This window comes from Aythya ferina (assembly GCF_964211825.1).
Source record: "Aythya ferina genome assembly, chromosome: 3".
NCBI classification, from domain to species: domain Eukaryota; kingdom Metazoa; phylum Chordata; class Aves; order Anseriformes; family Anatidae; genus Aythya; species Aythya ferina.
Genome location: NC_140298.1, coordinates 19,295,771 through 19,584,128, shown reverse-complemented (window position 1 = coordinate 19,584,128; position 288,358 = coordinate 19,295,771). Strand labels below are relative to the sequence as shown.

Genomic DNA, 288,358 nt, shown 5'->3' with positions numbered 1-288,358 from the left:
AACCATCTCTTTAAGCAATTCCTCATTTTGGTGTCTGTGCCAAGTAGAGGATTTAAAACCCCAGCTGTGGAGTTGGTGTCTTCTCTAGCTTGGGCATTGCTACAGTGAAAAGGCCCATAGGAGAGATTCTGGAGGGTTCTGTGTGATCCTCAAGGGTTTCCTCAATTTTAACTATGCCTATACTATGGGTTTTCATTCTCTAGTGTGGCCATTTTGGAGGCAAAGCATAGACTTACATGTGTGTGGTAGCAGATGATTGCTACTATTTCTTTCTGTTCGCCTGAGAAGATTCAACAGATGTGAAGAGACTGCAGCAACATGAGTGATGCTTTAGTAGGGCTGAGATGTGGCTTTTCTTGAGACAGAATCTATTAAGTGTCCAGACATGATAGGACTCAGCTAAGCTAGGAAAACTTTGAGGCTTCATTAGAGTTATAAAACTGAGAGATGCGAGGAAAGGCTAGGGCTGTGCAAGGTATCTAGAGTAGTTACCACCAAATCAGTGCAAAATACTTGAATACTTCTTTGTGTCTAACATTATCTGTTTCTTTTTTACAAAAAGTAAATGTTTATATGGGCCTTTTGCCCTTGTATCATCTTTCTCAACTTGGAAGTGCTGGAGATACCTTCCCAGGCCATCAGTTCTTTTCATGAGTTTAAGCTGCCTACTGAATGTATATTATACATTTATTTCTCCATGCATTTATTCCTCCCAGTGCAACTAGCCATGTCCAGGTCTGATTCAGCCAACTCGTCTCCTCGGTCTTCCATCTCCATCCCCTCACACCTGCCATGCTGCTGTCTCATCTCTAGCACTGACATCAGGCAGTACTACATGCTTTCCTTTGGTTGCTTAACTCATTCCTTCCTATTTTCTGCTGCACTCTGCTAAGTCACAAGCTGCCAAATGGGAGCGAATGTTGTCCATTGTTGGTGCTTTCTACGTATGTTGATTACAAATGACTACAGCAAAGATGTGAGGTGGCAATTCCTGTTAGCAGTTTAGGAACAAAGGGCACCATTTCTGTCAGGTCTCCTGTGCTAGTTGTAGGAGAGTTTTCTAACATGCTTGTCCAGCACCATAGCCGTTTGACTGCACAGCCGTGGTGTGCTGGCCCTGGGCTCAGAGGTTCCTACTGGAGGTGGCACTCTCCCATCAGGTAAACTGACCCACGAGGCACGTGCCTATCACTCTGCCCAATGCTGTCTCCTGTATCCAAGCCAGGGAAGCTTGTGAGACATGCACGGGTACTTACCATCACACTTATCATGGAGGCATTTTCCACATTCATTTCTTTTTGCTCCAGTACCACTTAGCCCAGATTTTCTCCTTAAAGGTTTGCAGTTTCTCTGTCCCTGAGAATGACATTTGCAAGTTGGCATACAGAGTTTACAGCTTAACTCAAGAGGTCTGCGAGGCCAGTGATGGCATGGTCTTTTCCTTTGAACAGTGCCCTTTAACTTTGTAATAGGAGGAAAATGACTGCAGAGGTCCCAGTGCATAGCAGCTGCATTAATGTCAGACTTAAAGGACATGCAGAACCTTGTGGCCATCATCTTATGGAGTTAATTTACCTCGATAACTCTTATTTAGTATTTGTGGTGCTTGAAGCTGTGACAAGTTCCCTCTTAATTTTTACAGCTGTCAGAAGGGACTGCCACCCAGCAGACAATACATGGGTTAAAACCTTTTACCACATACTTCATTGGCGTGGAGGCCTGCACGTGTTTCAACTGTTGCAACAAAGGACCCATGGCCCAAATCACCACTCAGCCAGCTCCACCATCGGAGCAGCCCCCCCCGCAGATCCGCACCGTGACCTCCAGGAATGCCTCCTTCCAGTGGAGTGCCCCTCAGTCACCCAATGGCATTGTCACCAGGTAGGAGTGCTGGCAGAGCACGTGTCCTGGATGTAAGCTGTAATCACAGGGCTGAGAGCTCTGGACAGTTGTAACCCATGTTTATTCTTCCTGGTGTTGGTGGTGGTATCCTGTGTGGCCTAAAAATCCAGGAAGTGTTTATGTGCACCGGTTGCTTTTCTCCTGAATGGGAGATTGGGGGTGGAGGATGAAGGTGGAGGAGATGTTGGGAGTGGAGGTGATTGTCTGGCAGGTGTGGTTGCACAGCCAGAAAGTTGTGAGATCAGCTGGCAGCAAAGAGGCAGCAGTATTTTGTAGTTAGTAAGGCAAGGCCACTATCTGATTTGCAGAAGTGTTGATGCCTGTTAAGGCACCAACAACCAACAGATTCATTGTGAGCGTGACTGACAACCATGCTAGTTCATAGGTATCTTATAGCTGGGGCCAAAGTCTCCAAGAGAAAAACTGAGATGAGGTCCAGTCTCTTCTCTGGTAGCCAGGCATACAGCAATTGTGATGAAACGGTTGATTAGCTATTCTGATATTAAGGTTGTTGATTACTCAAAATCTCCACTTTCTTTTCAGCTATGAGCTCCATGTGTATATGGCTTGTCCCCTGAACCTGCAGCCAGCAGTAAAAGCTTGCAGCCCTGGCCCAACTGAGGTGAAGTATACAGGAAATGGACAGAGTGCCAATGTGTCCAACCTCGAGCCTTACACGACCTACAACCTGCGAGTTGTCTCTTACAACTCTGTTGGCAGCAGCGCCTCAGAGTGGGTTGGTTTCACTACAGAAAAGGAGCGTAAGTATGAGAAAAGTTTCAGAGATCAGCATTCCTGCTTCCGATGAACAGGGCTGCATAGTGCCAAACGAATTCTTTGTGAAAGATGATGTCCCCAGGAACTTCGTCTTCTGTGTCCCTGGTCACCTCTGCTGCCCATTCACTCAAATTCTGTTCTGGGGCTTGACTGCTCATTCCTTCGAAAGTATTTCTTATCACCATCTGATATTACAACCTTTGTGCTTGTGGAAAGGAAACCTTTTATTTTACCAAGAATGGGCAGCACACCTTCAGAACATAAAGGTTCAAGTATTACCAAAAGGCTGGTGTGTGGTAATAAACACACTGCCATACATGGTCCCTGGGAAAAGTGGAGCTCTTAAAAGAGACCGATTTTCAAGAATAATCTTACCTTCCTAATTCATGCCACACTCCTTCCTGGGCTCATGAAAGTTTTCCTTGGGTTTCATCTGAATGATTGGATCCTTGCTGACAGTGAAGTAAGAATTTGTTGCTACCCAACCACCACAGACAATACTTTAAATTCACGTAGTGGTCTACATGGAAATTAAATGTTCCAGACCAGTGCAGACAGTCAGAATAGATGTTAACATCAAAACTGAATTTGTGGTAGTCTAACATCAGCTTTTATTGGAAAGATCTATAATGATGTAGCCATAGTCATTCTATAACAGATGAGACGGACATTTCACCTCAGCCTGCCAGGACAGGGCAAAGAGAATATTAATTCTTCCTCACCTAGTCTTGTGTCAGGATTTCAGAATCACCTTTCTAGAAATCCCATTTAAATCAATTGGTACTTTTGCTGAGTGGTTACTAAAAACTACTACTAATGTATTCACTACATTGCATGGATTCTCAGCTGGAAGTTTGGGGCAGAACAGACCATTTTTCTTTAATGTGACCACTGAAAGAAAAAGAAAAAAAAAAATGTCTTTAAATCTAAAACCACATTTTAACAAATTGTTAATGGAAAGCTGTAATGTAATAATGGACATTTAAATGGAGAAAAATCATAACAAATTGTTGAGACGTAAAGAAGAAAAGCATTTGAAAGCCATTTTCTAACCCTTGTCCACTGCATCTACAGCTCTCTTCTTTCAGTCTTGCTTTTCTTGCCTTGCTGAACTCTTCATGCCAGGTCTCCTGAATCACTCTGAAAGTCTCCTTCCTCTTGCCTGGAAGGTTTGGCTTAGTGAAAGGGGGCAATTAGCAGCAAAGTGCAGCTGGACGAGCAGCTTTCTTATGAACAAACCAACACTTAGTGGGTACCTGGTTTAATGGGAAAGCCACAAGAAACAACTACCTCAAACTTAAATGAAGTCTTTGGTCAGCAAGTTGTTGAGCCTAACTGAGGAACTTTTTCTCCCTGAAGTGAGTTCTGTATTTGTTTTCTCTCTGTGGACCATCTGCTCCTGCTTTTCTGCCCCCTGCCCAATCTTCATGTATGTGCGTGATTACACATGTATATGAGACAGGGAGGAAGCACGTGTGAGGAGCTTGAATCATTCAGACCTCTTCTCTCTGCTGTATAATTCTGTCGTGCCTGTTGCCTAGAAATGAGAAATGAGTGGTTTTTTCCTTCTTTTGCAGCACCTCGGTACATGGCTCCATTCTCAGTTCTCAGCAATTTATCTACCATCCACATAGACTGGAGCCGCACTTTCGTGCTGAACGGCCGCCTGAAGGAGTACGCGTTAACTGAGAGCGGGCAGCGCATCTACAGTGGCTTTGACACAGAGCTGTATTTGCCAAGGACATCTGACAAAAGTCAGTTTCAATTTCCTGTGTGCTTCTCTCTGTGAAAGACTGTTGAGCTAAATTAATATTATTGTGTGCTAAGTCTAAGAAATATCTCTCCATGGGCATCCCAAGCTAAGAGCATAGGAGCTACTATTTTTCTTCCTAAGTGGAGGAATGAATGGGAGGCTAAGATGCAGCTCTAGCCAGCTGTGATCTTCCTGTAAATCCTTGCTGAACACTATAGCCAAATTCATTGAACTGCATCTAAGCAGATCCTTAAAACAAAAATACTTGGAGCTAAGCTCCCTCTTAAACATTTTACCTGACTGGGCGAACCCACTCTGGTTCATTGTGAGGTTTGAGCTTTTCCAAATCCTGGAGTTGCATTGCAATTTCACTGTTCAGGGCTGTGCTCTCAAAAAATGTATGGAAATCATCAAAATCGTCAGCACTAGAAAAGGCTGAAGCCTGTTTTTTTTTCTTTTTCTTTTTTTTTCCTAAAACCAAAAAAATATAAATAAATAAACTAAGTCAGCACCTTTTGGAATCAGCCATGTTTTGAAATGCAGTTTCTCTTTCAGAAATTTGCTATGTTTAAAATAGAAGCAGATTATATCAAAAGGGAAAAGAAAGATGGGAAAGAAAGGAAGGAGGGAGGGAAGGAAGGAAAGAGGAATGGAAGGAAAGAAGGAAGAAAAGGAAACGTTTTTAAGAGGTTTTCTTTGCATTTTAAAGGGGTTTGTCATTTACTTTTTACTTTCCTGATTACTGCAATGATGCTAATACTATACTTTTTTGTTGTTGTTGTTTTTGTTTTTACTCAAATGTTCATAACAAGTTTGTATCAGCCATAAGTGGAGCATAAGGAATTTAGGGCACAATGATTAATACCTTGAAAGTTTCCAGTTCCACATCACTGGAAGAGAGAGAACTGAGAGAACTGGGTGTTGGAAGAGGAATACAATTTTTAGCAACATCATACTAGTGGCCACCCTATGATCTGCCATAGTTCATGGTTTAATACCTATGTATAAGGGATTATGGGGCTTTGATCTGGGACTTAGTAGGATTATGTTGGGTTATATGCTATGCCTGCTTGGCTGTTCTCAGAGCAAGCCATCTTTGCTGATGGATGTTGGTGAAAAAGCAGCACCTACAGAATTTTGATGTCTCCTGCTGATAGCATTTTCCAACCTTTTTGCTCAGCCTTTTTGTTTCAAGTGACCTGCATCACTGACGAAGGGAGTGCCATGACACCAGTCATCAAGTACAGCGCTGGAGATGGACTTGGTAACTATGTGAAAAAACTATCTAGCACCTACTGATTTTATATGTTTGTGGTAGAAATTTGATATGTAGTGGATGCCAGATAGGGTGGAATCTTACTGAAGGATCTGTAGTTCCTTAGCACCTTAGGGTATAAGGTATGTAGGTAATGTGCCTTTTTTCCATGAATGGATTTCCATTTATTTGCAACATGATCAGCTTCAAATCTTTTCTCCAACGTTGCAATGTTTTTTGTTTGTTTGTTTTTGTTTTTTAATTTTAGAATCTTTTTTTTCCATGACATAGTGTTTTTTCCTCCTGAGTAGTATCTATTCTAATGCTGACCTTCCTATTCCTCCTCTGTTTGACCATGAAAATGTCCTCTCTTCTCCATGCAACTCACTCACCCCAGCAAGTCCTCCCTACACCCACCACCTCCTTGCATATGCCTATTGATCATCCAGCCAGTTACAGTCTACAGCTTCACCCAGGATATGTTTCCCTAACCAGTTTATGAGAATATCATATGAGATTTCTCAGGACTCTTGCTATAAAGATCCTTTACTCTTTTGTCAAAGAGAAGGAGTTTGGTGTAATGAAATCTCAGTCAGCTCTTACCCACTGCCTTGTAAATACCTACCAGTAAAATGTTCTGTTTTCCCATCTGTTTAGTTTTCTAGGAAGCAGGATTAAGCTTAAACCATTTCTAACAGGCACTGCTTTTAATTAAGTTATTTATTGTTTGAGTTACATTTGGTTCAACTTCTTAAAATAGATTGGCCTTGTCTTAGCAATTGCTCTTTACACCGAAGTTCCCTGATATACCTCCTCATGTTCTCACTCAGTCCTCCTGCAGAGTTTCAGGCAATGCCACAGTAAAAGCATTATGAAATGTTCCCAGTTGCTCTATATCCATCACCTTCCATTGTTCTTTTGATTGCTGGCTATACCCAGAGCCTACTACAAACTGGATCAGCTCCACAGGCAGCTTGCAGTGGAGACTTAGAAGTGAAAATGGTGGGAATTTCTTAGCAAAGAGCCTGGTTACAGATGTAGGATTGCAACTAACCAGGAAATTCTGACAGAGAGATTTCTGATGCTTATGTGGTGCATAAGCAGAGCCAAGTGGCTGTTTTTTTCTAACAGGCAAGAGGAGGAATAAAATGTTTCATGTTGTTTTCTTTTGTATTAATTTATCACTCATTTCTGTTCAGTCTTCCTCCCACTCTTTTTAACTGCACAGGCCTGCTGCTACAAAGTACTGGCACAGTGGTGGAGAGAATGTCCTCTGTCTGTGCCTCTCTGAAATTACAGTAGTCATTTTCACTCTTCAAGGTTACTTGGAGAACCCTTTTTTTCTCACATTCCACCTCCCCTGCCTTTTTTCTCAAGAGCTGCTGATGCAGTGGTGATTTCCAGCCTGAGCAGCAATGCCAGAACTTTAAGCAGGGTCTCTTGAGGGTAGTAAGCTTTTTATTATAGCCCGCTAGCATATTGAACCATTATGCCACCTTGAACATAAGTGCAAATAAGCACATGACGACAAAATGACTTAAATTTCTTCCTAATTTATTAGAGTTGAAAGGGATAGCATATTGTTAAATGGCTTTCTGAAATAACATTCCCTCTCTCCCCTAATTCCTCTTGATTTTTACAGGTCTGATCTTGACAACACCTGGAGAGAAGGACAAAGCAGAGTCCAAAAGTGCAAAATTCTACAATGAGCTGTGGTTTGCAGTGTTGATGGTAGTTCTAGGTTTGATCATCTTGGCTATTCTTCTGTCTTTAATTCTTCAAAGGAAAGTTCACAAGCAGCCCTATGCACGAGACAGACCTCCTTTAGTTCCGCTCCAGAAAAGAACGTCACCAATGAGCGTGTACTCAACAGGTGAAACACATCCGGTAGGTTGGGTAAAACACAATGTTGTGTATCTATCGCATTACATCTTTAGATGTCCCCTCACAGTTTTTCTTTGTCCTTTCACTGTTTTGTTGCCCTCTTAGTTACCAGATGGAGGCTGCTCAGTGTAGGAAACGGGCTATCTGGTTATAGCTATGAAGGTACAGAAAGCCAGGCTGCAGGCACTTAATCCAAACAGATCGCTAGGGCACCTGGTTTGCAGGACCTGACATTTCTGGATGTAAAATGCTTCTGATGCCCTGTGACAAACTTTGGATCTGTAGTCACAGAACATCCAAAGCCACTAATGGCACCTGATGTTAGCTGACATCTGCAGTAGAGCTGAAAAGGCCGTGGCATCCTGTGAGAAGGTAAGTAATAAAATCTGCTTTCAGAGGAACCTGCCGTGTGGTTCCAACTGTCTGTTAGGAATGGCTAGACTGACAGTCTTTTCTCAGGTATCCATGAGCTGTCCCTACACAAAGCAGGACTTAGGGACAGACTCTATTTCTTTCTAGTACCGACCCACCACCCAGCTGGAATGCTGTAGGACCAGCTGCCAGGAAGGTTTAGGGAGAGTGAGTGCAACCAGATAAAAAAGCTAGGAACCTTTACAAAGGGCGTGTGCGTATCTGTGCACATAAAGCCACACTGGCACCACTACAGGGGTAGGAGGAGGACTGCTGAGGAGTGATAAAGGGGAAAGCTTAGTGCCATTTTTATTATGACAAGCTATAACTGTAAAAACCTGGATAAAGTACACATTCCATCATGAAGCAGAGTAGTACTGCTATCCTACCCATTTGTGAAAAGCAAGACAAAAGGAATTTGGAAATTGCTACAAGATTAAAAATTAGAACTGCAGTGCCCTCCTGTTCTGTGCTTCTTCCCAGGCGCAAGCTACAAGGCTATTCTTCTTGTCACTTCTCAGCTTCTTTTCTCTGTGAGTGCCATGAAACAGGATAGTGACTCCTGCATCCTTCACGCATTCTGTTCCTTCTTGTCTCAGCGCCAAGAAGCTGCATCTGTGCCTCAACGAAGCAGCTCTTGGAAACAATGGGATTTCCAGTGTGCCCGTTCTCCTGGCAAAGGCTGAGAGCATAAGAAACTTATTTTATGGGTCTCATGCTTTTGATTCCTTTTCTTATACAGTCTGTCATGTTGTGTTGTTCCTCTTGACTTTAAAATGTCTTTGCTGTTGGCGTGCCCACACGTCCTTTTCATGTTCCTGCCCCTTTTATTTTTTCCCCTGTTTTTTTTTTTTTTTTTTTTTTTTTTTTTTATTATTTTTTTTTTTAATAAAACTTATTTTGGGAAAATAGGACTTTTTTGGGAGTCCTTCAGTTGAAGGACTTACTTAATCTGAGAACTTAGTACTGAGATGCTCTGAAGTGGCAAAACTGATTGTGTTTTACAATTGCCAGTGAGATCACACAGCAAGCAATGCTGGCTGCCCACATAGTACTTGATGACCAGTTAAAGTTAAATTGTGCCTCATCTTTTGCCAGTTCCCCACTCCCCCACATCCTGCTACTCTGTCTCCTCGCTCACTGAGCTGCAGCTAATTCACAGCCTCCGTAAAGAACAGACTGCACCTGCATTGCACCTTTGCTTGCACTAATGCTTTTCCTCCCTCTCTTTAATCTCAGTTTGAGACTATTGCTGACACGTCTGATTCATCGAGCAGTGTCACTCTCAAAAGTTACACAATGCACTTTGAGGTAGAGTTGTTAGCTTGCAGAGTTGCAAAACGTGTGCTGTGCCAGATGACCCAAAGAGCACGCATAAGGGCATCTTACTTATCCTGCATGTTTTGCCTGGTGGGTAACTGGGTTTTTCCTGGTTGTAGTAACTGACCATAACTGAGCAAAAGAAAGTCTGCTGTGGAAGTCTGGACTGTCATTCAGGTAGTCAAAAATCTTTGGACCTGTGCCTGTTGACTAATTATATATAAAAAAAAAAAAAAAAAAAAAAAAAGGAGAGGAGACAAAAAGTCAGGGCAAGCCCTGCTTTAGAGAGTTGTTGTTAGTTTTTTATTATTAATTTTTTTATCCTTTTGAATGACATGATTGTCTGCGAGTGGGGAAGGGTTCTTTTTAGTTGTTGTTCTGTTTGTAACTCTGCATGATTTTTGTGGCATGGCCTTCTCTGTTCTGCTATACTCCTGCTTTTGTTTTGTTTAGATAAAGTGTTTGAAGGCCATGCCTTGTGTATTACAGTTGCTGGTTTGTTTCTTCCCACTAGGGGCTAGAAGATACAAAAATTCCAGGAGCTGGTTCTCCCACAAGCAACCGCGGTGTCCATAATGCTTCTAGGGCACGGCGACCAAGTCAGAGCCAGTTAAGTCGCACGTATTCTCAAGCCTCCCTTCACCGTAGTGTCAGCCAGCTGCTTGACATCTATGACAAAAAGCCTCTTGTTGACGATTCACCTTGGGATGCCATTATTCGTAATCATCGCACTGGTGGTCGTGGCTTGGTAAGGACTCCTCTTCCTCTGTGCTGTCGCTGTGTCAGCTTCTAGTGATTGGTTTGTTTTGTTAGGATCATGTAAAGGTATAACTCTCAAAAGTCCTTGGATATACAATCAAAAGATTTAGAAGGATATGGTCACAGATTAAATCTTTAAAATCCTTTTGAGTGAACCACATGGAGCTGGGACAGGGGAGGATCAGGCTGGTTGTCAGGGAAAGGCGCTGCACCCGGAGGTGGTTAGGCACTGGGACAGACTCCTCAGGGAAATGGTCAAAGTCCCCAGCCTGATGGAGTTCAGGAAGCGTTTGGACAACGCTCTCAGACATAGGAACAGAATCAATCTCAGAACAGAATCTCATCTTAGTGTAGGGCAGGTTTTGCTTACATTATGGTTTTTTGTCTGTTTTTTGGGGAATCCTGCAGGAAGCCAGGAGGGTGACTGAATGATCCTTGTGGGTCCCTTCTAACTCAGGATATTCGATGATTCTATAAGTTCTCCCTCCCTGTAATAAACACTGATTTCCTTACCCTCTGTAAGGAGTTATTGTAAACCTATTACTTACCATGAAAACTAGCTGCTTTGGGGTCAGATACTTTGAATATTTTGGTTGATGCTGTGAAAAAGGGGAAAACAAGTAGAAAAGTAGAAACGCATGTAGGCTGTTTCAAAAAACATTTCTGGGGTGCGGAGAAAAAATTGAATGAACAGAATCTCATTTTAGCATAGGACAGGTTTGACTTACATGACTTTTTTTTACCCCTCCTAACAGTATGCAGATGAAGAAGATCTTGTCAACGTCATCAAAGGCTTCAGCACAGTCACCAAGGAACACACTACATTCACCGATACCCACCTCTGAAAAACAATCACCTTCTCTAGAAAATGCAAAGTGGGTAACTTGCCAAAAGCAGCCTGCACGGACTTTGGGAGAGGGGATATGGCTGCCATTTCTGCATCCCACACCCACTAGTGAAGAGATAGAACTGTTTGCTGGGGGTACTAGTTAGCCTATTCCCACCATCTATAATTGTATAGTAAAAATTGTGTGTTAGCACTGATGTCTCAAAAAGGTATGAGAACAGTTTGAAAACCTGTAAGTTACGCAGTAGTAGAGGACTGTGGAAGTAGAGGCACTCATCCTTGTCTCTCATCCGGCTTTCGCAGCTGAGGAGGGTGTGTGGTGGGGCAGGGGTGCTTATATGGAAAATCTTGTACCTGTCCAGAAAAACTGTATGTGGCTGAAAGGGGCCTTTGTAGAAGGACAGATGTGTATTTATTTGACCTAACAGAGCTCCACCACAAAACTGTGTTCATGCATTAGTAAATAAACAGAAAATGAAGGAATTCTTATGGATTTGCTTTACCTTTTGCCTCTCTGCCTCCCTCTTCCTTACCCCCTAGTCTCAAGTTTAAAAAAAAAATAAAGCAAGCCATTAATTAATATTAAACTCCAAGCATACTTTTTCCAAGGTAGAAAACCTCCTAACCCACCCCCTGTTAAACAGTCGCTGTCACAGCCTTCCCTTTTGCTTACGTATTGCTAATCTACAGGCAATATAATTTGTTCAACACCCACAGTGAACCAGGAGCAAACATCAAGCCATCAGCACAGCACAGGTAGGAAATATCATGTCAAAGCACTTGTAATTGAGAATTATTACACCATGACAGTAGACCTACTCCCATATTCATCTCTGTCTTCTTTCCGAGAAAGAGGCAAGGAAGCCCTCAAGAGACTGGCAGTTCTGTGCATTTTGCCAAGCATCTTTTTCTGCATGCTCTCAGTCACAATCAGAAAAACCCATCATCTGACACCATAAATTTTCAGGAAGCACAAGCAACATTTTTCTGGCAATTTATTAGGACTAAGAGGCAATATAATATGCTATTTTAAATAGCTTCCTCCTTTACCTGGACAAAACATTTCAGATTTCAGACAGCAGCATACAGAGCAAGAATCCCATTCATAAAACAAGACCACAAAGGCAGCCCTGTGAATCAGGCAGAATCCAGCCAAGACAGCAGCAGCTCCGCAGAGCACTGTGCGCTGTGTCTGAAAGGCATCTTCCACCAAGCAACCAAGTACTCCCTAGCACCCTCGTACCCCGTTCCCTCCCACCCCCCAAATAATCACAACATAGCACATGCCTGACCATGTTTACGCAATGCACAACAATATTTTGGACCAAGTACCGCACTACATTTTGGAGCATTACATAAAGCCGCACACTGATGTGTCGACTCTTCAAATGTTTGGCAGCAGCCAGGTACTTTCTCACAACCTGCTTCCTTACAATTTTCATTCTGTATACCAAAACGAAATCCCGTTCAAGAAGAAACCCACAACATGCAGTGAGTGTCATGTCTGCTACCAGGCAGAGTGCACCTGCACCTCATCTTTGCCACCAGTCCCATTTTCACAACCCATAGTCCTGGCAAGATGAATCATTCTTCCGGTGACGTGGCGAAGCAGCTGTCTTTGTAGGTGATGGAGATGCCGCACCAGGTAATTCAGGTCCACCTTCAACAAGGACTGGTGCAGAGGCCAGAAGAGGCACTTTCTTCCTCCCCAGGAAACCAGCTCCTTCAAACCCTGTTTTCTTCTTGCTTTCTGCTTTGGCTTCACTCTCCTCTTCCAGTCCTCTTCTCTTGACATCCAGCGAACTCTCTGGCAGCCTGTTAACCTCTGTGCTGCAACATCCACCTGCATCCGTCAGGCTAGTGCCTCGCACTTCAAGTGTTGTTGCCAGGCCTGCCTTCCTCTCAGCTGCGCTGCCCTCAGCTGTTGCCTTCTTCGCCTCTGTTGGGGTTGAATTCCCATTTGCAGGGGCTGCCTTTTCGACTGGGCTTTTGCTGGATAAGTTAAAAGCCTGGAAGTCCCGGTAACTGTGAAAGCTCTCCGTCCGCCTTGCTCTTGCCAATAGGGGGCTTTCTCTGTATGGCCGCACAGAACCATATGTAGCTGCTTCATGGATTGTTTCGTGGTGTTGTAATTGGAGACTTCCAAAAGAAAAAAAAAAAGAAAAAAAAAGACAAAAAGAGGTGATGTTAGCTTGAGAATAACAGCCAGTTACATACCCTGCTCCCAACTCCTACTAAAAAACCCATATACTCATCTCAACCCCCACACAACAACTTCCAGATCACTTGCTTCAGATTCTCATACGGTACTTCAATCTGCACACACATAAACCAACACATATCCAGTAGCGTAAGTGTGATTTAGGACACTTATGGCATCGATTCAGGAGAATTAGCTACAGTGCTCAGGTCACCAAACCTGTCTTCACCTACCTGAAGGGTAAAACCTTTGGTGTCTGCAGCTGGTGCCACCCTGTGACCTACCTGGAATTAGATTCCCGCAGCCGGTTTGGCTGAACGACTGATGTGGCAGGACTGATGTTGGGAGTGGCGCAGCGAGATGTACTCAAGTCACACTGGTCAAGCAACTTCAGAAGCTCTTCCTCTGTGGGGCCGCCAACATCTGAAAGAGACAGCTCTTAGTGCCTGAATCCATTTACAGTAGTGGCACACAAATGAAAACAGCAAAAGAACCATACCACAGTTTTGGCATAGCAAAACTTACCTTTGTCTTCACTCTTATTAACCATGTCCATGGCTGTGGTCAGATCCCACATCTGGATGCTGCCATTTGCATGCCCAGTGAAGAGGTAGCGGCGTGGCCGAGAGCCCATTCTGCTGGATCCTTCGCATTCTCGTACAGTAAATGACGAGATGGTAGTGCAATCGACTGCCTGGATCTCACAGATTCTACACAAGAGAAACCCCAAGTTCTCAAAACACTTGCACCTGGCAGAGTTTGGCCAATAAAGGCTGCACTATTTTGATTTTCAGAGAAGGCAATAAAAATGCCATCAGAGAAAGACCTTTCTTCCGGACAAGAGTTCTTTCCCTGCATGACTAACATGCTGCTCATCTGCAGGTGATGCCTTCTCCCTGCCCCTCCGACTCCCCATCTGCAGCATTACCACTTATTTATTTTTATTAGAGGAACCCCCTGTGTTCAATGTGCTTTTTCAGTCCACAGTGATCAGAAACCCAAGGCTCTCAAAATGGCAGAGCATTCAAGAATGGGGCAAGTAGCCCTTTCCTACGCTACATACTCTAGGATACTAACCTGCAGAAACAGCATATTTAACCACATAAAACATGAAAAAAAATCCAAGGATGATAAATCCAAGGTTATCAACACAAATAATTTTTGTCTCCTGACAACTGCAGTATGACGACACACCAGAACTCCATCGCTTTTTCTCCCCTTATTTTAGAAGGTGATGTGGAGAGCAACAGAAAAGGGACTCCCAAAACTAAGCTACTAAGCCAGAGTCCATGCCAAAGCTTCATGTATTCCGGGTAACCTGTTTTTATGGTCCCCTGTATTAAGCTTTTTACAGAAGAAATGCCCAAATAAGTCATTGAATAAAACTCTCCACTACATGCAAAACCAGCAGAAGTAAAAAAGCACACCAGCAACCTACAAGTCTCCTGTTCTCAATTCAGTTGCCAATAGTATTAAAACATCAACATTTTCTCACATGCAAAATTACTAGGCAAAAGATGTAAGAAACACTGGACTCAGATGCATCATCTTTTCTGATCCCCTGCCATTTTTCTAGCCTAACAGGAAGAAAAGTAGCTATATTTGGCAACTTTACTTCTGTAGCAATGTAATAGAGTATGATGGAATCAAGCCTAAGTAAATTGTACACCTGAACTAAAAGACAGCCTCTCACTTTTCTAGGTTCTCATATCTTCAAAGACAGGCACAAAGGAAGAGAGACACCGCTACCCTGTATACCTCTGCGAGGCACAACCCTGCCACCTGCAACTTCAGCATTAGCTTTTGAAATTTAATGTTAGCTTGGTACTATGGGTGAGGTACAGATTATGTATAGGCGCACAGACGTTTACTTCGTGAGCTCAGCAGGGAAGCCATCACAATGTGCACCTCTGAAAGCACATTTTTCAAAATGCCATTTGGCTTCTATATTATAGCAGATCATAAAGTACAGTTCTGTCACTAACACACAAAGAAGAGCTCAGCCAGAGCTGTCAAGCATATTAGAAGCTTGCTGAATGCAACTGTCCCCATGGGATGAGAGACCCAGCCACCTGAGGAGCCCTGCTTCTTTCCCACTTAAATCCTGGAGGTACCTTTTCCCAGTCGAAGACAGCCTTACAAAGAGCTTATTGGTGATGGGAACAACTTTTTGAATAAACACCTGTTGGTCATCACGTTCACCAAAGGGTCCTAGAGAAAAAAGGAAAATCACTTTTTCAGTGTTTGACCTTGCTCATCCTCTTCCCCACACAGTCCCAAAGACCCAGTTAGTATTAGTATGGTTATTGGCATTTTGAAGCATCAGGACCAGGGAACCAAAGGTGACCAAAAGTTAGAAAAAGCCATCCTTGGTTAGTAGACTCTGCAGATACAAATCTACAGTGTTTTTTGTTCATTTGCTTTAAAGGATGTCCATTCTGAGTTTCCCAGATGTTCCTGCAGGAACTAGCATGTCACTACAAAACCAGACATCAGGCCTAAGTACTTCCTTACTTTACAGCTCCTAGCTGTCTAAATGCCTACTCAGATTTCTTGTGATCCCACCCTGTGTCCACAGGCCATCCTGTTCATGAAAGTTTCATTTACAAGACTCTGGCCACAAAGGAATCTCAACTACCCATCTACGCATATTCATAGAAATGCATTCCTTGAGTATCTTGCTATAGCAATGTGCTTCCACCATTTGCCTCTGCAGTTTCAGGGCTTCAGTAAACTGACTTCAAATTCATTTTGGAATTTTTCCATATGCATATCATTTAAAACCAAATAAGCAGTGAGCTGGAACTTGCAGTTAACCCAAACCTTGCTACAGTTATCTGTTTTAAATACAGCCTTCCCTGCTTTCTGTCGTTCTCTAGTTAAAACAAAAGTGAAATGCTACAGCAGTTTGTTCACGGAAAAAGCACAGCATTTGTGATCAAAAATTTTTCTTCTTTTTTCCTCACCTTCAAACTAAGCCCTGTAAGCATACTCACTCCGCACAGCCTAAATGGTATTTCCTGCCATCTTTTCAAGGGAAGAGCAGTATATAAAAGCTTACACCCATGAGCTGACTTGCAAGTCACAGTGTCTGTTAAACCTTCGTGAGACCCGTTCATGTACAGCCTCAGCACATCAAGCTGGTGAGACATCCTACCAATGTCGTTTCCAGAACAGTAACTGCCATGACTCTCTGCTTCCTCCAGGGATAAGATTTTGAATGATGCAAGAGGTGTTGAGCCTGGCTGAGTTGAAATCATGCCTCGAAACCGAGTCACAGTCCATGTCCGTACATGGTTGTTATCTGCACAAACTAGAAAGGAAAAAGATGTACAGTAACATTTACAAGGGATGACACATTGAAGAAGCTTAACTTGAAAGTTTTCTATATGACAGTTTTTCAAGATTAATGATTAAATCCTGCTTAGTCACATGTCACATTATCTAGCAACACCAGACGATTATCTAACAATCTACAAATTGTTGCAGATGTCCTGTTTTCTATTAGTTACTTTTGTCTCTTCCCTCAGAAATTAAAGAAAAACCTGAGGCAGGCGAAACACATGTTTAACGCACATTAAGGCCTGACTTAGTCCGTACCAGCAGCATCCTTCAGAACCGTGCACATGCTAGTACAAGATATGTCAGGAGAGCAGCCTGGCAGCAGAACCCTCCCTCCACACAGAAAAATGCTCTTCTGTCTCATTCATCAGTTACTCAGTTTTCTACATACATGTGACCTTTCCTTGTACTGAGGGTTTAGCATGAAATCAGTTCCAAGTTGCAGCAGAACAGATGGCTCCTGGGCTGTTTGTTTACAATATAATTGCATAGTGTGTTTTCTGTTACTTCAAAAATAAAAAAATGGGGGACAGCAGAAAGTAAATCTGTCCCCTGCCCTGGTTGCTAGACTCTGGGTGAAAAAATCTTCCACAAGGAGGAGAGATTACCTCTTCTCTGGAACCAACAGATGCTTTCCTGAGAATAACATAGGAGAGCACAACAAAGACTGAGAGACAGCTGAGAGAAGAGGAGACACAGACAACCCTTTGAAGTCATAGGAAGGTTTTCTCTAGGGGTCAGGAAGGGGTGGTGCACATTTTGCTGCAACCCAGAAAGTTCCTGAAATGCTATTACAGAATCACAGAATCACAGAATTTCTAGGTTGGAAGAGACCTCAAGATCATCGAGTCCAACCTCTGACCTAACGCTAACAGTCCCCACTAAACCATTTCCCTAAGCTCTACATCTAAACGTCTTTTGAAGACTTCCAGGGATGGTGACTCCACCACTTCCCTGGGCAGCCTGTTCCAGTGCCTCACAACCCTTTCGGTAAAGAAGTTCTTCCTGACATCCAACCTAAAACTCCCCTGGCGCAACTTTAGCCCATTCCCCCTCGTCCTGTCACCAGGCACGTGGGAGAACAGGCCAACCCCCACCTCACTACAGCCTCCTTTAAGGTATCTGTAGAGAGCAATAAGGTCACCCCTGAGCCTCCTTTTCTCCAGGCTGAACAAGCTCAGCTCCCTCAGCCGCTCCTCGTAGGACTTGTTCTCCAGACCCCTCACCAGCTTCATTGCCCTTCTCTGGACAAAGCAATTAAAGCAAGACAAATCCTAAAGGACCTGCCCACAACAGTAAGACTTGACAGGGATGTATTTGTTTACAAATCCTTTTATTTCCACAAATTGCAACCTTGGAATAAGATGTGAAGAGTTAGTTGTCCCAGTATCTGGTCAAATAAAGCCCAAGCTTTTTAACAGCTAAGGGCTTAGATGAATGTCTAAGAAAGAGGATCCAAGCAAATCTAGCCCGTAAAAAATCTGTTCAGTTCACTTCTATCAAATGTGGAAACAAAGCAAATTAAAAAGTAATGCATGTGAATGCTGAAGTGGTCAGGAGCAGGGAGAACTACCAAAACTGGTCCACAGAGAAAGATTACCTGACACAAGGTGTTTCTCCGAGAGCATGATCTTCGTAACAGGGCTTCGATGAACTGTGAAAGTCTGGAAGAGCTGAGGCCCAGACCCAACTGTTTCAGGGTGCTGTACAATCACCCGCACTGCTCCAGAGCTGGTGCCATACGCAATCTCAATCCAGTTGCCACTTACACCTAGAGCAAGCAAGAACACAGTTGTTCCTTTCAGGAATAAAAGCTTGTCTTACTGGAGTCAGGTAATGAGCTGGTAGAAAACAGTATTTCCAAGTTTTCACAATAAGAAATATATTTATTTTTAACACTCTTAACTAATGATTTTCTCATGATCAGAGAGGGTATTTTCCCGCTTCAAATAAGTTTATTTAAATCCAACAATGGCCTACCCTCTCATTCTCTCCTCTCTCCTGGAGGTGAAATAAAAGATGGATAAAGTCATTTGAAGATCTCATTCTACATTCCAAGTGGATATTTTGGCACTTTTCACAGTGACATGTTCAATATGTGCCACATGCTGTTTACTTCTGCCTTAGCGGGAGGCAAATGCGAGGAAAGCAAGGCAAGAACAGGGAAGACTATAGCTAAAACGGTCAGTATGATATCAATACAGATATGCAAGTAAAAGGTTCCTTTGAGATGTTTTATTCCCCCCACCACCTTATTCCCCTTGATTTAAAAGGTAGCTGCACTGTGATTACAGAAGAGTGCACAGACACAATAACTGAACATCATTCAGATGCCCGTTTTTAGCACATTTTGTTATGAGATGGTTAGATGTAATGGTAAGGTTGTGTTTCTGCCCTGCCTGCAATTCAACATTAAGTATTTCAGTGAATCAGATTTATAATTGTATTGGCTCTAGCTGGGATAGAGTTAACCTTCCCTGCAGTGGCCCATACAGTGCTGTGCTCTGCACTTGTAGCTAGAACAGCACTGGTATCACACCAGTGTTGTGTCTGCTGCTGAGCAGTGCTGGCACAGCATCAGGACTCCCTCCAAACCCCATCCCAGAGCCAGCAGGCTGAGGGTGGGCAAGAGGTGAGGAAGGAACATCACCAGGGCAGCTGACCTAAACCAATCAGAGGGATATTCCATGCCATCATGCCATGTGGTGTCATACTCAGCAATAGAAGGTGGGAAAGGGGAAGAAGAAGGAGGGTTCTCGTTCAGACGACATCTGTCCTCCCAGACAACCACTATGCATATTGAGGCCCTGCCTCCCAGGACGTGGCTAAGTGTTGCTCGTTGATGGGAAGTACTTTTTTTTATCTCTCTCTGTGTTTCCATGCAGCTTTTTCTTGTTATTTCTACTCTTTCTTTTCCCTTTAATTAACTTATCCTTAACCTGTGAGCTTTTTTTTTTTTTCTCCAGCATAGTTTCTTCTCCCCCTCTTCTTCTGAGGAGGGGAGTGAGAGAGCAATTGTGGTGGAGACCAGCTGCCCAGCAAGGTAAAACCACCACAGTAATCTAAGTGAATAACTTGTAAAAAAGGCTTAAAACCAGCAAAGGCACGTTATGCATAAGCATTAATATACAATGCCTTATGTGTTATTACATTATACATTAATAATGTATATTATACATATAATGTATTAAAGTATAATGTAATATTTTGTACTTACATATATGTACTTGATTGCACGTGTACCTATTTCATAGAATTATCTACATTGGAAATGACCATAAAGATCATCAAGTCCAACCATCAACCTGACCTACCAAGTCCCATCACTAAACCACGTCCTTTAGCATCATATCCACAAGTTTCCTGAATACCTCCCAGGATGGGGACTCACCACTTTCCTGGGTAGCATATTCCAATGCTTGGCTGTTCTCTCTCTCCATGAAGAAATTCTTCTTGATATCCAGTCTAAACCTCCCTTGGCACAACTTGAGACTGTCTCCTCATGTCCTATCACCTGTCACCTGAGAAGAGACCGACATCCTCCTCACTGCAGCCTCCTTTCACATAGTTTTAGAGAACAATGAGGTGTCCCCTCAGGTTCCTCTTCTCTAGACTAAACAACCCCAGTTCCCTCAGATGCTTGTATGTCTTGTTTTCTAGTCCCTTCACTAGCTTCGTTGCTCTCCTCTGCACACACGAGCAACTCCGTAAATATCCTTCTTGTAGTGAGGGGCCCAAAACTGAACACAACACTGAGCAGTCTTACCAGTGCTACACACAAGGGGACAATCACTTACCTATTTATAAATATGTACAGATATAAGGGGAAACAGTCGCATCCAGTGCTCATCATTCATTTCAATGATTCAGGGAAGAAAAAAAAATCAATGTTTATGTGCAAGTGCTACTTTGTCTGCTTTCACCCTACTGTGCAACAACAGAAAATGTCCAATCGGAAAAAAAAAAAACACACACATCTCTAACAGATTCTCAGTGAAACTGTGATGCTTGAGGGACATCAATACAATACAATACTGACTTGTTTTAGGTGTGAGGTAGACACTGAGTGCTGTTATAGCATCATTGGAGGGATCATGGTACAATTCTGTCACTAGAAGATCATTGTCCTTCATCCGCAATGGGAACTTCTGCATGTCTGTGGGGAAGAGACATTTGTTTATTACTCTGAAAAACACAAAGCTATTCTGATGTGATATAGAGCAGATAGACTAAAGAGTTTAAGAACAAAGCTGCTCAGTATCACTTCCTTTTTATTCCACCCTGCCCCTTTCTTACCTATATAATAGATAGAGCCATTGTTACAGCCCAGCAGCAGAAAAGAACCAGCAGTATCATAGCTCGTGATAGGAACAACATCCTGAACCTAGTACAAACAAAAGAAAAAAAAGTCAAATTGCTGCTTCCTCAGTTTTCTGGAGGTTGCTGGGCCTCAAAGATTTCTTCTACACCCAGTTCTTGCCCCTGCAAGTATCTGCTACAGGCAAAGATCTCTATAATGAGGAGAAAAAAAAATGTCTTGCCCCCTTTAACATTTCGTTTTTTCCAGGCTAATTTAAAGAAGCAGCACAAGAGCAGAAATAAATGAAATAAAAAAAAAAAAAAAAAAAAAAAAAAAAAGAATCTATGCATCAAGGTGCAATCTGCTTCCTAAGTTCTCTGGATCGAAGGTCTATAAAGGAAGCTCTCCCAGCTGCGAAAACTTTACAAAACTAATGAAGGTGGAGGGAACCCATCAACAGATGCACCACTTTACTCATCGCCTTGCAGAACACATTAACAACTGCAAGGAGAGATCTGAGCAAGAGGACCCACAATGCTGCCAACAGCATAAATTGACTGGGTCATCAGTCAAAACGAGGAGAGTTATTCTGTCATGTTCTATTGCTTTATCTGCTACGTCCTATTCTGTAACACTAAGTATTCTGGTATCTGGCACTCCAAAACTTCCTCTCCTTGTTACATGCCACTGAAACATTGCCAGAGGAATAAGTACCAGGAAAACCACCTCAGCTAGTCTGCTCAGATCTCCAAGTTGGGAAGATGATGTCAGAACTAATTACAGACAGAGGTCAGATTTGCATCCTCAGGGTAAACTACATCAAATACAAAAATTACAACATGAGAAGAGCTTGGCAAAAACTAAGATTCTTTAAAGTAGAACTTAGAAAGGGCTGTTCTGGAAAGGATGTAGAAAGGCATCTGGAGAACAAGTCTGAAAGGAAACAAAGGTCTTGGCCTGCATGGGGCATTGGTACACTGTTCTAAACATCTCTCTTACAGCAAGATCATATTCTAAGTCCGGAGCGAGTCATGGAAAATGGGTAAGCAAATGCCATGTATTCTCATGAGGCATTTAAAGATCAGAGGTACACCCCTGCCACTTCAGTCTTTATAGCTCATCAAGAACAATGTATTCTACAGGGAGACGAGAAAAACTGCCATCTTCCTAACACTAACAAAAGAGCCCCAGGCATAGAAAGTACCCTGAAACATTTTATTATTATTTATTTTTTATTTAAAGTGAACTATTCTCATCCTGTAGGAAAAATAATTTAGAGAACAGTGACATTTTGGGGTATAAGCCCTTCCTAAAGGTTTTCTACTCTTCAATATGAGAGCCTTCACTACCAAAGGAATAGTCCACCAAACTGCAGAACTGTTATTGTAATCAGAAAGCTTTCCATGTTCGTCTCTGGAAACAAGAGGAAGGAATATTGCACATCAGTTTTTATTCCTTATGTCTTGTTCCTTTATCAAGTACTGTCAAATGCCAGCTCGTCATGTAGCATTATATTGTTGAGACAGAAGATTTTGCAAAGCATTGATAGGACTTTAAATATTGTTTTAAGACCAACCCAACATGTTTGTCTGCCTCTGCTGCAGAAGCAGTGCTATCCCACGCTTATCATCTGTTGTTAGTTAGCAGTACTGTCACTGAAGGGTTGAATAAGAACTTAGTCACGAACACTACAGCAGACAAGGGAGTCAGCCTTAGGTCAGTTCTGCCTCTTGGGATTTGCAAGGCAATTTTTGGATTTTTATTGCATCTAGTTTTGTACCACAAAGATGCACATCTGGCTACCTTATAAGCTTTGTTAATCACATGAATGCTCAACCGTTTTCTCACACTCACACAGACTCCAAGGATCTCTCTATTTCACATGCATTCTGACAGAATGAATAAATTAAAACTGGTACTGAAAATTGAATTAAACACACCTGCCAGTGCTGGGTCACAGCATTCCACACTCCCACTTTCCCTGTATGACTTGTAGCCACCAACTGGTTGCCAATGAAGAAGAGAGCATCTACAGGGACTCCAAGACTGAAAACTCCTACAAAAAGAAAAAAAAACAAAACACCCAGAAGAGTCCATGAAGCGCATGAAAAATAAAGAGGAAAATATCACAACAATGGGAAAAAAAATATATGTATATATAATATACACATACATATATATATATCCTATTACAATAAGCAAATAGGGTTATTTTTGTTTATTATCCAGCCACGACTATGGCATGTCATTTAAGCAGCAGCAATTCCACAGCTTTTGCTAGCAGATTTGTGCCATACTACCTTCTGTATTACTGAAAGCTCCTACTGCCCATTTTTTTTTGTTTGTTTGTTTTTTCAAATAGAGGTGGTCTGTGGTCTTAAAACATTTCAGAATTAGACTACAAGGCTATATACATATATATAACCCTACTTGATTTCACAATCATCATATACTTCAAAATCTGGAAGATAAGACTAACTTACCAGAAAACACCGTCCTTCCAAATAGAGAAAATGTGGCATCAAAAACATTTCACTTAATATTAAAAATATTACTACAAATTACTACAAAATATCACTACAAATTGTGACAGGCATTGATGACCACGGTTAGAACAGACCTTAACATCTCTGCTTTTCTATGTTTCAGAAAGGCTCCTAAGTATCATGAAAACAACATCAATCACTCCAGTCTATCTTTCACCAGAGGTCTTCACTGTTTGAAGACTAGAACTGCAAGTAAAGCTGAGACTTATTTAAGTGGGTGTAGGGAGGGAAGAGACCAAATATTAGCTTACCTCCTCTACTGTGATCTTGCCCAAGAGAACTCTTTCTGTGTGTAATAATTTTACCGTGAAGTTTAGCAAAGTCAGTATGTTTACCAGATTCTAAAATATTATAACCCTGACAAATACAAAAATGAAGCAAAAGTAATTGCAGCTTGCTAAGAATCTAGACACCTATAACAGCAAGGTTGTACGAGCAACACAAATTGTAAGAGGGACCCCAGAACAGGGATCCCTGTTCTCACTGTACAAACTTCAGCTGGAATGGGTCTGTTTACTGAAGTCTATACGCAACTTCCACCACCCAAATCTGTTCTCTCTTTAGAGGTTTCTTAGTCTCATTACAAGTCCAATATCAATATTTTTAATTGAACTGTAAACTTACATAGCATATGATATTTTGTATGATTTATTGTACCATGTATTTAAAAGTTACAGAGAGCTAAAAATGCCTGAGATAATTTCCAAGTTCGCCAGCTGCAAAGTCTCACAAATAGGCCCTGAAAGCCACTCTGTTTGTAATTCCCAACTAAGCTTTACTGCCTGCTACATACCAAAGTCATTTGTACTGATGTTACATTACACTACCAAGTGTACACTTGCACACTCACAAACTTTCCTATTCCATTCTGTTCCGTCTACATATTAGTATTACTGTCCACTAATGCACTTTATATCTTGCAGCAGCAGACATATCTTTTAAAACAAGGGTACCCAACAGCTGGAAAACTTCCCAACGTTATTTCAGACAAACTCAAATAGACAATGTGCCACTCCCAACCAAGAAGCAGCCGTCCCTCTAGAAGCCCAATGCATACTTACGTTGTAATTAAGATGCTAAACTGTTTTCCAGGGCAAGGTACAATCATTCGATACAGACAAGATTCAGCAGTACAAGGCATGTGAAGAAGGCAATAATAAAAAATCCACAGAAACAACTAGAATTGATTACTCCAGAGAAGGATGAGGTTCAAGGAAATCAAGGAAGACAGCTTGAATGGTCTGGAGGAATTTGAAGTGTCAGTCCTGCTTAGGCTCAACAATCTTGAGACCCATCCACAGGGGAGACAATGCTATATGCAATGACAGGCTCTTGTCTTAAGGGTCCCTCTCAGCAAAATACTGCTTACAGCAGCAATCCAGCAGCTGTGTCTTGTGTAAGTAATATTGAAAGGAAAGAGTGTGCTCTGGGAGAGCTTTATCACTAAGATGCCAGCCCGCACAATTTTCTGTGGACGGTGTCACCAGGCTCCAAAGACTGTTTGGAACGAGCAGTTTCTTTCAGGAGATGATAGCAATATATTGTATCTCTAATGTAAAGCAGGAATGCAAGCACTTGCAACTATAAGGAAAAAAGGTAGCTGTATTCAAATTCTTACTATTAAATGCAACTGTATTTTAGTTCTTTTAGACCAAGTAGCACTATTAGCCAGAAGACAAACAGTACAGTCTGATTGTTAGTCAGAAGATTCAATCCTGTAGGCACTTTCTCTTCCCCTTCCCCCTGCCAAAGAGAGACCAAGTGGGATTTCCTTTGTTTCACAGTCACTTCAATGCAGCACAGCCTGCTTAGCAAAGTGCTTCCTTCATTTGTTTGCCACCTTCAGTTGCAGTTTGAGTTATCAGAACCTTATGATGTTGGAGTATTTTATTATATTTTTATTTTTTGCCTTTGAATTTGATATCCAAAAATCTAAAATGTTGCTTCATATATCTTATTTCAAATCCCAAGGGAACACAAGCAGCTAAGTCACACCAGAAAATGCAGAAGGAATGTAGTAGTGTAGTGCTTAAAGCAATACCTATTACAGTAGTACAGATGTCATGCTAACTCTTTCCTGCTTACTAGTATAAGATTTGGTGAAGGGGTGAATAACGGAAGAAAAGGCTTCAAGTATTGTATCAACTCTGTTTAACAGAGAGATCACATAATCAACTTACCCACGCTTTTCAGATTTATTTATTTACTAAACGCAATGTAACTTCCTTTTCTATTTTGCTGATTGTGATCACAGGCAAGTACTCTGAGTCAGAAGTAATGCAGTGCTCTTTTATTTCATGCAAGACCTTTGCCTTTCTCTGTCTTCAAATCTGACTTAGTGCTTGAACTTATTTAAACATAACAAGCAGCAACAGACATTAATAGAGCTAGAAATTGCCTGAGCATCTCTAAAGTAAGCTCTTCCTTTAAAGTAAAGGCACATGTATCAAAATATGAATTTGGTCATTTTCACTTTAACGATGACATTAATTCTCATGACTTCAACTATGAAGATATATTTAAATACAATTTAATTCTGCATTCAGTTTCAGAGAACTGCTCATATAAGGGGATTGCCATCACACTTGATTAGCGATACCCGCTGCCAGAGGAATTGGACATTACTGGTATAATAGTAGCGATTCAAACACCAGAGATTAGACTAAAGGAAGTTCCTAATGCCATTCCCCTCAATGCCTCTCCAACTTGCCCTGTATTTGAAAAACAAACAGATCAGACAAGCCATCAGATCAGTACCAATGAACATTTACTTCTGAAAAGCTCTTTGTGCTGCTTTAAAGCTTCCCTAGCTGTGAGTCCTTCAGTGTCAAGAAGTACAAGCAGAAATTCCTATATGCTTAGGTCAGTACAGCGTGCTTTTTCCCTACCTAGAAACCAAAGCTACAAAAAGAACAAATTGTCTTCTTCCAAATTCCATTTATAAACTACATTTGACAGAAAACTAAGATCTTTTCATCATCTCCATGTAAAAATATGGCTTTGATAAGGCAAAGGCAAGGAAAAAGCAGAACATCTCAGTATCTAGCTTCCCATCTCAATAGTTTTATTAGACTTGTGCTATGGCCTAGATTTAAACACAAGTCCTATGAGACGTTTCACTCTGATTTGTGTCTTCACATGGAAACTCAGTATTAGTTAGTATCTGCTCAGCAAACAGACTAGTTTTTATTCACCTTTCCGATTTTTAGAAAGGATTCCCCTAGCATGACAGAGAAGAAAGTTAATATGCTGTAATAGGTTTCTGTATTACAGCTTCTTCAGAAAGTATTTTCACAATGACATAACACTACTGATAATACATACCTCACAATAGGTTCACAAACTCCTTTCTGGTTAAGCACAGAGACAACACAAAAACAAATCAATCAAGCAATTATAATTACCAATTTCACTGCCGCTACCGCCATCTTGAATGCTCCACAAGATTATGCTACTCTCTGAGGCGACTGCAACCATCTTATCCTTGTCCCCATGAGGTCCTCCAACCACCTTCGCATTGAGAGCCACTCTCTCAATTGTCCAGTCCAGATAGGGACTCGTGAACACCTGCTGCCACCCAGATGACTCTTTGATTCTGGAAGAGTGAAGAAGGGAATGGTGGGCAAAAATTAAAGATTCAGATACAGACACTTTGGTCTAAACCTGACCCAATGCAGATGGCCTAGCCAAATGCTAGAGGATGTTGTTGAGCATAAGACCTTAGAAAAAATCTATTAATTTCCAGAGGCAAATGAATGGATATCATGCAAGTTACTCAATCATGTTCTGGCATGACGTTGTACTACCTAGTCACGCAATTTCTGTTCATATTATGTTGTAGACTAACTGTACTGAATAGGTTATACACTTTATCTTTAGAAAATCATTTTCCTGTATAATCTTAAAGACTAGTATGATGCCAGAAAAGCATAGCTTACCTGATTGAATTTTATGCAGTTGTCTAGATATCTTGCAACTGAGCTAGAACGTACACTCTCAGCACACAAATTACATAAATGTTAACACAGAAAGCAGAAACATCTCTCATACTTTTTGCCATTATTTCATTTCAGTATTGCATCCTACCTGGAGCTGAAGCACCACAGATAGCTATATCCTACCCATGTAGCACGCAGAATAAATTGTAACACAGTAACTTAAGAGCAGGACTGCAATATCCATAAGCCTTTGCATGCAACCAAGACATTCTCACCAGCTTATTACCAAATTTTAAAGACTTCTATAGTACTTAAAGGGAAAAATAGATTTAAAAAAAAATTTTTTTTAAAGAATGCATTGTGTTCTGCTGTAGCCTTTCAATAAAATAACTACCTTAAGTATTTAAATAGTATCTGTTAACAAGGAGCCTAAAAGAAAGTCACAAAAATAAATATATGAATATATTTCTTTCTGCAAGAATTTCACTGTCCACTATAAACTACTACTTTGAGAAGAGACTGGATAAGATTCAGTTGTTGCCCTTACAGTGAAATAATCCTGAAAATCACGTAATTCAACTGCCGCATAGTAGTATAAGCAAGCTGAATTTAAATTTGAGGGTAGAGGTAAGTAGTTTTATGTGTATGCTGCCTGCTCACATAGTAGATACTTAAAAAAGCCTGGGAAAAATCACCCATAAGCAAAAAGAAAATGGCAGATACTGAGATACAGCAGAGAGGGGTGAAAACATTTACCAAAAAGCTGTGCAGGAGCAGAAAGGAGGTGGGAAAACTCCACCATGGTATTGCTAGAATTCCTTCAAATTCCAGAAAGGAAACAAGTCAATCAAGACAAGACTGCTACCTTGAGTCACTAAGGAAAAAACTGCATTTTAAACTGGCATACTGACCTGTGCCCTCTTTTAGCAACCATTTATGTCTGACATGCTTCCTCAAAAGCATCATTAATGACGGAAGTTTAACAGTAATAAGCCTGATTAAGTAGATTACCGGCAGGAAAGAGGCAGAATTGTTCACTTAAGTGAGCCAGCATCCAAGGGAAACAGAGAAAAAAATCCTAAGGAGGGGACAATTAGCACAAAGACAATTGCAAATCATTGCCTCCTTCTCTAATCAGACCATATTAAGAATAATTGAAAGCTAGAACTTAAACATGGTTTCTCTTACACTACTTAAACACAAATTAAACCAAAATGAATTGCAGTGGTGAATACAAGAGACAAGTTACATGTGATTTAAGTTATGGAGTTTTAAGCAAGTAAATTACCATCCTACATAGTGAAAAAGGCAGCAAAATATGGTTTCAGCATGGTAGTATCCAGAAAGAAGCTTTTCACATTACATTTTGTATTCCCCTTTCTGAATCACACTATGACATCGGTGATAGGTTGTTTTTGAGAACAGTTCTTTTTAAAACACTATCTTCCACTGGAAGGATGGCCACCATTTTAAGACTACCAGATGTGAACTATAAACAGCTTCTGTAATATAAAGATGTCACTTATCTTCACCTGATCTTAGAAACTAGCCAGTCAGTTTACAGTACATTTAAAAACACTTTGCAGCCATCCCTGTGAAGTAGCAAGTGCGTAACAGTTCTACTTATGCCAAAAAGACAAAAGAGTTTAAAGACAAAACACATCACTCACAGCAAAGAAAATCTATGAACTGTTTCAAGCTCTTTGATCGTCTAACTTCCCACACTTCAGACTGTCTTCAAACACAAGCAGTACAAAGAACTTTTTAAATGAATCTTTCATTTAAAACCTTGCTTTAAAACAGGTACCATTTGCCAGTTACAACTGGATTCCATTACTTGATTAATTTATTTTGCAAGGGCATCAGGAACTGACATCAAAGCATTAAAATCTGAGTTCCTGTCAAGCAGTTTATTTACATGAGCAGGAATGGTATTTCATATTTATAAAAACACACTGGGTGCACACGATCTACTGTTATTTCAGAGTAAACCAATTTGCTATGGTTTACCAAAGCAGAAATTTTACTGCATTTGTTAGATTTCTGTAGTCTGGCAAAGCAACTTCATTCATACCTGTAGCAAACAGCAAAATGAGCATAGGCAGCTACTATCCAATTGTGATGACCAGCTACTATTAAAACTTTCCGTGGGTCCACAGGAAATCCTAAAACCAACAATAAAACTTAAGTCAGTCAAACAATGGGTATTGGAAAAAAGATAAGCAAAGGCATCCAGAAAAGGGCAGGACTCTCCTGCTAGGATATTTAACAGAAACTTTTCATCTCAGTCACCATAATAGAAAGCATTGCTAAGCATAAAGAGACAAGTACATGCTTGTATTTCTGAAAACAGTTGCTGTTTGTGTTTTTTTTTTCCCCTGAAAAAATGGTTAAAGAAAATTGAGGATCATTGCCGTATAAGAAACTCTACTGCCCTCTTCCAAACCTGCAGTAACTCAGGAAAAGGCTTATTTTAATATTACTTGCATGTACATTCACCTTTAACATACTCAGGATTTTCCTAATATTGCTGCAATTTACACAATTATAGCAGAAAGATGGCAATTCTTAGAACACAGTTTCGCTTACAAAGCCAAAACCTGGAAAATGACACAAGCCAATTCTACCTTGTTTACAGTTTTTTAATATTTTACACAGAAAGTACTTTATATAGCCAAACAAATACTACCTTTGTGCTAAAGACTCTTGACTCCTGCAAGGCAAAAAAGGCACCAGGTGCAAGAAAGAAGTACAAGAGCAGGAAGGAGATTCATGTTCCTAAACAGTGACCAAAGAGACACTGGCCTGTCAGTATTTTCTCACGGCTTCCAGTACAGTGTAAGGCATTTGTCTAAGGGGCCAGACTAACACTGCATGAAGAACTTTAGTTCGCCTTTCTTCTCAGCCTAGTGTCTTGATTGTGCAACACTGAGCCTTAAATACTGCCTAAAGAAGAGTATATAAGTAAACATTCAGCAATTTAAGATCAGGCAAACATAGAACAACACTGAAACCAAAAACAGTCACTCTATTTTTATTTCCCAATGACAATGATTTTTGCAGTTTGTTTCGGTTTTAAGACTGACATCCCTCACCTAGCCTGACTGTACCTTCTCCAGTACCGGCTAGCGTAGGTTGGACGCCACCTCCATGAATCTCACTCTCAGAGCAGTTTTGACCAGTTCTAACATCAGCTGGTGGCCCAGCATTATTATTTATTTTACGACTGGGAATACCTATAAAAGAAAAGAGATGTTTTGTCCCACTCCATAAGCTTCAGCAATATAACAGATATTCATTCATTTTCAAAATAAAGAAGTAAAATTTGTGCATTTTAATCCGAAGCCTAATTCATCAGCTCTAAGGATTACAGGATATATCCCAGTACTGAAATAAAAAATGCTTCTGCTCTCTGCTTTGACACTCACAACCAGTTTAAGGAACTATCTCAGAAAAATTGTCAATAATTGGCTAAATAACCCAGTCTTCAGGTTAATACATGAACAGCATTCATCTCTACAGAGAAGTAAAAACGTAACGTACTAATATTGTTAAGAGAAGCTTATTTGTGATGATCTGTCATCTACTGACAGAGGGTATGTCAAGTAACTGTAACTTCAGAAAGAAAAGAGTACTACATGTTGATAACATCTAAAATGTTCTCGAAGAATCTCTACGCTGGCCCACACAGTTTGTTCAGTATTAACATGCCACCCTCTCTCCAGTACTCTAAGTACACCATTTCATATAGCACACAGATATATCTTGTTTTTGAACTACGTCTAATTCAACCATTCATCTCAAGCTTTCCATATGAAAGCCCTCTCCAGACAGTTTGACAGCCAATTGATCCCACAAACCGAAGCAGTAAGCAGCTGCAAGCAACATCAGGCCATGTACACAAAAATACCTGGAGGAGGCAGGTAGCCATGGAACAGGACACTGCCACAAGATGAGCGTTCCAATTCCTCACACAGAAGCAGTCTTCTCACTGAGGGGAAAAAACAACATGACCATAGCTTACACTTCCCAGAAAACAAGACATTATTTCAAATAACCTCCTGTATCAGGAAATCTGAAAATCTACAGGGTTACTAATGCCCAGAATTTGCAATTAGGTCATTACAGTACTAACAAATATGAGATGACCTCATATCAAAACAAAACAAACAAAAATACCTAAAGGAGTGATTCCGTAGAATTCAGCTTCATGTCTGAGAACATTAATACTCACGCCCCTAAAGAAAAAAAAGAACATAGTGGACATAGTAAGACTTGTATATTTGCATACAACCAGATATTAGACAACATAAATATAAAGCTACCTGACAGTTTATAGAATCACTGCCAAACATATTTAACGTGTTAATGCTTTTGAGATTTCAAAATTATCTTAACATTATTAATTTTAAAATTATATTAAAGATACTGAGGTAATAGAGAAATGCATTGCCAGAAGTGGCTTAAGCTACAAGAATTTACTATCAAAATGTTATGCTACTCTTTCTGCCTCCAACAAGTTATATATACACACACACACATATAAATATACCCACACACATGCACACTCTAGACATGGGCCCAGAGTCACAAGACAGCTGAATCATATGTTAGACACCCAACTGAGCAAAACTGAACAATTCCCATTTGAAAAGCAATTTCTAATGCAACTGATCCAACTGATTTTTACTTACAATAATTAGAACTTCTTACCGTAAGTCTAGCTCCTTTGTGCGAAGAAAATTTAAAATGGGTGCAAACGCTGTTGGATCTCTATCAATAAATATCTGCAAGGAAAAAATGACATACTTTTAGCATTATTTTGGAGCAACCATCAACTAACATGCTTACTTGTGCTAAGCATGGGAAGAGGAGTTGAAGATGATGTTGACAGCAGATAAACGCAACCAAGAGTTTTCAGGCACCTTTGTTCTCATTTTTCTACCATGCAGTAGTTCAACATTCTTAAAGACGTATATACAAACACTGCTGCACTTCAAAAAATAAAAATAACACACTTAAGCTCTAGAGACTCCACAAAGGTCAATGGGTACTCAGAATTTCTATCATGCGTTCAAAATTCAGTAAATGTAATAAAACCTCAAGATTTTATTTTTTTTAAATCACCCTTAAGTCTATTATCATTACAACAACCTCTATGCTCTTAGCAAAGTACTTGTGTGCCTTATCACTCAACAACATTGCTGTAATTATAGTTTCCCTTTTAAGAGTATCACATACACAGACTGAAATGGAAATTTTGCTATATATTTAATATATATAGTATATATATATAAATTATATATATTTATATTTGCCAAACAAAACTCTTTTTCCATGTCAAGATTGCTCAACTACACATGCAATACCTATCTAATGGAAGTCACCCATCCCTCTCCAACACAGCAATTGGCAGTTTTTCAGTTAAAAAAAACACTGTTGCTGTCTCTGCACTGTCTGTACAATGTTGAATGAGCACAAAAATATGCTCATTGTTCCAGTTTCTTTTATCTTGGAATGAAGATAAGAACCAAGAAATACAGAGATGTCACCAATTCTCATGAAAGTTTAGCAACCTGACTTTGGCGGCATGATATGCAAGTAGTTATACCTACAAGACCTTTATTATGTCCTAGCCACAAACATACACTTCTTCAGCAAGAAAACAAAAAAAATGCTATTTTTTGATATTTTAAATCTTCACTAGGTAAAACCAGATTATGACTTACAATGACTCCTGAACATTCTCCCATACAATAGCACAAACAGTATGGTAAATAGGTTCTGAAATTATTAAGAAAAAAAAAAAAGTAAAGAAAAAGGAGACAGCAGACTTGGTATTGAATCTCACCACTCCCTGCAACAAAAGGCAAGGGAAACACGGTGACATTTTCAAATGATTTCAAAGTTCTCTATTTTCCTCCTATTGAAATGATAAGTGTCAAATACAAACAAAATTCCAACTGAACAGTACTCCTCACAGACTCTGAAGCAGAGATAGTGCTGTCAGCACTTTAAATGTAGGTTTCTGCAACACTACTATTAGGGGTTATGTAATACAAAAATGACAGAGGAAAATACTGTGAAAAGACAAAGCAAGGCTTTATAAGCCTAGGAATGTAAACGTTTTTCTCATTTGACTTTTCTCATTTGACTCACTTTCCATTCTTATAACATAACTGACTTGGGCAGTGTAAATCCCATTAACACCCAGAGTGTTTTAGGAGAGAACCTAACTAAAAGCATAACATTAATTTAATGATTTATCAGGCTTATTACTCACAGCACCAGTTTCATCCTTCAGTGTTGAAATTCTTCCACTCAGCAAACTAGAACAAAGAAAATCTTTGTTAGATGTCCCCTAGGAACGCACTGCCATGAATACACGATGACGCTACTCTGCTCTATTTGTGTGCTGTAAGTTGCATTTTGTTATAACAATGTAGCTGAGCAAAGAAAACTGCCTAGGTTAAGCAGGAAAGCTGGAGAGGAGGCAGGGGAGAACATAACAGATCATTTCTCCTGTGCAAAGGAGCTGTGCACACAAACCTAAGGAAAGGCTGAAACCTGCATACGGACCTTTCAGATTCCCAAAGAGAAGAACCTAGCCTGAAAGGATGGAAAACTCTTCTGAGGCACCCAGAGGGCTGCATAGTTTGTTACAACCCAGTAAATCACTAAAAGCTGCTGGAAAAAAAAATAAAAAAAAATAAAAAAAAAAAAAGGAAGAATAAACAATCCATTCTGCAGGGACTTAGTGGGCAGGAATGGGAGAGTTGAGTTTTTTAACACTATTTTACTTCAAAGCTTCTCTCCCATCAGATCAAAGTCCTCTTGCTCCAGATCAGTAGAAAACACCACCAGAGCTTCTTTCTACAGATGTGAAGCAAACACACTAAAAACAACAGTTTTATTTCCAAATCCCATCTGACTATGGATGACAATGACCTCATAGATATTTTTCAGTACTGGATGAGTTTCAGATCAGTTTTCCTTAGACAGTACACTTAGTTTTGGGAAAACAAGAAACTTCTCAGGACTTCTTTATTGCGCTTTTCCTTCCACACCTCAGAGAAGGAAAAGAGCCTCCCTGGCTCTCCATTGATCTGAACATTTCAGTATAGCAGAAGCAGATAATACTGCCTGTCCGTGCCAGTTGCCAGGTTTTCATTGGGAGAGAAGCCTAGCGTACAAAAATCAAGTGCCAGGAAGCAAAATAGCCAGACTTGGGTTTTCTTTTATGAGTTTGGGATTAACTGTGATGATAGAGGTACGGCAACAACAGCACAAAATTACTACAGTACAAATAGCAGAACCTATAGAAGCAGTAACAGTACTGAGATAAAAGCAGAAAGATACCCCACAGATCCTGTAACACGGGTTAAAAACCTTAAAACTTTTAATTAACTCCAGGTACAGGGATAATTCATAAAACATTAAAGATAGTGCCACTGTATATGGGCAATAAGATCACAAATGGGAAAATAGCAACAGACAGCGGCATCTCCCTTTCCTGCAGATTTGCTGCCTTATTTCCAGGATATTTCATCTGAAAAGTGAAAGCTTTTCGACACACATAAGCAACCAGAGCACAATCCAAGACAGCAGAAGACTATTGGTAACCAACTTATTTCAGATGAACCCATCCCATCGTTTGAGATGAAGAAAAAATGGTGTAACACTTATTCTTGGCATAAATTACAATGGAGAATATATCTTATTTCTGAAAATACTTATCAACATTTCTTTGTGTTATGAGATGACATATTACCTGGAAAAAAAGGAGTCTGGAATCCACATCAGTGTTTGTCTTGAAGTGCTGAACCTAGGAGACCAAAATTACAAGTTGAGAATCAGCCAGAAAACAGGAAGGCAGTCTCCTTTGTCAAATTCTGTGACATGTCCTACAAAGCTGGCATCAAATGGGTCAGAGAAGTTTGAGATTGCTACATCTTCACGAAGTCAAAGAGGTTGCAGCTTCTTTGCACAAATCACCTTTAAGTGTGATGAGAAGTATCTGCAGTGTTGTTTTTGTGTGTTTGTAACACGCTGTCCCAAACAACCTTTCTCTGCTTCTCACACTTTGCCAACATCATTGCTTTTAAAAGAAATAAATAAAACCACAAATGTACACACACACAAACCCAGCCGTTAAAACGTAAGTTTATCAACAGTCTACTATATTTGTCATTAACACCATGCTACCCTTACACAGGAGTCAAAGGGTGCTACACCGTACATTGCAAAAGACTACAACATGATTCGAGTTAATATTTTATAGTAACTTCAGACAAGTTAATATTTTACAGTAATTTTAATTGTCTGCAGTTTTGCTCTTTGGGCCCTTTTTAGGGGCTCACAATATAAAATAGTGGGCCCCTAAAAAGCTATTAAAATAGTTTTAATAGTTAAAAGCGAGAAAAATATTTACTCTGAATCATAATATTATGCAATAGCACGAATTATCGTTTATAATGCCAGACAGTATTTTCTATAATAAATAACCAAGAACTCCTTTATACTAATCCCATTTTTAACATGAAGGAAGACAACTGGACTGGCAGCTTAGAAAATGAGTTCAAAATGAGCTCTTAGTCATGACTAAGAAACCTTTGGTGACCACTTAATTAACAGGAATTAAAAAAGGAAATGCCAAGGTAAAGTTCCATAACAACTTTTTGTACAGTACAGGAATTTTGCAAGTATTACAAGTATTTTTACAACTATTTTTAGAATACAAATATTTAATCATAGTTTATACAGTTTTCACTGCCTATATTTTCTAGCTGTGGAAAGGAAAAAAAAAAAAAAAAAGTAAATAAAAAGCATTACTTTGTACTCTTAAAGGGAGTCAGAAGCATAAAACCCATATGAAACTACCACCCGTTCTGCATAAAATGTGGATTGTGTAGCTGCTCCCTGCAAGCACAACAATGACAAATCTGTTCTTAACAGAAAGTCCACAGCATCAGCATTCTGAGCATAAATGTACACAGTCTTTACTACAAAGGGAAAAAAGAGAACAGTTGGCTATTTAAATGGAAAGTGGCTTCTAAGTGTAATTTCTCACTTGTGGATTTGCTGGGGCACAGCTTTTATCAGCAGTAATACAGACCACTGCCCTTCTTTACTTCAAGAGTAAAGGGGAAGAGTATGGGGGAAAAAGAGAGCCAGCAACTGACTCCTTGTTCATTTCCTTGCAATTTCATTGCTTTGCACAATCACTGTTTTTAGACAGCTCAAGGATTTTCTGTCCATGCCTTAACACTGTGGCACTAGTTTAGTAAGCGATCCCTCATACTAACATATACTTTAGAACTTTTAATATTGACACATTAATCTATGTAAACAACGAACTGGAGTACTCCTTTCCAGGACATAGAAAGAAGCACAGAGAGCAACACTGACATGCATAACTACATCTGCAGCTCCACGCACCTAACACACAGTGGGCAGACTCCATATGAAGGGGAATCAGGCAAAATGAGCAGAATATACTCAAATAATCTAAAGCACGTGGCAACTGACTGTTATGTCAAAGAATATAGACAACTGGAAACAGACCTACTCAAGTGTCAGATATAAAACAACCACTTTCATAGTCTATTGCGCTTGTAGAATTATCTATACATCGAGGAGGTAAAGGATCAACAGAATTTGTTACAGTAATTGCTATGACTGTTAACTTGCAAGAGGCTTGCACGCTTGGCTAAGCAACCCACAAAACCTGAGACCAGCAACTGCTGGATGGAGCTACAGCACATGGCAGACAGGCTCTGGCTGTCCCTGGAAGCAGTGGGAACCTCATGTCAAACAGAGGAAATGTGGTCAGCTGGGTCTCCGTACCAGATCCACAGAATTACTGCTATCAGACAGCTCTCCAAACAGAACTAAGAGTTTCAGGTTACTAATACAGGTTACAGAAGCTAATGAATAGGAAAAAAACGCGTGCTCTATTCCATGCTCTCCCATGTGCTGTCCAGAACAACTCTGCTGCTAGCTTTGAGTCACCTGCCTTTGGAAGCTGAAAAGCCTGGCTCAGATACATCCTTCCAAGAAGATGGGCACTACGAGGGAAGTTGAGCTTGCAGAAGACCAAGACCTCTTACACAGACTGGTACTATGCCCTACTGTCTCCCTATTAAAAGGTAAACGATTGTGCATGCATTTCCTACTCCAGAACCCTTCAAACAGAAATGAAACTTATACACATTTGTTAGTTTGCCGTATTCTTTGTATTTATGTAGGCAAGCCCTCTGAAGACGTGTATTCATGTATTCTGATTCACGCCCTGTAATTGTCTGTTCTCTGCAGAGGCATTTAAAAAGGAAGAACCATTTAAAAACACCAGACTGAGGCATCTTTGTGATTCCACTAAAATAGAAATCTGAAGGCCGACCTGGCCTGTCCTTTCAGGGCCAGAGCTCACTGAGGTGCCTCACTCAGTGTAACACGAAATGGGGTCCGAGTCAACATCAAAGTTAGCCTGAGGGCAAAGCTCACCCACAGCGATGCCTCAGTTAGGAACAGCTTCTTGGGGCTGTTCCCGATGCCTTATTACAGCAGCAGAGCTCTCCGCGCCGGCTTTGGCAGCACCCTCCTTTAAGGAAGGCTCCTGAGCGACAACACCGAGCCTGCCTTCTGCAAGGACACTCTTAAAATGGGAGTAATCCCTGCTCCTTGCGGCTGGCTTTACACGCAACATGCAGGCTCGGAAGGCTTGGTTTCCACCACGCCGTAACGCGCGCGGTGCCACGGCCGAGCACTCCGAGGGGCACACCCGCACCGCTCCTCACGCAGCCCCTGCCCCGCAATCCCACCCCTCCACGCCGCGCACCACCCTCGGCTGGCGGCCGCAGCGTTTTAGGACGCAGATCTCGGTGCCGCCTCACCTGGTGCCGCCCACGTTGAGCTGGACGATCTCCCCGAAGCCGCCGCCGCCGCCGTTCCCCGCCATCTTTCCCTGCTCCGCCCGCCGCCCGCCGCCGCCACGGGCCGGAGGGGAACGGCGGCGGGGCGCGGCGGCGGCCAGCGGGGCGGCGGCCAGCGGGCCCCGGCAGCCCGCGGCGAGGCTCGGTGTCCTCGGTGTCCGGCCCGGCTGCGGCCCCGCCGCTCAGGCCCGGCCAGGCCGAACGGGACGCGCCATGGCAACGCGGCGGCGCCCGGCAGGGCCCCGGCGCCTCAGAGGGCTGGGAGCTGCGGGAGGGAGAAGCGGGAGCGCCGCCCGGCCGGGGGCTGGCCGCCGAGGGGGCGACACCTCCCCGAGCCCGCCCGCTCCGGCGTCACGGCCCGGGGAGGGTGGGGGGTTCACGGGTGTGAGGGGCTGAAAGCCAGGGGAGCCGCGGAGATCGTCCTCGGCACGGCACCGTGTTCCCGCCCCCCCCGCCCCGAGACCCCTCTGCCTGGGGTCTGCCCTCTGGTCAGGGTCGGTGCGAGGCGCAAAGCCGCTAAAATTCGGCAAAACTCCACAGCAGCGATGGCACCTGGCGGCGTAACGCGCTCGCCGTCAGGTTTTGCGCTGCTGACGAGGCAGAACAGCAGGCATGCAACTCCGAGCGATTTGGGGAAGAAGGCTGCCACAGCAAGGGAAGGAAATTTGAGGAAGAAATAAGTAGCGACGTGGTTAGCAGAGGAAGTAATAAAACTGCGGTTGAAAGTTTTGAGGGTGAGCTTTAGGATTAATTCTGATGCTCAAACACCAAGAGCAAACATGTGCCTGGTATTTAAATTTCTTTTCAGTGAGATTTGCCTAGAGATTGGAAACCAGCAGCGAGGATCCACGCCCTATTTAATTTTTATTTATTTTTTTTCTGCAAGGGCATGTGAATAGATTTGTAGCATGCTCGAATTCGAGGGGAGGGGAAAAATAAAAAGCAGCAGTCACCAAGCCCTGCACTTCCATGCCTTTTGTATGCTTATTAGTCTGGCTGTAGTTTGGGTTGCTCCTTGGGTGCAAAGAAGAGCCAGCTTTCAGATTTCTGCTGCGTCATCTCCTCCTCCCCCCCGAATATGTAGTATGACACAAAATGTCCAGGTGTGCTATCAGGCTGAGGAGGAAATTGAACTTCCTCTTCTGTGTCCTGGGCGAGTCCTTTAAAGGCTGAAGTATTAGATGGGAGGGGATCTCTCTTTTGTTGTATTTTAAAGGAAGACTGACACTCTCCACTTCAACCCATCGGTTTTTAAAAGAAAACTCAAGAATCAATTCACACAGAGAGGGTCTGAGGTTGCGAATCATGCATGGAAACCATACCCCTTCATCATACGGCTATGGAGAGCCTCTGTGTTAAGACTTGCACATATCCTCATTGTTTGCCTAAAAGATCACTTCTCTGCATGCCTAATTCAATCATGTTTTATAAGGAATCTAATGGCTTAGGTAGCCAAGGCCTATAAAATTGCACTGTGACTGGCCACATCTTAAAGAAAAAGCATTGTAATCAGTACAGATATAAATTCTTCTATGGTCTAGCTTGCTTGGATCGCTTTTGAAAATATGTCTTAGGCTCTTGAATCAGGTTCTCCTCACTGTGCCTAAACAACATTGAATTTAAGATTAACCTGTTCTTAAATAAAGCATAGACACAGTTGGCATTTGTCATTCAGTTCCTGAAATTCAATCCAGGAAGAAGTAATGCAGGGAAATGAGTTGTGTGCTGATGTATTCCCTGACAGTTGCAGTCCTCAAGCACTTCCACTAGATGCCTCTATTGTTTTTAAAGTAAGACTCCAAAATCTAATTCCTGCTTATCCTGACCATTTAAGGCATATTTTCAACACAATGTCTCTTGATGGTGCAATTAAAATACAGGATTTGCAATCTCTCCAAAAAAATTCCAAGTTCATTTCAAAGCACATGTCATATGGGCATTATACAATATTAATATTCACAGAAATTTTATGCTACTTGATATCATCTTTTTATTAATTCATCACCAAAAAGAAATCCCCAAATATTTATATCTGTTAAGAAAGGGTCGCATGTGACACTATGCAAAAGTAGGCATCAGAATTAAATATACATGCTTTTGAGTAATGATTGTACAGTTTAGGAAATACAGAGGCCCCTGCAATTAATTATTGGCTCTGCAGTAGTGCATCCAAAGACGCAAGCCTGACTTTTTAATTTGATCCCTTTAGCTGCAATAATTTAAGCTAAGAGTACACAAATTTTCTTATCCATTTTTTCCACATGGGTATGAATACAGGTTTCTTGGAGAGCACCCTGTTTTCTGGCCAACAAACCAATTATTCCATGCAAGAGAAAGCAAATTCTGCTGTATATATTGTGTTCAGAGCCACCTCCCAGTGGCAAGGTTGCACTTGAACTACTCAAAATATGAGTCTAGAAAAGTATTGTTACTCTTCACATATCTGCCAAGTACCTGTTTTGCTACATTATTACCTGAGAAACAAGTTGGCTCCCCAGGGAGCCAAAGGAAGTTTGGTAATAAATTCCTTCTGTGCCTCCTTAGCAGATCCATAGTGGGGGAGATTATGCACCACCTTAGACAGGCTCTTTTCCAACTGCTTACACCAGTGCTAAATGCAGTGCAGCAGTATGTACAATGTGGCTGTACACCAATTCCTGAGATGTATTTTTAGCAGTTTATATACAGCAAAAGTCAAACTTTTTACTTCCATATATTTTTCATAGCATCTGGTTTGGAAAACCAGTTACATGTTTTGGAAGTGAATAAGCATTCAGTTTTGGTGATGATATAATATGTTACATTATTATTGTCTAGAACTCTATTTTAAAACAAGTCATTTGGGGGGGAGGGAAGGGGGTAGGGAAGGAACGACACCCCAGCAGTTTAAAGTTCCCATCAGATCCTTTAACTATTTCTCACACAATGTGAGAACTTTGTGACAGGCATCTTGGCTATTTATCTTTCCATAAACTGTCATCATAATTGCTGCTGTTATACAATAATAATGCCAGAATAATAATAATAAAAAAAATCTCCCATCTGTTCTAAAGGGAGGAGCCTTGGCGTCTCACCAATATAGTCACCCTGGGAAATGCTACTATGAGTCACTGCGAACAATGGTTAATGCAGGCATGCTCAGTTTTTCCCCAGCTTTGCTGACAATTACTTAGCTTGAAGGGTCTAAAGCATGAACGTATTCTCTTAATAGCTGTAGTCCAATAGAGAATACTAGAATAACTTTAAGTAGGCCACATGGGAGAGAGGAAGCTCATGGGACTAGGTGGAGCATGCGTTTCTTCATTCCTGAGCACACGGTTGTCACTCACAAGTCGAAAAACAACCTTCCTTTTGATCTCCAGCTGCAGTGCTGCACAGTGGGTGGCTAGCAGAGATGTTCCCTTTGCCCAGAGCAGCTCCACCCAACATCCAGATATATGGGATGTTGGCAGAAATTTCTACAGGTTTTTTTTTCATCCTCTTAAAATAGAATGAAAGGAAGGAGAAAATAGATCCAGGATCACATCAGAAGTTGTATCCTAGAAGAAGAAAGATTCTACAGCATCTTGTAAAGAAATATATATATCCATGTCTGCCACCTGGAAAATTCTTAAAACCTTACTTTTTGGATGTTAAGACGTATAGTCTCCATGTTCTGCAAGTCTGGGGGAGATGACTGTTATGCTGTAAAATAGCTTTTGTTCTCAGGTACCATGTATGCGATGCCCACTGCTATGGAGCACCACTGAGTTGTGCTCCCCAAAAGGCTGTCAGGACCTCACGTCACAGAATAGCTTTCCTTTCAGAATTTCCTTTTTTTTTTTTTTTTTTTTTTTTTTTCCCTGCTAAATTTAAATTAAAGGGAAAAAAAATAGCTTTTCCAAATTTACCATCTTTTAGAGAAGTCCCTTCTCTAGAAGTCCCTAGTATTTTAGAAAAAATATTATGAACCTATGTGTTAAATTAATCATAACCCAATATTTTTTTGTGTATTCTGTCAGGGCTGGGTGAGACAGACAGGTTAAGTACAGTAAATTTACAGGTTATTTTATTAGTACCTAGAGTGTCCACAGCGAGGAGCTGTTTGCTAGCACATATCTATTGTAAGAGTCTAGGATCTTTTCCATTCAGGAACAGTGGAAGAATGCCCCTGCTGCAGACTCCAGTTCGATTTGTAAATCCCGTGCGTTTGTCTGCAATGCATTTGTGTTCATAATTTAAGTCATTCAGCTAAAGGTGTCTACATTTCTGTATAGGGTCATATTCTATCTGTGAACTGTGTGCAACTGACAGTCAAGCATCTTCCCTAAGACTGCGAACTATCCTAAACAGGGCTAGACTACAGCGAGTTAGCACAGCTCCATTTATGTTAGGCTGCTGTGTAAGCAGGCACCACAGTATAGAAGGATGGAGGTCACATCCTATAAATAGCTACATATACTGCCACTTTGAAAATAAATGGCACAGGTTGTAACACAAACATTTACCTGAAATTGTAACCTATTTATATCTTTTGTTTGTTTGTCAAGAACTATTCATCACCGTGTGTTTGTTTCTAAGAGTCATAGGATTACAGAGCATGCATGTTAGAAAAGACTCTCTAAAAGAAGAGAAAGAAAAAAAAAATCTCAAAGAAATGTTAAGAATTGTGATATACTCAGTTATTTTGTTCTCTTTATGGTCCCAACATTTTTCAGGCCATTGACATTATGTTCAAACATTTTAAGGTTTGTTTTGTGGTTTACTGTTTCAATTTCAAAAACTAAAGGATTAGAAACAAGAACTTTGTATTCTGTATGCAAAGTCAATACCAGGATAGCAAAAAGCTTTTTGGCTTCTGTAAGCTGAAAGGACAATTGGCCTGACCTTCAGTATAGTACAAGCAAAATGACCCCACACAATACCTTTTCCATCAGTTTGACTCTTACCATATGTTTGTAATACCAGATCTGGATGTTTTCTTGAAAGCTGAAGGACTGACAGTGACAAAGTATCAAACACACTGCATATGTATGTGACCTCTTTAGCATTGATTTACCCACTCACTGGTAAAAATTCATGCCATCTCTGCTGTGTGATCTTGTCTACCTTCTATTTACAGCCATCAGCTTTGTCTTCTAATGAAAAAAATGTCAAAGTGTCATCTTCAAATATGTGTTTGTGGACTGATCTACTCAACTTCTCTTCAAAAACTGAAATCTCATACCATACAACAGCACAAGAGGGGCATGATTTTTCAAAATATTTCCTCATAGATTGGTTTTCAATGCTGGTGCTGGCTACAGGAACAGAGATAGCTAATAATCCACACATCCATATGACTCCTATATGCATTTTTTTAGTGCCACAATAGAAGAAGGATATAAAACTATTAGAGAGTGTCCAAAAGAGAGCAACAAAGATGGTGAAGGGCCTAGAGGGGAAGACATATGAGGAACACCTGAGGCCCCTTGGTTTGTTCAGCCCAGCTGAGGGGAAGCCTCATGGTGGCCTGCAGCTCCCTCAGGAGCAGAGCGGAGGGGCAGGCGCTGAGCTCTGCTCTCTGGGGACAGCGACAGGACCTGAGGGAATGGCATGGAGCTGGGACAGGGGAGGGTCAGGCTGGGGGTTAGGGAAAGGTTCTGCACCCAGAGGGTGGTTGGGCACTGGAATAGGCTCCTCAGGGTCGTAGTCACAGCCCCAAGCCTGTTGGAGTTCAGGAAGCATTTGGACAATGCTCTCAGACATAGGGTCTGTTTTTTGGATAGTCCTGTGTGGTGCCAGGAGTTGGACTCAGTGATCTTAGTGGGTCCCTTCCAACTTGGTATATTCTGTGATTCCATGGTTCTACATCTCTCAAACAAGCCCTGCAAACTGTAAGGATAAGAGTAAATCAAGGATCCTTTTGGCTAAGTTCTTCTAAAGACTTAAACAAATGTGCTTTACACAGACAGGAAATTACAGCTGTCTAAACTTGACAGTAGGCTAAACTGCTGCAATGAGAGGAAGCGCAACATAAATGTCATATTTGAAGTCTTCATAAAGATTACTTTTGTTTTAAGAGAAAATAGAGTACTTGTTTGTGTAAACAGCCAGGATCCTAGGAACCCTTCCAGCTTTATCCACCCATCAAATTGATGAACACTTAAACCCACATAACAAGAACTCTCACCATGACCAAGGTGGTAGGAAGGAATATTTACCTTACTTCATTTGCTGCAAAGAGACCAAAACTCTTCTTCATCCATTCTTATTCACTGGTGTTTTGAAATTAAAATACAAATACATAGGATGAATCTTCTTGAGGTGCAGAATATAGGTTTAAACACAGATACTGACCTATTTCTCCTCACTGGTAAATTTTCTTAACAATAACAGTGATTATATATTAGCTTCTTACCTGAGTAACCACCTGCTAACACTTAGCAAAATGTGTCTGTATGTACGCATGTAGATTGTGCATACATATAGATAACTGTTACTTGGTTCTGGATGGGTAGGGAAAGGATTCATTTTAAAAAACTATGTTATTTATAATATTTAGTTAAGAAAGTTCCTAAGTGTTTGGCCAAAGAGAAGAAGATTATATTCTGATCTATTCTGTCCAAAGAAATATACATATATATTTTTTTATTTTAGTGATGTTAACTATTCTTAGTTTTACTTGAAATCTTTAAGCAGGACTTCAGATTTGGCAAGACAACAGATCATCTCATTTTGAGATGATATTGTTTTTGTCTAAGCAAGCAGTCTTATAAATAGTCACTTCAATCTGACCATAATATTAATATCTGAAAGTCTAACAGCTATTCAAAAAACAACCTAAACTTTTGAATCATAGTCTAAGAAACATGTCTTGGAAAGATTTTCAAATATATAAACACCTTCAGCATGTTATCATTGGGGATATATATACATATATGTAATTTCAAAATTTTAAATAATAAATCTGTTGCTTTGACGCAGCTGTCCTTTTGTTCCTTCAGAAGTTTAAGGAAGAATCTTCCAGCCAGGCAACTGGGAAGCTGTATTTTGGCCAGTACATGCAGACAGAGCCTTGATCTCCAGCTGCTGTGCAACACGGCTGCTTCTTCCCAGGTGCCCTGGGTGGTCCATAAGCAGCAGAAGGGCACAGAGCCAGACTTCTGTAGGTCACCAGGAAGACTCTTGGCAATTTCACCATTCTCTTGCTAACTCTCTCTATTCTAATCTTTATTGGTGATGATTTCCACCTGTGGGTTTTTCTTTTTCATGTGATGGGATTTTTTGTCTCTCAAATCTTAAGTTGCATAGTAGAAACTTTTGTTATTTTACCATAGTTCACTAGCAGCATATCAAACAGCTACAAAATTCAAAGTTCAAATTCTAATAGCAAGTAAAAATCAACACTGTGATATTTTCACACCTTGCCAGAACCTTTTCTCCTTACCACAGAAGCAATTAACACTACATCATCTTTCTTTTCATATTGCAATCATAGTGCTTGATTCAGAAAGAAAAAGTAATTGGCAGTTCTCTGTACTAAGAGTCACACACACACACACAACCTTATTCATGAAAAAAATATCCAATTTTAAATAAAATTTCTGAAATATTTTAAGAGCCCAGAAATGAATAGTAATGAAAACACTCACCATTTATTGAAATGGACTATTTACAGTGAAGGTTGCCAATATATTTTTTCTTCCACATTTCTAGAAAAAAAAAATCCCATTCTAAAAAGGTGATTTTTTGTTTTGATTTTTTATGCATCGGTATATTTCAACTTTGCACAGTAAAACTAAAAAACAAACAAACAAGCAAAAAAAAAGCCTTGGCTTCAAAAGTCTATTAAAACATTATCTTAGCTATTTGTACTAGAGAGACAAAAATACTTACTATGGGGAATTTTTCATTACACAGATGAAAAATCCAGCCACGGCCCAAACTGAGACCATTACTGTCATTTCACATTTATATCAATTATTGTTTCATCCTTACCTTGCATACTGCTTTTCAGCTTGTCACCAGATATTGAAAGAGAAATGTGAAAGATTTCCTCATGATATGGGTTGAGGAGGGAGAAAGAGTAATTTAGAGAAAATATGTTTGAGGGAATGAGATGAACAGTAGAAGTCCCATTTTGGAAAAAGCATAGCACTTCATATTGAAAGGTCCTTGCTTTCATTCTGTATTTCAAAAAAATAATAATTTGAGTGAGGAGAGCTTTCAAACCTTGGTGATAGTAATAAAAATACAATAAATAAATAAAATAGCAGGTAAAAGAGATGAGTCAGTGAACCAAATAAAGAGAAAAGAAAAGAGATAAAGGACAGAAAAAAAAGAATTTTAATTTTTTCTCGGTGTTTTTGATCAGGATTAGACATGCATACACATAACAAAATTATCCATAGTTACCCTGTATGTTTATTACAAGCAAAATGTCACCTCATGGTGCTAAGAAACAAGTCTTTTTTTTTTTTTTTTATGGTGGGAGGGAGGGTGGGTTGTTTTTTGTAATTTTCTGGTACAGGACTTCTGAATTGTTCAATATCAATTTTAATGCCAGATGTGGGAGAAGAAGTCATTGAACTAGCTTAAAACAAGAAAACTTTCAAGCAAGGTGGGTACCTTGTTGTTTCTGAATTTGCTTTGAAATCTTCATTTGAAATTCCAAAAATTAAAGGAATGGACATTAAGTAGTCATTTCAAACAAACAAACAAAAAAAAACAAAAAAACAACAAAAAAAATGACTCAAGTCCAATATCCTTTTAGCAGTCCCTTGAGTCAGAGTTAATCAAATTCTAGCTATGGATTTTTTGCACCCATGTTTGGCAGAGAAATGCTATATAATTACAGATTACATAGCTGATTGATGGTGACTTCATGAGTCACACAAAAGCATAATGAGGATAATTCTTTAATAAAAACTGTTTAATGAGTGATGTTTCTACTTATTCCTTTCTCATTACAAATAGATACTTTGACTTTATTGCTCTGATTTCCTATATTTCCAGAAAAAGTACTTCACATATTAGACCATACATACTAATTTCTGAATCATTGATTTTTCTGATTTTTATTTATAGTTAGTTTAATAACACAAGATGTGAAAAGCCAGTCATCAACATGTCAGATAAAATTCCAATGGCACTTAATGAGAGTGGAGTATGGTAGTACAGTTTCACACAAGGCTTCCTTGTAGGAGAAATATGTTGACTTACTGTAGTTTAACAGTCCATTTAAGTGGAATTCTCATCCAGGATAGAAAAGACTTAATTTTTAAAAGCTGCAGTGGAACAATATATTATAAAATGTAGCTTTACTGAGTATTTTCTGAATTTGTTTTTCTTGATCTGTTTCTATCAGACTTCAGAGGACTGCAAAATGAAAAATGTCATTTGCAAAAAGTTGAGAATGAAGTTTCTAGTTGGTGAATCTAGAAATCAATTAAATAAGTTAAATAAGTGATTTGTTAATATATGATACTATTTTACTAATCATGGAGATGTTATATTGTATTTTGTATGTGTGTGTATATATATATATATATATATATATATATATATATAAAACATGCACACACTTTTTCCTCTAGACTGGAACTTCTTTGTGCTTTCAAACGTATCAGACTTCTTCAGCTGGCACCCATTGAGTCCCAGCACACATCTTAAGAGGCATTCAGCAACTAGCTCTGAGCCATTTACATAGGTTTGCCACACGCAAAACATATTCAAGTTACAGTTTCTGATGGCTACAAGGTCATGGTTCCAGAGAAAGAATGCCACTTCCACTGAAGGAAATCACCATCTCTTTTCTATTTCACATGCTAGTGATGCATGATAATTAGTGTGCTGTGTGATGGCATCATGTGACATGTTCTTGCTTTCCTTTTCTGAGAGGAAAAGAGAAATAAATACTTTAGTATCAAATATTTCCATTGTCTCGTGTCTGCAGGATGCACTCTGTGTAAGTTGGGGAGTCTGACATAAGTGATCAGTTCTGGATTGGGAGTACTGGGCAGAATTTGGGATAGATAGAATTCTTCATCCTGTGTAAGATCAGTGCATAAAGATGATCACTGCTGAATTCAGGACATCGACTTTTCTTTGAGTATATGCAATATACATTTTATGATATAATCTGTTGCATGATAAAAATCTGAACTTCACACCCATATGAAACACTTTAATTTTTAAAACACTTTAATTTTTGCTAAAATTACTTGTTTTGAATCTTGTGAATTTACAGCTGTAGTTTTTGATACCATGACAAAACAGACTTGCTGTTTAAGATCATACTCTGTTAGAAATGAAAAAGGTACATATATAAAAGCAAAAAATGATGACCATCTTATACTAGTCCAAAGATAAACCCTTTTTTAATTGACAGACTACAGCATGAAAACAGGCAACATTTATAATCCATCTGAATGGAAAGGGGGAGAGGAATTGAATATTCAACTGAAAGCCAGATCCACTGTAGCAGGTTTTGTTTTTGTTTTTTAGAAAAAGAAAAAAAAATCTAACGGAAAGGAAAACTTTGAATGCACTTGTTAGAAGTCTGGAACATGAAAGAATTTAAGTCGAGACAGTGACAGAAGAAGATATGGAGGGGAGGCTGGTGGTAGTGGTGGTGCTGACTGCACTATTCTTTAATCTCCTAAACCATATTAAAGGCAGCCAAGGGCTGAATGGCAGGTTCACTTAAATTCTGTCCTGTTTTTCAGGGGTTTTGAGCATTGGGCTATAACATTAACTGAATCCTTTTCAATGCACTTTCACTCTAAATAACAAATTTAAATTAATGCTATCTTTTTCCTCTTTTTTAAAAAAAAAAAAAAAAAAAAAAAAAAAAGGAGAAAATGTCCTGATTAAGTCACTGTGTAATACTAAACAAAATTACTGCTTGTTGCATTTCCAAAAGAACTTCATATATTCTAGCTAAATTGTTTTTTAATCCCCCTTTTCAGACATTTATCCTGTTTAGCACTATCTTACAGTATTAAACTAACAAATCACAAAGCCATTTTCCAAAGTTTAAGAAGGCTTATTTTGCTACTGTTTATTTGGTATGTTATATCATTTTCTCTTAAAAAAAGAAAAAAAAAATCCAAACTGCTTGAGAATACTGTTTTGAGGCTTGGAAAGGCATTCTCTGTACAGGTGTCTGAGGAAGAAAAGAGTCTTTCAAGGGTAAGTACACATAAATATTACCAAACTTCATTGCTCCTTATGTGTGTGTTCATCAGCTGCCCAGCTGCCTTTAATGGTTCATGTAAGCATATTGCAGGTAACAAGCAATGTTGTGGAGTTGCATATTAAAACAGGAAAGGCACTGATAACTATGTAGTATATGTAAAACTCAAGGAGTTTTCTGATTCAAAAAGACAGAAGGCCCGTCTCTTTGATGCCCTGTGATCAAGAAAATTCAAACACAAGATACATAGATTTACAGCTAACCTAGAGCAGCTCTGCTTTGCAGACAAACGTCTGCAAGGTCAAGCAGAAGGTTCTGTCTTGATGTAATGTATAGTAAACGAGAAAGTGCTTTAAAATAAATTTTATTGTACAGTGGCTTGATCTGAAATTTAAGAAAAACTCTGAAACCAGATAGCTGTAATTTACTCTTAATGTACCTTTCTTCCCTTTCTTCCTTTTGCAGTAAAGTTAACTATGATTCTGTATAAAATAACAGAGAAATCTCTGAGAAACCTCCTTTTTTCAGTTTGTGTAGCAGTCAATGTGTTGAAAGGCTTTTCTTTGAGGAAATGTAGAGATGAATAAAACTGAATAAAAAATATTTGCTTTGATTCAGAGTGTTGCTGAAGATTATATTTTTAAATCAGGAATGATCAGTACTGTGGGCTTTCAGTGACAAATTCAAGGAAAAGCAAGCAGTTTGAGGTATGCACTGGAAAACACTTAAATAAAAAAAAAAAAAAAAAAAACAGAAGCACTGATTTTCTAAGAATATTAGTAAAATGGCAATATTCAAAGAGATACCTCCACAAAAACTGCTCATAAAAACAAACATACAAACAAAAAAAAATAACCAAAAAATCCAATCCCACAACTTGTGCACTCCAGACCAGATTCAACTATCTATTCACAGGGAAATCTTTCCTGAATAGTACCTATCCCATTACTGATTGTGGTTTACCCACCAGAGGTCCAAAGGACATTGCTATAAGCCAGAGAAGGGCTATTATTTTATCACATAATTTGCTTTCTAGCTGTTAGAAGAGTGCTAGAGTAACCAAGGAAAGGATGGTTTTCCAGTTAGAATAACACAGTAACACATACCAAATAACACAGAACCTGAAAAACTGTAACTGGAGTTTCTCCTCAAGCTCAGCACAAATACAAAACAGAATGTGATGAAGAAATGGCTTGTGGGAATAATTTCAGCAGACTTTTGCTTACTATCCTCCTGGGTAAAATAGAATAGGACATGCCATGTGTTCTAATCACATGCAGGCATACTGCCTTATAAGAAGTTTGAAGAAGACTTTTAAACAAAACATCCTCCCTTTGAAATTGTTAATTATAAGCCTACAAGTATCTAACTGTAGTGTACATAGTTTGATGATACATTAGAAAATACAGAATCAAATATCAAATCCACTACAGCTGAAATTAGCAATTCATCTGTGAGATGGATCCTGTTATCACAGAGATACCTATACCCAAGTCATTCTGGCCCGGTCCTGGTATCTTTAAATGACAAACAGACAAGTAAGAAAGTAAGATCACACACACACACACACACACATACACACACACACACACACAAACAACAACAAAAAAAAAAAAACAGAACTTAATTAAGTTTAAAAATAAAAATACATATTTATTTCTAATCTAGATATTATAATAATTCCTATACTTCTGAATATTCCTTACTTTCATGAAAAACTTAATGAAGTTTTATAATACAATCATACTTTCAATTAAAATAGGACAACAAAACAGACCATGCAAAGCAACCCACACAATGCACAGACAGCACTTGGCACTGTGCAAGTATGGAGCCCTAACAGTGATCATTATATATGCCAGTGATGCAGTTTGACCTAGTCTGAAAGTTAAGGACAAAAATGTTAACAGAAAGAAGCCCAACATAAGATAGAAGATAATTAGAGAACAATTATTCTCTCACCAAAGGGATTTGATGACCATGATCTTCATGGTATCAATGGATCATAAATTTTTCATTTCAATTTCATGCTAAAATATCTGAGTAACATGACATATGTACAAGCATACTTTTTAAAAAAACAGTGAAATAATGTTTTAAGCAAGCAGTATGGTTTCTTCTTTTAAAACATCCTTGAAAAGTGCAAGATGACATTGAATGTACCACACATTGCCTTTCTACCAAGTTGGATTTATTAAAATGTGAATTATGTAAAAGACTGGTAAACCACAATAGTTACGACAAAGTAGATCAATCTCTATAAGAAGAGGCCTTTGTAATATATTTCCCTCCTCACTTCAGAGCTATCATCAGAAAAGAGCTGAACAGAAAGTCTGCATTGCAGCATGATATCAACATCTGTAAATCCAAGCCCTAGGGTACCAAATAAAATTTTTCTTAGTTGACAATGATCCTTCATCAGAAATGCCCTCTGTTCATATCCTAGTTCAGAATATTGTGTCTATTACTTCCTTAATGAGGGAGCATTTTCTTAAACACAAGGCAACCAAAATTTGTATTATTATCAATTTCTACATTTGAAATCATACTCCAAGGCATAGAGTTCTCTATAATACTATGCACGTTGATAAACAATGCAAGGCTGCAACATGAAAAATAAAGTGCATACTTTTTTTTTTTTTTTTTTTTTTTTAACTATGAAAATGTATTTGCATCCACAGTAGTTTTAACATCCTAGTGAGAACTTGACTGTGAACTCAAACTTTTCTGATGTAGAATGCAGTTCTCCCTTATACTGGAGTTTTATTGTCATGATCACTATCATATTTTAAAAAATTATTTGGGCATCAGCAAATATAGACATTAATGATTCATATGTTGCAGAAACAAGAACGTAACAATTATTGGTTTTATTGAGTGTATCATAGTGCATTACAAATCATAAGACTAAAAAGAACTGCAAGAAATCATTGTGCCTGGACCATATTCCATGGCAAGAATCAGGTACTGCTATTAATACAGCTACTACTGCATGCACACTTTGCTTTTAATGATTGCTTTGTTGAAAATATATTTTTTTCAGTGGCTGATATATCAGTAGTTAGAAAACAAATCATTGAGTCATGAGAACCATGAAATAACATTGCAGATGAAATTATATACTACAGTCATAAGAGAAAAGCAGCAATGTATTTATTAAAATAATGTAGTGATCTAAAAAAGCTTAATTGTAAGTAAGACAGCAATTTAAGATTTGAGATGGCAAGGTACACTTGATTTATTACTGCATAGAGGAAAGGAAAAGTCAGATACATTAGGAGACCCTCCTGTTGAGTTCCAAGGTTCAGAGTGGACCCCTTTGCTTTCTAAACTCCTTGAACTAAAAGGCAAGGAACCTACATGTAGATGAGGCTGAATCCACTCCTAGTCCCACACTTGGTCATGTGGTTTATGCCTAAGGATTATATGTACACAGTCAATCTAAGATATAATTTTATCAAAGCTTAGGAAATTTAGCAAGCTATTAATCACTTACCCAGAACCTATTATGGCAAGGAATCGCTCGTGAGGAGTAACGGATCTCTGCAGCAGGCATGACTTTGAGAGACATTTCCCCCAACTCAAGGGGAAATCCTGTCTTTCAGCCAGCCACCATGCAGAAGAACTCAAAGGGCCTCAAAGCGCTCTAGGCCTGCTCACTATTTATGGGGTAAGATGATGGATTAATAGTCATATTGGTTTTGTTGTTGTTGTTAACGCATGCTCCATTGGCCCTAAACTGCTGAGCAAGATGTCTGTCCATTCAGCACCCATCTTGAGCCAATGTTGTGGTCATTGCCTGCCTGACCATAGCCTCGAGTGCAACAGTGTCTGAGCAAGGCAACAGCCAGACCAAAAGCAAGATATGGCAGAGGGGAACGCTCCATCACAGCTAAGTGGTGGGAAAGGAAAAAAGAAGCTGACCTTCCTGCTGACAAACAGCTGTCTCTTCTATGCAAATGGCTCATCACAGCTTAATTCCTCTTATAGACATATTGTTCAGTAGGTCAGGTATGTTTACCTTCACAGCCAATCTTTTCAAGACATCTTTGATTCTCTAATTGATGGTGGAAGTTTATGGAAAATATTTTTATACTTAAACTATACAGACAAGATCTTGAAAGACCTTACTTGAGTGAATAGTACCTCTATTAATTACATAAATTGATTTAGTATATAGCTTACTGAGAGGTGCTGTCTTGCTTTAAACAAGTTACTTCCTCGTTGTACAATACCAGAACAGAGCTTCTGAAGAAAGTCACAGAACATTTTGACAGAGCACAAAACTTAACTGAGGAAAATAAAGCAAAACACAATGGGGTATTAAGACTAAATTAATATAAGCACCTCACCCTGAGGTCTTATATTGTCAGCAAACTACAGTTCAGAGCAGTATGTGCTTAAACATGCTAGCTGTGTTTTATTGTTTTGTTTTCCATCCCTTTGGATTATTTAAAATGTATATCATGGCAGCCTTATAATGCAGCTCTATATCATAAAAATAACTTCTTAAAACAACCTAGTTTCTACCATCTCTTTCTGAAGAGAGTTTGGAAAAAGTTATGCTGAGAAAGGTTATAATATACTTCTTTTTTGTTGGGGAATAGCAGGAAGAGAACTGTTCCACAAGGAAGGACAATCTGGAACACAACGGTGCTCTGGCAGGGCAGAGTCCTCACCCACTGCAGTACAGTTCCACAAGATCTCAGCCAAACAGAGCCATGTGCTGGAAATGGGTGTGTCAACTGTCCCAGGTACAGCCAGTGGATGACTCACATTCAGGGGCCGTCCAGGGTTGTGTGGGGTAGAGGGTCCCAGGTAAGGCCTGTTAGGACAATTAAGGCCTGTTAGTGCCCACAAGCATCAGTTCGAACATCAGCTAAGGAGGTGATCATGAGTGGTGTGAGGGCATGAAACTTTAGGTTCTTTCTGAGTAAAATGACTTTTATTAAAATTCCTTAGGTTAAGTGTGGCTTGGTTCCCTGCTCCATATGGCAAATTCATGTGGCAGATCCTAGGACAGCCAAATTGTGTGTGGCACAAAAAGAGCCATTGTGCTGAACAACATATCTGGGAATATCAGTCCCATGAGGGAAGTCTGGAAGGTGGCTTGCTATAGGAAAAACAAAAGCCTAAGCTGAAGTGTTGTGAAGTGGAAGGTGAGATAACAGTATTGGTTGAAAAGCATTTGTAAAGAAGTTTGCTACATGCCTATTTTGTCCAAAATCAACACCCTATATGACCTGCATTATGCAGCACTGGCAGTTGCATAGTACAAAAAAATTTCCAGCTGGTTCTTTTGCAAAGGTTTTAAAGGTACATTCTCTCCCTTACTACGTTGACTTTGGTGGCATTAATCTCAATTTACATGACTGTAAAGACAGATGAGATTTAGGACCTTAAATTTAAATTTCAATCAGCTTAAAATTACTTATTAATGATATGTTCCTTTTTCAACCTAAATAAGCCCAGTGACCCTAGGTTAAACAAATGTGTGTAAGTAAACACATACAGAATATTCCTTTGGTACCATAACAACTATGCAGAACAGGATTTAATTTCTTATCAGATCAAGTGACACTCCAAATCGTGTTAACATGATGGCAGTAGCATTGACAGAGAACCTGTCTTTACTGCATATGTTCTGCACTTTGAAGTTGCCAAACACTGTATATTTATGGTTTTTTCCATGACTTTGCTATTAAGTATGACAATAAAATTCTCATGAACATGAATATAATTTATTTTTGTTTATTGCCAGGTTATAGGCAAGTACCATGATTATTTAAATAAGCAATTCATATATGCGTACAACAACGTACACATGTACTCACTATGTTATAGAAGCACAGAGAGGTTGGTTTTACTCCCTAAAGATTTCTGGTCTATGACCTGGAAGTGCCTTGCCCTTACTATTTTTATAAGGTGAAGTGTAAATTGTACTTCTTGTACTGTCATTTCACATCCCAGGCTTTTCCCTTACATTATCACTATTGTCGTAGCTCTTCACTTGCATTTTTGAAGATATTATGAGCAACACAGTGGGAGGAATGTTATATAAATGATTCAGATGACACTTTGTACTAACTACATGTCACGTTTTTTCAAAGTTATCTTTTGGGTAAAAGATTCTCAAATAAATGCTTCTCCATTAAGCGAGTGAGTTTACCCTAGTATAAAAAATAAAAAAGAGCTTTTCACAAATAGAAAAAATCTTCAGCTTTTTCCTGAAAACTATTCATCTTGATGGACGATATATAGGATTTACTGAATAGAAACATAGAATCATTTAGGTTGGAAAAGACCTCTAAGATCATCTACTCCAACCTTTAATCCAGCTCTAAGTCCATCATTAAACCATGTCACTAAGCACTACATCTACATATTTTTTGAAGATCTCCAGGGATGGTGACTCAACCCTTTCCCTAGGCAGCCTGTTCCAATACTTCACAACCCTTTCAACAATGAAGTTCCTCCTAATATCTAACCTAAATCTCCCCTGGTGCAACTTAAGGCCATTTCCTCTTGTCTTAACACTTGGGAGGAGAGCCCAATCCCCACCTCACCATAGCCTCCTTTAAGGTAATTGTAAAGCATGATAAGGTCTCTCCTGAGCCTTCTTTTCTCCAGGCTAAACAATCCCTCAACAAGTTCCTCATAGGACTTGTTCTCTAGACCCTTCACCAGACAGCCCTTCTCCAGACATGCTCCAGCACCTCGATGTCCTTGTTGTAGTGAGGGGCCCAAAACTGAACACAGTACTCTAGGTGTGGCCTCACCACAGCCAAGTACAGGGGGACGATCACTTCCATAATCCTGCTGGCCATACTGCTTCTGATGCAAGCCAAGATGTTGTTGGCCTTCTTGGCCACCTGAGCACACTGCTGGCTCATGTTCAGTCAGGTATTGACCGGTACCTCAAGGATCCTTTCCACCAGGTAGTTTTCCAGCCACTCTTCCCTCCACAGCCTGTAGTGCTGCTTGGGGTTGTTGTGCCCCAGGTGCAGGACCCAGTGCTTGGCCTTGTTGAACCTCATACAGTTGGCCTGAGCCCATTGGTCCAGCCTATCCAGATCCCTCTGCAGAGCTCTCCTACACATATGCCTATTCCTAGTAGAAAAACAAAATGCAGTGTCCATTCTGATGAAGCATCTTGATGAAGGGCTGCTTCAGCAGATGCTGAAGGCATGAGAGTTCTTTTAGTGATTTCAGCAGATTTGGAAAGAGATCTTACACTAATCTGTCCATCCAACAGGATAGTATTTATTACAAGAAGATATTCTGAAGAATATCAAGAATTCTTGACTCTACAAGAATGTATATTTTCTGCATGGAGCCTCTTTGTAACAATGTCATTCACTGGCATAATTTTTGGATACTTCTGACAATTCCTCTCCCATTGCTGAATCTTGAATTTGTCTCAGTTTTTGTCCTGCACTGGAGCTACCATTCCACCAAAAGATCCCAAGAAATGTGGTGTAAAAGGTGAATTCATAACCCGAAACAGGAAACCATTTTTTCAAATTAACATAACTAATCAAAGTTATATATATATATATATATATAAATTTTGGCTCCCATCAGATTTATACGTAACTGAATTCAGAGTTTAACACAACAGAAAAGAAAAACAGTTCTTTCTGAATTTGCCAGAAGCTTCTGAGTGCAAGTGAACATTCGTAACAACCACAACAACAAAAAGATATTATGCAAGATATTTGGGGCATCTCTTGGGAGTTTTTCATATATGAGATGTTTTTATTTTTCAGTATCATAACAAATGCATGCAACACTCACACAACGAAATGACCTGAGCTCCAGCAGAATAAATAAAACTTGTTTAGAAAAGAATGCAGAATTGAATAGCAGAAAATTCTCCTTCCTTGACAGCTTTTCCCCTCTTAGCACTCCAGTCTAGAATATCATTTTTAGAAACAATGAAATTAAACTTGACAGAAGCTTAGGCTGTGAAAAGTTATAAATAATTTGCACTAACCTAGGAGCTTACATGCACATAAATTTTATCACACTTTAATCCTCAAAAATGAAATTAGACAAGCTGCTCTGTATTAAAGCAGTTCATCAGTTGAAGTTGCCCTCAAGTAATACAGAGGCCATTCACAAGAGCCCAGCTGGTTTCTTCAGCATCAAGATAGGATGCCTCCTTGCTGCCTGATCTTTTGAGTGATATCTGATAATATTTTATACCATCACTGCCCCAGCCACCCCTTCCTAACTTCCAGTATCTCTTAGGGCTGTTGTGTACAGTGAAATGTGAATTTTCTTTCGAAATGTTCTACTTCCTTCTTCTCTCCCACAGCTCTAGTGAAGATACTTCTGCCGTAACAAACATTTCTTTCACAGCCATCATGAAATGAGCAAATCTGAAGGGGGCAAACATCAAACCTAAGGCCAAAGCAAGGGTTTGCACCTAGCTGGACCAGAAGCTGCCATAGGCAGTGCATCTAAGAGCAACCATGCACTGAAAGAAAGAATCTGTGCGAGCCAGTGGGGAGCAATGACTAGTGCATGGCTTTACACCTCTTCCCCAGCTGTCAACCTGCCACAGGGGCACATGTGCTAGACTGAGGGGTAGGGGAAGGCAGGAAGAATTATATTTCTAATGCAGCTTTGGCATCCTCTACTTACAAAGATTACCTGAACACTTCATGAAATTATCTTCTTTGTGCTGCATTGCAGCAAGGGGAAAAGGCCATGCTTCTGAGTTCAAAGCTCTCATCTCAATCTCTAGGCTGCTATCCATTGCACACTTGACCAAAGGCTAGACATGATCTAACATGATTTTACATCTGTAGAGATGGATGCTATGACTGCAGAATAGCATGCCTAGTGCTCTATGAAGCATAGTAAGCTCAGGGTGAAGTGACTTCTCCCCTTAAATCTAGATTCTAAAAAGCTGACAGTGAACATACTTCATTAGCTCATTTGTTCCTTCCTCTCCTGAAGGGCTTTCTTCCCCAGCTGACTCCACCAGATAGCAACACAAGCCTGGGGATCTCCTGGCCTCCTCTGCTTTGACCTATATGTATATTCTGTTTAAACGCATCTGCAATGTCTACGCATCTTGTCTGAAAGCAGTTTGAAGCCTGTCTTGGCTTGGGACTAAGCAATTCAAAATTGTATCTGAGTCTTGGATCTGATTTTGGGTTAAGTTTTCCAAACAGCAGCTGATAGTACACACTGTCAGCGTACAAAAAATGCTCCCGCTTTTCTCTTCACAGCATGTGCTGTCAAGTCTAACGGTCCTGTAAAAATGGAAGAGATTAAACATATGCCAGCTATATTTAAAGATGCATCCTTAGAAAAGAATGAGGGATTGCTGGTATGAATGCAGAATGTGGATTTAACCACTGAGGATTTGTTGTTTACAAATATTTCCACTTCCACCTGCTCTTGTGCTTAGAGTGGGAGTTAGAGGAGGAGCTGAGAGGGAACCTACCCAAAAGGATAGGTTTGCAAGCCCTCATGGTCTCTGAAAAATGGATCAACACATCAGATACCTCACCTGCTAGGTTTCTCCAAGGCAAAAAAACAAACAAACAAAAAAAAAACACCTAAGATGAATCAAAAATATAGTTCATCCTGCCTGTGCCTCTCTTTCCTCCACACCTTCTTTTCTGGACCCTCAGGAAAGGCATGTATGATGAAGCACAAATATTTGTGAACACAATCAGTTGCTTTTTCAAGCAGCTTTATGTGAATTGACACTACTTTTGGTCTTGATATCTGGCCCAGTAGTTTCAAAAGGCTGAAATAATAATTCGGTTGTGGACAGTTTGTAAGCATATCAGAGATGTGTGTGAAAACAGCGTGAGGTCAAGTTATGTTGTCTATGTGGACAGCTGTTGCCTACCATCAGCTTATTGCTTTAATTGTTGTAGCCCAGTGCTCACTGTTGATACACTGAAATCCTATGGTTTATCCATCCTAGTGTGGGGATGACTCATAACATTGCAACTCTGGCCATGCTACCCCTTGTCCCATGGGGCAAATTGGCTCTTCCAGCCCCTCCACATCCTTTCCATGCCCCTAGTGGCCATATTCTGCATGTGGCAAAGCAGAAGCTCTGGAGATTTCAGTGGCTGAGCTTGCCAATCTGCTCTGCATCACCAGTGGAGGAGGTAAAGGAAAGGTCCTGGGAAATGTCTTATAGTTCCTACTGCATATTTCATCCCTGTAAGTGGAAGAGCAGACTATTTCATGGCTGAGCACTCATTTTATGTGTTAGACATCAAATGTGTCATGAGAAATGCAGACGAGTGGACTGATGGTTTTGTTCATCTTACAGTACAATTGCTTAATACATTTTTTTTTCCCCAAGGAGATTTAAAGTAAGAAATCCTCATTCAGACCTACAAAATGTGTCAATAGTACCTACTACACATTGTTCATTTCTATAGTTACCAGTAATTGATATAGCTTTTCTCAGGGTTCTTAAAGACAGGATGGAAATGGATGGAATTAAGGAACAGTACTGAGGTTTGTGTTTCTCCCTGCATCAATTTACACAAACTGAGAAGAAGTGAAAAGTCCTTTCAAACTTTCACAATTTTCATTTACCATCATTTATTTTTCACATCCTGAAATCAAAGGAGTAGAACTAGTCTGGTGCTATTCAAGTATTTATATTTTATTGGAAATATTTTTTAGAAGTTCTTACAAGATTTAGATACTGAGTACCACAAAATATCAGGCATCTAAGTTATGAAAATCAAAGGGCCTTTGGTCACATTTTACAGAATGCTTCATTGTTTAGTATTACAATGTCAGAAAGAAACACACCACTTTACAATATCTATCAATTCTTCCTCCTCTAGAGTCCTCTATCTCAATATAAATAAGAATTGTGAAATGTTTTCAACTGCTGAAGTGGGTTGTATACTTTTTTCTTTTTTAATGATACTTTATAGTACAAAATCTGTGTATTTCCCCTCAGATTTAAATGATTTTTTTATACAGACATTTACTGTAGTTCAACAATGACATATATGAACACGCTCTGAGGGGGGCATTCTTGCAGTCTCACACCACCGTTTGGCAGACCCATGCTATCAGAAGCTCTCAGCTTTGCCCTTCTAACCCTCCCCCCCAAAAAAAAATAATTGCTTTGGCTAAGCCTTAGCTCAAAACACCCAACCATGGCCCAACATGAACACCTCTTAGGGGAAAAATCTTTTTGCCATCTAAGCCACCTCCTTTGCAGCCCAATTTCAAAAGCAAGTCAAAGCTACCTCGCAGTCCACAATAGTATCTCTAGCTCGAGGCCCTGATTTATTTATTTACTCATTTATTTATTTTTCTGGCTACGCGATTCTCTGGCACCCCTTTGTATTCCAATGCCACTTAGAGGTGTAAGTTTTTTCTCTCTCTCTCCCAGCTTTAACTTTAATCTTGAGCCTTGGCAGTGTGTTGGTTGGAGACCCTCAGCTGGGTGCCCCAGGAACAAGCTCTAACAGGAGAAGCTGTGGTGTTTTTAGAAGCAGCATTGTTTGTTTCTAAGGACAATAATTTAATGTTACAGTTAGCAGTGCTACAGATCATATTAAAAACAAATTTATAACAACTGAAAAAAAATTACCCTGGAAGAGTACATTAGAGTTTTCGTGGGCTTATTTACTTTTTTTTTTTTGGGGGGGGGGGGTGGAGTAGAGGATGGGGGGAGCAGTGGAAGGGTCTTAAATTACTGAAAATGCTTTGCATCATTGCATGCCCTAAGCAAGGCACAAAAAGTAGAAATTTCCTGCAAAAATCCCTTATGAAGAAAAAAAAGTTTTGAAGCTCTGTCTGTTTATTCATTAGGCATTAAGAGGATCAGGGTTGACAGAAAATATGATGGCACCAAGTTTTCTTGGCAAGACTGTGGGTAGTTAAGGTCTGGCGGCCGGAAGATATCGCGCTGTACGGAAAGGTGGAGCCCCTCCCTTGATGGACAGTAGCATGTGGTCTGTGATGTAAGCAAGTGGAAGTGACGCTATGGGCCTCGGGTATATAACACCATGTGACTCGACAGTAAACACCATTTGCCATCCACCACATTGGTGTCTGTGAGCCAGCCGATGGACCGAGCAGCGTGGGGTTGGTTGCCGTGCCGTTCCTGAACCAGGTCATCACTGCCCCCTGAAGGCAACACAAGACAAATGACATCAGTGGAAATGGATTTCAGACTCCAGACCCTACACCAAAAACTGTTTATGTACTTTATTCTGTGGATGATAGCACAGAATAGAATTGATGTCATCTTCCACATCTAAATGCTATATATTTTTTTCAAATATGGTTCCCAGACTAAATACTAAGTACTGAAGTTAGTCTTTCAAGACTGATTTAAGTACACAAACCTAAGGTTGATTCTACACAAGGAGTTGCCAATGTTTGATCATCTTCAGAAATACAACATTTTTGCAGAAACTACTGCAGATTTTCTTATAATTATTTTCAGTGGAAAATAATTTTCAGTGTTACAAGTTCCTCTGAAAAAGAATTGTTAAAAGAGCAAAATTCAAAGTAAAACTATACAAAGAATCAGAACACTTTTAGCAAAGTTAGAGAGTTGAGACTATAAAAATATATTCATGTGAAGGCTTTCTTCTTTCTAAATATGTGTAGGAGACAAGTCCTTTGTAGGCAGGCATCAAGGAAAACAAGGAGATGACAGTCTCCTGCTGTTCTCTTTTCCACTATCAGGATATGTTTGTTAAAAAAAAAAAAAAAAAAAAAGAAGTATTACTCCCTCAGCTCAAATTCTTTTTAATTTCTTTTTTTTTTTTTTTTTTTTTTTTTTTTTGTTTTAAATGAAGACTAAGATATCTAATATAAAAGATGTATTTCTGCAGATTAAATTATCAGTGCTCTGCCACTGCCCCCTTGTTCGCTGATGCTTTCACTGATGCCTTTGTGCTTAGCATCAGTCATCCAACCCCAGTTACCTACTTGGATTTCATTCCTGCTTGTGAGTTCTTAGGAATTCTTTGTTATTCCTGCACTAAGCAGAAGTAGCAGAAAACAGGAACTGACAGTCCAATACATTTGATTTTTACAAGAATGCCTATATATTAGGTTGACCACCCCAGTTAGCACGTTTACCAAAAAGTCAAAAAAAAAAAAGAACAGAGACATTATACTTCAAATCTAGACACTGCATTAGCAGACAATTAAAAAATAACTTTTTTTTGATGAAGTACAGATTACTTTGCTGAACCCAAGAGCAGATACCTTCCACTTTCCTGCATTTAGTTAGACTGCACCATTTTGTGTGAAGAGTGGTGTCCAAGGGCTTCATGAAGAGCCAGTTGTTTGTCTGCCACAGTGAAAAACAAATTCTCTTCTGACCTAACCAAACAATGCTCGAATAAATGTTTGAAATAAATATTTTGATGCAAAAAACTGTTAGAATGCACATTTCTGAATAAAACTGAACTCTTACTGCCCCAATTTATTTAGTTCAGATCTAAACCTTCCCATTAGGTGAGGAACATGTTTCACTTAAGCAGCTCTAAAATTGCCTGATGCCATGGCCCTGAATGGAATATGCCCCAATTGCCAACAGCAAGGAACTGTTTTTTGGAAAAAAAATATTTCTGCTGGTGAGCATGCATGCAGTTTTTCAATCCAGAAGGAAATAAAACAAGAAGCTACTAACCATTGTAAGGATCACTACACTCAGACTAAATTGCTAATCACATATCAAAACAGAACCGCAGCTAGGCATTTCCCGTTAGTTTTACACTTTTTCCAGTAAAGGGAGTTTGTGATGTAAAGACCAGCAAGTGGCAGAAGAGAAGGGTTAATAATGCACCTGTGTAGTTAAATGGGCAAAGGAGGCAATGTTAGGAAAAAACAGCTTCATTACAAAGTCAGGAACAAGTAGAAGCAGCACTGGTCATTTCCTGATGCATGTGTGGTATTTTAAGTGATTAAGGATACCCTTTGCTTGGATGTTTCTTTTTGATTAATTTACATAGTTGCTGAACATATTGAGTTTTATTAAAATAAGATTTTTATTACCTTTTTTTTTTTTTTTAGTGTACCATGTCAGGTCTCACATATTGAGCTCAGAGATGCTGCTTCAACCTCAGGGTGAGGAAGCAATAAGTCACCTGTGACAATTTGAAGTGTTAAAATTCCTCAAACATTTTCCATAAGTTTACATAGCTTCACTTAAAGACATGTTCAAAGCCTTGAAAAAATGGCAATAGAGGCCAGGTCCCCCAAAATATTTCAGCATCTAATCCTGTGGAATACAATGAGGATATCGTATTTTTCCTTAATAAAAACTTGCCTATATAAACTTTTTTGATATGTTGACTATATAAAATTTCACTTATTTAGCACAGAGTCAATCAGAAACATTTAAACACGTTTCTGACATGTTAGACATGTCAGAAAGACATCCTTTTCATATCAAGAGATATTTACAAGGATTTACAAGGTTTCTAAGCAGCCTCAAAGGAAAAAATAGGATGCTCAATGAATATGACTATGTGGTCTTCCAATAAATTACAGTAAAAACATTCTTTACAATACTGTTTGTAAAAAGTGAGAGCTGTCATACCATAATCTAATGAAATTCAGTTCTTTTTTTTTTTTGTGAAATTTCAGGGAAAGTTACAACTTCACACTGAAAAAGAACCCTTTTGCTCCTTATCTCTCTCCCTCCCCCCCCCCAAGAAAAAGCTGAAATTTTTCAACAGCAAATTGTTCATTAATAGCAGTTTTATCAGAAACATTATGGCTTAGTTTGTTTTTTTTTTTTTCTGTTCTCCAAAACAATCAAATGATAATATTCAATATTCAGTTTATAATCTGTCAAATAAAATTTTGGATTAAGCTTACTTTTTTCTTTTAGACAAAAGGCATTGGTTTCCATTTGGGTGATTTACTTCTGCATTTGGAATGATGCAGGAGTAGACTGTCTATATGTAGATGACAAAGAAGAATAAAGAATAGCTATAGACAAAAAAAAATTATAGCAAGTCAGCCAGAATTTGGATTATTACATAAACTGGTAATATGTGCTTTCTCTTGGCATTGATAATTATTGTTATTATTCATGCAAGCACAAAAGTCTGTAACAGAGTTGGTATACAGTACCAGCTGTAGGACATTTATTTCCATTTGTCTCTTCCAGACAATACATCACATCTGTTAAGCTAATTTTGATCATGATATTATAAAAAGCATATGAAAATGCTTTGAAATATATTATTTTAAAACTGAAATGGCACAACAAATTGAAGGATGCTTATGTGAAATGAGAAAATTGCGTCTGGGCTTCTTCATAAAATAAATGTTTGAGACATTATTCAGAGCTTCTGAGAAGGAACATTAAGAAAGCAAGCTAACTGGCCTTCAGATACAACTGAATACATAATATATTTATGATAGAGATACTAAGCCTGATATTCTAATACAGTACAAAACTAATTTCTATTCCCATTTCCCCACCCCCTAAAATTTCTGACCTATCTCTGGCTGTTCATGCTATCTATCCATCTGCTGGTAATGGAGCTAACCCTAATGTCATCATTTGGGCCCAGATTCTACACTGACAGTTCTATTTTTCCAAGTCAGTTTACTGTTGGTTTTCTATTATCATATGTATCATGTGAGATGGATCTCAGGATACCATTGTATTTTCTGGCTTTATTCATTTCAGTGGCACTAGGACATCTCTGCATTTTTGCCTGAGTGTCATGAAAAGTCAGAGTTAAATTACACATGATTAAATTTTATATATATATATATATATATATATATATACAAACTTTAAAGCACTCAAAGAAAAAAATCATGCTGCTTAATATTACTAATGGGAAAACCAGCTTCTCTGCCAGAAAGGATGCCTAAGCTTAAGACCATTTTCAGAACCCGTCTTTATCTACAGAGCTGTTATCAAACAGTTCCCTAGTTAAAAACAACATTCCTGCATGACTGAAGAGTATAATATCAATTCCTGTAAAAATAAACAGGCTATTAGCAAAAATTAACCCAACATTTGCTGCATTTCTATATTGAGAGTTCTAGTCATTAAATATGCGTTTCTACATCACTGCACTTTTTTTTTTTATTCAATCCAGTTTAGCGGGGGCATTTACAAAGCAGTAGACTGCTTTGGGTGAGCTGGTCCTGAGGATGGTTCCAGTCTTGTGATTGTATAAATCCCCTTGCAGAAGTTACACCCATCATGCAGGACCAAATTTAAATTTATCAAGAAGTAACAAGACATTTAAAGGTTCTGGATACAGTGAAAACTACTTAATCAATTAAGATTTAAATCTAAGCAGTTACCAAAACTCTGAAACTGTCAGAAAATTGCAAATTAGTTCAAAATAAAAATCAATCATCATGTAGGGGACCTGACAAGTGTTTCAGAAGCTATTTATGCTATCCTTTTTTCTGATTTACAGCAGATGTATAAACCATTCTGGTCATTACAAAGAAGTTCATCTTATTCTATTAAAAGTTAAGTGGATTATTAAAATTGATGTCAAAATATGCTGTAGTGTAGTCTTTGAAACAAGCCAAATTTATTCTGTTTTAAGCTAATGTACATGCTTAAAAATCCATTGACTACAAATAAGTGTTTAGCTTGGCTTTGGACATTCCCTTGGAATTGATTATGGTTCTGATTGGTTTATTTTTTCCCCCATTTATTTTAATTGTTAGTATTTGTCTATTACTGGTGCAGATGCTGACTTAGAAGTCCTGGAGAAAAAAATTGTTTTGTTATTGCAGTTTTCCTTCAGCCCGTTATCCTAACAGTGTGTGTTATCTTCTGCTGATTAGTGAGAGTCTAATAACTCAGTCTACTAAAACAGTATGAAGAACTTGAATTCTCCTTTCTCGGGTGCTGCAGACCTCCATGTCATCATTACTAATTTGTAATCTATTTTATTAAATATTAGAAGACATTCATCTACCACTCCAACTCATAATAATACCCTACTGACAGTTAGAAAAATAAAAAAAATCCACAGTACAATACCTTACACAAAAGGCTAAGTCTACAAAGGAACCTGGATCACCAATTGACCTTAATTATCATGACAATTTTGACCCTCCATCCATCCACCTTCTTATGGCTTATTGAAGCTCAGGCCTGGGCCTACCTTGAGGCACTTTGAATGTGTGGCCCTTGCCTGGATGTGAATGTGAAGGCCCTTGCCTGGCCTCATCCTTTGCTGTCCTTACTTGTTGACTGGTTTGCACATCTTACATATGTTGTATTCACGTTGCCAGACTCATCTCCAGCTGCTCCTAACCAACATGGCTGGGCAGCTACTGGGTTTATTTCATTACCTCACCATGTCAGGGACTGCCAATGGACCCTAGGAGTAACGCAGCCATTTCCCAATATATGGGGACTGTTCTGGTTGCTGGGGTGCCTGTAGGCAGAGCCTGCCCTGCCCTTGGCTCCTAGCTCATCCTCTAAGACAAGATGACATCCTGTTGTTGCATTTAATAGTCCCCAGTGGATGTACTCTGTGATCTTTTGAATCCGTTTAGACATTTGACCTCTACAACATCTCATGGTAATGAGTTCCACTATTAAATTATGGGTGGTGTGAAAAAGTACATCCTTTCATCCTGAGCCTGCTGCTTGGATGCTACTTCTTGCAGCCTGAAAAGAATCGTTTATTTAATCACTGGCTAACATATCTATTCCATGTACTTGAATTGCATAGATTTCTGTCCTATTTCAGACATGGGCAGAAATAAGACAGAAATAGAAAGAAATAGACCTTACAAGTATAACATGTGGGAAACTGAAAATCTGACTGTCCCTGATTAGTTGACCACTGTGTGATAGAGTTTTTCCCAAGAGCTCACCAACAGGGAATTTGTCCCATGGGTACTTCCAGCCTCTGGAGGGGCAGAGAGCAAAGGTCATCAGAAAGCCCAAACAATAGACTTGTGCAGTAAAAGCATCCCTTAGAAGCCTTTCAGGTTTGTGCCAAAGAGCTTGTGAATTCACAGTCCAGAGGTACACACAAGAAACTGGTGGCAATCAGCTTCAAACCAGCAGATCAGAGACAAAATACAATCCCAAACAGAAAGACAAGAAAAACAGAGATAAAGCTGATTGAGAGGAAAAAGGAGCAATGAGCACGGGTGACAATTACTGGGTTGTAAAGTAGACAAACAGCGTTACACGTGTCCTCCTGTGCTTTTGAGATAGATATAAGCTGGTGAAGTGTTACAGAAAACATGCTACATGCAGCTTCAGAGCCTGCATCCACCAAAGGTCTGAGGAAGAATGGGGCAAAATGTCTTGTTTTTGTTTCCAAGTGATCCAAGTGACAGAGTTCAAATCTGGATGTGCTTTATTTGTGTGCGAGGTAAACACACAAGCCAGTAAGGGTTCCGCAGTGAAGTCAGCATCAATGCAAAGCATGCCTTCCCACAGAGCACGCTTTTTTTCCAAGACCAGTAAAACAACAAAGAGACCTGACAAAAATAACAAGAAATAAAATACTTTGTGTTCTAATCTATCATGAATGTTTATCTAATAAATATATAGTTCATGTGCCTGAACCATCCAGATTGATTTAATTAAAAAAAATCTTCTGTGCAGACCATGTTCCATGGAAGACAGGTTTTATTATAATACATGTACAACACGTCACTTCCCTGGCTGCACAACAGAACTTTAAACAGGGTTTTGAAGGTCCTGTTTTACTGTGAGGAATATCCCACTTTGCTTGCATGGGCAGCAGAAGCAAATAGGTCTTGAAGCAAACAGGAGCTTCTCTCCTTTATACAGGGCTTTATTAATTATTTAGTGGATTTTCTTGGATTCTGGAAAGCCTTCACTCTGCAGAAAAGAAACCCCCATTCAGCCATTTTCACTTCAGTTCACAATCAATGTGTAATGGACTCTTTCATATTTTTAAAGAGGAGCTGACAGCATTTCATCAATTACAACCTGTCAGTCATAGCTTACCTATTTGCAGCTGCTTGCAGTTTTGCTTTGAAGGCAGACAGGGGTGTTAAAATGACTATTAAACAGAAGTTAAACAATCAGAGTTATTTTTGTAGTCAGGTGTTTCAGTGAAATGCACAAAAAAGTCTAAAAAATATCATTTTATCTCTGGTCTGAAGAATAATCTCACTGATAGTACAACATTTAGCACGAGTAATGGAAGTCCTCAGCACATATTCTAGGCTTAATTATTTTGTTTTCAGTTTGACAATGTGCCTCTAAATATTATTTACCTAGTTAACCTGAAGACTTGAAAAGAGCAGACTATTGTTATTTTAGAAAGTATCTAAATTTAATTTAGTATAAATTATTATAAAAGTACCTGAAGAAATAGTTCTTCCCTCTTGCACCAGAATTATTTAGTTAAATGATTAAATCAAAATTACATTAGCCTCTATCTTTGTTACTCTTAAAAACATATTTCCCCTATGTAAGGCAGAATACTCCCTTCACAATACCCCTGTGAATTGCTTACTCAGAATGCTAATATTTTGTATATTCTGCATTTTTATAGGCTGAATTCTGATTTTAATTCTGCATTGCTATAACATTCAGTACAGTCAGGTCTGCTGCAGATCTGTTTAATTATTTTAAGTCTGCAAGGAGTAAGAATGTCTTAAGTTAACATTCTGCTGATATTTAACCTTAAAGGCTTTCTGAGAAAACAACAGCACACCACCATCACCACCCCCCGCTCAACTGTGCTGCTGCTTTTATAGGCATAATAAAGCAACTGAAGATAAAACAACAGACAACATCTGCAAGTTTTGTAGCTGACTTCTCTCTTCCTCATCTCTGAATTCACCCACGCAAGTCCAGCATCAGCATTATTTTTTTCCTTTAACGATGCCAAACACTATCCATTTTTTTCCTACACAGACTTGCAGAAAAGCTTACTGCTGATTTGCTGTATATTATTACCCATTTAACTCTTACATGTAACTAAAAACTAAAACATAAAAATCACTGACTGAAAGTTTGTGGCTTCTGTTTATACCCATTTTACAAAATTCTGCTTGCAATTCTACTTTCTTCTGGGGACAGTAATATTGTCTGATAAGAAAACTGAGACATCCTAATACACTTCATTACTGTAACCATCAGATTAAAAGCTAGGTAAGGTTCATTAAAATTTATTGCATTCTCCACTAGACAAAAAGACAGTGTGTTACCTTGAAATACTCCAAGTTATGCACCAAAATAACCACCAAAAATATCTTAACACAAATCATCCACAGACCAGAGTATGTGAATGTTATGTACGGAAATATTGTTTCAACTGACAACTGCATGCACTGTGAATATTATCATCTGTATTATTTACATGACCTATTCTGCTAGCTGCCTAAAAATAAAACAATTGTGTTATTTCTCAGGCAATTCTATAATTTTCAAGGAACTGCATACAATATATGCTTTAGCAGAGCTGGGTTCCACATCTGTGAATGGAGACTAACTTTCAGCAGTGCCTGATTGAAGGATGGAGCACACTTGTGCTGCCTTAAGTCATTACAGACCACTTCTGTGGAGCTGGGGCACTTGTTCATTGTCATGCATTCACATGTGAAACCAAGGTCCGTCTGAACTGGTCTCTAAAGCAACTCAGGTCACAGAAGATTTATATACTTATACTTTAGGGAGTCATGAGCCATCCAAACCTCTTGACTGAAACAAGGGGATTCCTATGGAACCTAGTTTAATGACATCTTAAATCTAGTCTTCCCCAATCCAGTCCCACCTTAGGGATTTTATTAATGCTGAGTCCACTTATATGCAAAATTAAGTAAGGCTGGTTCAATCCCATCAAAAATAATTCTCCATTCAGCCTTAAAAACTGTAAATAAGTATTCAGTTTTATCAACCTCTGGAAGGCAAACTCCTAAATCATAACCCAACCTAGATAAGACTGCAGAGGCATCAGGCAACATTCATATTCATTCAGTTTGGGCACACACCTCCAGGCAGGTCTTAACCTAGTTCATTTGCAGTGCTCCTGACCCACAGCTTAAATTTCATGCAGACTTGATCATTCCCATGAATATATCCCAGAAAGTCAGGACATTGGATTAACCTACTAATCCTGACAGAAGTCAGCACCGAGAGCACTACAGAACCCTGAATTTTACTGCTGACATCTAACTGCTACCAGCAGGCAGTCCAAGAAGCCTATGGAAGCTAAAAGCTCCTGGTTTCTTTGACCAACCTTAGCAGATTTGCATATTGATGTAGTAATTATTGAGGTACAGCATTTATAGGCGGCACTCACCAGGTAGGGAAAAAAGAAAAAAAAAGTTGTGGGGACTATTAGTTTGACTAAATTTTGAGCAGCTCGTGCTCTGGAGACATCTGTTGATTCTGCAAGCCTTGGGTAGTTTTCTACATGCAGACAACACTAGCTGCAGAAACTACTCTAGCCTGGAGTATTTTTCTAGTATTCCCAAATGATCTAAATGGGATTCACATTTTAACAGAACTAAGGATTTTTATTTATTTTATTTTTTTTTTAATGTTGATGTATGAAAGTTCAAGGAAATTACTGGAGCTGAAGAGCAGGCAAAGCTGTCATGGAGATACAGTCTTAGTCTCTCAAGACAGGCTTGGAAGCAATAAGTGTTGTCTTATGTTTAATCAGTATTCATGTTAATTACTGGATGTAACTATTAGCAGACACCATACGAACTGCGAATCTGCTTTGAAGTTACCGATAAATAACCCATCCTCGCATAGCACCATGCTCAGTACCACCACACTGGATGATAATCTGATACATGAATTTCCAGACCAAGTTTGGAAATTCAGCCTGTGACTGATTCATAGAGGTAATTTGTCTTGCTTTAAAGAAAATCTGTGATCACCTGCAAGCCTTAACTGCTATGGAATCCAAACAACCACAGAAGGCAACATTTCCTTTTCTCCATTAACACCAGTGACAGGACCCGCGGGAACGGGGTTAAGCTGAGGCAGGGGAAATTTAGGCTTGACATCAGGAGGGGGTTCTTCACAGAGAGGGTGGTTGCACACTGGAACAGGCTCCCCAGGGAAGTGGTCACTGCACCGAGCCTGTCTGAATTTAAGAAGAGATTGGACTGTGCACTTAGTCACATGGTCTGAACTTTTGGGTAGACCTGTGCGGTGTCAAGAGTTGGACTTGATGATCCTTAAGGGTCCCTTCCAACTCAGGATATTCTATGATTCTATGATTCTTTTTTGACACACGCTGCATAGGCAAAAGTCCCTGAGAGACCAGATCTTCAACAGAGACATGTGGGTCAGGAGGTTCTTTTTGTCATTTAAATAGTTCATAAAATTGTACTGACCAGAGGTCTACAGCTTTGATATGTGGTTTATCAGTTTTATTTCTGGCCTATTATATCATTTCAAAGAGAATGGTATAAATATGAGACCATGCTACAATTTCAGGTGTGACAAAACCAAGGAGAAAATTTCAGGAATAATCTCTGTTGAACAAGTTACCTCTAGTGGTTCTTTGTATCTTTATATTTAATTGGCTGAGATCATCTAAGACAGCCAAAGTATCATACACTGTTTTTATTAACCTGAGAACACTGAACTGCAGCCCCCTACACAACTAAGGTCAGGTGTCCAAGCAGAGATATTTATTTCCAAGCAAAAGTATCAAGCCCTTTATTTCTCCAAGGTTTCACTATGGAGAATTATCAGATTTCAGCATAAGAACTGCAGAAGAAGAGCTTCCCTTGAAGCAAGGCTGCTCTCCAGCCATGTAAACTCTACCACCCAGCTCTAGGGCTTCCTAAACTCATGGTGTTAATTGCCATGTCCTTCTGCCATTGTTAGTAACATCTATTATGTTCCTGGGATGCTAATGGATGGATGCTAACCAAAAAGCACTAAAAACAGATCTCCCCAACTGACTAGAGTTCTCTTAATTCTGCCATTCCCCCTTCATGTTTGTCCTTTTACTTAAAGAACATATGCAAAGTAACATTAAAATGGTGGAGGTTTTGTTTTATGTTTTAGAAGGGACCTGGTCCCTCCCAAGAGAAATACATTTCATGTTTTATTTTACTTTTCCAACAGAAGAAAAAATTAATTTTCATTAGCTCAATATCACTTTGAGACACTCCAAAAGCTGAAAAATCTTAATTGCCACTGAATGTGATATTTGAAAAGTGTGAGAAAAATGAGATTATTAGATATTATAGGGCTTCTTTGGAAACTGTGTTTTCTTACCTCAAAAAGATGTCAGACATATCTTCTGAATCTCACATTTTTACAGAATAAGATGGTTCGAGCTGCTTGGATTCTAGACTAGAGAAAGTTTGGGGTCTCAAACATAGAGAAGTAGCCCATATTTTGCATTGACAGCAATTCATAATTGTTATTTTCAGCAGTCAATAAACCCATAACTGTGAGATGAGGAAAAAAAAGAAAATACATACTTCACTATAATGACACCAACCAAATAATATTGCAGAGGGAACAAAAATTAATTCTGTGCTGAAATAATTTAACTATTTTTAACTATTTATTGGAAAGAGAAAACAAGACATTAATTCTTGAGTTAGCCCTGGCATGAACAAAGGGTTTGGACTTCCAGAAGTCCCAGCCAACCAAAATGATGCTGCGGCTCTGTGGTACAGAGATAGTATGTACTGCTTTGTTCTGGGATATTTCAAAGCCCATTCCAAAAGCAATCTTTTGTACTAAGTGGAGTATCTTCAATAAGAGAAACAGTGTATGTCTATACTAGCAGATCTACTCATGACAGAGGCTCATGCCTGGACCCCAAAGTCTGCATCTTCTTGAACCACCTGCACTTCTCCTAACCAGGTAGAGGGCAGCTGGTTCCAGAGGGGAAAATCCAGGTACAATCTTTCATTTCACTTTAACCTGGAAATAATTAAAAGCTCAATAGTAATTGAATAGGACTGTGCATTTTTTATGCCCTCAAAGACGGTCTTAATTGATCTGATCTTCTGCAGACACTTCTAGTTAAAGCAAATTGAGCAACATCCAGCATCATCTGAGTTCATGCTAGGATTTTTATAGTTTCAGCAGATACAAAACTCAAACTTATCCTCACAGTCAGCACAATCTGCCTGCATCCATATTCACTAAACTGTTTCCAATTCAGTTAAAAATGAAATCAATTTTTATTATTTTTTTTTTTATAAACTGTGCTAAACTTAGAGTCTGTCCACGAAGGGAATTAAATGCTACTTTAAATATCCCAAAGCTCTGAACTATGCAATGCATTTACACACATGACCATAGTATTTCATGGGGATGTGAGAAACCATTTAAGAAGTAGTATAACTGAAGTAGCAATTTGTGCTTGGCAACAATTCACCACACATAGCACCTTCCCAGCACGTTGCATCAAAGGTATTGACTACAGCAAGTCATCATATGCTACAGCCATAGCATGTCATGAGGTGTCAAAGGCACTGCCATTGTTTCAGACCCCTCTCAGATTTCCTAAACATGACTCCAAGATGACTTTGGAAATAGATGGCACTGTAAGATCTAAAGAAGAATTAAAAAAGAACCATAAACCTTTTTGCAAGCCTCGCTCATCTGCTAAGGATGTTGGGGGAGAGAATTCAGTCTTGTCCCTAAAGCCAGCCACCAGTTTAACTATAAAGATATAAGCAAAATACACCTTGTGGTGCCAAGAGTGTGAGAACACTTTTTCACATTTTATCTGTGGTCAGTCTGCAAAAGTTAACAAAAAGTGAGCTAAACATTGGATTGAGAGGGGAAGGCTTTTCATGTCTCAACAATTCCATGCCTTGCCTCCAAACAAGGTAACAGAAGGCATAAATTGAAGATTAGTACAATAAAAACATTGTGAGAACAAAGAAATCTCATGTGCTTCCAATGAAGAACATTGAATCTTTTGGACACACTACTACACTGGCACTGCTATACTTCTAAAAAAAAATCAGCCAACCCTAGCCTTGGAATTATGTAAAAAGAAAAAAAAAAAAGGAAGCACCACAAGCACCACACAGGTGTTTGTATGAATTTCTTGAGCACTCTTAGGTCCTCTACACGATAAATGCCACGATAAATGCTCATGCAGAAAATATTATTATGGTGATTCACATGCTAAAAGCCCTCCTAAGCCCAATACAGGTTTTTTTTGTTTTTTTTTTTTTTTTTTTTTTTTTTTATGATTACTACACTACCAAGTATCCAGGGGAATATTTCCTGGCTGATACAAGACATGTTTTGCATGCTGCGGAGTTTAGTACATGATGTTGTGTTAAACTAGAGATTCACATTTCTAAAGAAATAACAATGAAAATCAGTGCTATAGTCCCAGAGCCACCAGCAGTAACATTGCTCTCCTAGTTTTGCAGGCTAATGTCCTTCAGCCCACAGATTCTGGTGTGTCTGTGCACGCTTCCCAACATATAATTTGTTTCACAAAAAAAAAAAAAAAAGATGCTGCTGCTTCTTTCTGCTGCCATTATTAGCCTTATTTCACATCAATATGATATGCAAGCTAAAGCCATGGATCAGCATCACATGGTACAGGACACTGCACAAATTGAACAAAAAATACTTCCTCTCCCTCATACATAATTTAAGGCTGAAGGGCAAATAAACGTAAAAGTATCTTGGTGGGCAAAAACATAAACAACTGCAAATAGTTCCAAACCTCCTTCAGTTTTCACTTAGTCCTCACTTGAGGAGAAAAATACTCTCATTGCCATCAGTGAGAAACCTTAACTAAATTAGGCTAGAGGTTCTCTATATTGCCTGAAATCCCACACAGCACGTGAACAAAATCATGGCTATTTGTCTTGTCTGCTTCTGACATCTGCCTGCTTTTCAAGGCTGTTTGCTTCCCTACCTCCATCTGTCTGACAGAACTTTTCTTTAAGTACCAGCAACCACTTTAAGTAATTTACCCAGAAAATAAATTGTTTACGTGCACCAAATTGTAAATAAGAATTGGGTATATAATGAGGTGCAAGGTAGAAAACACTTAAATCAATCTAGGAAATAGCTGGGATTTGGAGTGTATGATGGAGGAGAACCTTTTATTGAATATATAAAAGGAAACAAAATGAGGCCAGTGAGATGTGAACGCTTGCTAAAACCACTGCTTAGTGGTGTAAATAAGCTTTTGTGCAACACGTAAAGGAAAAACAAACAGGTTAAGGAGCAGGAGTGCTAATAAAGCCAGGTTTTCTATTGATTTCTGTCTCAGGTACCTGTTCTGACTAAAGCTTTTGCCACCAGGGGTGCATTTTTATGAGTTCTGCCTCCTGCACGGACCCCCTAACAGAGCCCGAGCTCCAACTGCCATGCAGTAAGAGACCCACAGTAATTCTTCACCTTTATCTGACTACCTGTTTTCATGGGCCTTAGAGAAACTTCATATTTTTGTGCTTGGATTCCCCATTAAATTGTATTGAAAGCAATTGATGGATTCAAAAAGCCTCTAGGAAAGGAATGGATACACAGGCAAAATCATGCTCCTGTGCAGCATGGTCTCATAAGCTTTTCTCCTCCTCCTCCCTGGAGGGAATCAAAAAAGAAAAAAGAGAAAAAAGGCTGAAAATTAGTAGCGTAACAGTCACATGGCATCAAATGAATTGGGGCATCCAAATCATGCGAAAAGGGACCCAGCAACTTTTAAAATGCACGGTCATCCTTTCCTGCCCAACAGTGCACTTCGCATCCATTTGCTTCTACTCTCCGTTACATCTAGGTGGGCTTCACTATAAGAATCTCTAAACTTATGACCATGGACAATTTGCATCTGGTGTCAATGTGGGCTATCAAAAAAAAAAAAAAAGGCATTTGATACCCAGATCATTTGACCTAAGCATTTTAAAACAGACAGGCACTTTATCTTCTTTGAAAGACAGTATGGTAAATCAAGAACTGTAAAATGTTATCACAGTAAAACGGTGGAAGGTACATAGAGAACACTGCCTGATCTACATCAGAAAGAGAAAATTGCCATATATTGGGCATTATTAAAAGGATCTACATACAGGAAAAGTGCCGCTGCTAATATGCTGAACTAAACAACCTCCTAAACCAGCTTTAATCCCACACCAGCACTCAGTCCTGCACTCAGCACAGTTTCAGAAGCAGAAGCCATCCTTCATCCCAGTTCTACTGTGCCTCTACCTACCCTGCTGCTTGGTCTGATGTGGTTCGAACTCTTCCATGCACAAATCAGTGACAAGAAACTTGCACACACCCATTTCCCTCTTTTCACGGTAACCCTTTCTTCGTAATTTCACTTTCACAATCATATAAATCTGGCTCCTGGCACTGCTACAGTAATGGCTGCTTCTGCCTGGTCTAGGAAAGAAATTCTGGATTTCCTGGGCTCTGAAAGAAAGCAGGAGCAACCAGCTGCCAAAATCCTGCAAGGATAAAAGTGATTATCTGGGCACTGTGCTGGTGCTGCAGATACTGGGATGAGCTAAAGCACATGAGGTTTCTGTGCTGTCCCACCTGAAGTTATGAAAGACAGGCAATAACTGGGCTGCCCACAAACCTGCCATGACCATACTGCAAGCACAGTAATACATGGCAGGGGAGCAAAGTGCTGAAAACTGCCCCCAGCACAGGATGTGAAGATACCGGGAAGGCACACATTGCCAACACACAGGAAACCATCATCTCTCCAAAAATTAAGAGAAGTCAGGAAAAAACAACAACAACAACAACAACAACAACAACAACAACAACAACAACAAAAACACACAGCAATTCCTGAGGCAAGCTAACAGAGCTAATAACTCACACTTTTCTTTTTTAAGGACTTTGACCTAACACCTCAAACTCCCTCTGCTCTATTCCATCTTCTAACTCTGTGGTATCCCTCTTTCTCAAAGGGCAGGTGAACACAGGCAGGGCATAGAAGGAACTGTCTTCTGAAGAATCGGTCTCTCTGTTTTTGAAACATTCCAAAATACAGGTTTCTAGCAGAACATACGCATGAAAACTCTAGCAACATAGCTGGTGCATTTAAAGCAATAAATAAATAATATGTGGAAAATATAAAATTAGCCCTGCAGCCATAGTTCAGCCATAAAGAACACCACTTCTTAAGACTAAATAATTGTAAGGTAAATACATAACAAACACATTCTGAAACACTCTCCTTACCATTCAAGATTTCACAACAAATGACCTGCATGCTGTGCCTGGTTTTAAGGATAAGAATTTAGACATCATGTTGCTGGGTCAGGAGGACTGAGCCTTGCACTGTCTCCCAACAGCACTGTGGTTGCAGAGTCCTGTGTTGATCTTGGCCTGAGTATCCATCCTGTCCTCTGGCACAGGCTTAAGTGACTTTTCAAGAAGTCACTTTCAATCTTTGTGCACTCATTCCTATGGAGAACTGCCTTATCACCTAATTTACTCTTTGTTGTAAACAATTTGGCAGCACGAAGTATCAAGATGATTTTGAGCAGTAACATTCCTTGATTTCTGGCTCCTTTTCCGAGTCATGTATCAGTCACGATCTTGTGTATAAACTTACTGTGATTTTTTAAAGCACGTTCAGCTTTCTTTAGGCAAGATCAAACTCAGGAGAAGGAAAATATTTGGCATTTTTTGTTTTAATTAAGAAAGTGCTGTATGATGGACAGTTCACTTATACCACTGTCCATTAGCAAATTGTTATTACACTAGTCAGATGAAATGGTCTTTTTGGCAGCTGTTCATTAGTGGAAATTAGGTTACATACAAAATAATTGGATTTAGGATTTTTTTTTTTTATTTTTTTGTAAAATATAAGGAACAGAAATAGCACCAAATCAGTCAGAATATGGATATCTAATTAGTAGCAATTGAAGCATAACAGATTATCCAGTTCTTTGTTGGATGAGAGACAGTAAACAAGAGTGTGGGTCCTCCTGGTAGCATACATACTAAAGTATATATACACAGACTGTCTACCTTCTGTATGATATTATCACATTCAGAAATAAAGTTCTCGTCTTTGTTTGGGCAAAGGAAAAGTGTAAGCACTTTCAGTTTTCTAGACCAGCACAAGGCATCCCTAGCCACTTTGAACTTTTATCTACTGACCCCATGGACCAACTGGCGTGGAACGAAAATAAACTTTTACTGTGGAGAAGCAGACAGGAAGCACCTTTATACTAGCCAGAGTTGCAGATGAACTATTTGTGGAAGTATGATAAACTCTTGCTTAAAGGATGATCGATAGATAAAAACATTGTTTTAGCACACCATTTCTAAATCTAGGACATCAAGAAGGGTACATAATTAATGGCATCTCTTGTGGTTCATTATTTCTGTGAGGAAAAAAATGACTTGATGATTTAAAGATGAGAAGATTCTGCATATATGAGCAATAGTGTAAGCACATTTAAAATTGATAAATCTTACATACCTGCTCACATAGGAGCAGAGTTTTAGTGGATGAAGGGCCCTGTGCAGCTCTGTCCCTACCATGAAGTTGGGCATTCCTCAACAACATCAACAACAGAAGATTTTCTGAAACAGAAGATGTGTGTGAGGAAGAGGTAGCAAATGTTCCCAGGAGGATGCCTGGGGCGAGGAGGTCAACTCTGCGCCTCAGGACTGCCTCCACCAAGAAAGACAGGAGGGTTATTGTTGTTGGTGACTCGATTCTTAGGGGAACACAGGGCCCTATTTGTCGGCCTGACCCTACCCGTAGGGAAGTCTGCTGTCTCCCTGGGGCCAGGGTCAGGGACGTTGCCAGGAAGCTTCCTAACCTGGTACGCCCCTCTGACTATTACCCCCTTTTGATAGTCCAGGCGGGCAGTGATAACATCGAAGAGAGAAGCCTCAAGGCTATCAAAAGGGACTTTAGGGGACTGGGTCGGTTAGTGGATGGAGCGGGAGTGCAGGTGGTGTTTTCGTCCATCCCTATGGTGGCAGGGAGGGGTTCAGAGAGGACACGGAAAGCCCACCTGTTAAACACGTGGCTCCGGGACTGGTGCCAACGCAGAAATCTTGGGTTTTTTGATCATGGGGCACTTTACTCAGCACCTGGCCTGATGGCCGCAGACGGGTCCCTATCTTTTAGGGGAAAAAGGATCCTGGGCCAGAAGCTGGCAGGGCTCATTGAGAGGGCTTTAAAGTAGGTAGGAAGGGGGATGGGGCTGAGGCTAGGATTGTTGGGGCTGTGCCAGGGGGAACAATGGCAAGGCCGGAGGATAAGGCAATGGCCCAGCTGAAGTGCATCTACACCAATGCACGCAGCATGGGTAACAAACAGGGGGAGCTGGAAGCCATCGTGCGGCAGGCAGGCTACGACTTGGTTGCCATCACGGAGACGTGGTGGGACCAGTCTCATGACTGGAGTGCTGCAATGCCTGGCTATAAGCTCTATAGAAGGGACAGGCAGCATAGAAGGGGTGTTGGTGTGGCTCTCTATATTAGAGAGTCTTTCGAGGTTGTAGAACTCGAGGTTTGGAATGACAAGGTCGAGTCCCTTTGGGTCAGGATCGGCAGGGACAACAAGGCTAGTGTCCTGGTCGGGGTCTGCTATAGACCGCCGAACCAGGATGAGGAGACGGATGAGGAATTCTACAGGCAGCTGACAGAGGTTGCAAAATCATCAGCTCTTGTACTCATGGGGGACTTCAACTTCCCTGACATATCCTGGAAGCACAACACAGCCCTGAGAAAGCAGTCTAGGAGGTTTCTGGAGAGCGTGGAAGATAGCTTCCTGACGCAGCTGGTTAGTGAGCCTACCAGGGGAGGTGCCCCGCTAGACCTTCTCTTCACAAACAGAGAATGACTGGTGGAGGACGTGATCGTCGGGAGCTGTCTCGGGCAGAGTGACCACGCAATGGTGGAGTTCACTATTCTTGGTGAGGCCAGGAAGGGGACCAGTAAAACTGCTGTATTGGACTTTCGGAGGGCTGACTTTGAGCTGCTCAGGACACTAGTTGGTGGAGTCCCTTGGGAGGCGGTTCTGAAGGGCAGAGGGGTCCAGGAAGGCTGGGCGCTCTTCAAGAGGGAGATCTTAATGGCGCAGGAACGGTCTGTCCCCACGTGCCCAAAGATGAGCTGGCGGGGAAGAAGACCGGCCTGGCTCAACAGAGAATTGTGGCTTGATCTTAGGAGGAAAAAGAGGGTTTATAAGCTTTGGAAAAGTGGGCAGGCCACTAAGGAGGACTTTAAAGAAGTAGCGAGGCTGTGCAGGGACAAAATTAGGAAGGCCAAAGCTCATCTGGAGCTCAATCTGGCTACTGCCGTTAAAGATAACAAAAAACGTTTCTATAAATACATCAACACAAAAAGGAGGACTAAGGAGAATCTCCATCCTTTACTGGATGCGGGGGGAAACTTAGTTACAAGAGATGAGGAAAAGGCGGAGGTGCTCAATGCCTTCTTTGCCTCAGTCTTTAGCGGCAATACCGGATGTTCTCTGGATACTCAGTACCCTGAGCTGGTGGAAGGGGATGGGGAGCAGGATGTGGCCCTCATTATCCATGAAGAACTGTTTGGTGACCTGCTACGGCACTTAGATGTGCACAAGTCTATGGGGCCGGATGGGATCCACCCAAGGGTACTGAGGGAACTGGCAGAGGAGCTGGCCAAGCCACTATCCATCATTTATCAGCAGTCCTGGCTATCGGGGGAGGTCCCAATCGACTGGCGGCTAGCAAACGTGACGCCCATCTACAAGAAGGGCCGGAGGGCAGACCCGGGAAACTACAGGCCTGTCAGTTTGACCTCAGTGCCAGGAAAGCTCATGGAGCAGATCCTCCTGAGAGTCATCACGCAGCACTTGCAGGGGAAGCAGGTGATCAGGCCCAGTCAGCATGGCTTTATGAAAGGCAGGTCATGCCTGACGAACCTGATCTCCTTCTATGACAGAGTGACGCGCTGGGTGGATGAGGGAAAGGCTGTGGATGTGGTCTACCTTGACTTCAGCAAGGCTTTTGACACCGTCTCCCACAGCATTCTCCTCAAGAAACTGGCTGCTCTTAGCTTGGACTGGCGCACGCTTCGTTGGGTTAGAAACTGGCTGGATAGCCGGGCCCAAAGAGTCGTGGTGAATGGAGCCAAGTCCAGCTGGAGGCCAGTCACTAGTGGCGTCCCCCAGGGCTCGGTGCTGGGGCCGGTCCTCTTTAATATCTTCATCGATGATCTGGACGAGGGCATTGAGTGCACCCTCAGTAAGTTCGCAGATGACACCAAGTTAGGTGTGTGTGTCGATCTGCTTGAGGGTAGGAAACCTCTGCAGGAGGATCTGGATAAGCTGCACCAATGGGCTGAGGTCAACTGCATGAAGTTCAACAAGGCCAAGTGCCGGGTCCTGCACCTGGGGCGCAATAACCCCAAGCAGAGCTACAGGCTGGGAGAGGAATGGTTGGAGAGCTGCCAGGCAGAGAAGGACCTGGGAGTGATGGTGGATAGTCGGCTGAATATGAGCCAGCAGTGTGCTCAGGTGGCCAAGAAGGCCAACGGCATCCTGGCTTGTATCAGGAACGGTGTGACCAACAGGGCTAGGGAGGTGATCGTCCCCCTGTACTCAGCTCTGGTGAGGCCGCACCTCGAGTACTGTGTTCAGTTTTGGGCCCCTCGCTACAAGAAGGACATCGAGGTGCTTGAGCGGGTGCAGAGAAGGGCGACGAAGCCGGTGAGGGGCCTGGAGAACAAGTCCTACGAGGAGCAGCTGAGGGAGCTGGGCTTGTTCAGCCTGGAGAAAAGGAGGCTCAGGGGCGACCTTATCGCTTTTTATAGGTACCTCAAGGGAGGCTGTAGTGAGGTGGGGGTTGGCCTGTTCTCCCACGTGCCTGGTGACAGAACGAGGGGGAATGGGCTTAAGTTGAGCCAGGGGAGTTTTAGGTTAGATATTAGGAAGAACTTCTTTACTGAAAGGGTTGTGAGGCAGTGGAACAGGCTGCCCAGGGAAGTGGTGGAGTCACCATCCCTGGAAGTCTTTAAAAGACGTTTAGATGTAGAGCTTAGGGAAATGGTTTAGTGGAGGGCTGTTAGCGTTAGGTTGGAGGTTGGACTCGATGACCTTGAGGTCTCTTCCAACCTAGAAAATTCTGTGATTCTGTGATTCTCTGTGATTCTGTGATTTTTTTGTGTCTATACAGCGTGTACTTCTTTCACAGATGCTATGTATAGAATTTTGGGATAATAAGAGATCTAAGCAGTCTCTGGAGATCATCTGGCCCAACCCCTGCTCATGCCAGGGCTGACTCTGAAGTTGCCAGGATGCTCAGGGCCTTGGCCAGCCAAGTTCTGAACGTGTCCAAGTTGGACATCCCACAGACTCTCTGGACAATCAATTTTTATGTCTGATCTTGTCTTGTTCCTGCCCTGCTGCTGGCTGGAGAAGCCCAACTTTTGCTGCACCACTGGCTGCAGCGCTTTGCCTGCCTTGGTGGTCCTTTCTCTGCTGCATTCCCTCCAGCAACAGCTGTCCTCTGCTGGGGAGCCCAGAACTAGGTCCAGTACTGCAGGTGGGGTGTCATAAATACCAAGTAGGGGGGATGAAGAGCTTCAAAAGAGCGAACAAAACCCAGTGTGCGATTAGGCTTCGGTACCAGCAAGGCACACTGCTGACCTGTGCTCAGCTCAGTGGCCTCCAGGCCCCAGGCCCTCTCCTGTGAGGCTGCTGCTGGGCAGTCCCCAGCCTACACCCTGGTATGGGGTCATTCCCTCCTGGATGCAGCACTTGAACTCTGCTGAGCTTCCTGAGGCTTCTGTCCATCCATTCCAAAGATACCACAGAAGACCATGTCACAAGCCATTTTAAACTGAAGGTGTACCTACTGTTCTTCCCTCATCCACCAGAACAGTCATTTCATAATATAAGGCAGTAGATTTGCAGAGCAATATTTTCTCCTTGCAAATCCACACTGGTCATTCCCTGTCACCTTCTTCTGCCTACGAAAATGTCTTGTTTGCTCTATGATCTTTCCAGGGACTGAGCACAGGCTGACCAGCTGGCACTTCCCTGACTCCTCCTCATTCTTTTTGAACATATTGTTTTTTTTCCAGCAATCAGAATCACAGAATCACAGAATTTCTAGGTTGGAAGAGACCTCAAGATCATCGAGTCCAACCTCTGACCTAACACTAACAGTCCTCCACTAAATCATATCCCTAAGCTCTATATCTAAACGTCTTTTGAAGACTTCCAGGGATGGTGACTCCACCACTTCCCTGGGCAGCCTGTTCCAATGCCTCACAACCCTTTCAGTAAAGAAGTTCTTCCTAATATCTAACCTAAAACTTCCCTGGCTCAACTTAAACCCATTCCCCCTCGTTCTGTCACCAGGCACGTGGGAGAACAGACCAACCCCCACCTCGCTACAGCCTCCCTTGAGGTACTTATAGAGAGCAATAAGGTCGCCCCTGAGCCTTCTCTTCTCCAGGCTGAACAAGCCCAGCTCCCTCAGCCGCTCCTCGTAGGACTTGTTCTCCAGGCCCCTCACCAGCTTTGTCGCCCTTCTCTGCACCCGCTCAAGCACCTCGATGTCCTTCTTGTAGCGAGGGGCCCAAAACTGAACACAGTACTCGAGGTGCGGCCTCACCAGAGCTGAGTACAGGGGGACGATCACCTCCCTAGCCCTGTTGGTCACACTGTTCCTGATACAAGCCAGGATGCTGTTGGCCTTCTTGGCCACCTGAGCACACTGCTGGCTCATATTCAGCCGACTATCCACCATCACTCCCAGGTCCTTCTCTGCCTGGCAGCTCTCCAACCATTCCTCTCCCAGCCTGTAGCTCTGCTTGGGGTTATTGCGCCCCAGGTGCAGGACCCGGCACTTGGCCTTGTTGAACTTCATGCAGTTGACCTCAGCCCATTGGTGCAGCCTATCCAGATCCTCCTGCAGAGGTTTCCTACCCTCAAGCAGATCGACACACACACCTAACTTGGTGTCATCTGCAAACTTACTGAGGGTGCACTCAATGCCCTCATCCAGATCATCGATGAAGATATTAAAGGAACTTAATTATCAGGAACTACCCTGACTGAAGCCACCTGTCTTGAATGATGGCGGTGGCCTCATAATGAGGGTCTGCTTCCCTAGGCATCCTGTGGATGCATCCCACCCAGTGCCATGGCACTGAGCTTGGCCACTTTGCTTCAGTGCTGCCTGACCAACCTTCCTCTGCAGTTGGTAGCGAGCACTTCACTCCCTGGGCTGTGGCCCTAGACAAAGGAAAAGAGCAGAGTGCAGACCAAAATAAGGGAGGCAGCTCTTTTGCCCCCCAGATTTCCTCTCAGTTCCACAGCAGACCCATACGCATAAAATAATTACGCACACACAATATGACCAGGCTCTGTAAGATCACAATCTGGCATATCCTTGTAACATCAAGCATTCTCTGCACATGTGCCATCTCACTGCTGCCAACTGGCTGTTAGCAGACTACTCACTAAATCACAAGGTCCCATAAAACACAGGCAATGCACACACTGATGGATCTGTTTGCCAGTGTCAGGCTTCTGCCTAAGAAGTCCAAGCAGCTAAATACAAAGTTTGTGTTTACTGTGGTTTTATCTACTATTTCATATGGCTGGAGAAGAAGAGGAGATCCTTTTTAATTTCTTCTTTCATTTGGAGCCTTTTTTTTTAATTTATGATTCACATTTCTAATGGAATTTTTCAGGTATATGGTACAAAAAGAAAACTGCGATCAAAGTGAAAACCTAACCAAAATTGAAGTAATAGTGTGGTATGATTGTATGGCATGTTTTTAATCATACAGTTCCTTATGGTCATCTCCATGGAGTGCAAATACTGCAATTTGGAGTTTAAAGAGATGGTAGCCCTTGTATTCCTTGTAGACACAAATTTTAATTTTCAGGATGAAAATGATAAGAAGCACTATGTGGAGTTAATTTAACAGAACTATATTCGTTGTACCCAGCAGGTATAATAATACATGCAGATTACATATGATGTTAGGAGCGTGATTTATACCCTCATATGTATATAACTCAGCACAAGGGCAAAGCATGCCTGGAGTTTATGGGCTCAAGCAGGCATTCATGCACATGAGGAAAGTTACCTTACCAACAAAACTTCAGTTTCCGCGTCTGGAAAGGACACTGTTGGTTCTAAGGATTAATTTCCACTCTTCTTCATCAAGAGGAGGAATCACATTTTCAGACAGTGCTCTTCTCATATGTATAGAGAGCCTAATTTTCACCAACATTCATTGTGGTAAAATGATGCCATAAAGATGGCCAAATTGGTTTGGCTTCACTACATGCTCATTTATTCCATCATATTTGGCACAGGTCCAACAGAATCTAAGGTCTCAAATTTATTCTGGAAAGTGTCAACCCAGGGTTCCCTTAATGAAACACTGTATTAAGAAATCAATTTGTAAACAGAAAATATTAGTTTCAATCTAACTTCTAGCTTTAATTTTTCAAGGATGATATATACTAAACACTTCTGAATTTCACTAAATATTTTATTTCCTTATTAGATAGAAAACTAATCAGTAAAAACAGTAATTAGGGTGAATAGAAGGTTGTTTTAAATGAACTGAAGTCACATTCAAGTAAGAAGCCAATACGACAGAAATCCTATTTCTTGATTCATGATTTGTGAAGCTAGTTAAGCAATGTGCATTTTATAAATTCATAGAAATGAGGAATTAAATAGACAAAATAAGTATAGAACTAAATCTTTACATAATAGTGATTTCACCTCAAAGAAGCTTAAGGGGGATCCAGTCGTAATAACCTACTGCTGGAAGAGTGCTATCAGGAACACAGAGCTAGTCTTTTTGGTGGTAGAAAGAGGAAGAATGAGAGAATTTTTCAGCAAGGAAAACTCCAGGTCAACATAAGAAGAAAAGTTTTGGTTAAGGAATGAAACAAGTTGCCCATAGAGACTAACAATGTTCATCTCTGTAGATTTTCAAAACTCAGCTGAGCAAAGTGTACATACATATACTATTATGTACATTAACTATGTGTTTAATATTTCCTGTAGGCTTTTGAGAAGTGTTTACTGGACAGTATAATTCTCTACTGTATCCTTGCTCTCAGCTCTGAGATACTGCATTTCTTGCACTTGGTCCTGAATAGTTATCATAAGTAATGGGTACATCTTCACATAAAAGTGAATTTCACTCCAAATTCTCTCTGCTACCTGGGGAGAGACAGACACATCCATTTGGAAACTGAATAAATGAAATGACAGGCTCTTCAAGGAAGATGCTGGTGACAAGAAACATTCAAGCAGAAGCATTTGTATTTGGGGTTCCTTTTTCTTTTATGATGTAATTATCTTTATGCTCTGATTGAAAGTGCTCTGATGGAAAGTGTTCTTCTGACTCTCTCAATAGTCTGTAGGAGTAAGAAATAGCAAAGACATTTATATCACTGTTATGCTTGAAAATCGTAATTATTTGAAAATGTTGACAGGACTGATCGTCACTTAAACTTGAATCTCCTTTTTATTGCACTTACAATGTAAAGACAATCAAGCATTAAGTAAAAATTGGAATTGATAAATATTGAATATGCACCAGTACATAAGAGCCTCACAGAAGTCCAAGTGAGGGATTCAGACCATTACTTCCTTCTGATAAGCATCACTGTATCTCTGCTGGGAATAATGACATTTTGGCCTCCAAAACATGAAATAGCAGCTAGCTTGAGGATCAAAAAAGAGGCTAACTCTTCCTGTTTCTAAGATTGCTGCTTGATCAGTACTTGGAGTTACATTGCCCTTTTGTTTTCAGTCTGGAGCAGCTAAACTGAAGAGACACGACTCATTCATATTCTGTGCTTCAAGGTTATTTTCACAATCAGGAAGATTGAAATTTGAAAGCAGTGAATTTAAGGACATCGCTAAAGGTCCTGGATTTATCACATTAAAACAGTCACCAGTCACATGATGCATGCCCTTTTACCTCTTGTGCTCTTATTACTACAATAGGGGGGTCATCCTTTTGTTGTTTTTTTTTTTTTTTAGTTCTGATTATTCTCTTTTCCTCAAATAAGTTATCATTATGTCCTGAAGTTCCTTCTAGCAGATGGCCAACCTTGCATACATCACTTTTCATGAGATACTATACATCAGCAATGCAAAGTACTGCTGACAACATACTGACTCACTTGCCTTTAAAGATTTTACTCTTTAAGACCACATGAAAGAAGTCTAATTAACCACTCAGGACAGAAAAGTTCTTTTCTTTCCCGGAAAAAAATTAAAGAATGGGCAAACATATTTCAACTTACACCTCAGCCTTGCATGATACAGACTTCTACTTTTAAGTCACACAGCCTCTCTGAGAAGACAACTATTGAAACATTCCTTTTTCTTTATTATTTGTGTGCGCGCAATTGTGTGTGACAGGTATGTGTACTAAGAACTGTTTAAATATTAGCTTGTTTCTTATTCTTATTAGATTGTTTCTTATATGTACAGTATTGTTGGGACCCCCTATTTCAATTTTATATCTGCGATTCTATTGGAAGATGTCCCACCCATGACAAAAGGGTTGGAATTAGATTATCTTAAAGCTCCCTTCCAAAGCATTCTATGATTCTGCATACCCTCTGTAACAAGACATGGCATTGGATTCACTGATTTTTAGCTAACATACTTAATTTTAAAACAATGAACTACAAATGACAGAAAATATATCTGGTGAAAGAGAACCCTACGTTTAATAGGAGGATTTCTCTTGAAGATAGACATTTTAATCTGCTCACATTTGCCACCAGATTCATCAGGGCTGTCTGGTGGATGTGTAAATAAGAAAGTGGTGTAAAATTGTGCTCCAGGTACAACATCTGCTTTGTATCTGTTTATTCCTGTCCTCTTGCTAGCAATGTTAAGTGGCTTAGTGTGCTGGAAATGGGCAGGAGGGAGTATTTTACCTACCGCCACAGAGCTGAGCTTCTTGCCATCTCATGTTTCCTGGAGGTCTCTTCCCAGATCCCACTGATGATGCATTCACAACTGTGAGTAGACCGATTTTATAGCCTTTTCATTTCTCCCACAAAGTAAGGCTTTGTCCTGAATTCAGCAGACCTCACTGAGGGCTGTAATAATGCCCTGAAACTGGATGACATTTGTTAGACTTCTAATGCCAACTTCAAGTCCTGTTTAATCAAAATACCCTTAACTGGTATTTCTTCCTGTCTCTCTGTCTCAAAACAGGTTGTGTGTCTGAAGTGGAGGCAGAAACGTTCAGTTCACCATACAAATCAGGGGAATAACAATACATCCTCCCATAAGAGGTCAAAGTCTGGTACTAGGCCACAGAAACCTCCTTGGAAAAAACATGTGGTGGCTCAAAGACTGGGTGTTCACCACAGAAGCAAAAAGGAAAATGGTGGGAGATTTTATTATTACAGCTAAACTTCATGCTTTAGCATTTATTTTGAATCACCCATACTGAAATACGTTCATGAACAACACAAAACCTTACTCAAAAGATAGAAAAGTTTGCTGACTTCTACTAATAACTGAGTAAACAGTTTGTTTTACATAATCTGGGAAGACTGAACTATTTCACCTGGGTTTTCAGCTTGTATTACAAAAAGTCGGCTGCGCTAACTCAGCCGCGATGTTTCTCCCTACTAGCCCCCCTTTATTTTCCCCATGCAATATCTGGGAATATGTACAAATGTAGCACTGCTTTGAAGAACCTTCTGTAACAGGAAACAAAAATCATGTCCTATATTTTACTGATATAGACATCCTCTGTGATTTCTATCTACAGATTATTGATCCTCCAGATATCCTTTGGCTCCACGTTTCCCAGCTCTCAGCCACCAGGGATAAAACCTAGATGAGATCCTCAGACTGCCTTACAACGCCTTTTGAAAAGAGTTGAGCAGCTTCTACTATGATTTGAAAGTCAGTCTATTTATCATAAATTAGCACAGCATTTTTACTCCAAGACATCTTATTCCAAAGACACCGTGGTCACCTCTGATTTTTCCAACAGAAATACACTAGATCCATTTGTTGAGTAACTTAATTTTGAAAACTACAATGTATGCCCTTTAAATACAGTTCACTACCCAGAAATATTAATGAAACATTTCATTACAGGGGGTTCATACAGTCTGGTAGATCAATCACTAATCTGCTGAGATTGACTGCAAGAATTGCAGTGACTTTACCAGGGTGAGGATTTCACCTGATATGTTGTAAAAGAATGGAAGTACATTTAGGGACACATCTATGTCCTGGGTATCGTTGCCATGTACCACAATGAAATACCAATTCCAGTTCTAGCAACATACTTCCTGAAACTGATAGAAACTGGTCAAAAACTTCAGCTTCTTAGGCGATAATTACTTTTTATGTATGTACATATACATACACATGTATATAAAGCAATGCAACTGAAATGAACATGAAAATAGAAACTCTCCTGTCAACCACAGAGTTGGTAATTTCAAGTAAAACTCTATGGAAGTGATCTCATGTGGAGATGGAGGCTTTTCCTGTATTGGCAGCGCCCTCTGTTTTTTTTTTTTTTTTTTTTTTTTTTATTAGCAAGAAGTCTGGTCACAGAAAACCTTTATTGCAACAGTGTGAGTAGAAAAACCCTTACCACTTAAATAGCTTAAGTCAAGTAGTGCACCAGATTGCTAAGAATATAAAATGTTGTTGCTCCTGGTAACAATACTTACTCAACATCTCTAGAACACATTGGACTGGAAGGTGTCATCTAGGGACACTGTCCCTATTCTAGGGCACTTGCTGTAAATGCTGTAAAAGTTAGCAATGGACATCTTGTCTCAGAAAGATGTTTGCTATTAATTCATCAATGGATGATTATGATACATGAGTGTAAGTCATGTTTTAATATTAGGTGTACTATGTGCTGTCCTGGTACACAGGACACATCCAATAATTGCTATGATTTACAGTTCATTAATTGTAAAGAATCATCAACACAACCTTTGCGAAGTGTTATATGTTTTGGTGTACTGAGAGAAGTAGTTAATAAAATTAGATTTGTGTTAGAATGTACATGACAAATTAGAGGTTGAGAAAAAATTTGGTATGGATATATTTATATCATAATTTAATCAGCTGCAGTGTTGTCAGCTAAGTACTCTTATGTGTAGAGTACCCTTTAATTATAAAATTCATTATTTGTTTCCACAAAGGCTAGAAAAAAAGCATGCTTTATCATAGCTGTACTGATTATTTCCTAATGTGGTTAGACCCCAGTTTTCTTGGCGTTTTGAGAAGGTGTTAGCAATGTCACAAGTATAAAGAACTAAGATTATGTGAGAGTAAAAAAATACAACAATGCCAAACAGAATACACTGAGGTGGAATGGGCATTCCCACCTCCATCAGAAACTCCACCAGAAACTCAGTTCTATGTCTTAAGACTCACACTTGAGATCATTGAGTGAGAATAACAACAAAAAAAGCTTCTGAGTTGATATGAATATATTTTCACTGTTGTTATGTCTCATGAAGGTCTAGTTCTAAATTGTAGGCATACAATTACATTAATACTGAGAGTACTATTTTCCCAGAAATGCAAAATTGTTTTGAACCCTTTGGGTTTTTCTTATGTTTCTTTAGAGTAGTCAGAGATATTAAAAAACACTGAATAGTCAAAAATAAAAAGACATACCTGCCAAAAAGAAATCAAAGTATCCTGATGTGGCCAAGTCCACTGAACGAGCACTTCTGTTGTTTCCATGCCAGGTGTTCAGGATGCCTAAGCTAGGTTCATAAGGACTGCTGATTCCAAAATGAGAAGAAACCCATCTGTTTATGAGCTCTCAAACTCCAGGTGCAAGGCTCAAAATGAAATACCCCCACATTCTTCTGCTTTATCACTGATCAGCTTGATAATGGCTGACAAGTCCCTTCCTGTTTGGAAAATTTCTGATAAAACATTCATATCCTGGCCCCATCAAGCTAAAGACCAGAAGGCCCTGAACTAAGTTCCCTCCCAGTGAAGCAAGTGTTAATAAAACACATTTTCCATAGCATTTTTAGCGCATGAAGGTATCAGTGCATTTAAAGTCTTCTAGGGATCCTCTTGGAGGTTTTTATATATGAACATGGACTACTGAGTTTTGAGGATTTTCACAGGGGGATATATCTACTTCAAAAGCATATAATACATGTATATTGTCATTGTCCAGTATGCTTGAAGATAATACCTAATGAAACTGTTTCATCCAGGCAACAGCTCTCCAAAAATAATGCATGGAGAACCTATTTCCAAGGATGGCCTATTAGGAGGTCCTGAAATCAGTGTTTTCCTAATCAAGCTTTCCCTATACTAAAACATAAGAGAAAGATTCTAGCCCAAAGTGAAAAAACATTTGAGAACAATTCATTTTAAAAGTTAAGGCTCAATTAATATAAGTATTAAGCCAGTGATTAAGGTCTCTACTAATAAGTATGGTTTGAGAAATCAAGATGTTTTTTGCTATTTCAAGATTCTATCAAGATTAACGTAGGACTAAATAACATGGTTTTCAATAAGGCAAAGCTTCATTTGTATTCATACACAGAAATACATTCACTAGTGTTAAACTCTCAAAATTAGAATTAGAGGTTAGAACCCACGTAACCAATTTCACTAAAAACAGACAAGGTGAAGGAAGTACTCAAACTCCTCAACATTAAACAATTGTAGAACCCAGGAACAGAACCTGCCAGCTTCTGAACTTGAGTCACTGCCAAACTGCTTCACAGTGAAGTCGCACCATGAGGGTTTTACTGTACTGAGAAGGCACTGCCAACGTAGCTAGCTCATAGAGGCTTTAAACCTATTTCACAGAGATAGTAGAAAACATGAAGAGAAAGCAGCCTACTGGAGAACACAGGTTTCACCACAAGAGAAAAAGCACCCTAAATAACCTGAACCTCAAAGTCTCCTCATGCTTCTTATATAGCAACGGTCATATGATCCCCACCTGGCAGATTTCACTTCACAAGGGTGGAGCCAGGAGACCTTGTGGAATAGGCTCATCAACCTGGCTTCAATGTTTTAGGTTCAATTGCTCCTTATCGCTAATCAAAATAACCTGACAAGGGGTTTAGTGGTTGCAGCTGACCTAATCAATTAACTACAAAAGGTGCATAAGGGTCATATTTCTGCTAGTCATTCTGTGAGGAAAATTAGTACAAAGCCTCTTAAAATAAGATAAATATGCATAAATAAAATAAATAAAGAAAAAAGAAAGTTACCTAAAAGGCAAACTTGCCATCATAGATTTTCATCTGTCTAGTCACGACAGATATAGAATATAGCGATCAGATAAACTTTTCTTGACATTAATGTCGTTTAAATTTGCTTTTCTGAGATCTCTTCTTTATGCAGGATTTTTCGAAATCTAGCACCATGACCTCTGACTGCAGTATTTACTTTGGCTGCATATAAACTATCACGTATAAATGCCAGGCTCCGGATCCTCACTCCCTATTCAGGTCAAGGACCGGGCTGAAAGTTTTGGCTTTAATTTGGTTACATGAGTACATTGCTGTTGTTGTGGTTTCCCCCGGCCAGCAGCTAAGCACCACACAGCCGTTTGCTTGCCCTCCCCCCTCCTTCTCTGGGATGGGGGAGAGAAATAGGAAAACGAAGCCTGTGGGTCGAGACAGAGACAGTTTAGTAAGTGACGCACAATGCAATTGCTCATCACCCGCTGACCGATGCCCAGCCTACCCCCAAGCAGACGGACCTCCATCCCAGCTAGGCACCCCTATCTATGGTTTAGCATGACCCCATATGGTACGGAATACCCCTTTGGCCACTTTGGGTCAGCTGTCCTGGATCTGTCCCCTCCCAGCTCCTGCTGCACCCCCAGCCTGCCCACTGGCAGGACAGAGCGAGAAGCTGAAACGTCCTTGGCTTGGTGTAAGCACTGCTCTGCAACGATTAAAACATCAGGGTGTTCATCCTAACCCACAACATAGCCCCCTGCCAGCTCCTAGGAGGAAAATTAACTCTATCCTAGCTGATACCAGGACAGCTGTTTTCTGGCAGGTCACGGGGAGAAGATTGGCTGGCTTGGGGGAGCTTCCGTACACTTGGCTTTTAGGCTGCAGCCAACGTGTTCCTCTAGATCTGGAAGTTTGAAGATGGCTGAGTGGTTAGAAAGCTGCCAGGCAGAGAAGGGCCTGGGAGTATTGGTGCATAGTCAGCTGAATATGAGCCAGCAGAGTGCTCAGGTGGCCAAGAAGGCCAACAGCATCCTGGCTCGTACAAGAAACGGCATGGCCAGCAGGACTAAGGAAGCCATTGTGCCCCTGTACTTGGCTCTGGTGAGGCCGCACCCCAAGTACTATGTTCAGTTTTGGGCCCCTCGCTACAAGAAGGATATTGAGAGGCTCCAGTGAGTCCAGGGAAGGGCAACAAAGCTGGTGAGGGATCTGGAGAACAAGTCTTATGAGGAGCGGCTGAGGGAGCTGGGATTGTTCGCTCTGGAGAAGAGGAGGCTCAGGGGCGACCTTATCGCACTCTACAGATACCTTAATGGAGGCTGTAACGAGGTGGGGGTTGGTCTGTTCTCACATGTGCCTGGTGATCGGACGAGGGGGAATGGGCTAAAGTTGCACCAGGGGAGGTGTAGGCTGGATGTTAGGAAAAACTTCTTCACCAAAAGGGTCGTTAGGCATTGGAACGGGCTGCCCAGGGGAGTGGTCGAGTCACCATCCCTGGAGGTCTTTAAAAGATGTTTAGGTGTAGAGCTTAGGGATACGGCTTAGTGGAGGACTGGTTAGTGTTATGTCAGAGCTTGGACTACATGATCTTGGAGGTCTCTTCCAACCTAGGTGATTCTGTGTTGCAGTCTCCAAGCTGGGATACAACCACCTGTTAGTTCGGCATAACTGAATTTTGTGTTCCTTGCACTAGCTGTTCCTTCACCTCCTCTTCAGAGACAAGGACATGCATCTCTTTCACGCTCCTTCATTAGTAAACAAACCAGGATAGATTGAAGCCCCTTTCTTCACGTCAGTAAGATACCTGCCTTTGGTTTCAGTGAAGATTCAGGCCCTAGCACCTGAAGTTTCTTCTGGATGGTGTTTCTTCTCTATAGGGTAATTTCATTTCCCTGTTGAAGACTTACAAGGGCGTAGTAACAAAAGCAAAGGCATAAAACGGTCCAGGAGGCATAGGCTGCTTTTGAGCCTGCAGCAGATATAGGTATGATATTATCATTTCAGACAAATACAGTCTACGTAACGTGAACTGTTTCAGCATGCTTGCACTCTGCCAAAAGCCAGAAAATGGGACCTTCATTTTATGACCAGACGGAAAAGAAAAACAACGACGACAAGAATTAAGAGAAGGAACTTTTCCTTCACCTAAATTTTATTATTTTACAACTCCTTCAGGTGGCCACAAGGAATTATCAACACCCTCCTCTCCCCTCCCCAACCCCCCCCCCAAAAAAAAAAAAAGAGGGACATTGTGGCATAGAGGTATAATTTCAGTTCACACCAGAAGACATTCTTCTCACTGAAGTACAGCTAAGCCCCACAAAGCATCAAAACAAAACAAGCCAAAAAGAGATGTATTTACGAGTTCGTTTCACGTGCCGGCATTATTTCCTTGTCTGGTCACGCATTCAGGGCAAGATCTATCTGGGGGGGAACGTGTAATGCCGTGCAAGGTTGTTTGGTGGTATGAGCGACAACATGACTTTAAAATTTTGAGCTGTTTGTATAGAAGCAAAGTACAAAAGAGTACACTATCCCTGAGGGCAATGTAGAAACTACCTGTTGCTTCTCAGGTTTAAAAGCTAAAAGGTGTAAGCAGCTGTCTGAGTACCATACTGACGTATACATGAACATTTTCCTCTCCAATGTCCAAGTTGGAGTGCAACATTTTTCATCGTGCTCTCAGATCAGGATTCTGATTCTAACAATGGTTCCTAGTGCAAATTTCCAGAGAAGGGGGAAGCAAACCAGTCCTGACTGCTTTGAATGAGATGGAGAGAGCAAACAAACGTAGACGAAGAAGATAAACCTGTAGCAATGTTTTCAGATAATTGCCACTGTCCAAAAGCTTTAGAGTGGTTGAATCCTTCAAAGTTCATTACTGAAAACTCCGGCAGCATCACTGAATTTGAAGGAGTAAGATAGACTTGCACCATCGCAGAGCCTCAGCCACAGTTTAAATGGGCACTGCCTCTAACTTCACAAGAATGAAAGAGAAGAGGTCATCTTTCTACCTTGTCAGCTACTGGCAGACCTAGAGAAAGAAAAAACAAGAGTTGTTAACATTAGGACATAATGCTTTTTTTTTTAGGACACCTCACCAAATGGGTAATATTGTGTAGTAACCGGACAACAAATGAAAGGGAAGAAGAAGGGGTAGAAGGTACTTGCACAGCCTTAATTTCCGTGGCAATTGACAACAACCACAATCCTCAATGATTTCTAAGTGCCTTACACCATTGACCCTTGAGGCACAAAAACGGGATTCCCACATTAGGTAAGGGGAGTACGATCCCTCTCAAAACACGAGAGTCTGGGGACCGCGACTGAGTACTGAAAATCTTAAGGCTAGGATGTTCACGTACCAGAAAGGAAACTCACATTTTAGCACTAAACCTAAGCCTTTCGAGGCAGGCTGGGAACCGGTTCTTTTTAACCCAGGGTCCATTTCAGCACCTTCAAAGCTAAAGAACTGGTTGACTGCTCTGTTGAATTGTGCTCCAGGCAGAAAGACTCACGTTCCTATTAACAGAAAGGGCTTAATAAAGAGCTTGCTTCTATCCTAAAGATGAGTTTTGGATTCAAACGTACCCTGTCCAAGATGAACAACTACCTTAACTTTGTGGGGTTTATGATCTGCGCCTCTGCGCCCCAGCGCCTCTGCGCCCCGCACCTCGCGCAGAAAGACACTTACCCGTGATAGCTGAGACTCGGGTTTATAGGGTTTGGGAGGAAGTGCAATTCTCTTTAAGTTGCTGGACCTGTTCAGGTAGCAGTCCCCAGCTGAGGCCCAGGCCTGAAGGGATGATGACAGACTTTCCTCATACTGCTTTTGTCCTGCATCTTGTGAAATCAATATTTCTTTTATGAACAACAGTACATTCTCACGATTTCCATTTAGTCAAAGTAGCAATCTTTCCACCAGTATCCATCCCAACCTCTTTCTACTTACCACAAGGCCAAATCTGCATTCAGATTTAGTCACCTTTTTCTCACAGCCCGTTTGTCCATCTTCCAAATACTTAAGAACCTTCTTCAATGTCAGGCTGACCTGTGTGCACTTGGGTTTGTGAGGCCTTTTTTGTTGTTGTTTTTTTCTTCCAGTGCTTGGAAGGGAGCTTAGAATCCACCTAAGTAATTTCACAGAAAACAGACAAGGTGAAGGAAGTACTCGAACTCCTCAGCAGTAACAACCACAGAACCCAGGAACACTTACCTGCTGTCTTCTGAACTCCAGTCACTTCCAAAGTGCTTCGCAGTGAAATAGTGCCACCAGGGTTTTTCTGAAGAAGGCACCACCAACGTAACTAGCTCATAGAGTCTCTAAAACTATTTCACAGAGAGGGCAGAAATCTTGAAGGAAAAGCAGCCTAGTAGGGAACTCTGAGACCAATTCACCACAAGAGAAAAACACCCTAGGCTACCCAAGCCTCAGTCTCCCCTGGGGAGGCAAATCCCCCACAAGTCCTCAGGCTTCCTATATAGCAAAGGTCAAATGACCCACACCTGGCAGGTTTCACTTAACAAGGGTAGAGCCAAGAGACCTTGTGGAATAAACTCATCTACCTGGCTTCAAAGTTTTAAGGTCTATTGCTCCTTATTGCTAGTAGAAATAACCTGACAAGGGGCTTAGTGGTTACAGCTGACCTAATGAATTAACTACAAAAGGTGCACAAGGGTTATATTTCTGTTAGTCATCCTGTGAGCAAAATTAATACAGAGCCTGTTAAAAAAATCAATACAAATAAATAAAAGAAATGAATAAAAAAGAAAATGACCTTAAAGGCAAACTTGCCATCATAGATTTTCATCTGTCTAGTCATGACAGATAAAGAATTTAGCAATCAGAATTCCTTTTCTTGATATTAATGTTATTTACATTTTCTTCTCTGAGATCCCTTCTTTATGCAGGACTTTTCTAAATCTAGCCCCGTGACCTCTGACTACACTATTTATAGAATCATAGAATATCCTGAGCTGGAAGGGACCCATAAGGATCATCAAGTCCAACTCCTGGCACCGCACAGGTCTACCCAAAAGTTTAGACCACGTGACTAAGTGCACGGTCCAATTGCTTCTTAAATTCAGACAGGCTTGGTGCAGTGACTAGTTCCCTGGGGAGCCTGTTCCGGTGTGCGACCACCCTCTTCTCGGTGAAGAACCTCTTGCTGACGTCCAGCCTAAACCTTCCCTGCCTCAGCTTAACACCGTTCCCGTGGGTCCTATCACTGGTGATTACGGAGAATAGGTCAGCACCTGCCTCTGCACTCCCCCACGCGAGGAAGTTGTACGCTGCAATGAGGTCCCCCCTCAGCCTCCCCTTCCCCAGGCTGAAGAGGCCTAGTGACCTCAGCCGCTCCTCATCCGGCTTCCCCTCTAGGCCCTTCACCATCTTCGTCGCCCTCCTCTCGACACTCTCCAGCAGTTTAATGTCCTTCTTGTACTGTGCTGCCCAGAACTTCATGCAGTACTCGAAGTGAGGCTGCACCAGCGCAGAGTAGAGCGGGACAATCACTTCCCTCGATCGACCAGCAATGCCGTGCTTGATGCACCCCAGGATATGGTTGGCCCCTCTGGCTGCCAGGGCACACTGCTGGCTCATGTTCAACTTGCTGTCAACCACCGCCCCTGGATCCCTCTCTGCGGGGCTGCTTTCCAGCATCTCGTCACCCAGTCGGTACGAATAGCCAGGGTTGCCCTGTCCCAGGTGCAGGACCCGGCACATGCTCTTGTTAATCTTCATGCGGTTGGTGATCACCCAGCTCTCCAATCTGCCCAGATCTCTCTGCAAGGCCTTTCCACCCTCATCTGAGTCTACAACTCTTCCAAGTTTGGTGCCATCAGCAAATTTGCTCAAAACACCTTCTAGTCCTACATCTAATATTGAGGGAAAGGCTGTGGATGTGGTCTACCTTGACTTCAGCAAGGCTTTTGACACCGTCTCCCACAGCATTCTCCTCAAGAAACTGGCTGCTCTTGGCTTGGACTGGCGTATGCTTTGTTGGGTTAAAAACTGGCTGGATAGCCAGGCCCAAAGAGTCGTGGTAAACGGAGTCAAATCCAGCTGGAGGCCGATCACTAGTGGTGTTCCCCAGGGCTTGGTGCTGGGGCTGGTCCTCTTTAATACCTTTATCGATGATCTGGATGAGGGCATTGAGTGCACCCTCAGTAAGTTTGCAGATGACACCAAGTTAGGTGTGTGTGTCGATCTGCTTGAGGGTAGGAAACCTCTGCAGGAGGATCTGGATAGGCTGCACCAATGGGCTGAGGTCAACTGCATGAAGTTCAACAAGGCCAAGTGCCGGGTCCTGCACCTTGGGCACAATAACCCCAAGCAGAGCTACAGACTGAGAGAGGAATGGTTGGAAAGCTGCCAGGTGGAAAAGGACCTGGGAGTGATGGTGGATAGTCGGCTGAATATGAGCCAGCAGTGTGCTCAGGTGGCCAAGAAGGCCAACGGCATCCTGGCTTGTATCAGGAACAGTGTGGCCAGCAGGGCTAGGGAAGTGATTGTCCCCCTGTACTCGGCTCTGGTGAGGCCGCACCTCGAGTACTGTGTTCAGTTTTGGGCCCCTCGCTACAAGAAGGACATCGAGGTGCTTGAGTGAGTCCAGAGAAGGGCAATGAAGCTGGTGAGGGGTCTGGAGAACAAGTCCTACGAGGAGCGGCCGAGGGAGCTGGGCTTGTTCAGCCTGGAAGAGAGAAGGCTCAGGGGCAACCTTATCGCTCTCTACAGGTACCTTAAAGGAGGCTGTAACGAGGTGGGGGTTGGTCTATTTTTCCACGTGCCAGGTGACAGGATGAGGAGAAATGGCCTAAAGTTGTGCCAGGGGAGGTTTAGGTTGGATAATATGAAGAACTTCTTTACTGAAAGGGTTGTTAGGCATTGGAATGGGCTGCCCAGGGAAGTGGTGGAGTCACCATCCCTGGAGGTCTTTAAAAGACGTTTAGATGTAGAGCTTAGGGATATGGTTTAGTGGGGACTGTTAGTGTTAGGCCAGAGGTTGGACTCGGTGATCTTGGAGGTCTCTTCCAACCTAGATAATTCTGTGTTTCTGTTGCAGTCTCCCAGCTCAGAAACAACCACCTATTAGTCTGGCGCAACGGATTTGTGTGTTCCTTGCACTAGCTGTTCCTTCACCTCCTCTTCACGTACAAGGACACGTGTCTCTTTCACGCTCCTTCAGGAGTAAACAAGCCAGGAGAGATTTAAGCCTCTTTCTCCAGGTCAGTAAGATCCCTGCCTTTGGTTTCATTGAGAATTCAGGCCCTAACAACTCAAGTATCTTCTGGACGGTGTTTCTTCTGGGTAGGATAATTTCATTTCCCTTTTGAAGACTTACAGAGATGTAGTAACAAAAGCAAAAGCATAAAACGGTACCTGAGGCACAGGCTACTTTTTAGCCTGCAGCAGACTATAGGTATGATATCAAAGGATGATATCATACCTATATCATACATCTTGTTATCATATCAGGAAACGTAGAAAACTGCCTGTTGCTTCTCAGGTTTTAAATTTTCCCTTAAAAGGTGTGTGCAAAGGTGTAATCAGCTGTTTGAGTACAATTCTCACGTGTACATGAATATTTTCCTCTCCCCTTCCCAACTTGGAATGCAACAGTTTTCATCATACTGTTATAAATTCTGAGTCAACTCAGTTTTATGAGATTTATTTATGGGGTTAATAAAAGGCAAGTAAAGAGCGCTGGGTGCGCGGGGGGGTCTGGGCTCCTCCAACACGCACACACGTTACATCAGGCGGCTGCTTTTTCTGCTCCTAGGCTAATACATGTGCATTACTACTTCTGGAAAAGGCAGGGTTATTATAATTAGTTCCTGGACTCCAAACCCTCCCACTGGCACATGCGTATCAGTCCCCAGTGGTCCCTCTGGGGGTCTCTCGTGCTGAAGGCTCGTAGTCTTCCTCCCAGGCTTTGTCCTTGTCCTTTGTCCATCTTGGCCGGATATCAGGCATTGCCTCTAACTCTATACAAAAAAGAGAGAGAAGCACACCTTTCTACTTTGTCAGCTACTGGCAGACCTAGAGAGAGAGAAAAAAAAGTTGTTGTTAATTAAAAAGTAATGTTGTTTTAAGGCATTTCACCAAATGTGTAATATTTGGTAGGAACCAGATGTTATAAATGGCTCAGTCTTCAAAATAGGATTATAATCAAAGTTTACAATTTATTAAAGGAATAGAGGTAAGCAAACAGCGCTGGGTGCACTGGGAGTCTCTGCTCCACCAGGACGCACACCAGTTACATCAAGTAGCTGATTTTTTTGCTCCTAGACTAATACATATTCATTACTACTTCTAAAAGACACTGGGTTATTATAATTAGCTTCCGGGATCCAGTCCCTCCTACTGGAGCATGCGCATCAGTCTCCAGTGGTCCCCCTGGGGGTCTCTGCGGGTCTTTCATGCTGAAGGTTCGTATTCTTCCTCTCAGGTTTTTTTCTTGTCCTTCCCCTTTGTACTCCTTGGCAGCATGTCAAAAGCTTACACAGCGTCCCCTGCAAGTTTTGTCTCCTAGCCGTCCTTCAGCTTTTTTTTTCTTCTCCTTAATCTCCTGGCCACCTGGCCAGATATCAGGGTCTTGCATAGTGTCCCATTCAGAAACCATAACAGTCACTAGTTGTTAGCAGTTGTTCTGAAACCCCCAGACATCAGAGACTTCAAAGTAAGAACATACAAACACAAATAGCTCTCTTATTGACACTTCACGAGTAGTTAAAACATTCCTCACAGGCCATTCACAGGGACACTCCAGTCACATCTATAGCAGTGCTGAATCAACCACAAAAAAGGCAAAAAGGCTGTAACTGTTAGGAATGAGTTTGGAATAACAAAAGCAAATAGGCTCATGGATTTGAGGAATATTTCTGAAGATTTGATAATTTGACTATAATGAGGGGGAGACAGGGACACTGGGAGGAAAGGGAAGAAACCACAACTGTGGAAGAATTAAATTGCCAGTGCAGGACCCAGAGACAGACAGAACTGCTCTCTAGTGACACGAATTCCTTTGCAAGGTACAAGAACTATATACATTAACCATTCTGTTTTTCTTAGACTTGTAGTTATACAAGGGTATGTAAGACAGAAGGTCACATTCATCATACCATGCGGCCCTAGCACTGTTCCATACTGACACAAATCAGATGAACATTTATCACACAGACAACAAATGAAAGGGAAAAAGAAATAGTAGAAGGTACCCACATGGCCTTAATTTACTTGGCAATGGACAACAACGACAATCTGCAATGATTTACAAGTGCCTTACAACATTCACTCTTGAGACAGAAAAATGGGATTCCCATATGATGTAAGGGGAGTGCAATCCCTCTCAAAATACAAGAGCCTGGGGGACGCTACTGAGTACTGAAAATGTTAAGGCTAGGCAGCACCGAACTCAACAGAGAAGGGAGCCTGAGTCTCTCGGGGGCCCAGGAACGGGGCCCAGGAACGGGGCCCAGGTTCCAATCCCCACACCTGCCCCTTACCCCAGGTCCGGTCGGGTCCCCTGTCCCTGGTATCACGTTCGATTCCCACACCTGCCCCTGGCCCCAGGGTCACGTCGGGATCCCGGTCCGAGGTCACTGGGACATGTCTTGTCCCTGGCCAGGGTCTCAGGTTCGATTCCCCACATTGGACCCTGCAACCCGGGTCGAGTCAGGTCCATGGCCCCGGTCCCAGATTCGATTTCCCCACTCTGGCCTCTGGTCCCCAGGTCGGTTCGGTCCCTGGGTCAGGTCACAGGTTCGATTCCCCACACCGGACCCTGGTCCCCAGGTAAGGTCGGGATCCTGGCCCCGGGCCACAGGTTCTACTTATACATCGGCCCTGGTCCCCGTGTCGAGTTGGGACCTCTGGATAGGTCATAGGTTAATTTCTCCACATCCACCCCTCCTCCACGGGTCGGGTCCGGATCCCGGCCCCGGGTCCCAGGTTCGATTCCCCACTCCGGCCCCTTACCCCAGGTCCGGTCGGGTCCCCTGTCCCTGGTTTCACTTTCGATTCCGACACCTACCCCTGTCCCCACGTCAAGTCGGGACCCCGGCCCGAGGTCACTGGGACATGTCTTGTCCCCGGCCTGGGTCTTAGGTTCGATTCCCCCCACTGGCCCCTTCTCCCTGGGTCGGGTCGATTCCCAGTCACTGGGTCCCAGGTTCCAATCCCCACTCTGGCCCCAGTCCACAGGCCGAGTCAGGACCCCAGCCCCGGGTCCCAGGTTCCAATCCCCACACCGACCCCTTACCCCAGGTCCGGTCGGGTCCCCTGACCCTGGCTTCACGTTCGATTCCCACTCCTGCCCCTGGCCCCAGGGTCACGTTGGGACCCCGGTCCGAGGTCACTGGGACATGTCTTGTCCCCGGCCCGGGTCCCAGGTTTGATTCCCCACTCCCGCCCCTGGTCCCTGTGTCGGGTCCGGATCCTGGCCCCGGGTCACAGGTTTGATTCACACACGGGCCCGGGTCTCTGGTTCTGTTCAGGTCCCCATCCCCGGGTCCCAGGTTCGATTCCCCACACCGCCCCGCGTACCCTAGTCGAGTCGGGACCCCGGTCCCGGGTCCACGGTTCGATACTCCACACCGTCCTCTGGTCCCCAGGTCGGGTCCTGTCCCCGGGTTGGCTGCGTAAAGGCTCCCCTGGGGAGTTCAGTTGTACCCAAAGTCTTCCTTTGGGGGCAATTTTTGATGGGCGAAAGGGGCTTTGTACACCTTTGCTGGGGTCCTATTTCAAATTCCTCTCAGATTCCTCCTAGGGATATATTTAGGATTAGAAAGGGATATATATAGGGATATATTTAGGTTTAGGGTTAGGGTTAGGGGTTAGGGTTAGGGGTTAGGGTTAAAATATAATATATTAATATTAATATATTAAAATAAATAAATAAATAAATAAGTAAGTAAAAGAAATAAATAGATAAAGAAATAGATAAAGAAATAAAAGAAACAGGATAATGACCCTAAAGGCAAAATTACTATCATGGATTTTCATCTGTCTAGCCACGACAGATAAAAAATATAGCAATCAGAATTACTTTTTTTGACATTATAGTTATTTAAATCTGCTTTTCTGAGATGTCTTCTTTATGTAGGACTTTTCAAAATCTAACCCCGTGACCTCTGACTACACTATTTACTTGTTTATTTACAGAAAATGTGACCTTTATTTTAAGACTGCATGGAAAAGAAACAACAAAAACAACAACAAACATTAAGAGAAGGAACTTTTCCTTCACCTAATTTTTATTATTATTTTGCAACTCCTTTGAGTGTCCACGAGGAATTATGCCCCACTCCACTCTGCTCCCCACCCCTCCTCCCCCCCAAAAAAAAAAAAAGACTTTGGTGTTAGACTTTCAAAATGTTCAAGCACTGTCAATAGAATGAACTTTAAATATGAGTACAGACATTTTAAAAGCTTTCAAGTTTGAAATCACTGAAGCTGTTCATCTAAACAGAACCTGTGAAAATCATGTTTCAGGACTTCTTAGACCTGATCCTTGGCCTCTGACCCTCAGGGCTCAGACCTCCTGGTGCCTAAAACCCATCTGTTCATCTTCCTTCCACAATCAATGTGGAGAGCCCTCTGGGGGCAACACATCCAAACCAGCAGCTCTCTGCTAACCCAGCAGCCTGAAGATGTTGGGCACTTAAAGTGAGCCCCTAGGTAGGTGGAATGAGTTTGGGCCCATGTACACAAGATCCCTGACTTCTGCATCCTTCTAATTAGCAAACCATATTTCAATGGAATTGCCATTACGATTTATTTAGCAAAATATATCTTCAACAGACTTGCCCTCTCTCTACCTCAGTTTACACAACACTGAAAGTTGTTTTGAGACAGAAATGTTATTCATGCACGGAAATAACATTTAAAATAAGTTAAAGAAATAATAAATGAATAAAAAGAAATAGACGTTCAAACCTAAACTCTTCCTTCATTTGACCTAAAAAGGTCCCAGTAAATGGACTTTCAATTCCATTTTGAAAAATAAATCAGAAAACTGAAAGCAAACAATGATCTACCTATTGTCATAAAAATTGCTTACTTTAAAACTGCATTACTTTCCCCTACTTCGATTTATATTTTTTTCCACTTTGCACGAATGGAAACAGATAAAGAATTCATCTTTGTAAAGAATAGCAAATAATTTCCCTTTTACTCTCTAGTTAGCCTGCTCTATTTTCTTGTACCACTTTCCAAGCCTGTTCAAACCTGACCATACAAAAATGTTTTTATAATACATTTTCAAGCCTCAGTTATCACTACAGAAAAACTTAAGAAGTTCTGATAATTAGACCTGTCACATTAAAATGAATTAATTTTCTATAGCGCAAAATCCATTTGAAGCATTCTTATAATGAACAGGAAAGCTTGAGTTTGTCTTCATTATAACAACAATTAGTTGACTCAGGTGTTCTGTTTTTGACAACTAATTGAAGTCTGGGCTAATTCGAAGACAGCAATTTCTGGGCATTTTTATATCCTTATCCATACTGAATGGTATGTTCACCCTAGTCCAATAAATCTTTCCCAAATTCTCACTTTTTGCTGTAAATAAACTATTGATGTCACTGTAGCTCCTTATGGTACATAATCCCATGCTTCTTTTTGGTACAATTTCCATATGGAGGCTGTGTTTTTATACTGTATTTTTTGTACCACTTTTTGATAATCATCAAATATGGGATTATGGCAACAAGTGTTATCCACTTCAGAGAAAGCACAGCAGCTCTTTGCCTGATATCAGAGCCTTGAAATTTGTGAATGGGGCTGGATGTGCAAGTGGCAGGAGGATCTCTAGCAGTTTTACAGTCTCACTGCTCTTGAACTAGCAGCACATAGGAAAGGAATAGGGACTTTCTAGTTAAGTCTCTGACGCTGAAATACGGACCTCTTTTTCCATTTTAATTCCTGGAACACACAGGATTTAGGCCAAATTATTCCATTGCTTTCAGTTTCAATTTATTTTATTAAAATGAACTTACTCCATGGTTTGTTAGTCTCCTTGTCAAGATTAAGCATTCTTTGATACAGCAATTGCATTTCTCCCCGCATTTACAAGATGGCCATTTGCAGCACAGCCCTGTCATGTCAGCCTAGTTCTTTAGAGCCAGAAATTCATGCATAGCACATTGCCAAATGCTAGCATCATTTCAGTGTAATTCCTGTGATCTTTTCTACTTACTATTTTGCAGAAAGGTGACAGGAGAATCTCAGTCCTCTCTCAAACACTGTTCTAGTTCATATTGCTCAGAGGAATAGCAAAACACTCAGAAAACAAATGAAATGGTTAAATATGTGTTTGTTTGTTTGTTTTCTTCCTATTTCAACATAATCATAATCTTCTCTCTTTGACTACCGTGTATGTGCTGGTTCACTAGCAGTCTATAGAGGGACTCAAGACTATGATGTGCCCAACCAAGCTGGAGACCTTTCAGATTTCCCATGGTGAGATGCAATAATGAGCAAGGACAACTGAGGACCTTCAAGACTCTCTGTACCCATTTTCATTTGTTGCCCCTGCAGCCTTAAGGTCACGCTGATCCACTCATAAAACATGCATAATCTCCCTTAGGCAATTTGTTCCGTTGAAAATAATTGAGATAAGAATTACAGGAAATTGCTAGATATTGGCAATAAAGTCATTTATTGTAATTGATTGTATAGCATGCCTTATGTTATTATAAGGCTTAATAATGAGAAGCAGATAACTAAGTCATCTCTAGCTGTGGAGAACCATGACCAATATTAACCATAAAAATAGGAGCAGCTGTAGTCATTGATGTTCTCTGATCTTCTAAATGCACATTGGAAATTGTATTAGCCAAGATAACAGAAAGGGAAATGTCTTGTTTCAGAAATAGTATGAACATAATCAGATTTGTGAAATCAAATGATCATAGTAATGTTGGGCACTGTACACTGTGAGAAAAAAAAAAATGATTTTATGAATTGCAATTCACCGTTCAGTAAATGACAGAAAATAAACCACGAGGACTCTATACTTCATCGTTAGTGTGACTGGCACTCTTGACAATTCAATATAAATTCAGATTTCTCAGGTGCCATACACAGGAAACATGAAATGGGGAGAACGCTTAACAAAGTAGCTTCAGAATAGCCAGTTACATTCTTAAGTTACCTAGGAGGGAAGGACTCTATGAAAATAAATCAAATCAGTGAGAGTCTGCTGTAAGCATTCTTCTTTCTTTAATCAAGTCATTATATTCCCACACTGCTCATATTGCAATTCCTTCATGTATTGTAATTGTTCTTTTCTTAATCCTGGTGTTTCTCCCCCCCAGCAAAGAGATGAAAACAGTTTAGGTATTTTTCCTATTTGAGAAAAAAAAAAAATATATATATATATATATTGATAAATGTTAAGTTGAAAAGTTACTCCTCTAAGTCAAAATACACTCCTTACAGATACTGCTGCGCTGAGTCATACTATTCAGAATTATTTGTCTATATAGACCAAGTACATATACATTATATAGGATTATTACAAATGTGTCTGAAATAATGGCTGTAAGGCATATCTAACATGCATTTCAAGGGCTGAGCTGCCCAACTGGAACATTGATTTTGCCAAACCAGTGGGCTGTAAATTCACTATCAGTTGGTGGACAACATACTCTGAGGTACAAAAGCAAACGCAAAAGGTAACCTCATTTTGCTAACATAATTTCTGTTTGGGGTGTTTGTATCTGCATTTTTGCTTCTATTACTAAACTGTAAGTGGAAATCATATTGAAGTGTTCCCTCTCTCCAAGCATCACTTAATGTTGTTTCACATCACCAGTTCTCTCACATCTTTGCATTGCTGTAATCCAGATCATTATTAATAGAAAATGCACAAAAATACACACAAAAAAAATGCACAAAAATACACAAATACTACATCAGTAATTCAGTTGTAGTAGAAGAAATCAACTAGTTCCTCCTAAAGTTACATCAGTCATAGCTATAAAAGCCTGGAAGGTTCCAAGCCTTGGGATGACCACACATCATAGCTTTTAAAGATCAGGGAGAGGACTAATATGGAAAAAAATCTCTCCTCTTTTGGAATACTCTCCTTTGAAGTAAGAAGTGATGGCCCATTGTAGGGCCAGGGTGTAGGACAAAACAGACTGTGTCTGCTCTCTGCATAATTACTTATACCAAAACAGCAACAACAAAAACATGGACACTGTCAAAACTGAGCATGCGTGGTCATCTCATATGTTAAAAATACACTGCTTAATAGTTGCCTTTTTTTTTTTTTTTTTAAGGTGTTGATGTAGTAGCTCTTTATTTCAGCCTAATTCCATCAAATACAGTTCTGTAGTTCATTTCTTTTTAAACAAATCCTTTCCCTTTTAATAAAACAATGCAGTAGTGTTCATACCATTGAACATTATGTCTTCTTTTCCCAGGGAATCTGTTAATTTATAAGCCATGGTTTGGATTCTCAGATGCTTGAAAGATTAACAAGAAAAAAAAAAAAAAAAAAAAAAAAAAACAGTAAAACAACTATACTCTGTATATTATTTATAACCATGTTAAAATAATTGGCATATTAGAACATTTCAATTAGTACGGAGGTCTAGATGGCAATCTGTATCAGGCTGTTACGAATACTCTAAAAGAACTTTAAAATCTAAAGATGTTAAAAAGGTATTTTGTGCCATTTAAAGGTAGTAAATCTATCAACTATAACCTTGGTATTATTCAGTCAGGCTCCCTCCAAGCTGGGTGAGGTGAGTAGAAATATCAATCAGATTCTGGAGTTTGACCCAAGAATTGTATTGTTTATCTTCATGGCACAGGGAATAAAAATAAATAAAGGAAAAAAAAAAAAAAAAAGGAATTTTTTTGTGGGGCTGACTGCTCCAGTTAAAGTATTTAGCAAAGAACTTTTTGAGGAAGGTGAAATCTGAAATCTAATTTAATATATTTTATATTCCCACAACACACTTAGCAAGTTTTCTCAATTCAGTAACATTTCCTACTGAAGGATTTAAGATAATTAATCCAGGGATTTGTATTTCTGTCTAGCTAAATATTTTTAGCTACTTCTTACAAAGTAACTTTTACTTATGTGTTCAAAACATACTCCCTTTGAAAAATGGTCTTTTTCAAGATAATCTACTACTTGAGAGACTCTTAACACCCTCTGTGTGCTGATGTTTCACTTGGCAAGCTTCCAAAGCAGCTTATAAATTACATATTCTTCAACAAGCTGATTTATATCAAATAACAGCTGATGTGTAAACAAAAGAGAAGAGAGAGTCTAACAGAAGCAATGTGATAACATGGTAGAAACTGGAAGGTTCCAAAACTGAAAACACTTTGGTAAATGCCACTGCACCTCAGAGGGCATTCTGGTAAACAAATGAGGAGTTCTTCTCTTTAACATTTATGCATTGAAATACAGTTTCACTATTTTTCCCCCAATCAGCTTTCATGTAATAGTTGAAGTGTTGCATAGCTCATCACTCCAGTACGTATCAATGATGGAGTTCACATAGTGCAAAGCACCACTGGGAAATTAACTTTCATCTTCACATGGGATTTGCAGCACACTCAACATCAACATCAGAGCAGTCCTGCAGAGGGGTGAACAAATTTTACAACCCAATGCTGTCAGGAGAAAGACGGGTCCCACTGCTTCCCCTCCAACTGGTATCCAAGGTCTGTTTGTACAAACCTATCTATTACTCATCAGACCTCCTTCCACAGGTCCCTCATGGTAAGTTAGTTCAATTCACAATCTCAGTAGAAAAAGAATCGAGCAAAAGAAGTATGTTGTTTTCTGTTGGATTTGTAAGATGCTTAGGATAGCCCAAAGGATCCCTGTCACAGCTTAAGGGAAGTCTTACGTCTTTATGAAAACATTCAGACTTGTGTACAGGGACAGCAAGGCTCCTTAGGTCAGTCTGTGAAACCTTGGTTTGGTACAAACCCTGCTAAATCCAGTGGAAGTTTACCAATGCCTTCATGCTTGCATTGTATCACGGTTTAGAGGATCATATCCACAGCACCTAACATCAATACCTAACTTAGACAACGTCCATAACACATCTTTCCAAGCTTCCATGGTCATAGTTCCCTCTACAGTCACTGAAAGTAGAGCGAAGGGCGGCATTCATGATTTTCAGCTCCTCTTTATAAGTACTTTTAGACAAAGAAGTCTCACTGTTGTGCTGGCAAATACATTTCAATATGCCAGGAAAACACTGGCCAAAAATAATGGTTTATAACTAATAAGGAAGCCAAACATTAACATAAGCATGAACAATAAAAATTCATTTTCTTTTAGTTGTAATGCAAAGTCTTCTTTTATTATGGTCTGTGAAAGTAGTTTCACTTCTTAATAGTATCATAATTAGCAATACACTGCTTATTGTGCTAAGGGCACAATTCCATGAAATACCTGGTGCTGGTGGATCTGCTTTAAGAAGTTACCACTGTAATTCTGCTGCTATAAGGGCAAAGACTGAGCAGGCCTAATTGCGCTTTACCCAGGATCTGTGAAGCAATCAGCCTCTAAAGGCCAGGAGGAAAGAGAAGGTGATTGTATTCTAGAAGAGAATTTAAGACTTTTTTATTATTATTATTATTAATTTATTTAATTCCATATCTCCAGAGATATTTTTTTTTTTAATTTTTATTTTTCTACCAATAAACAAAACAGCAGAACAGTCAATTCCAGCAGAGAAGAGCAACAACCTGACTGAGATTTTCATATCACCATGCCCCAATTACCTTGTGAGCAATCTGTCTCTTCCCTCTTTGGGTTAACAGACTGAGTCCCAACTCTGACATTTAAGAAGCAACAGCCACATCTAGAGACAGGTTAAAATCCATCTCAGAAATTCCTCCTCCTCCCCCCCGACCCTAAAGCCAAGTTGCTTTTTGGGTCACGTAAGACTTTTGGCTCCCAAAGGCTAGGTGAGTATTATATCACTGTCCCAAGGAGGGACACAGCTGATGTCCCTCCTTGCCCTGCATCGCTGGGAGCACAGGTCACCCTTTGGGAAGCAAGATTAAAAGCCAATCAAAGGCCCTTGCTTGTATTAACCTCATCGCAAGGGAAGAGGGTGGAGGCTGTCAGCCTTAATTAATGCCTGGTTTAAAAGCACTTTGCATTCCTTGCTTGACATGTGCTTTACAAAAGCCAAGAGCTGTTGTTGTTATTAACAACTCACAGTATAAACACACTTGGCCTGATTTTCCTCCTCCTTACAATAGGCTTCACGCTTGTTTAAGTCTCAATTCTGATGGAATAAGCAGGCTTTCTGCTGTCAGGGTGAGAGGAGGCTCTGAGAGGTAATGTATGAGCACCTCAAGAAGAAAAGGCAGCAGGAATAAAAAACAGCATGGTTAAGTGCTCCATTCCTTGAAGGTTGAGCATGGAATCAAAAGCAAGCCCAATTGTATAAGCCTTACCCCGTGCATGCTTCTTAGCCTCTTAAGCAAAAAATTGTCTTGTTTGGAAAATTATTTTTTAACAAATGCTTTTTTTTTGAAAAAAAAAAAACAAACCTCTGTCAAACTGCTTATAATACAGCTAGAGCTAAAAAGACATCAAAGACATTCTGCTAAGGTGCTTTGATCTGGAGGAAAATAAAAAGCCAAATGAAACAAACAAACAAACAAAAAAAAAAAAAAAAAAAAAAAAAGGAGACATGGCTCATCAACTTGGGTCCCACAATGCTTTTCCGTAAAGCATTAAGATATTTGGAGAGGAAAAAAACAAACCTACCAAGTTCTAAAATCAGTCCCAGCGGTTATGGGCTTTAATGTTCTGCAAGTCACAGGAGGCTCTTTAGTTTGGCCTTGATCCTTTCAAGTAGCTGGAAGTGAAAACATGGTGCAGAAGCTGTGGCTTCAATTAGACATAATATCAAAAAAAAGGTTGATAGCTCTTCCTTGCTAATGAGAGAAAAAACAAGTGCTCTGGAAGAATGCCATCCTGTCCTGCCAGCTGACGTCAATAGAGCAATCACGCACGTCTAAATATTAGGGCAACTTGCAAACATATTTTTGCACCTTTTTCATCTGCTTACTGGCTCCTTCAGAGAGATGAAGTTAATGCTGATCTCTTTTCTTAGTTCAATAAGTTTTTGATGTTTTTCCTCTCATCTTTTCAGCACAACAGAAAAATGAGTTGAGAAAGAAGAAGGTGAATTTATTCCACCCACACCCCCCCCAATTTACAGATTACACCAAGGAACCAAACCAGTTCCTTCTGAAGTCATTGTTACTTCAACTGGGAACGTTGCTCTGGTATCAGAAAATAAGTCTCTAAACTTACACTGGACAGAAAAAGATTAATTTAGGAGAGCAGGAATGTGAGGGAACTTAAATATCAGCTTCAGTCCTCATTCTGCTTAGCACGTCCTATTGCATTCACAGGCATTTAGGAGAACATAAAGGACCTGTGCCTTTACTTCTTGGTTTTCCACTTATATTAGTTTATTGTTCAAAGAGATCAAAGTCACTTTGGATTTAAAAACAAAAAGTAAATAAATAACAACAGCAAAATTAACCATAGAAGTATTCTAGTCTACACTGAATACTTTACAAACTATAAAATGGGACTTGGAAGAAGGCCAAGGATATGAACACATGATTTCATAATGATCATTATTGTAGTCCCAAGTAATCAAATCTCTTTCAGCTGAAAGATATTACCCTTCCTAGATTCAACCAGGGAGTATTAGATTCAGTTGTTTTCTTTCTACATATGCAACAAGAAGTATTGTTCTACCAGCCAGTATAAACAGGTGGGAAGAAGTAGTGTATTTGCCTGGAAGTAACTTTGCTTTAAGTTCGTGGTAATTTTAAGAAATATTAGTTGCTCTGATATACGGTTTCTATTTAAAATAGCATGTAAAATACATAGGATACAATAGTGTTTTAGAACAGCAGATCACAGCCAGCATTTCACAGCTCAATGTAGCATGAAATGCAGTTCAATATAAGGTAAGAAACTGAGCTCAGCTCTCCATCTCTAGTGGTGCCCTTACACATTGCTCAAAGATGAGATGCCCTGGGTGAGTCAGGTCTCTTTTGGAAGGCAATAGCTCCAGCACAACACAGCAGCAGGGCTTTGCTCCTTGCCTCACCAGCCACTGCTATCTTCTCTGGCAAGCAGAGAAGAAAATGGCAGTGATCAACCTGGGGACACCTCCTGTGCCTTGACAGAGTGAGCACCCTCATGATTCACCTCACTCAGCTTCATTCTGTGCTTTTCCTGTATGTTTTGGGGTACTTATATTGAATTGAGAACTGTGAGGTATTCTTCATTTTTGTGCCATTTTCCAGAGAAATATTCAGGATCCTTCACGGCTTGCTATTTTAAAGAATTTACTAGTGAGACAAAATACTGGCCCTTTCCTCAAGTAAGGTGCAAAGTGAAAAAAAGAAAAGTATATTAAGTAAATCCAACCCCTCCTCTTAGAGCATTACATATTTCAACTTCTTCAAACAATTTGTTTTCAGTCTTTAGGACCTTCCACAGCAGAGTTCCTGCAAGACCTTCAGCCCATGTTGTTCCCAGAATTGCGTAGCTCTATCTGTTATAATCATAGAAACACGAGGTTGGAAAGAACCTACAAAATCATCTAGTCCAACCATCCTCCTATCACCAGTATTACCCACTAAGCTACTAAATCATATCTCATACCATTTTGTCCAGGTGCTTCTTGAACACTATGAGGGACGGTGATTCCACCACCTCCCTGGGCAGGTCGTTCCAGAGTGCCTGACCACTCTTTGATGGAAGAAGTTTTTCCTGATATCTAATCTAAATCTCCCCTGGTGCAACTTGTGGCCATTTCCTCAAGTCCTATCGTTAGTTATCTGGGAGAAGAGGCTGACCTCATCATGGCCTCCCCTCAGGAAGTTGTAGAGTGCAATGAGGTCTCCCCTGAGCCTCCTCTTCTCCAGACTAAACAATCCCAGCTCCCTCAGATGCTCCTCATAAGACTTCTGCTCCTGATCCCTCACCAGTTTTGTTGACTTTCTCTGGACATGCTCCAGGGCCTCAATGTCTTTCTTGTAATGAGGGGCTCAAAACTGAACACAGTACTCAAGGTGCAGCCTCACCAAAGCTGCTTACAGAGGGATTATCACCTCCCTGCTCTTGCTGGCTACATTATTTCTAATACAGGCCAGGATGCCGTTGGCCTTCATGGCCACCTGGGCACACTGCTGGCTCATGGTCAGCTGAGCATTGATCAACACCCCCAGGTCCCTTTCCTCTTCACACTTTTCTTCTAGCCACTCTGCCCCAAGCCTATAGCGTTGCATGAGGTTATTGTGCAGGACCTGCCACTTGGCCTTGTTAAAGCTCATCCCATTTGCCTCAGCCCAGCAGTCCAGCCTATCCAAATCCCTTTGAAGGGCCACCTTGCTCTCACGCAGATCAACACTACCTCCCAACTTGGTGTCATCTGCAGACTTACTGAGGGTACACTCAATCCCCTCATCCAGGTCATCAATAAAGATATTAAACAAGATAGGCCCCAGTAGCAACCCCTGGGGGACACCACTTGTAATGGGACACCAGCTGAACTTAACTCCATTAACCACAACCCGCTGGGCATGGCCCTCCAGTGATTTCTTGATTCAGAGAAAAATATACCTGTCCAGGCTATGGGCAGCCAGTTTCCCCAGGAGAATATTGCAGGAGACCATCTCAAAGACTTTGCTGAAGTCTAAGTAGACTACATCAACAGCCTTTCCCTCATCTACCAGTCTGGTCACATGGTCATAGAAGGAGATGAGGTTGGACAAGCATGACCTTCCTTTTGTGAACCCATGCTGGCTGGGCCTGATCTCCTGAATGCCACGCAAGTTCCATGTGATCTGATCCAAGATGATTTGCTTCATAACCTTCCCTGGAAGTAAGGTCAGGCTGACAGGCCTCTACTTCCCCACATCCTCCTTACGGCCCTTCTTCAAGCTGGGCTTTTGCCTTTCTAACTTCCACTGTGCATATCTGAGCAACTTCCTTGTAGTTGCCCCAAGTAGCCTGTCCCTTCTTCCAGCAGACGTAGACTCTCTTTTTCTCTCAGAGTCTCAACAAAAGTTCCCGGTTCATCCATGCCAGTCTTCTTCCCCTCTGGCACTCCTTACGGGACTCAGGAACAGGCTGCTCCTGTGCCTATAAGGTTTTCATCTTGAGGAGCATCCAAACTTCATGGACCCCTTTGTCCTTCAGGAGTGACTCCCAAGGGACTCCTGCAATAAGTGGCCTGAATAGGTCAAAGACTGCCCTCCGGAAGCTCAGGACAGCAGTTTCACTAGTTACCCTTCTGGCATCACCAAGGACAGAAAATTCTACCACTTCATGATCACTCTGCCCAAGACAGCAACTTTCACTTCTACCAACCAGTCCTCTGTTAGTGAAGAGCAGGTTTAGCGAGGCACCTCCTTGGTAGGTTCTTGAACCAGCTGTGTCAGGAAGCTATCTTCCACATGCTCTAGAAACCTCCTGGACTGCTTCCTCTGCGCAGTATTATACTTCCAGCATATATCAGGGAAGTTGAAGTCTCCCATGAGAATAAGTGCTAGCGATTGTGCAACTTTTGTGGGCTGCTCACAGAATGCCTCATCCATCTATTCATCCTGATTAGGTGGTCTGTAATAGACCCCCACCAAAATGTCACCCCAACAGGCCTTCCCCTGATCCTTATCCATAGACACTCAACTGTATCATTCCCAACTGCAAGCTCTTCAACGTCAAAAAGCTCTTTAATACCAACCCTGTCAGAGTTTAAGAAGTGTTTGTACTGTGCTCTTAGTTATATCGTCTGAATTTTAGGGTGGACCGGTGTGGAGTCAGGAGTTGGACTCAATGATCCTTGTGGGTCCCTTCCAACTGGGGATATCCTATATAAAGAGCCACACCACCACCCTTCCTTCTTTGTCTATCCCTTCCGAAGAGCTTGTAGCCATCCATCACAGTACTCCAGTTGTGGGAGTGATCCCACCACATTTCAGTTATAGCAACTAGGTCGTAGTTAGCCTGTCACGCAATCACTTCCAGCTCCTCCTGTTTGCTGCCCATGCTGCGCACATTGGTGTAGGTGCACTTCAGATGAGGCATCTGCCTCACTGCCACCTTCAGCACTGCTTTCCTGGGCACTTCTCTGGCGAGCCATTTTATCCCCTTCCTTGATGAGTCCTGCCAGCTCCTGCGCTAGTCCATAGCATGGACTCAGAAGGAAGGGACAGACCTCCCATGTCCCACCACAGGAGCTCCCCCAGCCACCCCAGCTGTGCTGTGGGCAGTTACAAGGTGCTGGGCACCCTCCCTGTGCCCGGCAGGCCCTGCGAGGCACCACCACCCCAGGGCTGTTTCTGGGCAGAGGCCATGGGTGCAGCCGCCGTGGCCCTGGCACCACCTGCTCCCTGCCAGCCTCTGAGAGCCCCCGCAGCCTGGCCGCGCCACTGCCTCGGGCCTGCCCTGGCCGACTGAGGGCCCCAGGTGCCCCCGTAATGCCTGGACAGGTGCTGCGGCTGCGGCGGCTGCAAGGCGGCCAGCCTCGACTACATAACAGAAGACATCAGGGAACTTTTCCAATACCCTACTTGCAGTTAGTCATGACTTTGCAAAATCCTAATCACATAATGGATTTTGTGTCAAGAATGCAGGTTCCCTAGACCTTATTAGAGGTGTCTTTAAGAGTCATTTTTCTGCAGGTAATTAGTAGAGTCTTAACTGGACTTTGACAACTAAGATGTCTACAAATCTTTCTGTATATAGAGAGTATAACGTAGTTCTTCCTGTTGAAGAGCTCATACATCCTTTAGACTAAGACAGAAGTTGAGCGTATTCTAGCCCTTAACAGCTACTTCATGGGCTATTCCCACAAAGCAGTACATTTATGTACAGTTTGCAGACTACTTGAATTACCGTGACCATTATTACCATGACTATCTGACTTACGTGGATAAACAATGAAAAAATACGATGGGAAAACTGGTTCTGTAGAAAGTTTTACCTACTTCATAGCTTTTCAAGCATATTTATTCATCTTCATACCTTCCCCTGCTCCACACGATAGTGTAAGAATACCAGTGCAGACTCAGAAACACTATGTCACTGTTAAAATAACTGAAAATGATGAGTTTTCTTCCAGCTGTTGAGACTTTGACATCTCTAAAGAAAGTCTTGCATGCAGAACCCAGGCCTCTATTTTGTACCACTTAAACCACTTCAAAAATCATTGTTGCCATTTTCACCACCAAGGACATAGTTCACAGGTAACCACTATGGACTTCTAGTACTACAGACTGGCTGACTCTCTGAGCATTAGAAGCTGAAAAAAAAAAGAAAAAAAAAAAAAAAAGATATTTTATGGTTATGGTTCTTATAGCCATTTATTTCAGGAATCATCACTTCAGAAACATAATCATCACTTCAGAAACATTGCTTATTTTAATTAAAAGATACTCTCACCCAAATACATACCATTTCCCCCCTCATTCTTGTGCATCAAAGCATTGAAATGGCTGATTGGATATAAGGTATGTAGTCACGACAACTCTTATTCTGCTTTCTGGGAGGGACAATAGCTACACAGCGCAGGTATAATGACTACTGACAAAAAGAAATTCTTACAAAAAGAAATGGAAGCTGAATAGTAAAAAGGTTCTCTTGGGAACTGCTGTTCTCTAAGGAGGGAACATTTAATTTCAGATAGAACAACTGGAGCAACTTCAGTTCTTCAGATAAAACAACTACCTCCCAAAATTAGAAGAACAAAATACACAACCCACCTCCCGCTCTGCCCCAGAAAATGATGTCAGGAGAAAAATATAAATACTAAACTTAAAAGTAACACCTGATTTTGATATTTATTTATTTATTTTTGTCTAAGAAAATTGAAGCATATATTCTTTTGTACATAATTATATATGCTTGTATGTATTCTTGAACAGCAATAACTGCAATTAAGTTGGACATTTTAAAAAATGCCTAAAAACTTCAAACTTGCCTGTTTGAACTCTGCCTGTGGAGAGAAACAGAAGTTTATTTACAAGGCTTTTGAATACATAGTGTTACTTTTCTGATTGCAAATGGTAAATATTGGCTAATCTCTATATGATGTTATATGTTTACACATAACATTATCTACTTAAAGGTTTTGTGTACTTTTTCCTTGTTGCTATATGTTTTGAAATAAATATAGCTAATCACCTAAAGAATTTTTATTGATCTCCACCAGAAATCCATCTTGCTGTTTTTGGGTTCTCTATGACAAAATGCTACCACCCCAAAATTATGAAGTGAGGCCAGCATACACAAAAAGTGTGCTCCACTTCACCACCACCCAGTGTTGCTTGAATGTGCAGAGAAAAGTTGGTGCATAACAGCCAAGTGATATATACAAAAGAAGTGAATGGCCTCCATCATGAATACAACTGTAGTTACTGTTCATTAATAATAGGGAGATTAAAAAACAAACAAACAAACAAACAAACAAAACGGAGAATTGCACTTTCATAGCTAGTATGGTAGTATGGTACAAAAAGCTGGCTCAGAATGCCTTTGATTAAGTCTGAGCTTAATTATTGAAGAATAAGGCAATATAAGATGGGAGAAGGATGACGTGCTCAGACCTGAAGCATTATTTATACTTTTCATACCTAAACAACTCATTAGATGTTTAGTTTTTCATGTCACATTAATTAGCAGAAGTTATAGTTGACTCTGCAAAAGGCTCAACTAGCTAGGCTTACTGGTTTGCAAATGAGTTGTCAGCAGCTAAGTTAGCAAATTGTGTTTTGTTTTGTTTTTTCCAATTCCACAGGGAAATAACTAACTTGATTAAATGGTCTTCACTGAAAGGATCTTAAGAAAAACTACCTTAGCAAAAAAGCATTAGCAACAACCCATGCACCATCAACAAAAATGTTTTGATTAGGAACAGTTATGTAGGCTTTGAAAATTGTTCTGGATTTCAGAGAAAACTCTTGAGCTTGATCTGAAACAAAATTTAGTATTTGTATACTTTCAAAGTTTGGGAGAAATCAAATTTTAAGCCAGACACAGTCGGCTAGGTTAACTATTAAAATAAAATACGATCTTTTTCCTTCCTACAGTGCAACTTAAAGAATAGGAATTTTAACTGAATTAAGTGAAGGGAACTGTTCTCCTCTTGAACAAATAGTATACATCACATTTTATTTATATGTACATTACAATGCATTATATAATTAGAATATAGAATTAAATGCTATTGTGTGTATTATTTTTTGTGTGTGTTGTATTATGTAGAGATTTTTCTTTTACAGTGCAAGATATTATTACAACATAGAAGGGTTTATCTAAAGTTTATGGCCAAATCAATTTGATGGGTAGTTCAAAACAAGTCTTTCCTCTCTGGCATTTAGAAAAGTAAAAGGTTTTTTTTTTTTTTTTTTTTTAGGTTTATATGAATGTAGCTAAGCAAGATGAACCTGAACTGATATAATAAGCACAGGTTCAATAATCAGCAGCTTCATTTTCCCCCCAAGAGTCTTTCAGACTCTTCTCTCAAGAGGAACATAAGACTTATTTTTTTATTCCTTACTCCAAAATACACAACAAAGCCTCTAGCATTTAACTTTTTAGTAGGACATCCATTTACGATTGTTAATGGGGCTTAATTTCCTGTTCAATAAGCCTTGATTCTATTTCGTTAAACTGCTGGAAAACTGTTTCTATCTCTAGATATATACTTGGCGGGAAAGCCCCGTATTAGAGCACAAATCCATTGACGAGCACAGCACACAAATGAACATACACAGTGTATTGCTACCACAAGCTCACTCTGCATTTACAGTGGAGTTGCAGAGGTCTTTAGGGAAATCCATGCAACATCAGTTGATCTACATTACTTCTAGATTCTGCCCTCAAATAATTGCAGCACATTTGTAGAAACACAAGTTAGGGCTCATGTTTTTGTAATTTATGTTGACTTTTAAGGTAGGGTAAGTGAAATATAGCGGCTCTTGTATTGACAGATTCTGAAACATTACTCGCTTAAAAAGTTTGATTTCCAACCTGGTGAGACACTTGCTTCTTGGGCAGTCTTCATCTTACTCAGAAAAAGAGTAAGATGAAAAAGATACATAGAATCAAACATCCTGCTCATCTTACTCTGAAAAAGATTTCAGAGTAAGATGAGCAGGATGTTTGATTCTATGTATCTGCTTTCTAATGTTATATTACAAACTAATCTTGAACAGTGAGATCTGGAATATAATTTCCAAGACACAATTTACACTACATAAGCTTTCAGAAATTAGCAGCTAAAAGCTCACTTGCTTAAAGTGGCTTAAAACCTTGATCTAGGCTCCATAGCACTGATTTAAATGGTTTTGATCATCTACCACTCTGAAAATGACCACAGTGATTTGAATTCTCTGCAAGGTGAATCAGATATTTCCTTAGTTTAAATCAAATAAAGGATACATTTCAACCAAATCAGGTATCTCTAGGTACACTGCTAGAGCTCAAAGTAATTTTAACAAAAAAGTGCCAGTTATTCTACTTACTACTTCTGAAAGCCAACAGAAAAAAAAAAAAAAAAAAAACATTCTTGTCAAGTTGCTGGTGCCCATTCAAGAATTAGTTGTACAGTAATTAAATTTTAACTTCAAAGCTTGAGGAAAAACCCTGAATAGCCTTGTAGAGTCCAGTTCTTAAGATTACCAACTATAAATATAAAAATCAAAACCAGAAGTTAAATTGTACTGCTTGTCCTTGCAGCTAAATTAAAAGCAGAATCAGACACTGAATTACTAAATCCAATGACATCAACACAGTTACAGTTCCTGAGCTTAGTCAGAAGTGATCATCAGCAAGCAGCAAATTAATACCCATCTTAGGAGAAAGTGCAATATGTATTCCAAACTTTTTTAATTGGTGAGGAAACTAACTCAAAACAACAAAACAAACAAACAAACAAACAAACAGTCATGAAAACTCTTGTAACCTTACTGAAGGAGCATATGTGTTCTGGGTTTTATCCTTTATTAAAACAGACATGATCCAGAGAAAAATAAATATTCTCAGCTGAACTTCCAACTTATTGGTTCAAAGGATACTATCCTGACATTAATCATTGAAATATAAAAGCAAAAGGAGTCAACAACAGAAAAAAAAAAAAAATATTGTCACTTTAGCACAATTCTCAGCTAAGACAAGTTTGTTTGGCTGAGACCAAACTATAAAAAGATCCCCCCTTTTGCAACACAAGACTAGTGCTGATACGTCAGAGATTTGTCACTACTGCAAAGGTGCATTTACTCCTGTAAAATTGACTGCAACGGTGCCAGTTTAAAGAAAGAAGAAAGGATCATCAGAAACTGATCATAAAAAAACAAACCAAAAAATCACTAGTTTTTTAGCTTGAAAACAGAATTTGTTTTCCACTGTAGGATATTTATATTGTTTCATATAAACCCAGGTTTTGCAAAGAGGGGTGATTTTAAGTACACTCAACTAGTAGTACATCTAGAAGCACTGGAAACAGGATGCTGCCATTACCAAACATCCAGGCTAACTTCCAAATCAGACAGATAGTTATACATTTACACCATCATCCACCATTGGTGTGAGATGAAGATTCAGAAAACAAAAAGCAAAACTGGTTTGAACAACATTTGTAGTTTTGGTACCCTGATAGAAGAGAGGTGAAGAACCTCATTTTATCCAGACTGCAAGGCTTTCCATGCTTTCTTATTTCTCAGAAAATAAACAAGAACAAATAAATCAATGTCTGATGTCCTCAAAACTATTGCATTCTAAGACTTTCCCTTATAGACCTTATTTTAAAAATGAATGAATGAATAAATAAATAAAAAGGACAAGCAAGGCTTTAATAAAAATAGCACAACAGTTGAACTTCCATTCTAATCAGCATGCTGTATCTCAGGATGCTTGCACTATTTCTTGAAGATGGCTTTAAGGAAACTAAGAAACACCATAAGGTGTATCTGGTCTCTTCAATCACTTGGTTTGGACATCATCTAAAACATTCTAGCTGTGACTAGGCAATAAAGCTATAATTAAAATCTGGGAGCCAATTGACTTCAGCAGACTAAGATTTTGCCCCTTAAAAGTGACAAAGTGACCTACACATTTTCACATCATTCAGGAACAGCAGACTCAAGATTAGGTGAAAAAAAAGAAGTGACCTTAGTTCACATTACATTTTATCTAATCTCTAGCAGTAAAATGAAATGACCAGATACTTCTCCAGTCACCATGCTGTTCCACTGTTCACATCCTATTTCAGTTTGAGGAAAGTGGATGAATAAAGGAATGATTCACATACAAATCCCATATCTGGGTGGATTGGCCTTCCTGGAGCACAAAGGGCTTTCCTCTTTTCTAAAGAGCCTCCTTCTGGTACCGGTTAACCTAATGGTAACTCCAGGTGAAGGTATACATTTCTCAAAGGCATTGCCAAAACCCTGATATAAAGCTCACAGAAGTCAAAGGTGTCTGGCAACTAATGACATTCAATCCACACAACCCATAATGGGCTTTATCAGCACTTTTAAATACCAGGAAATGCAGCATGTAACTGATCTCACATTTAATTCCTACTGACTTGCCTGCCTAAGCTAATAAGAACCAAAATTGGAAACCAGACTTAGAGCACCAGAAGAGCAGAAAGCTGAATAGGTTTGCAGATTTTATTGTTACTTGTAGTGAGTGTAACAGGACAATTATTCTATAGTTTAAAAGAAAAACTAAATTTGGATGAAATTCTGACAAGCTTTAGATTATACAGATGAATTATAATTTGGTTATAATTTAGAAAGTGAACAGATCAAAGAGGATGTTATTCACTGGAAATTTCAATAATTTTATTTTCACTGATGGTAGAAATGAAACTATATAAAACTACATTTCTGAAGACTGGCTATTTGCTGAAATGTTGAAATGTGTTGCTAATGGTTCCTTCAAATCCTGGTCTGTTATTGTATTGTTGCATTTTTCTTATTATACTACAATTACCCTCTCTCAGTGGTTCGGTTACATTAATTTCTAGCCAACATTAGTATTTGTCAACAGCAAATACACTTAAAACTGTTGTAGTTCCTTTCAGAGCTGTACTGTTATTGAGACCATATTGCCCATTATGCTGGTGTTGTTTCCTCTTTTTGTCCTTTCCTCTTGACAAAATAATATATCTTAATGTCCTAACACTCTTCAGAGCTGTCCTGGACATTGGTTTATTTTTAATCCATTAAGATCAATCTCAAAAATAATCAAAAGTCAACAGAACAGAGAATTGGTGTTTCAAAGGTAAAATCTTAGCAACATTCTCTACCCACTCCCCTTTCATTCTTCATTAATAGCAAGATTACGACTGGAAATAAACAATGCAAATATACTGTTATACATTTATCCACTGTAATACTTCCATCTTTTAGTGCACTAACACTACCTATTGCTTGGAATCACTAAGAAAGCCATCATCTCATCCTTTTATCTATGAAGCACTACAACTGGTTTGTCTTTGTTTTCAGCTTTCAAGCCCAGGTGCAGAAGCAGGTGCTCCCACAATTCTCATAAAGTTAATCACTACCAAGAGAAGCAGATTGTTAGATAGAAGCTCAAAATTGCTGACTTGAAAATTCAGGTTTTGTTGTTTAACCTGCTCTGTTTCTGGATTTGCAAATAAGGGTATTCAAGTATCAGGCATGAATTAAATTCATGGCACTCCACAACTAATCTCTATATAACTAAATAGTCTAATAGTCTAATAGACAACTTCAGTTGTCTGCAGAGCTTTGACTTTGTTCTCCAGAGAGACAACTTTCATTTACCAGACACTTACACAGCTTTATTTCCATGGCTTCAAAACCTTTATGAGCCTTTACAGAGTCCCAGTCATGCTATCATCTCACCAACTAGTTGCCTTCATTGACGTACTTGCTGTGTTTTCCAGAATTAGGCACTGATGAATAGAAGCTTAATGTCAGAGGGTGTATTCTCCCATCAATTTGCAACAGAAAACAATGCCTGACTTCATAGTGACAGAAATCCTGTAGCAGCTTTTAACTTCCTGTTTTTGAGATTGTCAGACCACCTTCTAAATTTTCACAGAAGGTGCTCTAAATTATTTTTTCAGTCCTTGTCCCAGTCAATTTCCTGCTAAAGTAGCATTGCATGAAGCAAATATTTCAAAGAAGTGATGCTCTATCACCTGAGGTATTTCAGACCAATGAACACTTCCTAGGACTCAGTGGGGACACTGCAGCCTTGATTCAAGTAAATATCAACAAGTTGAATCTAAGAAACTTTTAAATTATTGCTTAGTTGCTGGAAATGTCCAATTTGTCTTGCGTAGACTAGATAGCTTGTTAGCCACATAGGAACAATACTGTAACAAAACTCAGCACAGGATTTCAGAAATAGGGAAGATGCTCTTTATTTACCATCTCTCTAAGTAGATTTTGGTCACTTACACTCTGTCGTAGATTTCATTCACTCTCTCTCCCAGACACATATTCCCACAAACACTAAGACATGCTTGACCAAGCAGTCCGACCAGGATCACTTGCATGTGACAGAGAATCAGGGACATCAGCTTTTATCACTTCTCTTGACTGGTGACAACTTACTCTTGGACAGATATTTTATGCCTCTAAGAGTCAATAAAATGAGATAAAACAAAGAGGGAAGGAATGTGTATTTATACTGAGCACAAAGAGGAAGACATTGCATCTGGCAGATGCACAATTTTTAGGTTTTATTTTTAATAAAGCAAAACACACAAACAGAAAGAAGAATAAAACTGGGAATGATTACGTATTTTTAGGTATCACTCTTCAAGCTGCATCAGTACAGATGAATCTATCTTTATGGATCAAAGACAAAATAGAATAGAAAAGGCCAAAAAGAAGGGAAACTTGAAGGAAAGTTAGCTTGCATGTGACCTTTCTTCTTTCTGTACTAAAATGTGGGCTTGCTTGACTGCTCTTCTGAAAGACAGAAGCAAGTTGCACACTGATAATTGTTTTGTGCTCTCAGTTATGTTTGGAAAAAAAAAAAAAAAAAAAAAAAAAAAAAAAAAAAAAAAAACATACTGAATAAATAGCCTTCAGCAATAAACTTGACAAAGCATTTTTCTAGTAAACTGTCAACATAGCAAATGTGAAGCAGTGAAACAGGCAACTCATCTGATTTTGCACAGCTAATTTTCTTTCCTTTTATGCATTTGATTCACGTGCTACTGCTCCTTGATTTCTTTCTCTGCAGTATGGTGGCCACTGAACTCATCATCTTGCTTACAAAATGACAGTGGGATATTTTTTACAGTTCTCCAGGAATACTACAGTTGTAGGAATCATACTGACAAATCCCCATGTAGCCCATTCACCTAGGAGGCCTTATCAGCACCTGATAACACCTCCACCACCACAGCTGCCAGGGGCGGAGGTTGATGAAGCCACAGCCACGTCCTGCTGCAGATCACAAAACCTCTTCAACCAGAAGGTTGGCCAAATCATTTTGGTCTGTCTACTTCAGAGAAACCTCTTTCCTACCTTGTTTTCACAGCGGCTCTAAAACTTATCAAAAAGGGAAAAACCAAAAGACTCAGGTGGGGCCCAGGCCCAATGATGTCCTTTGCTCCCCTCAGCCACCAGGGTCCTTTCCTGAGAAGTTCAACAGTGAGGTCCCAGGTTTCTGGAGTTGGGCTATGTTTTGGAAGCAGCCTGACTCAGACTAGTACCCAGAGACCTCTCCCAGGCTGGAAGTCCACTGAGCTGGCTGCTATTATCCATCCCCAAAACAGATTGTCTGCCCATCACCTTGCATTATGTGGGTCAGCAAAAGGGCTCAGCTTTGTAGGACTAACCAGCATCTGAGCTACTGAGCTTTCATCTCCTTGCCTCCACGATGTGCTGCACACCAGTACAGTTTCAAACAGGAGAAGTAAAAATCCTATTTTGACAGCCTGACCTGTTGCCCCATAGTTCAGCTGCTCTTCAGGGACATGTGAACTTATCCCCTCCAGCAAAGGAAGTTCAATTTCCCAGAGAGCTGCTGGGTAAGAGCTATTGTATAAAAAGGGCTGGTACCAGAATCTGCTTCACCTTCTCTGACTACACATCAAATGGTCCTGCTAAGTGCTTTGGGAAGAACAAAACAAAACAAAACTGTGGTAACATTAGCTCAAGGACTGGGAAGAAGCACATCTCAGCATCCTCAGATAGATCTTTATAACACTTGCATTTATTTCCAAAATTTCCCTTTTTTAACTGCATCTAGACAGGAAGATTCAACATGGAGATGAAGGAAACTGCAGCTTGTAGGTTAGCAAATCCTGTTGCTTTCTATCAGATGGCAGAAGAGAGCTCAGCTTCCCTGCTATGGCCCCGGCATCGTTAGCAGAGTCACATACAGCCCTGCAAATTTTGGGGAGGCTGAGGTGACGATCGTCTGCTGATCTGAGAAACTTGCTGTGTTGCTCCAGGGCCTCAATCACATGCACAGGGTTCGGTGTCTCTATATGGGGACAAAATTATGGGAAATAAGTTCTGTGTTGACTATTTTTAGGTACATAAATTCTTTATTGGACCTAAATTTCTGAGCTATACCAAATGAAGGCATCAATTATTAAGAATCACCTCAGAAATTAGTCTTTCATGTTAGCTGAAAAGCTCAGCATTCACTCATTTGATCAGAAATCTCTGCCTGTTCTCGTTCTCTGCCATTTCATATATTTTCATGTCAAGCTTGGTATTTTAAACTTGAGGTCTTATGAATTAGAAAGAAACTTCTGTAATATAATAAAGCTGAGGGCTAAAAGTTATATAAATGCATGCTAATTTTGTTCTACAGCAAACGAATAGTGGCAGTAAGTAGGATTATTTAAACAAAGAAAGAATTCAGCTGCACAGAGGTCACTCAAAAATGGGGCAAGGCAAAATGGATCAATCCCTCCCCATGATATACCAAGCTCGTCTCTTGTGCTCACATAATCTCCACATGATTCACAAACCAAAATGTATCTATATTGTGCCCTTTCCTCAGCAGATCTTATATGTATGAAGATTGCCTTAAAAAACATTCTTTCGGTACGTTTTTTTTCCATTTAGAAAAGTGCTACCATGGCCTGTGACCATTGTTCTGTGGCTTGAAGCTTGTGACAAGATCTTCAGGCCACCTGACATCACGGGAGGCAGAAGGTGAAGCTGTTTCCCCTTTTATTAACTTCTTTTTCATAGCTCAATTTATTAAAAAACAAAACAAAACATACAGTTGTACCTTCATCTGCCAGCCTATCTGTACTCCTTCAGTTGGGATAAGACAAGACTGACAAAGATGGGACAGGTACTCTTGGTGGAAATGCAGCTTCAGAAGGTTTGGCTGCTCTGCAAAATAGGGAATGTCAGTTTTCCCCATTACAATTTGAAGGAAATGCCTTCTGTGTCACATTAAAAAAGGTGGGTCCTTCTTCTGGTGTGTTAGAATAGCAACACATTTCGTATAGCCAGGGCTCCATTTCCATTTTACATTAGCTCTGGTGTACTTAATTCCTTTGCCAATGTTAGTTACTGCTGAGTGTGTAGGTTCTGCCAGTAAACATGCAGTCAATGTGAGTGACTTGATTTTGTAGCCTCAAGTGCTAAGATGAATGAACATTTGGGCATATTGGCAATATCATTACAGTTAATTGCATTTTTAATAAGCCCCCCCTCACTGCAAAAAAAAATCGTGCCTTTGTGAATAGAGAACTGAGACTTCTGGTTGATTTAAAGCAAGCCCTCTCCTGCGATGTCCTGGTCTCCCACTTTTTTCTAAACACAGTATTACCCTGGGGGTTGTAGGAGCCTAAGCAGTGGTAATAGTTATATATGAGGTTAAACAGGACAAGCAAATGAGAAGCTACAAGAAAACTTTGTGTGTGTTGCTTCTATTCAGGAGCTAGACTGAAGTATAATTTCAAGAAGGGGATTTAAAAAATGTTTGAACAGGCACTTAAACAACACACTGCATCTAAAGCTTAGAAACATAGGGAGGCACACAGCACTGAAATTATCTCCACACATCGTATTTGTTTTCTTGCCCAATCCTTCAGCTCTTTTGGATAGAACTATCCTCTTTTGCCATACTTTGGGAGGGGACTGGGGGACAGTTAGTCAAAGAGGTACAGAGGTGAGACTGTGGCCTGATACCCTGCACAGATGGAAGGACATCCCTTTAAAAGCCTTCTTATGGGAAACAGGCTTATTTACATTTCCTCCAGTGACAGTTTGTTTGATGAAAAAAAAAAAAAAAAAAAAGACTCTGCCTCCTGGGCTTCTGAGTCTTGGTAACAATGCTCAAAATAAAGCTTTCCTTTTATACTTTCTCTTGTGTCTTTTCCCATTTCATGTACCTGCCCCTGTATTCAGATTTCTCAGGAACAGAACCTCTGAAGCATGTCTAGAATCTGGTTACCTCATTTATCAAAGTGGCTCCATATCCAGTGTTTTGCTGAAATTTGGCAGCATAGCTCTTAGTCAATTAATAATTCCTGTCATCTGGCGTGAAAGGGAATAAGGAGATAACCATTGTTACAGCTTGCAATGTAGGTCTAAAGTCTATTCCTCTTTATAGTCTCTCCAAGAGTCTGTACTCTAAGGGCTGCCTATTTTTAGTAAATTGTGACATTTAATGAGCACTGCTTTATAGCTTAGCACTATGAAGTTTTGGTAATCCAGCAGCTCTTTTCTGGGGAGAAGGCCAGACCCCAAGTGCTGGTTCTTATTTTACATGCTTGTCATTACAGTGACTTGACAGATGTTTAAAGTGCTCTCAAATTAACATGACAAACAAAATTAACATATTATCTGTGGTTTCTGTACTTATCACTACAGCGATCCTATTTATTCATTACATAGCCACAAATCATTCCCACTAATACGCATTGGTTGAGAATTAAAGTATTATCCTAATCCACAAATACACAGTAATTTTTAATATCGTAATTAAAAAAGATTTACTTCTCTGAATCATGAGGGGAAGCAAGTGCTATGAACGTGGCACTAATGGCAGCAGCAAAGAGAAAACAAAAGACAATGCAGAAAGCTTTCTGTGTAAGGTGTTCCACACACTTTCTTTTATTTTCAAAGACACATCCCAATACAGTGTTAACTATACTAAAGTGTTTCTTATTACTGCTCTCTGAATCAGCCATGAACTGAAATAGAGCAAAGAAACCTAATAATTCACAGACCCCTCTTTAACTGCTGTACAACACAACAAATATTAAAATAATAATAATAATAGTAAAACAAAAAAATAAAAATAAATGAAGTGAGGGGGAGAGAGAAATGAGAGCATCACAGCTGTGGAACGTTGCCAGAAAAGAACGAGGAAGAAGGAATTCTTCCAAATTGTTGAAGTGATTCTGTGGCTAATGATTTTTCAGGCTAATGGTTTTTAGTTCTGCCTTTTCACATCATCTGTAAGATGATGGAAGGATAGAAAGTCAGATGGAAAGGGCAGAGAATCTTGATTTGTAATGCTCTGGATCTGCTTTAAGGATCACTCACTTCAAATATAGCTCAGATACAGAGCACAGACAGAGCACAAACTGATCATCAGAAGCTCCTGAAATAATTACTATCCTGAGAATTGTCCCTGCTACTTTGAACTCATTTTTGGTTATTTCTCTCAGAGAGGCTCGCAAACACTTTCAACCCAAGCTATATATTTGCAGTGATTATATATTTCAATTATCAAACTACTTCTCCTGCACAGCTCCCTAATAGCACAAGTGGACTATAAACTCTGGAAAACATGGTGTAATCCCTGCAGCTGCCCCCAGATCCTTTCAGGCCAGTTTTCTGTAACTTCAAAGTACTTTTAGCTGCAGAGTTACCATACTGGCAGGCAGACAAAGTGAAAAGCTGGAATAGATGGCAAAACAGCTTTATTTTGGCTGCATGCAATCCCAACCACTGCCTGAAGCGCTGCAGGAAAAGGCAACCCATGGAGCTGCACATGATCATATTGTCCTCTTCATACACCACGCAATGCCACAAGATCTGCAGCAACATATTTTTTCAATATTTCTTGTATATTAAAGAAGAAAAAAAAAAAAAAAGAACAAACAAAACAAACAAACAAAAAACAGGTGCTTAGTACAACTTTACAGTTCCTTATATGTTTCTTACATAAATAAACCTTTCCACTTGCATTGATATTGTGTTATTCCTTTCTAATAGGATCAGAAATGTGCAAACAAGAGTCACACAGTACATTAATTTGTTTCAATGAGTTATGTTTATTATGCAAGGTGTAACTAGAAAATGTAAAAATGCATGAAGCAACTATAGTCTACAGACAAATGAAAACAAAATTAAAAGAAAGAATGAAAGGAAAGTACCCTGACATATCTTTGTATCTACATGTAGTTATGCATTTCTACATTCATTTTTTCAGTACAGAGTAACTGGGTTTGGATTTGTAATGAAAAAGAAGAAAGCTTTATGGTATGCTCTGTAGTTACAGGCCCTACATATTCTACATTGTAATCCTTTACTATTTGTGGTAGGCTCTGTTAGACAACAGCAAGTATGGAAAAACATCATTGAGGTTAGCAGAGTATAAACTGATGTGTGAATGCAGGAATGTAATCTCTCTATGTTGTCAATAAAAACTCATTTCAGGCCTAACTAAACTTTGCTTCTGAGATCACCAAGCAGCAGTGAGAGTTTAGAGGAATTTTTTCTTTATTAGTTTCTAAAGAACTGTTTTCTGATATTTTCAGCCTACACAAGTAGAAAATACATACAACTTCTATTGCTAATTTTGCACTAAACTGTTGCACGTTAAGACAGGCCAAGCTCACAAGCAGCATACAGCTGCAGTGATAAAACAAAACTGCAGCTTCTGTTCTGGTCTTGACAGAGCAGATGGGAGTCTGATTTTTTCAAAATACTATCTGTACACAAAACTCTGTTCAAAGGGCTTTATATTGAAAAGGTAAAATTTCTCTTATTACTCTACCTGTAGAGTATGACTAAGAGAAGAAGTTTGTCCCCTTTCAAGCTACCCGGTCTTTGCTAGTTAGCTGGCACCCAGAAGGGTGTAATACATTCATAGCCAGTGCACATTCAGAGCTTGCAAAAGTGTTGCAGAAGAGCAAGAGTAAGCTGATATAATGCAGACTGCACTCTGCCTCTCTTCTGACAGTCTCTAAGGACACTGGGAAATGAAAAGGTCTTTGTGCTTGTACCACCTCCACTTTATAAAGTGCACAATAGTACATGACATATTACTCCCACTTCAACTTTTCGTGGTGGAGCCTAATTTTTAATCCTCCTTTCACTACAAACCACTGAGGTATTCTCTATTAAAAAAAAGCATTCAGACTTTATGGCTCTTCATTCTGCAGTCCAGAAGGGCCTAGACTGTGACTCTTAGGCTAATATCCTGGCCAGCTGTACAATACAATGCCTTTGCAGTTGTAAAATTTCCTCTCTCCTGCTACAGAGCAGGCACAGGTGACATAAAGTATTCTAAATACTCTATACATTAGGCAGAAGGATATGCCATGCCATATGGCCATGCTAAAGTAGAACTTTCCTTGATCATGATTTCTGTCAGATCTAGTGGGCTTCAATCAGGAATTGTCCACTGCAGTGATGCACTCTGCTTCATGTGAACACATACATCCCATATTTGTCCCTTTCAAAGTATTACATTCCAGTAATACTCCTGCTGGATTTGGTACCCATCTATCAGCTCATTTATTATGGTAGGAAATAAAAAGAAACTTTGAACAAAATCAATTTCTTGGGGGGAGGAAACAACACAAAACAAACAAAAATCTTCAGGAATGACATCACACTACTTTAGTATGCATGAATACTGAATACAATACTTCTTTCCTAGATAAAATGCAAAATCCATATAAAATGAGAGCAAATTTGTTACTAGTATAAAAGGCAGATCCAACAGGATTCTCTCATGTTCCCATGAGAAAATTATTAACAAATAGATTCATATTTCTAGTCATCCAGCAAAGTTAGTCTCTATCTCCCTGGAGCTAAAGTAGACTAAATTATACTTAATGTGAAAGATGCTTTCCCCAGAAAAACTTCTCAGTCCTCACAGTTTTATTTGAAGAATCAAATTAATAATAAAAGAAAAAAAAATTAAGAACTATCATTAAACTGCTATTGAAGAAGTCATTTCAGGATGCAGCTTATCTTCTGAAGTATATTATTATTTATTACTTATGACAAATAGTACATAGGCATATCATGTACCTTCCTCTGGAGGATGAAAATCTGACTGTATATTCTTGGGTATTAGCTAGAATTAATAACAGGGGTTAATAAAGTAAATCCTTCTCAAGGAGTTTCTCAGTGAGGGAATGAGTAAACATTCTTGTGGTATTCACAGGAAAAAAAAAAAAAAAGTATATGCAGTGTTCAATGAATCCTAACAATAATTAGCAACAGTGGAGACAGAACACAAACTATTATCCCAAACTCAGTCATAAAGAAATCTAATACTGGTAGCCTAGTCATACTGTATTATTTACAAACCAGAGATTAGTTGTTTTCTCTGTAATTATCTGTCTATATCAGCTAGACCATAAAAACAGCTGAACATCCAGAAACAATTAGAACAGGAAAAAAAAAAAAAAAAAAAAAAAAAAAAAAAAGATTATTTATTATATCATAAATGTAGAGTGCTATAATTAATGAAAATATGTGATGTCTATTGTTTTTCTAAGATACTGATATTAAATTGAGCTACATTGTCAAAACTCTAATTTAACATGAAACAATATTGAATTTACCAAAGTGGATTTTTTAGTCATCTTAAGATTATACAACGTTGATGCACATTGAAAGCACAGGTACATGGGTCCAGAATAAAAAGCTGTATAAGCTAATATATTAGCTGTTTATATAAGGAAAAAAATGATGTTCTGCAATAACTGAAGTACCTGTTCATAAACTTATTCAACGTAATCCTCTGAAAGTTTGTGAATGCATAATTATCAATGGCTTAGAATTGAAGTGTTCCAAGTTTTTAAAGTGCAATAAACTTGTTATAACTGATTCTTACACAGGCTCCTTACAATTGTAACAATTTGGCAAAGTACAGAATGCTCGTTCAAATTAAGAGGTGACATTTTTGTTATCTATGAGTAGCCCAACAGCTTTTTATTTCTCATAACAGTAAATCAGCATCTTCTCTTTTTTTCCCAAATGGAACATAGCGTTCACAGGAAGGTTGTGCTGTTTTTTTTTTTGTTTGTTTGTTTGTTTGTTTTTTAAGTCTGCAGGGCAGCACAAACCAAAAATCTTACATGCATTTCTATGACAAAGTAGTTAACTTAACTTTGACAAATTCATGTAAAATGTATACATTTTTTTAAATATATAAAAATCTTTCCTTTCAAACAACACTGCAAGGTAGGAAATAAAAGGTAATTACCCCATAACTGTATGACAGTAATTTATTAGAAATATTACTGCTGTATTTCGACATTATATGTAGTTTCCCTGACAGGAAAATTTCCTTCACAGGAAATAAAATTATATACATATGTAGACTTGTCATGAGCATGTAGGGTTGACTAAGTAGAGCAGCTTTCTATTTCTTCTTCTACTGGACATGTTGTATTCCTGTTTAGAGATCAGTGGTGTAGAAATGATGCTGGAAGAGCAAGAACTCAAAACAAACACACAAGCCAGATTTTCTCCCATCTGCCATCCTGGTCTCACAGTTTGTTTAGTGACCTAAGGAAGGTCCATTCCAGTTCAAGCCTGGTCCCTTTGGAGGTTTAGCACTTCTGTGGGTTCCTATGTTACTCCCCAGCTTTCCTCCTATTGCGTCAAAAAATAATTCAGGAAGGAGTGAAGAGAGAAAGGCATGACTTCACAAGGTTCAGTGAGCTTCTGGCTTTGACCCTTTCAGGCTGTTTGCAACTCAGGGGACAAGGGTGCCTAAATATTGGAAAAGGGGGACAGCCAGCCCAGAGTTTAAAAAAAAGATGAAATGCAAAAGTAAGCTCTTCCCACGGTATTCGAGCAAGGATGGGGCATAGAACAAATTCTCTGTGACTCAGTCTCAGTCTCCCTGCCTCCTATGCAGGGCTAATGAAGAATTGAGGCTTTGACCAAAGTAGACAATTTGGATACTTTGTCCGAGGATACAAATTACAACAGAGAATTAAAAAATATGTATATTATTATGCATGGCAGAACATAGGCAACAACCACCAATACAGATTAGCTACTTCTCCAACAGATTCCAGATAATTTTTATTAATGTTTCTTCTAACATTGAGAAATAAACTATTTTGTTAAGTGGCAAATGTGCCTTTACATATAGGAATGCGCTAGAACTTATCTATCATTCAAACTATTTTTCAACATCTGTATTTATGGTATTTGCTTGGCAGTAAAAGAGAAAATAAACTTTTACCAAACTGAAATAACCATTTTCAGAAACTTGCTTAAGTAACAAGCATCCCAATAGTCTGAAAACATCACATGTGTGAGAGGAAGGAGGACAAGTCGAATTTCATGAAGTCTTAATTCCTGTTTTTGTTGCTCCACATTTGGTACGGAAAAAAGAGAGCTACACAGGATTTCCAGAGACATGAAAGGCATGGGGTTTTAATTCAAAAGTTTGCTCTTACAGGAGAAAAAAGAAAGATCTTCACATATATCATGAAATTTTGTAATTTCACTTAACCATCCTTAGCAGATCTATCACTGTATTTGGAGAGGGAGAAAAAGATTTTGGAATAAACCTAATGGCTCTAGACCTATGATGACTCTACATACTTACCCCAGCTGGACTGTTGCATCTTTTCTTCTTCAGTTATTAATCTTATGAGTTAAGGATTTTATTTGTTAATGTATTGTTCCAAACAGACAGATCTCTGATAAGGTTGGGTATTTTAGATCAAATACTGAAGTTAAAAAAAAAAAAAAAAAAGAGAAAGAAAGAAAAAAAAAAGTCTTATAAATAACAAGGGTTCTTTTCCCAGAAATCACATGCAAGAATCAAGACAAACAAATGCTCAATGTATTTAACACATATCCATAGTATTACTAATATTGTCATAAATTCTTGAAACAATATAGTCTTTTCAGCAGGTCTTGAAATGACTGAAAGTTTCTTTAAAATTAAAGAAACCATGTAGGCACTCACTGTTATAGGTTGGTAAATTGATACAAACTAGTAAGATTGATCCAAGGACTTAAGCTTGGTTTGCATTGGAAGGGACCTTAAAGCCCATCCAGTTCTAATCCTCCCACCAATGGCAGGGACACTTTCCATTAGACCAGGTTGCCCAAAGCCCCATCCAGCCTGGCCTTGAACAGCTCCAGGGATGGGGCATCCACAGCTTTTCTGGGAAGCCTGTTCCTGTGCGTCAGCACCCTTATAAAGATATCACATCTGCTTTCAAATACGGTAAACATTGAACATTACCAGTCCCTCCAAAAGGCACTGAGATATCCCATCCAAATCAGATTGGAACAATTTAGTAAAATAACACTCTTTAGTCTTTACTTACCACCACACAGCTGCAAGTCAATGATCGTTTGGCCAAAACATAGAGAGGCCACTGTAAATCATCCACTGCCGGAATGACTATTCTGGTGCAGCAGGTTACTGCCCATAGGGCTGCTGGTTCACACACTTCTGCACAAGGCTACCACCAGCACAGCATCCCGCATCTCCATCAGTGAAAAGACAGAGATCACCAGCAGCTCCATAGCACGTGACAGAATAAACTTTATCCTCCCAAGTTTTTGAACAAAACAGAAAGAAACACAAGATTGGGTACAGCATCCAAAGAACATTATTTTTAATATTAAGAAAAAAAATATATTCCTGTGCTGGATGAGTCAAGCCTTTATTGCTAAACCAGCTTAAATTAAAGAAGGTGGCAAACTGCTATACTCTAACCAGTGAAAACACAAAATCAGTTTCACAAATGATTTCTCAGCATTCCAGTTATAGCAAGCAGGAGATTCAGAAAAACATATTTTAATTAAAAACTTTATTTTTCATTACAATTCACAGTTTATACATGGCAAGATGAACTCTTGCCATGTGGACATTCAGAACACTGTGCTGGGGAGACAAGGGTCTTTGTTATAAGAGCATTGCTCTGTGCTGTTTCATGGAACTTCTTTAATTTTAAAAGCGTACTCTCTGTAAATGTTAACTGACTGATATTTACACTGAATTGACTGAATTTACATATTAACTTATATTTATTAGAAAACAAGCTAAGCATCCAAAAACATTAACATTCATATCTTGCATGTTATCTAATGGTCAGAGATGCTGTAAGATTTGCCACTTGAATCATGCCCAATCAGCAAAGCCTTGTTTTTGTGTTTTGCTTTTTTTTATTTTTTTGTTTTAATTTTCACAGAGCCTAAATTATTCTTTAAGGCCTGTTCAATTCATTTTATGTACAGCCAGGTTACAATAGACTAACATAAGAAAAGAATGTAAAATTATCCATTCCATCCTGCATTTCTTCTGAATCTCATGTACACCTATAAGCAAAATAGAGGACGTAAAATCAAAGTTAACGTGTTTTCTTAAAACCAGTAAACAAAACCCAGAGTCTGGTTTAGATCTGCTTCTCGTCAGCCTATCCTTTCCGAACAATCACCAGTATTCAGGTTGTGCTATTTATCAGCTCTTCTTCATGCCTGCACTTATATTCAGAGCCATCTCTTTTTAAATGTACAAAGTCACAGTGATACCAGTTTCGATTGCATTCCCACGTTAGTCACAGCTCCGGCACAGGCAGCCACTGTACAGTGTGACATTCAGGAAAGCACTCCAGCAGGATTCCTGTGTAAAATATCATATGGCATCTGGTGCGACTTGACTTAAAGAGGAAGTTAAGAATCATCGTCACAGAGCAAATATCTGGCAGAAGGTTTATGCTTCTTAAAAAACACTTTTTTTTTCTGCATTGTTTTCTGAATGTGGTTATTAGAATACAGCAATTAAAAGCCTATCCTGCCTCTCCTTAAAATAGCCATATTTATTTGCTTGTCATCCACCAAATAACTTAGTGATTGATAAGCTGCAGATTTATTTATTTTTTTTTGGTACACCTGACACAGAGAAAAAACTGCTTGAAAAACACTGCTTGAAAAAAGACCAAATAGGGTCTGCAAATTCTACAAGTCAGTGTGAACAAGTATCATCTGGACCTGAGTAAAACAAAATGCTTCTGGGGGACATGTTTGAAACTTCTAAGACTGCAGTGCCTTTAAATTTGGAGCTAAGAACATCATTTGATGATTGTTGAGTTTTGGCATTCATTCATGCTGGTTGGTATCTTCAATACAGACACCTTTAAAACACCATCATTTCAGGAAGAATGAAAGCTCAAAGAAAATACACTTCTCATAAAAAAAAAAAAAAAAAAAAAAAAAAAAAAAAAAAAAACACACAAACAAAAACCATACAGGAAGTGTAGAGGTTCTGGTTCTTCAAAAGATAAGGCACTGACAAAAATTTCTTAGGTAAAAGGCTGCATAAGAATTTCTTGCCATTTACAAATGTGTTGTAGTCCATATATGGTCCATTCCTAGGCTCAGTAAGGTAGACCCTGAAATTTTAAGGACTGATCCCTCAAAGCTACATTGTTACCATAAACAAGTGTGATTCATTCTTTAGGCCATATGGCACATTAGGAGAAGTGAAAAACAGTCTGGGCAGATAAAGGCAGAAGACGTTGCTTGTTCCAGCATCTTTTGATAACAGAAGTGCCATTCATCTTTGTGTCTTTGAAGAGATGTGATGGTAACTTGGGACTGTAGTTTCTGTGGAACTCATGCACACATATAAAATGCTATTAGCTTTGATCATTGACAGGGTGGAGAAAAAAAAGGTATATGGCTAGTCTAAGCCAAGAGCTTCTCATGGGGTGGGATCCAAAGTCACAGCTGCTTAATATTTTCAATAACGGCTATCTCTTCTGCTGCACAGTGCGGTGTCAAACCATTCATATAAATGCTGTCCGTCTTTGTAAGAGCTGGCAAGATGTCCTTCTCACTGGTGAGATGGTTGACTGACAGGGTTCTCTTGCAAGGAGTCAGGTCTTGATTGTGGTTTACAGCAAGTTCAGCGGAGAGCTTTCTTTTGATGGAGGTAGCCCGCTGGAACTTGTCATAGATCTCCACACTGAGACGCCTTCGCGTTTCTTTGAACTCTGCAGTGACATTGGCCGTCCACTCCGCAGCATGGGCTCTGAATTCCCCTACCTGTGGCAAAAATGAGAAGAAAAAAAAAAAAAAGCATAACCTGGCTGAGCACATTAAAGACCATGTAGGCTTGAAAGCCTGGTGAGCCCAATGTGTCTCTGGGCTGGCAGAGCTGCTGCAATTGGTACAGATTTCTCATCCCACAGACTTGTTTCTTTATTGACAGCAACTAAACAAGAAAAAATGATGCACTGGGAAGAGTTAACAGCAATTCTAAAAAAAAAAAAAAAAAATTAAAAAAAAATATATATATTTTCTGCTGAAGTTTGTTATTGAATTATAGGCAGCGAAGAACAACGAGATGCTCTGGAGCCCTGCCAGCTGCACAGTACCCAGCTGGTCAGGGGATGCTGAAATCCCAGCAATCCAGGCTGTGCTATGTATTGCTACCAGGGTGCAGGGTTATTTATGAGCACTTCTACTGTCTGCAGAAAGATCCCTAGGAGACTTGGCAAAGACTTTTCTAAATTTAGACAGAAAAGCTTTTATAAATGAAAGCATCAGCTGCTGGTATTCTCTTTTTTTTTTTTTGTGCTTGCTCGAACACAGTGCCAGTACAGTGACAGCTTCATGTCAGCAACATGTCTGCTTACCACCCCGACTCCTCTGAAGTGACATGCTAAAACAACTCACACACAATAGCAGTGTGGGACTCCTGGAGCTGTCACCATTTACACCCAGAGTAAATGGAGGCCGCTAGTCAGCACACGGGGCTGTGGTACAGTTACTATACAGCTGGTGGCATTTCCCCTCTCGTGCACAGATCTCCAGTCAGGTTGGTTTGGTTGCAAGGTGCTAGGTTTGCACAACCATTATCTTTTCTTGTATGTATACATTTGAGTAATCTGCTCTAGTGTGAGGTGTCCCTGCCCATGGCAGCAGGTCAGAACTGGATGGTCTTTAAGGTCCCTTCCAACCCAAACTATTCTGTGACTCTGTGCATGTACATCCCTGTCACACACTTAGCTTCTGTTCCCTCACTCTATGTATCTTTTCTATAGAGCCTGTCAATATAACAGGCACTATCATTAAAAACGACCAATTTTTCATTAAACTTTCATCAAAACTACCACTTTTTTTTACCCTTTAAGTTTCCTTTCCACCATTTCTGTGTTTCAGTATTGGGAAAAATGCAATATCCTATAAGCCCAAACTCTGAGACTACTGCTGAGGGAGGCAGCTGCTGGCACAGACTCAGATTATCCTCATCATCCTTGGACAGATCATGAGACGGACTTGGCAGCTTACCCATATAACAGTCAGAGGTGAACTATGGCCTTGTAATTTATATGCTATTTATATTTTTGCTCTTGTATTTCAACCAAAGCACCATTACAATATCAAGTTATATAGGTAATTAAAGGAGGCACATTTTGAGGAGATTATCTTGTTATAAGGGCTAAGAAAATAGATCGTTTTTCTTTAAATCTTGTCTCTGTGGGCAGCTTATTAATTGGAAGGTATAGCATAGGGAAGATAGACTGCTGATAAATATAACTCCAAAGCAAGGCATTTTAGAAGAACTAACCCACTTAAATAAATTAGTCTAATTGGTACTGCTCAGTCCAGAATTTCAATCACTGGCAAGCAAGCTTGGACTTGGCAAGCACAGAAATCAAATAAAAATTAACAAAGAGAAATACGGGGGGTAAGCTAGCAGAGAAAAGTGGCCAAAGGCTTATTCATGCTTTAGAGTACAGTGGAAAACAGGAATATAATGAAAGTAAAAAATAATCAGCTCACTCAGGAGTGACAAGGTCTCAGGAAAACTTCCCCCCTCCAGAAACAAAACAAAAAACTCTCTTTACCCAGAGGTCATTTTATTACATTTGTCTCAGCTTCAATGAATTACACCCGTTGACTAATGTGGACCCATTATGTATATTTTGTAAAACAGGGATTATTATCTGTAATACACAGAGGATTTTCTCAGCTGAATGATTATTAGTATTTAAATTGCGCAATTAGGATCAGACACACTGCACTTCAGATCTGAAAATAATGTAATCTGTACTGCTGAAACATTTCAACTGCTACAATATTTTTATTTGTAGTAAACAAGTAATAAAAATATGATAAAAAGTATCAGTTCACACCCCAGGGCAGCTCTGTCCTGCTCCAAATCTTGTATAAAGGCAGGCTGCTCAGATTCTGGACCATGCTACTGGCCGGGGGAGCAATTAGCCAGTATATATTCTATTCTACCCAGCATATTTGTAGCTTTCACCAGTTGTGTAAGCATTCCAGTTATTTTTCTCATATACACACCTCTGCCATTTCACATAGTCACATTCAATGGATTTTATCAGATTAGTAGTTTTAAAATTGTGTCTTGGCAACCTACTGGAAGCCACAAGCATCTTGAATTGCCTCCCCCTAACCTTTTTAACCTGCCTTTTAATAGTTTTCAGTTTCTGCTTCTCTCTTGTTCTCCCAGCAAAGAAAAAACAGCTAGCCATGCTTCTGACAATAGCAAGTACATGTAACCTTTAGTACGTACTCCGAATTACCCCACCAGTCCCCCTCACCACATGTTGGTGATGGAGCTGTCTTGCACAGGCAGTGTAACTCATGCATGTTAGTTATTCTGGAGAATTTTCAAACTGTAGTTGTTAGGATATTTAATTACTAAGTTCTAATTAGATTTCTTTAGGGAAGCAAATACATGCAGCTAGATGAAAAACATCATTAGATATGCCTTTTGGAGACAGACTCATGTTCCAATTAAGGTGATATGGAACATGAACATGGTGGCCTCAATCATATCTGTCCATATACCAGAGCTATGATGCTGCTTGGCACAATTTCAACTTTATATTAAAATCATTGAAAACATTGAAAAATGTTGTGCTGTTGCTAAGCAGAATTGAAATACATTAATAGTAAGTCAGAGGTAATTGGCACAGCAGGAGAAACTAGAAGTTCAGTGCTGTGTGAACTCTGTGTACCCCAAATTATTGCTTTGCTTTTGTGTGAACTGAAATGCACTCAAAATGTTATGTTTTCAGAATAAAACTCTCAATTCCATAGCACTTACAGATTCAAGTACAAAAGGTTACAGAAAAAGAAATGTGCAGTTTTCAACCGCCAGTGAACATAAGCAACTTGCTCTCAAAATTTGATCCTCCCTTTATCCATATGGACATTTCTGTTTATGTTCAGGTTCTTTCTGTCCTTAGGGTATGACATTTCTTCATACCGCATTATAGTTCCTCTTCATCTGGGCACTGACAGCCACAAAATCTTTTATGCAAAGCGATTGAAATGCCAGTTGCCTATGCTGCTCAAAAAAATCTCTACATACCTTCTGTAACATTTATTTACTTTTCTCAAATTCTCTTACCTCATTACAGCACACAACTTCAGATTCTGCAGTACCTGAAGGACCCTTTCCACTGGGTAGCTTTCCAGCCACTCTTCCCCCTGCAGCCTGTAATGCTGCTTGGGGTTGTTGTGTCCCAAGTACAGGACCTGGCACTTGACCTTGTTGAACCTCACACAGTTGGCCTTAGCCCATCAGTCCAGCCTGTCCAGATCCCTCTTCAGAGCCCTCCTGTCATTGAGCAGATCAACACTCATGCCTAACTTGGTGTTGTCTGCAAACTGAGGGTGCATTTGATCCCCTCATCCAGAACATTAATAAAGGTATTGAAGAGAACTGTCCCCAGTACTGAGTCCTGGGGGGACACCACTAGTGACTGGCCTCCAACCGGATTTAACTCCATTCACTGCAACTCTTTGGGCGCAGCCACCCAGTCAGCTTTTTAATTTCACAATTTTTCAACCAGTATACAGTGGAAACAGTATCTGAGCAATTTTGAAGTGTGGCTTCTCATTCCTGTTAAAGTCAGTGTAAAAAAAATAAATAAAACTATACACCAAGAATACTGTATGAACTTTCTGAATGATGAAACAGTTCCTGGACTCTGCAGATACCTTATCAACAATATTATCTAAAGATGGACATCCTGAATTTAATGGGCCTAGGAAAAAACATGGACATTAAGTAATCACTTGTTCTCCTGTTCCTGACAAAAAATATCTAAATACCAACATAAAACTGGTGCGGGTCTCTCAGTCAGTACCACGGGTGAGACCAACACCTTCCCTATTGATTTTCATTACCATGTTTTAGATTTCTTGTTTTCTAGCTGAGCTCAGATCTTGGATAGAGGCCAATCACATAATCCTGAATGTAAGCATGCCCAAGGGGATGCTACTGCTAAAAGAAAAAAATATTTGAAGGTATTGAAGAACATGAGTTGTTCTTCATTATGTTTACTCTAATTCCTTATATTTATTAGGAATTTGAGGACCTTTCTGGACATGCTCTGAACAGATAACCAAATAATTATATAAACAGAACTGCCCAATATGCAGGAAGACTGCTCATCCTATTAAGTATGGTCTGGACAGTACAAGTCATGTAGCCATAACCTTTACATATGAGTAGTCTGCACTTTGAATTAAGTCACAGCTGTGGTCAATAAAATAAAATAAAATTGAAACAAACAAGCAAACAGAGAAGGACCTCCTTAAATAGACTGAAGTGAATACACACTGTTCTGACTTTGCCTTAGTTTGCTTCTCTCTCTCAGGGTCATTCTTGAAAAATTCCAATGTTGAAGTATAACCAGTTAATCTTCTGCTGTTTACAGAAGGGGAAGATATCATTGTCTGGATAGAATTCAGAGGTATGATATGAAAGATATGCCTAGGAGGAACTATACCATTAAGTACTAAACAAAACATAGACATTACATACACTGTGCAAGAAAATGAGACTATATGTATTTCTAAATGAAGTGTGTAGTTTATTTGATATCTGTACCTTTATGTTGTTTCCTTTGGTATGCAGGGCTCATACACTTTATGATGGTCATACTGTTAGTGCAAACCAAAAAAAAAAAAAAATCAATTAAAAATTACCAGGTGATATACCTCTGACTGCATTTTAGGAGGGGGAAAAAAGTGGCCTTCCTTACTGTTCTTAATGCTCTAGATGTTCCTCAGTATATGATTTCTAACATTTATCCTTAATGCATTCTCCAAAGTTTTTCATCTTTTTTCTATCTCAATGTAATTTTCTGTTACTTAAAAATAACACATCCAATTAACCTCTCCATTATATGCTACTCAGCAACAAAACTAGAAAGAGCATGTACATGTCACATTATCCCAGCAGCAGAGTAGAGTACATAACATTTTGTCTTAGCTTTCAAGAAACTCATCCAGCCTTCTCAGAAATTGTTCTCAAAAAGTCCCACTTAAAAAAATGAAATTAAAAAAAAATGTAGGTACAGAGATACTAGATGTATTTAACAATGCAGCTGCTAGATGGGCTGACTCTCTGTAGGAGGGTTTGTCTGTCTTCTCACTTTCCTGCAGGCCTAAGGAAGCATAGGCCACTTCTTTCTGCCCAAAATTTATGTTCATCATTGCAGAATAGGGAAAGATAGGTTTCACAGACATTTTGATTGATCACCATTCTTTTCCTGTATATCAAGAATTTATAGTCAAAGTAAATAAATTCACATTCGCAGTATATGGTGTTTAGCATTTTCTAATTATAGCATTATTAGAGAATATGCTAATTCCATTGGGCTATAATCGGTGAATAGGTAGAGAAGACTCTTGTTTACTTGTCTTTAACACAAGAGAGAGGAAAGACCACAGGCACTAACAAGATACCTATGCCAAGCTTTCCCAGGAGTTTAATCACTGTCTTCCATTCCTTTGTTCTTCCCAGACCTCAGCTCTATAGCAAAGAACTCTTATACAAGTTTTTAAGCCACCGAACTTAAATTTCAAGTTGAACAGTACAAATCAAGCAGTAGTTTTCTCTTTTGGATCCCCTGACAGGTATCCCTTTTTTTAAAGCCAAATATCAGAGGGGAAAGGTTCTGTTTTATGAAGTTGCATCTTCTGGACTAACATTTAAATTATATAGTGATATTTTTGTAGACATGGTGGTCAGAAGTGTTTTGGGAACAATTCTCTCCCACTGGTAACTGGATTATTCAATCCTTTAATAAATAATGTTTGTGAGTTCATTCCAGTGAGCAATGACTGTTTGGTTTCACCCACATAACTTCCATGAGAACATCTGATACCTTGGATAAAATAAACCACACTACCCAATGGGAATGCAGAGAGCCTGCAAATTTTGATTATTGTTGTGGAGACACATCTATGGTGGCAGCTGTGTGAGTATATTTTGTGGAGATATGACAGATGGCAGATACAGAAGTGTCCCTTTTGATCTCTCATGGTCTGATTCAACTAAATAGAAACAGGTAGCTTACAAATTTATTTTTTTTAATCACAAACAGAGCCAAATACAACAGTCACCACATTTTTGCTTTGGTTTACCTCTTTTTTTTCCTCCTCCAGAAATATAAACAAACCATATTAGGTACCCGATACTGCCTATCAGACACCTCTTTACATAGAGCTACATGTTTATATTCTATTACTGCACACAAGCTATTGGCCTGCTTAGCTCCATCCATAGTGTTCCACTTTGCTAATGAACTTTCAGGCATAACAAAAAAGAGATGATTATATTTTCCTATCAAAATCAGTCATTCTATTCAGCTGTTTTTATCTACCTCAGAGAGCATCCAACCCCTCTCAACATGGTAGGTGTGAATTACACTCACAAGAATCACAAGAAGTAATCACAAGGAAGTTTAAGTTTACATGAAGCTCTATCAGCTGACCCTAATGTAATTCAGAAGGCCAATATGTAGTCTATTCTCTATAGCCCATGACTTTGCTGCAGCCAGAAATAGCAAACATTTTGAGAATTATACTAGAAGCATAACAAAATCCAAGCCACAAGCAGTTGAAAGGCTCTCTCAAATTTCTCCCACAGGATAAAAGATAACTTTCATAATTTCATTGAACTTTTTTTTTTTCTCCTTATAAAGATATGCTGAAGAGAACATAAAAACAAAAGACCTAATTTTGACTTGGTACTAAATAAAGACTGGCTACTGTATTTATATGGTCAAGTCCCACCAAAAATTGCTTAATCCTTAAATTTCCAGTATCGATATCTGGAGTAATATTTCTGTGAAATATTAAAGCTGCACTAAAGTTGTTCCACCTGAGTATTTCAACTGTGTTTACCCCTTGTAACAAAAAGTATTCCATAGTGTCTTCAGTCCTTTTTATCCATTATTGAAAAACATAATTTCCTCATTATCAACATGGCTTCTTGAAGATGCAAGGTTATTCTGCTGAACTGGCTTTGTCCAAGGACTCTTCCATAAGAGTTTCCCACAAGAAAGTTATCAAATGCATACACACTCATTATTGCTAACATGTTCTAGTGTCTTGTCTTAATAATATCCAAGCTCTGAGATTACAAACATTATAAATAAATAATAATAATAAAGTCTTCAATAATGTTAATGATGAGGATTATGGTTGAAGACATTCAAGACTAAATATCACTCTGTCAATACAGTTAAGTCACAGGTACATTTGTCTCAATGGCTTAAAGGATCAATTACATCTTGTCTCCAAAAAATAAAATAAAATTAAGATTTGCTAGACAGGACGAGGGGGAATGGGTTTAAGTTGAGCCAGGGGAGTTTTAGGTTAGATGTTAGGAAGAACTTCTTCACTGAAAGGGTTGTGAGGCACTGGAACAGGCTGCCCAGGGAAGTGGTGGAGTCACCATCCCTGGAAGTCTTTAAAAGACGTTTAGATGTAGAGCTTAGGGATATGGTTTAGTGGAGGGCTGTTAGCGTTAGGTTGGAGGTTGGACTCGATGACCTTGAGGTCTCTTCCAACCTAGAAAATTCTGTGATTCTGTAATGTAAATGGTGATAACCTACATTCAGTGAGTCTTCGTGTATAAATAACTCTGAGAAATGCCATTGCTATAACAGAACTCTTTAATCAATTTCTATCTTGCTATGAAGTGTAAGTAATTTGCTCCAGTTTTATTTTTGCAAATTCAATAGCCCTCAGTGCCCACCTTCCCTTGCCAGGCACTGTGCCCAAGTTGCTAACAAAGGTGTATTTGGGTAGCACTTCTCTTGTAATCAACACCACACCAACATCACTTAGGGACCTGGTACTTACTATAACAACATAGGCATTTCTAAAGAGCTTTAGTATCCTCTGCTAAGAGGTAGGATATAAATATAAGCCACACAATATGATAACAACATAGGTGTTACCTTTGTGTGTGCAGTGAATTTGAGACTAAATTAAGCAGGCATCATGTGTCTGATGTACACAAAGCTATGAAGAAAGACATCTCAAGAAATAAAGTGTCAAAACCAATCAGCAGATAGTTTCTCTCAGACTAACAGAATAACGTATCCTTTCAAATTTCTTATTGTACAGAGTACAGTGGTGTACTTGTAAAAGAGTGATCAACACAGAAACTCAGTACCAGACTGTTGCAAGGGCAGGACCTAGAAAACAATTGGGTAGCTTATACTCGTGATCTTTTAGAATTAGATCAAATTTCAGATCAAATTTCATTCAAAATCAGGTCAGCCATTTCTTCCTTTTTCTTACATTAATACCACTCTATGTCTTCAAGACTGAGAAAAATTATGGAGGGATGTAGTCCCATCTTTTTATTTATTTTTTTCTGTCCTATTGCTATTCAAGTTTGACTGGAGGCCTAGAGCTGCATTTATTACACAAATATTTTATGACCTAATACTTCATGTTCTTCCCCATCTGACACAAATTATTAGAAACAATAATTTTTTTCTATGTTGCAATTCTTTCTCAGATACACATTTCCGCACATTTTGGATGGACTGGGAGAAGAACTTAAAAGTTAGGCAGACTTCTCTTCAGGCAGCTCTTTATTTTTTTTGCCATTTTTTGTAGAGCTCTGCATTCTTCCTGACTCTTAGGCCACAGAGCTAGGGACTGTTTTCTGGCAATATTCCTTTTTGTAACATCTGCAGTAGTAACACCATTTTCCTACAGAAATTCAACAATCCCCTGCTGGCACATCCTAGAATTGTGTCACCCCCATTAACCACTCATGTAAAAGGACTTCATCTGCAATTGCTTTTGCGCTATGACTGCCTCCTACAAATATTTCTCTGATTCAGCACTTGCTAGGAACATGCTCGCACCAAGTTCTTCTACCCAACTCCTTGAACTTATGAATAGACAATCGTTAGCATTACTGAAATGTATTCTGTTTTGTTTGTAAGAAAAGGAAAAGCCCTGAGTTGTTTTCCTTAAGGCAACTTGCTTAAGGCAACATGCAAGGGATCAGCAATGTGTTCATATCTTTGTAAAAAGCCTCTAATCACCAGGCTGAAGAGTTATTCTGATCGGTTTCATTTCTAACTCAATGGATGTTGTCTCATAAAATAGCAAGTGCCAAATTAAGAGCTCATTGTTAGCCTCCTTCCTCCTCAGTCACATACCCTCACGGAGCAGGTTTTGAGGCCTGTTTGCCTGCTAAGCTGATTGAATTCACTGAAGTCTTGCAAAACTTATGTCCCTTTTCTAGCAAGCTGAGTCCACTCATTTTACAATTAAATAAGCACCAGATATATTATTAAGTCAGAGGTGTAACATACTACAGAGAACTGGGAAGAAGGCCAGGGGAAGGACAGAGGATAAAGGAGGGAGAAAGGAAGGCCAGTGTTTTCAGCATGGATGAGCAACAAATTTGGCTCAGCTGTTTTGTCAAGTCAGACATGACTAATTTTAATTCCTTTAAAAAATAAAAATAATAAAACAAGACAGAGATACCGTACCATTTCCATGCATAATGCCTACATTCAGGAAATACAAGAGATTCACCTCCTCTTTAAGTTTGGGCCCCCTATGCTGTATGAACGCATTTAGCCTTAAGCTATAGTAAAATGAAAAGACAACAAATATTACAGAGAGTGCAATAATTTCCATGGCATCATCATGACAAGCCTAATTCTGTTTTGACAGACATGAGTGACAGATCTGCCACTGGTGCCAAGGATTAAACAGAATGATGATTCAGATGAATCAAATTGTTTATAAATACCAAAGATAACAGTTACCTTTTGAATTTTCACAAGAAATGAATGTGCTATTTCTCATGAAGTTTTAGATTTGGTCATTAAAGCTGGATCCATGTCATTCAATTCAAAGGAACGACACCCAGAATGAAAAATCACTTGTCCAAACTGAGCTGATATCTAACACACGTCATTCATGTGGGCTCTTGATATATGCCAAAGAGAACAGGCTCTTTGAGGATATAATTCATCACCTTAAGGTAGATACCTTAAAAAATTTGAACAGATCATACTAGAAACAGTTATTTCCTTCCAGTGACTATAAAGACAATGTAGATGACTAGTTCAGATGTTAAAATCTACAGTGGAGGTTAATCACATCTTCACTGACTTAAATGGAGTCTAGAGCTTGAATGGACTAGAGCTTAACAAACGCCAACAAACAACTTGAGGCCAAGGGATGCAAGCACTTAATCTTATAAATGGGAGTTTGAAAATTATAGCCTAAATAACTAAGATTCTTGATTGGGCAGGCATCTTTGCAGGAAACACTGACATTCAGAAGCTGCTGCATACTGAGGTAAAAGAAAAATATGACAAGGAAAAAAAAATCCTGCTGAAATTTTACCTTTCAAAGCGACTAAAATCAGAAGACTATGTAAGTGCTCTGAGTAATCAAAGTACAGAGAATAATGAATAGGGGGGAGTTTCAGGCAAGCTAGTACTCTGAAGCTGAACTTCAGAGACAGATCGCCTACTTAAGATTTTAACACACAGCATGTTCCAATGACTTTCTGACACTTCATCTATCTTACTGTATGAACTGCTTCCAGCAGCAGATCTATCCTTCTAAAACTCCCACTTCTGCCTCTACTTGTCTTTCACTTCCCTCCCCATCTGAGGCATTCAAAACTCTCAAGAATATTTCAGGAGACAAAGGCCACCTGAGTAACTGAAAGACATTCTGGCTATCTGCATTTTAATATCAAAATACAGCATTATTGTGGATCAATGAATATCTGACCAGATTATTTTTTATTTTATTTTTTATCTTAACTCCACTTTGCATATGAGAAACTTTTCTGGTGGTATCATGAAAAAATATATATATTTTTTATTTGTTGAATATAATGCATTATTACCACAAATCCTCATATAAACTGCTTTTAAGAACAATAAAACGGCATTAGTAAAGAGAAAAATGTGAACAGGAAATTAGATGATAATCATAATCAACAATTTCTTGGAACATGGAGGTTTCCTTACATAATATGTACTCCAAGTAAACAATAACATTTTTTGTTTTGCTAGGGTGGAGGGTGGTCATATTTTGGGATCCCAGGAGTTGGACTCAGTGATCCTTGTGATATATCCTACAGATTTTATCATAGCCTCTGTCTCTTAGTAGATTTCAGTATATAGCATGGCTTCCAATGTTAAAGGCTGTTTCTGGGAATAATGAGCTATTCCCCCCAAAAACTGACAAAATGTTTCCTTAAAAAACAGTAAAAAAAAAAAAAAAAAAAAAAAAGTCATGCTTATGACTAGGATTTTCCATTGCACTTATTTCTATTATCTGAACTACAGATAGATTCTTCTGTTATAATCTGCATCCACAGAAGCTGGAACAGACCATCATAAATTTAAGCTTAACTGAAAAAACAGATAATTCAAGAAATTCAGAGTGTCCTCTGGCTTCTGCTGGCAAAGAAGAGATTTAATGACTACATTTCCACTGAACTGTCTCAACTTTTTCACTCGAATTTTCCTGGACAGATAGCAAAGATGAGCTGAGAACAGCAGTTTTAAAGTCATAAAACGTTACTTGTAAAGTGAATACTTGTACAATGCTTCTGTTCAATCAAACAGTTCATCTCACAGCAAAATACACTGTATTTGAACACAAATTTCTTCTTACAAAATTAGGATAGAATCCAGAAATATTTCATTTTTCCTAACTAGCACACAAATAGTACTGTGCCATGATTCTGTTTTCTCAAATTGTTCCCACATTTCTGACACTGTAGTAGTTACTGCTAGAACATTTTTTGTTATGCATTTTTTCAGACATGCTTAAGCAATGGGTTAAAAAGTGGGGGAATATTTCTGAACAACAGGGATATGATTAATTGAACAAATGGTACGAATTATGTTATGTCTGTCTTTAATCTAACCTAAAACACATGAGACACTTGTATACAGCAAAATCCTTAATACCCGCATCAGCCAAGAGAATTTGGATATATCTGAAGAATGATGTTTTCCTTTTTGTAGACAAAATGAATATGCTTGTTTAGGCTACAAAGGTGAGAAAGAATGGAAAGAGGAAAGAGGAGATACATTCCTGGTGCCTGAGGAAAGAAACTCTGGCATAGCGCTGTGCTGTATAACCTGGGAAATTTTGAGTTTTGCTTCATATAACTAGGAATATACTTAATATGTTAGAAATCTATGACTGTTCAATTCATGTTTCTTAGCCTATACTGAAATGTCTCCAGTATAAGAAAAAAGACAAAATCCAAACATTCTTAATACATTATCATTATAATAACATGGATAATGAGACATTCTAAACAAGATTAAACCCTCAGTGCTATGTACAATTATATAGTCAAGATAGCATCTTATCCAGAGATCTTACTGCCTAATAGAAGAGTATGAGAAAAGTAAGATTAAAGACCAGATTTGTTTCAGGAAGTAGCATGAAGAACTAGCTTGTGTCACTAGTGCATGAGGAAGTGCTGCAAAGTGAAGCCTGAACAAGGTATTTTTGCATAGCCCCAAGTCATAGTGCCCTAGTCATAATCACAGAATTGAAGGGGTTGGAAGGGACCTCAAAAGATCATCAGGTCCAACCAACCCACCCCCCCCCCCCCCCCCCCCCCGCCAAAGCAGGTTGCTGCCCAGGTAGGGGTCCAGATGGGCCTTAAATATCTCCAGAGAAGGAGACTCCACAACCTCCCTGGGCAGCATATTCAAGTGCTCCATCACCCTCACCGTGAAGAAGTTCTTTCGCATGTTGGTGTGGAACCTTCCTATACACTATCTTGTGACCATTACTCCTTGCCCCGTCCCTGCAAACCACTGAAAAGATGTTGGCCAAATCCCTGTCTCCCACACCTCAGGTATTTATACATATTGATGAGATCCACTCTCAGTCTTCTTTTCTCCAGGCTGAACAGACCCAGGTCTCTCAGCCTTTCCTCATCAGGAAGATGCTCCAGGCCCCGTATCATCTTTTTGGCCCTCCTCTGGACTCTTTCCAGGAGATTCCTGTCTCCCTTTTTGTACTGGGGAGCCCAGAACTAATACCACTCTTGAAACTAAATGCAGTTTAGGAAATAACCCAAGTTGTGAACAGTTAGACAATAGGGAAACACCACATGTACTTGTCCAACTCTTACTTTTCTCAGTGCAGACTAAGTAATGGGCTAGATGGAATTAATTCTTAAATTCAAAATAATACACAAAAACAATACAGGTTAATGCCATTTGAAGTGATCTGCTGGTTTCCCTGCAGACAGTGGAGATAATGCAGGTTGACTGATAAAGATGCCCTCAGTGCTCTTCCAGAACACAAGATAGTGATCCTGTGAAGTGTTGAATCTGGAAATGAGAACACTTGTGCAATACATCCCACTCCATATTTGTGAAGGACACTAGAACAGCTAGTTGTGTAAACCAAACTATAAATGTAATTTAAGATTTGCAGAGCAGAGGCAAAAGATGAGTTTTCATACTTTAAATAAATTTGATCAAATAAATATTGTCCTTTGCTTTGGAGCTACATTCTCTCATTAGTTAGCTCCTGATTCTTTTATTGTGATAAGCGTTTATGAAATTCTTAGCAAAAATTTCCTTAGAACAGGCCTGCCACAATGCTGTCACTAGCTGTAAGAGCTCTAAGCATAGCAAGAGCAATGCAAAAAAGCTACAGATCTCAAAATGGACTTAGCAATCCTGCCCAAGTGCCCATCTCATACCCTCCTGCCTGCTCTTACTATCACCGCTGCCCTTTGGTCAGGAAGAGGCAGGGACCCTGAATGATCCAAGGAGCCTGTAATGAGTGAAGATGTAAGGGTGTAAGTTACCCTTTATAGTAAGGACTTTGGGAACTCAAGCAATGTCAAGATTACATTTGGACATTGATTACATCTAGATATTGATGCCATGCCCTACAGCTACAGAGACAATTTAAAGAAATATAAGTAGCAGGCCATTGCACAGTAACCATTCATTTCACCAAAAAAGATTTTTTCTATTTAAATAACACAAATGAACTGACACGTGCAGAGGAACTGAAGTTAAATTAGAGGGAAATAATATGTTGCTTAAAACAAAATTAATATATTTCTGAAACTTCTAGTGAAACTTGAACTGTTAATTGTCACCAAACAAAGTTTTATTTATCCTCTAACATTTTTAGAAGCCAGAATATTTTAAGTGACAGAAGTAAATTTTGTCACTTAAAAGTAAAAAAAAAGATTCACAGTAAAATATTGTATCATTATTGAAATAATACATGTTTACAACGCACCTGACTACTAATAGCTATGCATGCTGCTGAAGATAATTATATTAAAATACATCCAAGAATATTTAAATAATTCATTTCAATACCTTAAATAATAGGAAACATTCTCTTAGTGTAAAATGATGAAAGGTTTCTTGAATATAACTATTCAGTGTTGTGTTTTTTCATATCTGCATTCCATACAGAAACAACGAAAGCAGAATGATTTTTTTTGCCTCAAAAATCACCGACTCTATTCTACCTTCTAGAATAATTCTTTCAGATAAATCTTCCTCTAACTCAGTCATAATTGTGTAAACACCACTCAACAATATTTTACTTAAATTTATATGCAGCCACATAAAATTCACTATACATTGGACTAGACTGCTACAACAATTCCATTTGAGCTGCAGCATATATTTAATATACAGACAGCTTTGTCCCATTCCCTAAGAATAAAAGGGGTTGTAAGTTCACCTGATTTCTAATCAAAGTTTTTAAAAAACAGTATTTCTTCTCCTTTCAAAATGTTCTTACCTCTTCCTTTGTCTTTTTTGATATGACTCTTAGCCAGTCTCCGATCATGCTGAGGACAGCTGCAAAGTAAGCAAGCCCAACAAGGATCCAGAACCACACCACTGGCTTATAAAAATCTAGGTACTCAATATCTGATCCCCCTGAAAAACAATGAAGTTAAGAATAAAGCACACTTAATTGTTATAGGTGCAAAACTATTTTAAAATTAATTCTTTTTCTAAAAATAAAAAATAAAAAGAGAGATCAGCAGTAGTATGCGAATGTACACAATAGTTCCTAATCTTTCACAATATTTAAAATGAACACTGACAAACTGATTCAGCTTTTGAGATACCATCACTTAAGGTGGAGGATGCTTAAGGTCATTGAGGACAGCTTGAATGAAAGGATTTCCCACCTGCTGCAAATAGACATGCAGTACAAAATTAAGCTTTGTTCTGGAGTATGTTCTTATGCTGAGAAATCTGGCTTTGCAAAGACTTAGAAGCACATCTCAATTACATGAATCCTTTAACCCTAGTAGAGAAGAATAATATCTGCATTACCAAATGTCCCTGTTGGGCACTCAAACATTGCCATCTCCTTTTTACTGAAGAGGAAACCAGGCTACAGGGACTTGAGTGAGCTGATCATACTCAAAAAAAAAAAAAAAAGTAAGAGGATAAAATATCTGGCAGCTGGAGGCAACTTTTTTTTTTTTTTTTTGAATCCCGCTGCCATAAGAACCAGACACTTTCTTCTTTCCAAGTGTTGAAGTAAAAAAGGATAAATTTCAGAGACATCTGTAATGGAACTTTTAGGTCCAATACAACTATAAAGAACAGATGCTTTATTCTACCCTCCACTCTCCCCCAAAATAAAAATAAAAAAATAAAATGAAGTTATGTTTATCCAGAGTTCTCAGACAACACAAAGTAACTCACATTTCACATATTGCAGTACAATAACACAAGTTTTAAACTTGCAGATCAGCTATACTATGACAAATAAAATACTCTTCATCTGAGTTGCTGAAAACAGAAATTTGCATGTCTGCTTACTGAAACAGCCAAAAGAAAATGCTCTTTACACCCCTTCATGAAGAGCAGTGTTCTTCCTAGCTCTTGTTATCTAATCACCACACAGATTACATGCAAACAAAGAATTTTACTGACAAGTATCTTAGTGTGGGATTCCTCATAGATGGAAATTTTTTCTCATGTCAATAAACCCTTTCATAAATAAAATTTGTTGAGCTGTAGTGGTTTATTCAACTGCCTAAGAGATGAAATCCATACTGCAAAAATGAATACTTCTACACTTGTACAGTCACAAATACAGTACAAGACAGGGCTTTATCAGAATGGAACAGAAGACAGCCATTCACTCAAAAGGCTGAGTTTGTCACACCCCAAGATAAGCAAAATATCAGAGAAATAAATATGTTAACATCCACCTTGCGTCAATGCAGTAAAACAGGATTTACAGATGACTTGTCCTGCTGTCATTCAAAAAAGTTGTTGATTACCACCGTGTCTTAGCTCTATCAGGAGTAAGCATTGAACCACACTCCTTGGTTCACATTCTTCGTATGTTCATACAATGTACAAAGACATACAATGTAAGGTATCCACTCGCCAGATTTCTAATTTCCAGGGTGTGAAGTTTGTAAGTGGGAACTGGAACCCAAATATATCCGTCTGCAGGCAGCACTTCCTTCATCATGTATATGTAGTTTGTTTACAGCAAGGTTAATTACCAGATCAGGTCTTCAATTAAGAGTTTTCTCTGCTGTCTGACCAGGAGATGGCTCCATCTAGCCATGCCCAAAGGAGTTCAGCTTTCCCAAAGTTTGCAAGGGACCCTCTAGAAAGGTTAGACAGCTGAAGTCTTCATCAGCTCTTGAATCTATGAATTTCAGGGACTCCTGGTGAGGTCTCAATTTAATGGAAGACCAGGGAGAAAGATATACCTAAGGATATTCATCCTGAAATAAGTATTGTCTTCTGTAACTATTGGAGGAATTCAGCAGAAATGTTCAAGTGTCATAGAGTAACACAATATCATAGGTAGGAAAACAAAATCAAAATCAACTGTACTGAGTTCAAAGTAAATGAAATTCATTAACTACTGAATTGCAATATACAGAAATGTGTACAAATATATTTGTGTATGTATATGTACACGTAAATATATTTGTACTGAAGTGTGAGATAATTAGTCTAATGAATTTACCAGTAACACTGTAAAAAGCATATCAACATGATAGATTTGCATGAATTTTTCATAGCACCACTTTTAGTAATGCTATCATCTGTCTTTTGCAAAGCAGATTTTACATAACGCCTTAGGAAGCAAAATGCTGAGAAGCAAGTTGAATTTCAATGTTTGGCAAAACTTGTTTTGTGGGCCAGGGGACAAAACTTTTGTCTGACTTTGTTTGGACTTTACCAGAAATAGCTTTAAACAAACAAAAGATATATATCTACCTTCCCAGAGATTTGGTCAACTGGTGTGCACCAGCTCTAACTAGAATTTTCACTGCCTTTATCTTTACAAAGAGCAGCCTCAGTTTATTGCTGAGATGTTTTGTGGTACAGATTTGATTCCAAACTCCCTAGAAATCAACAAAAAATCAAAGAGCTTTCTCGTTTATCTTCATCACAGATTTATCTTTCATCACAGATTGCTGCTACCACCATTGTTACATCTGCCAAACAACTTTTAAATGATTTAGGATTTTTCATGGAAGACAGATTTTTCTTTTTTATGGCCCAAGCACCTTTCCTTTCTGAGGTAAGAAGTTCTATGTTTTAGTGAAGGATGGCATTCAAGAAGATTTCAGACATACATGTACATTAGGACAGATTCTGTTTATAGGGTACATGATTGGGCTTAAATTTATGCATATGTATATATATATATTTACATAAAACAATTACATAATTTAAGTAAAAAGTATTCTCTATCTATCATTGCCACTCTTTTCTCTATCCTTTCATAGCTGACACAAACACAGAATTCTAGATTTAGAGACTTTAGAATAATTATCTCTAAAGTATCTTTTTGTTCACATTTTTGCTTCAAAACTATAAGAATATAAGGAATGAAGTATCTTAATTGAGTATCTTAATTCCATGTTAGCATAAACTTCTGTGTTATTCCAAAACTAGCCCTTCAGACTAGGAATGGACTTTATTATTTTTTTAACAGTACACATTCTGAGCATAAAAAAAGTGATTAAATTTAAGCACAACTTAAATCAAAGTTTGACAAGTAGCCATCCCTCAATCAGTAGCTTGTCCATCAGTCATGACAAACCTGGCACCATGGGCAACTGGCATAATCCAGAAACTTCATTTGTCCCATTCCAAAGAAACATGGAGGTTTGGCCCTGTACCTTGAAAGGAATTACCTCGAAGAACTGCAAAAAGGGACAGAGTAAGGCTAGCTTATGCAGAGACCTGAAGAAGCGGCATGCTGGGGACAAGACAACATTTGCACCATCTGCAAGAAAGAATATAACGTTGGCTATACAAGTTACTTGATACCACTCAGTGGAAAATGGAGAGCTACTTCAGAATACAGGGCACAGCTATAAAACACCCTTTCCACACTGTCCTGTACAGAAATTGAGTGAAACACTGCACGTTGACTTAAGCTTAAAACAGCCTACATGGTTCACACTATATAGCCCTTATAGCAGATGTGAACTCCTGAGGTGACAAAGAGCACTTCTGAATGCCAAAAAAGACAATGCCAGCAGGAGAGAGCACAGATCAATAGGACTGCTATGACCGGAAGGTAAGGTGTTTCAGTTCAGTGACGTTAAATGAGACTAAAATTCTGAAAGTGTTCTACAAATTAGTTGTCCCTCCAAGTAATTCAGAGCAGACCCATATATATATATATATATTAAAATGGCAATAAACCTAATTCAATTACAGCCCAAAACAGTAAAGAAGCGATAAGCTAAAATCACAGATCAACAAAAAAAAATAAAAAGAATGCCTTAGAAAACATTTTAAAATTGAAGACTCACAAAACTCTGTGATTATTTAAATTGGACTGATTGCAGCATAACCTTATTCATTATGCTAGTGAAACAGACTACTGATGTGCTATTAATATTTCTGACCCTCACATAATTCTGTCAAGTTTGGGCATCTGATCTACTTTATATTTGATAGCTGCTAGACTATCTCCTCCAGAAATATTTAAGGATTTATCTGCACATATGACCAATGCATTGTCATGTTACATATATTTTGACCTCATTGCTAACATTGGTAGACAACATTATCTTTCATTATACTAAAAAATGACATGAGAAGTCCTCTTACTTTCCTCTTTTTGAATATTTATAATAATAGCTTGATTATTTTTTTTTCCTGTAGTATTATTCATTGTCTCCCCTGAAAACAAGATAAGCTATGTTTGAATCAGTTTGGCATGATTTTCAAGAGACAGTTTCTTACTTGCTTTGTGTGTATTTGCGTGTGTGAAAAGCTACAATGGTAGACTTTCTTCAGTTATTAAAAAAAAAAAAAAAAAAAACTCTTAAAGAAAGAATAAAAATACATTAAAAATTCAATCTCCCCATCAAAAAAAAAAAAAAATCAACCCCACCTCCCACCCCCACTTAAAAAGAAAAAAAATCTTTTTTTGTTGGTATTTTTTTTTTTTTGGAATACTATCCATGTATTTTCTTGAACATGCAGTACAAAAACTGTTCACCTTTTATCTCCTTGCACACACCCTTAATGATCAGCCTTTTACATCTACCTTAGGACTTCTCTTGCTAGTTGAAACTGAAGCTAAAATTTCCATAGGGTCCAAATGGCAACTTAGATTCTCAGTACAAAAGAGGATGTTTTGGCCTTGTGGCTCCTGGGAACTGAATGCTTGTTCTCCAGTAAAAATGAGAAGACACTTGTAGAAAGAATCTGGAGAACTGTACAAGAATTTATATTGTAAGAGCCAGCCCTACAACCTTTAATACCATTACAATCCATAATCCCATGTTCTCCTGTTGGTTCCCTTCTGGTACAGCTATTTGGAAACACTCTCCTTTACTTCTTAAAAAGTTCTCCAAGGCTTCTCTCTGGCTTTCAAATCCAGTGGTGCCAGGCAGCAGCCAATTCCATGTTAGTGAAAAGAGAAATACTGTGAGAAATATTTCTCTTAACCCATTATCACAGCCATGACATTACTATCCAGGACTTTCAGACTTGTTTTTTCCTCTGGGATGACAGTTCCCAGAAAGATAAGATAATTACCAGAATATTTGGAAATTCTCAAATAGGAATTTTGTTTTGTTTGAGGGGACTTTATGAAACAAAAAATATAATAATACATAATTATCATACATAATTATGAAATATCCCATGGAGCTCCTATCTGCTACAAGAATTGCCTTTGTTGTTGTTGTTCTAGAAGTACACTCCATTATAATTGCAAACTGAAATGACACTCTGCTTTAGTTTTGACTATTCTTCTGAGTGGTAGAAGGCAATTTACACTCCAAATATTATTTAAGGAACATGCCTTCCCAGACAAAAAAAAATCAAAAAAAAAAAAAGGACTAAGTTAATGTCAATGTTTTTTGTTTTTTGTTTTTTTTTTTTTCCCCTCTTCAAGTGGCTGCTCACCTAAGCACTTATAAGTGGACTGCAGTAGCTTTCTGCCTGATGCACGACTCACTGTGACAAACCAAAACCAAGAAATGTCATGCTCTAGATCCACAACGATGTCAGATGCTTCTGCCAGATGAAATACTTGTGTTCCATCATGACAACCTCACCTACAGCCATTTACACTAACACATGCCTTATCCCTACTTGCTTCATCTTATTTTCTGGCACTCAGCTTTTCTAAACTTTTGTGTTAGAGTGTTCTAGTTAAGGTCTACAACAAAACACCAATGGTATTTAATGCCTACAAGGTGGTTATGGCTTACCTAAAAACAAACAAACAAACAAACAAACAAACAAAACACCACAATGAAACAAAGAAATCATAAAGACAGCTTACTAATTTGGTAGCTTGCAAAATATTCTGCACGTTTTCTCAAAATTAATAAGAAAACATTTGTCTTAAGGGCTAGGTTATCAGCTTGATTTAAAACTTGCAGTGTGAATTTTCCTTTTAAAATAGTTTAGTATGATGGAATTTATTCCTTATATCTAATCTAAATCTACCCTCTTTTACGTTAAAAGTATTAGCCTTTGTCCTATCACTACATATTCCCTCATAAAGAGGCTCCCTATCTTTTCCACAGACCCCCTTTAGGTACTGGAAGACCACCGTAAGGTTTCTATGGAGCCTATTCTTCTGTAGACTATCAAAACCAACTATCTCAGCCTGTCATAGGAGAGGTGCTCCAGCCCTCTGATCTTCCTCATGACCCTTCTCTGGACTCACTCCAGCAGGCCCCTATCCTTCTTATGCTGGGGGCCCCAGAGCTGAATGCTCTACTCCAGGTGAGGAGTAGAGGGGGAGAATCACTTCCCCTGACCTGCTGGCCATGCTTCTTTTGATGCACCCCAAGATATGGCTGGCTTTCTGCAAGTGCACATTGCCAGCTCATGTTGAGTTTTTCATCCACCACCACCTCCTTGCGTTTGCTCTCAACCCACTCATCTCCCAGCCTGTATTCATGCTTGGGGTCACCCTGATCCATGTGCAGGACCTTGTACTCAGCCTTGTTGAACTTCATGAGGTTTGCACAGGCTCATCTCTCAAGCCTGTCAAGGTACTTCTGGATGGCATCCCTTCTCTCCTGCATGTCAACTGCAGGAGTCAGTCATCTAGTCATCTGCTGTCAACTGAGTATGTTAGTCCACACAAAGATGATAACAATGAAGCTTATTGTTTTTTTTGTCAGAGATGAAGTTGACAATCTAGTGGCCACATTAACCTCACGGTGATGATGGAGATGGTCTAAACCTCTTTGCTTAAGCCTTCACTGCAAGTATGAGTCCAATTCCTACACACTGAAACTCTAAGGCAATAACATATTACAGAATGAATGAGTGTCTTGCATATTGCTCTAAAAGTAAATAGAAAATATTCACAGCATTTCAATATCACCGTTAAAGCAGAACTTAAAAATATGCAAAAAGACCATAAAAGGCCACAAGGTATAGATCAACATAATTCAAGAACATTCTGTAGAAAGGGAACGTGTTTCCTGGTAAAATTAAAACCCAGACATCATGTAGGAACAAATTACAATATCAAGTGGTCTACAAATAGAAAATCTGCAGAAATTTTATAATGAGAGTAATGATGAATGTACTCGGTGTTCCAGTTAGAGTAAAGTGGGCCATTTCACATGGTTTCTTACAGTAAATATAACCAGGCATTTATACATTATTATTTTTATTCCCTGCCACACACGTACACCAAAGGAAAGAAAGTCTAAAGCACCCGTACTCTTAGCTTTGAAATAGCATAAATTTTTGATTTGGTGCTAGTCAGAATCTGTTCAGAACCACAAATTCTTGAAGACAAAATCAAAATAAGAACAATCTGGCTGAGGAAAGCAAGTCTCGGACTCATAGCATGAAGCTGAATTTGTAATCCTAACCACACCAGCTCACTGGCTCAACACACCTTCTCAATACAGACAGCACATACTTTGTCCTACTCTGAGATCTTACACCTTTTCAAGAAATAAAAAATGGTGTAGATAATAAAAAAGCTTATTTTTGTTTCTCAAATTGAACTTGTCTAATTTATTTTTAACTAATCCAGTCTAGATTAATAGAACCAGGTGTTGGTCATGTCATCTATACGCTGTGCTACAACTTCTTATACTGTAAAACACACATGGGCAAATGCATACAGAGCAAACAAAGTAGAGAAAGATAAAACAGAAACATAATTTCAACAGCAGAAGAATAAATCTGGAACAACACTTTGAAAGCAAAATGTGCACACAAAAACTAAGTTTCATATATAACTGAGCAAAATGAGACGCTAAAGGACTCCTGCTAAAGTAAAAATACTTAGCAGACTAAAATACTGTAATTATTCTGGTACTTCTCTCAATCTGTAAAGCCAAAAAATATCTAAAATCAGGTAAAACATCTTTTTAACAGTACAACAGAGAAAAAAAGGAGTATATGTAGTCAGAGGGAGACTGTTTCATCATCCCACCTCCTGTAGTCAGTGTAGTGGCTGTAGTCAGCCACATGATCCAAGGTGGCAGTCTCTCAGGGCTTGACACAAGAACGATGAAGGATAAAACTGGGAGAGAATGGTAAAACCACCCCTGCCATCATTGTGTCAGTGTTCCCCTGCTCCCCCCAAAAGACATAAAAATGCAAAACATACATCGCTGTGCAAAATTTCATGAGATAAAGAGCAATGAGAAAAATCTTACCTGCAACATAGTCACCAAATCCAATGGTAGTTAAAGTGATAACCACAAAGTAAATTGCATCTAGCGTGCTCCAGCCTTCTATATGCTTGAATATAACTGCAGGAAGAGCAACAAACAGCACGCAGCCAAACAGTATGAATATTATTGTTGAAATTATGCGAATCTTTGTCTGACTCACATTCCATTTCTATGGAAGAAAGGGAAGGGGAAAGAGAGGAAACCCATTGTTAATAAAACTGTGCCGCTATATATAAGCACCTATCACCTACAATAAGCACCTCATTGCTCAAGAGGACATTCTAGTTCTCAAACAGAAAAATCAAAGCATTGTTTTATTGTGAAAGTGTTTTCAAAGCAAATATGACTATCCTAGGAAACATTTGGTGGCAGGAAATGCAAAGTAGTGCTGGACTCTTCTTTGTGGTCAGATGGGTGGATGGCTTGTGCAACATTCATTAATATTAACAGCTGATCATGATACAGTTTGAGTGAGGACAAAATTTGAGTAAGCTTCAAGCAGTGCTCGCACCTGGTATCTCTCTGCTTTTTTTGCATCCACGAATAACTAAATAAAAATGGTGTATTTTTATCATATATCTCTCTCTTTAATGAAAGAGATAACTAAGCAAAACCATAGAAAACAGAGTTGAAATAGAAATAGACATGAAGAGATCTTCTCTTCCAAACCTTACTCAAAACTAAAAATGACCACACCTAAGCCACGGCATACAAGACATGTGAGGCAATGCAATCAAGGTTAACTTATTTTCAGTAGAAAGTTTTCCCAATGCTTACCCTGCATCTCACTTGCTTCTGTTTAAGTCTACTACTTATGGTCTCATCCAGGGCAGACCAACTGCTACTTCACTCTTTCCAGCAAGCTTTTACAGTGTCTTCTGTCATATATTCTTTAGTCCAAAAAAATGCACTTATTCAAGTCTAATCTCACCCACTCAACTCTCGTTGCTATCGCTCACCTCCATCCAGCCAATACACACATTTCTTTAGATGTGGTTCTCATAACTGGACAAAAAGTGAGACATACTACAGCAAAACAGAACATAAGAAAGGATCCTTTCATCCAATCTATTTATACTCCTATTTAAGCCTTTAACTGTGACCTACACTTTCTCACAACAGTACAACACTCTCCAGTACTAGCTGAAGAGCCCCTAGAGGCCTCAGAACATCACTACAAAACTGCACCCAGACAACTGTTTATTGACATGTAATTGAATATTTCATTATTCTTTCATGTCTTTTGAATTTGTCGTTTTTGAACTGAATCTTATATATTCATGCTGCCTTTCAAAATCTTCAAGATCACTTTGAATTCTAATTCTGTCCTCCAACTTTTAGCTCTCCGCAGCCTGAGATCATCTCTAGATTTAATGAGAAAAGTGTTTTGTCTGTTGTGTAAACTATTAATGATTTATTATTTTTTTCTAATCGTACCAAATCTAAAACAGACCATTGCAAAGTCATGTTTGACATGCCCTACCAATTTGACAATTTTCCTCTCAGTACAGTTTTCCACAGTCTTCCATGCATCCAGGGCATATTGCTTTAAATTAAGGGAAACTAGGGGCTGCATAAAACTGTAACCTTTAAAAAAAGCAGACCAAAAAGAGACCAGATTATTCATGATGCATGGTTTCTTGTATTCATGGTTTCTTTTATTTATGTTAAGTGCCAATGGAAAATATGTTTTCAGTCAGCAGGACCAAAGTCTAGCTTTTGTAACCCAAATCCCAGTAGCTGGTCAGGTTATGGCAACATTAAATGCCCTGTTCTGACCCATCAGTGTCTCCTTGTTCTTCTTTTAAAGAATGAATGAAGGAGTGTTCCAGACTGCAACATAAAGATCAGTGTTTTAATTCAGAGATTGCCAAAAGGAGGCAAGTTGCTTCTTTTTGTGTTAGGGCATCTTTGTTGTGTATATACACTACTAAACAAAGGAAAGGGGAAAAAAGGGGGAAACCCATTATTCCTCTAAGTGATAGCCTAAGAGACACAAACAAATTGGTCTCATATTTTGTACCTTTATGCAAAAGCTAAAATTCAGTTACAGCAGAAAAACAGAAAGGATAAAAATGTGTTCTCATGGAATGTTCATGCCCTTTCTAGCCAAGTCTCAGTGGAAATTAAATGTTATTTATCAGTAACCAATTAGGATTGGAACTGATATCTGGAACTGAAAAAAAAAAAAAAGGAAAGAAAGGGAAAACAACACACACATATAAAAACAGCTATGCTTTTTCCTAACATTGGCTTTCAAGGTTGTGTTTACATATTGCATATGTAAACATATACATGTATATCAGCATATGTCTGTATGATATATTTATGTACGTATGATATATATGTAAACTAATATATCAGCACAGCCAGTTTGCCTTTCATTAAAAAAAAATCAGTCCTTTTAACACTTGTTGGTTTGATGCAAACAGCTACGAAGTTATGGTACTTACTACATGTTCACCATATATGATACATTCTACACATCAAATGACATAGTATTTCATCAATGTTTTGAACATAGTATAGTAATAGCTACGCCTATAGCATTTCATTAAAGTTTAATAAAATACTTAACTCATTTTCTTATATTTCATTGTGTCATTTATTCTAGGCATCAAAAATATCAGTAAAAATATTTTTAATTACTGTAATAAGAAAGTATGATATTGCTAAAATTTTCTGATTCTGAACTCAAAGTATCATGTGTAAAGCAGACTTTAAGATAAGCAATGAAGTTCCTCTGCTATAATTTAAGGCATTTGGTTGTTAAGGACTGGCTATGTCTTAACTTTATAAATATCTGCACAAGCTTATGTAGTGTCTTGTTGGGTCCCTTCCTCTACTTAAGCTGTGCCATGCTGCGTGGACTAATTAAAGATCCGTGGATCAAACAAAATGAAGGACATGAATCTCAACAGGCTGTGCTACATGGTTCAGCAGAAGCTGAAAATACCTTAAAACTGTAGAACACCCTGCAGCTCAGTGAGGGGACCAAAGCCTCCTCAAACAGGAGTCCAGTGTTGGGAAGCAGGTTCTGTATCATTTTGTCTTTCCTGCTCCCTTGAATGCCCAAAGCATTAGTCACCTATAGCCCCATAAATCTGGAAACATAGGTGTCTGCAGGCTGTTGACGCTTCCTCAAGTTTGCTGATGTCTGTGTACAGATTTTTAAGGACTGTGATTTTAGACTGACACCAAAGATCTTCTGTGAATCAACCCAGAGCAGCAATAACTTCCATGTATTACCCCTACAGTTCCACTCCTCCATCTCAACATGCCAGTGATTTCCTATCACAGTCTATATTATAGTCTTTAAAGGTAAACACCACAGTAAGCTTAAGAGTACTTTAAGGGCAAAACAAAAAAAAATCTTGGATCTTGCTCTTTGCAGTCATCATTATTGTAGAAAATGTTGGACTGCATCCGATTCTCAATTAATGTTCAACATGTACAGACTCTACAGCGTTCTCTGTACCTTTTGCTAGACATTTGGTTACAAGGATGAGCTATACCCTGTGTGTTACACTTGTTGAATTTAGAACAGCAAGCAGCCGTCATACTCACAATGAAGGTATCTTCTACTTTGGCAATTCCTTTTCCAAAGATTGTCCCTAGTTGATCTCCAACACCAGCCAAGAGAAAACCAAAGAGAGGAATTCCCAGTAAGGCATAGATGATACAGAATATCTTTCCACCTTGTGTGCGTGGGGAGATGTTTCCAAAGCCTAAATTACAAACAACTTGAGATGCTTAAAAAGAAATTACATATATTACACTTAACATTTTAAAAGGACTGTAGGAACAGAACAGTTGCAAACACGTCCTAGGTTAACCATATGATACAGTAAACACCGTGAAAAATCAAATAAAAATGTGTTGTATAATCCTCTTTGAACTAAATTAAAGTGTTGTGCTTTTTTAAAAAAATATTGTGTACATAATATGGAGAAAAAAATTCATTAGAGAAATAAATCTTATATTTTTATATATACACATATACACTAATAAATTATAACTTTCCACATTTAATACATGTAGTTAACACAAATTGGTTAAGTTATATTTTAGCCTCTGTTTTCTGGAAACATCTATTATTGGACTTTAATTTGCAGGCTGCATTACTCTAAAACAAGATACAATTTTTGGGTGCACTGTGCTTCAAAGCAAAGCAGCCTGAAAGAAACCATTTGGGTGATCAAAATAGGATTCTCTAAATTAAATGGAAGTGCTTACACTCATTAAAGGCTCAGGTTCTTTCACTGTTGCAAACAGAGCTTTGAGAGACAGTTTACAGCTCAGGACTCTTCTCCATTTGAAAAGTGAAATAATTTTCACCAACCTGTGAAAAAACACACCCTTGATATGCCCATGATACCTCCATTGCTGCTGTTCTACTTTAAATAGAAATCCCAAAATATGAAGACCTTAGACACCACTGTCTTTGAAATGCCCTCAAATATATCATTTAAACATCAGTCCTGGAGATATGTCCAAGGTCGCACTGTTTCATGAGCATCAGTCCTCATTTTAATTCTTTTTTTTTTTCTCTGAAGTCTTGGGGGAGTAGCAGGGCAGTAGTAATAACACATCAGTATTTTTGAAATTATTTCACTTTTCAGCACAACAATGTGCAGTCTGAAGGAGGCCAGAGGGAGAACTTTGCAGAAAAAAAAAGGGATTATTTTCCATGGAGAAATTAAGCAAAAGCTTTTAAAAGAAATTACCATTTTTGTAGAACAGATATCTTGTGAATAAAAAGCAAAATATTTTAGCAAGTAATTGAGACATTTGTTTATCTTTAATATTAAAATTGCGCGTAAAAGATACTTTTCATATAAACATATAAAACTCAATGAAGATCCCATTTTCCTTTGAAAAAGCTGACAAATTTTATCAGCTCTATTGAGAAAATGCTCGTTTGTTTTTTTTTTTTTTTAAATAGCTTAGTATTCATGCACACCAACCACCAGCTTCTACAAAGCAAAGCACTTTTAATGAATATCTCACCTATAAGTGTTGTGTTTTCTTTTTTAAAAACTATTTTGAGCATATTGGTTTAATATGTATTTTCTTCATGAAACCTATTTATATTACCTTAATTTTTTGTTCTGCTGTTATGTAGGTAAGCTAAACCAAAACTTTTTTCTTTCAGTACACAGGAGACCTACCCCTCAGTTAACCTAACTAAAAAAAAAAAAAAAACAAACAAACAAAAACATATTTGGAATATATTTTACTCTTAGATATTTTGCTGTAATATCTGTTTAGAAATAGTAATCATGAGAAAAACAAATGCAACGTCACAATAGAGTTTAGTTACATTACAAATTAAAAAAAGTGAGGAAAATTATGTTGATATTAAAGTTTTCCCAAAATGTTAACTAATACAGTCTCTTAAATAGAGTCAGTTAAATATAAGGGACAAAATTACAGGAAACATCATCAATTGCAAGTCGTGGAGTCTTCCACCTTTGTAAATCTTCCCTGCAGTAATATAATGCACAAAAAATGCCTGACTCAGTCAAGTGGAATAAAGTCAGAGCGCCTTTAGTCTAACCTAGCGTTCCTCCCTAACCTGGAGCCAGAGGTAAAATTACTGATTATTATAATTCAGGAAATTTCAGCTCCACTGAGTTCACTCTGTGCGTTCATACACCAAGCAGGAAAGACTCTTGAGTTTTAAAATAAAATTAGCTCATCACCAACCAAAAAGAGACAAACAGATCCAAGCTACTCTGTTTTCATAAATATCTCTGTTTATGCAGCAACAGGAGCTTGAATAGCTGCCAGGGTGTAATTCCTGCAGAGTCTTAATGCAATTCAGAACCTGAGTCTGGATACACCAGATTTATAAAATTCATATTGGGGGATTTGGAAATAGCTCTCCCTTTTCTTGGTTTAAGAACTGTATTCACTAGCTCCACAAAAATGATAGCATAATAGTGACAAAATACCAGCCCAGTGAAGCACAAGCCAAGGAGGCAATTTTACTTACTTTACTTCATAAAGCAAACTGGCAGTTTCCTTGCATCCCACAGCTATTACAGAGATGATTGCTGCTGTGGCATATTTCTCATCTGCTGCTAATCGGTACGAGAACAAGAAGTTCACGTTCAGCTCTATGCATTCTTGCTCTAAATCACAGGCATATTTTGCTTCAGAAAAGGATGAGGACTTTTTTTTTTCTACCCTGAAACTGTTGCTTTTCATCAAAAAGCAAATTGTTGCAAGGATTTGCTTTTTGATGAAAATGGCAAATGCTTTTCTTCCATAAATGACATAAAGAAGGTCTAGTGTTATTAGTTATACTTAAAAAAAAAAAACTCACAAACACTGCTGGAAAAAAATAACACTCCAGCAGGCAGTACAGTTTATCTCCGGCCAGATGCTCACTGCACACAGTACAAGCCATGGCACTATCACGACAGGACATGTGCTTCAGTGAACTGATCCGCCAAGGGGTTTCCATCACACATTAATCATATTTCCTGGAGTGTCATGTTTCATAACAGTCTGCTGCCACACACCACAGCCTACTTCACGAGTTACACAAATTGTCCTTACATCCTACTCTCTTGGTTTCTTCAGCAAAAAGCTAATCCATCATTTATGTAATGGGAGAGGAAACATTTATATTTCATATGGTTGTTGTAATTCCTGAGGGCTTTGTCTCAGAAAAAAAGTTTAAAAAGTATTATTAATTTCTTAGGAAAATCAGCAGAATGCTGCTGTTGAGTAAAACCAAAGGAAATCTTCACTTCAGGCACTGGGCCACAGGACTGCCACTGTGTACCTTGCACCTCCCCTCCCCACACAGGGCAGGAGCAGCACAGAACAAAGTTTCACCCAAGGTAATGTCAGTACCATTTACAAGCGGCCCTTCCTAATGCCCCCCCCCCCTCACTTCCCTTCCATAACCAGGAGCACAATTTGCCTCCTAGTTTCACCAAATCCCTTTCATGTCTTGCTAAATACCTAACATGCCTTTAACACCCAAGGGATTTTGTGCATTTAGAATATACTGTCTCTGACAAGCAGCTGTGGACAAGAAATGCATTTTAAAAAGAGCTTGCCGAATGCTTACGTGAATAAAGAATATAAGTCCATTGTAAATACTTTGCAACTAATTGCTCCATTCGCCAAAATAACATATTCTATGGTTTCAGCTCCACAACTCTTACAGCCCCCAAGATTCAAATGGCAAATTGCTTTTGGGAACCTCAGGAGAGACTTGATGGGAAATATGTATTTTTTTTCCCCCCTCATATCCTCTCTTTTTTAATACACTTCTTCAAGAATGAAGATGTCTAACTTTTCTATCTGGTATAGATGGACTATTGAGTAGAAATTAGTAACTTTGTGCTAACTTCAAGGGCATTATTGGTTTTGAGCAAAACAGAAAGTGTTTGAAGATTTTTTCCTGTGAGAGACAATAGTTTATATTTCATACAATTGACAAGAGGCACTTTTGTTCAGGTTTAGAAATCAGACTGTCTTTGCATTCTAGCCTTCATAAAAAGTTAGACTGGCAATTGGTTTAAAAAAAAAATCTAAGTTCCTTTTCAAAAAGAGAAAAGATCCTTTTGCTTTGTGGTTCACTGGGATCTCACTCTTTCAGAAAGCTCTTTTAGATCCCCATTTTCAAAGCAGAGATAGAGGAATAGAGACTCCAAATTAATATATTTTAATGGAGAATTCCTGGGCAAAGAAGGGTATCTACTGGAAGTAGTTAGCTACAATTAAGCATTTCTTATGTGAGCGATTACAGGTGCTTTGGGGAGTTCTAGGACTACATTTCACTTGCAAAATTGACTGGAAAAATGTCACCACTTACGTTTCATTAGTATCAAATAGCTCAAGTGGGATTGAAAGGTCTGGGGAAGGTTTTAAACATTTTCTTTCTTAACAAGAAAATGTATATTCAAAAGCAAGTAAATGTTTTCCCATTGTTTTTGACATATCTGAGATTACACGAGACATTGTTCACCAGGTAGTGAACAGTGAGAATGATACAGAAATAATGTCACATATTTTGAGATATGAGAAACTGCTCTCAGCTGTAAGCTCAGCTATGTGGGCAATTCATCCAACAGGTTAATATTGAAAGATAAACTCCATGGTGAACATGCACATCCTTAATTATATGAATACAGATTACAGAAACCTGGTACTGCAAAGACTGCACAGACTGAGAAGATGCTGAACTCCTTGCTGCTGAACCATGAGGTCAGATCCAGACAACCTGGCTGCCATGCCCTCAGCTCAAGCTGCCTGGTGGCTGTGCCTGGCACTCATGCAACAGGCAGTGATATTGCCATAGGTTTGCATCCAGCTGGACTACGCAGCTTGATTACAGTGATTACCCTTTTCCGAGGGTGAATGTGTGTTTTGATACTGAATGTCATATTGATTTTAAGAGATCAAAAGACGCTTTTTCCAGGCCCTAAGGAGCTATCTGATAAAATCTTTATGAAAGGTACCTCACTGAATTTCTAGTAGCTAAGACATGTTTATTTATTTTCCCCCATTTGGAGTGCCATTCAGGCTCCAGAGATTAGCATCTAAACATATGCCAGAGTGTCGGTGCCAAGACAAAGATATGCACTTATTCATAGATAGGTATCTCTTTTAGTAGAAATAATGGTCATATGTGAGTATAATCAAACAAGAAGGTATTGTGTGTACCCACACTGTCTCTGTGGAAATCTCTGCATATACTGTAGAAAATTCAAAACTGCACCTTCTTGTTCACTGCATGGTAAGTACAGTATTTTTACACCAATCCTCTTTCCTTTCTTCTTTCTAACTCTGCCCTGCTCTCCAAAATATGATACACTGGTGTATGTCCATGTCATACACGTGTATAATTAAAGATATATGTCACATTTTTTATGACTTCGGTAAGTATAGTGCAAGAGAATTTTCAGTCTCCCATATATATATCCTCATAACATCTTTAGGTAGCTAGAGAACCGATATTCCCCTTTTTCATAAATAGGTAACTGAAGCACAAAGTCCAAAATCCTCCGTAGCATTTAGGTCCCTAATTCACACTGAATCTGTGGATGAGGACAATGCAATGACTCTACAATGACACCAAACTAAGGAAAGTTTAACTTCTAAAATCTGAGAACCTTCACTGAACTTGTTCAAGGCTGACCAGATATCTGTGTGTGACTATGTGTATCTACGGCCTCTCCTTTTTGCTGGGCACAGGCACACATGCATGCACATGTTCATGAGCACAGTGCAAAGTAATCTGAAGGCTGAATAAAGACAAAGACTACTTGTAAGTATGAACACTTGATTGAATGAGATATTAATACACTTGAATAAAAGCATGATGTTTTTATGTTACACACATACATAAATTCCAACAAATGCATGCAGAAGTTACTGTGTCTTAGAGCCACTGCCCACAAGCTGTTGCCTGTGGATCCTTGTTAGGATCATACAGCTAGCTCTCCTCCAAGTTAATTTTCCACACTGAAAATGAAAATACTTTTCTATGCACATAGTTATTGAAGTCACAGCCTGAATCCCACTGAAGGAAGCACCCAGTGCAATAACAAAGAGATGCAGGTACTTCTGTTTTAAACTGTGGCCTGTTATAAAACCTCAAATCCATCTTACACGAGTTCAGCATAATTTCTTTACTGGTCACTATAGCTCCTAGAAGCCAGTTCTTCAAATAGCTCTAGCCAGTGATTTGGGAAGGATGTTGTCACACAGTACTGTTATTTCCTTAATATCAGCGTTCAGCACAGCACTTCTTGTGGTATTATTGGATTCCAACCTACAAATTCTGACTTTTAGCACTAGTCCATAATTCTGTGTCACAACAATATCAATCTATCATTTTGAAGGTTCTAATGTTCTGTCTCAAGCCTGGAAAAAAAAAAAATGGAAAAAATCTCCGTTACCTTTTCAACTATGAAAAATAACAGGAAAACCTAAACTGACATTAATAAAATGTGTAATATTCAAGAATTGACAAAACAGAAGCTAATCTCCTTTCAGTGGTTTCTTTTCATCTGCTTTCTCAGGGAACGGTAATCAAATCAATAAAACTTTTTCAAATAACAGGCTATATATATATTCAAGGGAAGCAAGTTTCCTTCGAGTCAAAGTGTTATGTTTGGGAGCTGAAGGAGCATTGTAAACAAAGTCTCAGTGTTATGAATGCAGAAGCTGCTGCCACATTCAGTAATGCACATACAGTTGCTAAGGCAATTTCTGAAGGAACTGGGTAATAATTGTTAAAAGCCTTTTAAAAACTTAAACATCAGATGCTCTGCCCCCTGGTACAGGTTCCTTATTCATTTAGCTGTCATTTTGCCCAGCAAAGACTTCTGTCCCTTTTCCATTTTATTTTTTTTTTTTGTAGTCTGTGTGTTATAACTTGGACCCTTTTTTACCTCTAATTCTTATTTGAGTAAGACTGAATCAGCTTCAAAAGCCCAAAACTCCCACTTATTGTGATTTTTTGTTGCTGTTTTGTCTCTTTTTTCCTTTAGGTGAGATTGCTCCATGGGAATAATGTGTTTGACTAACACAACTGGCAACATAATAATAACATACTTTAAAGAAAAAGTTAATGGCTCACAATGTCATGGAAGTTTTACTACCCACATTTTCTTACCAAGTGTAAACACACTTGATCCAAAGACACGTGATCCAAAAGAAAAACAAAAACTGTGGATTTTTAGATGCACTAACAAAATAATTATAAATAGATAAGTAAGTTTCTGACACTAACTTTAGTGGAAGTCTGAAATACCTTTTTTTTCCTAGAGCTTAGAGCTTTCTTTAATGCCTTTCCTTTTTGTTTCCTACAAGTAGTATGGCAAAAACACATGCAAGTTAAGGACAACAGCAAACATACAGCACTAAATTAAGAGCTAAAATATATGAAGTCTCTACCACTTGCCCTGCCTCTCCAGGAGCACTGCTGTTCCTCATGGTGAGAGTATCCAGTTTCTCTGGTGGAACTGGCTCTGCACCACCAGTTCTCAGCACAGATTCTGCAATCCCACACTGATTTCAGTGAAATCACGTATTCAAGACATCTCAAAACAAATTGTTTTGTAGCTTTAAACTGTTCTTCACACAACCTTTTTCATCTTCACAAAGGCTTCATGAGTTCAGTGTTCAAAAACACAAATGTTTTACAACTTTAATTCTGACAGAAAAGATGGGGCATATCTCCTATGTTTATTCTTGCTTATAAACTACAATTACACAGCCCATATATCCAGATCCTTTGCTCTGAGTCACAGAGAGGCAGAGAAATTCTGGGGAAGGGCAAGCAGGCTGGAGGAGACAGAACTGACTCTGATAGTAAGGGGAAAAACCTCTGTTGCACATTATCTAACTACCTCATTGCTTAATCTTAGTAAGGCAGGCAGAAAGAAGGGCTTTTCAAGGTTAAAAAAGGTTAAAATATGTACATACATACATGTAAAGCATACCTATATTGATAGATAAATGTTGTTTTGTTAAGCATCAAATAGCTAGTAATACAAATGCCTTGACACAGATAGCTGTAACATATACCAGTGTAGTAAGAAGAAAAATTCCTCAAATAGCTAAGGTTAAAAAAAGAACATTATCAAATTTCTAAAACAAAAGACTAAATATCTCAATTCATAGATTTACTTTCTTTAAAAAGAAAGAAGTTTTTGTCACTGTGGCTCACCATTTTGAAAATGGTTTGAAAGTGTGAGGTCATTTGTCCTTTGATTTTCCATTCCCTCAAGTAATCTTTATAATCAGTACTAATATTCAAACGTTAAAGAAAATAACATAAAGAAGGATCCACCATGCATAAGTAACTTCTACTGACTTCACATTTCAGCTTCTAGCTACTTATAGGCTATATTCCTGATTCAGCAAAGTAAGCATGTGTTAAACTTTAAGAATACCTTTAAATTTATCTCTATTCAGCAAGCATTTAAATATTCACACTGTCAGCATATACACCTGCAAAGTTGGACAAATATATATATTTTGTCAAATGAAATGCTTAACAGATTTTTAATTGATTTTCAACAGTGTCGTGATGTGGCAGAAATCAGTTCTGGAAATCATGCTGTCACGAGTTCTCTAATTTCCCAGAATTTCACACTGCATATCAAAAAACTCTTTTGTTATAATGTCATTATCCTAGCAATTGAAGAAAGTGCAATTACAAGACTGCAAAAATATTTAAAATCCTTCAAAGGAGCAAAGACTAATTTTCTTCTTCCATAGCTTGCAATTTTTAGAGACCTTAAGCTATGCAGGTGTGGGTTTTTTCTTCTGCAGTGGGTGTCAGAGCAGAAGGCAGAGGAACCTGGGAATTCTGTGGCTCACCAGCATCATACCAACCCCCAGCTTAATTTCATGTCTTCACCCAAGCCACTCGGTAAGCTAGCACAGTGGAGAGTCTCATGCAATTCTTTGGAAAAGAGAAGTCCAAAGGTGGAGAAATGTTGAAAATAATAAAGAAATTTATCACAAAAGTTTGCACTTCTAACCAAAAATTCCAAACAGAACAATAATTTCAACCACATGTAAAAAACATTTCTCAGACATTATTTCATTTTTTCTCCTACCACCCAAAACCCTAGGCTAGAATAAAAACAGCTACCGTACAATGAACTGACTCCATAAACAAAGTTCTTTGAGTCCTGCTTGGTCTATGGGATCTGTATTAGTTCCTGAAATCAGGTGTGATCAGGTGTAATACAATCTCAGTTAAACCAAACACACCAGCTAAACCTCTCCAGAAATTGAAGGGGGTGAAAATTTGTTTAAAAAGTGAGAGGAGTTATTTATGACTTATTTTCTTGAGTAAACAGTCCCCATATATTAGGGGTGAAAAACTCTAAGCTATTTATTAAATAAAAAGAAAATCAAAAGGAAAATAACTGGAGAACTTAGCTAAAAGAAATCATCTCAAATGTATAGTGCTCCTCTCCCTCACAACTGCAAGGCATAAGGCACAACCTCCTTCTTCCACAGCCTTCCCAAAATGCCTCCAGGTATTCTCTGACCTTGGTCTCCACAAGTGAGAAGGAGCTATAAGCCTTATGTCTTATTTAAATCCCAACTACATGTGGGCATTTCACACCCTGCAGGGTGAAGCCCTTTGGTGTCCACCAAGCCATATGAAAGTACAAGATGACTCAGGAAAGATACAGAGAAAAATTAAGTCTTGGAGTGCATCACTGCTGCCAAACAAAGTGGAGCTGGAAAAGGAAAGAGACATCACTTTGGGGGAGCACATATTACTGTCATTCAATATAAATAAAAGTTTCAGACTTAATGGATTCAGGTTTGATCTAGTTCCTACTTTGGGCAAGCCTCTTCACCCATATGTCAGTTTTAAAACACAAAAGCATCAATTTACTTTTTTTGCTGTCTCCTCTTAAGTGTCAGTACATCTTGTAAAAACAACATCTTCCTTTTCATCAAAGGCACGATACGTCTTTGAACTGAACGACAAGAAAAACCATTTCCTGAATAAAATAATACTGTGTTTCTCCCTATAAAACATTAAAGCCTATAGAGATATGAACAGCACAGCAGCTATGCAATCTAAGAACAGTAAATCCTAATGACTTTTAATAGCACTACTCCTGGTATGAGAAAAAGTTACTTTCATTACAGTATATCCTATGACCTTATTAAACCTTAAAAATCAAAGAAGTAAGGTGGAGGTAGAGGAGTAATATTTTTAACAGTATTTCTGCAGATAACATGGATTGATTTTTTTCCTCTATTTTTATTATAGCACTCAAATGCATTGCAAAAGAGAACATAACTCTTAGCCTCACTAAAGGTCCACACTACTCCATTACTACCAGCTCGGACTCATCCTTAATTGTAGGAAAAGTTTCATTAATGTTTTAGTTGCTGTGAATTCCATTATTAGTCACTCCAGTTTGAAACAGTAAATATGCATGTAATCTAAAATTCCTTCTGCTATGTTTAAGGAAAAATCCTGTACATAAAAATAAGTCTACATTAATTATCCTTAAATTTATTTTCTAATATAAAATTAGTCAGAAAATTTTTAGACTTTTACTATTTTGCATCAGTGTTCATGATCAGTCTTTGGATATCTGAATCAGTGTCTTTTAGAACACTTAAATCATTTACATATATAGCTTTTGTTCACACTATTATTTAGAAAATTACTGTTGTTTGCAAGCATTTCCATCCCGAATAAGTATTTGTGATTATTCCACATATTATCCTGATGGGATAATGTGAAAACCCAGATATAAGATATCTAGGTTAATACTCTTGTATTACTCATCACACTTTTGTCTGTTCTTTCCAAAGGTTTCAGTATTTATTTAGGAATATATCACCCTGAAGAATCACACCAACATAACCAAAACTATTGATGCTGAATAGTTTATAACAAGAGAAATGCTGCATAATGGTTTCTTTTTTTTTTTTTTTTTTTTTTTTTTTTTGATAAATAAACAGTAGCAGCTAATAAGCATGTTTGCAGAAACCTGCAGAACCACACAAACTTGGAAACAAAGCATAGAATAAATGCACTTTTCCCTTATCCATATTACTTACTTTTCACTTATTCTGAATAAGGAAACTCAAGTAGTTTGTGTCCAAATATGTTAGCAAAATAAATTGCCTCCTTTTTAATTTAATATAGAAGTATCATTGCAAAGGTTAGTACCCATAAAATATGTCATGTCCCAGCTGCCTCTGCTAGCAAGATCTCATTTGCTAAAGCAACCAGAGTGAAACCTAACTTGGAAATCAAGGAAAGTTTATAAGTCTATCTAAAGAGCTTAAATTCATTTGTTTCCACTACAATTAGCTGATTCCACTACACACTATTCATTCAAAAGAGCACCATAATCCTCCAAATTTAACAAGCTAATTACTTGTTACAAAGTTAATTATTATTAACTGAAGTCTAAAGATTGTCTTGCTTTAACCAGGACCTCTTTCCCAGGACTAGAAATGCTTGTGAGAGCAATCTGTGTCTGTTTGCTGTGTCACAGCTTCATCTGTAGGCACAAAAACGGAAAACAAATTGCTTGTTGCTATTCTGTTTTTCCAGCATAGTTTTGTGACTTGTGAGAAAAAACTATCACATGAATTCTTTGTTTACACATACCATGAATAGATGAAAGTTATCATATGTCTATCCACATCACCAAGACTCACAAGACTTTGAGTCTTTAAGTGATCATGTACAAATGTGATTTTTTTTTTTTAATCACCCAGCATACTAAAACAAATCTTTAGAACTCTTAACCTGCCAGTAATGAAATCCCCACTGCACCCCAGGTGTTAAAGCTGCAGTCAAAGGACTTATACACCAGCCATTTTTTCCACACACAAAAAAAAAAAAAAGACTAAAAGATTAGCTGCCTGTGTTTCTGTGATCCAATAAACATCAGCTCCAACAAGAAGGATGAAACTCTAGGACCTAGGGATTTTCCGTACTATAGTTCCTGAAATCAGTATAAAGTATTTTAGCATTCTAAGCATAACAGAAAATGCATTTCCGCCACTCAGACAGCAAGAATTATAAATCAATGAATGACACTCACTGTTCTTCCAGATGGAACCGTTGGCAATTTAGATTATTTAGTATCTAAATACTACAGCACTACATACATTAAAATGTATTAAAATGATAAATAGACTAGAAATGTTTTTAAAACAGTTCTATGCAATTTGAGTGTCCTCTTAGTTCTACAGTTTAGAATGGTGAAACCAGATGAAAGGTTGCAACAGAAATAACTTCTTAATGAAATGCCTACAGGTGAAACTCATTCTCAAAAGAAATACCATTCCCAATTGCATTTTCCTAGTAGAATAAAGTGTTTATGCATGCCTCCCAAAGTCACAGAAGCAGAGTTGAGTGGGACAATGCTCTCTCTAATTGGAATAACCATTATGAACATATGTAGGGTTGGGGCTGTCATGCAGGCAGGCTCACAAAACACAGAATGCACAAATATTCTTCATAACTGTAACCTATTCTTTCCATGCCACCTATTACACTCATGTAATGTCATAACAAAATTAAGTGCAACAGATGTGTCTTCACTTCAAAAAAATTACTTCAGACAATGGTACTAAATCAAACTGCTCCAGTAATGCAATAACTGATACTTTTATGAATTCATATTAGTGTGTTTATTTAGTTAAAGAAACACCATTCCAAAAAGATATTAAGACTAAGCTTTAACACTTCTGCCTTTATGATCCACATATATTGTGCAAAAATACACACAAAAAGAATAACAAACAGACAAAATCATGACTCTGCCCACCAAGAGACAGTCTCATACTCGTGGAATTGAAAAAAGTGAATTGTAATCAGATTTTAAAAGCAGGATCCTCAACATGGGTAGATAATAGTGCATGAATATCATACAATGTTGTTCATGAAATATATGAATCACCTTCCTTATCTTGAGAAGAGTTTCCCAGTTAAAAAGCATCAATTCTGAGAATAACCATAAGTACAATACTATCACAACTTTGTACAGATAATCTCAAGGGTAAATTATTTTCCTTGTGATAAGCATATTTTCAGATAGTTATATGAACAATAAAAAAGGGGGGGGGGGGGGGGAAGGACCATTTTAACTACATATTTTGCAGGTTATATTGATCCATAAAATTACAAAATCCGTAATGCCAATCCAATTTTCCTCCTAGCATAGAGCACACTGTGAACTGGAAATAGCTGTGTTCAATATTATAGAGAGAATAATTGGCTCTACATACCACAATTCTTTCCCTGCACATCTTTTAAAAAAATCTACTGCATATGACTAAGCCACTTGATGCTACTTCTTCCATCCTGAACAATAGCCTCCAGATGCTCATTTTCATCTATCAGAAGAACTGCAAAAAAAGAATTGTAAATCTAATGTCTGCAGTGGAGAAATCCAATCTGTCCTTAACAGATGCTGGCATGGAGTTTTTCAGTGAAACCTCTTTTCAGCTGAAAACCACATTGGTGCCTCAGCTGTGTCATACAGCCCTGTGCTCATAAACTGCTGGTAAACACTACAGAGCTCTAATGAACATGTAGTGCATGACCAGCCTTTTCTACAGCATTATTATTATAATTTCAACAAACTGATAATCTAGAAACTTGAACACTCAAATGACCACTCAGTTGAACAATTTAGCCTTGGAAATACACATAGCTGATGCTACACAAATGTTGATGTTACACATACAAATATCCTCAGAAGAAGAAGTTTTCTCTAATCATATCTTCTTTGCATACTACAACGTTTAGTCAGCAACAAGAAAAAAAAAGAGAAATGTGTTTTCTTATTAGGCACTGGTGTTTTAGGGTGAAGTGTACCGTTACCCCCTGTAACAGGGGTGAAAAATATGGGAAACCTGTGCAAGTGAGAAAGGAATGAAGAATGTCCAAATCAAATGTTTAGGATTGGACAAAAAAGTTGCACACTCCTCAAAGTGGCTAATGCTTCTCTTTTATTGTCTCCCTCCTTTTAACCCCTACCAGTCTCAAGCTGATTTACAAATAAAAATCTCCTTGCAAAAATATTGTCATATGTTTGTTTAGCTTAACATATGAAAAATTCAGTAGAGCTCCAAACTGTCCAAACTCTGGCCTTTGGACAGTACTGTAATAAAATTAAGAATGTTAAGTAATAACGCTTCTTCCCCTAAGCATGTTGATGAACAGAGTCAGCTACTTTAGATTACTCCATGTTTTTCATGCTCAGGAAAGAAAATTGGACACTCTGCTAACTTCGTTTCTCTTCCTCAGGGAGGCCACACCAAATGCATTTTTTTTTCCCCACTGTTATTCTAAGAAGGCACAAAGGACAGTCCTGGGCCACTTACCCTCCTGTGATTTTACCATCAACATTTCTGTTTCTGGCTTCAGTTACCACCACCCTTGTGCCACATGGTACTAGCTAACATGGAAGAGGAAACAACATCATTTAGACAAGTCTCGGGGAAGCCCTGGCTGAGGAGGCTTGAAAGAAGGGAGAATGCAAAGGGCAGAAAGAAGAGAGGCAGAAGTTTTTCATCCAAGGTTAATAAGTAAACTTTCTTTCATGTGCCCCCACTTCACCTTTACATCATCATGTTCATGCAGAGAAGCTTCTGCATGAACAAAAAGTTGTTAACATGCGCTTATCAGCGGATACGGACAGTAGGTCCCCAGGTAAAGCCACATAATGCTTGTTGAGATGCCAATGCATATATGTATTTAAAAGACCATGATGCAAATACATGTGTAAACATACATTCATACCTTAAAAAAATTTGTATTATTTGTGCAGTAAGAAAATTTTTAAAAGCTTACTGCATACAGGTTTTGTTATACAGTTCTTCTTATCAAATGGCTGAGCCCTGGTATTGTAGCCAAATACCAGGAAATCTTCATATTCTTACATAGAAAACACATCCTTGTGGAGGTCTTTTGCTGTTCCAGTGAAGTTATTTTAATTCCCAATAGCTCTGAGCAAGCTGGGATAAATTATGGGAACACCTGTTCCCATACACTGCCCTACAACATAAAAACTGCCATACAACATAACATCTCGCTCACTCTTAAAGCAAGTGATGGAAAATCCCTGAAACCTGCCAATGCAAAAGTACCTTCAAAGGTTGGGCTAGAAGCCTACCTGCGTTGTTAGCTAGGGCAGCATATGCAGCACTCAAAGCACCACAAAGGTCTCAACTCAGCATCTCTGCTCTACACCAAGTCATTGGCTTTAGTGGGTAACGTCTAAAATACAACAAACATGGGTAGCAACTGCACCATAAGTGAAGTATATGATAGCTGATCATTGAATTCACATGCTTTGTGGAGACTGAAAGCCTCTAACTCAATAGAAATATACAATTTCTATGAAAAATAGAATTCTGACATGTAAATGAAAGGATAAAGAGGGGCAGTGAGCATTGAGGCAGTATTAAGGTATACTCATCTAATACCTAAAAGAAAAATAGAATGGCACTGATTTGAAGAAACATTTAAGACTAACTTTGTTAGTTACTAAGAGTTACTTAGAGATAGTTTCAGTAAAACCACTTTTATATTGGATCCTGGAAGTATTCACCAGATTGAAGGATTTTGTTTAATACTATTTTTTCTAATGTATTTATATTGATTTGTATTAATATTAAAGGCTGACTCACAGGAAACACAAAATGACATGAGTACAGAATGCATACACCACTAACAAGGGAAAAAAAGATTTTCCACAAGAGTGGAAAAATCTGGGACTTGACATCACTGAACTAGCAAATACCAAATCCACTGGAAACACCAAGCACAACTTGTCTTCTCCTGCCCTCAACATCATCACTCCTCCATGAGAGCTCACCACACAAAAGTTCCTCACAGTCTTGAAGTCAGGCATATGCAGAAGTGTTTGTAGACTTAGGACCTAGTATTTTAACACATTTCATACTTCTTTTTTTTTAATGTTCATGGTTGGATATGATTCCATCTGATTACTACTGATTTACTAACTGTATGTGTCAATATGGTCAAGTCTCCTTTTCTGCCTGGAATCTTGTGATTTTAAGTTCCCCTATAAGTTTGTGGCTTAGTGTTTAGCCATAATGCTAGTGATAGCTCCATATGCAATATATTATACATGACAAATTTATTACTAGTAGCTGACAACTAGAACAGATCAAAAACTAAGTGCTTTAAAAATGTTTCATGATAAAAAGAAGCATCTCCAAATGGTGCCAACAACCATCTCAAAGCCCCATTCAGATGCTGGTCACAGTCCTTCATTTCGAGGTGTTCTGTTAGTTCTGTGGTTACTTTTCCAGGTGAGGTCAGGCAAAGGGTGGATGGGAAAGAGGCCAAGAAAAGCAGGTGGTGATGAACACAAGATGAAAAGGTTGCAAGAAAAAGAGAGAAGGGGGGAATGTTGGAAAAAACACTGAATACAGGATGAAGAGCACCTGCCTGAGCTTCCAGACAACTTAGAGGGAACATCCCAGTTTTGATGCTCGTGGTAGGTGTCTCTCCTTCACAATTTCTCCAAAGGCCACGTGGCAGGGAGAGGCATAGCACATCCTCAGAGCTGGAACATGCTTTGCACTATTCTGCATCCAGTGGTCCTTCATCAATAAAGTATTCTCTATCCCAGCTGCTTTTCCAGCTTCCCCTGCTATGGTTATTTTGGTGCCTGTTAATGAGCAGATCTCTGTTGGAGCATTTCCATGGAGGTCTGCAAAGTTGCCATCCTGTCTCTGCGTGACTACTTAGTGACATGCTGTTCTAACAAGCATCTGGTCTTCCAAGAGCTTTCATGTCTTCCAGGAGCTTTCAATACCTCATTCTTCTATCCCAGCATTATAGAGATGTGCTCTAAGTAGAACACAAAAATTTATCTTCTGAAAACCCCTGAACTTTATGGATGTATATGAGAATGAGAATATAGTACTAACCTTACAGCCAGCACATGAACCATCTTAAAATTGCAGGAGTGGTTGGCCAGCCAGTGATGAGCCATTTATTGCTCTTCTGAAACTCATCACAGCTTCTGTCCTCAGAAAAGACATTCTGCTCACTGCTGGCAGGGTGCTTGCATGGACAATGTTAGACACAGACATATATGCACACACAGGAGTCAAAAAGCACCACAGTGTAAAGCTATCAGTTCAAAAAGTGTGAGCTCATTCATCTCAAATTCTAATATAGAACTTCTTAATGATAACAAGACCTGAATATGGGTCTCATCATTTTGATGATGTGTTTTGTTGCTAGTTCTAGGGGAAAGCTGTCCTGGTTCTTTCTCTGCTTCCCACCTTTATTGCCCTTTCATGGCTGCAGAGCACTATGACAGGGCTTGCTCAGCCAGCCAGAGTCTGAAGAAGGGATGTTTCTGCTGTGGAAACTGATGCAATACAAATAGATTTGATTGACAAATAATTTTGACTGCTTCATTACATTTTATGAATCATCTCTCAACTTACTTTTTCTAAACCTGTTCTCTTGATTTCAAGATTTCATGAAAATGATTGTTTCAAATTCATCCCTGTAAATTACCACTCACAGAAAAATATTGGATAGCCACTAAGGTTGAGATGCCGTAAACATTAAACTTGGTTAAAAAAAAAGTTGAGTGGCACAGATGCGAGTCTGTCTGCACTTACACTGCCAGCGTTATACTTGACCATCATTTGTATGATGATTCAGCAGCATACCATTCCAGAAATCTCATTTTTAAAATTAAGAAAGAATAATGAACTTTTAAATGTTTTACTATGAGAGTGTGGACATGAGTCTCTGAACATCTGCAACATGGTTCAAACATTTCCTAGAAGGGCATAATAATAGTACTTATATAGTCAATGATACAAGAACATAGTGGGATAAGGTGATAGGAAAAGGTAATGATCGTTAGTAGAGTACCTGATAGAATTAGAAAAACAACAGTATTCAGGGTAAATGAAACATTCCCCTGCTATGCTTCAAAAGCTTATCTGTACTTCCAGTTATTTTGAGTGGCTCTAGTAAGATACTCCCTTTCCCTACGAATCCTACTTCTTTTTACAGAAGAGTAATCACACATTACTGAATTCTACTAAATTTCATGAAACAAAAAGTTGAATTTAAGATTGTAAATTATCATTTCTATTATAAGCTCAAATACTCAGTCTTGGAGTTCGATATATCTGCCAACTGCGGTTCCTGCAATCTTGCTCTTCAAGTGGAACATGGTCCTCGGTCTCTGCAACATACTCATGTTCTTTCATACCAAAGAAATGTACTGCACAAAGTTCCAGACAAATTTATACTGTACCCTTGGACACAAGGTTCAGTTTTGCTTGCTCAGTAATAAATCTGTCCATGTAAACATCTGTTGCTCCTGCAAATATGGCAACAAAAATAAATATTTAAATATTTTGACCCATATACTAACCCTAAATGAATTGTTTTAGTAGAAGTATACAGATTTTTTTCCCCTTTTTTTATGCTAGACCTACCAAAACCACTCCATTGGTAATATGACAGCTTCAGAAATTCATGTATTTCACATGACATCTTTAATCTTTGCATTTCAGCATCTTCATTCTCATCCAACTCTATTAATACTAATATTCCTCTAGTAATAATTGGTCAATTAATGTGTGGATTTTTGACAACACCGATTAATATCTTCTTCAGTTACTGTTGCAGAACCACACTGGCTACTGCTCCTTTCATCCAATCATGAGAAAAACATAGCTTGAAGATTGTGGGAATAAAAACACAGAATAAAGAGTACAGAATAATGACTGCTCCAAATCTTCACTGACTTATAGTAGACAAAGGGGACTACCAGTTTAGCTGAATATCAAATCTATGTTTCATATTTGCACACATGAAAATTCTGAAGAATTTAACAGCAATTACTAATTAGCAGTCAAAAGTTCAGAGAAGAAAAGGGTGATTATTTTGCATGTGATGCTTGCAAGTGCAGACTTAAAAGCTATTTACCAGGATGAACAATATATTAATCTGTCATAAGTCATTACAAATTTATAGATCTCTCTTCACACAGATAATCTACAAATCACCTTACAGCAAAATACAGTATTTCAGACAAATGCAAAACTAAATTACTTTTTTATGTAGCCTAAGAAAATACCACTTCAGGGCTCAGTTGAAGCTCAGTAAATCCCATAATGAGACACCAAAAAATTAAAATTTCTCAGTCTTGACAGTGTATAATGGAGCAGTGAATTGGATAATGGACTCTTATTCTGGTAAGCACATTTTCTCTGGCCAGAGCTTAACCAGACAGTAGACAGACATGTGGCCAGAGAGGTTCTCTGTTCTCAAGCTGTTGAATTACACTTTCCAATTACACAGTCCAGTGTGTGGAGCAAAGTTTACACCCCCTAACATATCTCCTCTCACATTCACCATCCTTTTTTATATCAGGGAAAGAACAGAGCAAGCCATAGAGCAGAAGTTTCTTTGCCCCCACCAGGAGCACTGCCACAGGTCTGGTGTCCTAGCACTAACTGAGTTCTAGCAAATATATTTCCCTGAAGCCATTTCTCCAAGCAGCTCTCAAAGCTGTCCACCAAGAGCCAAAATGCTGGGTTTTGCAAATCTTTTTTTTTCTGATCAGAGTGAAGCTTATCAATCTGTGGTATAATAAAAGCACAAATTGCTATCTTCAGATCAGTTTCAAGAAGAGAAAAGGTTTAACCAAATAATGACACTGGTGGATTTGAAACAGCATTTGGTGACACCAGATGTGTTTCAGCAAATTTATGTCAAAATCTAAAATTAGACTCAGACTGCCAAACTGCTATGGTCAAACTGCTATGATGTTAGAGTGTGTGCCAACAATATGTTATCAAAGAACTTTCTAAGCTAACAAAATTATGGATGTTATTTCCTATGGGGAATAGCTCAAAGGCCATGGAAATATCACCTACTTAAAAAGCAAAGTTAGAGGCTCTAATGGCCTCTACCTTCGCTTTCCCTTATTTAAGTAAAAGATTATCAAGATTAAAAGATTCACTACTACATTGAAAAAATAGGTTTCAGTCTTCTTAAATTAGTCTGCTTCTTGAAACATTGTTCAACTACCACATAAAATTAGATAAAGAATCTGTACTTCTAACTTACACAATCTCAGGGATCTTTGATATACGAATTTTTCTTGATTCCAGAACTAAATTTAGCAATTTTAGCTGTATATTGTAAAACATGTCCTTAATGTGTCATCAATTAAACTGAGCAATACAGCTACTTGGGATACTCCATCGTGTTGTTACTACTGCTTCAAAGAGCTTGTGATCCAAATAAGCAAGACAGACATATGAGCAGAGCAGCAAAGGGATCCAAACAACTGATGGCAAGCACCATGCTGTTTTCTCAATCATTTGTTTTCTGTGATGGATCACACAGCAAAAATAGTCAAAGGCCTGCAAACAAAGGTCATCCAACCATGTTTCCCCTGAAAACTGTTTTGTGCCGTATTAACCAAAGAATGCTAGTAAACCGAGCAGGTCATGACTAACATATGACCCAATGATATAAATGATGGAAGCATGCAAAAATTACAGGTCAACAAATAAATCTCACTATGCCTAATTCTGGGAGTTGAGGAGGAGAAAAAAAATATATTCTGACTTTGGACAAAAAGCAGCAGCAACTGTAGATGAGCAAAAAGTTTCCTTCCAATGCAGTCTTTTCAGATGGTAAACTTTTATATGGGTCAACAAATTACTAAGATTTAATAGAAACCATCTTTTTTGTTGTTTCAATTTTTTAAAAGAAAGCTCTCATGAACTAAAATAAGTTGTACAACTAATCCCAATGATAGAAAAGAGTTTGTCAGCCTGACAAGTAGCAAGTGGCACCAGGCTATTCCTGAGAAGTATTTAATTCAGATTACATGCCTGGAGAAAGGAAGAGAGATGAAAAAATTTATATAGCAACAGGTGATGACAGCAAGTAAATAATTATTCAGGAGTTGGAGTCTGGCCATCAGAGAGGAGAGAAAACCCAAGTGACATGCCCAACTCTAGTTACAGTTTCAGGCATCTTCATGGCATGCTGGGAGATAAGAAAAGCAGTGTTTTCAAATAACGTTGTCCTTAACCAGATCTAGTCTTAATACTTGATACCTAAACATGTTTTATAGAAAAGAATAGCAAATTCTGTGGGGAAAAAAAAAAAAAAGTAGTTATACTCAAAGCTTAAGAAAAACAGTTTTGATGGATTTTGTAAAGTATTTTAATTCTTGAGATTTGAGCTATTTTTCCTATTCAGATTGCTTGTTAATTTCTATTTATCTAAATATGAAATTAATATGCCCATACCCACAGTATCTGAGCATAGTGAATTACTGATTACAGATGGACAACTGGTTTTGAGTAAAGATCACTGTAGGTGAGAGAGGCCTCACTGTGACTGATTACCACCAAATTCCTGTTTGCCAAGTAAGACTTGAATTTACACAGTTTGTGCGGTTGCTATGAAACGTTCACAGTAAAGATGTCTATATGAAGTAATCTCTTCTCTTTAATTATTCTTGTCATTTTCCAGCCCGTGGGTAACAGTCCAGCAAAATACATCAGAATCCCACACAAGTGGGAGAAAAGCAAGAAAAGCACATCTTTAGTGAAACCACAATGGTGAAACTGTCTGTAGATTTGTCCCCACAAAACCAAAATGCAAAAGGTACACTTATTAATATCAAAGAATACCGCTGGCTGCTTCTTTTCAAAAAAAAAAAAAAAAAAAAAAAAAAAAAAAGCTAAAAATAAAAATAAAAACCACCAATCAGACTGCCTTAGCTAGAACTAAACAGGTAGGTTAACCAGAAGGAGATTATGATATTCATCATCCTCATATGTAAGCCCAGACTAAAATTTTAATCACCAGTACTCACACATGAATGTCTCAAGAAAAAAAAAAAATCATACATATATATCATATGTTTTACAGGCTAACAGTTCTACTACCCCACATATTTATTTATTATTAGCTACTATGTAGAAGACAGCTGTCTTTCCTTTAGCCTACATCACCCCTTTTCTCACACCTGGAAAAGCATTGAAGCATTCATTGGTCAAACTCAGCATGACCAGGACTTTTCTGTGTTGTCACCTAAACCTTACATTCCATGAGTCCTTTTTATCACCCGCTTTACTACCAAATATCTGTTCCTCCCAAATGAAGAGAATGAAGTCTTCAGAAAATAACTTTGGTACTCAATTATACTTTCATTAGCTGTTTAAATCAGTTTTCAACACATTTTATCCTCTTTATCTGAAAGATTGCACATGCAGATTATATTCATATTAATGTAGAAATAAAACTGTACTGCTGAAAAATATGGATTTTAAACCCACACTGAGACGTGAGCAAATCAAGCCTGCAGCACCCTGGAACTTCACTTGTAGTCACACCAACTGATGGAGATCAGTAGATGAGATTTTCCAAAGTGCCATAGGATTCAATACTGCAAAATACTTATTGGGGAAAAAAAAAAAAAGAAAAAAGAAAAAAGTATTTTTTTTTAATTTCTTCTTTGCCTACATTTACAACTAGCTTTCCTCCTTTTTTTTCCAGTTGTGGGTCAGATTTTTTTTTTGTTGCTTTTGACTTTTTTTTTTTTTTTTAATGGAACCAAGCTAGTAATAATGAGAAATCTATAAAATACAGAGAGTTCTCAATGTATAAAAAAAGAAATGCTATTATAAAATGCTAATGGATATTCTCACACACTGTAGTGATACTTTAATGCTATTTTACACCCTAATGCCAGGGGCACAACACATCAGATTTTATACTACCCATATCTCACTTCAAGATACCCCTAAGTCATTCTAGACTGTCAGTACAACTTTTTTTTTCCTCCAAAGAATGTGAAAAGAAAGATATCTCAAATATCATTAAAACAGAACCCATGAGTTTAAGACGTACTTTCTCATATCAGGTTATATAGACTGAATGTCTTAGATACTGTATGCAGCTTTTAAAAAACAGGAACTGAAAGACATTTTTTAATTTCACAGAACCAAATTCTATGTCCTGTGCTTCTACAGTTAGAGCTAAAACAAAAAGTAGCCACAAAAAAAAAAAAAAAAAAAAAAAAATAGGTGATCTTTATACTGTTTTACACAGGGAAGAATGCAATGAAACTTAACTTACATTTTAACGTAGCACTGAAATTAAAAAAAAAAAAAAGCAGTCTCAAATCCAACATAAACCTCACTTCCAGACAAACAAGCAATTGATAAAATACATATTAATGTTAGACTCTTACTTGTTTGCCAGCTCTTTGAACATAGTTTTAGATGTTTCTGCAGCATAGCTACCTTCCTGACCTAGACACAGCCTGAGAATTTACCTCCTAGAGGTAAATGCATTTGGCAAGCACACTGGTGAAAAGCTGGCTCAGGACGTGGGTAATAGTGATTGGAATGATACAGCCTGGATCACATTCACACATTTGAGTTAAGTGGTAGCCAAGAGTCTATCCTAACCAATTGAGTCTATTGTTTGGTGGATGCTGGTTCTCCAGTTCAGTGTAACACCGAATACCCAGGCACAGCTATTCCCTGGCCACTTGCCACTCCCCTGCACCAACCAGCCAGGGCACCAAGAGGTGCTCCTGGGGCTTGGGAGAAGATGACCAAGTAAACCTCCATGCAATGTAAGCAATCTTTTTCAGAGTTTAGTTTACAGGAATAAAAATTGCCATGACATACCATGGCCACCATATCAACGTAATTTAAAGTAAACAAACTGAACAGAGGGAGACTTACAGTGGGCAGGTTCTCACCTGGTATAAAACCTACAACCATCTACAAGAAGGGCCGGAGGACTGACCCGGGAAACTACAGGCCTGTCAGTTTGACCTCAGTGCCAGGGAAGCTCATGGAGCAGATCCTCCTGAGAGTCATCACGCAGCACTTGCAGGGCAAGCAGGCGATCAGGCCCAGTCAGCATGGGTTTATGAAAGGCAGGTCCTGCTTGACAAACCTGATCTCCTTCTATGACAAAGTGACGCGCTGGGTGGATGAGGGAAAGGCTGTGGATGTGGTCTACCTTGACTTCAGCAAGGCTTTTGACACCATTTCCCACAGCATTCTCCTCAAGAAACTGGCTGCTCTTGGCTTGGACTGGCGCACGCTTCGTTGGGTTAGAAACTGGCTGGATAGCCGGGCCCAAAGAGTCGTGGTGAATGGAGCCAAGTCCAGCTGGAGGCCAGTCACTAGTGGCGTCCCCCAGGGCTCAGTGCTGGGGCCGGTCCTCTTTAATATCTTCATCGATGATCTGGACGAGGGGATTGAGTGCACCCTCAGTAAGTTCGCAGATGACACCAAGTTAGGTGCGTGCGTCGATCTGCTTGAGGGTAGGAAACCTCTGCAGGAGGATCTGGATAGGCTGCACCGATGGGCTGAGGTCAACTGCATGAAGTTCAACAAGGCCAAGTGCTGGGTCCTGCACCTGGGGCGCAATAACCCCAAGCAGAGCTACAGGCTGGGAGAGGAATGGTTGGAGAGCTGCCAGGCAGAGAAGGACCTGGGAGTGATGGTGGATAGTCGGCTGAATATGAGCCAGCAGTGTGCTCAGGTGGCCAAGAAGGCCAACGGCATCCTGGCTTGTATCAGGAACAGTGTGACCAGCAGGGCTAGGGAGGTGATCGTCCCCCTGTACTCGGCTCTGGTGAGGCCGCACCTCGAGTACTGTGTTCAGTTTTGGGCCCCTCGCTACAAGAAGGACATCGAGGTGCTTGAGCGGGTGCAGAGAAGGGCGACGAAGCTGGTGAGGGGCCTGGAGAACAAGTCCTACGAGGAGCGGCTGAGGGAGCTGGGCTTGTTCAGCCTGGAGAAGAGGAGGCTCATGGGCGACCTTATCGCTCTCTATGGGTACCTCAAGGGAGGCTGTAGCGAGGTGGGGGTTGGCCTGTTCTCCCACGTGCCTGGTGACAGGACAAGGGGGAATGGGCTTAAGTTGAGCCAGGGGAGTTTTAGGTTAGATGTTAGGAAGAACTTCTTTACCGAAAGGGTTGTGAGGCATTGGAACAGGCTGCCCAGGGAAGTGGTGGAGTCACCATCCCTGGAAGTCTTCAAAAGACGTTTAGATGTAGAGCTTAGGGATATGATTTAGTGGGGACTGCTAGCGTTAGGTCAGAGGTTGGACTCAATGATCTTGAGGTCTCTTCCAATCTAGAAATTCTGTGATTCTGATTCTGTGAAAACAATATGCCTTACAGTGGGCAGGTTCTCACCTGATATAAAACAATATGCCTTTTGCACAGATTCACAAAACCACTTAACAACAGATATTCTAGCTTCCAGAACCCAGAACTTTTCTTCTAAAAGGCAGCTAGGTAAGTGCCTTGCTTTTTAAAGCAATCAGCATGTAGGAACCCCAGCTGAGATGATCAGCTTCACTTTCAAAGCAGGTTGCTGCCCAACATGCTAATCTTAGATTGTTAGAGAGTAGTAATAATTAAAAAAAAATCTGGTATTGATTATGGCTGCCATCCCCTTTTTAAAAGCTGGTCCTGATTAGCTCAACTAAATAGTAAGTGCAAACAGCTTTGAACAAAGCAGTGTATCATGGTAAAGAGATTAACGTAGTCAAAGCAGAGTTTACTAGCAGATCATCCTGGTGGGATATACAAATACAAGTGCTTTTATTTTGATCTCTAAGCACTGTGCACTCAGTGGCTCCAATTTTGTTACTTCATGGCTAGTAGAAACAAAGCACAAAACGTTTACTTTTTTTTTTCTTTCTGAATTTTCCCAAATCCTGTGCTTCTTGTTTGCTTTCAGGATTTGAGGTTCTCGTGGTTAGTTGCACCGCTACTGATGTAATTATGAAAATAAACAAAAAGGGAAGCAGGAAATAATTTCACTTATCCTAGTGTTCTGCAAACAGTGTAACTGTATTCAGCACCTCCTCCTGGCAGCCTTTCCTTTATTGATAACAACAAGCTTTCAGAACTTGGAAATTAAAATGGATGCAATTGGTAGGCTCAGAAACCCTGCACTGATCAGTTGATGATGAGAAATCTAAATAAAGAAAATAAAATCCTGTTCCATTAGCACACGAGCATTAAGAGAGTAAGCTGTGAAAATTTCAGTGCTCATTTGCAGCGTAAATTGGGGACTGTGCCACAACTGACAAATTGACATTTTCACTCCACAGCAGGACTAGAGCAGAACCATGTAGTCTGGTTTTTAGGAAATTACAGAAGATGCAGAAGAAGCATGGAAAGTTGCGTGCCTGGCAATTTGTTTTAACACAACTGTTTGCTGTTTCTTAGGAAAAGGAAAATTAAAAGGTTAGAATGTGCATGCACATCAAACTGTAGAAATCTTACATCTCCATCCTTTGCAAGGTCCAACAAGAAACAGACACCAAACCAAAATAAAATCACCAGTGCTGCCTAGGAGGATGTTTCTCAGTGAAAATAAAAAGGCTACTTGGACAAAAACAGTTTTTAATGAATTCATGTCAATGCTGAAAAGATTCCAGTGGCTGCAAAAAAATATTTCAGAGTACAAATATATTTGGAAATTCAGTTTTACAAGGCAAGTAAATAGTTGGTAGTCCTCTAAATCAGTATTAAAAGACCAAAAATTTGTAAAAAAATCAGTGAAAAAAAAAAAAAAAGATATGAAAGGTGATACAAAATGTCATTGATGTTACTGCTTTTTCTCAAGAGACAGCATTCCTTTATACCAACCATTGTAAAGTTTCTCTCCAGAATCTTGTCATGTCAACAGAAATTCCCTTGTACATTCACACTACTAAGAGGCTATACTGGCCTGAGCTTTTCTGATATAGCTAATAATTTGAAGTAACAATATCACAAGAAATATCATATGCTTTCTGTTTTGAATATGGCCCACAGAACATGCAAGTGCCTCCAGTTTATCAGATACCTGTATGTCAAACATTGGTGTACCAAAAAGGAGATAATAGAAAAAATAGCAAGTATCTGTGCAATTAAAACTGTGTACCATGCCATAAACTTACATTTCTTAGCTTTTAGAGCCAAATTTAGCATTGTGAGGTATTCTGGCATGCACAAGGAAAACTTGGTCCTCGCCTTCTCTTAGTCTCAGTCTTTGTGGTCAGTGAGGCTCACCTTTTCTCTCATTCTACTCACACCTTTTCTGATACACAATCCTTCAATGTCTCTGACTGAGCTCTTCATCTAATATTATTTCCTTTCAGCTATTCACCATAGTGTTTCCAGCACCATTGTTCCAGGTCCCCTAACTCCCAGCAGTGTTATTCTAATTTATTACTTCTGAACCTCGTATGGTCCAAGTGTTATTTCCTCACCATTGGAGTCAGATAAGCTCTCTTTCATACTGCCTGAACAAATGCAGGAGAAAATTGAGGGCACGGTAGTAATACGCTCTCTACTCACTGTTCCTTGGAGAAATAATTACAGAGGAAATCTTGCTTAGTTGGTACTGTTCTGGAAGGAAGTATGCTCAGTAAGGATGAAATATCTGGAGAATTTTGTTGTCAAATCCTCAGAGCACAAGTGAGCCACTATTTGTCAACTGCCAATAACTGGGTCAAATTCTTTACAGGAGCAATAAAAGAATTGAAGGAGGAAAAAATAAAATGGAAAAAAAAAAAAAGGAGAGAAAAAAGCAGTTTTAGCTCCACCATCTTCTCTCTGGAACCACAGTGTGGGGGCACAGCACAAACCGAGACAAAGGACTGAATTCTGAAGAGATCTTGGGGGATTTTTTTAAACAAAATTGTTCTTTCCATTAATATTTGGTCAAATGAGATATACATATTTAACACACTTTGCAAGCAGATATGAAATTACTGTTACTTTCTACAGACTCCTCCATAGAGTAAGAGACGGAAGGATCATTTCCACCTCATTTCCCAGCAATCTCTCACTACTGCATCTTCATCTTCTAACTCCTAACCACTGTTTTTCTGCATTGCTCTACAGCTGGTCTAACCAACTGGTTATACTCAGCTTTCCCCCTGGTACACCTACACTGGGAGCTATATGAAACCTGGACATGCATCCAAGCTAAGATCCATAAGATCCATGGCCCTACTTTACTGAAACCTAAATTGTTGCATTTGAAAGGGAGCCAAAGAAGATGATATTGAGTTGAGGAACCTTCAGAGAAACAGATCCTCAAAAGGCATGTGCTTCAGTGTCCACCATGAAGCCAAGCTCACGTAAGTCATTGTCCCAAATGCAGATCTGATGGGGAAAATCATGTAGCAGAATAATTTTCAGGCAAATATATTTTATGTTATGTACTTTTAGGAGGTTTTCATGACTCCCTTCCTCAATCACCTCTGCCTTTGCACTTCATTCTCTTTTGTTTGTTTCACCACTTTTCCCTTTCAAACACACAAGGCACAGAAACCCCAGCATTTATATTCTGATATCCAGCAAACTGGAGTAATCTTTTGAAATAATTTTTTTTAAGCTCATCCTCAATAGCATCTACTTTTGGAAATAACCAAGGTGTACTGCCTTCCCAGCCTAGTTCTGCTCCAGTTCTCAACATGTGGTCTGTGCTGTATGGTAGATGTGGGTCTCTTATGCAGGAATCACAGAAGAAGATTAAAAAGAAAGTCGGAAGGAGTCCATAACTCCACTCAAAAGTCTGAGGGGTAGCTAACTGAAAAATATGAAAAAATCGACATTTAAGATAATCTGAACACTTTATTTTGTTTAGGAGATATTGGAGGGAAAGTTTTTTAGGAAAAAAAAAAAAAAAAGTGGACACTAAAAGGTCTTTTTATTGTTGTTGTTTTTAAAGATGGTTGTTACTATTTCTGTTTTAGTGAAATTACACACCACAAGAAAAGCTGAGAAAAACTCAGTCTCTTCTTTGGTGACAAAAGCAGATACAAAAACAAAAACAAAGACAGCAAAAAACATTCTAAGATACATTTGTGATACTTGCTACTTTTCTGAACTAAGGGAACAATTTTTTCAGCATCACTTGCAGTTTTTATCTTTATTATCTAGCATAACAGGTAACGCATTTAGATTACCAACAGTATTTATCCTTCAAAAACATCAAACATATTTTGTGTATTTCAGTTATCAACACATTATTCTTTTACTTTGTATTTCAAAAAGGCAGTGAAATTGTGCCAGAAGGGTCAGATTTATCAGCAGAATTTCATTATTTTTTCAACTTAATAGGCAATGTAATAAGACCTTTTAAAATAGCCTGACTTCACAGGAGAAGCTTGTGTCCAGGCAGTTGGAAAATGGCAGAAAAAGTATTCCTTACAGTGAAATTGCTTTTGAACCTACATAACTAATTGCAAATCCTGGAGAAGAGGAGGCTCAGGGGTGACCTTATCGCTCTCTACAGGTACCTCAAGGGAGGCTGTAGCGAGGTGGGGGTTGGCCTGTTCTCCCAAGTGCCTGGTGACAGGACAAGGGGGAATGGGCTTAAGTTGAGCCAGGGGAGTTTTAGGTTGGATGTTAGGAAGAACTTCTTCACTGAAAGGGTTGTGAGGCACTGGAACAGGCTGCCCAGGGAAGTGGTGGAGTCACCATCCCTGGAAGTCTTTAAAAGACGTTTAGATGTAGAGCTTAGGGATATGGTTTAGTGGAGGGCTGTTAGCGTTAGGTCAGAGGTTGGACTCGATGACCTTGAGGTCTCTTCCAACCTAGAAAATTCTGTGATTCTGTGAAATCAAGTGACAAATTGAGTTCAGATTTCTAGTTAAAAATATTAAACATATTTCATAGTTTTACCTGTTTGCTATTCAAAATTGTTCCCTAAAATATTTAGAAATATTTAGAAATAATTTTATTGTTGTTATTATTATCATCATCATTATTGTTTTGGTTTTATTATTTAAGATTCATATTCCTTTGCACTCTGCAATGATCGTTGCTAGGCTTTGGACCCAAAGAACATAGCAGTACTACAGTAGGTAGCTACATGAAGCTAACTTAAAGCTCAGTCAGAACTGAACTTCTCTAGAGGTTCAATTTCAAGTGCCTATGAGAAGCCTGGGTTCAAAAATCAAGGGCTAGTAAAAAAATAAATAAATAAATTGAAAGTGGGAAAGGACAAAAAAGAAATTATGTATTCTTCCTTTTTGATTTGTTGAGAAAGTTATTAAGAACTCTGGGATTTGGACATCAATAGAGCTGCCAAGTATCATCTAGTGTTCGGGTACTCAGGAGCTCCAAGAACTCATCCTTGCATAGACGCAGCTCTGTTTGGAAAGACATGCTCCTGAAAACTACAACTGTTGAGGAGGTTGCTGGGATTCCTGACACACTCACAACTGCTATTCAAGATACTCCATCTTCCAGGACTCCAAAGAAGTGCCATCTCTACTATATATCTGCTTGTGGTGCTTGAAAATGTCATTACAGACCAACTGGAATAACAGCAGAAATAGTACGGCTATTTGATCTGTAGGAGTCTACTAGAAGTTTTCATTATATGGTTTCTGACATTGTTTATGTGCTGAGACAGCAGTCACTTATGAGAAAGGCCACTAAACTAAATATCTTGGCATGTCTACTTTGTTTTTTGATTTTTCTAGATAAAGGTCTCAAGCTTGCAGCAAGAAAGGTCTCCTTCCCTACCCTGTTGCCCATAAGAAACTTTCTCAGGACCTAAGATATAAATTGCTGGGGAGGCTGACTGTGCATTTCTGAGTTAAGCAACCTATTGAAGGAAACAATCTAGAGAATAAAAATGCACATCGAAGGACAATTATGAGCCCTCAGAAAAAAAAAAAAAAAAGTGACAGAAAGATTATTTACCATCCTTCCTCAGCACCGGCTTCAGCTGGTTTTTGAATAAAACCAATCACAAAACTAGGCGAGAATTTCTTTAGATTTTAACTAAGAATGCAATACTATTTCCAGCCAGTTTCCCATCTCGATAGTCACGTAACAAACCAAGGCAATGACGGTCTTTAGTTGACTGATTTGATTGATTGAGTTCCCATTTTTTATGCTTTTCCCCTCAATCTTGTTTTTTGTTTGTTTCTTTCTTTCTTTCTTTCTTTTCTATAGACATGTGGTCTTAGAACAGAACTGAGTGAATAATGGCATTTTCAGGTAGAAAAAAAAGAGTGTCTTCTGTGCTTTGCAGCACATTGTATCCCAGGGAACAATGCAACAATATATTTCACAAACAACCTCTGCATTCCCATATCCCTCTGTTACCATTTTCCCTCTTAGGGATTACCTGAAAGTGTTCCATACACACAGAGTAATCACATAGTTCCATATTTCTTTGTCGAGATGAGCCATATTTATCCTAGAAACACATCCACAAGTAAGAAAACCTAACTAAGCAAACTAAGCCTATAACCCACAAGGTAGCTTCTTGATGCTGTTGCACAGTAATAAATGCAAAGCCAAAATCAGTCCACTCAAATATGGCAAAAAGGCTAAAAAGGATCTTTTCTATTAAATAGAGTCTTGTGAAATTGTTTGACACTGGCCTCTGTATTAAATCCACTTCCTAGGAAAGATCTAGCAATAAATGGCAAATAATATTCTAGTAAAACTGAGTTTAAAATTTTATTATACATACAGTAACATTTACTAGATAATATGAAGGATTAAAACAGAATTTTAAAAATAGTTAAAAAATGCCACACCATGCTTTCTCTAGTATTACCTCTGCTTTTTTTAGCTGGCTTTGACCCTCGGTAAATACACGTCACCATCAGAAAGCCTTTCAGCAGCCTACAGGAAATTCAGAGCAGTAAGAAAGGACACATGGTTCTGCCAACAGCCACTGAAATACAGTGTCATGATTTTTCACTTACATGCTTGCCATTGGTATAATACAATAATAACAGTAACTGTAAGACAATACTTGTTGCTTAGGTAAGTGCTAAAGTCTTTATTTATGATCTCCTCTCCCCAGGAACCAAATATTTGGTGGATACAAATGGTACTGTCATTGAGGAAAGGTTTGGAAAAAAAACCTATCCATAAATAAACTATTGGTTTCACTAAAATTTCTTGGATTCCAAGATATCAGCAGGAGGTGTGTGGGCTAATGATAAGGTAAAATTATAGTAATAAGAAGTTTGGGAAACTAGAGAATCTGCTGCAACACTGGAAAGCTATCATTTTCTGTAGGTGGTAGTAATTTTTTTTTCCTTCTATTCAAGTACTTCTTTGAGGCATTCAGTCTGAAGGACATAATATTTATAATTTTATTCATACTTATAAATATTGCTCATAAATTATTTCTGCAAAGCTGTTTTCCGAATTTATAAGGTCATGTCTTGGTCCACAGAGAGTATCTATCCATAGTGTTTGGATGAAACTTACAGCAGCTCTCTGGAGATGCTCATAAACTGCATTTTTAGACTCTTGAGAATTTCAAATATCAAATTCTATGATAACCATATGCCCCCAAGTTGGAAGGAATGCCTTCACTTTCAAAAGGTTACTCATATATGAAAAGCTCACGTTGTGAACACAAATGCAGCTGATGGCCTGTCATAATATAAAGAATAGTGAAAATACAGCCAACCATCATGCTCATCAACATTTTTCTGGGAGAGCCACAATTCCAAAGGCTTTTCATGACACCTCCTTTTTGTGTCACATTGCAAGCCCTTTGAACCATCAGGAAGATGGTTCACAGCAACAAGACAGTAACAAATATGCAACAGTATTAATGTACACATACAATTCAGAGATCCTAAGAAACAAACCCAAAAACTGTAACTGATTGCGAGCTTTCATCAGAAGGCTTTCTGATGAAAAGCACGGTTGGTCCAAAGCCAAGATATTTCTCAGAATACTTTTTCTTAGACTTTTTCCTTACGTTTTCTATCACAAAACCTGAAATAAAGATTTAGAGTTGTCTAGTTTGACCTTCTGACTACTCTGGTTTGCAGAAATGACCTGAAATACTAATTTTCAAATGTATTTCCTATTGGGTTATCTTGCCTCCTGGGGACAGCAGACCAGAGGACTGGATCCGTTTGCAGATGCCCCTCTCTCCTCTAAGCAGGACACATGTTTTGGTGGTATCAGGTCAATAAATTAAATCAGGAAACATTTTGATTCTGAAGGACCTTAAAGTTTTATTTAGAAATGAAATAGTGAAACAAAATGTTCCACTGCTTTCAGACAATTTTTTGAATCATTTAATTCCCTGGACATTTTTCCTACTTTTTTATTCCTATTTGCAACTGAAACAAATGCTAAGCACTTTCTACAGGACCATGGATACATACTTGCAATGATATATGTTCATTAAAATATCCTAAAGAGTAAGGGGTAAGTAATTTAGAAGCAAAACATAGTGAACTGCAAAAGACATTGGCCAGTATTAATAAATATGCAGTTTAAAATAGAGGCTAAAATTACAACATCAAGCTTCATGCTGTCAGAAGAAGATAACATAAGATTGATTGTATAGCTATCCTTCCACAGCTTTTGCTTGTCTTGGTTATAATCTGATAAAATTTCATTTTTCAGTTCTTAAAATTAGTGAGTTTGTTTCTAACCTTAGTAAAGTCAGAATTTGACCCTTTGCTTTCACTAAATCTGTGTTGTAGTTTCACTGGATGTGAAAAAATATTCTACCTAGGCACAATATTTATACGTATGCATAGGCATGTACACACACAAACACACAAAACTATGTTTGCACTTGTACACAAAGAAAAAACAAAGGTATGTGAAAAGAACACCCCTTCCTTCACAATGTGCATATAAATATTACACAGAGATAATAAGTGCAACAGTGAAACAGTTGTTTATACATTATTCTAACAATGTAGGTCTTATTTTGTTTTTATCTGATTTCTTCAAATTTATATCCCCCTCTGTGGATGCCCCTCCTGTGACCTGGGAGCTATGCTACATCTTTGAACTGTCTACCGTGTGCACTATATTCTAGTCAAGGGGAAGAAACTGAAAGGTCAAACACTGCTCCTGCTCACACCTGCCCAGAGGGACAGTGGCTCTTGCATGCAGAAAGGATGCAGAAAGCTCACTGAACTTGTGTCTATGGACAAATCACCGTACAGTTTTGGTCCTTCCTGAATGCAACAGAAGCCTCAAAGTAAGCCCCTGACTGTCAGTCCGTCCATCAATACAGTGCTCATAACTGAGTACACTGAACTGAATCTTTACCATGTTGTCATCTTAATCAAAACAGAGAAAACATAGAGTGGGATTATACAGACCTGAAACTCCATACATCTCCATCAAGGTTTAATGCACATGTGCTTTAAATCATGCCCTATTTAACACTTACAATTACACAGTTGACCAAATTCCCCCTAGAAAATGTTTCCACAGCCTCTTCTAGTCACCTCACAGAAACCTACAGCAACATTTTTTCTTCTGTTGCAGTCATTTACTCAGCTATCTTAAAGAGAGCTCTCACATATGCCCCTGCAGCTAAAAAGTAACTCTTTGCTTAAAAAAAAAAAAAAAAAAAAAAAAAAAAAGATTTGGAAGATATACCATTGACAAATATATGCACACATTTGAAATCAAAAGAGTTTCTTTAGTTACTATGAAAAGATAATAAGCTGTGTCCTACCTATGGTGGTAATAACAGTGCCAGCAAAGAAGAAGGAACTTCCCAAGTCCCAGTGACTGATCTGAGTAGATGTGTTTCCTAAAGGTATGATTCCTGCATTTATTGCTGCCACTACTTGCTGCAAGTTTAAAAAGATTTTTGTCAATATTCATGAAACAAGGATATTAATACACATTACACAGTATTTTGATAAGTCACTTACTTAACCAAAGCAATAAACCAGCAAAGAATGGGTGTTGGGCTGTTTGAGTTTTATCACTCAGTCAGGATAGGAATTTAACTTCAGAGCACACCTGAGCATGTCAGCGGGCTGCAGAGCTGTGAGCTCTAGACCCCTAACACAAAATGAATACAAAATCCACAAAGTCCATAAAAGTCACCTTAACTAGATGACAAACACAATTATTTTAAGTGTTGTAACTATTTGGTGAATAAAATGATGCATTAGACAAAGGATTGCAAGTAAAGCTTCCCCAAATATTCCTCTATTGAGTTAGGTAAGCAGATGTATTTGTTAAAACACAGTCATTTTAAAAGAAAAATTTCCATACATTATTTCGGATCAAATTAACTCCAATTAATTGAAACACTTCTGTAGAACATATGATTCAGTAATTAAAGATTTATAATTACACTTATGATTATAAAACTTCCACTATATTAATAACAAATCCAGAGTCAAGTACTAAACACGTATCTCCAAGTTTATACAACTATATACTTCATAAATGTCGTCCTTGAAAAATTCAGTTCCAGCAGCTGAAATGAACAAGCATGACATTTGTGACATTTTCAGAGTCTTGAGAAATACAAAACATTTCTTATTTTGGCAATGTCACCTACTGTAAATTATTATCATGAAAGAGGATTCCTGTGCAGTTTTATCTCCATTGGAGGTATATACCAGCAGCATTTCAGTTAAACACTACATGTCAAGAAAAAGTATTTTTAAACTCACAATAAATATTTTAAGAAACGCAAGCTATAATTTCATTCTGAAACTTTAAAACAGGATTTATTTCATAATCATGATCATAGTAATAATAATTAGTGCTTAACAAAAGAACAACAGAGGAAGCAATCCTGCATAGCTAAAACGAACATTTTCTTTCTGCTTGGTGAGTTGTCCAAAAATTACTTTGCAGATAAAGACAGGGTAGACCAGAATGTTTTCTGTGTGGGCAGAAAACCCACTGTTTTGGTTTCTGAAACTGTTCTGAAACTGAAACCCTTTGAAACTGTTCCACTGTTTCAGAGGAAGATTGTTTTGCAGAATTATTATTATTTTGAATCATAAAATACATCAATAATTTGCTAATGAAACCATTTTTGTTTCTAAACAATGCCCGTGGAAGTTGTTGTGGACAGACATGACAAAATATCAGTGCTGGGATCACCAGGCTATCAATCTGTAGTGGTTCGATCTCAACCAAAATCCCCCGCTTCCAGTTTGCCATTGTCAAAGCTCAGATGCACAAAGCAGCCATTTCCAAATTCACAGCTGCATCTCTACAGCCATGGGGATCTTGCTGCCATTTTCAGCACCCGGGGTTGTCAACAGAAAGCAAGCTGGGGTACTTTTACATGGACTTTACACACTCTATCTTCTATACCTTCAACTGTTTTCATTTTAAAATGCTTTAAAATACCAGAAAAGCAGACATCAAAGATGTGGATTTTTCAGTCCTACTGAGGAAGGAGAAAAGGATGGGGAGAGGGAGAGGAAGAGAGTTTAATTCTCCTTTGGGTTTGCAGAATAATGCTGCTTCTACATTTGTACATTACCTACAACTTGGCAACAATAAGTACTGACAAGTGTCTACATTCCTGTAGGAAGGGACACAACAGACTAAGCCCCATGTGGAAACCAGACATTATACTGATTTCAGAATTTACACATCACAGATATTCCTTTGACTTACAAACCCTAGTGCATTATGAAGCCTACTGAATACATTTTGAGTTTTGTTTTGTTTTTTTTTTTTCATTTTACTGAACCAAGAATTTTCACCGTATGTCCTTGTACCTGCAAATGAGAATGCGTTCTCCACTGAGGACATCATATGGTAAAGCACTGGATCAATATAATTTTATGGGACCATTCACATTTTATTGCAGTCTAGTGTACTGCATGAATGCCCTATACAGAACAATGCACCTGTTTAGGCAGTCTAACAAGACCAATTTTTATGCAGATCCAGATGTAAAATGTTTTCAGAACTTTGTATCACCACCACAAAGTTTTGAAGCCAGACTGCATCAGTGTCTTTTCTGTGAAAGATATGCTCATTGGAATTGCTCAAAGATCCATGGCATCCATGCATTTCCTAACTGCAATATACTACAATTCCAGGAAAAAAAAAAAAAAAGCAACTTAACCCAAAACTGTTCTGTTGGGTCAGTGGGTCAGACCGGACAAAACACAACATATGGCTACAAAAGACAATTAGTCATTCTGATGTCTGGTTTTAACCAACAGCTAATTTGGAAAGGATGTAGAATTAGGGCAAGTAGGAAAGTGGCTTTTTCTTCACACAGCTTCAAACCAGAAGTTTTATGGACTTTGAATGGAAGGCTGCATCTGCATCATGGTGTTAAGATTGCATTGGGTGGATCATTTTACCAAGAATTTGACTACTTTTGGAGACCTATGGCAATCTGGGAACCAAGAAATACTGTGGCAGTGAGTTCTGCAATTTATCTGTGGATTGTTTAAAAAAGCACTTCCCTTTTGAGATTAGTATGTGCTTCCTCATAATAAAGTTCTTATATTATGAGAAACATTTCAACAGAAATTTCTTATTTGTCTACTCCAATACATTCATGATCTTGTAGACCCATCAGCTGCCTCTTTTCCAAGTTAAAGGCTCTTTCTTATTAAGTAATGTATTTACCTATTTAAATAAACCTGTTAAATATTGTACATCAGTATTTCTTTATTGCCAGTATTCTCATTGACCTTCTTTGTACCTTTACTGATTTACCTTAAGCATTATTTTAAATACAATTTTAGTCAGAAAGGGCCAGATGATGCTTTCTTTATCATCTGGTTATTAAGTTTCCAAATACACACTATAATGCTTTCTTCTCTGTGGTTGCCATGTTTGGGAGAAGCTAGTCTTAAATATTACATTACATTCCTTCAGAGCTGTCCGTAAGTCTTCCTTACTAACAAGGAAGGATGACAGGCCTAAAAGCAGCAAAGTCGCAGGTTTACTGTGATCAATAACAACATCTCATAAAGTCTTTGAATGTTGCCTCTGGATTTCACTGGGAGGGCAAATTCATCTTAAATTCTTTGGATCAGCAGTTATCTTTCCTCCTTAGTTTGGTCAGTGCTGGTTAACAGGTCCTCATCTAAGACTATTCCTAACCAAAATACTAAGAGAAAATAATATATATGACAATTCCTAACATACATGCATTTCAGGGCAATATCTGCAAAGCAGATATTTCTTTTTGATCATCTCCACTATACAAAGGTACAAATGTAGCACAGAATAAAAACTCAGCCTTGTGCCAGTGTTTTCTGCCAACTTCATCAAGAGCCGGGATCTCACCCTCTATGATTAAAAAGCATGTTGTTATTCATTGTCAGTGCTCTTAGGTCCACTTTTCTCTGTCACTTTATTCTTGATCTTCAGCCTTATTTATTGACTGATGCTTTACTACAAGAGCAAACACAACCATTTCATTTGTCACAAGTTTGGCATGACTTTCCTTCTTTTTATAACCTTTTTTTTCTGTCTTCTGAGCCCTTTGGAATATCCTAAATTATAAAATACCATTATTAACTCTGTGCATTTTCAATCCTAAAAGAGTCAAAATCATGAAAACACTGTATAATCTTCACATTTATTGTAGGTTGTAGCTGATAAAGGCTTTGTGCTATCTTAACATTGGAATTTCTTGGCTTCTAAAAAAAGTACAACAATACAGTTAATTGACAGCCTTAGAGGGAATTTTTCTAGTTTTTCTTATTAGTATTCCATGTACAAACTAAATTCCGGCTTAAACCTCAGTTCCACTTCAATACTACAGAACCACTCACCACTAGAATAGGAATGTGGATAGTTTCCATTCTTAAACCATGTAGATTATTTCACTTGTCTTGCCTTCTTTGAGTGTATTTGTTTATCTCTTTTGTATGAGATCACTGAGGACTGTGCACAGGAGGGATCACCCTGCAGACAGCATCCAATCATGGTCTGTCTCTATGTGAAATAGTTTTAATAATAATATTACGTCTGTTCAGTAAAAATACTAGGTTTTTGACTACTTGCTTTTTATTTGTCTTTATAATGGTGAAATTTGGGGCTCTTTTGAAAGAAATAACATTTTCAAATATCTAAAAACTTTAGGAACTTAATTCTCTCTCTCTCTCTCTCTTTTTTCTTTTTTTTTTTTTTTTTTTTTTTTTAAGTCACTAGGACCCTTAGGCTAGCTCTGTGATGTATTTTAGGCATAGGCATAAGCTTTGTTCAGGTCCTAAGTTGAACTACAGCCAGACTACCTGGTTTTGCACCTCTAACCAGGAATAAGCCTCAGTAGAGCATCAGTGAAAAGAGGCAGAGATGTTTGAGCACAGAATGGGTGGGCCAGGCATTACTTGTGTTACTTTTAAAAACAGGACCTGAGTTCCAAAAACATAAACACTGCATTCACCCTGTTTCCAAGAACACGGGGAAAACAGGAGTGACAACATAAAATCTCATTTTAATTCAATGTCAGTTATTCATTTCCTATATAATTTAGAAACAGTTTCCGGTAAATATATTGTGCAGTTTTGGTTTATCACATCTCTGTGTTCACGCAGATAGCTGTCTGAAGATGCCATGCTGAGCTACCCTTGCAGTTTATCACACAAAACAGCCTTTGAAAAAGCAGTTTTTTGTGTTTTTTTTTTTTTTTTTTTTTTTTTTTAATTTGGGTTTTGGTTTTGGTTTTGGTTTTTTTGGGGGGGAGGAGGAAGAAGAAAAAAAAATGATAATTCCAATTCTCCTAGGTCAGGGATTTCAACCTTTGTTCCTCTGACCCTGCAAGGAGTCAACGGAGATGAAAGACAAAAGCAAGCCTGTTGATGACAGAGCTGCATCCACTACTCTGGGGTCCACATTGCCACAGGACAAATACAGAGAGGTTTATAAACTGATGAGAATAGCCTCTGGTAGTCATCCACTTTCTAATCTACAGAAGAGGCAGAAATGAGCATATGTCAAACCAGCCGCCCCTTCTCATCTTCTTCTCCACCAGGCTCTGAATGCATGCTTTTGTACCATACTGCAGTCACTTCACTTTTCTGAAATGATGTAACACAACATTTCATTACTCTCAGCTTTTCTATCCAAAGATTAAAATAGATTCACCTTAAATTATGCTGCTGATAAAAAAACGCAGCGTGTTCTGTTACCCACCTTGTCAGGAGTTAGCTTGTGCTTCCTGGCAATCAATTAACAAGTGATGTCAAAAAGTCAGAGATGCCTCAAAGTTTTTGGAAACTTTGTTCTCCACCTTTGTTGTCCTGCTGCAATTTTGACAAGAGCTCTCCCTCTCTCTTCAGTGTAGCTGCATACCGCATGCTGCCCAGCTACTGCATGGGTCCTACCCTCGTACTTTGGTTTACAGAGAATGGAAATCCCAGTTCTGTGTTCAGAGGCACACTAGGATGATTTTAACACTTATCAAATGACTCCCTGGACTCCCAAAGCACATGCTTTAGAGCTTTACTGTTGAAAGAGACTGCAATGATGTTTGCATTGTATTTCTGTGACTGCATGTACTTCTTTTTCATTTGTATAACTTATGATTGTAATCTATACTACCAGCTAATACCCAGCATGCCATAGAACACTTCTCATTCAATGTTCACAATCTACTTGAACTAAAAATATATAGAAACGTATTGAAAAACATTTATATTTCTAACTATATATTAAAAACTGTGTGTATATAAATTTTGTGTGTGCTTACATGCATATATATACATATGTATAGACACACATCTAGGTAAGAGGGCTTTTCTTTGCTTCTTGAGCTTCTTGAGACGGGAAGGATTATTCAGACAGCTGCTCAGGAAAATTGACTTACCAATGAGTCATAGCTGCCACCCTTCTAAGACAAAAGCTGTCATTCAGATGCACTCAAGCTAGCTAGGTTCTTGGTCCTGTAAAACTGTTCATCTGAAGTAAATATACCATGTAAGAGCCAAAACGCCAGCAGCAAGGAAAAAAAAAAAAAAAAAAAAAAAAAAAAGTTAGAACCCCCTCTCCTTGAACAGAGAAATGAAAAGGATGGTTAGAATTTATTTATTATTCTCCCAAAAGTCTGTATTGATTTTATGCGCATGAAGGGTAAAGAGCATGTGCATAAAAAAAATCACTTTTGGTTTAACCACCATGAAGAAAATAACTACAGAAGAGGGACTTGTACTGACAATGTGCTATGATGGGAATGGTCCCAGGCAACAGAAAGTTTGGCAAAAAATCCCTCTCTCCCTGTGCTGAGACAGAAGAGGGGACTTCTGAGAGGGGAGGGTAAAGAGCCAGGACTACCTCTATACTTCAAAATAAGAATACACAAGCTCACCTGCTTTGATGGGCAGACTCCTTACTAAGGACAGACACTTGCACAGGGTAACAACACAGCCTACAGTTCCTGCACTTCATGTTTTCACTGCTTTAAATGTCATGCATTGCATGTTGCTTCACAAACAGCATTAACAGGCAGCTCTGTGACTGGTGTTTGCAATTTGTTGTAAGCTTCAAGTCTGAAATGTAGCAGCACGACTTTGTACATTAAAAAAACTGATGCAACAGTATTTTGGATCCCCAGATAAATAAATCAAATACACTGCAGCATCAATTTCTTTTATGCTGGTCTGTCAGTCTTTTCAAGGATCTAAGGTTTATGAAGTACAAACACCTGTTGCTTGCAGACTAGGATCTAGACCAAGACGGGATAGTTCATGTTCCTTCTGGGGGAAGCTGGAAGGAATTGCAAAAGGGAGAATCTAAGCTGGTCTCAGCTGGGAAGGGCCTGAGTTGATACATGGCAAACTGCCTCAAAAAGTTCCAAAAAGTTCCTCAGAAAGATCACAGGAATGAGAATGTCTATCAACATTGCAATTCGAAGAATGGATAAAATTTCATTCAAGTTGAATAGGCTTAGCCAATACATTTTAAATTTATATTAAATAAAATAAAATAAATAAAATATATTAAATAAATAAATTTATATTTAAATGTCAGATTTGCCTGAAAACAAAATCTTTACATATCTGTGACTTTTTGCCTGAAAACAAAATCTTTACATAACTGTGACTTGTTATTTCCAAAAATGAGAGAGCAAGCTCAAAAAGCTTCTAATCTCTGGGAGAGAAAGAAGGGCTTGCACTTCTTTATTTTAACTCTGAGAGGCTGTGGTTCAAGGAGCTTATCTGGCTGAAATAAAACAACTTCCTTCTGAGGATGCAGCAAAATTAGTTTCTTAGGGCTAAGATGCAAGTTGTAAAAAACCCTATGAAAAAAAAATATAATTTCAGCTAATGGTGGAGGTTAACAATAATGAAAAATACATCCAAGCTACTTCAATCTACTGAAACAAAGTCATAGAAAATACATATTTTGAAGTAAAACATTTTTAACAAGTAATTACGTCAGAAGACATGATGACATTCTGGTGATACAAGTTTGGTGAAAGAATTGCAGGAATGTAGGTCCCATGACATTCATAACTGTATCAGGCTTTCCTCAAGAGAGATAAAGAGAAAAAAAAAAATAAAAAATCTTTCCTCCAGAGAGATAAATAGAAAACACATTTTAGTCTTGTTCACAACCCAAAAGATGAGTGCAAAGTAATGGGAGAATTTAGCCCTTGCAAACACAGAACTCAAAGAGGCAAGGCACATGACTGTGGACCCTGAGAGCTTTCTTCTCATGTTAACCACAAAGCCATGCAGAACCCAAGGAGATCAACTTGTGTGATCAAGATCAATTCAGCTAATCTTGACGGTTCATTAATTCTTTTTTCTTTTAAATATAAGTGCATTTTTGTAGGCATTCAGTTTCCAGAGGAAGCCACATACTCTAAAAGGGGCTGGATAAAATCTCTATAAAGTCCTTTACTGCAGGGACAGCTTGGTGCAGCACCATGAAAACTTGCTCAGATTTTGAATCAAGGTTTATAAAACAAGAGTTACCACAAACAGCACTTGGAACACATTAAAAGATTGTGTTGTTTATTCTGATATTAATTTTTCCACTTGTTGGGGTCTTCAGAATGAACATATTTGAAGGAATTTTCTGCTAAAAGAACCAAAAATTAGATATGTTCTGTTAGTTAGTTTCAGTTTTTACTTTAACAATCTTTATTAAGTTTCATAAGTAAGTTACTAAGATAACTAAAATAATTCACACCAGTTTGCTAGGACACTTCAGATATTTAAAATAATTTAACTGAGATTTCTTTTATTTCCAATTTTTGTACAATAATACACTAAACATCTTGATGCTTGGGGAGTAAAAGGACTTTCTTTTCATTTTGGTTTATAAAGGCCAACCCTAAAACAGATAACTGCTGAGTAATACATAATTAGGTGTTATTTATATAAAAAGCTCTTCTCTCTCCCTCTCCCTCTTTTTTTTAATCAGCTTTCTCTTTGGCAGGAGGACAAATACTCGTCTCTCATTGCCAAGACAGCCCACAATACACAATGCTGGTCACATCCTAACATGATGTGCATGTATACAGCATGAATAGAGCAGGAGATCTTTCTGGGTACCTGACAATACTTTGTGCATCTGAGCTTGGAAACTGCCTCCGACATTTTCAAAACTTTACTGGCAAGTTTAGCGGAGGGAATAGTCGACACACTAAAGGAGAAATGAAGCTGGAATAAAATAATTAGATATTCAAGTGCTCTAATTAGAGATTATTTTTTTTCATTCTCTAATTCTTATTGTTCCTTGGATTACTCCCAGGTTTCTATCAGCTTCTGTCAACAAAAAACTCACTAGTGGAGAAAAAAAAAAGTTCCAATGGAGATGTAAAAAATCCCTACCATGAGGAAAGATCGGGTTTTTTGTTTGTTTGTTTGTTTTGTTTCTGTAGTTGTTGCTTTGTTTTTTGTTTGTTTGTTTTCCTTTCTCATATACATGAAATCCAGACAGCCTGACTACCTCTGCTCTTTTATTTTGTCATCTGCATGGCATGTCAGGGTCAAGCTGAGCACAGGCATGGACAGAGAAAACAAAAAAAACAAACAAACAAACAAACAAAATCCATGAAAATTGACAAGAGTTCTTCTTCTTATAGCAGAAATAGTAGCAAAGTCTCTGGCCACACCCCGTTCCACAGCTTTATAATGTGTGAGATATTATACACAACTTTCACCAAACACTTCCTCATCTGTTAAAAACCAAGACCCTTTCAAGACCTTCCAGCCGAAACTTTAGTAACGCAAGTTTGACATGAGACCACACACAGTTAGCTGGGCTGTTGCATCCTCACCAGACTCACCCAGACAGCATTTGTATGTTCACAAGTTTCCATGATGGGGGATTTCTTTAGCTGTAGATCATGGGTACACCAGCACTTAACGCTGTGCACTGCCAAGCTCAGCATTGGTGTGTAGAGCACACAGTGATCCACTTAATATTGTTGTTAATACTTGCTTCAGGCTACAGAAAAGAGAGTTGAAGTTGCCTGAAAAAAATGGGCTCTTGGGTGCAAAGAAACCCTCTGCATGACTTGCACACATATGAAGGTTGGTGCTAAATAGCAGTGCTTGTGGAATATCAAAAAAATGGTTTCTGGAATCAGGCCTCAAGGTCATGCATTGCTGTTGTTCATTTCAGGTGTATTTTATTGAGGTGAGGCAACAAGGAACTGAAGTAGTGAGCACTGAAAGAGATTTGCAGCACCAGAGCATGGAGGTCAGCAATGGAGAAGGTCATGAAGACCACCTCTTCGTCAGCACACACACAATGCTGCAGGACTAGGCTGACCTCCCAGAAGTTACGAAGAAAACACAGGTCATTTTTCTGAGGCAGATGAGGTTGCTTGGCTGTCATCAGCAGGGCACTCTATTTCATTCACTTTACATGATCTCTGCACTGCATAGCAACTCTCCATCACCCCTGGCTTCACATGTATATCAGATATATAAAGTATATAAAAATATAATTCCCACTGAGCACACCTAGAGGATCCACACAATCAATGTGAAAATGTTTAGTTTCAGGAATTCAGAACCTGAGAAATAAAGCTCTGTGTGTTGAAAACTTATCAGTAGCATATACAGTTTTGCCAGGAAGGCTTTTTGTGACTAGTGAGAGAAAACAAGACTGAAAGACAGCAAAAATTCCCTGACCTGTGTACATTGCTAGAAGCTAACAACTTTTTGTGTTGTAGTCAGCTCTTGGGCAAATCAAGATTTTATCAATAGACGATGGAACTAGCACCTGTGTGCTAGTGAATTGGACTTTTCCACTTGCACAAATGAATTTGGTTAAATTTGTGTTCTCAGGCTAGTCTTTCCAACTTGCTCACCTGACTGAACCACCACACAATGTACTGTCAGTTAGGAGTCAATGGGATGGTCAAGACTGCTTGAGAGTAAGGGTTAAATGGCAGACCCAAAACTGTAAATATTGAAAATGCCTTGCATGATAAGCACCTTGAGCAAAGACTAGAACAAACAAGAGCCAAACCAGTTTCTGAATTCCCAGAACATTAAGTTCAAAAGGAAAATTTTATAATGAATTTCATTATAGTTTGACTCAATGTAAACACTTGATTAAAGAAGACATTATAGTCTGTAAGCTCTGTAATTTTCTTCACACACACTAAGCATTCCAGCTTCCTACTGCGCTAGAACGTATTAATTTTCAGTTTGGTATCTTTCAGTGAATTCTTAAATATCATTTACTTTTTCCTTACACGCACTATTTAGTTTTATTCATACAGACATCCAATGGAAACTGAAGAAACACTGCATTATATTGTACTAACAGTCAGACATAAGCCCAGAGAGACAAAACACTTTCCAATAATTTAGCTTCTGTGACAAAGTGGGAAGAAATTTGACCCCATGGTTAGGGTAGCTGGAGAAAAATTTATTTGAGATGCTGCTTTTCCACAGATTTCCTATTTAGTTTGGGCAAGCCACTTAATTCCAGATCCTTAAACAACTTGATGTAATCCTTTATCACTTATTCCGCAGAAAGAAAGGCAGTTACATGTACTTGTACGACTTGGCCTTGGCTCACTTTTGCCTCTGTCCTCCTCCTATAAGAGGGGAACCACAGCACCTTCCTACCTCCATGCCCTGGTCTTCACAGTGCTGAGAAGGGGTCTGATCAGCAGAAAGGAACAAGGAGGAATTAAGTTTCTCCATTTAGCCAGCCAACAAGCACAGCAAATTCTCCCCACAAGCACCACCTCGCATTCACGTGCTGTGGGTGGCTGCATCACCTGCCATGCTCCAAAAGCCTTTGTTTTTTCTCGTCACGCCAAGATTGCTAGCTAGAAGGGAACTAATTCTGATACGGGTATCTGTGCACTGATAGCTGTGCTGAAGCTGTCATTTATTTTACACAGCACATCAAATGGGCTTTGAATGCTGATTAAGTGATTTTCTACTACCAGTCTGTGCTTCTGGGTAGGGAATCATAAATGCTTAAATATCTAAATACTCCAGTGCAAATTTCAACTTTTTTTTTTTTGCCTTCAGGACCATCTCGTAGATGATGTAAGATAATATTGCTTCCATACTTCTATTTTTATCTTCAAAAGTACAGGATCTGACCTAAAAAATTTATATGGGATATTTATACTAGCTACAAGAGATTATTTTTAATCAGAATGTGTGTGTATCTCTTTGAAAGATTAGCTCACATTCTGCTGGTAAAAACGCTGACACATATTTATTACATAGCATCAAAATTGTACAGATCAACAGCACCTCCTCAGGCATGCCTAGTTGGGATGCATGGAGATAGAAATTGCTGAATAGTCATTTTAAAGGGTTCCACTTTTGGAATAATTCTGAGGGAAAAGGAAAAGGAGGGGGGGGGGCAGAAATCACAAACTGCAAGGCATTTTCCTAGTTTGCCTTCAAAATTTAGAAGTGGTGTGTCATAAAAATAACTCAGTAAACCAGAGCTTTGTATTTGAAGCTGCAAAAAAACAGGTGTCCGTGTCAATGCCATGCTCAAGGCAGGTTGGTCTAGGTAGCTAAAATAAAATTCTAAGCTCTCGGCCAGATCTGCTGTTAAAATCCACCTCCAGAAGGCCCTGCTGCCCATGCCACGGGCCAGCTCTGGAGCCTGCTCTACCCATGGCACACGGATGCCCCCCACCCTCTTCTGCTCGTCCCCTTCCCACCCCCAGCCCCACAGCCCCAGATGGCCCCGCGGTTTCTGTGAATGAAAAGATCAATCCCTGCCAGCTCTTGGCTGTTCACCCCAGCCTCCCACTCCCAGAAGTGACATTTTTGGCAGCCCCTTGCTGTTCCCCGCAGTGCTGCTGGATAGCCATAAGAATACAGGCACACGGGATTTAACTTGGAAAGGGCCTCACGAGGCTCTGAATCTGTTTCTGTGCTACTGCAAATAAGTATTTCCTATGGTTCTAAGCCAGGTGACCTGCAAGGGTAAAGTCATGTTAGTAGGAACACACTGATTTACATCAGCTGGGGATGCACCTTTAAGAAGCACAGAAAATTGAGATTTAAGATCAAAATAGCAAGTGCATGGTGCTTTCCTGTACTTAAAACAAAATCAATAAAAAGAAGCATACAGCTGGAAGGAAAGCTAGCTTGATACAATCACGGTAAATTAGAACTCCTTTAAGGCAATGGATGGTGTATTTTCTTCTTCAGAATTGGACTTCTCAGATATTGACAGACCTAGTAAGGCACGAATCAATATATCAACTCCTTTGTGAACTATTAATTATATATATTGCTGATGAATAATCATTTAATTACCATAATGGGTGGCTTCAATGAAAAGGCTGTCTACTGAGTGCACTGGACCTAAAAATAGCAGTAGATTTTCCACCACGAGGCTTTGCGTGGAAATGCTATTGCTCAACTTCTGGCCTCACCACTTGTTACATTGCATGGCCAACACGGAGCTCGGCTAAGACAGCTCTCCCCCTGTATGCCAGCAGTGCTGCCATACATTATTTGTCCCTCTAAGGCAGGGCGACAAAGGTGTCGTATGGATTACCTGAATGAGTTCATCAAGCTCTGTTGCATTCACACAGGAATGCTGAGACACAAACGTCTGCTTCTGAATCACAATGGTGGTTTTCTGGGAGGTTTCATGAGGTTGCTCCAGGGCTTTAAACACTGTCGCTCCAATTATTAAATACACGACCACCACCAGAAAAATTGTTGAGACTGTCTTCCATTTCATAACATTAATAGCTGAATCGCTTTCCTCCCGTGAAGTGAGCACGGTAGGCTTGGTAGAAAATGATAATCTTGGTTTGGAGTTCTGAGTGGCCGATTTGGGATCCAGCAAGTCAGGTGCCGCCACTAACAAAACAGAAAAAGAAAGTTAATTTTTACAGGGCTGGTCAACGTGTGTTAACAGAGCTTCCTTCTTGCCAAGAGATTACAGAAATTCTACTGCTTCCAAGTGGAATTCTTACATAGTGGAATCTTTCCCTTAAATCCCATGCCGCCTTACAACAAAACTGCTGCTCGGGGAAGTGTTATCTGTTTACACTCACACCCACATTTGCAACATTTTCTCTGTGTGTGTCCCCTTACGATACATGATCACTTCCAAAAGGCAGGATTCCCCCTATTTGCGTATTTGTGTAAGGTGGCATTTTGCTGCAGAGATTCTTTATATCCACCACTGCCTTAAGCACTGCTAAGCAGCTTTCCAGCTGTATTTCCTTGGCATTACAGAAGTAGCAGAAAAATGCAAAGCCGTCTTTCTCTTACCTATTCTACCCTGTGCTCCGACAAACGCTCTCTTACAACAGTTGCACGATCACTTTGCAACTCCCAAGACGCAGCCATAAAAACAATGCGCTCTTCATCATACCGCTCCTAAAGCGTTAATTGCGTATCGATCAAACCCTTCGGAAAATACCAGTCAAACACGTGCACTTACTGGAAAAGTCACCCATTTGTTAAAGCGGGTATTTTTATTTACAGCTACGAAAACCCACAGGGTTAGGAAACGAGCAGCTGAGCGCGTTATCAAGTGTCTCCATAACTCATGTGACTGCCAGCAACTACGCGGGCAATGGAAAAAAAAAAAAATCCACCACATCAAGTGCAGGTAAAGGTCTCCTGCGGGATGATGGCCGCAGCAGTTGACTGCAGAAGCTATATTTAATTTGTCTTGAATTACAAGTACACGCTGAATGGCCGCAGCACGGCTCCCAGCTGCCGGGGGGGTGGAAGCCCAGCTGTGGAGGCAGAGCGGAGCCCCCCCGGTTGGCAGAGCCGGGACCCGATGGCCCCGCAGGGGCACCCCGGGCACCTGCTGCGGCGGGGGGCAGAGGATGGGGCGGGGGGGGGAGCATCTATCCCCGACCCCCGGCCAAAGTGGGGGGTCCTGGGCACCCCCGCATCCCTCTCACCCCCTTCGGGGCCGGCTCAACACGACCCCCCTCCCAGCCGGGGGCCGGGCGCGGCGCCCCCCTTGCACACACCTGCCCGCACCGCGCTGCGCACCCCCGGCCTCACCCCCCCACACCCCTCACCGTGCCCGGGGGCGACCCTCCGAGCCCCCCGCGGATGGGGGCTGCGGTGGGGAAGAAGGGGGGGTCCGGGGCTGCCCCCTCCCCTCCCGGCCGGCCCCACCGAGCCGCGGCGGCGAACAAAGGAGCGGGCACCGGGCACCGCCGCCCCCTCCCCGCGGCCGGTGCAATGCGCCGGGGGACCCCCGCCGGGATGCTCCGGAGATGGGAAGGGGATGGAAGGGAAGGGAAAAAGGAAAGGAAGAAGGGCAGGGCAGGCGGCCAGGCAAGGTGGAGAGGGGCGCGGGGAGGCAGGGGCGCACGCAGCATCCGCAGGGCTGGCAGCGGGGAGGGAGGCACGCCATTGTGCTCCTACTCACTTCTTATTTACCGACCCGCTGCCCTCTCCTCGCTCCACGGGCGGGCATCTTCTCGGGGCTCGGGCGGGTGCAGTCGGAGCCGGTTAAAGAGGCAGGAGAAGAAGCAGGAGAAGAAGGCAGAGAGGAGGAGGAGGAGGCTGGCGGGTGGGTCCGGAGCGCAGGGAGCGGCAGGGGCGGGCGGGCTGGCGGCGCGGATCCCGCGGGCTCCCCCCGGCCCCGGGGCGGGCGAGGTGCCTCGGGGCGCGCATCGCGCTCCGCCGCCTCCGCGCGTGCCCGCCTGCGCGCGTGCCCGCGGCTCCGGACGGGCACCGGGGGCATGCGGAGCAGCCCCGGCCCTTTTGGGGGGCGGCCGCCCCCGAAAACCCCCCGCCCCTGCTCCCACTCCCCGCTCCGCGCCCGCCTCCGCGCCCCTCGCCAAGCGCCCACCCGAGGGACCGAGGGCGACCTGGCTCCCAGCCCCGGCCACCTGGCTCCCAGCCCCGAGCCGGTCACCCCAGCCCGAGGGAGACGCCAGAAGCGCTGCCCGAACTGTGGCTGCTGCCCCTCAGAAGCCTGAACTGGTCCCCGTGATTTTGGCCTCGGGCTAAACCCAGTGTCAGCCACGCATGATGTGAGCCACGGGTCCGTTGTTCATGGCCAGGTGATGAAGGTCTGCGCTCATCTAAAAGGCAGAAGAACATTTGCCAGGAACAACCCAAAACTGCTTCCACCGCTGTGTAAAGTCTCCGCAAACGTGTTTGGAATTTACTCACCATACCAACTGGGTGTAGGTCGCAAGAATTTCACACCAGAGTCTGTCTCTGTACAACGGCCAAAGGCAGTCATACCTCGGGTGCTTGATGGGCTTTAATCCTGCTCAGATCAGCAGCACCATCAGCAAACGCTTTAGAAGCCACTTATTTTAGCACGTCGTCATATCAATGTGACATAATACAAATGAGTGTAATACCGAGTTCCTTAGGACTCCCATTTCTGCAGCATCAATCACGCCGCTCCTCCCTGGCGTGCTCACGTCTCTGCAATTTCTCCTCAAATCCTTTCCTACCGCTCCTCATCCCACCAGCCGATGGAGCAGCTGTTGAGTGACAAGAGATGCTGGGCCCAACACAGCAAGTAGCTCCTCCATCACATGCAGGACTTTGTTCACATAATCCAAATCCTCGAAGAATCAGATCCTCAAATGGTGGCAGGAGTCAGCCCTGTGACTCTTGAAGATGGAGGATTTTCAAGCCTGGAACTCTTTTTATACCAAAAAATATCATAGCCTTTCACCCTTCTCCCCAAAAGACGTCTCAGCCACAAGCGTATGTAAACACTGCCTGGTCCTAGCTCATGGAAAAGAATCACTTCATAGGATTTCTTCCAGCATCCTGTGGGAAATCAGGCATGAGCATTTTCCTGCACACTGAGTCTGTGTAAAATATTGTGGAAAATACTACTACATGCCTTTCTTTAGCAATCTAAATATTTGGAATCCAATTTTGTTTTTGCAAACGGAGGAATTATTATTAAATGTTTAAAAAGGGTCAGACTTATTGAGTACAATTTGAAAGCAATGGGAAGCTTCCAGATAGCTTCAGCAGCATTTGGATCAGGCCTTTCATTTAGGCATTCAACCAAACGGGCAGGAACCATTTTGGGTAGCAGGAGAGGTCCTCTCCAGAAATGACTGCAATGGTGCCCTACCTCTGACAGCTGAAAAGCTGTCCCTGGGAACGTAATTATTTCAAGTAATTATCTAGTGAACATCTTAAATATCTCCTTTGAACTGCCTGGTATTTTCCACCTACAGTGATCACAGCCACAGTACCCAGCTGGAGATCACTGCTTACTTAGACTGGACTTCAGCTCTGCAATCGCATTTCCACCAGGGATGTAAACATTCCACATATGGTACCTTTAACAACAAGCACCATCCAACAAAAATGTACAACAAAAATGTACAAAAAAAGCTATTGTGTGTAACAACTCCCATGTTCTTGAGGCCTTCTACAGCACCAACATTTATTCTGTGTAGTTGTGCCCGCCGATATTTTTATTGTAACATGCACCACACAGTTTGAATATTGTGTGTGACCATTTCACCCTCAAATTTGGAACTGGCATTTGAACGGTTTAAAGTTCAGGCCTGTAGCAGTCCTGAACTTTTCTAAACAAACACACTCAAATGCAGCGTGTCACTGGCAGTGTGTCACTGACAAAACACACCACCAACCAATGTGGATGAGATTAAGTAATAAAAGGGGTTATAGCACAGAGCTCCAGCCTTGAAAGCAAATGGGCTCGCTGCTGTGCCAAGAGATTTATCTGAACAAACTAAAGAAAATCCTCAAATGCTTACAAGTCAAAGTATCTACAGGTTTGTGTATTTCACGCTAACACGAGAAAGGCTGGCAAAATACGGGACTGACAAAAGCTGTCTTAAAATGTGGCGGCATGAGCTTGGGATGGCCACAGTGCTCACAAAGAGCGGCTGCAGGAAGCTGCTCGACCCTTTGAAATGCTGAAAGTAGGCTTGTCCGAGAGAGGCAGGCATGCAGCAGGCAGAGGAAGTGCCTGTGACATGATAAACATAGCAATCACATATTCATACAAATAACAGCTGTACATGACCTAAGCATAGATCTGATAGGGCAAAAGCGCACTTGTAAGGAAATAGTTATTCCAGAAGAATAGAAAGACTAATTTAAAAAGCCTACATAAAAAAATACCCTTATCTGCTGCTGCTTTCTGTTCTTATTTTCAGTCACAGGAGCCATCCCCTCCCTGCAAGACCAGGAGAAGCATTTTGGGCCCAGAGCAAGGGGTTCCTCTGCAGCCCCACTGCTGGGTGACACAAATTCTGTTCTCCTCTATCCAGCTGCACAATAGGAGGCATCCCAGCTTCCAGCCTTCTTTATTCATGTTTAATTGCCAAGGATTTGTGCATCCCCAAGGGGCTGTTATGGCACAGCATCCCATGAGGGCATTTCCCTCCCTGCTTACTCCCAACACAAGAGCATCTCTGGGTTTCCGCACAGAAACACAGCTTCCCATAGCTGCTGTACCCTGAAGAAGGAGAAGACTCAGACAAGGGTCAGGCACATTTGGGCTCATGGGTGGTAATTTAGGCTCTCTTTTCCTCCCGGAGATGCTTCAGGGATGTGGCCCTCCAGTGCTTCTCACCAATCGTGAAAAGATTGGCGCTGCTCAGTTTTATTACAACAGAGCCCAGAAGAAATACTGCTGCACTTATTTTGTAGGTTAATTTTTAGGCAATTTTTATGTATTCAGCAGAACCTAAAAATGACTTGTCTCTTGACTTCGTCAGAGACATTGAAAGATCTCTGTCAGTTCTTTATGGATAATTATGACATTAGGGCCATGCTACGTCAGTGTGTTCTGCCACTAAACTGTTAGTCATATCCTTCCAAGGGAATTTACACAAAACAAGAAACTAAAGGCATGCAGCCCGCTTCTCCTTCCAGTGGGTGAGGAGACAGATGGGGGGGTCTGGGTGCCATGCTCCCTTCCCACCACCAGCAGTGAAGGCCATGGAGAAGGTGCCGGGCTGGAGGCGCTTACAGTAAATCCCTACTCAGCCTTTGCTCACCTCTCGAAATCCATACAGCAGTTAGTGGCATGGACAACATCAAACTCCCTACTTTATCCTATCCACACTATCTGAGTCTTTTAATGCCTCCTTCCCACTCCTTGCTCGAACATACGTGCATAGACAAGAATGAACCTTCAGCACGACTCCTGCAAACCTGACTGAAGACTTCTTACGCTATTACTGCACCTATCAGTTGGCAATATTTAAAAATGCATGAACACTTTTAATTCACATTTTTAAATGAGTTAAACATTACGTGGTGCAACTGGTATATGTATTAATGAGTTCTACCTACCCTGAGCGTCTGTTTTAGTGTGATGAATTATTTGTTCAGCAGAAAAGCCATTGTTCCGCACCTCATCAATTCATAGAAAAAATGTTTACATGTGCCTATCTATTTTCATACAGCTCAGTTGTCAGTTTTAATTACACTCTAATTCTTTCCATCACAAGTAATTCTTATCTATTAATCCAAGTGTGGCAAGTGGGAAGTTGTTTTAGGATCCACAAAGTACTTGCTATAGTAATTAATATTGTGAATGTGTATTTTTCTTTACTGGCTTGCAAATCTCCCAGTGGGTTTCCTCCCTGCCTGTGTCGTGTTACCAGATCTAATGGGATTTATTTGTCACATGTTCTGCCACTGTTTTTTCATATTTGCTTTCACAAATCTGTTATGCTTGGGCAGCTTCCGAAGCAACAATTATAACTAACTTTTCAATGTCATTCTCATCAATGATAAATGTGAATTGCCATATGTCACCTTTATTATGGTTTATTTATGCACAGGAAAAATTTACTAGTACTTTGAATTAGTAATCTCCTTGAGGGAAATCTAGTGTTGCTTTGAGTTGATCACAATTTTTTGTTGTTGTTTGTTTTGGTTTTGTTATTTGTTGTTGTTGTTATTCATCCAAATGTTCTACAAAATTGCTGTTTGTAATTTATTTTTAATTTTTGCTAGTTGTGGTCTCTTTAAAATAGGAGACTGACAATGGTAATATCTAGATTTTATATTTGGCTGTCCACACCCATTAGTACAAATCATGCAACTGTCCTCATAGATTTTCATGGCACAGCTGGATGACTTACGACATGGAAACTTAGTCTCTGTATTGTCTCTGCAGAATGGAAAAAAAAGGCATGGAATATTTTTAAACAAAAAGAACATGCATGTAAGACCACATACATGAAGCTTTGACCAAAAGAATGGCCAAGGTTCATACTAAAGCAGGTTTTCTTAAGTAAGCAGGTGCTCATTTTTAAACTATGTCTTGAGAATCTGGTTTTATATTTGCAAAATAGCACATGCACATTTTAGGGCATTCTGCAAATAATTACGCATACCTTTGGTGCAACAATCTTTAAATAAAATAAAATACAGACAGACACTGGAAATCACCTAAAATAGTATTAGTGGTTTTCTTGTATAGTAATCCACAAATAACATTTAGAAGAAACAAAACAAAGGAAGAGAGGAAGAGAGAAGAAAAGGGGGAGGAGAGGAGAGCAGAGCAGAGCAGAGCAGAGCAGAGCAGGCCTGGGCATTACTAAATACCATGCAGGGATAATGAAAGAACTTGTTAGTAGAAATAAAGAATACAAATGAGTAAATGAAAAAGAAGAACATTAAGTATCATCTACGTTTTAAAAAGCATCGAACTTATTCTACTTGGCAGTAGCCATAAGAAAAGTTGCAATGTAATATATTAATTATTTTCAAATGTGCACAAAAGACACAGTTTTCTGGCAGTCTCTCAGCTCTTAGCTGCATGGAGATGCATCTGGAAAAGATGCTACAAATTCTTTATAGAAAGACAGGCATTTGCTAGTCATTTTTTTTTTAAAATCTGATCACTTGTTCTAAGGATAGACCTCTTATTTTATCTCTTCTCAATTATTTTGTCATTTTCTCCTCCCCTCATGCCAGGCACAGAGCTCACAAATCACACTGGGAAACTAAGCTCTGCACTAATGCTAATGTCAAAATATGGCAGTTGCAAGTAATGGTTATTTAATTTAAAGAAGCACAGAGTTCCAGCTTTAAAAACTAGGAAAAAAAAAAAAAAAAAAAAAAAAAAAAAAAAAAACTCCTAGATTCGCTTTTAAGCACCTAAACAAGGGTGAAAAAATAATTTCTTATCACATGAAGACTCTGACTTTAAGAATCAGGGTATCATATTTGCCCTAAGAACTTAGCTTTATCTCCAAATGATCACCTGCCCCAGCCAGTGACCGAATCTTTCTGCTTTGGTAAAAATGCCACCAGCACGATGCAGGCAGAAGTCTGGATCAACAGAACCCAGTTTTCATAACATGCTTGGACAGCAAGAAGTATGAACTGCTGCTATTCTGACACATACCTCAGTACACTGGGATTGTTTGGTACGTCTATCCTTGAACACACTTCCCTACTTTTTCTTCAAGTGTAGACCTTGATAGCTGGGGTTTGGTGGTTGAATCCTGAGCTGGAAGCTATGGTCAGTGCCAGCAAGAGAACAAGCTACAGGTTCATACTCAGCCTTTCAGTTTTAGAGAGTTTTCAAATATCTCTTGACATTTTTTTTTTTTTTGCTAGAAATAAGGATTTCAATTGTGTCTTGCCACTGATGTCAAACAGGCAAAGAAATTGATTTGTTGCTTTGTACAGTTTCATCTTTTATTTTCATTTGTTAGAGAGAATATCACAAGCTGGTCTCTAGTTCTAAGGAAAGTAGAGGTACTATTGGGGGAAGATTGGCCCACATTTTCCACTTTGAATAGCAAATACAAATATAGCCCAGATGTAAATACCCCAGGCATCAAATGGAACCAGACACACTTCAGACTGGTACTGGTGAGAAAGTTACTTTATATGACCCCTTCACATAAAACACCTAATATTAATATTATAAAATCTCTGTGATATGTCAGCAGCCTGGACTTAAAGGACACTCTATTTCTAGAATCCTCAACATTTTAATATTTTCATAATCACTTGCCCAAAAAGATCATTTGCCCTGTTGCATAAGCGGTCAAAGTGAGATTTTACAAAATACTTTATGACAGAGTAAATGGCATTTCTTCATAAAATCTATTTTCTTTTAAATTATTTATATTGGCAACAGATAGAACATAAATAACTTACTGAAAAAAAAAAAAAAAAAAAAAAGTAAGTTTTCTGTAATGCGTTTTTGTTAAAAAATGGAAAAATACAAATTTAAGAATCACGATTGCCAAGAGAAGTTAGTAGGAAAAAAAATAAAAAATAAAAACATAAAGAAATCAATTCCTGAAATTATTGCTTTCCTGGCTTTTCATGTTCTCTCTCATAACAACTTCAGATATTAAGGAGATTATTACTCGGAAAATTTACTTAAGGCATTATCCACTAAGAATATCTCAATAGAAGAAATACAACAAAAGCAGAGAGTGAGGAAGCCTCAGGCTGAACATTTGCACTATATTCTTGGGGTCTCATTGGCAATTTCCTTCTTCGTTTTAGAGGAAGGATGCGATGATTTTTCTTACTCATAAAAAATTGCCTATAAGATTTTGGTAAGTCAACTGTGATTGCAATACTATGACTAGTAAAGTAGACTTGAGGAGAAAATATCCCTTATTTCTACCTTACAGGATCACAGGGAGTAGGTCCCACATCCTGCTAGCAAATCTGCTGCCCAAGGTGTAATCCAGATGATGGATATGGGTATACCTGCACATCACAAGTGCCCCCACAAGTTGCTGTGTGGGTATTCTGAGGAAGCTGCTACATGCGTCAGCTTGTGTGGCACCACAACACAAAAATAGGCAGCTCCTGAAGGTAGGACAGGTATGGTCTTCACAGCAACACAAACTGGTAGCTCTCAGCATGGCAAGCTAGCTCAAATACAGTGCTTCCATGGCATTTCTGTGCTGCCTCAAGTTCTGGAGTTGCTTCTATGCCAGCTACTTTCCTTTCTCCTATGTCATTGTGCAGAATACAGACATCACAGACATAACATCTGACTTGGATAGAGGTGCCCATCTGCAGAGCTGTGACCTTCAGGAACCCTATTTCTTTTAACTTCTGCGTTTTCACTGGTGATGTTCTTTAGCAAGCTTTCTGCTTCTGGACACAACCACTTCCCACCATGCTGCTCAACACTAATGTCTTTCTTACGCCCAATTGATCCAGAAAATAAGCCTTCCTTACTTATCTCCTCAGGGGAGTTTATTTGGAAGGCTTTTCTGGAAGGCTAGCAGAACAAACTTTATGTAAAATGTAGGGACGGTTGCCACTTTCTTTTAAAACAGAAATAAAATAAACGCCTCCACCAGTTTTTATGCAACAGTGCAATGACTAGAGAACTCTTTCAGGATATAGGAGAAAAGGACTCCAATAATTTCTTCTGTGTACAGGAATTTAAATCTACATCTGTTGCCTTCCTGGAGAGAGCCTGTCATTGGGACTTACCCTGTTCCGTCAAGCCACACTTAGAGATCATCAATCCCTGACACATTACTGGACCCACGCATGCTGTCCTGTGATTGCATCTAGTCACTAAGAGATATTACTGAGCTGTTTATTGTTCTTACCTATGTACTGGTGCAAAATTAGTTTTACACTCGAGTGTTATAAATTGTAATATACTTACACGGGTGCTTAGAAAGTTTACCCTCCTTTGCCTTCAGCAGGAAGAATTTTACTGAAAACAGGTAAATGACTTGTTTACCCTCAGGCCAAGCACTGAGCTTGTCATTATGTCTTGCCTTCGTACTATGGTTTCTTCAGAACCAGGTACCTGCTGACTTCTGCCTGAGCCTGTGCTGCCACAGAAGGGCACTCCAAAGGCATCTCTACAGAACAAAGACTAACGCATGGCAGGCAGGATGTGAGAGGACCGGATTCCAGTGGCTATGAGCTCTGGGAATTATTTTGGAAAGTATTTTGGCTCAAGTGCCTACCAGCTACATGGGAAAGAGAAATCACCTTTAAGCCTAACTAGAATGAGATTTAGCTACAGCATGTTTTATAGTTTCATTTCTCATTCCTTTCTGCAGATATAGTCACTGATTTTATATTATTTTAACATTTTAGTATTATAAATTAATTTCATTTTTTTAACTGAAAGCTAATTAGAACTAAGACAGATTTCAGGACGCCTAGCAGACCTTAACCACCTCAGTACGTGGCAAATGCTTCAGTGTGTTTCATCTTGTTCTTACTGTCCCAAACACCCCAAGTTTATCCTCTAGCTTGTAAGACTGAGGTTCATTACTGGAAAAATCAGACAACAGGTAGAAAATTAGCTTCCACTATTAGTATTAATCAGAACCTATTCAACAAACATCAGAATAATAAGTAGATGGCATGAAATTCAAGCCACCTCCTTAGATATACAATAATGCCATAATCCAGCGGGCATTAAACAGATCTCATGAGATCCCAATTCTTCCTGTAGAATTCAGGATTTGTGAGGTGGGTAAAGGACACAAAGAGTTATAGAGAAAACCCTCCTGGCTTAGTGATTCTGTATTCACTTGGCAGAGGAAGACATGAGTTCCTGCTCCAAGGACTGCTTATGCATTTTAACCAGCGACAGTTTCAGTGAAAAATCCAAGCACAGAAACAAACTACATCTGATCACTTCGACGCGTATTTATCACTGATAGTCATCATCAGTCTTAGTCAGCAAACACCACACTGACACTGCCTCCCTTTGAATTCTTTAACAAGTTTGCTTGTTTGGCATGCCAGCAGACAAACCATCAAGGATGTTGCAACACGCAGAAAACTTCTGCTAACTCAGTTCAAGCAGAGTAATTAACAGAACTAATCAATTTCAAATGAATGAGATCAAAGAAATCTCCCATCACATGACTGTTTAGAATAACTCAAGGAAGATTAATTTATATCCCAGTGTTCTCTTGATCCCAATAGGTTGCTCATGACAGAAGAGTAAAAAGAAATCTTATTCTCATCAATCACTTTCATTATTACTCAAATGCTTACTGTGTACAAGGGTCCACACATTCCTCTGGTTTTAGACAAGAAAGCAACCTGTCAATAACTGCTGAGCTATCAGTCACTCAGAATGACTGCTTAGGGAAGAACATACACATATTCTCTGTAGAATATTTAACAGAAACTTTTATATGGAAAAACACAACTTGTATTTTGAAGAGTCACACCCAACCATGTTTCTCTTAAAGTAAATGACATTAAAGCCATATACAAAAATTACTGATGAACTAACAGCAACATATCCTTCAGTATATTACTTGCACGTTATAGATAGGTATACTTCTGTATTATCTATACGTACTTCCTTTATCTAGCAGCTATAGTCTGTAATTATTATTATATTATAATATTAGTACATCATAATCAGTTTATAATAATGACATAAATACAGGAAGCTTGATAAAACACTCCTTATATACTCCTAATGACCTTGCTTATACACTACTATAACGCAACAAAGATCATAGCTATCATTCAGATGTAGTAGAAGTAAAATCATTAACTTTATGTTCCTTAGCCTCATATTCATTTAATGCTACAGAATTTATAATGCCAAGCTGGATTCTTGGAGGCTAACCTGTATGTGAAAGGCATTGCATGGTCCAGTAGCCTGCAATAATGGAAGACGAGGGGCGGTGACCCAGTATTTCTCCCAGTCCAGATCCATGTCTCCGTGTCTCTTTACTGCATATCCGTGTGATCCCACTGACTTAGACTACACCAGTACAAATAAAGTCATCCAAGGTTTGGTCACTACCTCTTGTACCTCAGTGCTTATGGGCTGTGGGCTTAGGCAACACAATGATTTAAATCACCAGCCTCTATGTTGACATGTCTAATGTTATTCACTTTTCAAACATGCCATATGCAGCTCTAGTTCCCTGTTTAACAAAAGAAGAAAGCCAGTCACCCTACAAAGGAACTCTCAGCTTCCAGGAACCGCTATGAACTAGCCACTGGGCAATACAGCAGGAACAGAGGTGGACTAAACCCTGTCAAACTCCAGGATTTAAACCTCTCAAGGGAGGATCTGTTTGCACATTGGATTCCAGATGTCAATTTGGTGTTTTATTTTGAAAGACAGGGCAGAGTTAAAAAGTGGGAAGGTAGGCAGAAAGAGAACAAAGAGCTAGAAGGCATTGCTCAGTGCAACTCAGTAGCTGAAACACTCACCCAGGAGACAGGAGAGGAGATGTGGGCCCACAACTTCTACCTCCCTTTGAGTGCTTTAACCAGCAAGGCATTGGGTGGGGTATTCTTAATCCCCACATTTTTAGCTGCTTATGATTTTGGCAATAAAGCATTTACTACTGGCACCCATGTCCTAACAGGCCACAACTGAACTCTTTTATACCGTTTTTACACATAACTTATTCCGGCAAATTCCCATAAACTTCAAAGGAAGCCTAAAAACTTACAGGCATTCAGTTCTCACATTATCTATGGCTGTGGCTATATTTATGTTCCCATGCAAGCCTTGGCACGCCCCAGGGTCCTGCTCCACAGATCATTCAGACCAATGCCTGGTGGCAACATGCCATGGCTCATGCTCAGGCTCTGGGCTTGAGTTTTCCTTGGCATGGGAATTGGGCAGAGAGGCGCGGAGATGAGGGGCTTGGCACATGCCTGGGTCTTGCCCCGGTACAGAGCTGGCACTCAGCCAGCATCTGATTCTGAGCTCAGGAAAATGGGAAGGTCTCCCATATACCATGACACAGAAGTAGCCTACCTACTTAAGAAGTTTTCATGGGTGTTCAACAGGGCACAGCTCTCAGAAAATGCTATCTGCATGAAAACTCAAAAGGCAAACACTAAAAATGCATGCCTGAAAAGTGTAAACAGCTTGGTTTTGGATAAACTGGAACTATGATAGAAGCCCACTTATATGTAATATTAAAAATAGGTGTACAGACCAAGCCAAACCACAGTCACCCATTAATTCACAATGGACAGAATGGCAATTATTCCAAGTGGCTTATTCCTCTAGTCCTTACCAAGAATCTTCTCATAAGTAGAGACTGCTAAGTCTAGCTAGAGATATGTGTTGGCCTTATTACCATATCATATGCAAGTAAAACTTTGTGAATTTATTTTTATTTAATTAATTCTTAGAGGTAGAAAAGTGCTTCATTTTCATCAAAGGGACACAGAAAATCTTGACTTAAAAACATTACATATGGAGTTTCCTATGGAAAAAAAAAATTATCAGGTTGTGGCTCAGCTCTCTGCATACTCAGTTGTCAATGTGCACTGAAAGAACTGGGTCATTTTTCTCCTTTGTCATGGACATTTTCTTCTAAAATCTCCAAATCATATAATGGATATAATAGAATGTTTCCTTATTACACGCATGTTTAACAATTTCTGATCTTTGTTCTACATTTTCCTTAGCATTCTCTTATGACAGTAATGACTGTTTTCATCTTCTTGTTTCTTTGTGAAATTTGCTTCTTTATAATTTTTTGCTTTGCTGGCTATACCTTCATTTAGTTGTCTTCTTTTAATCTATGTTTTTCTTTCTGCCTGTAAGTGTTTTTGGCTTTCTAGCTTCTATATTCTCCCTGTGAGATGAAACACTGCCTCTGTCTCCTTCAATAAAAAGTAAAATTCTATGCAATTACATTTAGTTTGTATACTGCTATTATGAAATAGTTTGTCACTGCACAATCTGGGCTTTTTTGTTCGTATTCAGATTGACTTAAAATTTTGTATTGACTGGTGTATCAATATCCAGTTCATAAGCAACAACAATTCCATTCTTGTTCAAGAGGGCATTCCACTCATCTGAAATAGGTCTCTATCTGAGCAATTTCCACAGAACAATCTTCTACACTGTGCAAAGTACTTATACTTAATTTCCTTTTAGGTATGGCTTCCCACAGCTAGTTTAGTTTCTTTCCAGAATAGTAGCTCTGTCAAAGGCCAGACATTGTTCTGTTCCCCATTTTTTTCCTTCAAGTGTAAACTTTCACACTACTTCTTGCAAATTCACTCCCCATGATAATTGATCTGTTGAAGATTTTCTTCACTTTGTCAATCTTCTTTTTAATATTATTATTATTTATTTAATAAGACTTGTTTGTTCATCCAATCTACTCTGCTGTCACCTCTTTTCATTCTAAAAATGCAGTCCCATCTAAGCTTGTTCCGCAACCTGACAAAGTAATACTGCTTCTTCTAAAGGTAAGTCAGACTCATACAATGTTTTTTGCTCAGTTCTGCTCTCCAAAGTCCACCGCAGCCTGATCTCAAAATAAGATTCCCATAAACACTGAAAAAAGCATGAGTTTTTTACAAATATTAAATAAATTTCTCTTTAGGTATTTCATAGGTAATTAATGCCTCTCTGAATTTCATTCTTTCTAAGAGCGTGACTCTCCTGAATTTTTTAGCACAAAATGGTAATTAAACTTCTATAATTGTAGGCTATTAAACTGTATCCAATGCCTCTGGCCCAAAATTACTGGGAAAAAAAATAAAATAGCTAGCTTTGCCCACCTTTCTTCTTAGAAACCTTTCCTTTTGAAGAGACAAAATCCTCCTTCAGTCCCTCTGCCTGATGCATTTCTAGAGGATTCCAGCAGCTGTAGTCCTGAGCTGCTCTTCCAGGCTCTTCACCTCTCACATTCTTTTTTCTACTTTTCTAACACTGGATGCATGTTTCTTTTTCAATGTCTTCTTCGTGTATCAGAGAGTGTTTTTGGGTAGTAATTACTGAAAATGCTCAGGTTGAATCCTGTAATTCTTATGAGTCTTTCCAACTAACAAATGCAAACTAACATAGAAAACGGGTATATGTAACACTGGAGCTTGTGAGGGAGGGAAACTGACCCTTGTCTTCCTCTTGCTCTTGAGCTGTTCTGATTCAAGGCAATGCATTACAGAGAATGCTACACTTCTGCCTAAGACTATTCAAGGTCCAATTACCCTTAACTCCTCACTTCAGCCTGAGTCTAAAGTAAGTTTTGTGGCCACAAGATGGAGATTCTTATCAGCACTAGGTCACCTATAAGTGAAAGGGGACAGTTAGCTCTTCCTGCAAGGAATCCAAAGTTGCTGGTCCTCAAGCAGGAAGCCATCAAACCTATAATAAGCCAGACCTTCCTAGTCTGTTTTAACCAAATTTATTAGAAGTCTTGTTAAATCATCTTTGTATTGATTATTTTTGCTAACATCACCAATATATATGTGGGAGGGTTTGGCCAGCAAATGCTATCAGAGTGCTGCATGCTAACCCACAGGAGCTGGTGAAGCAGGAAAAGTGCACTTAGCTCTAGTCATTGGTGCTCCACAAAAATTAACCCAATGTGGAGCAGAAAATATTTTTAGATGGATTGTGTCAGAAGAAACTGGAAGAGCTCATCTACCTTATTCTGGCAAAATGAAAGCTGAGAAAATATCTGATTGCTGTGTGTGGATACATCAAAATGACTTTTTTGAGCTAATGGACCATGCTGGCACAAAAACAAAACCATTCTGTGAATAAATTTAGGCTGGAAATCAGAAAAAGCATGAGAAGTGCTAGCTTCTGGAACAATCTCTCAACAGGGAGGCTGAGAACAAAAAACCCACATTGTAAAATAGAGCCTGATCAGCGTAGATGCTTATATAGAGGTTTATCTGACATAAAGTCTTTAAAAAAAAAAAAAAAAAAAAAACACAAACAAACAAACAAACAAACAAACAAAAAAATAAAACAAAAAAATAAAAAAAAAAAAAACAGAGATTGGTCTCATAGGGTCAAGAGAGTTGGTGAACCCTCCTGACTCCATAAGCCACATTCTCCAATTTTCACAGAGCCACATAGACCAGACACTTCAGAGAGCTGTGGGGAGAGTGGATAGCTCAGCAAGTCCCAGATCATTTACTGTTCCCTTGTGGATTTGGGCTGGATGGCCTTTGCATCCCAGAAGAAGTCATGCCCATTGGCTCATGTCCCCCAGCAGCCTCCAAACCACTGCCACATGAGTGCTGTAACCCCAGAATTGGAGCCAATTTGGCATACAGATCAAATAATAATAATAATAATAATAATCCCAAGCCCTCTCTGTCACACTGAGATGTAATGACCTTGCAATCCACAGCTTTCAGATACCAGTGTGCCCCTTTTCCAGCCTAAGGAGAATAAAAATCTTCTGAAATAAGAAAGTGTTCTAGAACAAGATTTTTTAAAGAACTTTTTTCTCTAATTTCCTGTATTTTTTAGCAACAGTAACACTAAGAACCACAGTGAAAACTGAATATCTTTATACTAAGTTATCATCATCAGGGTGAAACACTGTACTGATAACTTGAGAAGATTTGTGATTTAAGAGGCAATAACAGTGTCCAGGACTGCATGTTCCACCAAAGCCATAACACTCACAGCAAGTAAGTGTCAAAGCTGAAGATATGTGCCATTTATTAATAGAAGATGGAGTTATTGCTGAGTTAAGAAGTAGCCTGGAGTTACTAGTATAATTAAAAATTGTGATTAAATATTAAGATGATTGAAAAAATTTAAATCGTGAGCTGTCAAAGTGCCAAGTAAAAATTTTAAAGACAAATTTAAAAAGCAGTGGGAACAATCTTTTCCTACATTTTCCATTTTTTTTTTTTTTGTTACCAACCCTTTTTCACCTTTTCTAACATAATCCCCACACTCTTTTCTATGATTTTTGCAAAGGTTAGCAAGGTTACCTATGTCTACAACATACTTTTGTTGATAATATGTGTTTGGAAATTGCTGAAGAGACTGTGCTTGTTCCCATGTGAAACAGAGAAAATATCATAGTGAAAAGGAGGACAACCCCTTCTGGGATGGAACTGCAGTCAGAGAGAACAAAATAAGTGCTTTTGGATACAGTTAGGAAAATGAATCAGAAGACTGAGAATAGGTTGATTGTGGGTTATTTGGTTGTCTAAATGCTGGTTGTTTTTTTCAGGATTTTCCATCCCAATTTTCTCTGCTGTTCCGAAATATTCTTCTTAATTTGGGTAAATAAAGTCCTTTTTTTTCTGTGTGTCATCTAAGGGAAGTCAGAGCTTGATATGACTTCTTAGTTGCTGAGAAGGACCTAAGGAGCCAGGCAATTGCTGAAGCTAGACTATGAAGGCAGCATGTACACTGGCACCACAGCTGGCCAGGAGCTAGATGTTTCCATATATGCAAATGTCCTCTTCTTTGTACTGTAAGAATGACAACTTGTTAAAACAAGTTTTGTGTGTTTTTTTTCTGTGAAGAGCTAGGTGAAAGACCCACACACATGCCACAGAAGAAAGCAGACGGTAGGTCAGGGAGCCTCTCTGGGAACACTGGAGACTCAAGAGCCAGCATAAATCTGCTTGATCCAGTGCCTGGGCCAGCCCAGCACCAGCAAGTAAGGTAGGTGTGCTACTGTGGCCATGGTGGAGCTGAAATGCAGGTTCCCGTGAGAAGTTTCAGTTAGACCAGTGTTTTCCTGTGTTGTTTTTTCTTGAAAAAAAATTGTTTCTGTCTTCAAAGACATTCTGTTACACCTCAAAAAAAAAAAAAAAAAAATTTACCAGTTCCGATTTATGGCAGCAAATAACAGCAACACAGCCTTGTCCCTGCTATGCCGGATCTGCATTCCTCCTGTCTAGTTCTGTCTGCCACCAACCTGGATGAAGGCATTCGTCTTCCACAAGTGGCCTACATCCTATTACTGTATGCTAACTCTGCAGCGATGCAAATAAGACACTCATAGCTAGAGTACAGCGTATAATTACATCCTTACACAAAAGCCATGCATGGGTAAGGCAATATACAATGCTGAATAAACTCAGCAAAAGTAAACTGTATGCATGAGTTCCTTTCCCATCAATTTTCCCAGAGATTATGGGAAATAGAGCTCTGATGCACACCTTCACGTTGTTTTAAAATAACAAATGCACAGTGCCCAATGGATCAGTGAATACTCTGGGGAGAAACCAAAGCTTTTGTTCCCAGACAAACCCCCACCCAGTCAGCAAATTTCAAAAGGATGGCTGGGAATTCAGTAGAGAAGACAACAGACTTCTCTTCATTCTTACCTCTGAAGGCTGCCAGTCTGTGCTGAGACAGACACTCTGCTTAAGAGCTGGTGATTTTCTGCCTAGATCATACAGGCTGCGTCATAGCACAACCTCAAATCATGCAGCTGGAAGCATTCATAGTTCTGCCATCACTGTCATGTTACAGTCCTGCCTCCCCACAGCTTTCCACATACCTGAGCTTTTGCAAAGAAGATATTCTGCACCCACATCATAAAACAGGATTTCTGTAGTGGGAAAGCAGTGTCTGTTAAGGTTTACTGGAAATCCCAAACACTTCTACAAACACTGATGAGAAATGTATTTCCAGAGTATAAGCACGTTTTTCTTTCCTGTCATTATATCTCTGTTGAGATATGTTTCATACTTTTTTTCCACAAGTTTTCAATTTGACCATTTAATCCACCCTACTCCATGGCTTTGCACTTGTGTTCTGGATGCTTCATTCTCTTCCTTGCACCAGTGCTTAGTTCCCTATGGAAGCAACAGCACCCATAACTCATCTTACAGAAAACTTGTATACTGAATTTCATTCATATGTGCCTTCTTTTTACCACCCAGTAGCACTCGAGATGAGATCTTCATGGTGGTGTACTCCTGTGCAGGATATTTATCTCAGTTGAACAGAAGCACATATGCAAACCTGAAGTAAATTATTGAATATGGGGACCCAAACCTCCTTACACTCTGTATGACAGGATTAATGGAAAGTATGCTTATTTTCCAAGGCCAGTAACATATGGATTCTTCTCTCCAATGATTTTACTTATGCTAGAACAGTTTTTTCTTCTTATATTCATAAAGGACAGATTTTTCTGATGCAATTTTTGTATATATATTTTTTAAGAATATCAGCAGTATATCATTCCTAACAATTCCTTGTTTTGTGGTTTTCATGAAATTAATCTTTTCCTACCCTTGGTAAAAAGGTACAGGTTATATATCAGCTTCTTTGGGATTTTTTAATATCAGCTCACATTTATGCAGAGAGTGAAGCAAGACTCTCATGGCAACCCTAGGCAGCTAAAGAAAGGGCTCCCAGAACACTTGTTATACAGGAGAACAGCACCACAGCCCAAGTGCAGTGCCCAGGCAATGATGAAGAAAATCTGTCTAGTTAAGCATCTGCAGAGAAACATTGCTTTTACTGACTTTTTATATTGCTTGCAATGGAGTTTGACATTTAATTTTACTTTTGTCATATACACCAAGGTAAGAGTTCTGTCCCACGTTAAAGAGAACAGGAACTGTTAATTTCTACTGTCATTCAGTGGCCTTTATTGCTGAAGCCGAGAGCTGGCCATCTCTCAGTAAGTCACAGGACCAGCACAATGCCTTTAGAGTCACATTAGGTGGCAACTGCCAGTCTCATAAAGGACTTGACCCCAAGCAGCACATACAAAGAACAAGAGAAGCTGTGGAGTGCAGCAACCTCCAAGTGTCTTGCCTCTGTGTGTTTGCTGACAGTATGAGGGGAGATGATCATGGCTTGGAAGACAGGTGGTAAAGCATAGTTCATATTCCAAAATACTGACTACAACAGGGTTGAGCTACTTCAGCAGAGCTCTTCAGTGAGTCTCTTCTCTGCCATTTTCTTGTGACTGTTCCATTCACAGGAAATTGCATTCCAGAAGCCATCAAATCCAAGCAACAGTGACTCATATATTAATAGGATTTTACTTTCAGTCTCCTACAGTTTGTTTTTTAACGTGTTTTCCAAAATAAAGCAAAAATCTGATGATACCTATCAATTTTCATAGTGTTATTTTTGCATATACATCAGCAAGAAGGTTGTACATCTTTCCACACTTCAATCCCAGGCCAGGTTATTTCTACAACTGTGTTTTTCCTATTCTTCTTGATTAATGTTTTTCCAAATTCCTTAAAGTAACCATGACAACATTTGAAAGTAGTCAGTGTCTCATCCAAAGCATTCTAAAATGACTTCAAGAAAAGAAACTTTAGAAATCTTTTCCTTTATGAATTTGTAGTGGCTGTAGTTGCAGTATTTGATCTGGTTCTTTCCAAGTAATAGCAAGGTTGTATTGGAAGTCGCACGCCTTCAAAATAAGAATATAATACAAGTTCACTGTGCTTTTCAAAATGTTGCACTCCACTCCTCTATCTACCTGGACTTCTTTGGGAGTAAACATTTATTTGTATGAGAGATCAGGCTACATACACCAGGCTCAGCCAGCAAGATGTGCACACTGCAGACCTACCCTGCTGATCTGCCTCCTTTTCAACAGGAGAGTTGGAGAGCAGCAGGCTGGGCACCCCTGGTCCCATAATAGTCTGTATCATCTTCCAGTGTGTAATCAGGTGTTCAGGGCTCTGCTTTCTTCATGAAACAGTAATAGTGGAGCTGAAGACAGATCTCTTCTGGCATATGTGTGGTTCAGCACGTACAGCCAACAGTTGTCATGGCCTCCTTGACTTATACCATGAATGGACTCCAAAATGGGCCTGAAGATTCAGCTTTCAGAACTACTGAGGCTGCACAACCTCATGTGCTCATAGGTAGGGTTGTGATCTGAGCTCCTGGTTTCTATGTTCTTGGGTACATTCTCTGCAGCCCTCCCACCACTTCAGGTATGGCTGTAACATCTCAGAAGCTATCCTCCTCAACCAAGGAATGGGGGCAGAACAAGGCTTTGAAAGCATCCTGGAGCAGCCTCTTAAGAGTCCTTTGGAGGTAAAGTTACAAATCTGAGAAAACAGAGTGTGGTGTCAGAATTTCTGTAGGCATTTGACTAGTTTTTCTGTGTGTACACAAGTGCACACAATACACTATTTTTTTTCTGTAAGCAAATACAAAATAAGTGGTAGGTAGGAAATTTGAAATAGCTATTTGAGGAAATAATGGCAACACTAGCAAGATAAAATCATTGTATATGCATGTCTGCCACTGAGGAGTTTTTATTTCCTACACATATTTTTGCAAACTGTGGGGAAAAAATAGAAGGGATATTCGATGCAACAGAGAAAATAAATATAAATACCTTTACCTTGGCCAAACGAGAACCCAACACACATCTAAAGGCAAATCGATGGGAATTTTGCCTTATTTGACACCGCTACAGTCCCAGGCACCCTTAATGATAATGTTCTTTATTTTATAAATAACATAACAACCCATAAGTTGTACATATCCGATCATATACTGTGGTTTCTATTTAAATTTAAGTTATGTGGTTTTACTACTTTGCAAGAGATTTGACCTTTCACTTGCCTTTCTTTATTACCTACCACCACATTTTTAGGCAATGATACACTGCTGGTTTGGAACAAAATGAAAATAAAGACAGAACAAAATAGCAGGCATTTCTCAATGGCATAAAGGATAACAAAACTGGATATTCTGTGATTACTGTGTAACTTGATGAGCTTTCAAATAAACAGTTCAGCAACCACCATTCCATCACTCAAGTGACTGTAGGTTAAAAAGATATATATATAAAAGGTATATTTTGTATTAACAGACTCTCAGACTATAGTATTATACAGACTATGTTAATTCAATTGTTTGAGGAAGAGGAGTCAGAATTACTTGTCCCCTAATTGATATCTCCACAACATTTCCAGTATGAACATAGAATCATAGAATCACACAATGGTTTGTGTTGGAAGAGACCTTAAAGATCATCTAAGTTCCACCTCCCCCTGCCATGGGCAAGGACACCTCCCACGAGACCAGGTTGCTAAAAGCCTCATCCAACCTGGCCTTGAACACTTCCAGGAAGGAGATATCCACAGCTTCTCCAGGCAACCTGTTCTGGTGTCTCACCACCCTCATGGTAAAGAGTTTATTTCTTATATCTAAAAACCTACCCATTTTTAGTTTAATACTCTTACTGCTTGTCCTATCACTACAGTCCCTGATAAACAGTCTTTCCCCATCTTTCTTATAGGCCCCCTTTAAGTACTGGAAGGAATATATGAAATTAAAACTTTTTTCTTTTTTCTTTTTTTTTAATTTTACATGAGGTTTGGTCCATTTTAAATACAGAAATAAGCAACATATTTGGCTTAGAACGTCAGGTTAACATGGTTTCTTCTATTTGTCAATCAATCCTAAATGGATTGCCATGCCTGTATGGAATCCCACTGATTTTATATATGGAGACTCATATACATATCAGATAGCAGGAAAAACTGAGGTTATAAATTCCTTTAAACTGCTTTCTAGCTGTTCTATCTCTGTCCAATATATTGTTCCAGTACAACAACTTCTAAAACTACTAATTAGTTTTTGTGGAAAAAAAAATGTTATTCTCTGGGCTTCTTTTCCCACCTCACATCGTCAGTAAAAAGCATTTATATTGTAATATTAATCGTGAACCTAAAGTAAATAAAAGTTTCCTAGTTACATCACTTGATTTCACCACCAAGCTTTTAAAGAAGTGACTACTCTAACTTGTCAAGAGACCAAGAGACTAGGATAAAAATAATAATAATAATAATTCAGATCAAAATTAAAAATATTAGAATATATTTTGCATATTTTGGGGGGGGAGGGTAAATAGTTTTACTAAAAAGTATTTGTTGTTACATGTAACCAGGAACAGACATTCTTCATTTAACATGGCAAATAAATAAACTAATATGGGATATATTGGTCTGCCTGATAATCCTCTGAAGACACTCCATGTGATGTTAGTAGCCTTTAAATCAGCCCAAAAGTTAAGCTTGGACCACCAATTGACTGCCATACATTTAACTTGCATTAATCACAATTCTTTTGGCTATTACTCCCAAAAGCAAATATCCTGAAGTAATGAAAACTACCTATCATGATTCATGATAGTTACATTTTAACACACACAGATATGTGTTTTATTCAGAGAAAAAGTGATAGTTGTGGTAGCAAATGATAAAAATGATAAAAAGTGATAGCAAATGTTGTTTTTCTCTGAAGAAAAAGGGGAGAAATAGGAGAGAGAGAGAGAGAAAGAGAGAGAGAGAGAAAGAGAGAAAGAGAGAAACAACTAGGTTTTTGTCTTTGTTGTTTGTTTGTAAATCCATTTCATAAGCCAGAATCAAAGATGTGGCTCCAAGATTAAGTCTAGAAATCTGCTTCCAAGTGCCACTTTGTGGGTGCTGGCCACATGCATAGTTATCTGCTACAAGAGGACTATTCATCCAGGAAAAGAACAAAACTGCAGTTTTAGCTTCAGTTTAAGAAAAAAGCACTCCATCCAGCTCAATATTTAATTTGCAACCCAGAGTAGAGGACAAAATGCCTTTATTTTAACCTAGGCATTAGTTAAAACATTTTAGATATCATGGATCAAAGAAATCAAGTTCATTCTTTAAAATAACAACCTATTTCTCATTCTACTTATTTTTAACTGGAACCTTGCAAAATTTGATGCTTCAAACTCAGCTGGCATTTTAATATTTTTTGTTGTCTCACGTGGTTTCATTCATTCTGAGCTTTGTTTTTACTTTCACATTTTTCTAAAATAAATGTAGTAGTTAAGATAGGTTTCTGCGTAAAACATTGTGGACTGGCAAAGGAGCATCATTTTTATGCCTAAGAACAGCATGTTTTTTTATAGATCGAAGAGTGTAGACTCGCAGAATGTGTAAGACATATTTTAAGAGAGTGATTTTTTTTGTCTTTCTAATTGTTTCAAAATATAGAACACATGAGAGTTTTTTAAAAATTAAAATTAAAAATGTTGATTACTTAGTTATATGTCCTTGCAATGCAGTGGATTTATTTCAAGAATTAAAGACAGTCTTCCTTTTAGAGGGCTGATTCTACTAAAGTTTCAGAAAGAAATAAAAGACAAAGACTATTAATGCTGCTATGGAAATTCTCTGCGTTTCAGCTAAAGGATTAAAGTACCAATCCAGAACTCAAGCTGTCACAATTGTCTCTGTTTTATTTTACTAAAGTGCTGTTGCTTTAGTCTATGCACAGAAAGGACTTCAGTTCTTTGAAGCACAGAGAGATGGAAAGCTCAGAGCTGTGCTGAAGTCAGCTTGACCTAGTTTGACAGAGACAAGCTGAAAGTTCGCTGCAGAAACCTCTATCACCAGCTACCCTCTGCCTCACATGGGGGTCTCCCTTGCCTGGATGAGTACTTGGTTCCTGCTGCTCCTTCCCTGGGCTGTACAGGCAGAGCACGGCAGGTCGCTGCCAGCTCACCTCCCACACTGCTCCCACCGCTACAAGCCCTTGCAGCACACTGTACCTCTGCACAGCTGCAGGGCAGCACTTATCTATCACACTTGCAGCAATTTGCAGAGAACATACCATCTACCTGATCCATTACATGCTCCTTCGTGGAATAGTGACCAAGAAAGCTGGTCTCCATCTCCTTGCAAAGCACAAGGAACAGATGCAGAACACTGATGACAGGCTGATGTTCTGAAATTTTTGCCATTGATTTTGCTTTTGAAGACAGCAATTGCAACAATGCTTCAGGAGGCAAAAACTCAAAGTTATAGCTCTTTTCACTTAGTGCTTATTCACAAAAATCACACTGGTTTGTTCTGTCCAAATATTTTGGATTTCTTATCTTGACAGGATGTAAAACCTGTCCAAAGTGTATGGAAGTTGTTTGGGAGAAGAAAGTCCCCAAACAACTGCACCCCTAGATTATTCCAATATCAGGAAAGCTGAAAACAAATCCACCTCTGGCCTCCTGAGGTGTGACTGCTGTGTTGTCTCTCTTAAAGCCTCAGCACAGAGCTTGGTTGGCTAAATTTCCTGACCCTACAAACCACCCACCAAATTTTTCATGAGGCTGAGAAGGCACTGATCATGGCTGTTTGAGATCAAGCAGGAGGAGGAGCTCTTGGAGGAAGGCACAGTTGGGAATGGACAGTGTTCTTCCAGGGCCTCCCCTACACACACATCCTTTTATTTTATATACTGAAGTACACATCAAGAAACAATTCCTTCTGTGGGAACTTTGCAGTCCAGCTAGATAAAGGAGACAAAAAGCAAGAGCAAGGGGGTATTGTCATCATGATCTCATTTTATACATAGAGTGTGGGGCAACAGAAATTAAATGTACTGCACAGCTGGAGAGCAGCGCCCACCTGCAAAGCTGCATTTCTAGCTACTTTATCCATCATTGCAGTGTAAAAGGATTTATTTTATTTAAACAGGCAGAACTGTTAGGAAAGAAATTTTTAGACCCTAGCCTAAACTCCTGGGGATATGAAGGAAGATGTAGAAAAAAAATATAATCAAACTTCTGCTAGACTGCTGTAGAATCCTTGAAAACAGTCTATTACATCTCACTATTATCCTGCATTTCATCGTTATTGGAAAAGGCACAACTAAAAACATCCCTCTCCCAGCCCACTCTGACCTCCCTTTAGAACACGGTGCTCTCTTTAAGTCAAAAATCATGCATGGACATCTGTATGTATTAAGTACAGTGTTTCATGTAGTATATATTGTGTCAAAACACAAAATTGATGGAAAAAAATGATGAAAAAGTAGCCTTGACTGCTTTAAATCACTTTTTTTTTTTTTTCCTCTCCACTAGTCAAAAATAAAGACTGATGTAATAAATAAAGCAGTGGAAGGATGCCAAAAAGGTAGTTGTCTTCATGTTACTTTGTGGCTTACTGAAGATCTTAGCATTAGAACATGTTGAATGTTGTAAGAATGTGCCTGCAAGCATTGAGCAGTTCCCTTCTCTTCCAGAAGTGGATGCGTGAAGTAAATCTTCTCTTTTCATTGCATATTAATAGAGATAGGAAGTGGTTATACATATGAAGAGATTAAGCTATTATGTATTTTATCTGTGGTAATCAATCATTAAAATACAAGAAGAGCATGAAGAACCTATTTCATCTCAATATGATGCCTCTCTACTTCTCAAACATGCTTTGCCAGTACTGTCTATAAGTCTTTTAGACTTAATACTTTACAGTTATTAGGAAATGATATCCATCTATTTTTTCCTCAAAATTCTTCAAAACCTGTTTCATTATCTTGTCCCAGACAATTTTCAGATTTCACCTGCCCTGCACTTGGTATACATGTACTTCCAAATTTAAAATCTTGACTACAGTACAGTTCTCAGCAGTGGCCAGCAGAAATACAAAACATACATGTTAAACATAAATAAATTAAAATAGTCTCTACAAACTAAGTCCTCACAGCTGTGGTTGTCTGAAACATGGCTGGATAATGTTCACTGATGTGGCTCCTTAGCTAATCTAGGAAACTAGAAAGTTTGAAGACCAATGGAATAATGGAACAGAGGCCACAAGAACAAAACATCATCCATTTGGCAGTAGCATCATTTGGTTAGAGAAAAAATATTTGCAAGGTGAACAGTTCGTCATATAACTGCTGCCAGTTCTGGGACAGCCTCCTACTTATTTTCTTTCACTTTCAAACATAATAGCTAGTGTTAATGCATTTAAAAATACAAGAAATACTTTCTCTTTCCTACTCTCTTAACAGACTGTCATCTCAGTGTCTCCTCAGAAAAAGAAGTTGAGGTATTGTGATATTAGGCAGTTTATGATTCTTCCTTATTTCTGCTTTTATCCTCACCTTTCTCCTTTTCTTGCAGGAGCTTTTCTTGCAGCTCCTGCCCTGCAAATATTGAAACAGCATCAATAACCCTAAAGACGTGGGATCATAAACACTGTTTTACTTTTCATATGGAAAGGCTTTTGTGTCCATGGCTAATATTCACCTCCCCCTTCCTTTTAAATCTGGTGCACCAACTCTCTTCTGAGATGTACTCTAATGTACCCCTCAGATTTAATGCCACCAATACTGAAAAAGGCTGTGTCCTACTCCAAGTCCATATGTCAATTCCATTTTAGAGAAGAGAGAGTAGTTACTTCCTTCACTTTTCTTTTGAAAAGTACTTTTTGTTTTTAAATATAAATTTGGTGCAATTTTACCCAATAGACAGCAAATATCTGCGCTGAAGTTATATTCACACATTCTATAAAATGCAGATTGTATAATATAGCATGATGGCTTTGTTCCATTATGCTTCATTACTAGGTTGAAAATTACTGACACTGTACATTTTTTCTCTTTAGTGTTCTATCATTTTAAATTATGACTGCACTGTAGGTTACTCAGTGTAGTAAATAATCTAACATTTTCTGCCTGGCACCCTACTAACTGCAACAACACCTTCCTTCCCAGGTGGTCCTGAGGCCTTTCTCAAATTCTCGTTAGGTAATTACATTCTGCCTGCCTGAGGTCTCCTCCTGACTCTGCAAATGCATTCTTCATTTGTCATGGACAGTTTGTAGTGGTGCTGCAGGCTATGGAACAACTGCACTTGGGTGCAACAGCAGCTTTGGTACCTCAGTACAACTTACCTCAGTTGTTTTCCATTCTCTTTAGGATCATGGGATAAAACTTGACAGAAAATAACTTGGAGGGTGGGAGGAGTTGTTTTCAGAAATTAAAATTTAATGCTTGAGTTAATTAGCTTCCTGAAGATTCAAAACTACTTATTCTTCAGATGTAGAGCTAATGGTTAACATGTTATCTAAAGCCTCTGACATTGCTTCAGAAAACAAAGTTAAAATAATACTAGAGAAAATAACATGATCACTGATACTCTGAGAGAGCAGAGAATGAAGGAATGTCAAACAAGGAGAAATCACCATAGGCTGGGCTTTTTAATCAGTAATTCCAACCTCAGCATTTATATGTGTAGTACACACCTTAGAGTAGTAGAAGAATACGTAATAAAGCATTTAATTAATTCAAGGAAAGTGGTCCTCAAAAAAAAAAAAAAAAAAAAAAAAAAAAAAAAGCAGGTATTTTGGGAGATATCATTTCAGCATAATTAAGCATTCCAAATAAATACAAATTCTTGTTCACTTTCATAAATGTATACAGTGATCCAAATCAGACTCATAACTGTGTCAACAACTGAACTGCATTAAAGAATCAAGTTCCATTATGTGGTATTAAAGGTTCCTTTTTGAAGATAATAAGTAGTTTATCAGAAATCCAAAAAAATTACTCAAGATTATGTTTAGCCTTATGCTCATTGACGACTACAGACAACCAAGCAGAAGCAGAATATTTCTTACTCATGAACAAAGCACATCACACTGGAGGGAAATAGACATTTTCTGAAGTTTTGGAAGAAAAAAAAGACAAAAACTTGAACACTAAATACACAAAAGCAAAAAGAAATGTTCTGAACCCAGAACAGCTCCTTTTGTGGTGGCTCAAAGACTTATCACTAATTCAGAAATCTATGGTACAAGTCTGAATCAAGCAGAATAGAGATCTGCAAACAGATTTTCCTGTTTCATGCAGTCTAAACACTAGAGCATTAATTTCTTTCTCTCTCAGATTTTTGATAGGATTTTCCTTCAGGGCTTAAGAAAACTTTCCAGTCAAAACCTACATACCTGCTGATAATTCCCGAGGAAAAACAGAAAGACCTCCAATATGTGACTGCGGTAGGACTACTTACACTAATGCGTTGATGTGAAAGCACGTTTTAAGTGGTTTTCTGGATAAATACCAGTCTACTCAACATTTTTCTAATCCGAGATCCAAATTAATCGTCATATTGTTATAATGAAATAAATATGCACCATATTATAGTGGAATTTTGATCATATTAAAGTTACATTAAAGATATCTCCAACTACCCAAATAAGCCTTCTCAGTAATGACATACTGGAAAACTGATGCAATTTTCCTAAATCATGCCATTCAAACCTTAACTCATACACAACTTTGTGTCTAATCAGACCTTAATAGACAATCAGTATTTCAAAAGGAAGAAAATTAACTAAAATAAGATGCTTTTATTTATAAATGAAACATATGTCACTGAGGCACTTTCTCCAATGTAATTATTAATCAGTTAATCTAACTCTTCACTCTAGTCCACCATCTCAAGCAAGGGAAGCTGATTACAATTTGCAAAGTTCAATTAAATTAAATATTTGTCTGTAGTAATGTACTTACAGTAGAAATTATGTCTTGCTTGTAGGTTCCTCATTTGGTGATGTAATATTCAGAAGTCACCATGCTTTTGGTCTTAGATAAAGCATTTCCTTCATGGCTCTCTTTAAGTAGTCTTCTGAACAAGTCATTGCATCATAATATACTCTCTTCTCACATACATGTATGTTCTCTTTCTGTATTTTCTGTCCAAAATACTCAATAGACACATAAAAGTAAACCAGTGAGTTACTAATTATGATACATGGCATTTATAGCATGTTTTACATCTTCAAAGTATTTTACAAATAACAGCTGATTGAACAGGTTAGGAAACAGAAACCTGAATGAAAATTACCCAGAGTCCCTTAAAAGATTGAATAATTGTATCTCAAATGTTCCAGAAGGCTTTAAAAGGCCACAGCTTCTTTGCTATAAATGAATAGATCAAAATCAGTGTTCCCATTAATTCTTCCTTTCTTAAGCATCATTCACATGAAACATGCATATGCAGCATGTAGTCTAATTGCTGCTGAAAGAGCCCCAGTGTATTTTAAGAGTCAGGTGTGCCTCAAAGTATATAATTTGATCCATTCTTTAAAGAAGGAAGACTTACATTGCTACATCTGTGATTCTGTGATTTCTTTTTTAATTCATGAGTTTCCTAAGTAGCAGTCACACACCAGGTTCAAGTATCTTTTCTCAACTGTATCAATAGTTTTTTATTAGGACAAAGGAGAAGGGAATAACATACTCTTCACAAGGTTTGATTTTCTTTTCTGTACCCTCCTTTTTTTTTTCAGTTTTGTATCTATTTTATCTATCCATTTTTCCTTCCCATGTGGTGCAATATTATGATTATCTCCATTATGAATTTTGAAAAAGGACCCTGAGTTATTTAGTTCCCTAACTTCAGTTGCACTTGGACTTACCAAGTTCAGATATCGGTGTTTTGAGGCATACTGCTTATTTTTTCTTTAACTCCTTCAAAATATATAGGTAGCATAATTATTTCATATTCTAGAAAATAGGAATAGTTGTGATAATGGCCACTGAACAAAACAGACAAGCAATGCTATTTTAAGTAACGTGGTGATACATCAGTCTTATCCTTAACCTTATCCTGAAATTTCTGATCTATCATCTTAAATATTTGAATAAATGGAGACGTGTTAAGAGAATTAATGTAATTATAGCACTTGAACATTGTGGAATCCACTTGTAAATATAGACATCCAGCTACAAACAAAATAATATTATTCTCAGTAAAAGAAAATCTGACTTGACCTTTGGGACTTGTAGCCAAATATTTGTGCACACTTCATTTATGATCCACTAGTTATAATTCTTCTTTTATGGTCAACAGATAAGCTCCTCCAGACAAAAAAAAATAACCATATTAGGAAAAGAAAAAAAAAGCTTCGGAAGACTGTGTTACAAAGACCTCAATCCCTCACATTTAATTAAACACAAAAATTTTTGATGAATTTCACAGGTTGGTAATCTGGCCCAGACTTTGGAAACTGACCCATATGTGACAGCACTAAAGCAATTACAGCACTCATGGCCAGTCATATGATGTAATTTCTTAAAATTTTCATAGAAACTCTTAATATGGGGATCTGCCGTATCTGAGTTCCTATGACAGATACCTCAATAGTTTCACATACCCAACTTTCACAACTTTCTACCAGAAGCTCTAAAATATTTAATATTTTGCTTAAAGCCCTGATGTCAGCCAAATATATTAGAACACCTTTTTTATTTTTAATTTGATTTCTTGGTCCTTTGTTTGCTGTGAAGAGCAGGAAATGTGAATCACAGTTGACAAGGACCAAATAAAGCAAGACCATAATAGTCTTTTTGATTAACTTTAAAACTTTATACTTACCAGGAGCCTGATAGCTAAGCTTTTGAATAACTATGAAGAAGACATAGATACATATTGTAGGAAAATCTGCCTTGCAGCAGACTTTGCTATGCATTATTTGATAATAAGTCACTAGTGTAAGGAGCTCTTTAGAGAACTTTTTCTATGTTGTACATTTGAAGTACAGGATGCCAGCTTCTCTGCAATCAACTGCTTACAACAACCATTTTGATAGACAATGCTCCTCTGCTCCTGTTTCATTTAAAATGATACAGGTCTTTTAATGCAGATGTGTGTCTCTCTGTGAAAAGCAAACATTTAAATCTTGCCACCTACCTACCAATGACAGTATATCCCACAGAAAACCAAGGCTCGGGAATTTTAGGTCAAAAATAAGTTATTGGAACTATAAGAAGTATCAAAGATGGTCAAAGCAAGCCTGACACTGTGATATGAAGGCATACATTATCAAGAGAGATTTTTGTCATAGGATAAGTTTCTGCTCTAAATCTGCTTTGATTGCTTAGCTTTAATCTTTTTTTCTTTTTCTTCTCTCTCTTTTTTTTTTCCCCCATAGGCAAAATCATATTCCTGACGTGTACATCTACAAAAATGCTTTCAGATGATCAATTCTCTTCATTTAGGCCATTTTTGATTATTTGGTTATTACACAAACAAACAAATTGCTTGTTCTCATTTCTGTAAGTTGTGTAACTCATTTCTGTGAGCAATTGCCACAACTCTCTGTATAAATTTTGTGTGCCTGCACTTGGTACTAACAATAATCAGGGGCGTATTAAACAAATTCACTTAATCTGAATCTGCTGCAGTTAATGAAGATTTTACAGTGTAAATTCATGATGGGGGAGATTCAGGCTCTATACATCAGAGGCTAATTAACAGGTTTTCTTGAAATTCCTGAAGGAATGGGAATTATGCTGGGTTATGCCCTGAGAATTGGGGTACATGAAATTCTCTTTACTTTCCTAAAATAATGGAAATATCACTATATTTGCATCACATATATATATATATATATTATATATATTAAGCCTATACAGCCATAACTCTGATTTCATGTATCTCAGTCTGCAACATGTAGTCATCTGAATTTTCGAGACTGGAAAAGTACTATGGCTAGTAGATCTTACATCAACATCCATTTTGCCCTCAATGTTTATTTCGTTCCTTTCTGTTCACTACCTCTTCCCTCTTCTCTCCAAACCTGTTACCAAAAAACTTTTTCAGGGTCTTTTTAGTCTCTTCTATAGAATACATTTATACCAGAAGACAATGTCAGATAGGGCAATTCAAAATGAAAAGCAAGCAAACAAACAAAAACAACAGTAATAATTAGTCCCATAAGTTTATCTGGTTTATGAAATGGCTTGGGTATTTTTTATTTTTATTATTTTGTTTTTTCATGTTTCAACCTTTTATCTGTGTTGTTTTTATTCCTGTGTTGATCACAATTTACAGTTATGAATGTATTCCCCAAAAGCCTGAATTATTCATTTCAAGACAATTCAAAAATACTCAAACCTTCAAAATAATTTTACCTTATTCGTCTTTTCCATCAAAAACTCCATCAGACAATTCCAGGTTTCTCTTTCTGATTGAATTTTAGAACAAAAACTACAGCTAATTTTGTATGGTTTACCACAAACAGAACATCTCTCCTTTGCATACAGTGCATGTGCATAGTAATTTATACATTTGAGCACAGTAGCAATATATGTCTAGACCCAGAAGCATTTTCTCTAACGTATTAGAGAAGGTTTTTGTTGTGCTATATAAGCTGAGAGAAGACAATGCAAGAATATATTCAAAGTTTCAAGTGTCTTTTTGGTCTTGTACCATCACACATAAATCTGTTGACATTTTGTTACAAATAAATTACTCAAATCACTCTTCTCTGAAGAAGGTAATAAAAGCCTTTCCTGTTTACAAAATTCAAGAAAGTTCAGATGTTTTTCTCACACCTAATGCGTGGAAAGCTACCAAAAAAGAAGAGCAGGAAACACTTGTTTGTCCCTTGTCACATCACAAGACAATTAACACGGGGCCAGTTACCATAAATGTTAGGCTAAAGACATCCCCTAACTTTCATATCAGGTGTAGCTGGCCTCAGTTCCCTGTATCTGAGAAAATGGGCTAAGTCCAAAGGTGGCCAAGGTTCAAACCCATTGCACAGCGACACACACAGCTGCCCCAGGGGCAGGGCTTGCCTGGCAAAGCTGCTCTCTCATAGTTTCATCCCTTAATTTGTTTCAGAAGAAATAAAATAATAATCAGTCCTCGGCAGCTTCCAAAAGCATCTCGTGCTTTCTGCTTCACCACCAAGTCAAACAGATGAGTTTCAGACATTGCTGGAGTTGACTTCAACTAAGCAGTCTTTGTCCTGAAACAGGCTGCGGAGTGCTCACACACTGTTTTACAGTGAGTCTGTGCTCAGTAAGCTGTTTTTGTCTGCCTCTTGTAGTTCTCAGGCCTCACGTCAGACACAACATCTGAAAACAGTCCTATAGGTAGGCTGTAAACACACTAGTCCATGAACTGGAGAGGCAAACTCAGCTCCTGAGCAAACAAGCCTTAAATAAGCTCAGGTAAATCACAGAGTCATAGAATCATTAAGGCTGGAAAAAACCTCCAAGATGATCTGGCCCAACCATCACCCTATTACCAATGTCATCCACTAAACCATGTCCCTAAGTGCCACGTCCAACCTTTCCTTAAACATCCCCAGGGATGGTGACTCCACCACCTCTCTGGGCAACCCATTGATAGCAAAATACCTGACTAGTTTATCTGAGAAGAAATATGTCAACAAATGTCTGACTGCTCTTTCTGAGAAGAAATACGTCTCCTCATTTCTAACCTAAACCTCCCCTGGCGCAACTTGAGGCCTTTCCCTCTAGGCCTAGTCACCTGTGAGAAGATGCCAACCCCAAGCTCCCCACAGCTTCCTTTTAGCTAGTTGTAGAGAGCAGTAAAGTCTCCCCTGAGCCTCCTCTTCTCCAGTCTAAACAACTCCAGCTTCCTCAGCCGCTCCTCACAGGACTTGTGATCCAGGCCCCTCACCACCTTTGTAGCCCTTCTCTAGACACACTTCACGGCCTCGATGTCCTTCTTATAGTGAGGGGCCCAAAGCTGAACACAGCACTCAAGGTGCGGCCTCACCAGAGCAGAGTACAGGGGGCCGATCACCTCCCTGCTCCCGCTGGCTGCACCATTCCTGACACAAGCCAGGATGTTGTTGACCTTCTTGGCCACCTGGGCACACTGCTGGCTCATGTTCAGGTGAGCATCAATCAGCACCCCCAGATCCTTTTCCTCTGCACAGCTTTCCAGCCACTCTGCCCCAAGCCTGTAGCGCTGCATGGGGTTGTTGTGACCAAAGTGCTGACTGAACCTGAAGGTATCTTTATTTAAATACTGCATGTTTTCCTGATTTAGATAAAGATACCAACTCTCTTTCCCTGTGAAGATGTAAATTTCCTAAAAATGTCACATTTTATATATTCATAGCAGCTATGGCATTTATACGGATAAAGAAAAAATGCACAGCTGACAGAACGGCATCATTATCTCATTAGAAAAATATTCAAAGTAAGGTTTTTCTTTAAAAAAGCCTTATCAGGGTAATACTGTTTCTTCTGAAATCATTGGCAAAACAGCAGTTTGGAAAATTCTCTCTTACAACACTTAAGAGATAGAAATATAAACATTTGTCTAAATAAACATTTGTCTACTTTCAAAGACATATGAATTCTACCTAACCAACACTCTGAATTCTTCACAATGCCTCTCTCTTCAGTCTCACATCATTTGACTATGTTAGAACTGATCCTAGTCCATTCTGCAGACACAAGTAAGGTGCCTTAGCTGTGCCAGAACTGCAAGAAGTAGGAATCAAATTGTTCGGGCTCCTAACTTCAGTCCCTATATTACACATCTCCCTCTTACTGTGGTACTGTTGGAAGGTAAGATCATAGAATCATAGAATTACAGAATAGTTTGTGTTGGAAGAGACCTTAAAGACCATCCAGTTCCAACCCCACTTCCATGGGCAGGGATGCCTCCCACTAGACCAGGTTGCCCAAAGCCCCATCCAACCTGGTCTTGAAGACCTCCAGGGATGGGGCATCCACAGCTTCTCTGGGCAACCTTTGCCAGTGCCTCACCACCCTCTAAGTAAAGAATTTCCTCCTTACTATGAGGGTGGTGAAAAGTTTGTATATATTTTTCTTTCTTTTTTTTTTTTTTTTTTAATATATATTTCCCCCTGTACTCGGCTCTGGTGAGGCCGCACCTCGAATACTGTGTTCAGTTTTGGGCCCCTCGCTACAAGAAGGACATCGAGGTACTTGAGCGAGTCCAGAGAAGGGTGACGAAGCTGGTGAGGGGCCTGGAGAACAAGTCCTACGAGGAGCAGCTGAGGAAGCTGGGCTTGTTCAGCCTGGAGAAAAGGAGGCTCAGGGGCGACCTTATCGCTCTCTACAGGTACCTCAAGGGAGACTGTAGCGAGGTGGGGCTTGGCCTGTTCTCCCATGTGCCTGGTGACAGGACGAGGGGGAATTGGCTAAAGTTGCGCCAGCGGAGTTTTAGGTTAGATGTTAGGAAGAACTTCTTTACTGAGAGGGTTGTTAGGCATTGGAATGGGCTGCCCAGGGAAGTGGTGGAGTCACCATCCCCGGAAGTCTTTAAAAGACGTTTAGATATAGAGCTTAGGGATATGGTTTAGTGGAAGACTGTTAGTGTTAGGTCAGAGGTTGGACTCGATGATCTTGAGGTCTCTTCCAACCTAGAAATTCTGTGTGATTCTGTGATTCTGTGATATATGTACCTTCATTCAACAGCAGCAGCACAGGCATAACCATACAAGTAGCAACACTGACTCCAGTTGCAATGAAACTATTTGCTAATGATTGTTTTCTCCTAAGAAATTAGAATAAAATAGAGACATAGGAATTGAATTGTAGATTTTAGATGTAAAATTATATTTGTAAAGGACAGATATCCACACATATATGTTAACATGGAAAGTATTGCTTCACAATAGGAACATCATACTACACTGGCACACAACCATAGCTGCAGTGAAAGTAAACAGTGATGAACTCAAAATGAAAGAGAAAATCGTTTACATTGTGACAAGACTGTACTAGATCCACAATTAATTTAGGCATTTATATGACTTGTTTTTATGTGTAAGAATAATCAGAATTATGAACTTGCTATAAAAGTATAAAAGTTGAAAAGAAATTAAGTAATTTGTATCAATTCAAACAAATTTCCCTTTGTTAGCATTTAAGATAAGGAATCATATAAAAGGACAAAGTGTGAATATAAAGAAATGGTATGGGAATACAGTAACAGCATCAGAAAGGCTAAGAGGCAAAATGAGTTTTAAAATCAACAATCTCAAAAGGAAAAAAAAAAAAAAAAAAAAAAGGCTCTATTAATACTTCAGAATTGAGTGGAAAACAAAGAGAAGCACAGATTCATTACTTCACAAGGGAAGAAACGAACAACAGATGACTCAGAGCAGGTTGAAGCATAAGGCAATAAGGTAGACTATGCAATTAACAGAGTTGCAGACTTACCCACCTTGATAAATTGGAGTTTCCCCCACAGACAAGACACCCCATGTCTCCATAGAAAATCTGCATAACTGTGAGGTAGCTACATTGACAGTCACAAAGTTGGTGTTAAAATAAAATCTTTGCTGTGGCCATAAAGAAGTCTGGGAAGGAAAAACGAACCATTCTATCCATTTTATAGTGTGGTATACAGGTGTTTTGTGTTTTAGGGGAATGGTTAGGAATATGACAACAACCTATGTTTCTATGAAAAGCACTCTCATCTTGAAAGATATCGCATCAGTCTCAGAAATGGCCTCTTATCCAGCAGCTAGGGGAAGGAATGAGTATTCATGAAAATGGCTGCTAATCCAGAAGAAAGAATAAAGCATTAGGAGGGAGACACCAACACTTGGGACTTGAGACTTGGGACACCAACAATTCAATTTTGTCCTGTTTCAGTCACGCACAGCAGCTTTCAGCTATTTACTGCATTTGCTCTTTCTTATAAGATCATCCTATTCGAAAGTACACAGAAACAGCTTTTCCTAAAGCAGCTGATCTCCTCATACAGGCTTGTAAACTGCCAACTTCAGTTCAGCCAAGGAAGGATTTTAAGAGCTGGGTTCTGTTCCCCGTGGATCAACAGAATGGGATGGATGCTGCCCGCAGCTAGATCGGCAGTAACTCACTGTGCTCAACAGGTCTGTATAGACAAGATTAATCTGAACACTGTGAGACTGTATCACAGGAAAGAGACAGCATAACTCAATAGCCCTAGCATAAAGATGGAATTATTTACTGTCACTTTTCAGAAAGCAACTAGAACTTTTTTTCAATTACATGAGAGCACACAAGTTATAGAAAATATGGGTGCTTTTGTATACTTGAGGCAGATGGATAGCTGCTGTGTCTTAGAAAAACACAGAGCTGCATGCTAGAAAAACAATATCCCATAAGTTAGTATTTAAATATTTATATATCAAATAGGTGACACCAGACACTCAAACATCTTGCACATGTTGTTCGCATTAGATTAAGCTGTTTTGCTTGATGATGGGAATATGACATTAGGAAATGATAATGAGCCTTTCTGAGGAGTCTGACTGCCATCCGGGTAGTATCTCTGGAGCAAGACTGGCTTCATAAGTTGCTTACATCCCCAGCACCCACTCAGAATTTCTGCCATAAGGCTCAAATCTGCTTTCGTATTATAGAGAGGTGAGAAAACGTACCCAGAAAACATCAATGCATCAATGGGTTGAAGCAAGATATTCTAATAGTTACATTTCTCTCCCAGTTCTGCTGGGCAGTGTATTGCAGGGGGTGTGGGTGGTCTGAACATCTCCGACCACCTGCATCTGAAGGAAGGTAAAAGCTCCATAGTCCTTTGGAAAGACCAGGACTAGTAGTTCTCTCAGCAACGATGTTAAGAAAATCCAAGCCTGCAAGTTGCCTGTTATTAAATATAATGATTATATTAATGGACAGCCATTACAGCTGTACCTCAGCCTTTCTAATGACTTCATAAGAATGGGGAGCAAAATGGTTTCTGTTTCCCACAGAGTTAAATGTCACATTTAATGGCCTGAAAGATAAATAAGAACCAAGCTGCCGAACCCATACTAGCATTCAGTAGCCATGATAAACAAAATGATCTCCATAAAGAGAAGGCATTATATATTCTCAGATCATAATCTGAAATTTATTATAATCTTTGCCCTGAAGGCAGAAGAAGGAGTAAACTGAAGTATTTCCAGTCATTTCTGTGTAAGTGGAGAGAATCGCTGCTCACAGTTGAATCTGAATAATTCTGAACCCAAATTACTCAAAAGGACAAGGCAGCGCAAAGTTGTTGTGAACTGTACAATTCTTCCACTGACTTACAGTCAACTGGACTCTTACTGTGATTTGTGTTCTATAAGCAGATTGTTCAAAGTGCAGATTTTCTCCTACAATGAGACAGTGACGTGCTGCTGACTGGTATGCTTGAGGAGGGAAAGAGAGACTTTATTCTTCTCCAATTCACCAGGTGAGGGAAGAGTCAGACCAAAAATAGATCCTGTTTCCACTTTCTCCTGTCATATGCTAGTTCCACAGTGAATAAAAGGCTATATAAAGATACAGAGGTGTCCTCTTACTCCTGTGCCACAAAAACATATATTTCAAGGCTAGCAACAGTCACACTAGATGAGAAGGAAGAAACACAGGCAAGGATGAATACAAGAGACAACTCCATCTGCGTGGACTACAGCAACTTGGAAAAGCAAGCTAAATGCAGCAAAACCGCAGAAGCTTTCCTGTTTCTTGTCTGATGCAGAGCCATCAGAAGCTATGGCAGCTGCAATTGTTCTGGAGAGGACTGGGAAATATGTTGAGAGGCCAATGCAACTCAGGTCAAGTTCCCTTTTCATCACGTGGTATCAGGATAGGAACAATTAGTCCATCTCCAGCCTTGGTCTCAACTCCTAACCATTGCAACAGAAATAAATACTATTTCCCATGTTGCTGGAAAGCTTTGCAGCAGCCCTGTCACAATATTGGTAGGAAAAAAAAAAAAAAAAAAAAAAAAAAGGTCTTCAACTTATTTTCACAAAAATGTGCAAAGTACATCCGTGTGACCTTCCCTCTCACCAGCCTGTCACCTTACAGATTATTCCTGCATTTCATCCAAGTATTACCAGATCAACAAACAAACAACCAAATCATCACAAACAATCCAAAATCCACTTCAAAGCGCTAAATGTAACAATGTGATAAAATGGTACCTATTACATTACATTAAAAATCCAAGCACCTAAAAGCAAGAAAATGAATAATTAAGAACATCAGTCTTCTGCTGCCCACAATAAAGCCACATTATTCCTATTTCATCACATTGCCATTAACTGTCACACTTTGATTGTTTTTAAAATGTATAATTTTGTTTTCTTGATGTCAGTAGCTAAATGTGTTCACTGAGAAGAGTGGGATATGAACGGAAGGTACCTAGAAACAGCTTCATTAAAGTTATTAAGGAAGCATTAAAAAAAAAAAAAAAAAAGGAAAAGGAAATATTTCTCAGCTTTTAGAAATAGGTTGTACTGAATATTAGCTTTTTACTGATGTCTAATAGGGAATGAAGGACATAAGGCACATTAACTGAAACCCATAAAGGAAAGGAGGTCTAACAGAACCAAAAAGTGTAAGCCCAAAATACAGAGACTATCAAATGCAGGATGGTTTTTTAGCCAAGAGATAGGATTGCTATAGAATAGCTGCTCCAACCAAGACTTCATAAAATTGGAAATAAACAGATAACCATCCCCACCACTAAATCACATTTTTCACCAAGTTTCTCTTGCACCTAAGTAGTCGTATAATACCTTTAGGAGGAGGGAATGAATCACCTGCTATGTTGATTCAAGATCATTCAAGGTAGAAAACCTAATCTGACTTCTTTAATATAAGGAAGTTATATTTCAACCAGACCAACCTGAAGTTGTAGCACAAGGGTGATATAAAAAGAGTTCGAATAAACATTCATATAAATATTTATAATACAACAACATTAGTCAGTTTTGCATTCTCTTTTATTTAACTGGCAAGAGACATTTGGTAGGGCTGGGCATTTCAAAACAGTATGAGCAATTCTGAATTTTACAGTCTCACATGCAAGAATTGGGACCAAACCTGAAGCCATTTTCTTTACAAAATGCATGGGAACTGTGCCATTCACTCCAGTGTTGTTAGAATATCAACCACGTATCCGCTTAATCCAGAGATTGAAACATCAGGGCTGAATTGTGCATTTTTGCCCATGCACAGCCTTTCTGATTTGTTTCTGTTTAAGTAGAACCCTTTGCAGAACTAGGAGCCAGCTCATACTATTGGAACCATTTTCCTGAGGTGAGACAAGCACAGTTTTAAAAGCATTCAGGTAGTATGTGGATAAGTACATGAAGGAGCTGAAACCTGAAGATGGATTTCACAAGCTGAAAGAGATCAAATAGAATTATTCATCCAGTTTCAAACATTGATTAAATCCATAGATAGTGTCTGAGGGCTGAAGCCAACACAGATTTACAACTGAACAAAATTTACTACCAGAACTAGTTCCACCAGTGGCACTTGGCACAACAGGCTGCAGTTTCCCCTTCTCTCATTTTTGAGATACGCTTGTTTAATATCTCAATAGCTTGTTTATGTCAGGGAAGGGGAGAAGGGGATTTCCATTTTTCTAACCTGCAGTTCAAAGTCAATAGATATTTCTTTGCTTTTACGAAAAGTACATAAAATTGTATTTATTTTGTAATAACATAAACATATTAATTAAAAACATAGCTCCAAATATTTCCTTAAAATAATGTTAACTAACAATCGATGAATATGGATAGATTGTTTAAATTCTCAGAGCTGTGATAAGAGCAGGCAGAAGTTACTTTCTGTCTTCAGCATTTTATAGTTGGCCACATCTGAATAGCTGCTATTTGCAACTCTCATGTATTAGGTCATGGCCATTGTAGGAAGTAAGATATCTGACTTTATCAATCAATAGTCTAATATGATTCAGAAAGTCATATGTCCCTATCTCTTTTAAAACCCAAAGAAACACAAATGTTACACAAGCGGATCTAATAGAATCAGGCTACTTTCATGGTCTAGTTCTAATATACAAGGCAGAATGCTACTGGTGCACCAAGCATAAACTCAATAACATCAAATGGCTCTTGAAAGATGCAGCTTGTTGTTTATGTTCTGCCTACCAAGAGTTTTGTTAAGGGAAGCTGGGTACTGTTGAAATGTCATGGCTTTGTAAGCTCCCTCCTTTCTGATGACTACTTCTTATGAACTCTGGTCTGCCAAACCAGAGTTCATAAACCAGAGTAAGGCACAGCAGAATGCCCTGCTAAGTGCTATGATTTCTAGTACAAGCAGAATGTATGCATATATGTTATTCATACTGAAATGACATTTGGGGCACAAGAAAAACAAGGAAAAACAATGGGAGGCACATTAGTTTTGCCTGTTTAAACAAAGAAAATAGGAAATGTCAGGCTTGACACATGCATTGAGTTTCCTAAAGAATAAAAATCTCTTCGGTTGGTTCTCCTTCTACTTATATTTGTTTTTCTATTGCCAGAATCATATTTGCTGCAGTATAATCACTCTTAATTTACTTAAGTGTGAGAACAAAACCGTTTAAAATCAGCATTGTTGTGATATTCTCAATACTTTAAACACTTTTATGATATTCAAAAAATATCTTAGTCTTCCAAAAATTGCTCTTCTTTAAGTTGTTTTGGTCAAGTTCCAAACTTCATGTAATTTGCGTTGCTAATATTACCTCATTTCCAAACAAGACTTCATACATTTTTTCAACTCACGACCTTTCTTAATATAATCTCTATAATTGTACTTTAGCAAAAGCACTTGAATGCTTGAGAAAAATATCTTATTAAATCCATGATAAAGTAGGGACTGAGCAATTATATGCTGGAAGGGGAAAATTCACCAGCAACTGCATATTACAAAGGTTGCAAAGTGCCTTGATGAGCTGACTGTTGCTCTCTGATTGATGAACAGCAGTAGATATGCATAAAAGAATGTGGGTGCCTCCAGCTTGTCTCTGCCTTCAGTGAAGTCAGAGAAGAGGGAAAACAAAGTGCTTTACAGAAACACACTCCCTTGCCTGGACTGATAAGCTTACAAAATAAATGATATACATTAAATATAAGTAAGGGCAATAAAGAGAGCATATGTCTTCATATACACTATGTTTCAGGATATTCATCCAAATTCATCTCCTGTGCTGTTTCTGTGGAGCTATTAAAAAGGATAAATGTAGCTCACTGTTGAATTGTATTCTGATCTGAACAAGATCAGACACAATAGCTGTGTGAAAGCCTAGGGCTCAGATCCACTCCCTTAATCCCTGGTGGAGAAGTAGTACAGTTTCAATTGAAAGGGCATCCAGGCTGCTGTGTCAGAAGCAGGCAGGTAGATTACTACAAGCAGCAGGAAACATATAGTCCCCATCTAGAAGACACCACCAATGCTGTACTAAGCAGAATTTGAAGAGACAAGTACCCCACCTGTTTCCTAGACTCCATGGGACAACCAGATGTCAAGCCGACATGGCTTCTTTAGCTGCCAAAAATGTGGAAAAACCTTAATCATAAGAATTCAGCAGGCAAGGAGAGCTGTGAGAAGCTACAGAAGAATCACAGGAAAGCACTTCTCTCTCTTTGCAATACCTGTGAACCCCAGTGCTCACACTGCAAAACACTCCTGCAGAGCATCCCCTAGAAACAGCATTAGCTTCAGCGGTTTCTAAAAGTGAAAAAAGTGTGAAAAATAACAGGATTTCCACAGCATAGAAGAATAAGTCTTTAAGGGTTAGGGGGACAAAAATGTTATATTTAGAATTTTGGAAGGGAATGGCCTTCCATTTATTGTTTTTGGGAATGGGTGCGATCAGACAGCGGAGAACTGATATGTGAATACTTCAAGGTTAAACCTTCTTTAAAGGTATCCACTGATTTCTTACCTACACTCTGCTGTGTTTCACAGAAATCCCATGCCAATATTATTTAGCTATGACAGGAATAAATACTGGGCTACATTATACCACTACTTATAGCAACAAGTCCTCCATTTTTCTCCCCTCCAATAACTCCTAGAAAGAGTTGTAATTTTCAGCAATATACCATTGTTTCCTATAGTTACAACTTACATGTCATGACTATTATATACTGCACCAATGGCAAAACTCAACTAATTGGAAAAAAAAAAATACCAATAGTGTCCCTGGAGAAAAACCCACTTTTCTATTGGTCACAAAATAACCAAGTCCTGCATCTGTAGCAAAGGCAATACTACTTCTCACCACTGTATCACACCGAATTTCCTACTAAATTACTTCTGTAGCTTAAAAGTTAAACTCCCAGTGATTCAAGAAAATGAGAATTTTCACACCTGTTACTTGTCAGCTGTGGAAGCTCCTTTCCTGCCATTTTTTTTCATCAATATCTTTCCACTACTGCCTCCTTCTGAAATGATAAATAAATTATTGTGAAAAAATAAATAAATAAATAAAAATCACATTGTATACTGGTCTTTTTAGGATTATGCTGCTTACAAAGCTGTTCAAATTGCTTCAGTATTTAACTGTGATCTGACCAACATCTACCTAATCCTGAAAGTAGCTGCTTTTATCAATGTAAGGCCAAGAAGCATTGCACCAAACCAAGATACCAGGTTTTCATTTACATACTGCCTTAAAGCTCAAGAGCCCAAACAATTCCCAGCCCATCACAATTTAGTGGACAACTCTTGTTCTGTTTCACTCTCCACTCGCCGTTTCCCTCTGTCTGATATAAGCCAAACTTGTAAAGCCTACTTACCTTGCAAATGTTCTCACAGAAAGTTATCCTAAAATAAGTCAATTATCATCTGGGAACTGGGAACCGGAACATGGCCCTTTTGTGCATGGGTCTAGTGCAAGAAGGAGATCAGCAATCTGTAACGCAGCCCCATACCTCGAGAAGCTCTTCCCTTTGCAATGAGATCAAAGGTATCTTGGCTTTGGTATTTAGAAATCTAGATACCGATTAAAATTCTGGAATACTCTGACAACAGCTGCTTTAAACAGAAGATACCAGATGGTAATATTTGTGTGGGTACCACATAGTCTGGCAAGGAACAAACTAATGATGCACAAAATGCTTTGATGCACAGCCTTCAAGCACTAAACTTAAAGAGATATGAAGCTTCATACAAGGACTCATCTGCCCTGCTGTTCAGTTGTGTGTGAAATAATTTTTAACAAGTGTACAGGTAAGGAGACACAACGTTATTCAGCGTGGTGTTTTGGGGATTAAAATGAGTACCGTCTCTCAGCATGACTAGTATTTGTGAACTTGTCCATAAATTTTGCAAAAAGCTATAGGCCACATTTTAGGCGTATTGCAGTTAAGATTTCCCGGTGGGTGTTTGGAATATAAAAATCCAGCAGTCATATGGAGATTAGAGCACAGGCCTCTTTCAATCATATTTGGGAAATGAAACACAATGACAGCCTAAAAGCCCCTATCCAACAAAGTCTGTCAAATTAAGGACCACAGGAAAACTCATGAAATACTACTCACATGGGTATATTATCAACACAAACAAGACTAGAGTTGTACCCTACAAATGGTTTAGGACAGAAAATTTCAGGGCTATCTGCTGTATGCAGATGGATAAGAGGCTCTGATTACATGCCTTTGGTAGGGATGATGTGATCAACAACAGAAGAATGACAGAAACAATGAGAGGATTTCTTCGATGGTCTTGCCACAATGTGTGAAGACTCAGAAGGCCGTAAGCATCACCTATACACTGTTGTGGTTTTTTATTTACTGAAGACATCCACAGAGCATGGTGCAGAAGTAAGAAAAGTAGCAGTATCTATGAAGCTGTGTGCTGTTTAAAGGAATGTATGACAGTGGTCTACTTTTCCACTCTTACTCTAGAGTTCGTGTACTGTATTTGTAACCATTCTGGCTAAGCTAAGTACAAAGCTAAACCCAGTCTTCAGATGCACATTGATTTGTGTTTTTGTTTTTTTGTTTTTTTTTTTGTTTTTTTTTTTTGTGCTTGTGTGTTCTTTTTTTTTGTTTTGTTTTGTTTTTACTCCAACCCTGAGCATGTACAGCACAAAAATAAGAACCTATGTAAAGTATATACATTTACAGCTCAGGGCTCAGGTGGGATCTGCATGAAAATTGCATGGGGCAGATAAACTTGTTGTTTTCTATTGCAATGCTGAAACTTTTATCAAAGAACACAAAGTAATGTTGAGTGATTAGTTCAGCATTTTTGTGTGCTGGAAAGCTTACAGATTTTTTTTTTATTATTATTATTATTTTGTACTAAAAAGTAAGTGCAGCAAGCCTTCTTTGCATTAAATACTCTATTTCTCATAATTGATCTATTTATTATAAAATAAGCAGAAGTCTGCTAACAAGTAACAGATAATTAAAGCTTGACCAAGGTCAGGTAAATTATAATAACCATTATAAATTATAATGGACGTGTACCTCTATAAAGCACAACTATATTACTCTTTCATATTATTTGTGCTCTTAGGAGAGACTCCCTTAAGTATGCATATGCTAAAAAACTGACTGTTTAAAATAATCTAGACTAAAATTCACTATAGATGATCTAAGTCAGCTACTGGACTGTGACTCCAGTGATGGTCCTTTTTTTTCCTCTATCTTGCTATTTAGGACTTCTGAGAAAGAAATTAGAGTGATAATTATTGTCCCTAGAAATTTAAGACAGAATAATCACATCAAATCATAAAAACTTATTTATGTACTTTTTCATTTGTTCTGTTGGACCATTTGTCCAGGATGACTGTTATATTCAATATCCTCAGTATATTAGCATCCTGCAGTAATGTATTTAACTTGGGCATGTTTATTATATTTATTAACCAAAGGACAAAAATAGTAGAATGAGATGCAATAGAATACATACATCTTTTGTGTAGTTAGCAAGCAATATATTTAATTGTTTCTCCTACATATATGTTGATTTAAATGAGAGTCAACAACAGATTCTAAATCCAATACAATTTACTTGGTACAGACCACGTTCTATGCCAGGGGTCTGAACAACCCTGAACTTAAGTACTGCTGTAACCATAGAAGTTTTTGCAGACACAGTGAGAAGTTCCCACTGGAAAGCAGCTGTATGTCTGCACTGGGGAAGGAAGAAGTGTCCTACACAGCTCTGCATCCATCTGCAAGAACAAAGTCACAAAGTTCTGTCCACCTGTTGCACATGGCACTGACACATGAAATCTGGCTCATGTACTCCTGTTGTTTTCCCAGCAACTGAAGTATAAAAAGAGCTCTTTTGCAACCATGAAAAGCCAGAGTGCACTTATGCCACCTGAATGATCTGGAGGACTAGAAAAAAGTATGGGAAAGCTACAAAATGCCCAGTGCTAGAAGGCCAGAGCCTTGCCAGCAGCTAAGACAAGAAGTGCCTGAGGTCACCATCGCTGGTGTGAAGCCATCAGGTGAGGACACAGAAGGCTGGCACAGCCAGAACATAGCATAACCTGTTCCCATTCACAGAGGTACAAGCTCCTAAAAAAGGTACAGCCCCTAAAAAGCAGTCCAGACTAAAGGTCCTGCCAGCTCAGTACCTACCTTTGAGAATAGACAGACGTATGTACATTGAGTAGAGGACAAGAACAGCGTAAGAAAAAAATCATGTCTCTTGGCAGACCCTCTCAGATGTATCACTATACAGTTACCTTTTTTTAAATGGATGAGTTGTCACTGTTTTACCCTGACTTACTTCATCAACACTTCTACTTTCCCCAGAGATGGGTTTAAGCCACAAACTTCCCATGCAGCTCTAAATTCCCCTGCATTTTCAGATGAGGAGATATGCCACAAGTTTTAAATTTATTTTCCCGTAGCTTGGAAATTATTCTTACAAAACAATAGTTCTCTACATTAAGTGAGCACACATTTTATTCTCAAACTGTGCACAACTGTACACTGGTTCTATGCTGTTTATTATTAGTTCTTCTCATTAGGCATGATTTCACTTTGATCACATCCACATGAAGTCACTGTGGATCTGTCACAACTATTCAGAATGACAGAACAACTGGCTTTCTTTTCAAATAGTGAATGAAGAGCAATGAAAGTAGGGAAAATGTGCATCCAACATACTGCTGGAGTGTAGATGCAACAAAATACCTAAAATGTTAAAGGATCTTAGGGCCTAAGGACATCTTTTGTCTCCTGAATTATCATAGGACTATTTTTGAGTGTTACACAGAATTGGGGTTGGAGAAAATACAGAAGTTATTTAGAGCATTGCAATCTTCAAACAAAACATAGCTGAAAATTGTAGAAACTCCGGAGGTCATCTTACTGTCATTGAAACAAATTGCAAAACTATTGCAAGACAGAGGGAGCAGAAGCCAGCTATCTGATAAGTTATTAAATACCAAGTACTTTTTAAAAGTACACAATTTCTTTGATACTCTCTTCAAAGCAATTTGTCATACACTATCTAGTTAATTTTCATAACATAAGTACTGCTTCTACATTTTGAAAATAGGGTAACTAGGGACAATTTAGCATTAGCAATCCTTTAGTGAAAGTGGGGTAACTAAGCCACAGGAGGTGCCTCATTCTTTCTGGCTATGAATAAATGTCAGTATCAGTTTTTAAAAACAGAATTTCTTGGCTCCTCTTCTTGAGGAACATATCCAAAATTCTATCTCACTTTCTATGCGGCATGAAAACAGAACTAAAACACCACTAACATCTTCTACCTTGTACTATGCATATTCCTTCATTTTAAAAATATTTTGTATAGTTCTATTCAAGCTAAATGGAAAGGACATACAGTCTGAATCAGAAAGTGACAACTATAGTACTCCCCAAGGTCATACCCTTGTTATTTTTATTATGTCTGCACTAGAATGCCTGCTAAAATAGTTATGTTATAGGTTAACCTCAGGAGAAGATCCTGCTTTTGCAGGTCTGCTTGTATTAGCATGCAGCAATACCAGAGTCATATAAGGCTTGCTAACCTTTTGATCATCTCTGTACAGCTTGTGGGTAGACAGCAAGTGCAACCAACTCAACTCTATCTCTTACCTCAAAACTGCTGAGATCCAATAATTTCATATCATTGTAACAGTGAATTCATCTTTAACCCACAGCACTGCAACATGAATTGAATCTACAGTGGTCTTAATGTCTAAGCAAATATCCCAGATTAAAATTTCAATTATTTGTACTATCTTAATAACAAAGAAATGATAATAAAGTAGCCATAAGATTAAGTAGTTACTGCTTAATGTTTCCAGTCTTGCTATGAATTGTACAAATTCATTACAGGTACTTCCAGATCCCAGTTCTCACAGAAGGAAAATGTAACTCATTTTTGTTCAAAGATAATGCATTATGACAGGAAGCATTCCTAGTGATGCACAGGTCCTAACAAAAATAGCGGCTGGATTGAACAGAGGCATTGTGCTCCTTAAAGACATTTAGCAAATGGGATTTTCTTGTCAGTGTGCACCTGCCATTTTTAAGCGATCCCTCCTGAACCTCTGCAAGAATGGGCAGATGGCACTAGGTGTTTCCTAGGGTTATGGACACCAATATCTACAGGTAAACATAACCATGCTAAGCGTGTTGCTTTTAACAGACTAATATAAAATTATGATCCTCATTTATTTTATAGAGATGTGCATAGGGGTTTTCGCTTTCCTTATCTGTGTTAATCAAGCATAAACTTGACCTCAGCATGAAGCCACTATGACCAGAAAAAAAAAAAGGCCTCTTTTAATTACTTGTTTCCCCCTCTGTTTAGACCAGTAAAGTGCATTACAATGTCTTTTAAGTTGGGGTATTCCATGTCTTGTTAAATACCTGTGACTCTAGCATTTATACCCACTTCACAATCCCTTTGTAGCTTCCTGTGTAGGTAAACCGGGTTTAGCACAAATGAGAGCCCAACTACAAATATAGACAGCCGTGTTTAGCACATTTGTTACCACATTAATTTCCTGCATTCCTGTTCCAACATGAATGTCATTTCCCAGTGCAGAAGAGCTTCAGCTGTAGACAGTTCACAGAGATTAGCCTCAGGCCACTAATATTCTGGAATAAAAATGTTATTCTTTCCTTTGAGACCCATGCCATCTCTGGAATGAAGGCTGATGTGTCAGCATACAGACAAGGATGCTAAGTGCTTTTCGGAGCAGGCATTCCCAACATTTTCTCAGCAACAGGAAAGATTATTCTTTCTGTGGCATCAGTGCCAGGATTACATATTTTCAGAAGCAAAGGAATGACTTTGAGGAATGATCAGTTCTTCTCCTTTATTTCCCACTACCACCAAACATTTCCAGCCCCTTCCCCTTACTCTTGTCAGGCTGATCACTTTCGTTACCTCCCTATTTAAAATTGTGAGGGAGGAAAGAATGTTTTATTGGTGCCAGAGAGGAATGGTTGCAAGGGACAAGGGAAGAAAATTAGAAGAAAAAAAAAAAAAAAGGTGAATGGTTAGGATTCCCTATCTGTGCAATAAAGATCCAAACCACATCATCCTCTCATAGCACATATTGTCTCATGTAGAGTTAAATCATTTTTTAATTTGGAAACTTAACAATCAGCAAGAATGCTAGCTGGCAGTACACAGCAGCTCCTTCATCCAAGGAAGGCTTCATATCTCCAAGAAGGACATATTCCTTCTGCTGTCAGTGAGCCATTTCCTACTTTGTGCCAACAAGTCTGCTGAAGGCTTGTCAGTCAAGACAAAACACAGAGGTCCAAAAATATGGTGTACATTTGGCCATAACTTTCCCCACAGTCAGCTACAGAACTATAGGAGATAGCAGTTGAGGAAGCTATGGGAGAAAAAGAGATCTCCAGTTCACCAAAGTGCATGAGCGTTGAGGAGATATGCCGCTTATAGTGTCCTGAACGCACCTCAGGTCCACACCCACATTCACACACATCCATAAAAAACAGCGCTGAAACTCCCAGTGCAACAGGCTGCATTGCACTGCAGCCCACTACGCTACTAGACCAATCTAGTAGCTTCCATGCTTCTCTGGGATATGCCTCGCATGCAGCCTGCCCATCCTCACTGTATAACACTGCATGCAGGACTATCCCTCTCTTATACTGTCCTTGTTTCAGTTTTGGCATTTCCTAAGCTCTCCTGCTTTTCTCAGTCCTTCTGTGGAGGTGATTGTATCATTGCAATTGTCCGAGGGCAGCCATTCTTACCTTCAGATCTTGCACCAGTGTCTTCACCAACAGCAGCTGACATAGCTCAGGTGACCCATGGTCATAAGCCATGTATAACTTACATGGCATTGGCTTGGTTGGAAAGAAGCTTTACTTGGAAACAGAAGAGTGAAGAGACAAAGATGGATGTACCATTCATCTCTCAGATATGTCTGGAGGTACATGTTGCTGCAACAGATTTACAAGTAAACCAATATTTTTTTTTTTCGATTTGTTTTCAGTGCTCAGGGTTATTTTTGGCCAGGAATGTTATTCTTTGAGTGTCTGAGCTCCTCTGGAGGCTTCTTCTTCCTGTGAACCATGACTGGTTCACTGAGAAGCCTCCAAGTCCTGTGTGGTAAGCTATCAGTTCCAAGAAGAATGAGTCAAGTGTTTGCCCACATGAAATTCATTCCCTGTTATTTTAGGAAAAGGCAGAGAGGCTCATAACTCATTCTCATCATTGCTGGGAAGCAATCACCAGGTCTCTTGCACAATACAGAGAAGAGGGCTTCATAGTGATTTAAGCAACATAATGTTACAGCCAAGGTAACACATGACATAGCAATGCCATGGAATGTGCCATTGTCATAAGAATTAAATACTTCAGTGGATATTCCTGAACTTCACTTCAACAGGGATCACCCATCTGCACCCAGCAGGAGATTTTTTGAAAAAATCATAAAACAGACTCTGCTAATTATTTTTAAACAAGTTAATGAAACGATTACATTACTAAAAAATCACAGCAATAATCTGACTTGCCCTCAATACCATGGATTACATCTCACAGATATCCATCAGCATCTATGTTAGTCACTTTTTCTTTAAGCGTGAAGGGCTTGGAAACCTGTAGTCTTGGGTTTCCTTTTGGAAAGGGTGAAGCTCAACCTGCAAAACTGTATTAGATCTTGCTTTTCTCTAAAAGAAACTAAATCTGTGTTAATCCTTCCTTTAGCTGTTTAGATGTAGATTCAGCAAAGAATGTAGAAAAGTGATACTCAGAAGAGTCCCAGGTGAAGGTTTTAATCCCCCCATTCCAAGCCTAACCTCATCACAGGCCCTAGAAATAATCTCTACTTGAGTGCCACTGCAGAGACTAAATTACTGCAGTGCTCCATATGGCTGGTGGATGGGTTCATCCAAGCTGAGGTACTTTACAACTGTAAAGCCTAATTAGTTTCATGAATCTACAACCTGCAGAATCCACCAGCCCTGTTTACAAAGTCTGAGAATGACAGTGTGCCCTGAAACTGGGCATTGAGCACAGACTTCTTGCACCAGCTCCCAAATCTTGCCTTCTTGTATGGGGTTGCATTTAGCCATGTAGTTTCCTATGAAGGTTTGAGGGACGATGTGCAGACGCACACTGAAATAGTAAATACAGAGTACAATGCCATAGAAAAAGAATGGCAAATGGTAACTGTAGCTGCGACTGAGGCTAAATTTATTTCTAAAGCTTCTCTGTCAACAAGCCATTTAAGGCTTGTTGCTATATTTTTATCCTTCCTGCTGATTTGAATTCTGGATCATTACTGCAAATTAATGATAAAGATATTAGTAAGATACACTTCCTTCCAGTGGTTGGAAACATGTATTTTAGAAACATGTTCCTCTACTATTTTATTGCAGCCAGAAATTAAAGGTTTCCAAGAATCAAATCAAGCTATTTATATATTAGATGAGAAACACAAAGGATAGGCATTACTTTTAAAATTTCAACAACAAGAAGAGTAATTTATAATTGCATCATTAAGATGTACTCGAGCTAAATGAGCAGATGTAAGTACATTTGTACGTACCAATCAGGTTAGTTTGGTTATGAGTGAGAAGACAGATTTTTGTATGGTATGTAGTTTGTACCAAATATAAAAGACTATAAAAATAATCTCCAGTCTTTACAGTGTGTTTGAATTTGCAAGGTGCACAATCTCCACTAACGTTCACAGGGTAGTCTAAACATTGGCAGTTAGTTTGTTCTCTTGAGCAGTAAGACTTGTGCTGTAGAGAGCCCCTTAAGAAAATGGACTCCTTCCTCGGTGATAAATTTGTTTGTGGCAACCACAGACAATAATATTTTTAATTTCCTGTACTGCAAATAACCTTCACCTAATAGATTGAATGTCATATTGATTCAAATTGGATCCTTCGCTACTGCGATCACTTCACAATGTAAGAGGTCTGTTAGTTAAACTCATGTGATTGCAGCTTCCTGGAAAGAAAATTTACAGTAGTAATGCCACAGAAAACTGCAGAGAAAAATCCAAATACATTACAGTACACCCAGCTTATAATGTTCACTAAAAATACACATAGGTAGGAAAGCAAAGGACTAAAGGATAACAGAAATTTCTAGGAAAATCCCACAAATTCGTTAAGATTGAAAAAGGTTAGGAGTCTCCAATTATTTATGTTATAAATATATATGCTTCTAAAGCCTCTGAAGAGTTTTTGCAGCACAACTACATTTGCAGTGTAAGTCTTAACGTTTGTTTTACTCCAGCATTGTCAGCCATGGTTGGACTAGCCCTGTACACAAAGACAGTGACTAAAGAGTGTAGTCAGGCAGCTAGAGAAGCTCCTCAGACCTCTTTCCCTGCAGTGATTCAGCAAGAGGGAGACTTTTATAGATTGGTTTAGGTTTTAAGATGAACTAGCATCTCGCTTTTGCCTCCCTTACCAGTCCTTTGGGGTGTACCTCATGGAAGTAGGGAAAAATTCCCTGGTGTTAATCTGTTTGTGCTTTTAAGATAGAAGAGGTGGAGAGAAGTGAAGGAGGGAGGGAAAAAGGGAAAGAAGAAGGGCAAGCTGGTTAATGTTTTTCTTTTGGCTTGTTTTTATGAGTCACTCCACTAAGTATTTGCATTAGCAGGTCTCCTGCTGCTGCTAGATCATTCAATTGTTTGTTTAGTTGCTGTGCCTCTTGGAAAGTCCAACAACACTGAATTTGTATACAACTTTGTATTTTGCTAAATAGTTAAATCTTTAAGAACCAAGCAATTCCCCATTACCATGGTCCTAAAGCAACAGCAGTCACCCCAAACTTGGTCCTATTACTCACTTGAGTAAAGGTTACAGAACAAGACTGATATTTATTGTTACTTTTTCATGTTTTCTCCTGATTGAATTTTATCAGAAAAAGTGAAAATAAGAACATAACTGAAATGTCACAATAATCAAGTTCGAAGTTCAAATCTTTTTATTCTGGCTTGTGAATTGGAATTAAAAATTTCTTAATCTCAAACTACATTTGCAAAACCAAACTCTGAGTACAACTTTACCAAATTCCTTTGAAAGAGTTGTATTTCTTTCTTCAGGTAACAGACTAATATTGCTTAGAAATATATCTAAGTAGATTCTGCATAGCCACTGAGATTATCATTTCCTTATGCCTGCAGAAAAGGGTCATCAGAAAATCTTGCTACTGAATTGAACAAGATTAGAACTGTAAGCAAAACTTTACCACAGGCAGAATGAAAATGGTGGCTAAGTCTGAAGAAAGCAAAGGTAGCTTTTCTACAAAGAAAAAAAAAAAAAAAAAAAAAAAAAGCCAGCTTTTTCTGTCTTTATGAGGATAACCAGCATTTTTTTTTTTTTGATGTCTTTCATCTCTTGCTTAGTCTTCAACTTTCTCAATTTCTTTGTTTTAACAATTTGCTTCCAATAAACCTTTTTTTTTTCCTCTTTTCAAGAGTGCCAGCATAACATATGTTAATTAAACACCAGCTAGGAACCTGTCCATTAGATTAAAAGGCAATAAAAGCTTCAGAACTTACCTGTTCACGGAGAAGGATGGTTCAGACAAGAGATTTGTGTTATGTGAGAGACTGAATCCCAAGAGGAGCATTTGTAAAGGAAGCTCTTCAAAATAGCTCTATATCTTCTTCATGAGGTGCTCATTTTGTTTTTCCTTTTCTTCAGTCAAAACAACAACTGATAGGAGAAAAGTGGTTGTTTAAAAAGACATAAAAGCCTTGTCCGGGTTCTAAAAGTATCAGCACATTAAGAGCAACTTTTCTTGATTGCAGACTTAGGATCTACGTAACTTTCTCTTAAGCACAGTTCAACCCCAAATAGCAAGTGTGTATAAATGGTATCTTCTTACTTATCGCATCTGTTCCCTGTGTGAATTCAGAGATGCAAGTGCTGACTTCAGTAACAAAAATACTTTTTTTTTTTTTTTTAAGTTTCTTGTTATTCTTACTGCACCAACATAACTGAGGGAATATGAGCTATAGCTCTTGTCTATCACCAACAGAACCATGGGATAATTAAAGGACTAGTCAGTTATTTGTTTGCAAATTAACTGCCTAGGTGAAATTTAAAACATAGCTTGCCTTTCAGAGCATTTGTCACCTCTAGTTATCTGCTAGAAGACATGAAGCTAGCAGATAAAATGTTTAGTTGCCTGATTTAATCTGAAGACTGTAAGGGAGGTGAAGTTTCTCCTCTACTTGCCACCTGGGCATATTTTATTTTGAAGCTGCTGGAAATATTAAATACAATTTTCTAAAGCTGAAAGTTTAAGCTCCTTCCTGTAGAGCTGTTGCTTTATTCTGTATATGTTCTTGCCCTGTATGTCACTTTGGCTCAAGAAAGCCTTAGAGAGGGGATGTCACCAAAATGACTCTGGAACAGCAGTGACGTTCTACTTAAAACTTAGAGCAAGACACTGCTGTAACTTGTCATCTGCAGTTTATACTATTTTCCAGAGCATGCTATTGATGTTTAAAACCCTTTAACTTTACATGATAAACACCAATGATCAGTATGCTACACACAGGGTCCTTCCTCATCTCTTGCTTTATAGCAGGTTTAACTCACTAGTTGGAACAAAGATGTTCATCTGCATTGGCTACAGCACAATGAGTAAGCATATACAATAACAAGCAGTTAATTAAATATTCCTTTAGGTGATATGGTAAGAAATGTTCTGGACTCTGAAAGCACCACATTTAATCCCTGCTATGAATCCTCTGAAGGGTTTGATTCAAAATTACATGAGCCCGTGCAGTTGTTATGGTATTCAAACCTCTGAATGATACTGTGGCCTGTAATTCTTCCACTGCAGGTTCTTCAGTTCCAGTTTATCTGTGGCACCAACTCCTCAACAGTTTCTTCTTGAGATAACACAATCTGAAATGGAGGAGACACAAATATCTGGATAAGTACATTTTTAAATAACTGCACAAAATATCTGAGTAGCGTTCACATATCTAATTTATCATTTGGTCACCTAATGCACATAATGGACCCCGGTGAGGAATGTGTACGCCCTGGGCTATCCGTTGGTTCATTACGCACATGCAGCTCCTTTTAAGTTCAATGTAAATTTAACATACCAAGGAAAGAGAGGACATATCCTTCATGGTGAACACACTTTCTCCAAAAATAAAAAATAAAAAAAAAAAATGATCTCCTGCAATAATGCCTTTTTCTAAGATGTTAAAGACTGGATATTGAAAACTAAGCACTTTGATGACTGGCACGTACACTTCAATTATTCATATCCCACGTAGTAGCATATCATTCTGATGACACAAAAATTTGCTTTCCTACAGCCTCCTTGCCCATCCAACCACATCCTTAGCATCAAGTGTGTGGAGTGCATTACAGTTTCTGAAATTGTATTTTTTTATAACACCTTCACAGAGAAACACTGCCAGGATGCACATTTCCAAGCGGGCTGCTCAGCCTGTAAACATCGCTGATCTGGTTGTTTCAGCTCTTCCACCCAAGACCATCCACAGAGGCTTGCCTGCAGGAGCATGATGTTTGCCAGCAGCCCCGGCCCCACAGCTCTAAATATTTAATGTGATGAGCTGACAAGTTTTGTTGCTCGCTCTTTCAGTCTCCCCACATGCACCCTGCCAACCTTTCCCGCTGCAGAAACCTCTACTCAGCACTAAAAATAAGACAGGTGAGCTATAAATAGGAGCTGCTGAAAGCTCTATCAAAATGCCCTACGGGCATTGTGAGGGAGACCGCACCTTCAGGAGGTGCCCTGGGAGGTAAAGGCAAGCAGCCAGGGCCACAGGGCTCCTCCCTGGGTGGCCACGTTGCCAGGAGAAGCCCTGCTGCCTGCCAGCAGCTGCTGCCCAGGTCTCGGCCCCAGCGGGCTCCCCGTGCCTTTGAGATACCTCAGCACTGATAGCAGGGGCCTGAGGAGCAGCCAGGGACCCAAGAGTAACTCTGTGCCCTGCTGCGGGCATCCTTCCTCCGTGGCAACATTGCTACAGGGGAAGAGGGGGCTACGCGGCATCTCAGGGTTGCCCCTGTGCTCTGGTGACCGAAGGAAGGCAGGAGGGGAGGGGAGAAAGAATTCATGAGGTAAGTTTAATTAGAGGTGAGGGAGGAGCTTGTAAGGGTGATAAGAGGTGATTTGGAGAGCACGATACAGGATTGAATTGTGGCAAAATAAAATCGGAGACTGGAGCAACCAGAGATAGTCATATATATAAATATATATATATATATAGCACATCCCTGAGAGCCTTGTGCAAACGCTTCCTGAACTCCATCAGGCTTGTTGCTGTGACTATGTCCCTGGGGAGCCTGTCCCAGTGCCGACCACCCTTTGGGTGCAGACCCTTTCCCTAACCCCCAGCCTGACCCTCCCCTGTCCCAGCTCCATGCCGTTCCCTCGGGTCCTGTCGCTGTCCCCAGAGAGCAGAGCTCAGCGCCTGCCCCTCCGCTCCCCTCGTGAGGGAGCTGCAGGCCGCCATGAGACCTCCCCTCAGCCTGCTCTGCTCTGGGCTGAACAAACCCAGGGACGTCAGCTGCTCTTCATATGTCTTGCCCTCTACACCCTTCACCATTTTCTTAAATCTTCTTTGGACACTCTGATAGTTTTATGTCTTTCTTATACTGTGGCGCCCAAAACTGCATGCAGTTGTTGAGGTGAGGCCACACCAGCACAGAGCAGAGCAGGACAATCCCTTCTCTTGCCTGACTAGCAGTACACACACACACCTGAAGGAAGAGTGCAAAAAGGATGGTGCCAGGCTCTTCTTAGTGATGCCCAGTGTCAGGACAAGAGGCCACGGGCACAAAGCGTAGCACAGTAGGTGCCCTCAGCACCAGGCAGCCCTCCTGTGCTGTGTGGTGATGGAAGCACTGGCACAGGCTGCCCAGAAGCTGTGGTATCTCCTCCTCAGAGATGTTCAACATCCAACTGGACACAGCCTGCTCTGGGTGTCCCTGCGCCAGCCTCCAGAGGTCCCTGCCAGCCTCACCCTGTCAGAGATGCTGTGAAATTCTGTAGGGCCCTCTTCAGAAGTAATAGAGCAGAGAATGAGGATCCTCCTTTGCAAAGACTTCCAGAATTGTACCTAAATTTAATAAGAGCTTTATAGTTCACTGCTGCAGCTGCTTATGGCTTTATGGTGGAGAAGGTCTCTTAGGGCAAACTTTGATTGCAACGAGCAGGCCTCCAGTTGAGAGCTGCCTGTGCCTTAAGAGAGCAAGCAGCAGGGAATTACATTTAATACCTCCTCCTTTCAGTTCTGACGTTATTTCAGCAAGTAACAGCAGGGCTCCCCTACTATGCTGTATGATCTTGCTCTGATAACTAATTTCCCCTTGTAACAGGAATGCTTTTGCTTGCACAATGAAAAAAAAAAAAAAAAAAAAAAAAAAAAAATCATGTGCCTGTAGAGTCGGGTAGTTTAACAGTGCTGTAGTTTGAAACAGTGTTGTTTTGTCCTACAGCATGCTCTTCTTGCATTTTAATTTAACCTGTGGCTTGTGTCATTTGAAAAAAAAAAAAAAAAAAAAAAAAAAAGCAAATATAAAAACTTTCCTATTTTACTATAGCCTATTTTATTTCTGAGAAAAAGAGCTGGGTATCCATGATGAAGACAGACAGAGCTTTTCTGCAGTAGCACAGACATATGTCCACAGAAAATACTCCTACACCTGATCATTCTCAGTCCCTCTTCAGACATATTCATTGTAATTATGTACATTTTTTTTTGTTGAACTACTAGTACATGATGGCTATTTTCAGAAAATGGAAATTTTGATTGCAATAGTCCAGTTTTGGTACATATTTTGGAGGGTTTATTTTATAATGTCTTCAGTTGCCAACAAAGTCTTTTCTTTTTTTTTTTTCCCACCAAGCCCTGATGGAATTTGAAGAATCTAGCTGAGTACATAGCCTTTGAATACAAGACAGAGGTGTGACCTGCCTGTTGCTCCCACAAACAAACACACATGTACCTGCCCCTGTGTTTCTTCATACCTTCTGTCTGGAAGCACCCATAAGCTTCTAGAGGATCAAACTGTGACCTTACTGAAGTCAATGTCAGAATCATTATGGACTTCAGTGGGAGGTGATGCAAGCAAGTTTACAGTGTGTGGTGATCGAAAAATCAAAAGTCGAATGTAGTTCCCTGTTACAATCATTATAAATTTGTTACTTATATCACTTGTCTATTTTTTTGCAAGGAATTTTGTAAGGGATAAAAATGGAAAACAGAAGAATACCTAACATTAAAAAATATGCAGAAAGGCATTCTGGTGATTTCTTGACTACTATAATATTAAAAAAAAAAATCAAGAACTTGCAACAACATAAAAAGATTTCCATCTAAATAAAGGAAATGGTTACATATTTGGGTTATGGGAATATGCTCATTTATGTAAAAAGCACTACTGGAGTGCCTTTTCTAAAAAGCACAATGGTGTATAAAGATGCAGATAGGTAAATAAAAGCATAAAGATCTGGACAGTGCTGGCACCTTGATCCATGAAAATAATGAGAATTCTTAACTCTCTTGTAGCTATTTACAACTGGTTGGCCCCATTCTGCACATGAAATGAATTCTTACTGAAAGTTTTTACGCCTGTCAGTCAAGATAGAAGCATTATAATATTGTTTTTGGCTTGCAATAGCTGTTATTCAACCTTAAAACACACAAACATGCCATGTTAACTTTACTGCTTAGAATTCTCCCATGAGCTTATTGGTCTCCATATTGGTGGAGTTTATCATTAACATCTGATATTATATATCTGAAGGAGAGGGCATATTTTGCCCTCTCCTTCAATAGCACATTGACTTTCAGTAGATGTAGATACCAGTGACTGCCTTTATTTAATTTAAAATTTGGAAGTTGTTGATTTGGCCTTGTTACTAAAAGGGTTAACAGGAGAAGCAGTTGGAAAATTTGCAAATTTTAAATTAACATTACTTAGCTTTTTAAAGGAATTTAAATGATTCCAATGGAGCTGCTGAAGTGATTGCTGAAACTACAAAGTATGGATAAATATCAAGATTTTGTGTCTCATCCTTTTAATTGTGTTTAGAGAAGACACAACCTGACATATCAAGTATTCTGTAATGAGTTCCAATAGATTTATTACAAAGAAGATTAAGCATCTTCCTTTATTCAGAAGATAACAGCAGGGTGTTTGAAATAAGGGACCTAATATGAGGACAAGAATAGATTATTATTACATATATATAAAAACTGCTGGAGTTTTTTTTCAGATACCTGAAAGGCAGGTTCTTGGCAGCAGAATGATGAACTAGATCAGCTGTAGTTCTGGTACAGAAACAGCAATCATTTCCCTGATGTCTGTCACTAAAAAGTTACAGAAAGCTCAGCTTCTAAACTGGTTATTTATACTGGCTCTGTAGTTACCGCCTGAATCGGGCTTCCTACCTCCTCCTGTGGGTTTTTTTGGCACGTAGGAACAGACACGTTCCTGTTCCTGCTGTCCTTATGCTAGAAGCTTTATGACTAGATAGAGCTGAGCTGCTTCATTGGCTTTTGGCCACCGAGAACTGTTTGCCTGCTCTGGAGGAATTTCCAGTTTGCTAGCATCCAGTGCTTATCCTTCACTCGTTACGGTGTTAAATTAGCCACAGCTGTGGCCGATCTTGGATTTGCTCTGTGACACCTGACGTGGATGACTCCCCACCAGTCCAGAAGGTACAGAAGTAAGCTTCCTGGCAGCCCCCCCAGTGCACAGCATGCCCCAAGTGACATAAAAAAGTTCTCAATTTTTCCTCCTCCCCTTCACCATCAATCTGTTATTTCTCTCTGCTGCAGCTGCTACAGGAAGAGGCTGCGTTACCTTTGTGAACTGCTGAAACTCACAGCTAATTGCTGTGAGCCAGCAGGTTTCAGATGTGAACTGCAGTCCCTTGTGAAGATTTTGTGTTCAAGATGGGCACCTTTGACCTACCACATGGCCCATCAGGGGTCATTTACACTTATTTACACTCCTGTGGGTTTAAAAATTGAAAGTAGAAATAATAGAATAATAAACAGTATGATAATTTAGCAGAATGAAATTATTATCTTCTTGAAGTCCTAACAGCATAAGTGATAGATTTATTCGTGTAGTTCATTCATGTAACATTGTAGTTCAAACAACTGTACTGAATACACATTCACTGGGCAATACATTATACCTGACTAAAAGGGGGGAAACTCAGTAATTACTCATTGTATAGAAAAGAAAATGACTTTTAAAATTTCTTGCTTTGTCAAGCAATAACACCTCATTTTCATGTCATGTTAGAAAAAGTAGAAGCATGTGCATAAGCAGAGGGAAACCAATTGAGTAGAAGAAAAAAGTACCTAAAATTAGGGGAGAAGAGACAGCAATCACCAGCTGCTCAGTTTAAATATTCTTTTCTGTACTCTTTCATTCTTTTAATTATTTCTTTTCTTATTTAAGGTGCGTTGTTATTTTTAAACCAATACAAGATCTGCTATTCCTTGGCAGCTAGACATGAAGAGGCATGTAGATAAAATTAACAGTAAGACCATTGCAGTATGAGGTAATATGAGGTAAAGTGCCTTTTTCTTTTTTTCTCTTTTTTTTCTTTTTTAATATATTTCACTAGGCGTTATGTCTAGTTTCAGCCCTTGTAGACCAGAAGAGCCCAAACAGTAAATAAAACATGCAACACTGGTAGAGCTTGTGTTGCTTCTGGTTGGAGATCAGCAGCCCTGATTCATTCTGCAGTTCTATCTTGCTCAAAGCAAGGGTTAACAACCCAGCTATACAGACAGAAGAAACCAAGTTTGAATATTTTTTTTCTAATTTGTAGCTACTGAAAAGAAAGTGAAGAAGTATGAGAACACAGAAGCATTTTGCCAGCACTGCCCTGCATCTGACTAGAAGTTAATCTAATCAAATATGTATGCAACACTGGCCATAAGTAGATGCCTGGGAAAGTATAAGAACAGGGCAACAGTACAATACTTTCCCTTAATACTATCCCTCCTCCCTTTTTCCTTTCTCAGCCCTTTGGGAGAGAATGGCCTTTAATTTTTGGCTAACCAGTGTGGTGGACACACAAACCTCAGAGTTTTCTAACAGCTCCCGTCTCATGTTTCAGTGCTTATTTGTACTTAAATCAGTTCTCGTGACTTGCTGATTGTGCTGTCTTAGTGTTTTAATCTTACAGATCAAGGCTCATTGTGTGAGGCACCTATCTGTGCAGAGTGAAAGACAGTTATTGCCCCGAGAAACTTTAAATTGCTAGTTAAACTAGACAAGATGGATGGGAAGACAAAAAGGTATACATCGTGGTCTTTGATGCTCGAAGTCACACGCTAATTACAAACATATTCCTAGAGTCATTTCCAGGCTGGTAGATAGAACATTGCTGCAGAGCCAGGGCAGCAGAACCCTTCACAGCAATTTGAAGTTCAAGGAAATTTCCACTGCCACAGCACTCGACCTTCTTCACAGGGAACAGAGAGAAAGCATTTGGTTGCTCGGGGAGGGGAGCTGAGCCTGCAGGCTGAGTGGGCTGCACATCAGTGGCTGGATGCTGCTGCAGACCTCCCAGTTGGTACAGAAAGGGACACTTCCAAGCCATAGACCATGGCTGAGGCAGTTCTTGGACACTGGGAGAACGGAGGGACCATACTGCACCCATCCTGCTAAAGTCAGCCTTTGTCCTGCTGAGAAGAAAAGAAAGGGGATTTTGGAAGGGGCATGGGGTTATAAGTGATTTTAAGGCTTGAATTTTCAAAGGAGTCTAAAATAAATTAAGTAACGTGCCAGCAGCAGGTTAGTATCCATCAGAAGAGACAGCATGAATTTATTTATATCTTGCTTTTACTTGCCCAGGATGGGGCCGTATTTCTTGTTGATAAATGAGATCTGAAGTGCTTCACTTACAACGTGCTTATTTTAGAAAGCCATAAAAGGGTTCCTGCCTTTATTGAAGGAACTACTTGACTGTTGCCCACTGAAATCCACTGAGCTACCACAGCATGGCTGCATACTTGAGAGGCAGCTCAGTTACTTTCTCAGGCAATCAAGTCATTTGTTCTTCCTCAATTAGGGTTTATATATTAATGAACAGACTCCCCACTGGTAAGAAGTTCTCTCATTTGGATACTGTGTAAAGAATAGCAATTTTCAGATGAGTTTTGTCCTGTGTTCCACAGAAAAGCCCGATGAGAGTCATTCTTTATCCTGCAGGGCATGAGTATAGGCTAATCAGTACTTGTGTAACCCTCAGCTATTTAATTGGGAAAAAGGGGCTGACACAGTTATGGTGCTCCTTCTATTTACTTAAGAGTCTTGAAACTTTTACTAGGAAGTTACTAATCTGTCCTGGATGAGAAGAAGTAATTGATATATATATGCAGCTACCAAGAAGTGTCGCGCAAGAGTGAGTGAAAATGGCTGAGCTACTACCAAAAAAAAAGGCATCCTTCTAAAATATATTGCTAGTTAAATGGTGTCCTGTTCTGCTAATGAAAAGAGATAGAGAGTAAAGATCAGAGTCAGCCTCTACAGTTAATTTTTCTGTTCACTTTGATGGTTTTCTTATTATTTGTCTTCTGTTCCTATTTTTTCTGTTTGTACAGATACACACCCTATAACATCTCCTTTTTACATCAAAGGGATTTGAGAAAGGACTGCCCTGATCTTTCCTCCTTTCATCTGTCTCTTCTTGCTTCCCCATGTTGTTGTTTTTTGTTTTTTTTTTTTTCCTCTGTAGCTACAAGTGGATACCACCCAGTGACTGCAGAGGCATTTCAAAAGAAGTTTTGTTGCTCCATTGAGGGGCCTTAGAGCTGACAAGCACACTGTTAAAATTGGATCCTTCTCATCAGTGGGAGTATGGCCTGGGTATGGGTTCATGCCTATCTTCACAGGGGCTCTCCAGGGTATCACTTACATAGCTGTAACAGTTGCTTAATTTGCTTCAAGTTCTTTATAGTTAGTCACATGGTTTAATGCATCAGATAAGTAAATATCACAAAGTGCAAACATCTCAGTCTTCATGCAATACAAGTATGGTAGCTTTTGGTAGAGGTAGTCAAGTTCCACAGGAAGGTCCCAAATTACGGGGGATAAATGATGCCATATTAGCATGCATATTAGAACTCCTCTGCTGTAGGAAATGAAATGGTAAAAGGGTTTGAAATCATCTTTTTTTTTTTTTTTTCCCATTGAATCTGGCTCTGTCTTTTAGGTTCCCCCAGATCTTTTCCCAGAACTTTTGCCTTTTTGTCTCTTCTTACCAGAGTAAGCCCTGAGAAGCCCAGAGCAGGGTCTCCCAGGTGTGCAGGACTCAGAGTGTCCCAGACCCTGGGCATAAGCTGAGTTCTCAAAGGTTTTGGGTTTCCTACTGCTCAACTAGAAGGCAAAATGTGACAGGTAGTTTCCAGGTTCACAAGACAGAGAGGATGGCCCTGCTATTTCCACAGAGCAAGTGGGCCTGGAAATGGCAAGTGCCAGAGTGGCCAACGTCCCCTAAAGAGGAGCAGGCTATACAGTGGGACCATTTTACAGCCATGGGTGCTGGGAGCCCGTGTGCTCCAGCACAGGTGAGCTGGTGGGATTCTTAGTGTTTTGTCTGAAGCTTGATGAAACCCATCTGTCTCAGAAATATTTCTGTTTTGACAAACTGAAAAAAGTACCTCCGGAAGTCCTGTTTTGCGGGAAATTTTTCAACCAGCTTGAAAATATTGCACAAATAACAGTAAGTTCAGTTTGTTTTAATGTTATGGATTAAGTCTGTGTATGCTGCTTCTGATGCTTGACATGGGACTCAAACTCCTGCAGATATTCACATTTCAACAAAGAACAATGTCAGTCCCCTGGGAAATTAATGTGGATTTTAGGATGCTGAAAAGTGCAAGGTCCTGCACCTGTGTCAGGGCAATCCCAGGCATGAATACAGGATGGACAGAGAATGGATTGGGAACAGCCCTGAAAAGGACTTGGGGGTGTTGGTGGATAAAAAACTCAACATGAGCTGGCAACGTGCACTTGCAAAAAGCCAGCCATATCGTGGGCTGCATCAAAAGCAGTGTGGCCTTCAGGTTGAGGGAGGTGATTCTCCCCCTCTACTCTGCTCTTGTGAGACCCCAAATGGAGTAGAGCATTCAGCACAAGAAGGGTACGGACCTGTTGGAGCGAGTCCAGAGGGCCACAGAGATGATCAAGAGGCTGAAGCAACTCTGCTATGAAGACAGGATGAGGGATGGGGCTTTGGGCAGCCTGCTCTGGTGGGAGGTGTCCATGCCCATGGCAGGGGGGTTGGAACTGGATGATCTTTAAGGTCCTTTCCAACTCAAACCTTTCTGTGATTCTATTCTATGAAGTAATGTGTATCTAATAATCATTTCTGAGCACTAAATACAGTATACATATGTCTGTATGTATATACTGTAGATCTGCATTCCTACAGGTGAGGTTCCTCTCCTTTTTACCTAAACTTGTTCAATCAATAGGAAACACCTGGGAACACATTCACTTATAAATTCCACTGCTAACTCTGCTTTATCAGATCTGTTTGTGTTTTAGAACAACACCAAACTTTCCACATTCCCATCAATGGAACAGCCTAATGTGTGATTAATTTTTACCCATGCTATAGTATTCACCAATAAATCTTTAAGTACGAATGAATATGTGAACCTGAGTATTTTATCACTAGTGAATAATAGTACAAGAGCCTAGACTGGTTCAGAAACCTTCTTAAAAATACCACTTGCCACTGACTTTTGCTTTGAGAGTTAAAGCTTGCAAGACAGAAAGCCCTGCAAGTCTGGGAGCTGACGCTGCTCAGCAGCCTAAGGGAGGCAAGTACAAAGCTACAGAATTCAAACCCTTTGGCTTCAGAGAGTGATCCTCTCACAGCAGCAACTGCTTAGCCATATGCTTTAATCTGTTTCATTGTACGTCATTCAAATACTCAGAAAGAGTCTGTCTTACATCTTCACTGAATGCCATTAACGATGTCATGTTGTACCTGTGCATTACTATTAGCTAGCATGTAAAGAAACATCTCTCTTCCCTGAAACTTCAATTCAGTGCTTTTTCTGACACCTTTTTTAGTTTTGCTGTGTTTTATATTCAATAGAAACAATTCCCAGTGCAGCATTTTAGTATCAGTCTGTCTGCTATGAGACTTAATTTTTCTTCCGTAATTTACAGCCTGGGTCTTCAGTTAAAATAACAACACATAGATATGAAATAGCAAAGTGTCACGTGTACTGATTGAGTTGTTTTGTTATAATTCAATAAAATTAAATCAGTTTAGCACAGACGTAAGTAACTGCAACAGCATTTGTGTAGGGAGACAGATCCAGGTATTGCAGAAACGCAGACAATATGAAGAAACTGAAGAGACTGTGCTGACATCAGAACACGTCATTACATAAAACCAAGCCTCTGCTAGGGTTGAGGCTTGTGCCCTTTCCTAGTGACTGCAAAGATTTGGGCTTGATTTCCAAATGGATGGGAAACTATTGAGCATTCAGTATAGGTTCACTAGTGTGCTTTATACAAGTTTAACAGAGGTAGATATAATTTACAGCAGATCTAGGAGAGTCATCCTTTCTGAAGTTGTCCCAAAACAGCAATTTCTGTTACCATACTTGACTACAAGCAGAGACAGGGCAAGCTCTGCGATCTCTCAGTTTGCTACAGCTCAAATGACAAGCTTGACCAAAATTAACAGTATTCTTCCAAAGGCTATATTTATGAGTTTTATTGATGCTTTTTTATATTTTTTATTTATATTGATGCTTTTAGGGCTCCACAAGTCAAAAATGCTTGCAGTGACTGGAACTGCAGCGTTTCTCCTTACGAGAAAGAAAATGCCACATATTAGATATGTAGATAACATTTAAAGTAGATGTCCTGAGATTTAAGCACTGGTCTGGTACCCAGTAAACCAAGTTTCATATCTCTGCCACTGTATCTTTTGATCTTGTTACAATGAGCAAATCACTTATTCTTTTTCAGAAAGTAATGAATGATTCTGAAATTCATTCTGAAATGAATCTCATGCCTTTTTTTTTTTTTTTTTTTTTTTTTTTTTTTTAATTCCTGCCTTCTGTTTATCTGGTTTGCAAATTTCAGCTATAAATTCTTTGGGTATGTTAATGAGTGACTGACTATTTATACAGAGCCTGGGACAGTGAACTGATTGAGACCAGAGGAAATCACCAGAGTCCAAACAACAGCAGCAGCATTATTGCGTGAGCGAGCTGCAGTAAATGCACACATAGATGAAAAGCTACTGCCATCATTGTGTTCAATCATAACAATTGTTGAGTTGCACCACATAATACCCATAGCATGCATATACTAATTAAATGCATTCAGGTCAAATGGTTACATTTTTCATACATGCTTGTTCCAATTTTATCTAGTCCTCAGTCAAAGCAGTTTCCCACTGATGTTTTTCCACTTAAAATCATAGCTGGGCAAAGATGATAGGGCTGGACACCAGAAGATACCAAATTGCCCTCTCATCTAAAGTTGCACGTGACTAAGAGCTCTCTTCAGTACAGTGTCCTTCTATCTGTCATGCCTTTCACAGATATTTGGCATAAAAAAAGAGAAAGCAATTAGGAGTGGAGGTTTAGCCAGAGATAATTTATACTTCAAAAGAAATTAAATAATTGAAATGATCATTAGTACTATACAATGAGATTAAACTAATTTGCTTTTAAGTCTTCAGCCAGTATATATGAAGGTATGATTAAGTTCCACTTAAAAAATGAAAAAGGCCAAAAAAAAAAAAAAAAAAAAAAGACCAAAAAAAACACTAATTTAAAAAAGATTCAGATGTTTTGATGTGTTACCTTGGCTTTGAGAGAGGTAACTTCCTTCGTCCATATCCTGTTGTGACTATAGAGGGATGTTTTCAAAAGATAAAAAAATAAGCTGACCTTTTGATGATTCTATTAACTTAGGGACATATGACAATTAGAAATATGAGCACAGAGGAAAAGCAATAACATTTACTCAGATAACTCCCATTTATTTCATGCTGTTTTTATTTTAAGCCTGTGATCTAAGGTGGCAGAACTTGATCCAAAAAAGGACTGCTCATAACCAGCCTTGCCAGTGTTTGTTTTCTGAGAGCACTGTTAAGGCTCTCTTTGCCACCTGCATCTTTAAGAAGGCTTTCCCAGACAAGAGAAAAACTGAGCTACCACAGGTGATGCCTGAATTCCAGAAAAAGGTTGAGCACGTGTCCTCTGCAAAAAAAAAAGCTTTGTCAGGTGCCACCAAATCAGGCTCTGAAACTTGTAATCACTTTCTAAACCTTCTGTTCTTAGGTTTTGGTTATAGCTGTATAAATACAAGAGGAGTTGTGGCAATGCCTTTGAAGCCAAATATTATCCTGAAATGTGCGTATGACAACACAAGTAAAGGTTCCTTTGTTTAGGAGTGAGATGCTCCTGGTTCCTCCCCCAAATAACAATGCTGTCTTGAAACCAAAGGAAGAATTGCATTGATTTTTCTCATTCTGATGGCCCCTGGCATGTCCTTTGACATTTGGGATCGTCTCTAAGGAGATGTTTCCTTTGCAACTCATAAATCTCATCAGTCAAATATAAGTTCTCAATTAAGCTGTTTCCACTGGTAGAAGGCCCTTTGCAATATAAAGTTGCTGAGCTTTGGGCTCCTCCATGCCAGTTGGCTTATCTGCTTAAGAAACATGAGCTTGAAGTGTGGTTTTAAAGTGGTAACAATTTATCTGATGGATAATGCACTTTGCACTGCTGACTGGTTGCTTCAGGTTAACCAGGAACAGGTTTAAACTAAACCAAAATAAGATTTTTAACTGGAGAATATCTATTTAAATTATGATTTAAATTATTACTGCGACTTTTATATATAGACAAATCCTAAATCATTTCCCAAAGTTAAATGTTCCATAAAAATGAGGACTCAAGTTCAGGCTTTATATCAGATTTGAAAATTAAAGAACCAGCTTCCTCTTGATTTCAGTGAGAGTTAGGGATTGCCTTTGCAGGGAAGGTAGGGACTGAAATCTCCTGGATTTCCTGTGAATCTGTGACCACCTGACTCCTGTGAACCCAGGTGACTGGTGAAGTGGCATCTTGGCCCCTTCAGCTGTTAAGGCACAGAGTAAAATTTACCCTGTCACTCACCTGAGATGGACTCAGTTGTCAGCAGTGGGACCTTTTTTCATAAAACTGGTGAAATTCAGTGGAGGTGGAATTTGTGGACTTGCAGCTTGCCCTTTATTTGCAAGGAGAGGGGGCTTGTGTGCTTTCTTTACTGTGCTTTCCTAGGCACCACTTCTGTGCTGTGTTAGCCTAATAACTTATTTCACAGACTATCTTCAGAAAATCTTTTTACGCTGTGCTTTTTTCCCCACTACTTCCCTTGGGCACAAGCAGCACAGTAGCATACTGCGCTGCTCCTTCTTTTGCCTGGAAGATTTATGTTCTGCAAAGGCGATGTTTCACGTTGCAAAATATGTGACATTTGCGCAATGCCATGGCTCATTTTTGTGGCCTGCGGGAAATTGCCCTGTAGAGGCTGTTGTAATAGGGAATATTCTCACAGAGCATCTGGTCAAAGTGGTCGCACTACTTGGTAGGAATTAAAACAAACAAAACTAATCTGGTGGGGAAAATAAATTTCAATGTGCCAGCCACTTCATACCTGTCTTAGTTGTAGCGGAGCATTCTGGCCAGGAGATGACACTTCCGCAATCCCCACAGGGCCTGCAAATAGATGATCATACTTCTCAACTCAATGTTTCCTTCATATGTAACCAATACATTTTCCTTCCCTACCAAAGGTGCCAGATAACCACGGTGCCTACATACTCCATGATGTGGCCTTTCAGAGGACACCTGAGTCTGAAAAGTAGCAGTAAGTATTCAGATTATTACTTGAGGGGTGCCTACCTGCTCTGATTTTGGAATAAGAGCTTGAATATTATAAGATTATTGGAGATAGGCATTTTATTATAGAATCGATATAAAGTAGATAAGTGTTTCTAATATCTGTTACTGCAGAAGTCTCATCTTCTGAATCAGTCGATCAGCTTTCCTGTTCAGGATCTTTGCCAAGCACCTCTAGAAGAACCACAGAAAGCTGTGCAGCTGCCTGAAGCTTCTCTCCTCAGAAATGTTTTTCTGCTTTACCTTCTCCAGATCTACATAGTTTCAGTCCTTACCTAGACACTGGCAAACCACCCCACCCACCCCCAGTTTTCTCCTTTGTCCCTCCCTTGACAAAGCCCAGCTGCAGTTGGAAGCATTTAATTCTGCACACAGTGAGTGCTGCATGTCAGGGTGTTATCCTGCCATCCTTCTCTTCCTGCCATCCTTCTCTTCCCACCTTTTCCAAGAAACCCCAAAAGACCAGCAGAAGGACATTTACTATGTTTCCACCTCAGCAGTCTGTCAGATTGGTTTCTGTATGAAGTGATACATGCATATTCTCTGGAAGGGAGAGAAGCAGAGACACCTCTGTTAGATCCTCAATGCAGGAGCCGAAGCTCAGTGCCTGCCAGTGCTTCCTGTAGCTGAAAATACAGAGAACTACTCACACAGAAGGAGAGCAGCTTGGAATAATGAAGCTGAACCAAAGTAAGAAGATCTGTAAACCATTTGTCAGGCATTGACTGGGCCACTGTGCTGAGAGATTGTCTCACTGGTTACTATTTTATCTGCACTGAAGCAAGCTCTGTGGCTTTAGCTGTGGGCAAGTGTTCTACCTTGCCAGGTGTGAGACAAAAGCAGTGAAGAGGTGGTCTCTCTCCCCTCCAGGTTAGGCTTTAAATACAAAATGAGGCAATAAATGTACACAGACGAATAGATGTAGAACCGTAACAGTGAACTGCTGCTTATGGTACTGGATAGCTCTTTCCTTGTAGTGGTAGAGGATGCTTTTATCAGTTTACAAAAGCAAGGCCAAGGATGTTGCAGAGATGTCCACTAATAAAAAGAGTTAAAAAGAATTTGGCGTTTCCAAGTTTTTGATGTTGCCTTAATTATTACTGGTTTTATTTGTTGATTAGAAGTACATGTAGCTTTGTCCCCACATTGTGAAACTTCCACTTGTAGGAATTAGCAGCTAGTGATGGTATAAATATAAGCTATTTGCAGCATGGAAGCACCACTGTTACACTAGCCTTTTAAAGAGTAACAGTTGACATATTCTTGAGAACATGCTTTTCCTCCTATAAGACACAAAAAGTCATGGCTTTCAGCCAGCAGGCTGGTGAGAAGCAAAGTCACCTCTTGTGTTTTGCAAAAGCATATTTTTGTTTTTCAGCTACACAGAAAAGACATGTTTTATCACTGTCATTGTGTATCAGTCAAACTTTAATACTGCTACAACTGGATTTATGGTATGACATTATACCTCTGGACATGATATATTCTCCAGACATGATTTGCAGGAGTAATCTGTTGCAGTTCAATCAGTGGAACTAAGTAAATTAGTCGTCACACAACTACACATTCAGGACTATAATAAATTACTAGGGAAGTTGTTACAAAGCACAAAATAAAAAGAGTCAGTGTTTAGAGACTTGTCACTGTTCTTTATATCTCATTCTTGGATCTGTGTTTCCTGGAGATCTCTCCTCAGGTGTAGAAGCAAGACAGAAATGTCTTGAAGATACAACAGTACTCAGTTACAGAAAGATTTTCAAAAGCAGACAAATTCCTGTGTGTAGATCTGTGCCCATACATAGAAAATGTCAAAACTCCTGAAACCTTGGATAAAGCAACAGGTTAAATGTTGTATGTGGAAGATGACAGCAAATACTGAAATTTGATTCTGTTCAAACATGGACTTGAGAACTCTGCCTGCCTTTACAGCACTCCAAAGGACTTCTTCAATTTGACCTGACGTGTATTTGCCCCATACAGACACAAACAGAGCCTCAAACAGGGCTAATAATATTCCCTGAGTATTTCTATTTAACATTTCCCTCAATTTAAAGTTATTCAAAGATGTAAACGAGAACAAAAGAAAAATCTGTATAAAAGTGTTAATTTGCCAGTGTGCTTGTATAAACCCTTTCTACAGGTTGGAGGTATTCCTGTGGCATCCCATCCTCTCCATTTTATTGTGTTTATCCTTAAAACATCTTTGAGATATGGATGGGTTTTTCATGTCCTCTTTTCAGAGGAGAGATTTCTTTCTTTCTTTCCATTTCTTTATCTCTCTCTCTATTTTTTTTCTTATATAGGAATAACCACAATGCTTCTTATTGCACAATGTTAGTAATTTTCTGGACCCAAGATAGATTTAGAAAATATGAAAGACAAAAAATTAGATTAAACTACTAGTGCCTTGTACATCTTCAGCATTTCAAATTTGGAGCTGTAATTTATTTTGAGAAGAATGTTCTTTTATAAATGGATTTTCCATCCCCTTTTAATCCTTGGATATTGTTTGGATTGTCACGTTGTTCTTCTGTCATGCTGTCTTTTTCACTTCATATATTGAATCCAGGCTGTCACTGCCAATTAGGGAAGTATTTGGGATATTTCCCAAAATACTATTTTATTTTCCTTAGTGGCAAGAGCCTCAGGTTGTTGTGATTTAGGATACTGGCATTACTTGAACTCACTAGTGCTGCCCCACTTTACACCAGCTAGGGATGTTGCTGCCTATTACCGAAGAGCTTGTTCCAGATACTTTTGCCAGCAGGAGGTTCATGAAAAAATTACATTTTTGAAGTTTTGGGAAGTGAGTAACTACTAGTCTCAAGTACATGAAAGCTTTGGAACAGAATAGTAGTGATTTTAACTATTTGATTTCTTTAGGCTGGTACTGACACCCATGAGTGGTTTCACTGATTGAAATTGGACTCATGGTAAATGCTTATGATTAGAATTTTTTTGAGCTTCACATTTGTCTGCTTCAAGTATCAGATCCCATTGTGGTACTTGTACTACACACTCTGAATTTCATTGTGACAAGAGATAAGTGCAATTTGGTCATAATTTTCCACCAAGTTCTCCATTGTTTTATAGCAAACATAGAGTCTTTATTTCAGTTGATATCTCAGCACCTTCTTGTGTCGCTGTGCAAGCACGCTGGCTGTGCACATTTGTTTGATGAACAATCAGAACCAGTGGTCCTAGAGTGGGAGTAACACCACCTTTCTCTGGCTGGTCACATTGGGATGTGATGTGTACCTGGACAGGCTGTTGAAAGCTGGGTTTCATGCCAGTGCCCTTCTGGCATGCCTTCAGTCACTTGCCGGAGCACATTACTAAAATAATACTAAACGAAGCAACGAAAATGGCATTAGGTGTTCTGTCCCACTCTTTGTTATGGTGCTTGTCCAAAAGATGACACAACAAATTGAATGTAGTCAAGCTCCCTGGCAGTAAAAAACAGTTCATAGCACTGTCTCACTTGGTAGGCAAGTAATTCAGACAAGAAAAAGCAACACAGAAAGAAAGCAGCCAAACTGAGGTTAGAAGAATTGATTCCCAAACTCCCAACAGAATGTCTCCTCTTTTTTCAAATACAAATAAAATTTCAAATACAGACTTTGAAGCTAAGTCATTAACTGAAATTCTACGTTGTGGACATGAATAATGAAATGGTCTTTTACTTCATTGTGTCAGAAAGCCAAATTTGAATAGGTTGGATGGGTGATTATATCTGTGTAAGGGCTATTCGGTATCTGTGGATGAAAGGCGAAAGGCACGTTAAGTTTCTGGTCTCAAGTATTCTGACTGTATTTTAGTATTATTTGCTAGCAATTTTCTATATAAAAACCTTATCAGGTGATTTGAGAAGAAATCCAAAAATTATTTTTTTGTTGTTCAGAAACAGCTTGAAATAAAATAATCTATCCCTGCCACCGTACTAGGTTAAAATGACAAATAAGTGAATACCTATCCATTTCTTGAATTCTTCCCTGGGCTAATGAACTTCTGTCCAATATAGAGACAAATTCTTCCTGACTGAAGAAATCTTGCTGGACAGAGATTCAGAGGAGTGTCACGGTCAGTTTGTGCATAACACATTTCTGTTCCACATTCTGGTTTCTTTTCTGGGCCCACTTTTGTCTTTGCATATATTCAGTCCATTTTGCTCACTAAAAAGAGGTAGAGCTAGGCCTGGTATTACCAAGAGGTGAGATATTCCTCTTCATTTTTTTCTAGTTCTTTGTCCTAGTCTCTAGTATTAAATCTTTCAAAATGTGTTTCTTACTATATCAGATATTATATAGTGAGAGCTGTTCTTCTCCACAGTTCTATAATGTCTAATGCTAGTGCATTACTTATTGCAAGCGATAATTCTCAGGTATTACAAAATATTCAAGAAATATCAATAATATACCACTTTTTAATGTTATATCTTCTGTTACCCTTACTTCTTGAAAGAAATGAAAGAATATAGACTTGATTTTGTTACAAGCAAGAGATGATAAATACTACAATGTTTTCAGAGCCATCTCTTGAGATATTTCTTGTCCCACTGAATGAACTAAGACTTTTTCCTTTTACAGTTTTTTCTCCTGGATCTTCCTGCAAGTTCTTCAATCAGTACATCATTCGAGATCACATGGCTGCTCATTACAAGAAACTGATGTCTGCCAAAGGTATGTGTGGTCTTCAATGTTGATGTTATTCTTTTAGTTGAAAGGTGAAATGATATTCCAAGAGACCCTGGTTGTCCTTAGTTTTGACTGGCTGATGAATTTCTTCACCCTTTCTCCATCTCCCTTTCATTAACTCAAGAGGTGTAGGAGAATTTAAAGCTGAGGCATAATACAGCATGCTGTAAAGGAGGAGATATGTAGACCTCTTGATCAGAACTGTAACCTTGCTTTGGGAGAAGCAATCCTAAGTGCTGAGAAGATTGAAGTATACAGAGTATGTCCATTCTACAAAAGGACGAGTTAATTTTAGGAAGGGAGATATTGTTTAATTCCCCTGGTTTCTTTTAATAATGGTTTCTGTTTAGATAGATATGGCCGTTGACTAACAAGAAAAGTAGAATGAGAGCTAGGACAGTTTTTTGTTTAATGGGGAGGATCCATTAGAAAAATAACAGTGAGGTTTCAGCTTTGGAAGTTTAGAAGGTTATAGAATCAGTCCTAAATACCCTAGAGAGAAGTTCCAGTAGTATGCAATTACATTTGAGAGAGCTTTTCAAACATCCTCTCTTCTGTAAATAGCTGCAAACTGCTAGAAGGAGAATTTGGAATTAAAAAAAATGTCTTCTGTTAGTTGTCTGGAGCTGTGTAAAGTTCCTGGTGCTTCAGGTGCAGATGAAAACAACTAAAGTGAATGGTCATAGCCCTAGTTAGGTTACTGCAAGACTTACAGTCCTTGGGCTCCCAGACTTTTTAACAACATTGATAACATGCAGCGAGCTTTATAATAACACATAGCTGTAGAACAATAGATCAGATTGCTGCTGCAATCATTTTTTGCCAGGAGAGCAATCCTTTTGGCAATTTGCAGTGCCAAGTGCTTTATCTTATACTGCCTGCCTCAAATCAAGTGCATCATTTTATCATGGTATCAGAACAAACATTTAAAATTTGCACGACCTCCACCTCCCTATAGTTCATGACCATCCCGCTCATATTGGTGCCCCGAGGCTGGATTGCTGCTGCATACTGTTGTACTTAAGTGACTTTTGCTACTGCTTGCTTAATGTCACAGAAATAGAGAACTATAAGGGCTGTAGAACTCTAGTCCTGGTGCATTGCTCATAAATATACAGAAGCATCAAAACTAATTAAGAACAGCAAAGACTGCCACATATAATTGAAACTTGTTTCATTCTCAACTGGTGAAGCCTAAAATGAGGGAGTGAAGATTAAAAAATAAAAGGAAGAAAACAACTCAAAGATGTTTTTTCAGTTGTTTTGTCTATTACATTCTTAGAGCTCCAAAGAAAATACACAGAAGATATTCTTGGCATAAAAGAAGCCAAGTGCTTTGTTCCAAAGCAGGTTTCAATTTTCCTTTTCTCAATGTCAGTCCTGCACG

General features: G+C 39.2%; 3 protein-coding genes and 2 long non-coding RNA genes across 10 annotated transcripts in view; 1 reads left to right on the top strand and 4 right to left on the bottom strand.

Moving 5' to 3' along the window:
- USH2A (usherin) overlaps positions 1 to 11,391 on the top strand; it is a 417,498-nt gene extending 406,107 nt beyond the window's left edge. Inside the window, exons 66-73 of the mRNA XM_084512774.1 lie at positions 1,643 to 1,881; positions 2,446 to 2,663; positions 4,257 to 4,433; positions 5,613 to 5,696; positions 7,330 to 7,574; positions 9,222 to 9,293; positions 9,817 to 10,050; positions 10,817 to 11,391. Of these exons, the coding sequence (XP_084368900.1) occupies positions 1,643 to 1,881; positions 2,446 to 2,663; positions 4,257 to 4,433; positions 5,613 to 5,696; positions 7,330 to 7,574; positions 9,222 to 9,293; positions 9,817 to 10,050; positions 10,817 to 10,906 (1,359 nt within the window). The 3' untranslated portion in view covers positions 10,907 to 11,391. The remainder of the gene's footprint in view (positions 1 to 1,642; positions 1,882 to 2,445; positions 2,664 to 4,256; positions 4,434 to 5,612; positions 5,697 to 7,329; positions 7,575 to 9,221; positions 9,294 to 9,816; positions 10,051 to 10,816) is intronic.
- Positions 11,392 to 11,886: 495 nt separating this feature from the next.
- On the bottom strand, positions 11,887 to 38,427 carry KCTD3 (potassium channel tetramerization domain containing 3). Of its 3 annotated transcripts, none has more exons than XM_084512775.1 (18): positions 38,127 to 38,427; positions 35,006 to 35,059; positions 33,518 to 33,563; positions 31,948 to 32,021; positions 31,414 to 31,472; positions 31,145 to 31,225; positions 30,330 to 30,470; positions 29,309 to 29,399; positions 26,701 to 26,891; positions 22,691 to 22,806; positions 20,747 to 20,834; positions 20,490 to 20,606; positions 18,051 to 18,221; positions 16,266 to 16,421; positions 15,223 to 15,319; positions 13,634 to 13,818; positions 13,393 to 13,531; positions 11,887 to 13,047 (listed from the first exon to the last, which is right to left on the bottom strand). In XM_084512775.1, exons 1-18 carry the CDS (start codon positions 38,189 to 38,191, stop codon positions 12,465 to 12,467), a joined length of 2,454 nt encoding a protein of 817 aa, XP_084368901.1. In that variant the 5' UTR covers positions 38,192 to 38,427; the 3' UTR covers positions 11,887 to 12,464. The 3 variants fall into 3 exon arrangements, with proteins under 3 accessions (XP_084368901.1, XP_084368902.1, XP_084368903.1); XM_084512776.1 differs by having other exon boundaries at positions 30,345 to 30,470; XM_084512777.1 differs by lacking the exon at positions 30,330 to 30,470.
- Positions 38,428 to 68,036: 29,609 nt separating this feature from the next.
- On the bottom strand, positions 68,037 to 69,636 carry LOC311435085. Its single transcript, XR_014691921.1, has 3 exons — positions 69,499 to 69,636; positions 68,288 to 68,342; positions 68,037 to 68,158 (listed from the first exon to the last, which is right to left on the bottom strand). It is a non-coding gene; the product is annotated as an uncharacterized lncRNA (long non-coding RNA).
- A 25,075-nt stretch (positions 69,637 to 94,711) lies between these two features.
- On the bottom strand, positions 94,712 to 96,875 carry LOC311434863. The gene is made up of 5 exons (XR_014691783.1): positions 96,667 to 96,875; positions 96,403 to 96,580; positions 96,145 to 96,293; positions 95,832 to 95,972; positions 94,712 to 95,484 (listed from the first exon to the last, which is right to left on the bottom strand). It is a non-coding gene; the product is annotated as an uncharacterized lncRNA (long non-coding RNA).
- Positions 96,876 to 135,702: 38,827 nt separating this feature from the next.
- On the bottom strand, positions 135,703 to 267,028 carry KCNK2 (potassium two pore domain channel subfamily K member 2). Of its 4 annotated transcripts, none has more exons than XM_084512778.1 (8): positions 266,882 to 267,028; positions 241,873 to 242,066; positions 212,461 to 212,771; positions 199,229 to 199,346; positions 164,747 to 164,907; positions 161,162 to 161,348; positions 152,794 to 152,933; positions 135,703 to 137,745 (listed from the first exon to the last, which is right to left on the bottom strand). In XM_084512778.1, exons 2-8 carry the CDS (start codon positions 241,904 to 241,906, stop codon positions 137,422 to 137,424), a joined length of 1,275 nt encoding a protein of 424 aa, XP_084368904.1. In that variant the 5' UTR covers positions 241,907 to 242,066; positions 266,882 to 267,028; the 3' UTR covers positions 135,703 to 137,421. The 4 variants fall into 4 exon arrangements, with proteins under 4 accessions (XP_084368904.1, XP_084368906.1, XP_084368907.1 ...); XM_084512780.1 differs by lacking the exons at positions 241,873 to 242,066; positions 266,882 to 267,028 and adding exons at positions 213,189 to 213,296; positions 214,315 to 214,493; XM_084512781.1 differs by lacking the exon at positions 241,873 to 242,066.
- Between the last annotated feature and the right edge of the window lie 21,330 nt (positions 267,029 to 288,358).

What these genes read in the sequence shown, in the direction of transcription:
- KCTD3 (XM_084512775.1), bottom strand. Translation starts at nt 38,191, where the DNA reads ATGGCGGGGAACGGCGGCGGCGGCGGCTTCGGGGAGATCGTCCAGCTC. An exon ending in ACAAAGGAGCTAGACTTACG is followed by an intron (nt 31,473 to 31,947) that starts GTAAGAAGTTCT and finishes TTTTTTCTTTAG; the next exon opens with GGGCGTGAGTATTAATGTTC. An exon ending in CTGTTCTGGAAACGACATTG is followed by an intron (nt 15,320 to 16,265) that starts GTAGGATGTCTC and finishes TTTTTTCTCTAG; the next exon opens with GACCCTTTGGTGAACGTGAT.
- KCNK2 (XM_084512778.1), bottom strand. Translation starts at nt 241,906, where the DNA reads ATGAGGAACCTACAAGCAAGACATAATTTCTACT. An exon ending in AGCAAGACATAATTTCTACT is followed by an intron (nt 212,772 to 241,872) that starts GTAAGTACATTA and finishes CTGTTTTGTTAG; the next exon opens with TGGCGGCACCTGACTTGCTG. An exon ending in CAAAAAAGACAAAGGAAGAG is followed by an intron (nt 137,746 to 152,793) that starts GTAAGAACATTT and finishes TTTTTGCCACAG; the next exon opens with GTAGGGGAATTCAGAGCCCA.